Source organism: Notolepis coatsorum (assembly GCF_963971535.1).
Source record: "Notolepis coatsorum genome assembly, chromosome: 14".
Lineage (NCBI taxonomy): Eukaryota > Metazoa > Chordata > Actinopteri > Aulopiformes > Paralepididae > Notolepis > Notolepis coatsorum.
Genome location: NC_140178.1, coordinates 39,954,571 through 40,242,928, shown reverse-complemented (window position 1 = coordinate 40,242,928; position 288,358 = coordinate 39,954,571). Strand labels below are relative to the sequence as shown.

Here is a 288,358-nt window from a genome sequence, read left to right as displayed (position 1 = left end):
CCATGTCAAGTCCTCGGATATGTGGGCTCCGAGGTACTTGAAACTGTTCACTCTCTCAACTGGTGCCCCGTCGATGCTGAGGGGGCTGTAGTCCTTGACCCCCGTCCTCCTGAAGTCCACAATCATCTCTTTTGTTTTGCTGACGTTCAGGGAGAGGCAGTTCTCCTATAAACACAGATCAGACATCCTGCCTCTTGATAAACATAGACAACTGACAAGTTCAACTAACCCCTGCAGAAAGACTTTACAACTCCAATGGACGTTGTGGTATCACCTGTCAGGTAACATCTCCACGAGGAGCGCATGAGGCAGAGAGCTAGAAGACTGCGTCACAGCCTAGGCCGTGTCATAGAGGAGAGGTACGTACCAATCTACCTGCTTCATCAACTTGATGTGACAGCACCTGTGTGGACCGGCTAGGCTGAGAATACAAACAGCCACGCTCTCTGTCTCACAATGGGAACGGCTCTCTCCGGTGGAGGACACAGGGGTCAGACGGCAAGCGAGAATACCACTTCTTTCAAACCCACATTCTATGCGATTGTTTGAAATTGTACTTATACTGTGTTTCTCTGAAACCGTAGGCACTCCACGGGGCACGTAACGGAGCTACAATTGGAGATGCATGAGAACAGAGAATGACGCCTAGACTCTGCGAAAAGAATAGCCCCTTTCGTGACTTTCGGTTTGCAAGCCTGTGGCTTTTGTGACCGGAGTCACTTGCCCACCCGCCCTGATCACCCAGTAGAGAAACGACCAAGCGCCGTCAAGGGGCTCGCGGTGTGTCAAGAATACATCAGATCTGAATTTCAAAGATACCCAGCGTACAATATGGGTCCAACACAGCTCCACGATGGGGTCTGGAAGCTCGCAGTTGCCAATAAACAGTTTAAAACATTGTTACTCGACGAGTGGTATTTACAGACCGAACGTCCATCTCCGCCGTTGGTGTCACAGCGCATGCGCACCATGCCGCGTTCACGTTACTGGGAAGAAGCGGAAGAACCAGCTTCCGACTGGGAAAAACCATTCACGTCAGCCTCCTAGTGGTAATTCCTACTAGGACATATGGGATTCTTTTATAGACCCCATATCTCCCACTTCGCGTCACGAATTGCAGAAGTATGGATGTGGGCGTTTCATCCATAGATATATATAGAGTCAAAGCGTGAAGCTTCCTAGTTGTAGCAACGAGATGTCCTCTGGTTCTTCCGCTTCTTCCCAGTAACGTGAACGCGGCATGGTGCGCATGCGCTGTGACACCAACGGCGGAGATGGACGTTCAGTCTGTAAATACCACTCGTCGAGTAACAATGTTTTAAACTGTTTATTGGCAACTGCGAGCTTCCAGACCCCATCGTGGAGCTGTGTTGGACCCATATTGTACGCTGGGTATCTTTGAAATTCAGATCTGATGTATTCTTGACACACCGCGAGCCCCTTGACGGCGCTTGGTCGTTTCTCTACTGGGTGATCGGGGCGGGTGGGCAAGTGACTCCGGTCACAAAAGCCACAGGCTTGCAAACCGAAAGTCACGAAAGGGGCTAGGAAAAGAAGTGATGTGAAATAACCTACCTGAATGCACGTTGAGTTGACGTGGCTTATTGGAGCGAGTTCTGATTTCCCCCTACTCACCTGAATGAACTATGATTTCCCCGTACTTACCTGGAACCTCACATTGTACAGTAATTCCCCTGAAGAAAGCGTGGGGTGTTGTTTATTCCCCTGAAGAAGACCTACGTTATCACCCCCCCCCCTTTTGACATTACGTTTCCAGCCCATCTTGATTGATGAATACTTTTATTGTGAATAAACAAGCCGGTTTGGCTTACACACAACGTGTCTCCTGAGTTTGGTTTGGTTCAGTCGCCACAACGTGAATTGAGGAGAGCACTGCACATATTTCAGTTACACCCTAAAGAACACATACACACAAACACACACACAATTGGCTTAGGATCCCCAAACTGATATGTAATAGGCCATGGACCCACATCTGAGAATATATTTCTCTTTGTTAGATATGATTTAGTTGAGAATTTAAATTCCATCACTGTCTGTAGGTGTGGAGATAACAGAGGAGAGAGTGACACCTATCAGAACACTCATTCATATTTTTATTTATCAAATTCAGAACACTCATATGCATTATTTCATCCTTTAGTGAAGAAATGATTAGAGAAATGAATATGTCCAATTTAGCGGGGGAACCACTGGCTGGCATGAGACAGTGGTCCAGTGGGTCCCCCACAAAATGTGACATTTTAATTTAATTTCAGACAATAATAAAGGCTTTTCCTAGACTAAAAGCCTTCTCTGGCAGCTAAATTAAATCACTTTTCACAGACATGATTGATAATCTGTTATAATTTACCAAATATAACTATTAAAATAATCGAATAAACATTTTTTTAGCTGTCATTTTCATAAATGAAGTATTCGGCAGTTGTGGGGTCAAAGAAGCAAAGATATGAGTACATAATAATAAATCAAATTTCTATAGCGCCTTTCAGGAAACCCAAGGTTACATGTAGCCTTTATAAAAAAAATTATAATAATAATAAAAAAATATGTCAAGGTCAACTTTATTTATATAGCACATTTTAAAACAACCGAAGTTGCACCAAAGTGCTTCACAATATAAAAACAGAGAAATACAAAAAAATACAATATAAAAACTGAGAAATACAAAATACAGTATACACAAAATCAGAAGCTGCAATACATTAAAACAATATGAAAACTGAGAAATACAAACAAAATACAAAATACAGTATACATAAAATCAGAAGCTGCAATACATTAAAACAATCACAACGCGACCGGGGATGTATGGCTTACTAAGCCTCAAAACGCCAAAGAAAATAGGTGAGTCTTTAGCTGAGCCTTAAAAATCTCTAGGGTCTGAGCAGACCTAATTTGAAGTGGAAGACAGTTCCACAATTTAGGGGCAGCCACTGCAAAAGCTCGGTCACCTTTTGTTTTTAGCCTAGACCTTGGGACATCTAAAAGTAATTTGTTTGATGACCTCAGTGCTCTATCTGGGGTGCAAGCATGAAGAAGTTCAGCATAGGTACTGAGGGGCCAGACCATTTAAAGCTTTAAACACAAACATCGCAATTTTAAAATCAATCCTGAAGTGAACAGGGAGCCAGTGCAGAGAAGCTAGTACTGGTCTGATGCGCTCACGCCTCTTTGTGCCAGTCAAGAGGCGTGCAGCAGCGTTCTGCACTAGCTGCAGGCGTCGTTGGGAGAGCTGGTCGAGACCCACATACAGAGCATTACAGTAGTCCAGCCTTGACGATATGAAAGCATGGATTACCCTCTCCAGGTCTTTGGGAGAGAGGTAGGGCTTTATCTTTGCCAGGAGCCTAAGTTGAAAAAAGGAGCCTTTAACCACAGACCCAATCTGTTTGTCAAGTTTCAGATCACTGTCAAAAGTGACACCAAGGCTTTTTATAAAATTTCGTTTTTTGGCATCAAGGGGCCAGCCGAGTTTCCCAAGCGGTCCAGATGCCCAAACACAATTACCTCCGTCTTGCCGTCATTAAGATTTAGGAAGTTTAGATCCATCCAAATCTTTTTTTGTATCCACTTTTTCTCCCATCCCAATTTCGTATATCCAATTCTTCCCTCCCCTGTCTTGAACGTTGCTAGACTATGCCTCCCACAGGTCGGTTGTAGTGAGGACAGAAGCCTTGCATCACGTGTCCCCTCCGGTACACGAGGAGGCAGCCTGTCTCATCTTTTCACCGCAGCAACTCAAACTATCAGTGGCGAGGAGTAACGCGTGGGAGGCTCACGCTGCCCCCATCACTTCCTGCTTCCGTCGCACCGGCGTCACCAAACCGACCTGTAGGAGTCGCTGTCCACAACGTCAAATCCCCACCCACCGGCTTTCCCACCCTCTAACACTTGCCAATTGTGTTAGTATGAACGACCGGCCAGCCGGTAGCAACGCCGAGAGCTGGGCTCGAACCCAGCGTCTCCTGCGTTAGAGGCGAGCGCCTTGCCCACTGCGCCAATCAGCTGCCCTAGATCCATCCAAATCTTAATGTTGGCAAGAGCGGCCAGCAGAGGTTCAAGACAGTCATTGCACTCTACTTTCAGAGGAAGGTAAATTTGGACATCGTCCGCATAGCAGTGAAAGGAGACATTATGTTTGCGTAGAATAGAACCTAAGGGCAGCATGTATAAAGAAAATAACAAGGGACCCAGGATGGAACCTTGGGGAACACCACACGTAAGAGGGGCCACATTTTAGGAGAATTCACCCAGATGGACAGAGAAACTCCATCAGTCAGGTCCGACTGAATTAACATAAGGGAAGCACCTCTGATACCAACACACTGTTCTAGGCGGGATAAAAGTATGGAAGCAAATGAGTGACAGAAGTATTTGAATTTTATCAGACACTGAATTTATAGCATTGAAAATAATTACTTTGAAAACATGCATCTGAATTTTTTCAGACACCGAATTTATAGCATTGAAAATAATTACTTTCAAAACATGTATCTGAATTTTTTTCAGACACCGAATTTATAGCATTGAAAATAATTACTTTGAAAATCATGTATCTGAATTTTTTTGCTCCGAATTTACGAAAAATTCAGTGTTTAAAATTAAATGTAAAAAATTCGAATGCATAATAAAATTCAATGTAAAAAATTCGATGCATAATTGCGGTGTATAGAATTCAATGTAAAAAACCATCATCCGGGCTACCGAGACAGGATAAGCAATCGAGCCTGGATGCAATCGAACTGACTTCTGGCCTATCACTGCACGGCTTTGTCAGTCATGTGATCACACCAACCCGGGAGAAAGATGGCGGTATATATACATACGGTGGGGAGGAGACTGTACATTAGGAGGGGGTGGGAGAGAAATATACATATGGTGGGGAGAGAATATATACATACGGTGGGGAGGAGACTGTACATTAGAAGGGGGTGGGTGGGAGAGAAATATACATATGGTGGGAAGAGAATATATACATACGGTGGGGAGGAGACTGTACATTAGGAGGGGGTGGGTGGGAGAGAAATATACATACGGTGGGGAGAGAATATATACATACGGTGGGGAGGAGACTGTACATTAGGAGGGGGTGGGTGGGAGAGAAATATACATATAATAGACAGTCTCCTCCCCACCATATGTATATTTTAGTGCTGTCAGGCGATTAAAAAAATTAATCTAATTAATTACAGGATTTGTAATTAATTAATCTAATTAATCGCATTTTAATCGCATAACCATTTTATGCCTGATATTCTATATTATATAATCATATTTCAAATTGCATGTGTCCGGATGGCAGAATTCAGTACTGTATCTACAAAACCTTCTGTTTAATCATCTTCCATCTATTAATTTGCTTAGATTTTTCAGGTCTGGTCAATTTGAGCATGGTGTTATTCACAGTCAAAGATACAAAAAAATGTATTGATATTCTCATTTGGTTCATTACAATTTACTCAAAATAAAATTTTCATTCAATCAATCACCGCGCAGATTGATTGATTGAATGAAAATGTTATTAACAGATTGCAGAATGGGTACAATACAGTACGGCACACAATTGTTAAGGGGATGCAGACCAGGGTGCAACTTGCACCGTGCAATCCATTCTTTGTGGATCTAGCCCACAGTATTTCTGACACTGGGAATACATTCCCTGAGATTCATAGATGTCCCTAGAATCAGATACCAAGAACATGCAAATGGACCATATTAAAAAATAAAAAGTCTGTAAATGTGTATTCTACATTCTTATGGAATGAATGAGATACAAAAAAAATATTATTTAAAAAAAAAAAAAAAAAAAAAAAAAAAATTGTAATTAATTTTGAGTTAATTTTCATAACGCGATTATTTGCTGTGTAATTAATTAATCTAATTAACGCGATAAACTGACAGCCCTAGTATATTTCTCTCCCACCCACCCACCCCCTCCTAATGTACAGTCTCCTCCCCACCGTATGTATATTTCTCTCCCACCCACCCACCCCCTCCTAATGTACAGTCTCCTCCCCACCGTATGTATATATTCTCTCCCCACCATATGTATATTTCTCTCCCACCCACCCACCCCCTCCTAATTGTACAGTCTCCTACCCACCATATGTATATATTCTCTCCCCACTGTATGTATATATACCGCCATCTTTCTCCCGGGTTGGTGTGATCACATGACTGACAAAGCCGTGCAGTGATAGGCCAGAAGTCAGTTCGATTGCATCCAGGCTCGATTGCTTATCCTGTCTGGGTAGCCCGGATGATGGTTTTTTACATCGAATTCTATACACCGCAATTATGCATCAAATTTTTTACATTGAATTTTATTATGCATTCGAATTTTTTACATTGAATTTTAAACACTGAATTTTTATTTCACATAGAAAAAATTCAGATACATGTTTTCAAAGTAATTATTTTCAATGCTATAAATTCGGTGTCTGAAAAAATTCAGATACATGTTTTCAAAGTAATTATTTTCAATGCTATAAATTCGGTGTCTGATAAAATTCAAATACTTCTGTCACTCATTTGCTTCCATATAAAAGGGTCTTATGATCCACCGTATCAAAGGCAGCGGTCAAATCCAGTGTTACCATAATAGCATCACACCCAGAGTCCACAGTTAAAATAAGGTCATTGAAATTTTTTAAAAGAGCAGTCTCAGTACTATGACGAGGTCTAAAACCCGACTGAAACTTCTCATAGATGTCGTTTGTCTCTAAAAAAGATTGCAGGGATTACTTTCTCCAGCACTTTGGACAGAAATGGCAGTTTTGAGATGGGCCTAAAATTTTAGAGAACAGAAGGGTCCAAATTAGTTTGTTTGATTAGTGGCTTATGAGTCGTATGTAGTACAGGTCCAAATCTTATAAAAATCCGTTCAGAAATGGGTCTTTGAGAGACGTCCGAGTAAAACCGACGACAAAAAAAAAAGCTTTCCAAAATCCATTTCCTCATCCACCGCCGTGTGTTCTGAAGTCTGATTCACTTCTGGTTTTTGCTCATCAACTTTCACCTATCTCCCTTATTCGCCCCCCCCATCGTTGGAAAGGTACACTTGTTGGTTATAACGCTGACCAATCATTTTCGCCATCAGCGGAAGATTGGCAGTTCTGGAGCGTCTGGAGTCCGGGGTAGTCATCTGACATAAAAAGACGCTCGCCTGACATATCGTCATGTAACTCGAGAACCGAGGCATGGATTTGGTCGAGTGACGTGGCGTTCCAACGGCAACAAATAGATCTTTCGAACGGTATATTATATGTTCTGTGAAAAAAGTCCCGTCATATAGGACTCATCACCCCTCTCACACTCAACCTCGTTGGATAGGTCAGTGAAATTGTAATCAAACTGTGGGTCGAAAAACTCCATCAATGAAAAGGTTATTTTCGTAAGGATTTTGACTACCGACGATGGTGTAATGTGAAACTCATCAAGAGACAGAAGACCTTTAACAATGGCGTTCTGAGGTCTTATTGCAACTCCTGTGGTGTTATGTTAATGTGTGTGCGTTATACGACATGGTGTACAGGCCACCGTACTCGGGGTCACAGGCAGGTACGGGAGGGGCAAGAGATAACAGACCTGTGTGATGTAGCTACGGAGTTAAGCTAATAAATATACTCACAACCAAAGCAGAGGACTCACGTATTTGTACTGTGAAATAACACGACAACTCCCACAGTGCATCCGGTGATTGCAGACAGTATTTCGAGTTTAATTCGTGGATCCATGCTTGATTATGTTCAAGCGCTGCAGCTTCTTTTAACATGTGCAGGACATGTGGTTGAGCTATAGCCCACATTCACTTTTGATTTAGTCGTGTTCAGAGGTCTTATTGCAACTCCCACCGTGCATCCGGTGATTGCAGACAGTGCTTCGAGTTTAATTCTTGGATCCATGGTTGGTATGTTCAAGCGCTGCAGCAACAACAATCTTCAAAACCGCTGTGTCTCTCTTTCTCTCTCAAGTTGTATGTGAGGTTACTTTCACTTTCCACTCTCCACTCTGCAGTGACCTATAGACCTTGACCTATAGCACATTTTCACTTTTGATTTGAATCTCATGACAGTAACTGCGGTAACTTCATGCTATAAATAAGACCACTCGACAACTTATATAGTGGCAGAAAAGCATCTAAACATTTCCTCATGAACCGTCTGTTGTGCATAAGCCTATGCAGAACCTATGCATAAGCCACACCCCTTTTAATATATCATGAACCGTTTGTCATAGATACTTGGGTGGTGTTAATGACCTCAGTACAGACTACTGCTTAGGTGGATCATGCCCTCATGATTAATTAAGAACCACCCCTTTTTGTATCTCATGAAGCCTAGCCATGCCCCTTCTCATATCTCGCAAACTGTTTGTCGTAGAGACTCGCTGGTGGCCTTCAGCAGGGAGATCCACTTTAATTGGCCTATGTTTTCCCCGCCTCCTATACTGAAGCCCCACCCCTTTTGTATCTCGTGAACTGTTTGTTTGAGACTTGTGGGTGAAGCCATTGGACTCAGCAGGGAGATCTTTAGAGAATCCTCCTCCCAATATAAAGGGCTGACAGCGTGTCAGTCATCATTCAAAACAACAAGTAGGCTGTCTAGGTCCTTCAATGTGTGCAATAGACTGCTGAAACCCTGATTCATGCGTTTGTCTCATCACGTCTGGACTACTGTAATGCACTTTTTTCTGGCCTACCGAATTCAAGTATCAAAAATCTTCAACTCGTGCAAAATGGGGCTGCATGGATACTAACTAGAACTATAACATTTTATCACATCACACCAGTTTTGTCCACCCTACACTGGCTTCCTATTCAAGCCCGATCTGACTTTAAAGTGCTACTCCTCACATACAAAATTTTAAATGGGCTTGCACCGCTCTATCTATCCGATCTCATCTACCGATACTCGCCCGCTTGTGCTCTGCTCTCACAAAATGCGGGGCTTCTATCGATTCCTAGGGTTAAAAAGAAATCCGCCGGCCACAGAGCCTTTGTCTACTGCGCTCCCTACCTGTGGAACAAATTACCTGCCGTCGTCAGGGGCGCCTGCTCTGTCGAAGCTTTTAAATCCCTGCTTAAGACCCATCTTTTCTCTCTCTCCTTCAACCTACCCTGATCTCACCTGGTCGGGGACTGACCTTTAGATTAATCTGTCTAGTTTAGTTAGGATGTCTATTTTCTCCCATCTCTGCTTTTCCGCAGCACTACAAACATGGGAACTCTCTAACCCCTGCCCCCCCCCCCCCCCCCCACTCTCTGAGTGCCTGCTGTCTCGTAGTGCTGACCAAGGTGATGGATGTCTCGGGGTCTTGGCCAAGATTGCAGAGACTGCTCTACATGCACCACCGAGGCCACGGATCAGCTCCTTACCGTCTTCTGTCCGTGGTCTGTCAACGTGGTTTCATTGCTGGGTTAAGTACTTCTATTCTATTCACATAATATGCTTACTTCATATATCTACTCTATTCACATATATGCTTACCACTTGTATCTATTGCTATGTCCGCCCACTACAATCACGCGAGCTGTCTAACGCCTGTCCCGTCTCCCTGTCTCCCTGTGAGTTGCTGTCCCGGAGTGCTGACCGGAGTGTCAGACGTCCCGTGATGAAGGCCGGGAGGATGCGACCCTCTCTGCGTGCCCTCCTGTCTCTCTGTCTCCGGCGGTCTCGTAGTGGTGACACCAAAAATGTCAAACTAGAGGTGGCAGAGAGGAAGACGAGAAGGAAGCTGGCCGCTATCCTGGAGAACCCCTCCCACCCCTCTATGAGGAGCTAGCCAAGATGAGGAGCACGTTCAGCCACAGACGCATACCCCCCCGACACACCACTAACCGCCTCGGCCATGAATGAATGAATGAAAACTTTATTTAACAGATTGCAGAATGGGTACAATACAGTATGGCTCAATACACACAATTGTTAAGGGGATGCAGACCAGAGAAAGACGTTTGTCTTGTTTACATCAGGGTCCCCCATTTTCAATTCATAGTGACATTTATGACATACACAACATACATGACATCATGACAGTTGACTTCGAGAATACAATACAATTATATATATATTATATATATTTTTTTTGTATTTTATTTTTTTATTATTTTTTAAACAAACACATAAACAAACATGACAACACAAGATTAGATATACAAGCATTAATTAACAGTGCACATCCAATGAAATCACCATTTAGATAAATGTCTTATACAAGATATACCCCTAATACCTGCTATCTATTACCCTACACACATATGCTCTTGCTCGCACCCCCCCCCCCCCCCCTGGACCCCCCAATGGATAATCCATCCATTATCATTCGCTCCTAACCAGACCCTACCATTATATGCTAACTTTTATTCTCTCCACCACTTCTAACCACATTGACATTTTGGATTCATTGAGACCCATAATTCTTGCTGTAGATATTTCTAGATAAATCACATCGAGATATGTAAGAATCCAGGGCCCTCATTCATCAACGTGTCTTACGCACAGATATGTCCTTAACCTGTGCGTACGACCATTTCTAAGCAAAGAGTGGGATTCATCAATTTCAACTTGAACTTGACTTCGTGCTTATGTGTACGCACAGCTCGGAACACACTTAGCTGACGCCCAGTGGTAGAACATCGTTACTACGGCATAAGCGCTCCTCAGTTCTGCATTAGTTTCAAGGCGGAAATAAGCTTCCGTGCATTAGTGTTCAACTTCTGTATGACCCGTAATTCATTATAGTTCATTATAAAATAGCGACAGTAGTGTAATTATAACGGGCTCACACGCGAACAAGAGGTTGGCCTGCTTGTTTGGCACTGGGGGCAGACGCAAAACACCAACCTCCAAACGCGATTAAATATTGTTTCAAATAAAAAGGGAATTATTTTGTGTTTCATGTTTCCAAATAAGATTGGTCACGAAATGCTTTCTACTTCAATTTGTTGGTTAGAATAGATGACCTCCGTTGAAACTTCACTGAGACTAACAGTCTATTTGTGAGCTCCCGCTCAGATGTGATAATAATAACAATAATAATAATAGCTTCATTTTATATAGCGCCTTTCAAGAGACCTAAGGTCGCTTTACATAGATAGGGGGGGGGGATAACAAAGTAACAAACATAGTGGACAGACACACAACATATAAATATGATGATGGAATTCATTCAAGATCCTCTCCACCCTCGGGTCTTTGCCACCGGCACGGTCCATCGTGATATTGGAGATGGATCGAGCAATAGACTGTTACTGTAGCTGTCAAAGCTCCATCACAAATGCAGTTATGTGAATAGAAAGGGATTCCACTAAGTCAATGTTGCGATGCGCATTTGCCTGATACATGTTGTTGCTGCATGCCGGGAGGAAGGCGATGCTGAATGTTTTCAATTCATTAAATAAAACGGATACTTTTTGCAAGGGTTTACTGACAAATAATCAACCAACTACATACTGTAACTTTTCAGTGCACGTTCTTATTTACATTGTGACAACAGCCTTGTGAGTTCCCGCAGTGACCCGCACACAGACATGATGGAATTCAAGTTCATGTTTGTATTGATCACATATAGGCAGGCTACACATGGCGTATCTGCTACATCATACATGGCAGTAAGATTCATTGTTCTTGTATATGCTCTCGTATTATTGTTTATATAGGCTACCCAATACTGACATCAAAATAGATTGTAGTATGCCTCTAGAAATCATATGCAGCAGGTAGAAAATTGACGGAAAATCCATCGCGATTTGGAATAAAATTGAGGAGAACTTTAATCCCTGGGTATTAATCAAACAACACGGGAAAAGGCAGTCATATTCCAGCACGGTCTTTATTAGTGTTTGCGCTGCCCAGGCAGCAATGGTTAATAGATATCATATCCGACATCACCGTACGTGTGTACACGTCTGTCAGCCTGTCAGCCTGTCTCATAACACGCTTCCCTCGGCTTAGTCCATTTTTCCACATTTCATGGGGGTATTCCATTACCGTATATGGTTAATCGGGGCGGTTCTGGTATGAAAATACTTAAAACAGTGCACGAGCTCAAACGTAGGATCAAAGTCATATTTATCAAGACAGGTGTGCGTAGAACCTGTGTACGCACGTGTGATGAATCCCGTTTTTTTTGTGCGTGCGTGTGGAAATAGAACATTTTCTACGCCACGTTGATGAATGAGGGCCCAGACCTTCCGGCACATTTTTTCAGGTTGAAACCATCGTGATGCTATCAGCTTTTTAGCCACTGTGATACCAGATAAAACCAATCTCTTTAGCTGTATAGATACTGCACACTCAAAAACATCATTCAGCAGTAATATAGAGGGGTGTACAGGTATATTCAGAGTTAAGAGATTTGATAATTGCTGGGTCACTTCTTTCCAGAATATCTTAACTGGTGGGCAGTCCCAGTACATGTGCATAAATGTCCCCTCGTCCCCATTTGTACATAAGGAGCATTTGGAGTCTTGTTTAAGACCCATTCTGTTCAGTCTTATAGGAGTCAAGTATGTCCTATGAATATAGTTAAGATTGATTTGTTGATGGTCCGGGTTCCTTGATGCAAGTTGAACATTTGCCCAGGCTTCTTGCCAATCAAAATCTTTTTCCAGGTCTGGTATATCCCTCCTCCAGACTGAGTCTAGGTGGAGGGTTTCATACGAGGACGTTAGTAATTGATGATAAAAATCTGTATATATCTTTTTTTTTACTGTAAGAAAATATTATTCGGACGCGCAGGCAAACTCGGTTCTGGTTTAGCATTTTTCTTTGGTCGTATTTGGTGTCTTTCGTATTAATAACCAAAGTTCCCAGTATTTGGAAAATGGCCCATGTCTCTCCTTTGCATAAGGGTGGAGACAGAACTGACCTGAACAATTATCGTCCAATTTCCAAGTTGTCCTGCTTAGCTAACATCCTGGAATCACTAGTGAATAACCAACTCAAAACATTTCTCTCTAACCACTCTGTTCTAAGCCCCCATCAATCTGGTTTCAGATCCAACCAGAGTACAATCTCAGCTACCACTTTAGTTATAAATGATATACAGTAGTTTCTGCATTGGACAAAAATAAACATTGTGCTGCCTTATTTATAGATTTGTCCAAAGTGTTTGATACGGTTGATCATTCTCTTCTGTTGAATAGACTGTATAGTATTGGTTTTGATGAGATTGTTTGCGGTTGGTTCCGGAGCTATTGATCAGGCAGAAACCAATGTATGATCAATCCTAGGCCCCGTTTTATTTACTATTATCGTAATATCTAATAGAGCTTTCTGATCATATAATCTACTCTACTGCGTTGTGTTCTGTTGACTCTATGTCGTATTACCAAAACCTATGTAGCACGACGGAGGAAAAAGAATCAATGAGAGGTTATTATTTCTCAAATGGTTATACAATGAGTATACAAGAATGATCTGGTTCATCAATGAAAGCGCAATGATATCAGTGAAACAGGTACTATGCCACGAGTTTCCTGATATCAGACTAATAAAAAGTAGTTTAAGAGTAACAATCTTCAAGGTAGCGTAGGTTGTTGATTTCTTGTTGCCAGGGAGACAAAGGAATCTTTGTTCTCATCCTCAACGTCTTCAAGCAGGTCCTTCCTCCGTTCGGCGGTGCATAACAGATCTTCAAGAGCTTCTTCTTCTGTCTGGTCCGTGCAGACCCTCTTAAAGGCTAAATCCCGCCCCTGAGTGAACGTCGACCGGGTTCGTCAGGGGGCGGATCTCTTAGTTCTGATTGGCTAAAGCTCACAGCGGCCATTTTGGATTAGGGTTGGCGGCCATCTTGATTCTTAAAGGGGCAAGGCACTCTATTTTTAAGGAAAAGAGTTACCTTTCTAAAGTTTAACGTTTAAAGGTACAGTATTAGATTTTACTAACTGAAGAATTAGCGATTAGTTATTAATTGACTGAGATAGTTAGTTCAAGTCTTTTCCTGAATTCTGTGGCTTTCTAAATACCTAATTTTGATTATAGGATCTTCAAATGATTATCTATTTTAGTCTATTTGGTTTTAAGACAAACTGTTGCATTTATAAATATTCTATAACCTTATCTTTGAAGTTAGATTAATTTTCTAAGTACATTACACATATTTTGCCACCTTAATCTTCTATTTTAAACTATTTTACTGGCTTAATTAGACTTTGCAATGGTGGATAAGTGTCTGGTTTAATCTCATCTTAATCAATACACTATTTTATAACTATTGAGACTAGTTTCCCTACTGAATTACTATTAGTTTTGGTGGTGGTTACACACTTATAAACCAAATGGTATTCCTCTGTGTCAGACAAACAGAGTTTCCCACACAACTGGCATCCTGCCTCCTAATCATGTCAGACCAGATGGCTAGGGCCCCCAAATATCTTGAGGGGGGGTTCTACTCAACAGTTGGGTATCATCTCCTACAACCTATTGTTCTATTCAGCTCGGTCAACAAACCACTCTATTCAAATGCTAACTTTAGCCAACTAACAGCCCAGTTTTTATTGTTTTACTTGTTCCAACGTGGGGGAGAGGAGAATACTGTATTTACTTTACTTTGTCCCAAGGCCTATTTACAGTTGTGGGGGCAAGAGACGTGACCGTAATTAAATCACTCTTTTCAGTCCTATGTGCAAATTAAGGGCGGTGTCATTTTGTGATTCCCCACCGCTCCCTTCCGGGGGAGATGAGACATCACTTGACTCCAGAGCCTCTATTTTATCCACCAAAGTAACTTCTAAAAGATCTTAATAATCTCTTTGGGGGAAAAGCAGAGCAGATATATATTAAGAACAGCGTGAATCTTTCTAGGGTGTGTGCACTGGAATCTTACAGTTTATCAGATTCTCCCCGTAGCGGTCGACCTTGGGAACCTTAAATCAAGACTCATAGCAGTTTGAGACTGAAATTATACCACACTATTTATATGAATGATATTATTCTGTCCTTTAAGGGCTGTCAAGCTCCTTTATATGCGGATGACACAATTATCTACTGTACCACAGATTCTGTACAAGGATAACTGAAAGGATAACTGAATATAAAAATATTTTTGATGATACATTTTTGGCGATTAACGGGAAATTACCTCCTATCACCTCCTTATCTCACATCACTACTAGTTTGGAACTCTAGACCCTACAGTATATGACATGCTCAAATGATTGGCTTACACTGGAAGTTCCCCATATAATGACCCAACTTGGAAAATCAGCCTTTCATTATAGTACCCCTACTACATGGAATTCTCTTCAGCTCTCGCTGAAGATTAAACTACCTATAACGCAGTTGAAGGTGACTTACTTGCAGGCCTGCCTGCAACAGTCTGTAACTGTTTTTGACTTAGCCTACTTATATTAGTTAAAAGCAGTATATAGTGTTTCAGGTGTTTTGCACATTGTGTCGTTTCTGTGGGCTGCTTTGTTGCCTCTGGTCCTGGTGACCTTGCCGTTGCGGGGAGATCGGTGGGTTCTATGTTTTTGCTTTCAGATTCTGATGGCGGGTCGTGTGCTCCATGGCCTGTGGCCGTGCCTGGCCGATTCTGGATGTTCAGGTAGATGGACATGGTGGTGGTTGGATGGGGGGTGTGTGGCATTGTGGGTGGTCTGGGACAGGCATGTGCACACATAGAGCCCAAGGGGTGCTTGAGCACCTGCCCTTTTGAGCCTCATAAAAAAAGTGCCATAAAAAAAAAAAAAAAATTATATTTTTTTTACCGTTACGCATATAGACTGCCCTTCCAACTGAAAAATGTCAGGATAGAATAAAAATATTAGGTAAAGAGAGAGTGATGCCCCATATTCCATTGCAGTTTGCACAGCCTCCTCAGCGTGCCTCTCCGCGGACCTATATATTTTATGCATAGGTGGTGATGATGATGATGATAAAACCGCTGTGGCGCATACAGTTGAATGCTGGTATTACACTCACCGAGGGACACGAAGAAGTCAATTCCGATGGGATTTGGGAATCTCAAATACAAATTGGGATTGGAATAAAAAATGCATTTATATTAAACAATACAGAATATACAGCACTTCTTGGGGTCTGTAGGGTAAGCACTTATTCCCTCCCCCCTGAACATTTATGGAGATGTATGGGCCTTTTAAGTCAGTGATAAAAGTGTCTTTCAAGGATAAGTGAGCTCCTGCACTGATTATTATAGTTCAATATTCAATATTTGATCACCAAAACCCCCCAAAAAGCATAAAAAGGGGGTCCCCCTGCCCGAAAAGGGCCTGTTAAGCCTTAAGGTCCCCCTATAGCTTTTCTTTATCATAAATCGATCAATAGAGACCGTATTAGATCCCCAATTATCATATCATGGGGTATCATTGGAAAGCCACACTCATTGGCTACAACCCTGTGCAAAGATTTTCGAGATCGCCAAATGCACACCCGAGCCACTAGAGGTCGGCAAAGAATCGTCCACATGTGGGCCCTTGGATGTTAAGAGGTCAATGTTTTTAAATATTTTTTTTTGTAGCCAAGAGTAAAGACCATAACCCTATCAAAAACAGTAGTCAAAGTGTATATTTTCATTTTTACCGACGATTTATCGGAAATACTAATTTATCGGAAAATGCTAATTATCGTAAAAACCGCAAGAAATTACTAAATCCAGATTCAACCCTGCCATTGGAAAGATGAGCATTTTCCCTATCCATAGATGTATGATTTGGCCATAATAAGGTCAAGGTCAAGTTCAAGGTCAAATATGAATTCATAATTAAAGTCGATTATCATTAATTACTGTATCTACAAATCCTTCTGTTTAATCATCTTCCCGCGGTTCATTTGCTTAGATTTTTTGTACACATGATCTCAATAAGGTGGTGAATGAGCTCAGTGAGCATTTTCTCCTATCCGTATACATTTTTGATCATCATCATCAAAATCATAAATCATAATTAATCATAATTAATTTATTCATTACAATTGAATAATTACTAGTAACAGACACAATATTTCTGACACTGGAAATACATACCCCCAGGTCCCTAGATGTTCCTAGATACCAAGAACATGCTAATTGACCTTGCAGAAGTGGAGAAATCTTCCATTTACTTAGGCATGTACCTTTAGGCGAAAACGGTCTACAGATTAACAGGTTAAAAATCGGGCCCTTAAAACTCTGGCTTGTGTGCTTCGGGCGCTCGGTTAAAACAAACACAGGTATAGTGCCCTTTTCAGCCTTTGAGCAGCTGCCCCTCTAAAGTCCTGTGCACGTCCCTGGTCTGGGATGGCACTGGGACCTTTGGGACGCTTTTTGGGAAAACGGAAAAGCTAAATGCATGCATAATTCAGGCAAGGTGTAGGCTATCCACAAAGACATGGAAAGAGAATAACAAGTGGATAGCCCACCCATACTGTATGTGGGTGCCTAAATGTCACTGTTGTGCATGGAGCTGTCCACTTGTGATCGGATCTTATTACCAGGTGTAAACAGCGTTGTTGCTTTAGCCATGCATGGTTAGAATTAAATGCGTGCGTGCGTGCGTGCGTGCGTGCGTGCGTGCGTGCGTGCGTGTGTCAGGCAGAGTGTACACTCCTTTGATGTCTGGGAACTTTGCTAAATAGAGAAGGAGACAGACAAACAGACAGATCTTCCCCCCTCTCTCGTCCTCTCTGATTTTGCAACCTCTCCTCCACTGGCTCACTATTTATATAGCTGATGAGTCAGTGACTATTCTTATCTCTGGAACTCCACCCCCTGTCCACCCATCCCTCCTTCCTTATTGCCTACCTACTTCTTATCTTCCATCTCTGTGTCTCCTCCCATTCATATCTCTGCCTCCATTCTACCTGCCTACCTAGCCAGTGGGCTATTTGTTCATAAATTATAAAAATGTTTAATAGGGCAGAGGTAGCCTTGAGGTTAATGGTAGTCGGTATGGTGGAGTGAAAGAGTAATACTATGGAGGTATTATAAAACTGGAGGCAGGATGGCAATATGTCCGCTCCCATTCATCTCAACATAAGTTGCTCACCCAGTGCATACGCTGATATACAGAAGCCCTGAGAGACACGTTCAGTCGCCATCCTCATAGAACATGTGCAGTACGTGTCACGCAGCTGATGCTGTCTACTGCTACTAGTCAACTTCACCAGCTGATAGATAGATGCTGTCTACTGCTACTAGTCAACTTCACAAGCTGATAGATAGATGCTGTCTACTGCTACTAGTCAAATTCACCAGCTGATAGATAGATGCTGTCTACTGCTACTAGTCAACTTCACCAGCTGATAGATAGATGCTGTCTACTGCTACTAGTCAACTTCACCAAGTTACATCTCTGGGTGACCGTTCAGTTCATGATAAAAAAAAGGACATAATTAACAAAGTTATTAGAGGACATATTCCATGTTGATGGTATCTTCTTTTTTAAGAGTCATCTCTTCTACACCCCCCTCAGAGCAAGAACAAAAGCAGTGACAAAGACTGTTACAACCTGGCCTGAGGACACACTTCCCCAGTATAACGGGTGTCCTAATTGTGTTGGTGACTTCATACGCCACAGGAAAGGAGGAGACGGTTCTGCTGTTGGCATTAACGGCCATTTATTGCTGGTTCAGCTCTCAAATGGTGGGGAACCTGTACACAATGATTGGCAAAAGTACCACAAAAGAACAGCATTACATTCGATTCCAATCCTGACAGTCCAAATCTCTTAGGTCGAGCATCTGGCGTGAAGTGCCTGGTGACGTCACTACGTGGACCGCATGGCCTAGCCACATCTCACACAGTAACTAGCATACTAAACCTGTTAGCATGAACGTGAATGGATTTATACATAAAAAATGTGTAGAAGGGTGGATTATCCCTACTTTATGAGAGTAGATGTACACTGTCACCAGGTAGTGGGAAGGCAGCAGATCTGGGTCCGGCTGAGTCCCAGACTGTAGTGCAGGAGTATTAGAGTTGAGATTTAGCCAAGGGAGTGGATGGGGCCTAGGATTTACTAACCTATGTGGTGCGCTGGTCCTTCTTGCCCTCCAGGGTGACTCGCAGTAATTCCCCACAAACCCACACTTCCCCTAATACTTCCCGCACCCTCCCACACCCGGTGGCAGTAGTGATAGATGATATTCTTTCTCCCCAAAGCAGTACCTTTCCTTGTTGACGAGCAGAGACCTGTCCCAATGATGCATAGGCCGTAGGTAAGAAGGGGTTAACCAATAATATACCTTACCCGAAAGGAAGGGGTTAAACAAGACAACACATTAACGGACACGCACACAGTGATCCCATTTATACGCCTCTCTTTTATATCTCTTAGGCATATATTTACACAAGGCACAATGAATAAAGCTCTTCCCGCTTACACGAGTGTTACGACCCTGGCTCAAGGCCCGCAACCTATGTGCAAAACCGACACCAAAACCTGTGTATTAACTCAAGTGCTACTATATTAAGGAATTACTAGTGTAAGCTAAAAGGATAAGGACTGGAAGAACGTGACAATCTATCTGGTAACCCACACTCTTCTAAACACAGACCCTGCATGTGTGTGTGCCTGGCTGGTTTTAAACCTCCCAGCAGGTAACCAATCAGCACTAATTAACTAAGTGGCAGCCCTCACCTACATGCCCCGTGACACAGAGTGATCAGGCCTCTAGTACATAACACCTCCCCCACCAAACTGGTTGCCCAAGAGGCAACCACTACACAACAACTCATAGACAAAACAAAAAAACAACTGTGACCCCTTAGTTGTCAGGGCCACTACCACAACAGTGATAACGGGTACCACAAACACCGGTACTATGATCGTGAGAGGGCGTCTGCTAGCACGTTGTCCCTCCCACGAATGTGGCGAATATCCAAGTTATACGCCTGGAGGAACAAACTCCATCGCATCAAACGATGGTTCGAGTTCACCATGCTGCGAAGAAAAACCAAAGGGTTATGGTCTGTATACACAACAAGGGGTAAACTGGAGGATCCAACGTAAACATCAAAATGGTTCAAGGCAAGAACCAAAGCGAGCGCCTCCTTCTCTATAGTAGAGTAGTGCAGTTGATGCCTGTCAAACTTTTTAGAAAAGTAGCACACTGGGTGCTCCACCTCTAATGCATCCTCTTGCAGGAGGACGGCTCCAGCACCGAGGTCACTAGCATCCACTGCCAACTTGAATGGCAGTTGAAAATCGGGAGCTGACAGAACGGGAGCGCTAATCAGAATACCCTTGATGCTCTCAAAAGACTGTTGACAAGTCTCAGTCCACACGAAAGGTACCTTAGGACTGAGCAGATTGGTCAAAGGGGCAACAACAGAAGCAAAGTTCCTACAGAAACTCCTATAGTACCCTGCCATACCTAGGAAGCGCTTTAACTCCCGCCTGGTGATGGGAGCAGGGAAGCCCACTATAGCCTCCACCTTAGCTGTAATGGGGCACACATGCCCACGTCCAACCACCTTACCCAGGTAGGTAACCGTGGCCTGTCCAAATTCACATTTCGCAAGGTTAACTGTCAAGTTAGCATCACCCAACCGCTTGAACACTTCCGCCAGATGCTCCACATGTTGTGACCAAGAGGAACTGTGGATAACCAGGTCATCCAGATATGCCTCACAGAACGCTACTCCGGCCAGGACCTTGTTCACTAGCCGCTGAAACGTCGCTGGGGCATTTCGCATGCCAAAGGCCATCACTGTATACTGGCAGAAACTCTCTGGTGTGACAAAAGCGGATATCTCACGTGCTCGCGGAGTAAGCGGAACCTGCCAGTATCCCTTCAGCAAATCCAATTTACTTACAAAGGCTGCTGAACCCACCCGATCGATACAGTCGTCCATCCGAGGAAGAGGGTACGAGTCCGGCTTGGTTACTGCATTAACTTTACGGAAGTCAGTACAGAACCGATGAGTGCAGTCTGGCTTATCAACAAGCAGGCAGGGGGAGCTCCACGCACTAGAGCTGGGCTCCGCAATGCCATGTCTCACCATATAGTCTACTTCCTTACTCAAGATCCGTCGTTTTTCCGGATTCACCCTGTAGGCATGTTGCTTAATTGGCCCTGCACTACCAACATCAATGTCGTGCTCGAGTACATTAGTACGACTAGGGACATCAGAAAACAAACGTGTATGCTGTCTAAGTAGGCGCACCACATCCGCACGCTCAGGAAGTGGCAAGTACGACAAGTGTGAGTCCAAGTCACCTAGTATCTGGGTGTTTGGCAACCTGCCCTGAGAAATCTCCTTCGACACAGAACAGTCGGCCACAATAGGAGATGCAGAAACTGTCAGAATAGCCACAGGCTTGACCCCTGACTGGTCCATCTGAGCCCTATCATTGTACGCCTTCAACATATTGACGTGACATAATCTACTCTTGCGCCTGCGGTCGGGAGTTTTAATCAAGTAGTCGACCTCACCAACTTTGCGCTCAATGGAGTATGGCCCACTGTATTTAGCCTGTAATGCAGACCCAAGAATAGGCGAGAGAACCAACACCTTGTCTCCCGGTGAGAACACCCTATGTCGGGCCCGCCTATCATACCACACCTTCATTTTTCCTTGGGCTACCTTTAGGTTCTCTTTCGCTAGTTCACATGCTCTACTAAGCTTAAGCCTGAAGTCACACACATAGTCCAACAAATTAGTAGAGGAAGGAGTCTGGTCAGCCAACCACTTTTCCTTCAGCAGTTTCAAAGGACCCCTCACTGTGTGGCCGAACACCAGCTCAGCCGGGCTGAATCCAAGAGACTCCTGGGTTACCTCCCTAGCAGCAAAGGAATTCCATCATCCCAGTCTTTGTCGAACTCCGTACAATATGCCCGCAGCATTGTTTTGATAGTCTGGTGAAATCTCTCCAGCGCCCCCTGGGACTCTGGATGATAGGCAGAGGAAGGGCAATGCTGGATAGACAACTGCTGGAGAACCTGAGCAAAGAGACGGGACATGAAGTTAGACCCTTGATCTGATTGAATGACCTTTGGTAGACCAAACGTCGAAAAAAACCTAACCAGAGCTTTGGATATAGCTGGGGCTGTGATCTTGCGTAAAGGAATGGCTTCAGGAAAACGGGTCGCTGCACACATAATAGTCAAAAGGTACTGGTTCCCTGTCTTAGTTCGAGGGAGGGGACCAACACAGTCAATGAGGATCCGCTCAAAAGGTTCCCCAACGGCAGGGATAGGCTGCAGAGGAGCCTGAGGGATCTTCTGGTTTGGTTTACCAACCACCTGACACACATGGCACGAGCGACAATATTGTGCCACATCTGACTTCAAACCAGGCCAACAAAAATGTCTCAGCACACGGTCATAAGTCTTCCTGACCCCCATGTGACCAGCAAGATCATGATCATGTGCTAGATGCAGTATATCAGGACGATACACGGCTGGAACAACAATCTGAAACACACTGCCCCAGTCATCCAGACTGGACAGGTTAGGTGGTGTCCACTTTCTCATGAGCACGTCATTGCTAACAAAGTATCCTTGAGACGTATCTACCATTGCATCCTCTAAAACCGCCTCTTCAAAGAGGGACGACAAGGAGACATCCTTGTTTTGCTCTAGTACCAACTGCTCATGAGACGGTATCACCTTACCAAAACCCTCATCAGGGCCACTTTTCAACTCAACAAAGAACGTGTCACTAAGTGTCATATCACCATCTAAGTTAACAACCTCATGGGTGTCACATTTGACCTTTGACATTGCGCGTGTTACCGCACACACAGGAAACACTCCTGGATGCTTCTGTGCGAGCTCATCAGGAACCTCAGAAACTACAGGGACGGGAACTACAACTGGAGTAGCCAGCACTTTGCCACCGGCCAAATCGTTCCCTAGAATGAAGGACACCCCCTTTATGGGAATGTGAGAACACACTCCTACGACAACATTGCCTGATACTAAGGGAGAGTTTAGCGAGACCTCATGCAAAGGAGTATTCACAAAGCCTCCTCCAAAGCCCTGAACAATGGCACCGGAATGCAATGAAGAAGCTTCCGAAAATGGCAAAATCCCATCCAGAATGAGAGACTGGAAAGCTCCTGTATCTCTCCATATTGTAATAGCCTGCCTTGATCCTAATGCACCAACCAGTGAAACAAATCCATCCATCATAAATGTTGAGGAGCCCTCTAGCTCCCTGTCTGCACCTTTGATACTTCGCACCCCACCCTCTAATGTCGGCATAGGTGTCCTGTCCATGATTTCTACCAGAGCCACCGTTTTTAAATTTTTCTGCTTAAGCACAGGGCATCCAGCAACGATATGACCAGGCTCCTTACAGTAAAAACAGATAACCCCCTCTGGGAATGCACTAGCAGAGCCACCTTGCCTAGGAGTCGAAGTAAACCGACCAGCAGACACGGGTGCCGGGAACCGGCTCCCCTGAGAAGGACGCCTACTACCCCTGGACTCCACACGGCCCTCCTCTACAAAGACAGATTTGTGTGTTAACACAAACTCATCAGCCAAGACAGCAGCGTCGGCTATCTTCGATACCTTATGCTCATTTAGATGTGTGGACACGTTATCAGGAACACACCTTTTAAATTCCTCTAGGAGAACCAACTGTCTGAGCTGCTCCCTTGACTCTGCTTTCTGCGAGGTGCACCACCGGTCAAACAGGTTCTCCTTCTCTTTTCCAAATTCAACATAAGACTGCCCCTCCTGCCTACGATAACCTCTAAAACGCTGACGATAGGCCTCGGGGACCAACTCATAAGCCCTCAATATGGAAGCTTTAACAAGTTCATAATCAGCGCTTTGTTTAAGGGACAGAGCAGTGTAGGCTTCTTGTGCCCTACCAACCAAAACACATTGCAGCAGCAGTGTCCAGGCGGTATCAGGCCACTTCAATGTGGTTGCCACCCGTTCAAAAAGGGGGAAATATCTTTCTACGTCTTTCTCAAAAAACGGAGGCACCATCCTAATATTCCTGCCTACATCAAAACCGGAACGTGACTCTGGATGCAGAACACCCGCCTGTAAGGCAGCATGCTTATACTCAAGCTCCTTCTGCGCACGCTCGTGCTCCAGCAACATTTGTCTCTCCTTAAGCTCCCGCTCCTCTTTCCTCTCTTTAAGCTCACGCTCCTCTCTCCTTAAGCTCACGCTCATGCTCACGCTCCTCTCTCCTCTCCTTAAGCTCACGCTCCTCTCTCCTCTCCTCACGCTCTTGGTGTAGCTGCCTCTCCTTAAACTCCAACTCTCTAACCCTCCATTCACCCTCTGCACCAGATAAAAGCGGAGACGCGTCAGACGAAGGAGGCTGCTCCACCCTCTCCTCAAGCACCTGCCCTCTAATGAGCAACACCCTTAAAGCACTCAAGGCAGATGGCTTCAACCGTTTCTCACTGGGAGAAAGCTCCACCTTGTAGTGCACAGCAAGCTCCAGAAGCTGTTCTTTGGAAAACCTCTCCAACAAGTCATGCGAAGGGAGATCAACAAAATCCCTAACGGAAGCCATCTTTCCTACACCAGCGCCACCACCCGTTCACCATAGAGTCACCAAAGAAACACCAAAGAACCACCGAAGAACGACTAAAGAACCACGACGAACCACTGAAGAACCATACTGAATGCCAAAGCCACTAATAACAACCATAAAGGGACGCTGTGGCAATGTGTGCTACGGAGCGCACATTTCAAGGACGTAAAAAAAACCAAAAAAAAAAACACACCCACCCTAAATAGACGTGACATACACTCAGGGTGTTAGGTGCTACCAGGTATGCTCAACAAACACTCAAACAAACAAAACAAAATAAATCCAACAAACAATTCCAAACAGGTGCACCTTCTAACCTGATGTGACCACATATGCTTCTACGTCTAAACTGCAGAAAAGAAGAAAAAAAACCCGGCCTACCACATGTCTACCCTAAGAAAAACTAATTCAAGCCCTACCACACTACCTGTGTTTCCTGGCCGCCCTAACCTACCTACCCTTAAACTAATGCCCTGTAGACCTAACTTTCTTCAACCACACCTGCTACCAGTCAAAGATCATATACAATCATTTCATTGACCGCCCCGGGAGTACGTGGTGCACCGGACGCTAACCCACAACCAGAAAATAATGTCCCTATCTACATGTGGTGCCTACTAAACTATATATTTTAACAGCATAAGTAGTCACATCAAATTACAAACAAATACGGCATACTCACCTGTTTGATGAAATGGCTCAGCCCCCACGTTACACCAAATGTAACGAACACCACCCAAACCATAATATGATGACACCCCGTGCAACACAAAAAAAAAACACCAAACAAAGTTCTAGGGGTAAAAGATCCCGGATGAGCGCCCAATTGTTACGACCCTGGCTCAAGGCCCGCAACCTATGTGCAAAACCGACACCAAAACCTGTGTATTAACTCAAGTGCTACTATATTAAGGAATTACTAGTGTAAGCTAAAAGGATAAGGACTGGAAGAACGTGACAATCTATCTGGTAACCCACACTCTTCTAAACACAGACCCTGCATGTGTGTGTGCCTGGCTGGTTTTAAACCTCCCAGCAGGTAACCAATCAGCACTAATTAACTAAGTGGCAGCCCTCACCTACATGCCCCGTGACACAGAGTGATCAGGCCTCTAGTACATAACAACGAGACACAATGAATAAAGCTCTTCCCACTTACACGAGGCACAATGAATAAAGCTCTTCCCACTTACACAAGGCACAATGAATAAAGCTCTTCCCACTTACACAACACATTTAACCAAAAGACAGTGGGCCCACACTCGAAACAAAAGTCCTATCTAAGCCGGCTTCCCCCAAAACAACAAACGTCGGGCGCCCCTAATCACTGGTACCTATTCTCTTCGCCCTTAAAGTGCACGCTCTCGACAAAGAGAATGTTCGCCGATAAAGTTCCAGCGCTCGGAGCGCTAACTGTACCTGGCTTGAGTGTACCAACCAAGTGCCGGCCTGCTCTCACACCGAACGTCCGTGTGGTGAGATGGCCGTCGAACGGTCCCGTGTTTGTCACCTGTGACAGCAAGAGGCGGGCTGGGTTGACGTTAGGCAGGTGACGGCTGGAGGTGGGTGTAGTCCGGCGACGTCTGTTGCTGTGTCCTCTGCGGGGCTGGAAGACGGTGGAGCGAGGCGTGAGCTAACTGTGCTCCTAGGCCTATACTGAAGCTAAGCTGTGGGTCTGCTCGACCCCCTAGCCTTCCGCCTATACTTTAGCTAAAACGCAGCGCGTGCAATGTCCACAGCACTCTCCGACAGTAGCACGTCTTCTTCTTGGTTCACACATACCCTAAGCACTAACTGGAAGCTAAACTATCGCATACTACATTACTAACCCGCCTTGTGACTGGGTTTATATTCCGCATACTTAATGTCTAGAGCTCCGGCTCTACGCGACCGCTTGCTTCTGTGGAAAAACGATGAAGAGGAAGTCCCGCTGTAAGAGTTCCACCTTCACCCAGCCACTTCTTCACCTGTTGTCTCCCCTGCCCAACGTCACACCAGCTCCCCCTGGCGGCAGTCCAGTATCATGTCCCACTATTAAATGTCAATGTTAGGAGGTGGAGAATCAGACGGGTCAGTGAGTTTACACAACGTTATCCTGAACACAGCAGTGAGCATAGTAGAGTACAAGGAATTAGGTTAGACACATTGAATTATTGTTAGACATATTCAGGTGTCTACACATGAATGAAACAATTTAGAATACACATACCTGTACACAATGATTGGTACCACAAAAGAACAGCATTACATTCGATTCCTGTGAGGATTCTGTGAGGATTGGCCCGTTGCCGAACGCACACTTCTAGGTCAAGTATCAATTACCATCACGCACCTGATGTGTGTTCTAATCAGCGCTCCAGAGGCTTCATATACTGGCACCTCCTTTCAATCGATGTCGGGTCGTTTTGAATACTACTGCTTCTGCCTGATTTCCCCCCGTTGTTGTGCCTCGTCTACTTTCCCTCCAGGACATCCTTGGATTGCCGCTGGTGAATACCTTGTTCCTCCGTTTGGAGCTGCGCCTCGTTGCCCGCTTTACGCGTTTGCGCTTTGGTGAGTTGGAACCAAACCCTTTTTGGATTATCAGTTTTTGTGTGTTAGGATAACACTGAAGAGTATCATTTTTGTTTGCACTGGACTCAGCTAAGTTGTGTGTTTAAGATAAACACTGAAGAGTATCGTTTTTGTTTGCACTGGACTCAGCTAAATTGTGTGTTTTGGATAACACTGAAGAGTATCCATTTTGTTTTGTTCTGGACTCAGCTAAGGGAGGACAGAACTGCACTCCCTCTGTGTACTGTTGGACTGTTGTTGATCTCTCTCTCTCTCTCCGTTTCCACTTCGAGTTGAAGCTGGGAGTATCTGCAGAGCCGCAACGGCGTCAACGCCGATTCCCCACCTCTAACACCAAGAGGATCTGCAGAGCCGCAGATAACTCTGCCGAAGGCAGTCTCCCTTTTTGTTGTTCAGAATTGTTACTTGACTCTTTTTGACTCTGTAAATAAATACGCCCTAGTATTTGGCTAACTCTGAACTACCTGTCTGTGCCGTGCTGTTGAGGTCGGTTTCAAACCCTAACATTACGACCCGACAATGACGACCTCAGCCGACACAGACAGAGTCAGGGCAGCGTTGGCGGTCGAGATCGAGGTGGTCAACGACCACACCCAACTGTTAGGTGCGGCTGCGGCTGCTTTACAGGACCTCCGGGCCCAGGTCCAGCTTATTCTGGATGCCCTTGACACTCTGGCCACCCAGCAGACTTCCCAGGGGTATCAGCAGGCTGTTATTCTGCACCAGCTACAGGCTCTCAGTACAGCATTAAACACTCTGCTTTTAACCCCACCTGTCCCAGGAGTCTCAGCCAGATCACCACCCGCGGCAGACCTCGCACCTCGGGAGCCCCGTCTCTCCGAACCACGTCTGTTCGAGGGTAACTTCGAGGATTGTGCCACATTCATCATGCAGTGTGAGTTGGTTTTTCTTCATCAACCCAGCCGATTCACTTCAGAGGGAGCCCGAGTGGCTTACATGACTAACCTGCTCTCAGGCCAGGCAGCACAGTGGGTTACTGCCTCCTGGGCAATGGGGGCTGATTTTTGTTTCTCCTACCCAGACTTCGTGGCAGAGCTCCGAAGGGTTTTCCACCACCCAGCTCGTGGCCAGGACCCAGGAGCTCGGTTGGGCACCTTCCGGCAGGGCAGTGGCAGTGTCAGAGACTACGCGCTGGAGTTCAGACTGGCCGCAACGGAGAGCGGTTGGAACGATCAAGCGCTTCGTCTCACCTTCCTGAGGGGGCTCAACGACGCAGTAAGGGACCAGCTCGCGACCCAAGATGAGCCCGATTCTCTCGAGGGCCTGATCAGCCTCGCTATCCGCATCGACGGACGCCTCCGGGAGAGAAGGCGTGAGCGAGCACGACTAGGACCCCCAGACGTTCCCCAGACCCCCCGTCCTCGGGACCGTTCTGCTGACCGTCCTGCCCCCTCCGTGACTGGTGGGTTTTTTCCCTCCCGAGCTGTGACCGAGGAGGAACCCATGCAGCTGGGACGCACCCGCCTTAGCCCGGCCGAACGGGAGTCCAGGCTCAGGTCCGGCCTTTGCCTCTACTGCGGCCGGGATGGACACCGTGTCTCCAATTGCCCTACCCGGCCAAGAAGACTAGGCTCGCCGGGACCCCGGGAGATCCTGGTGAGCCGTTTTTCCTGTACCCACACCCGTGCACCTCCTAACCGTCTGACGAGCGTCACCCTAGCCTGGGCGGACCAGCGGGCGACGGTGGGCGCACTCATTGACTCTGGTGCTGATGGGAGTTTCCTGGACGTTGAGTTTGCCACCCGGGCCAACATTCCACATGAGGACCTCGAGAGGCTCTTGGAGGTTTTCGCGCTGGATCATCGCCGCCTGGCTGACATCATTCAACGCACCTGTCCTGTCCTCCTCACCGTGGCTGGTAACCACGTTGAGAGACTCCAGTTTTTTATTACCAGATCCCCTCTTGTCCCGGTAGTCCTGGGTCGGCCCTGGCTCGCGCTGCATGAGCCCCACATCGCCTGGTCCTCCGGCGCCATCAGGGGGTGGAGCCCCTCCTGTCATGCCCAGTGTCTTCAGGTGTCGTCCTTCCCCCCGGGGTTCCCCTTGTGTCCCGGTCTCCAGCCCCCTCACCGGGCCTGTGTCCCCATCTCCAGCCCCTCTCACCGGTCCTCTGTCCCCGTCTCCGGTCCCCCTCTCCGGGCCTCTGTCTCTGTCCCCCTCTCCAGTGCCCCTGATCACCGGCTTCCTTCGGTCCCATCCGGGCAGGCCGGGCCGAGTGGGTCGCCGGGTGGCTCCCGTGGAGGGGGGGGGTGCTGTGAGGATTCTGTGAGGATTGGCCGTTGCCGAACGCACACTTCTAGGTCAAGTATCAATTATCATCACGCACCTGATGTGTGTTCTAATCAGCGCTCCAGAGGCTTCATATACTGGCACCTCCTTTCAATCGATGTCGGGTCGTTTTGAATACTACTGCTTCTGCCTGCTTTCCCCCCGTTGTTGTGCCTCGTCTACTTTCCCTCCAGGACATCCTTGGATTGCCGCTGGTGAATACCTTGTTCCTCCGTTTGGAGCTGCGCCTCGTTGCCCGCTTTACGCGTTTGCGCTTTGGTGAGTTGGAACCAAACCCTTTTTGGATTATCAGTTTTTGTGTGTTAGGACAGGCCGGGGCCGAGTGGGTCGCCGGGTGGCTCCCGTGGAGGGGGGGGTGCTGTGAGGATTCTGTGAGGATTGGCCGTTGCCGAACGCACACTTCTAGGTCAAGTATCAATTACCATCACGCACCTGATGTGTGTTCTAATCAGCGCTCCAGAGGCTTCATATACTGGCACCTCCTTTCAATCGATGTCGGGTCGTTTTGAATACTACTGCTTCTGCCTGCTTTCCCCCCGTTGTTGTGCCTCGTCTACTTTCCCTCCAGGACATCCTTGGATTGCCGCTGGTGAATGCCTTGTTCCTCCGTTTGGAGCTGCGCCTCGTTGCCCGCTTTACGCGTTTGCGCTTTGGTTAGTTGGAACCAAACCCTTTTTGGATTATCAGTTTTTGTGTGTTAGGATAACACTGAAGAGTATCATTTTTGTTTGCACTGGACTCAGCTAAGTTGTGTGTTTAAGATAAACACTGAAGAGTATCATTTTTGTTTGCACTGGACTCAACTAAATTGTGTGTTTTGGATAACACTGAAGAGTATCCATTTTGTTTTGTTCTGGACTCAGCTAAGGGAGGACGGAACTGCACTCCCTCTGTGTACTGTTGGACTGTTGTTGATCTCTCTCTCTCTCTCACCGTTTCCACTTCGAGTTGAAGCTGGGAGTATCTGCAGAGCCGCAACGGCGTCAACGCCGATTCCCCACCTCTAACACCAAGAGGATCTGCAGAGCCGCAGATAACTCTGCCGAAGGCAGTCTTCCTTTTTGTTGTTCAGAATTGTTACTTGACTCTTTTTGACTCTGTAAATAAATACGCCCTAGTATATGGCTAACTCTGAACTACCTGTCTGTGCCGTGCTGTTGAGGTCGGTTTCAAACCCTAACAATTCCAATCTTGACAGTCCAAATCTGTCGACAAAGAACCATGAAATGACTAACTGTATTTGACGGCGAATTTCACCGACCAAGACATCCAATTGTGCATAGAAATTAACCAAAACATTTGTAACAACAATACTGAGTCAACATTACTCAATTACTAACATAGAATTATTATCTGAATATTTACAACATATGAATCCACAAAGTGCTGCACGCTAACCGGACAACGTACCTCTTAGGTTGAGCATCTGGCGCAAAGTTATTCAGAACCGGGAAAGTAAACTCTAGACAATGAGCTCGTCTAGTGAACCGGAAGGCAAAGCTATCGACAGTGAACTCTCTTAAAGTGACGGTACATGTATTCAGAGTTCGGTATAAAGAAATCATATAAACAAATGCAAAACATAAACATTAGGATTTGGTGACATTTCAATCATACAAAAATAATAAACAATGTTCATTTGACACTTGTTACACCAGCTACAGGACTGCTTTGCACACACTGCCTGGGATGTTTTTGAAGACCAGGACCTGTCCACACACACAGAGTCGGTACTATCCTCATCATCATTAGGTGGCTTCTTCGTTCCGAAGGTCGCCTATCACTCTCCAACCCATTCTGTCCCCACTTCTTCTCTCCAACTCTGTGACTCCGCCTCTCACTCCACTCCAATCACAGACATCGTCTACCCAGCCTCTTCTTGGTCTTCCACTTCCTCTCTTTCCATCCACCTTCCCCATCACCACCTTCTTGAACATCTCCCCGCTGGATCCTCTCAGAACATGCCCGCACAACTCCATCTTTCTCTTTTTCAACCTCTCCAGCAGCTGTCCCCCTTGCATATCCGCTCTTCTCAGTACCTCCTCATTCTTGATCTTATCCTTCCATGTTATCTTCAGCATCTTCCTCAGTGTCCACATTTCAAAAGAGTCTATCATCCTCTTTGCCTCTTCATTCAGCGTCCATGCTTCTGCTCCGTATGAAAAGACTGACATAACATACGTTTCCAAAATCCTGGTCTTCGTTTTCCAACTTATGTTTCTTCTCAATAATTCTTTATGGTTCCAGAATGCGCCCTTTGCAATTCCGGTTCTTCTCTTAATGTCCATGTTAGCTCTTCCACCTTCACTGATCCAGCTTCCAAGGTACATGTACTCCTTCACTTGTTTAAGTTTTTCTCCATCCACCTGTATTTTACAAACAGTTCCTGGTGTTTTTTCAATGATCATTACTTTAGTTTTCTTTGTGTTTAGTGACATTCCATAGTTTTTGCATTCGACATTCAGCTTATTCATCATGTCCTGTAGATCTTCTTGACAGTTACAGACTATAGCAGTGTCATCCGCGTATCTTATATTGGTGATGTTCTCTTCGCCAAGTTTTACTCCTTTCCCTCCTCTCAGACCTTTTTTCATCAGTGATTCACTGTACATATTAAAGAGTACAGGGGACAAGATGCATCCTTGTCTTACACCCTTCTCCACCGGGAAGTCTCTTGATTTCTCCTTTCCTATTCTAACATTAGCCTTCTGCCTCCAGTATAAGTTGGCAATTATTCTTCGGTCAGAAACTGGTATTTTGAATTCTTCCATTGTTCTCATCAATGTTGTATGTTCAACTCTGTTCAACTCATAAAGTATTGTATCGGCAATGTCACTGTGGAAAAAAGCATCCGGGTCTTCCCAAACCAGAAACCCTGGATGACAAGCCAGGTCTGCATGCTCCTCAAGGCCTGCGACTCCGCCTTCAGGTCAGGTGACGGTGCTCTGTACAGTGCTGCTCGAGCTGACCTGAAGAGAGGAATCACGGAAGCTAAGACGGCTACAAAGAGAGGTTTGAGGACCACCTCTCAAGCAACAACCCACGGCAGATGTGGCAGGGAATACAAAACATCACCAACTACAGAGGCTGTGACGCAACAACCGGGGACTGGGATGTGTCGCTGGCAGAGGAGCTGAACGGCTTCTTTGCTCGCTTCGAGACACCACAACCAGTCACAGCTGTGCCACAACGAGGTACAGCCGCACCACAACCAGGCACAACCCCTCACCCCCCACCAGCACCCAGCACTCCCACACTCACTCAAGAGGAGCACAACGTCAGGCGGGTGCTCAGGGCAGTGAACCCCAGGAAGGCGTCTGGACCAGACCGAGTACCTGGGAAGGTGCTCAAAGCATGCGCTGACCAGCTCTCCTACATCGTCACTGTCATCTACATCCTCTCCCTGGCACAAGCACTCATCCCACCCTGCCTTAAATCTTCCACAATTATCCTGGTACCCAAGGAACCTGCCACAGACAGCCTCAACGACTATCGCCCAGTAGCACTCACACCTGTCATCATGAAGTGCTTCGAGAGGCTGGTCCTACACCACATCAAGGCCTGCCTCCCCCCACCTTAGACCCTACCGGGCAAACCGATCCACAGACGATGCCATAGCTATAGCCCTCCACTCTGCGCTGAGCCACCTGGAACACCGGGGGAGCTATGTCAGAATGCTCTTCATTGACTATAGCTCAGCCTTTAATACAATCATCCCAGACATCCTGGTCACCAAACTGCTGGATCTAGGCCTCCCCACACCCACATGCTCCTGGATTAAGGACTTTCTGACCAACCGACCCCAGATGGTGAAATTCGGCCCCCACCTCTCCCCAGGGCTGTGTGCTGAGCCCCTTGCTGTACTCCCTCTACACCCATGACTGTAATCCAGCCCACCTGGAGAACATCATCGTCAAATTTGCTGACGACACGACGGTGGTTGGACTTATTGCAAGGGGGGGATGAGTCTGCATACAGAGATGAGGTACTGAAACTAACAGCGTGGTGTTCGGTGAATAACCTAGCCCTGAACACCACAAAAACCAAGGAACTCATCTTTGACTTCAGGAAGAACAGTGCAGACCCGACCCCCCTCTGCATCAATGGTGAGCATACCTGTCAACCCTCCAGTTTTACCCGGGATTCTCCCGTATTTGACCCTTCTTTCCCGCCGTCCTCCCGTTTCAATATTTTCCCGTAAATCTCCCGTATTTTGCACTTCTTACTAAAAAGGTATCTCACGGAGGAGATCAAACTGGGAACGAGGTTACTAAAAAGGCTAGATTACCCGCTGTGAAGACGACAGGCAGCAGCCTGGAGCCCCCGCCAGTAGGGACCCCCCCGAGGGCTGACATAATGGCTGTACTCAACAAAAGCGACGGAATTCAAATGGATGATATGCAATGAAACGACAGTAGGAAACCCCCTTAGGGGCCCCATGGCACTTGTGTTTGGAAATACAAGTATACAGTGAAATGCGGGGGGTCTTGCCCGCAACGATTGTGCAATAATACAATAATAAGAATAGGATGAGAATAAGACATCTGTGCAATAATACAAGTAATAAGAATAAGACATAACAGGTATATGTACATAAAGTTTACAAAAAGCATGGTACGACATGCTAAGGTCCTGCGATAGTGCAATACACTGTTCAAGTTCAAGTTTCAAGTTTCTTTAATAGTTGTCATACAGAAGTACAGAATACTTTTATACAAAATGCTTCTTACTGTTGCGCTCCAGAGACTGTGCAAGACAAGATAAGTATGAAATAAAATAACATAGTAAAATTAGAAGTAAAAAAAATGAGGTCACAGTGTTCAGTTTAGACATATGTACAATGTTCGATGCAGAGCCAGAACTGTTCAACTCCTCTGGAGCCACAGCCAGCAGAGAAGCCGGTTTACTTTAGCTTTTAAACCAGCTGCAGCCTGAGAACTGGAGTGTGAGGGGATGTAACACTAAAGATGGCGGCAATGACAAAGAATTGCTGCAAAATAAACATACATCTGTTGTTAAAAAAAAAAAAAAAAAAAAAAAAATGTAATTTTTTTTATACTTATAACAATTCGATAATTATCGATATCGAGAAATAAAATAAAATTATCATATCGTTATCGCGATATGATTTTTTTCCATATCGCCCAGCCCTACTATGGCTGATGGTCTAGTTCTATGGCTGATGGTCTAGTTCTATGGCTGATGGTCTATACTCTATAGTTATATGGCTGATGGTCTATAGTTATATGGTCTATAGTTCTATGGCTGATGGTCTAGTTCTATGGCTGATGGTCTATACTCTATAGTTATATGGCTGATGGTCTATAGTTATATGGTCTATAGTTCTATGGCTGATGGTCTATAGTTCTATGGCTGATGGTCTAGTTCTATGGCTGATGGTCTATACTCTATAGTTATATGGCTGATGGTCTATAGTTATATGGTCTATAGTTCTATGGCTGATGGTCTAGTTCTATGGCTGATGGTCTATACTCTATAGTTATATGGCTGATGGTCTATAGTTATATGGTCTATAGTTCTATGGCTGATGGTCTATAGTTCTATGGCTGATGGTCTAGTTCTATGGCTGATGGTCTAGTTCTATGGCTGATGGTCTATAGTTCTATGGCTGATGGTCGCTTTCCTTTTTTGACTGTTTACCTTCATCTGAACGTCAAATTAGTTAATTTTCCTTTGGATTTGCAGTTTTTAAAGTTTGATGTAGACATTTATATTTTCTTTGCGTGGGTGATTGAAAAACACGTCCCTAACTGCTTGTGATGTTTTCCCAGGCATGTTGCCATGACACTGAGTTCGTAATACAGCAAATACAAGGCTTTCATCATAGGCTCAATCACATTGTGTTTCCTCATTCGGCGATAGACAAAAAACGTAATAGATATTTATTTAAATGTAATTCTTTGAGATTATTACTTTAAGCCTAAGGCATAGCCACACAGCCATAACCACACAGATAGAAAGTCACACACACAGCCATAACCACACAGAGAAAGTCACACACTGACGACACACACAGCCATAACCACACAGAAAGAAAGTCACACACTGACGACACACACACACAGCCATAACCACACAGAAAGAAAGTCACACACTGACAGGACACAGGGAAAGCCACACACTGATGGGACACGCACACACACAGCCATAACCACAGAGAGAAACACACACACACAGGGAGGAAGTCACACACTGACAAGACACACACACAAGCAGTAATAACCACACAGAGAGAAAGGCACACAGACGGGACACACACACACACACACACACACACACACACACACACACACACACAGCGATAAGCAAACAGAGGGAGAAAGTGTCACACTAAGATGGTGCATATTGCCACCTTGCCATCACCACCAATAACCTAAAAAACTGGGAAACACTGTAGCCACAGACAGGAAGTAAGGCCAGGAAGTTTGCATCACAGAAGCTAGCTAACTAAATAGGCTTAGATCTCAACATATAAGCAGGACAATTCACAGAAGCTCCCATAATCATAAGTTACCATCAGCTATACTCAACTTGGTTTGGGGTAATTGGACAATTTTAACTGTTTCAAGTTCAAGTTTCAAGTTTCTTTAATAGTTGTCATACAGAAGTACAGAATACTTTTATACAAAATGCTTCTTACTGTTGCGCTCCAGAGACTGTGCAAGACAAGATAAGTATGAAATAAAATAACATAGTAAAATTAGAAGTAAAAAAAATGAGGTCACAGTGTTCAGTTTAGACATATGTACAATGTTCGATGCAGAATAGACGTAGTTACCATACAATATACAATACTGTGCAGTGTACTAATATACAATACTATATAGTGCAAGGCAGAAATGGAGAAATGGGACGAGGTGCAATTTAGGTACAATTCACAGTAGGTGTACGAGTTGTAGTGCAAATCCTTTATCAATAAATATAAAGTGTAAGTGTGTTTGTGTGATCTAAAGTGTGGAGAGTGGGTGCTGCAGTGTGTTGTTTGTTTGAGTGAGTGTGTGCGTGTGGGTGTGTGTGCTGTGTGCATTTGATGGTTGTTGCATAGTGATTATTGTTCGTTTAGCAGCCTGATGGCCTGGGGATAGAAGCTTCTTCTGAGTCTTTCTGTGCTCGCCTTAAGACTCCGGTATCGCTTGCCTGACCGCAGCAGTTCAAAGAGGCAGTTGTTCGGGTGGCTCGAGTCCTTAATAATTCTCTTAGCCTTCCCCTTGCACCGCTTGTTGTAAATGTTCTGGAGGGTGGGAAGCCCCCCTCCAATTGTGCGTTCGGCTGAACGTGTCACTCTTTGTAGTCTGCTACGGTCTTGTGCAGTGCTATTCCCAAACCAGGAGGTGATGTTGCCGGTCAGGATGCTCTCTATTGTACATGAGTAGAAGTTCCTAAGGATCTTCTGACTGACTTGGAACTTCCTTAGGCGCCTGAGGAAGTAGAGGCGTTGTCGTGCCTTCTTCACAACACTGTCAATGTGTGTGGTCCATGTCAAGTCCTCGGATATGTGGGCTCCGAGGTACTTGAAACTGTTCACTCTCTCAACCGGTGCCCCGTCGATGCTGAGGGGGCTGTAGTCCTTGACCCCTTAGCTACGGATGAGGCACTGGGTCTTATGTACACTACTATACAATGCTATACTATACAATCTACAGTTATACTATGTGTCTTTATGCTAGCTTGCTATATCCATCTGTTTACTATACAAGAACCACTCCGTTCTTATTTTTAAAGTGACCTTTCATTGTGTCAAGTGACCGTTGAGTGTGAGCGTGTGCAGCATGTGTGTGTGTGTGTGTGTGTGTGTGTTCATGCTAAAGTGACTGCTAGTGTGTGAGCGTATACAGTGTGTGTGTTGTGTGTGTGCTCATGTGTGCTTGTGTGTGGAGAGTTCAGTGTTCAAGACTCTGATGGCCTGGGGGAAGAAGCTGAGCCGAAGTCTCTCTGTCCTAGTTGCTGGTGTTCGCAGGCGTTTGCCTGACCGCAGCAGCTTGAACAGGCTGTTTCAGGATCTAGGGGTAACAGTACTGTATATTTGAATACCGTTTATGTCACAAATGTATCAGTACTAAATACCTATATGTCCCTATGCCATAAATGTCATGTATGTTGTGTATGTCATAGATGTCTATATGAATTGAAAATGGGGGACCCTGATGTAAACAAGACAAACGTCTTTCTCAGGTCTGCATCCCCTTAACAATTGTGTGTATTGAGCCGTACTGTATTGTACCCATTCTGGAATCTGTTAAATAAAGTTTTCATTCATTCATTCATTGTTGGGGTGGTGAGGGTCTTTCATTATTCTGCAGGCTCTGGATTTGCACCTCTTGTTATATAAGACCTGCAGGGGTGGTAGTGCAATACCCGTAGTACGACATAGGGACGTTTTTTAGTCAAAGGGCAGCAGAGACAAGTGATACAGGGACAGTCACAGGTAAGGTCTTACAATGGCTTAGTGATTATAACAGTGCAGTTCAGCATTCAGTAACCCATACTTTTTGTGAACGTGTTTTTGATACTACATTCTGTTGAACACACACCTCAGAACCGTACCTAAGGAAAATTGGCTAAATTGCAAGAAAAATAATAGACAGTTATGACATTCTGCTCAGCATAATTTGTATGCAAAATATTGTGGTTCCCTGCTTTAGTCTGTTGACACATTTCTATACTAAATGCTTTTGTAGTCCTGTGTCATACCTAAATGTCATATAAGTGAATTGTATAGAAACAACTCACCAAAAGTGATTATTGCACAACTGATTTTACAAGAAAAATCCACCAAGGGGGGGAAACCCACCCTTCACCCGAATCACCCCCCCACCCTCCCTCGCTGGGAAATCTCCCTTATTTGAAAATCCCAATGTTGACAGCTATGATGGTGAGGATGTGGAGAGAGTAGGGGTGTAACGGTACACAGAAGCCACGGTTCGGTGCGTACCTCGGTATTGGGGTCACGGTTCGGTACGAGTTCGGTACAACAGAAACAAAATATTTATTATTATTATTATTAATCTAAAAAAATTAAAAAAAGATTATATATTATAATTATTATTATTAAATAGAATAATTTTCTATAGGTTTGCCGTGGTAGTCAGTGATACTGGTGTCATTCTGTGTTCAGGCATCCACTTGCCTACTGCCCCTTTAACAACTTATCCTTGCTAAGTTTCAATTTCACTTCTAGAGAGAATTTTACTTCACAACGAGACTGAATACCAGAGAACAGATGACATATTACAACAATGGCAGAGGATTATTTGGATTTAAACACAGTGGAGCTCAGATGATCTGTCCGGAAAAGTATGTTTATTTTTTTTATTTAATTGTGCGCCTGTGAGTCCGGCGGGGGAGAATGTTGATGTGTTTGTTGGCGCGCGTGTGTGTGTTGTCGGCAACGCGTGTGTGTGTCTTTCCATTGGTTTCATTTGGTTAACGTTATTGGGCGAACAAGAAAGCGAAAGAAAACTGTAATGATCCTGCAGCTGTTCCAATGTAAATGTGCCTTTCTCCGTGCACTTTCGCCGCTCTGAACTGAAGTCGGGGACTCAGTGTGCCGCGCGCTGTTCTTGCACGGAACCTGCGAGTGCCTGCATGTGGGACTCGTGTGTGTGCGCTGTGGGGCGTATTCGTCGTATGGGTGCGCGTACCGCACCGTGACGGCCGTACCGTAAATTCGCGGGACGAATACACGTACCGTTACACCCCTAGGAGAGAGTCAGCTCCTTCAAGTTCCTCGGTACCCTCATATCTGCTGACCTCTCCTGGACCGCAAATACAACTGTGGTCATCAAGAAGGCCCAGCAGAGACTTCACTTCCTGAGGAAGAACAGACTGGAGGAGCAGCTGATGGTGACCTTCTATCGCTCTGCTGTTGAGAGCCTGCTGACGTACTGCATAACAGTGTGGTACGCCAGCTGCAATGAAGCAGCCAGACAGAAAGGCGATTCAGAGGGTCATAACTCGGCACAGAGAATCATCGGCTGCCCCCTCCCCTCCCTGAAGGACTTACACAACTCCCGCTGCCTCAACAGCAAAAAAACATTACAAAGGACAGCTCACACCCTGGCTTCCACCTGCTCGACCTGTTGCCATCGGGCAGGTGTTGCACACCTGTTGCACCTGTTGCACACTGTGCAACATTCTACCCCTCAATTACAATATCCACAGTGCAATAACCACCCACTACCGTCTGACACTGTGATTGTTATTTGTGTATTGTTATTCTGTATATTGTTGTTATTTTGCATATTGTACAGTATTGTAACATTGTCTTATTGTATAGTATTTTATGTTTCTGTATAGTATTTTATGTTTCTTGTATAGTATTTAATGTATTTTTTTTTATCCACTTTTTCTCCTCTTTTTCTATTTTTCTCCCATCCCAATTCCATTGTGCCAATTCTTCCCTCCCTGTCTTGAACGTTGCTCGCATATGCCCCCCACTGGTCGGTTGTAGGGAGGATAGAAGCCTTGCATCACGTGTCCCCTCCGGTACACGAGGAGGCAGCCTGTCACATCTTTTCACCTGCCAGCGCGGACTCTCATTGGCGAGGTGTAACGTGTGGGAGGCTCACACTACCCCCGCCATTTCCTGTCTCTGCTGTGCAGGCGTCCCCAACCGACCTGTAGGAGTCGCTGTCCACAACGTCCAGATTACCACCCATCGACTTCCACCCTCTAACTCTGCCAATTGAGTCAGTATGACGGCCGGCCCAAGCCGGAGGCAAAGCAGACAGCCGGAGTCGAACCCGGTGTCTCTTGCGTTGGTGACGAGTGCAATGTCCGCTGCGCCACCCAGCCGCCCTATTGCTAGGTTTTTAGTGAGTTTTTCCTTACCTTCGTTGGGGAATGTCTGGGAGTGTCGCATATTTGGATTTTATGGTGGATTTTTGTTCTTGATTTATTGTGATATTTCTTCTTGACTTTTAAAGAAGACTTGTACAGCCCATGGGGACATTACATTGTGATTTCAGGCTTTACAAATACATTGATTTGATTGGATTAGATTTGATTAGCCTGCATTCTAGGGTTTGGCCAGCAGGGAGGAGCAGAGTGCTGACTGAAACCACTGCATCTACTGTCTGTACAGGTAGCGTCTATACTTTCTACAACGGAGCTCGGTTTCCGGGTTCCTCCGATTGGCCACGACGCCCACGTGACCTCCGCTAGCACGCCCCCATCCTGCCGCGCGCCGCGCTCGCCAGCTTCCTCAAGCGCCAAGCTCCTGCCGCGCCGAGCTCTGTCATTGAAGTGGGTGGTGGCACCGTGGCAGCATAACAGCGTTCCGCCTGATGTAATGCGCCGAGCTCTGTCATTGAAGTGGGTGGTGGCAGCATAACAGCGTTCAGCCTGATGTAATGCGCCGAGCTCTGTCATTGAAGTGGGTGGTGGCAGCATAACAGCGTTCAGCCTGATGTAAAGTAGCGATTTTATTGGTTTGTCATGACAAACCAATTACATAATCCAACATATGTGTAAAGAAACAACATATTCCAGTTAACGGTATATTTTTTAAATAGTTTATGCATTCGCAAATATGAGAGCCTGTCATTGAAGTGGGTGGTGTTACCAACAGCCAGCGTTCACCCTGATGTAAAGTAGCAATTTCCATTTCATTGAGGAAGGCGGGAGCGCGGTGCGGCGCGGCAGGAGCTTGGCGAGCGCAGCGCGGCAGGAAGGGGGCGTGCTAGCGGAGGTCACGTGGGCGTCGTGGCCAATCGGAGGAACCCGGAAACCGAGCTCCGTTGTAGAAAGTATAGATGCGTACAGGTAAGCTAGCGACCACTGCTGTCCCTGTCGTCCGCTGTCAACACAACCATTCCTCCCAGGTGTCAGGCTCCTCGTTCATTTCCATACATTTTGGGGACCTTGTCTAAATATCATACTTCTGAAGTATGCAACTACTGCAAGTTATACTCTGAGATGCTGTCCCCAATCTGACATGTTTGGAACCTTGATTTCTTTGTTTGAGTTTTGTTCCAAAACATGTTAAAGTTGACACACTGACTACAGTCTACTGTGAGTGAGTTTCATTGAGCAGTGCAGAGATATTCCATTCAAAAGTTTCATAACAAGGCCAGTCATTGGTGCTCAATTGGAATACATTCAATAAGAAAGTAATTTAATGGTAGAGTCTAAATGGTCCTCAATTTGTCTGTCTGCCAAAAGTAAATTACATTGTTACTGAACTTAATTTGTATGTGGTGGAGTACATGGTCCTCAAAAAGTGTAATACATTAAATACAGAATTTCAAACTTGTATGACTGGTAGACGATGGGCCTCACACACAGGTCAAACACCAGGTCAAATCCAGCCTGTTAGACACGTCTTCTCACAGAGAGAACCATTGGAAGTGGTGGGCAATCAAACGACATAACAAAGTAGGAAAAGTCAAATAACCCAACCTCATTTACTTTAGATAACACACTCAGAAACCTCACTGCCCATCTGTGGAATGCAAAGCACAAAAAGCAGAGGGATTGGTCTGGGTTCTGGAATGTTGTTCATCAGGCCCGACAAAACACACACATACATACACACACAACACACTGGCACATTCTTTCCTTACCCCAGTGACATCATAATCACAGCCAACACCCCATTACATACATACGGCTTTCCTTACCTTCCGCCGCTTCTTCCGGCAGTGATTGAGTGAGGGGGCATAGAGAGAGACTGAGACACCGAAACAGAGATACAATAGAGTGTTAAATTGGTTTAATTACACATATTGCTTGGACTGGAAGGAGGATTTGTTTATTTGCACCAGGCTCATTTATACATCAATCACAGGTTGTGATGTCAGTGTAAGACCACACCTTAGAACATGAACATGAACATGAAGGACAACATACAGAAAGACTATCAGATTGTGTAGTGGTCACAAGTACTGATGATGTCCTGTCCTGTCCTGTCACGTCATGTTACATTATGTTATGTTATGTTATGTTATGTTATGTTATGTTATGTTATGTTATGTTATGTTATAATGATATATACAACACTGGTAATAAACTCTCAGATTCCAGGATCAGTATTATTAAGTATATCAATCTAAAGTTGCATCATTCATGTTTTCAAGTAGATTTACAGGCATCTCACCCAGGGCTTCATCACATAGTGACCCACCACCAGCAACAGGTATGTGTGTGCGTGCGTGCGTGCGTGCGTGCGTGCGTGTGTGTGTGTGTGTGTGTGTGTGTGTGTGTGTGTGTGTGTGTGTGTGTGTGTGTGTGTGTGTGTGTGTGTGTGTGTGTGTGTGTGTGTGTGTGTGTGTGTGTGTGTGTGTGTGTGTGTGTGTGTGTGTGTGTGTGTGTGTGTGTGTGTGTGTGTGTGTGTGTGTGTGTGTGTGTGTGTGTGTGTGTGTGTGTGTGTGTGTGCGTGCGTGCGTGCGTGCGTGCGTGCGTGCGTGCGTGCGTGCGTGCGTGCGTGCGTGCGTGCGTGCGTGCGTGCGTGCGTGCGTGCGCCTGTATGCAACTGCACTCATGTATTAATTGTGTGGCGCAAAGAGTAAACCGCATTCAATGACAGTTTGTCAATCACCCGCCTATCGCATTCCAGGACAAAATCATGGACACCTCAAGTCTCGGCTAGGTCCAATAATCTGCTAAGAATGTGCTGCAGTAGGAGAAAAACAGGTTATTCCTAAAGGGCTGATCCACGCATACACACACACACACACACACACACACACACACACACACACACACACACACACACACACACACACACACACACACACACACACACACACACACACACACACACACACACACACACACACACACACACACACACACACACACACACACACACACACACACACACACACACACACACACACACACATACACACACACACACACACACACTCACACATGCATGCATACACCTATGTACTCACGCCAGTCGAGCATACATACACAACCAGAAACAAAGAACAAAGAGAAATACAGACCGGTATAATGGCCCTTTCCAGTTACACCTAAACAGTGTGAATCATGTTGATAAATATTCAGGAGCATGGTAATAAAGACGGTGCCATGTGGGCGGGGCCATGTGGGCGGGGCCATGTGGGCGGGCCATGTGGGAGGAGCCAGGACGTGTGTGTGGTAGGTACAGCTGTGACAGGTGGCTCTGTCTGCTAGAACCGATCTGGACTCTACATCAGCAACAACTAACTCACTTACCTGAATACTGCAACCTGAATACTGCAACACCAGTAGGGATATCACAAAGGTAAGACTGATAACATACAGTAGATGCATTTCAATAGTATTTTTGTCTGTGGGCTTTGAAAGCATTCTGTCACTCTTTATGTCAGCATTTCTGATGTTTTATTTGTGCTACAGTATGGGTTACAGCACGAGTTACAGTACCAACTGAGAATTGATTACACAACCAACCTGCAATGATTATTTATTGTTTGTTATTTACTATTGATTTATTGTTATATAATATGTTATATATATTTTGATAGTTAAAAAATAGTCAGGCCCAGTATTATTGACTTCCTTAATCTTACTGTCCCGATTTAAGAAATATCCTTGGGTCTAATGATTCCCTAATTTATAGTAACCGTCTTGAACCATGAGGTACCTCCTCAACTGTGTTGGGGGTACTGTGGTGCTATAATGACGTGTTCCTGTAAGTTATGTGGGGCATTACTGTTCCAATTCTAACGCACACGTTGTTACATTGTGTTACCATTCCTTATGTAATAGTATATATAAATAGATACTTTGGTAATTTCTTTCTTTACTGGCCCTTGCTTGTTTTTCATCCCCTTGCCTGGATCCTTTTTGCTGATGATGTTTGAGGTGTCCTTCTGTCTGAGAGAGGAGAGGAGAGGAGAGGAGAGGAGAGGAGAGGAGAGGAGAGGAGAGGAGAGGAGAGGAGGCCATTTGGACCAAAATGTAAAAGAAAATTAGAAAAAAAAGAGTATGTCATAGAAAGTGTAAAGCGAATTTCCCTGATTACAGTTCCACTTTTGGACCAATCCACCAATTAAGTTGCACAAGCAGAGAAGGAAGTTGTGTGTCAGTGCAGAATCATCTAGATTTAATATACTACTAACTATTAGTTTATAGTATTAGTCTATATAGGAGGCTGGAATTTGGCATGGAGGTCAAGTGTGTGTGTGTGTGTGTGTGTGTGTGTGTGTGTGTGTGTGTGTGTGTGTGTGTGTGTGTGTGTGTGTGTGTGTGTGTGTGTGTGTGTGTGTGTGTGTGTGTGTGTGTGTGTGTGTGTGTGTGTGTGTGTGTGTGTGTGTGTGTGTGTGTGTGTGTGTGTGTGTGTGTGTGTGTGTGTGTGTGTGTGTTCATGCCAATTGGTTAAAAGGGGGCGTGGCAATGGAAGTGGCCCATCACAAAAAGGTAGCTTTTGCACTTGTTCAGTTAGCATACTGACACTGCTGTTCAGTTAGGACACTGACACTGCTGTTCAGTTAGGATACTGACACTGCTGTTCAGTTAGGACACTGACACTGCTGTTCAGTTAGGATACTAACACTGCTGTTCAGTTAGGATACTAACACTGCTGTTCAGTTATTTATTATTAGTACACTCGTCCCATTTCTCCATTTCTGCCTTGCACTATATAGTATTGTATATAGTATTGTATATTAGTACACTGCACAGTATTGTATATTGTATGGTAACTACGTCTATTCTGCATCGAACATTGTACATATGTCTAAACTGAACACTGTGACCTTTTTTTTACTTCTAATTTTACTATGTTTTTATTTCATACTTATCTTGTCTTGCACAGTCTCTGGAGCGCAACAGTAAGAAGCATTTTGTACAAAAGTATTCTGTACTTCTGTATGACAACTATTAAAGAAACTTGAAACTTGAAACTTAGGATACTGACACTGCTGTTCAGTTAGGATACTGACACTGCTGTTCAGTTAGGACACTGACACTGCTGTTCAGTTAGGATACTGACACTGCTGTTCAGTTAGGACACTGACACTGCTGTTCAGTTAGGACACTGACACTGCTGTTCAGTTAGGACACTGACACTGCTGTTCAGTTAGGACACTGACACTGCTGTTCAGTTAGGACACTGACACTGCTGTTCAGTTAGGATACTGACACTGCTGTTCAGTTAGGACACTGACACTGCTGTTCAGTTAGGACACTGACACTGCTGTTCAGTTAGGACACTGACACTGCTGTTCAGTTAGGACACTGACACTGCTGTTCAGTTAGGACACTGACACTGCTGTTCAGTTAGGACACTGACACTGCTGCTTAGTTAGGGAGCATCTGAAAAGGAATGTCTTGCCTGGTTTTTATCCTCAGGTGATCTCGAACTCCTCGGGGCCCGACGACAGGAAGTGTGTCAGCCCCTGAGATATTGTTCACTGGGCTGGTTGCCTTTTATATATATATGTTGTTTTTTCCAAGTTTCAATTCAACTGAAGGTGCCAATATCATGGCTTTACCGGCGGTCCTCAGCACTGACAGACAACAGTTTGCCAGTCATCAGGAGCATTTGAGTAATGATGAGTTAGGAACATTAAAGGCAGCTTTGACAGGTGTGGGTTATGGTTGGTCCTGACATAAAGGCAACATATTACGGGTTTCGCCCTGGTCTTTATATGGATTGGTAGTCTGAAAGGTTATTTAGGTACTGGGGGGGAAATTACATAGGTACTTTTTGCCGCTTGGCCAGGGCTATTATAAGTTTTCCGAATAAAAAACCTAAACAGGCTGTTCAGAATGATTTGCATTTGTGATGTCACAAAGGGGACACAATCAATCGATTATCTTTCATTAATCAATTAGCTGTGTTTTATTGGAACTCTCACAATATAGATCTTGAATGAATGTGTGGTTTTAGCCTGCATTTATAAGCTATGTATGTGAACCAGGTCCACCTGGAGAGAGACGTAGCCTGCCAATAGGCAAGGCAATTAATTTGTTGCTGTGTCTTTTTTTAGCCATTTTGTCACATGCTATACCATCTAGGCTTTAGGCAGTGGTTCTCATCATGTTTGAGTGGACCCGGAGGGTACTGTCCAGTATACAGGCCAATGTCACTTACTGACTGACTGACTGATTGGCTGACTGACTGACTGACTGACTGACTGACTGACTGACTGACTGACTGACTGACTGACTGACTGACTGACTGACTGACTGACTGACTGACTGACTGACTGACTGACTGACTGACTGACTGACTGACTGACTGACTGACTGACTGACTGACTGACTGACTGAATCACGCATGCACGAGTGATGTTCATTTCAGGGATGACTAAGCTGATATGCATTCTGGCTGGCTGGCTGGCTGGCTGGCTGGCTGGCTGGCTGGCTGGCTGAATCACGCATGCACGAGTGATGTTCATTTCAGGGATGACTAAGCTGATATGCATTCTGGCTGGCTGGCTGGCTGGCTGGCTGGCTGGCTGGCTGGCTGGCTGGCTGAATCACGCATGCACGAGTGATGTTCATTTCAGGGATGAATAAACTGATATGCATTCTGACTAATTGTGAAATTAAAACATTTTAAAGGTCAATCAATCAAAAACAGGGGACACCCTGGAACCCCCACTAAAGGATGTTAACCCTTTGTGCCACTGTTGTGATCTTTTTCTAGGCGCATGAAAAAAGAAATTAGTTGAAAAGAAAAGCAGGTCTCTTGTTCATGTCTACTGTAAAATGTAAAGGAAGGGAGGGGCTGTGGAGGAATGCTGCTGAAATCCTCAGGGTAATGGGCTGTTAAACTCAAACTGAAGTCTGAGTCTGTTGGGTTGAATAAGGTCATACAGGGTAAGTGGTTCTGGTCAGTGGGCTCAGACCCCAAATCCCGGTACTCTGGAAAGCTTTGTGAATATGGACTCAGGCCCAGTTTGTACAGTAACTATTTGACAGATGTGTAATTTAGGTGAGTTGGTGTCAGTGTGCGTACAGACTCAGTAGTCTAGTCCAGGGGTTCCCAAAGTGGGGGTGGTATGCGGGGGGTTCGCCAGATGATTTAAAAAAATAATATATATATATATATTTTTTGCAGTCAGGCCACATAACTTAGAAGCAGGCCAGGCCAGTGTTTCTAGTTGCAGCAGCGCAATAGTTAGATAACCTAGATGGGGAACAACCAGGAGATCACTGCAACTCACACAAATTGGAGAACTATCTCTCTCTCCCTCTCTCTCTTGCTCTCACACACACACAAAGGGAGCCGCATGGGATTGGTGGAGGCGGGACCCGTACAAAAAACAAAAAATCCATCAAAATCAGTGTTGTTGCTAATCATTGACACATGCTAGCCTGTAATAATCCCCCCCAGAAAAATCTACTTTGCATTTGATATATTGCAAATATATGCCATCACACACACTGGCATTTAAAGGGTTAGAATTATAAAATGAATATGTGGTGTTATGATCAGGGCTGAAGTTGAATAAAAGATTGTATTTTTTTCAATCTGACATTACAAAAAAACAGAAAATCCATCAAAATCAGTGTTGTTGCTAATCATATATGCTAGCCTGTTTTTTAACAATAATGTATGATGCCATCACAAACACTGGCATTTAAAGGGTACAAATTTAAAAAAAAAAATCCTGCACCAGAATGCAGGAAATTAAGTCTTTGTAACCAAAAAATTCCTGGTGGGGGACCCTCAGACCCCCTGCTTAAAAAGTGGCCTGACTGGGGCTATATTTTGCACTATATTTCCTGGCATGAATGATTTCCCCAGTCCAGCCCTGGTTAAAAGCCTCCAATGCTTATTAGTGTGTGTGCGTTTGAACGTTTGCTTGTTTCAACCATACATTTCCATTTATAAATATATATATATATATATATATATATATATATATATATATTATATATATTTTTTTTTTACCTCCTATAATAGTGGGGGTCGCGGCTCTCTGACACCGTTATTTGGGCGTCGCGGCCTGAAAAGTTTGGGAACCCCTGGTCTAGTCCATATGTACAGACTATTTCTGTTGATTGGTCAGTTGGTTGGTTGGTGGGTGTGTCGGTTGGTTGGTGGGTGGGCCGGTGGGTTGGTTTTATTGGATAGATGAGATGGTCCAAACCAATAAACTCAAATTCTGGAAAAGGACTGACTAGAAAAAGTATATGAACAGACACATTGTGAGTCTATATCTTGAAGCCTGTCCTTGGTAGGCTGGTGACTTGTTAAAACAGATGGGCTTTTTTTTCATTCCCACAGACAGTGGATGTTGTGCGATTGTGTTTGGATACTGCTAATTGTAATGAATGGTCTGCATTTGTTACTTATTGTAGAACTGTAGGCGTGTTTTTTTTGCTTTGTGTGGCTACTGCCTGGTGGAGATTTGCACACCTTAGTAGTTAGTATTGAGACCACACACACATGGTCGGTCAGGTTTGACTGGCATAGATGTCACATACAGAAAGGCCACACCTGTAAATATGTAAAACACATTAGTGTAATTTAAAGGGGCAACCCGCATATTTTGCATCAGGAAAGAAAGAAACAGTGGTTTCATTGATTTACATTTTAGTAATTTTGCAGACAATCTTATCCAGAGCAACATACAAGAGCAACAACGGAACAAGCTCAAAGCTCTAGAATCAACAACACTGCAAGTAACCAAAATGAGGAGCACTGAGGCAAAGTTTTAAAATTTCTGTTTAAAATAAAGTAACCTACAATGAACAAAGGACATGGGAGAATTAAGAAGGTTATTTATTAATTTATGTTTTATTTCATTAATATTTTTATATTTCAATATATATGTTTAAACCAGATTAGTTGTCAAATGTTTTGAACAAGAAACATAACTGTAGCCATTCAGTCAGTGTTGTATTCGTATCACCTGGACGTACACAGCTTTGACTATGAATGTATCTGTGTATGTATGTGTACAGTTTGAACATCTGATGTACCGATAATGATAAGAATGACAACAATAAAGTTATGTCCTTGGGAAAATGAACACTGTTATAGAGGCGATGATGCTTCATTACTGGTTGACAGACAATACATTGTATCCCTGTAACCACAAGCCATCAGACAGGTCAGCTTCCGCATACTCAGATATTCTCTCTCTCTCTCTCTCTCTCTCTCTCTCTCTCTCTCTCTCTCTCTCTCTCTCTCTCTCTCTCTCTCTCTCTCTCTCTCTTCTCTCTCTCTCTCTCTCTCTCTCTCTCTCTCTCTCTCTCTCTCTCTCTCAACCTGATCTCTTCCAGGTACCGGGTTAACCTGCACTGTACTACTGTAGAGATTTCCCTACCACTCAATAGACAAGTCGAGGCAACTTTATTTATGGCGCCTTGAAAAACAGAACCACACATACACACATGGGGAAATAATACAAGGTCAGGCGAATGAAAATAATGATAGTAATGATTCTCAGGTGAAAAGGCCACTGATACAGCATTCAAGGTTATTTATAGCAACAAAGAATCACCACTGAAATCAAAATACATTGAGTTATCTCTAGACACTTGGCTTATCATCACGCTGTTCACTTACTCCGATATGACTGTAGCCTGTCTTGTGCCAAGTGAGTAAAAGATAACTTAAAAGATAGGTTTTGCTTTGTTTGTTTCTATCTAATTAAGCCATAAGTGTGATTGTTGTTTTTCAATATAGAAAGGGTTGTGCCTGGTCACTCTTATGATTAGTGTTAGCACCTCACAAGTTTTCCCCAGATTGACCCTAAAATGAGTTTCATAACACTTGCAAATGGGACCGTAAAAGAAAATAAGCTTGAATGCTTAATGAAGTATTTCAGGAATGGTTTTCCTAAATCAGAACTGGACAGAGGCTTGACAATAATTAAAGATGTTCCCCACCTAGATTAATCTAAAGCCTTGTACAGTATCTACATTGCAACACTGAGGGGGTGGGACTTTTTGAGATTTCGCTTTTTAACTGACACTAAATGTTGTAAATATCGGACATTGCATTGGGGGTTGTTTGGTTTTACCACTCTCTCTAGCAGGGATGGTCTTAACTGAATCCAGTCTAAACCCATGCCCGACAGGCAGATCAAAGTAACTGACTGACTGACTCACACATATGTAAAAGGCAGTGATGGAAATGATACGTTTGTCAGAGTACCAGAGTTTTAGGTTGAAAAATGTGTTGAAGTGTGTGAGTTAACCTATAGGCCTACTACTGTATCAGTCTGTGGTACCGGAAACTAAGGAGAAACATGTAGCTAGACAGCATTCCTCCGCCAACATATGGGTGTATCCTGGCTTCCACAAGGCCCAGTTTGTGTGTGTGTGTGTGTGTGTGTGTGTGTGTGTGTGTGTGTGTGTGTGTGTGTGTGTGTGTGTGTGTGTGTGTGTGTGTGTGTGTGTGTGTGTGTGTGTGTGTGTGTGTGTGTGTGTGTGTGTGTGTGTGTGTGTGTGTGTGTGTGTGTGTGTGTGTGTGTGTGTGTGTGTGTGTGTGTGTGTGTGTGTGTGTGTGTGTGTACATGTATTTTCTCAATGACAAGTCTGTCTGTCATCCTCACCAGTGACTCGTAAGCCAAATGACAAATAATGACAGCTAGAAACTGTAATGGATGACTGAATGGACCGCATCCAAGCTAGCTGATGTGTGGTGTGAGAGAGGGCTGTGAGAGAGAGAGAGAGAGAGAGAGAGAGAGAGAGAGAGAGAGAGAGAGAGAGAGAGAGAGAGAGAGAGAGAGAGAGAGAGAGAGAGAGAGAGAGAGAGAGAGAGAGAGAGAGAGAGAGAGAGAGAGAGAGAGAGAAAGAGAGAAAGAGAGAAGAGAGAGAGAGAGAGAGAGAGAGAGAGAGAGAGAGAGAGAGAGAGAGAGAGAGAGAGAGAGAGAGAGAGAGAGAGAGAGAGAGAGAGAAAGCAGACGTATTCCTAATTGTTCACTCCTGTTTGGGTCAGATGCATCATTCATTAGTCAAGTTTTTCCAGTATGGGATAGTCCATGAGATTGCTCACATGAGTTTTAACTTCACAATGGACCAAAACTAGGCAGACAATAGTGCAGAACAAACAAAGGTGGAGTACATGTTGGTAATGACATTGAAAGTCAGGTCATGGCAATGAATAATACAAAAAAATCCAATTTGACATATACATTAATTTATAGATGGGGCTTGCCAAAAGTGCTACAGTATACTGTATACTATAGTATTATATAGTATACTAAATTATTATAATTACAGTCAATTATACATACTATATGAGTCTGTTTTAAAATTGTATTGAAGGAGGAAAGTTAATCCAAATCACTTGGCGTGTGAATGTGATACAGTACATCACCCGAAAAGTACTCAAGTTTCTACTGTCCTTAACTATGAATGTGGTCAACGATAACATCTTTAGATGATTACCTTTGAAAATTACGTTCATCTGAAAGTTTAAAACAGACTTAAATGGTCCTTGATCTGAAGGATTCAACTGAAACAATTCTGCTGGTTCATGGGCCCATGAGTCTGGGTGTGAGGGCAAGAGTATTATTTAACTATTATTTAACAAGCCTGGGTATGAGGCAGTGGCGTCGTTAGCCCTGGGCATCAGCATCCCCATTGTCTGTGCTGAATGTTTGTTAGTGTTTGGTATTTTTTGTTGGTTTTTAGTACTTTTAAACATCCATTTTTAGTAAGTAGTTTTCATTTGATCCTATAATTTTTTCATTCACCGATTTGTGGACTTTTTTTTTAGTGTCCTGAAAGGCGCCTTATAAATCAAATGCATTATTATTATTATTATTTTTATTATTATTATTATTATTATTATTATTATTATTATTATTATTATTATTATTATTATTATTATTATTATTATTATTATTATTATTATTATTATTATTATTATTATTATTATTATTATTATTATTATTATTATTATTATTATTATTATTATTATTATTATTATTATTATTATTATTATTATTATTATTATTATTATTATTATTATTATTATTATTATTATTATTATTATTATTATTATTATTATTATTATTATTATTATTATTATTATTATTATTATTATTATTATTATTATCCAGGAGAGAAAAGACACTTTGGATAGTAGGGACTGCATCTCTGCCTGTCCTGACCAGGAAACACTTTGCAACTGTGATCTCCTCTGGCATTGTAATGTGTGGCGAGGGGCAGGGGCGGAGCTAGGGGGTGGCTACCTGGGCTCAAGCCCCGGATGTATTCTGAAAAGCCCTGAATCTATTTAAAAAAAAAATATATATAAAAATTATTTATTTATTTTTTTTACAATTCATCATTGTTACATGAAAATATGTTTGCACCAGATTTAGCAGAAGCTAATTTCCATCTGTGGTCTATCCAGCTGCTAACTGTATTTGAGTGAGTTAAGTCTTGGTGTTATGGTAGACTCAGACCTAATCAGACAATCAACAAGTTGACAAAAACTTAATTCTTCCACCTTAGAAACATAGCTAAACATAGCTAAAGTACGGCCATTTATAAATCAAAAGGACGCTGAAAACCAGATCCATGCCTTTATCTCAAGCCAACTCGACTACTGTAATGCACTCCTTACCGGCCTCCCGATTAAATACGATGATAACTATTTTATTGCAATGCACTATTGCATTATTTTATTCTATTTTACTAACTATTTTATTGCACTGCACTATTTTACTTTGTATCAGTGAATCATAGACGCCTGGCCATAAGAGCATTCGGAGCATCTCTGCTCTCCCACTATTGAACTTGGGGGAGCAAAGGTATAATCTTGCTCCACCACTTTTTGATTATATGGAAAATATGATATATCCCCCCCCAATATATAAATCTAACCATAACTACGTTATGGTTAACTGAGTTTTATAGTGAAAAGAGCAGCTTTATTGGTCAAGATTGAAGGCTCTATATTGCAGGAAATTGCACGTACAGGTTCATTAAATTCAAAAAAAATCTGTCGTGGAGGGGGTCGTGCCTGAGCCCCTCCAAACCACCCCTTGCCTGCCAAAAAAAAAAAAAAAAAAAAAAAAATGTAAAGAAAAAAAAAGGGGGCCCATCTGGGCTAAGCCCCGGATCTCCTACAATCCTAAATCCGCCCCTGGCGAGGGGTTGCAGCAATTCCACTGAGAGAAACTGGTCTGAGGCTGGATAACATGCCTGTATGCCTCTCATAAGTTGTTATCCAACTCATGAGAACCTGCTCTCAAGCTCTTGCAGCATTCTGTCGACGACTGGATAGAACAGTCTCTGTCTCAGCTGATATCCTGAGCTAAGGTCTGAGCTTGTGCCACAAGATGACTCAACTACATACTCGTCCATCATTTTCTGCTTCCTCCTTTGGCTGGTAGTATGTTCCTCAATCCAAAGGCCATTACATATGGCCTTTGTCCTGTCATACATGTCCACTGCCATCTCTGAGGTGCGATAATAAGCTTTAATCGAACCCTGGTTCATTTCCTCGGATAGTCCGGTTGGTTTGGGGTGGTGTGAAAGCTCATTCACTCTTGCAAGTGAACCCTGCTGCGGTTCATTTGAGATGTGAATGCAAAGCGGACCAAAGGCAGGAAAAGACCCAAAAATCTAATATTTTTTTTATGAGAAGACTGAAACATATGTATATAATGAAACACACAATACAGTTTTTTTTCGATTGCCTAAGCATGATTTTGAAAACGGGGCCCGGTGTTTCAAAACACACAATTAGCACAACCACACACACAATTATCACCTCAGATCCTTTGCTAAATTAAACACTTGTCAAAACCATACACTAATTTATAAAAACTACATTTTGTTACCATATGAAACACGTTTCATATGACTTAATTCTGTTTGAACCAGTTACACACACTGCTGTGCTTAACCTAAAACACATTTAGCAATTCTATTTCTCAGTGATTAGAGTACTGTAAGTGAAGTACGCAGAGAATGTGCAAATATACAATAAATTCACCAAACACTACACAAGACCAATGCTGTAGACTGATGAAAATATAATTTATTTATCTACATATACCCAAATCAATGATGCAGACTGATGAAAAAAATAACATTGGGGAGCTTCTCGGCGCTATTTCGGCGTCGGTGACAACCGTGCTCGTCACGGATCTGGGGTACACGAGTTCGATTCCCGGACCCGCCGTATTTTCTCAGAGTGTCTTCCCCTACTCTACATCCCATTCAACCTGTTTCTGTCGGTCATGCTTGACCAGAAAAAGCGATAAACACTAAAAAAAAAAAAAAAAAAACATTTTCTCTCCATATACCCAAATCAATGATGCAGACTGATGAAAATATAAATGTTCTCTCCATATAACCAAATCAGTCAACATTTCAACATGGAGAATCACAACAATACATGTCCCAGTTTGCATGCTACTATGTGCATAACACTGTAAGCTCAGCAAATATCAGACAAACATAAAATACTGTATCCAGTACAGGTTAAAATTACAGTAAAACATTTTTTTTTTTGAAAAAACTTAAACAGAAAATACTAGACATTATCTCTTTGCCTAGCTGGATCTGGCAAGATAATTTTTTGTTGTGATTCTCCATTTTGACTGATTTGGGAAAATGGGAGAAAATGTATATTTTCATCAGTCTGCATCATTGGTTGTCTTGTGTAGTGTTTGGTGAATGTATTGTATATTTTCACGTTCTCTGTGTACAGTACTTCACTCTCCTTCCATTTTGGTTGAAGACAGGTGAACTCACCTGCTGCATTTTTATAGTGCTTAAACCTGATTGGTGTATCTACAATTAAGCAATGGTGTGTTTGTGCATCTGATGGCTGTGTTTAACCAATTGGCTCATATTTGTGGTAATTTGACATTCTGTGTCTAATGTAATGCAAGTGTGTTTAGTGTTTTGCAAATCACTGTGTATTGTTTTGCAAAAGGTGTGAGGCTGACATTGTAGGGGTGCAAATCTGGGCCTATATTTTGCATCGACATCACATCAATATATAAATAACGTATTGTTTTCATCTCTCACATCAATAGTCCTCGCCCATTTCCTCGTATTGTTTTCATCTCTCTATATTAACGTAATGCGCTATTCATATCAATCGACATCACATCAATATATAAATAACGTATTGTTTTCATCTCTCTATATTAACGTTAGGCTGTAAACATCTGTTCTATAGGCTATATTTAGTCTAGTTGAGTGATAGTGAGTTGAGTGATAGTTAGTTTTAGTATATTGAGCGAGTGTATTGAGCGAGTAGTTAGGCGATAGTAGGGCTAACGCGATTGGGCGCTGAGAGAAGCGTCAGTGGCCAATCAGGCCGCGTAAACCGAACGCGGAAGGACAACTGCCTTGGGGAAAGTATTCACGCATACGGCAAGGGGTCTGGTCGCGTGTATCCTTCCTGCTCTGATTGGCCAGCGATCTACGCTCGTTTCGCCCCTACGCCGGTAGCGCGCGCATGCGCATTTTTTTTGCCCCCACACGCTCACACACGCAGGTTTTAATAATAATAATAATAATAATAATAATGCAGGTTTTGCCGCCACGCCTGTAGATAATAATAATAATAATACTTAGACAAACGCACGCAATTGGCACAAGTGTAAATTATGCATTTGTCACTAAGTTTTAACATCGACGCACTTAGCTCAACTCGTTCGCCAGCTTGCTGTGGAGCTTATGGTCACAAGTTCAAATCACTCTTAGTTAAAAAAAAAAAATTTTACGTTTAATTAATTTATCATCTCTCTATATTAACATAACTAGCTATTCATATCAATCGAAATAACGTTCATCTCTCTATATTAACGTAACTAGCTATTCATATCAATTGAAATAACGTATTGTATTGTTTTCATCTCTCTGTATATTAACGTAACTAGCTATTCATATCAATCGAAATAACGTTCATCTCTCTATATTAACGTAGCTATTCATATCAATTGAAATAACGTATTGTATTGTTTTCATCTCTCTATATTAACGTGATTCCATCAACACATAGGTATGCTCTTGCGCGTGACGCGACTTTGGGCTTCATTATTCAGCCACAGTGTTGATGGAATCACGTTAATATAGAGAGATGATAAATTAATTAAACAAAATAAAAAATAAAATAATTGAACTAAGAGTGATTTGAACTTGTGACCATAAGCTCCACAGCAAGCTGGCGAACGAGTTGAGCTAAGTGCGTCGATGTTAAAACTCGGCGACGAATGCATAATTTACACTTGTGCCAATTGCGTGCGTTTGTCTAGTATTATTATTCTAAGTATTATTATTATTATTATTATCTATCGGCGTGGCGGCAAAACCTGCATTATTATTATTATTATTATTATTATTATTAAAACCTGCGTGTGTGCGAGCGTGTGGGGGCAAAAACAAAAACCTGTGAGGGCATTGTTTGGAGGAACGTGGAGAATACATGTTCAAAAATAAACTTTTTCATTCATTAATTCATTTAACCTAATTATAAATTTTTCTATTGCCAAAAATGATATAGTTTGTTTTGCTTAGATTCTTAGATGCTTAGATTTTGCCCTGAAACTGCCAGACAGATACAATAACAAACATACACCCTGAAACAGCCAGAAACACAGTAAGCTACAATAAGAAACACACACCCCAAGACAGCCAGACAGCTATTAACAAACACACACCCTGTCCCTGAAACAGCCAGACACACAGTAAGCTACAGTAACAAACACACACCACCCTGAGACAGAGAGACCACCCTGGTATTTCCACCCAGGGAAGCAGAGATGCTGACAAACAGTTTTCATACGTCTCCTTATGTGCTGATTAGGGATCATCTTGCTGTGTGTGTGTGTGTGCGTGTGTGTGTGTGTGTGTGTGTGTGTGTGTGTGTGTGTGTGTGTAGTGTGTGTGTGTGTGTGTGTGTGTGTGTGTGTATGCTGCAAGCATTTTGTCATATTTCTCACACCTAAAGGCATGATGTCATCTCATCTCAACAGACATCTCCAGATTTTCTCCTTCTCTCCCTGCCCACTTTGACAACCTAGGATGGCTTAGAGTAGACGACAGAGTACAGCAACTTGCAATGGGCCTGGTCTACAAGATACACTATGCGACCAAGGTACCCATGTACATGTCAAAATACTTCCCAAAGGTCAGTGAATACCACGATCACAACACCAGAGGGAGCTCCACAAATCATGTAAAACCCAGATTCGGATCAAACAAGGGACTAAACACGTTTCGCAATTATGCCACATCAATGTGGAACGCCCTGCCTAAAGCTGTAAAGGAATGTGAATCACTACCCACCTTCAAAAACACTCTCAAAAAACACCTACGTGAGACTGCAATTCGAAACTGGCCCATACAAATGTCCTAACCTAGTTGTACAGTAAATGACCAAGTAAGGCTTTGTCAATATTCCAATGTACAGTGTAAAATGTGTGTGTGTCCCCTTCCCAACCCCCCCCCCCCCCCCCCCACCTCCAATGTACAGCCCTCACCCAACCCACCCAACCCCACCCCACCCAACCAACCTCCTCCAATGTACAGTTTCTATGCCAAATGTATATACACTCCTTTTCTGGACACTTTTGTATCACAAACAGTACTGTATTTGCAAATCTGATATGTCATAAATGTATAGATGTAGCAGTACTGTCTATCTGTATGTCATGTATGTCATGTTATGATGAATTGAAAATGGGGGACCCTGATGTAAACAAGTCGAAAGTCTTTCTCTGGTCTGCATCCCCTTAACAATTGTATGTATTGAGCTGTACTGTACTGTACCCATTCTGCAATCTGTTAATAAACTTTTCAATCAATCAATCAATCAATCACATGCTCCAACAACTCACATCCTCCAACTGTCTTTCTAGAGAAGTGGTGATGTGGGAAGAAAGGAACGGAGTGGTAGCGTCCCATTTGTTAGTTCTATCACTAGGACTAGGGCGCCATCTACAGGCTGGTTTGAGCACTCGTTCAACCTCACCCCACCATCCTTTTCATTTCAATATATTAGTCTACTTTCTTCATAGTGTTCCATCACAGACCTCTTGGCGGCAAACAACAGTTAGATGTAATAAAATAACAAGGAACTTAATGACATTAAACATTAAATGACAGCTGTGGCTAGTGAGATCATGTGGTATTGTGTCATATTGGATGGCATGACACTTCATGAGAATAATTAGTATAAATAAGATACAGAGGTGACAGGTGCTATAAACTATCATCTGAAATAAAAGTCTATGTTTTGTACTTTATAGACAAAACTATATAGTCACCATGTTGCAGTGTCACTCTAAAATGTCTCACTGCCATCTCTCTTTCTTGTGACTATGTGTGAATTGGAAATAAGGATATGTAATACATTTTATTTATTGATGTATCTCTCTCCTCTCTTTCCCCCCCCCCCCCTCTCTCTGTCTCTCCCTCTCTCTCTCTCTCCCTCTCTAGTAGGACAATGAGTTCAGATGGGCAGAAACCAGAACTCCCTCCCTACATGATACCAGGTGAGACACTAACACACACATACACACTCAGACACACACACACTCTTAGCTGTCCATCGTGTGTTCGATGATGACGCTTGCTCCAGGGATGGGGTGAGGGGGGGGGGTTAGCGACGCTGCCGCTGGTGCCACTTCTCGTGGGCGTTGAGTCCGATCCTTGAGCCGCACACCCGTCCACTGATGGTGCAAGGGAAGCCAGATACCTGGGGGATGCCAGCCGCCCGCTGGTGTCGTTGCGTGCGCCTCTCAGATATTCGGTCTTGGTTTGTTTGGTGTATTTGGGAAACTGCAGTGGCACAAGTTACTTGCCAGGCTGATCTGTCGAGTGCCAGAGTTTCAAGCTGCGTGATGTTTGCACACTTTAGGAGGTCCCTGGTGTAGTCCTTAAAGCGTCTCTTTTGGCCTCCAGCAGCCCGCTTTGCTCCTCTCAGTTGGCCATAGAGGACTTGGCGGGGCGCGTGAACATTTAAGGCAACCAACTTGGAGAGACATACTGCGTTGTAAACGGCAACCTTGGTGCTGATCTTCAGGTTTTGGTTTTCAAAAACCCTGCTGCATAGGCGTCCAAATGATGATGCCGCTTTATTGATACGTGTGTGTATCTCCGCGTCAAGGGAGCAGCATGAGGACAGAGTGGAGCCGAGGTAGGTGAAATGATCCACTGTTTTGAGTGGAACGCCGTTTATGTGAAAACTGGGAGGTGTAGAGGTTCGGGAAGTGAGTTGGGACATAACTTCGGTTTTTTGTATGTTGACCTGGAGACCGAAGGATTGGTACAGGCTGGATATGGTGTCAAGAGCATGCTGCATAGACTCTGGACTGTGAGCTAAGATGGCACAGTCATCAGCGTACACACACACACACACACCACACACACACACACAAAAAACACTGTCACAATAGGATGATTGACTGTTTCTTCCCTTCATCTCTCTTCTCCTATGCTGTTCCCTCCATCCCTCTCTCCTCTTCTCCCCTATCCATCCTCCACCTGTGCTCTCATATTCTCATCTACACCACTCTCCTATTGCCCCCTCACTTCATGCATCTCCTCTACTCTACATCTCTCTCTTTCTCTCTCTCTCCCTCTCAACCAGTAGAAAGTCAGGACGATGGAGTGAGAGTGTACCACCTGCACACTCCCTTCAACCCACCTGAGACCCAGGCCACGTCCGCTACACCAGGTAAAGAGTTCCTTAGTGACATTTCCTGGTTATGCACATGAATTAGTCAGTGGTGGTAAATAATATCTTCTAGAACAGTGGTTTTCTTGGTTTGTGGTCCCTAGAAAGAGAGGGACAACTATTCATGACTCACTAACATCGTCACCTCTTCTTCCTCTCTCTCCCCATCACCTCTTCTTTTCCTCTCTCTCCATGTCACCTCTTCTTCCTCTCTTTTTCCATGTCACCTCTTCTTCCTCTCTCTCCACGTCACCTCTTCTTCCTCTCTCTCTCTCTACATCACCTCTTCTTCCTCTCTCCATCTCTCTCCATGTCACCTCTTCTTCCTCTCTCCACATCACCTCTTCTTCCTCTCTATCTCTCTCGCTACATCACCTCTTCTTCCTCTCTCTCCATCTCTCTCCATGTCACTTCTTATTCCTCTCTCCATCCCTCCAAAATATCTCTCTTATATCTACCATCATTCTCATACACCCCCCCCCCCCTTCTCCTCTCCTTATCCCCTCACTTTCCAATTCTCTCCATGGCTCCTCTCCCTCCCTCCACCTTTCCCTCCTCTGTCCCCCCAAACCATCTCTTCCATGACCCCCCCCCCCCACCACCACCTCTCTCTCTCTCTCTCTCTCTCTCTCTCTCTCTCTCTCTCTCTCTCTCTCTCTCTCTCTCTCTCTCTCTCTCTCCTTCTGCCACCCAGTCTATACCAGTGGAGGTGGGAGTCTGGGAGGAGGCACCGGTACTGGGGAAGAGAAGGGTACTAATAGGTTTGTGAGCCATGAGACAAACCTGGGCAGCTCCCCTGGCATGACGACCTGCACCTCCTGCCAGCAGCAGGTCATGACCAACGTCACCTACAAAGTAGGGCTCTACGCCTGGCTGATGTGCCTCCTCTTCATCTGCTGCGGGTAAGTTAGTGTAACGGGGAAGCCCGTGGGTATGTCCACAGTCACGGAAACAGGTGTGTTGACGAGTGACTGTGGCAGTGCGGGCTGGTAAATTAAACTCACTTCCCCATAACAGGGTTAACAGATGCATAGGTACGGTAGTTAGGAGTGAAATCACTTCTTAGTGCAGCGGCCTGTGTCGTCGCCCGCGGACACGGGAGCCCCCTGTTCGACTCCCCCTCGGGACATTCTCATTTAACATCAAACACAACGCAGTCCAGTATGATCCGTCACAGTGGTGCCCAGTGACCCGGATGTCCTGAGGGGCGTGAGTTTAGGGAGGTGAGTGTAACGGCCGGGGAAGCCCGTGGGTATGTCCACAGTCACGGAAACAGGTGTGTTGACGACTCCGAGTGACTGTGGCAGTGCGGGCTGGTAAATTAAACTCACTTCCCCATAACAGGGTTAACAGACGCATAGGTACGGTAGTTAGGAGTGAATTCACTTCTTAGTGCAGCGGCCTGTGTCGTCGCCTGCGGACGCGGGAGCCCCCTGTTCGACTCCCCCTCGGGACATTCTCATTTAACATCAAACACAACGCAGTCCAGTATGATCCGTCACATTAGGACTAAACACGTTTCGCAATTATGCCACATCAATGTGGAACGCCATACCCACAGCTGTAAAGGAATGTGAATCACTACCCACTTTCAAAACCACTCTCAAAGAGCACCTACAGGAGACTGCAATTCGAAACTGGCCCCTGTAAATGTCCTAACCTAACCCCCTCCAATGTACAGTAAATGTCCTAACCCAATAATACACAAGACCCTCTTCTTGGGACCAAGTAAGGTTTCGTCGATAATCCAATGTACAGTTATTGTGTACATACAATGTACAGAATTGAAAATGGGGGACCCTGATGTAAACAAGATGAAAGTCTTTCTCTGGTCTGCATCCCCTTAACAATTGTGTGTATTGAGCTGTACTGTATTGTACCCATTCTGCAATCTGTTAATAAAATGTTCAATCAATCAATTAGCTCTATTGGCGAGTTTTGTATGCATTACATAAAAGCTTGATAACAAACTGCAGCAGATTCTGAGGGTTAAATCAAAACCTGTCCTAACTAATTATTACAAGTTCGCATTGTGTTTTCGAAGGGATCAACAGAAGGTTCAAAGAGTCTCCACAAAGGCTGGTGTGGTGAAAACACAAGCTGCTGCTGAAATACAGTATGAAATTACTCCTTTCAAAACCTCCAGTCGACAAACGCTCTGTCTATAAGATCAGCACCTTGACCTGACAGGTTAACAGTGATAGTATAGTAATGTGTTTTATTGGCTACCAGTGGTGGCAGCACAGAGTGTTTGTCAAGCTTTCCCAAGCGCTATTATCGATATGAAAGGAGAGTTTTATACTGTATTTCAGCAGCAGCTTGTGTTTTCACCCCACCAGCCTTTGACGATACTCATTGAGCTTTATTTAAAAATATGAAAAAAAAGAAATAGAAAAGTGTAATGCAAGGGGGAAAACAACATATAAGACATAAGCACAGCAAAGTTGGAGATATTTCCAGTGTGGTCCTTTTACATACACAAGACTGGCAAAATGCGTTGGACTCACTCAGGGGTGGGGTGGGGTGGACTGAAAAGTGAAAGCTTTCGTCTGGCTCATGTTATTATACCATATATATATATATATATATATATATATATATATATATATATATATATATATATATATATATATATATATATATATATATATATATATATATATATATATATATATATGCATATACGTAGTGTCGATATATATGACATATCATGTAGTACTAGTGAGTTAATATAGATATTACATTGTGTGTCTATTTGCCTTGCAGGTTAATTCTGTGCTGCTGCCTGATCCCGTTCTTCGTGAAGAACTTCAAGGATGCGTATCACACGTGTCCGCGCTGTAACCGAGTGCTCCACGTGGAGAAGAAGAAGTGCTGCTAGGAACAACCATAGATATATATAACTTTATATATGTCTATGGGAACAACAACACCTGACGCATCTAGATTGTCTGGAGGAGGGATCCTGCTAGCCTGACACGTCAGACCCGCGGAGGGTAAAAACCCAATACGTCTCTCTCTGACCTGTCAGGCTAGAGGTCCCAACCTCTTGTGTTATAATTTAGAGACAATCCAAACGTTTATTTCTGTGTAATCTAACGATTACAAAAAAAAGAAAAAAACACTAGACCTGGACAAAATCACACTTGAATGCTGTTTTCAGAAAAGATTAGGAGGCTTTTATTTACCTTAAAATAAATGTGTTGTTTACTTATGATGGTCTGTCCAAGCCCACATTGTGTGCCTTCAGTTATGAAGCCAGTTTCAATTCGATTTTGTCCCGGTCTTGTTGCTATCCTACACTTTTTAAAACTAAGCATTTTGTTGTAACATACAGTAACTGTAATGAAGGCTTGTATATACACTTACTAGGCAATTGTATATTACATAGACTTTGTCAAAAGAAAATGGTTTAAAAGGATAGTTTCTTTGTTTCAAAGTATAAGAACACAGTCGAATTTGAAATCGGGGGGAACTCTCCATTTGAAAGAAGGATGTCCAATGTCCATATCTCATAAATAATACATTGTATCGTAAAAAAAAAAACTCAGCTAGCGAGCACAAACCTGTTAACACCTTGTGAAGACTTTATTCAAGAGGGCAAAAACTCAGACCGTTGTCAGTACAGTGGAGGATACAATATTTACTACCTTGCTATTGTACTTGTGTCAGCAGCGTGCACATTCAATTTGAATCGGAATTTGCACACACAGCAGGATAACTCCCTTTAAAGGACCATACCAGTGTTACTACATGTCACTGTCCATTGTCAACATCGGCCACATAGTTTACATAACCCTCAACAATTTCCCCCAAATTGCTTTTATTTTTTAGATACCGTGTTTGTTTACGTTTTGTCCATATTCAATAAACGTTACGGAATTCACCTGAAAATGTGTGTCAACGTTAGCTAAAACTCACTGTATCATTAAAAGCGCTCTTCAAGATAGAATTTGAATTTGAAATGCAGCAACAAACTTTCCAAGCATAAAATTCAACTCACTGGCTCCCTTGGTTCTGTTGTGATTGATAGTTTTCATACAGCTTCCTGTATGAAGGAAAAATATAAATAATGTGTTGTGTGGTTCAAGGCTGTGGTAGTTATACAAAAATATGAAAAAGAGAGCAAATATATTTTCACAAGCTTCCCAGTTCGCTCGGACCCTGTTGATTTCATATCAATGCAGTATCAGAGTAATACAGTCATTTTAGATCAAATTAATTACATGATTTTCAAAAGGGTGAATGACCTACCCAGCAACTTTCAAATATCAGTTTTTACACAGCGTTTCAACATGAATGGCAGTGAATGACGTTTAAGAATGTAGTCTGTGATCTAATAAAGCAGGGGTTCTCAAACTTTTTTATACCACAACCCCATTTTATTTAGGATTTTTTTTGGCAACCCCAAAATGTATCGCGTAATTTCAACGTGGAATTAAAGAATATCAAAATAAAAGCACATGTTGTTGAACTTGATCATGCATATTTATTAGAACATTTTATTACAGCACTATTTTATCAATACACATTTATAAAACGAGGCATATTTAGCCTAAATATGTTGCCAGAACATAAAAAAAGAAAGAAAAAAAATGATCCCAACTGTCACCTACCCATGACCCCACTTTGGGTCGCAACCCGTAGTTTGAGAACCACTGTACTAAAGTATACACTGTATACACAACATTTGTTGAAGATAGATCTCTGCTAATGACAATAAGATTAGACGGGTATGGTCCTTTAACACCCATCCACTTCTTTTACAGAAGGTATGTTGATGTAACATTACCCACATGTTAAAACTGAAAATGTATCCGCTGGATATCAACAGAATCAAACCATTTCAGATATCCAGTCTGAGATTGAATAATCTACTCAGGTTACCATGACTGGTCCATCAGTCAGTTTTCAGTAGTTGTAAAGGATATCAGCTTTGTACAAACAAGTAATGAAACTAGTTTGCTACAATTTAGTTCATTTTAGTGGTTCAAAAACATCCACAACAACTGTGACAATTTATTTATCGCCTGCTAGCACAGGTTAGCCAATGTTGATCTCCCATAGCAACCGATCATACTGGTCCCATGAATTTGTTTACATTTGAAAGCTTCATGTATTATTATACTAACTTGACATCTCCTTTCAATGAACAGAGAGACATAATGAGAGTTGGCTGTGGTCAGAGAGGGAGCAGTTATAATAATAATAATGATAATAATAATCTGAAGCTGAAAAAATCACACTCTTGACTTTAACATTCAACAATAAGCTTGTTCTGACTGAATTAACATAATTGTACCAGTTCTCAAACTATATTTATTTAGTTAGCCATGATATTTCTAGAGGCCTGTCAATGTCAGGGTTTGACTCCAAGGGTTTTGCACTCTGTTACGGTGCAAAGCAACAACTATAGTTTCATGTACATATGTCACTTCTGGTGTATTGAGTCATTTAATATAAATCTAGTTTGGAACATGCTTCATTGTAATAAACCCCTGGCCTAAATAGAGGGTAAATACCATTCTACCTCCCTACACTTATCAGTTATTCTGCTTTTGACGCTGATGAAGACTTAAAAGAGTAACACCTCAGCTTTAACTGTCAAATTGTTCATTCAAATATTAAATCCATTTTCAAATGGTTCCCAGGTTTGCATGGATCTACCATCTGGAAGTGCCTCATACTGGTTCTCTTGACGTTACTCACATTCACAGTCTGTGTATTCTGTTAAAGGTGCTATAGGTAACATCTTTATGTCATCTTTTTAGAAAGGTGCAGAATAAAAGTATTGCTTTCCCCCAAAGAAACATTTTGAGTAATAAATGTATAATTAAAAAAAGAATTGCCAGTTCAAAATTGATGTTGTTTACATGATGCATGCATGTATCCCCATCCCTACTTCCCATTTCCCCATGTGTAAGGCACCTGATTGGATAAATGTTATCTATAGCACCTTTAAATTACAATCTGTTGACCAAAGAAAATACTGTTTATTTCCAAATACTACAATGCTGTGTAATTGAATGGAGCCAGTGGGCTATTGGGTCAGATTTGTGCTAAAAACTGAAAAAGGGGGTTGCATCCTTCTCAATCCCATCTCAAATTGCACATGGGTGTAAACTGAGTTTTGAATTCTGTATATTATTATTATTATTATTACATACATTATTATAAGCTATTGATTACATTATTTCTCTAATAAAACACTATATATCAAACATAATCGACTGTGGCTCTTCTATGATGCCCTCAACAGGTTTGATTCAGAGCTCATAGTCCATGAGCACAGTAGTCATTCATTAGGGGAAGCTATTTGGAAGGGGGTGTGGTAGGAAGTGTAGCAAAGTGTCGTCCATTTCCTAGTGAACATGGAATGGCTGTCATCTAACAGATTCCTCAAGATCTCTAGTTTCAGGTGAAAACTGCTTTGGCTTTAAAGCCGAGCCTGGCAGTCATTCATGTCGCCACAATCAACTACATTTATTGGGAATTGCATATTTAAAGATAGGAGTGAATATCAAATTGCTCTTAATAAATGTTAAACATGAATAAAATGATCACTACTGCCAGATCAGGTGTCCTTTGGTCAACATCTGTAATTGTGATTTTTTTTTAAATACATCTTGAGTGTACATCTGGTACAATTGCTCTAATTTTACAGAATGTAGTTGATGTTCTGGATATTTTCCCCATTTACAACAAAAATTCATTAAGGCGTGCTCGGTCACCTTTACCATGTTCCTCTGGGTTGTTAGATTTCGATCAATCAGCCAGTATCACCTCTTCATCTGTTGGCTTGTGTAGTTCTGTGTTGTTTATCTCTTTAACGTCTTCTCATACTGGCTGTACAATCTGTCATACCCATTTAATGCAATCCATAAACCTAAGAATTCGACACTGGACAGCGTAGTACCTTTCTTGGAATCGTTGTTTATTACATAAACAAAAGCCTCAGATGTTACCCATTTCGTACCGTCCTTGAAAAGTCTTTGATGGAACACTAAATTCATTATTCTATCGTCACTTCTGCTAGCTGCTTCTGTTAGTCCAATGGTGGTTGAGGCCTCGTCGTTAGCCAAAACCCTTCTTTGTTAGCCGAAGCTAGCCTCCTTCTTTGTTAGCCGACTAACTTCAAAAACAGGTTCACATAGGAAGGATACAGATTTAAATAATAAAAAATAAACATAAATAAATAATAATACAACCAAAATGTTTTACACATTAAGTAAAGGGTGTTTCTTGTCGTTTTTACACAATAATAAGAGTTGTCCCACAGTACTCCCCCTAATCCTGTTCTTGTTGAAGCAAGTTCCCAACATTCGTATTATGCTTTAAGAAGTACACAAATGGTCCCCAGGCATTATCAATTTTTTTTTGTTTACGTCTAACAATATACACCATCTTTTCCATTGACATATTTGAAGCCATTTCTTTAATCCACATACCAATTCTTGGTCCATCAACATTTTTCCAATTAAGAGCTATTACACGTTTTGCTTGTAATATGCACATATCTATAAATCTAAACTCTTTGCGTTGTAGATGTGGGGTGGTAGGATATAAACCAAGAATAAAAAGCTTGGGATTCAATGGCAACTTCTTTGATAAAATTTGATCGATCAGATCAATAACATCTTGCCAGAAGGTTTTCACTTTCACACATTCCCATATGCAGTGGAACAGTGTCCCCCTTTCCTCACTACACTTAATACAAGTATCTGGAATATTATCATTAAACTTATGCAATTTAACAGGAGTTATATATGTACGCATCATCCATTTATATTGTATACGTTTTAGGTTGCTACTGACTGACTCTGTGCCTCTTTACATGTCACGCTCCATTCTTCTAAAGATATTTCCTCCTCTATGTCTTCGTTCCATTGATTCAGTTTTGATTCAGATGATTCATCTGAACCAGATACAAATAAGTCGTATAACATTGAAATGAGACCTTTACCATAACAGTGTCTAGTGACTGCTACCTCTAAGATGGAAATGTTCGGTATATCCAACGAATGGTTCTGAAATGATATAAAACTCCTTAGCTGAAGATATTTTAAAAAGTGATGTTTCGGAATATCATATTTTGTAGATATTTGCGCAAAGGACATGAATACTTCATCCTCCTCCCTGTATACGTCTTGCACTTTCCTTAAACCCTTTTCAGCCCATACTTTAAATCTACTATCGTTTTGCCCTGATTTAAAATTGGCATTGCCCCAAATAGGACTGAACCTGGATCGGGACGTATTTATATTCAAATATTTGAGTGTGTCAAACCTCTGTGTCACCTTTACCATGTCCCTCTGGATGCTGTGTCACTTTACCATGTCCCTCTGGATGCTCTGTGTCACTTTACCATGTCCCTCTGGATGCTCTGTCACTTTACCATGTTCCTCTGGATGCTGTGTCACTTTACCATGTTCCTCTGGATGCTGCGTCACCTTTACATGCATACAGGACAAAAAGGTCCACTGACGACGCGGTCTCCCAGGTTCTGCACAACACCCTTTCTTGACAGGCAGAAGGGGAGCTATGTGAGATTGCTGTTCATTGACTATAGTTCAGCTTTCAATACCATAGTCCCCACCAGACTTGCTGACAAGTTCATTGATCTGGGTCTGAACTCCACCCTGAGCACCTGGATACTGGACTTTCTGACTGACCGGCCCCAGTTGGTCATACCTCCAACACAATCACCCTGAGTATCGGGTCCCCCCAGGGCTGTGTACTCAGCCCCCTGCTGTATTCGCTGTACACACATGACTGTGTGGCCAGGTTCAGCTCCAACTCCATAGTGAAGTTTGCGGACGACACAGTGGTGGTGGGTCTGATCTCCAACAATGATGAGGAGGCCTACCGGGAGGAGGTTGATGTCCTGGCACTCTGGTGCCGGGATAACAGCCTACTCCTGAACATTGGTAAGACCAAGGAGCTGGTTGTGGATTTTAGGAGAATACAGCAGGGGAAAAGGCGACGCAGCGCCTCTATCACCTGAGACAATTAACCCTTTTCTCGCCAATGACGTGTTACCACGTCATTCCTCGCCATGCGTAATCTGCCAATGACGTTTTACAGCGTCTTTGAGATCAATATTTAAAATTTCTGTCATGGTATTCATATTTCACCCACAGATCCTTGACTGGTGCTATAGATCTCCACTCAACTCTCCAACGCTTCAATACCGCCACCTGGTGGCCGATCGGCGAGTTGCAACCGGATGTTGATAATTGTGACGCCGGTGTGTCTCCCTATTCCGACCGGCCACTCGCTATCGCTCGCGGGACTCCATCTTGACACACTGGATATCGATCCGTTGCCATAACTCAATAAACAACATTATTTGGACATATATAGTATTATACAACCTGGAAATGGATTGCATAGATCAACATCCCATAATAGCGATCTTTTTGCTCCACGCTCATCACCCAACGGTAAGAGGAGACTGGAGTGAGTTTCAGCGTTTTTGATTATTATTATCCATACAAACTGTTCTGTTACCCATACTACATGAATCATTTAACGTCGGTCATTGCATTATAAACGACCCCCCCCCCCTCCGGTCACCAGCAGATGATGAGTCATGACGTTTAGGACCTTGTACAATTGAAATTTTTTATCTGGCGTCAATCGCTATCAAACTGCATTTGATGATCTAATATATGCATAAATGGCTATCACATTCTATGAAATACAGCAGAAAACGATAAAAACATATTTATACTCTAGACAGTATTTTTGTATGAATGTGTGAATGAAAAAGTTAAACGTTCCTACATCCTGAATGATCGATAATTGATGTTGAATGGGCCATAGTAATGTCAATTTAGCAATACAATTTAAAAAGTTATAGCCCTGCAAAGAAGGTGAACATCTCCATAGACAAATAGTGCTGGCAGAGAGGCTACAAGGATGAGAATAAGCGCCGGCAGATAAGGAAGTACAGAGTATCGGGGAAGATACTCCACTCCTTCTACTCTGGGGCTGTGGAGAGCATCCTGACTGGGAACATCATTGCCTGGTTTGGCAACTGCACTACGCAGGACGCCTGAACACTTAAGGTAACTAACTTGCGTTCAGCGTTTCTCTGATTGGCCAGGTCATTTCTGGTCATGTGACATGTATGCCCAATCACGCCCCACGGCAGCGGCGCATAGGTTGCCGCGGCATTATGCATACCCAATCCCCCGTTTTAACATCGACGGTTAGCTCAACTCGTTCCTCAGCTTGCTGTCGAGCCTGTGGTCAGTTGGTGACAAGTTCGAATCACTTCAATTTTATTTTTTTTACGTTTAATTAATTAGCGTTTGTCTTTCTTTCGCCGGTTAAGTTTAGGCATTCTTTCGGAGTTGGTTATGGTTAGGGTTAAGTTTAGGCATTTTTTCGGAGTTGGTTAAGGTTAGAGTTTGTCTTAGAGCATGGCAATAGAATGCCTGTCTTTCTTTCGCCGGTTAAGTTTAGGCATTCTTTCGGAGTTGGTTAAGGTTAAGTTTAGGCATTCTTTCGGAGTTGGTTAAGGTTAGGGTTAAGTTTAGGCATTATTTCGGAGTTGGTTAAGGTTAGAGTTTGTCGCAGAGCATGGCAATAGAATGCCTGTCTTTCTTTCGCCGGAGCAGCAGCCTATTTCCGCTCTGCCGCGGTCACATGGGCGTCGTGGCCAATCAGAGAAAAGCTGAACGCAAGTAAGTTACCTTAAGTGTTCACACGCCCAGGACAGGAAGGCTCTACAGCAGGGGTGGCCAACCAGTCAGAGACTAAGAGCCACAAAAATTACTGTGAGCAAAGAGCCACACCATATACCAGCGTTTCTCAACTTTTTTTTCAGTCACGGCACCCTTCATGTGTTTATAGGTCTCACCCTCTGGCCTCTGAAGTTGCTAGTCTTTTTTATTTGGGCCTCACAGGATTAAAAGTACCCTGTGAGACCCACGGTTGCAAAATTACAAAATCACTATTAGCCATTAAAAAAAATTAAGTCTGTAAATGTTTATTTAAAAAAATTTAAGCACATGTATAGTCAATTGGTCCTGTTGTTTGATATTTGATAGTAAATGTGTTTATATGTCCCACCCTCTGGCCTCTGAAGTTGCTAATGTCTTTTTAATTTGGGCCTCATAACCTCTTAAGCCCGAGATTTTCAGCATTACGTTTGTTTAATGATTTTAACTGTTATTAGTGAAATATAAGATTATAGAAATCTCAGGGCATTGAGTCGGAAACCAGTGCATATTGACAGGAGGAAGTGGAGCAGCCAAAAGTGAGTGTAGTCTTTTGAAGGAAGAGACTCAGGGCTTTCGAATTTCAAAATACTACCCTACCCAGCTCACGCCAGCCCCTGTCAATCATCTGACTTCTGGATTTACTTTTTTATTTCTCTTATTTTTTGGGATTATCTCCCACAAACCTGAACGTTATTGCCATAAAACAGAACGCAGTTAGTTTCTCTACCTTTCTGTGAACGTCTAGCAAAAAACGGTGTTGCAATATGATGAAAAATGGTGGAGAAATTTACATTATAAAAAAGATGGCAGAATTCAGTACTGTATCTACAAAACCTTCTGTTTAATCATCTTCCCTTTATTAATTTGCTTAGATTTTTCAGGTCTGGTCAATTTTAGCGTGGTGTTATTCAATGTTTTTAAATATAATTGATATTCTCCTTTGGTTCATTACAATTTACTCAACCCTAGTAAAAGACACTATTTCTGACACTGGGAATACATTCCCTGAGATCCATAGATGTCCCTAGATTCAGATACCAAGAACATGCAAATGGACCATTTAAAAATAAAATCTGTAAATGTTTATTCTACGTCCTTATGGAATGAGTGACATACAATTTTTTTTTTTTATGGATGGAAGAGCCACACATTGACGGGCAAAGAGCTACATGCGGCTCGTGAGCCGCGGGTTGGCCACCCCTGCTCTACAGAGAGTAGTGCGCTCAGCAGAGCATACTACAGGGTATTGCACTACCACCCCTGCAGGACTTATACAACAGGTGCAAATCAACAAACATGACCATGTCCACATCGTAAACTCATACTGAGGCCTTAGTTTTGGTTTTAAATTGCATATAATCATTCATTTATTTATTGTCGCACAGAGCAGAAGAATTTGCCAAAACACACGCATTTCCTTTGATTTACACCGTCGCACGACAGTGACTTATGCCAAAAATAGCAGACCTCACAACGCGTCGCTCCCGCAACACGGGCAGGTCCACCTGATGACTCGGAGCAGCTAGACAAAATGCCAGTCCAATAGCCAGTTGCAATGTTTGCAAGGCGGACGTTCCGCATGGAGGAAAGAACAGAGCTGCGTTCAACACAACCAATCTAATACGTCACGTTATGTGACTAGAGCGAGCAAACGAAAGTCAAGTCAAGAGTTTTATTTGTCACGGTATACAAGCATACAGTGAAATGCGGGAATGGGGGACTCTGCGGTTGGTGCTTTGCCAAACAGCTGTATTGATTGCAATGCCTCGCTTGAATGAAGTTAACGTTCACCTGGATAACGTCAACATTCGGAGGATTATTGTCGGCGTTTCAGACCAAAATGGAGCAAATCATTATGTAAGTCGAACACTGAATGTATACTAAATAATGTGCAAACAGATTGAAACTTTGAATATTTCTCGTATGAAGCACATTCTCAGGGGCTCAGGGTGAATGTAATGTGAGCCGCCGCGCTCGACTATTGAGGCAACAGAGGGGCTTGTCTCGATTCGCCAGTTTGACAAAAATGCGTCAAATTGGTTACTAATGTGAAAGATCGGATCGGGAAAGATCGGTATCGGCAGATACTAGGGGTGTAACGGTACGTGTATCCGTACTGTACCGCCTCAATGTGGTCCTCCGGTACAGTACGCGTTGTGCACCGAACGATTGCAACGGTACGGAACCTTTTTTTGCGGAACTTAAATCCCCCCGTCCCAAATATAACGTGCACAACTAACCGGATATTGTTTGTTCATCCGACAGCAGCACGCAGCCACGCTGAACGATAGCTGTAATTCAGCATAGCATATTAGCCTTAGTATGGCGAGTGCAATACTAACTGACAAGCCAGAGCTAGAAGATGTTCCCACAACATTCAAGTCTCCCGTTTGGGATCATTTCGGATTCCCAGTTAATGACAGTAATGGACAAAGACAGGTGGATCGCACTAAAGCTACGTGCCGGCTAGCCCCTTTCGTGACTGTGATGCAAGCCTTGCATCACAGTCACGAAAGGGGCTACGTGCCTGCATTGTTCAACTTTATTGCGAACTTTATCACACATTTGAAAGGGCATCACCCGAATGTGAATATCACTGGTACAAGGAAGAAACAGACCCTAGTGCCAACCCAGCTCCCTGTGGCATTGAAGCAGCATCTCGCTATTAATTCAGACCGGGCCAAAGCAATAACAAGTGTTTTTATAGCAGCAGATCTGCGACCATACTCGGTTGTCGAGAACACTGGGTTTAAGCACATGCTAAAGGTAATAGAGCCCCGCTACCTAGTTCCCTCATCCGTATTTCAGCCAGCAAGTCATACCAGCTCTGTATAAACAAGCACACGCTACAGTTGTCCACGACTTATCCAAGGCATCTGCTATATAATAATCTTCAGATTTACTTTAAGTGTTATTAGTAGGTTACAGCAGTAAGCCTTAGTTTGCTCAGTAAATTATGGCCAATTCGTTTTATATAGTTTAATAGTTAAATGAATAAAAAGATAAATGAAAAGCAATTTCTGTTTTGTATTTCAATTTATTTTTATTTTTGCACAATCAAGGCGGGCATGGGCACCTTCATTTCACTACATGTCTTGTGTATGTATGGGACGAGTAAATCTCTTGAATCTTGAAACCATCTTCTACTGGGTGCTCTAAAATACAACATTTTATGTGAGAAATAGGGTATACAGGATCTTGATTCATGACATTTGATCTGCAACACATAGTTTGACCTGAACTTAGTTCGATGGCTCTTTCATGATGGTACCAATACTCAAATGGAGGGGGGAGGTGTAGTGAGACATCTAGTGGCTGAACTTTATCTCTAGCACTTTTAAATTGGATGTGTTCCCCTTTAAAAGTAAATAAATACAGGTTGATGTCATATTTGTATTTGTAGTCCATGCAGAGCAGACATATTACAACTCATTTCCTATGGTATCTCCCGGTTCATACAGAGCGCTGCACAGGCTAATGAGTATCAAGTATTTTTAACAGCTTTGTCCCGACCCAACTAGCTAGTTACTCTATTCATGTGGACAAGCAGTGGAGTACGTTCTTTTGTTTTTAATAGAAAATTTTATTCAACATACATTTTCCAGCAAAAAGGCAATATACAGGAATAGTTGTCGTACACTGCTGCTACGCGGAGGATTTTAAACTGGAAAAGATCAAATTAAGGTGTGATTCTGCAGGTCATCTTTGTACTGCACTTTTAACAAGACAAAACCAATGCAATTCTTTTTGAAAAAAAAAATAATAATAATCTAAATATAACGGGAAAAAGAAAATCTTGAATGGAAAGTCAGGAACTCAAAAAACAAAATAAAATAAAACCTACACAAGGAATATGAACACCCGGCTCCTTCGGTACCCAACAACAAAAACATCTGTGTGTTTCCTTAAATTTTACATGTTCATATTTTTAAATATACAATTCTTAAATGGTGTCTTTACAGAGCAACTATGCGCTATTCAGGGGAGCATTCCTTCTGTGCTTTAAAAAACAAACAAAAAAACAAAGGGTTGAACGTCTTTTTTTTTTTTTTTCTTACAATGCTGGTTGTCTACATGATCCTCAAACCAGTGGGTTAAATACCTGCAGCTCCCTACCAAGCACAGCACTGTTACTGCTCCCAACCACTGGGGGGCAACAGTTACTATCACTCACCCCCAGAACAGAGAGGGAGGGAGGGGAGAGAAGAGGAGGAGTAAAGGAGGAATAGGGGATGACGGAGAGAGAGTAACCCAAAAGAAAGCATAATGGGAAACGTTTTTTTTTGTCCTTTTAAAAGGTATTAAGCAAATCAAAACTACAACCAAAGTTTACATTTGCCAGTCCTGAGAAATGTAAAACTTCTGACATTAACTGCCAACGTGCAAGATGAAGTACAGACAGATTTTTTTTTTTTATAATTTTTTCTTCATTTATTTTTAAACAGATGCTGTGGATTTTTATTTTATTATACAAGATTTGCAGAAAACCCCAGACAAAAAAAACCAAACTGATTTTTTTTTTCAACCAAACTAAGTGAGAAAGACCTGTGTGTAAACATGGTAACATCTTGTTGACTAGTTGACTAAAGGAAGGGAGAAGGACATATTATCTCAACCACAACAGGGCGACTGGCGAGGCCTCGGCCACCCGCACCCCCCTTTAAAAAAAGAAAAAAGGGACCTGCAAAATGGCCGACGACTTCTCTTCCCGTTTCTCGCCCTCTCTCTCTCTCTCCGATGACTCGTCCTCGTCACAGTCCCTCCCGTAGTCACCCTCTCTGGACGCAGCAGCACGACGCCTCATTGCCGTAACAACAACTCTATTAAAAACAAACCAACAAAAAGAAAGAAAAAAAACGGAGGTGGGCGGGGACTGGGGAAGAAAGAAAGAAAAAAATCTAGGAGTTCATACACTGTCCAGTCTCCTCTCCCGGGTTGTTAGATTAAAATCCACATTTTTATTCATCCCACTCCCAGACTCGGCGAAAAAAATTATATATAGGCAGTCAACAGTTAAAGAGAAGCCAGAAGAGAAAAACAACCCAACAGCCTCAAAAATAGTGGAGAGGTGGTTTGTTTGTTTCGTTTTGTGGGTCAAAGTAAAGCCATCCAGCTTGCAGTGGATCCAGGTCGCTGTAGACTCAAATACAATAGTGCCGATGTAGCTTGGAATTGTCGGGTGGGGTAAAGGGGTGGGGATGGGGGGTGTTAAAGGTGGTGAACACACACGCACGCACACACACTCACAAACGTGCGCGTATACACACACAAGCGCACACACACTCACTCGCACTCGGGTTGGTTACAGTCTGGTTAGGGTGCGTTAGGTAGGAGGAAGAGGAGGAGGAGGAGGAGCGGCGGGTTGCTTAGTTGTGGATCTTGATTGCTTTCTCCAGGTAGGTGTAGCGGCCTCTCTTTGGAGCTTTGTTGAAGTGGTCCAACCCCAGCCAAGGCCGTGGGTGAGACATGTTACCTGTAGGAGGGAGAGATGATGGGGTGGTCATTAGTGTTTATTAATGACTACTAATATGACCTGACATACCTGGGATATTCACTAATATGACCCGACAATATACTTGGGATATTCACTAATATGACACGACATACTTGGGATATTCACTGCTCTACTAGTTCCCTTCACATTACATATCCAGTCAGTTATTTTACTGGAATTCATTGACGGCAAATATCTCCTGACTTCAGAGTCGAGCCAAACAACAAATGGATCTTTCTAAAGTGTCAGAAATGCACAATAAGCAGACATCAACAAAGGGGAGAGTAGTTCTCCCCAGTGCATGGAAAAACTATTGGGACAAAACAAGGCTTCTATAGGACACTAATGAAAATAATAATAATATTAAATAAAGAGAATACTGATCCCAGTAATGGAAAAACAATGAAACAGAGAGCTGTACAGAATAGTAGTAGTACTAGTAGTAGTAATAGTAATAGCAGTAGTAGTAGTAGCAGCAGTAGTAATAGCAGTAGTAGTAGCAGCAGTAGTAATAGCAGTAGCAGCAGTAGTAGTAGTAGCAGCAGAAATAGTAGTAGCAGTAGCAGAAATAGTAGTAGCAGAAGCAGTAGTAGTAGAAGCAGTAATAGTAGTAGCAGTACTACTAGTCGCAGTACTAGTAGCAGCAGTAGTAGTAACAGCAGCAGCAGTAGTAGTACTAGTAGCAGCAGCAGTAGTACTAGTAGCAGCAGCAGTAGTACTAGTAGCAGCAGTAGTAGTACTAGTAGCAGCAGCAGTAGTACTAGTAGCAGCAGCAGCAGTACTAGTAGCAGCAGCAGCAGTAGTAGTACTAGTAGCAGCAGCAGCAGTAGTAGTACTAGTAGCAGCAGCAGTAGTAGTACTAGTAGCAGCAGCAGCAGTAGTACTAGTAGCAGCAGCAGTAGTAGTAGTAGTACTAGTAGCAGCAGCAGCAGTAGTAGTAGCAGCAGTAGTAGTAGTACTAGTAGCAGCAGCAGCAGTAGTAGTACTAGTAGCAGCAGCAGCAGTAGTAGTAGCAGTAGTACTAGTCGCCGTAGTAGTAGCAGCAGCAACAGTAGTAGTATTACTAGTAGCAGCAGCAGCAGTAGTAGTAGTAGCAGTAGTACTAGTCGCCGTAGTAGTAGCAGCAGCAACAGTAGTAGTAGTACTAGTAGCAGCAGCAGCAGTAGTACTAGTCGCAGTAGTAGCAGCAGCAGCAGCAGTACTAGTCGCAGTAGTAGTAGCAGCAGCAGCAGCAGCAGCAGTAGCAGTAGTAGTACTAGTCACAGTAGTACCTGGCTGTGGCTCAAAGTCCTTCAGGTTGACCTCGTACTCGTCTTCAGTGATGTACTGATGCCGGCCCATCATCACAATCGCAAACTTGAACTGGAGACAAACACAACTATGTTACCTACATGCAAGGTGTACAAGGTGAAAGACATCCAAACATTCACTAGAATAGAAGAGGTAGAGGAGGACAGGGGAGAGGGAGAGAGAAATCCAAGCTAATGTATACAGGTTATTTACAGGACTGTTATTTGTGATGAACATTGTTATGTGTGCTTCTGGATCGTAACAAGGAGTACTGACAATTATTGGAAAAATAACTTTCAGTGCCACGGTTCCGGTGCCCCGGAATCCCGTTGCGTGCCACCACCCACTTCAATGACAGAGCTCTCATATTTGCGAACGCATAAACTATATCTTAAATTATGGCTGTGTCTAATATGGCCGTCGCTTATCAATGACTTGTTTGCAGTCAACATTGTCGAAACGGATTGCTAAAAAATAAAATAAAAATGTAAACAGATTCTTTTCCGTTTTATAAAAAATAAAGATTCTGTGATAAACGCCCTTTACTGGAATACACAAAACACGTTGTCATTTCAGCCTATTTATGAATCGTTTTCAAATAAACGCTAGATTATCGATAGTATATGTGTACTTATGCACGCTATAGAAGTGGGCGGAAAAATCGATTATCTTATTTCCTGATCGCACACACACACACATATGGCACACGCTGATGTGTGAAAATAGCTCCGATTATCCCAAGACTGGTAAAATAGATTCCTTACCTCAGATCAGATGTTCTCCAAAAAGATTATTCCAATTCCTGATCGCCATTCCAAATATCGATCGAGTTTATTGATCCAACGCTGGGTACTGGAAACACACATTCTCTGCTGTTCTGGTGGTGGGCGATTACTTGGATCGTCTCCGGTTACTTGTCTGACAAGTAAAATGTGGAAGCAGGACTTTTTTCAATACAATCCAAAGGGGTGCAGTACCATCCAGAGAGACGATAGGGGCAGTATTTTCCCTGTTCGAGTTCAGACAGATCCCCACTGGTAACGTGAGGCTAGATTGATGAAAAATGAATCTATAATAAAAACATAACAATTAACAACATTAAACTAGATCTCTCGTCGGTGGCACTCAACGGTTGGCATGAACTAACGAGAAATCTCGTCGCTGGCACTCAAAGTGTTAATGTAGAAACCTGAAGAGGGGCAGAATGGAGAAAAAGAAGGGAGGAGACTAAGGGGGAGGTGAAGACATTACCTTCTCAAACTCTTTCTCCTGGATGTCCAGCATAGTCTGGATCCTCCTCATTACCTCCCGGAACGACTCTCCCTGTAGAGGAAGAGAAGAGTAGCTTAGACAGACTCTCCCTTTAGATAAAGAAGCTTAGACCGACTCTCCCTTTAGATAAAGAAGTTTAGACACTCTCCCTTTAGATAAAGAAGCTTAGACCGACTCTCCCTTTAGATAAAGAAGCTTAGACCGACTCTCCCTGTAGATAAAGAAGCTTAGACCGACTCTCCCTTTAGATAAAGAAGCTTAGACCAACTCTCCCTGTAGATAAAGAAGCTTAGACCGACTCTCCCTTTAGATAAAGAAGCTTAGACCGACTCTCCCTTTAGATAAAGAAGCTTAGACCGACTCTCCCTTTAGATAAAGAAGCTTAGACCGACTCTCCCTGTAGATAAAGAAGCTTAGACCGACTCTCCCTTTAGATAAAGAAGCTTAGACCGACTCTCCCTTTAGATAAAGCTTAGACCGACTCTCTCTGTAGATAAAGAAGCTTAGACCGACTCTCCCTTTAGATAAAGAAGCTTAGACAGACTCTCCCTTTAGATAAATAAGCTTAGACCGACTCTCCCTTTAGATAAAGAAGCTTAGACCGACTCTCCCTGTAGATAAAGAAGCTTAGACCGACTCTCCCTTTAGATAAAGAAGCTTAGACCGACTCTCCCTTTAGATAAAGAAGCTTAGACAGACTCTCCCTGTAGATAAAGAAGCTTAGACCGACTCTCCCTTTAGATAAAGAAGCTTAGACCGACTCTCCCTTTAGATAAAGAAGCTTAGACCGACTCTCCCTGTAGACAAGAAGCTTAGACCGACTCTCCCTGTAGATAAAGAAGCTTAGACCGACTCTCCCTGTAGATAAAGAAGCTTAGACCGACTCTCCCTGTAGATAAAGAAGCTTAGACCGACTCTCTGTAGAGGAAGAGAAGAGTAGCTTGGAACGACTCTCTGTAGAGGAAGAGAAGCTTTAACGACTCCCTGTAGAGCAGGGGTCTCAAACTTGCGACCCGCTGGATGATATTGTGTGTGGCCCCCTACTTGACAAAGTTTAGTGTTAGTGCGGCCCGCGTAGGGATGGGTACCTTTCACATTTGAACCGATACCGGTACCGGTACCTGTGAATCGATACCGGTACCCAACGGTACCTTTTTTCGGTACTTTAGTCTCAAGAAATTTAATTTACCTACCTCAGTCGTAAAAAAAAAAATCCAAACTTCAAATAACTACAATTTCGACAGTTTTCGGCTCGTCATTGCTCCGACTGCTTTGTTGTTGAATCAAGTCAAATCCTAGGTAAGCATATATTGTGCGTGTGAACGTTGACATGAAAAGAAAAAAAGTAAAAAAATAAATAAAAATCTTTTAGTTTCTCACTTGATTCGATACTCGGTAGTACCGACGTGTTTCGGTTCGGTGCCTCAAAAGTACCGAATTCGCGGTGCACCTCTGGGTAGAGAGGTAGGACTCTAGTAGTAAACAAGGCTGGCTAGGATAACTAGCTTGCACGGCACTATTTTATATATTTACGTGCCGAGTATGTGTGTGGAGTGAATTCTGAGGCCACGTTTATAGTAGTGTGGGGTATACAGTGGACGTTGTTTCAATATATTGGGACGGAAGAGAGTATTTTAGGGTAATATTTAGTACATTGTCAATGTCATGGAATACACCGCTTAGAAACAAGAGGCTGGCTAGGATAACTAGCTTGCACGGCACTATTTTATATATTTACGTGCCGAGTATGTGTGTGGAGTGAATTCTGAGGCCACGTTTATAGTAGTGTGGGGTATACAGTGGACGTCGTTTCAATATATTGGGGCGGAAGAGAGTATTTTAGGGTAATATTTATTAAATTGTCATGAGATACTCCGCTTGTCGGCTAACTGCTAACGTGCGCGGACTGATGACATCAACTCAACTCGAGACATTCGCTTAGAAACAACAGGCTGGCTAGGATAACTAGCTTGCACGGCGCGGTTTTATATATTTACGTGCCGAGTATGTGTGTGGCGTGAATTCTGAGGCCACGTTTATAGTAGTGTGGGGTATACAGTGGACGTCGTTTCAATATATTGTGGCGGAAGAGAGTATTTTAGTGTCATATTTATTAAATTGTCATGAGATACTCCGCTTGTCGGCTAACTGCTAACGTGCGCGGACTGATGACGACATCAACTCGACTCGAGACATTCGCAGCAGCATAAGAAGTTAATTAAACTTGACAGACATATCGACGATAATTATCAATATCGAATTATATGAAAATAATTTTATAATTTTATCGCGATAACGTTTTTGGTCATATCGCCCAGCCCTAGGCTACCATAGCTCAGGCTCATGACAGCAACGTTAGTGACTTGGTTGAAACGTGAAAGCTAGTAAAAGAATATGGCATGTTCAAAGATGGCCAGTAAAAGAAAAGTAGACAGTGAAAATCGGCAATTCAAAGGTGAATGGACTGAAAAATATGCGTTCATCCTCCCTCCAACCAGCACCAAACCAATGTGCCTAATATGCCAAGAAACGGTAGCTCTTGTGAAGAGTGGAAATTTGAAACGCCACTACGAAACAAGTTATTTTGATGCAACCTTTCCTCAAAAATAAATGGAATGAAATCATCATATCAAGCTGCAAGCAGAATTATTGTTAAATCTATGTCACAACAAGAAAAAGCAACCAAGTCCTCACTCAGTGGCATGGAAGCAATTGCCACACAAGAAGCCATTCTCTGATGCATAAATAATCAAAGTATGTATGACTGAAGTGATGGAGACCATGTTTGAAGGCAAACAAAAGCAAATTTCCCTCAGATAGCACAGCAACCAGAATAACTGAAATACTGGCTGGTGATTTGATTAAACAGGGTAGTATTTATTTGACTGCATTAATGAAGGCAAACATGATGGGTGAGATGATAAATATTTCTATTTCCTTCCCAGAAATGCACACACCTGTCTGATCTTGAGCAGAAAGGGAATTCCAAAGGTGCCGAAAACTTCCTTGTGGAAGTGAGCAACAGGGATCAGCATCTCACTGTCCTTGTCCAGATCCACCTGGTCCACTGGTAACTCCTATAGAGAGAGAGAGCGAGCGAGAGAGAGAAGAGCGAGGAGAAGTGGTGAGAAAGAAAAGATAGTAGAGAGGGAAGGAGGGAGCGATTGAGGGGGAATTCAAACCACTTTTTTTTGTTATTACACAAGCATACAAGTGACGACAGAAGCAAAGGGGCCACACACCTCTATTCTGAAGGTGCGACTGGCGGCGGGAGATAAACATTCTAGCAGCTCATCCTCCTGGTGAACGCCAATGATTTTATAGCTTACTATCTCTAACAGCCTAGAGAGAGAGAGAGACAGAGAGAGCAACAGAGAGACAGAGGTAGAGAGGTGAAGGAGAAAAGAAAGGAGGGGGTAAGGAAGAGATGAAGATGAAGGGGGGAACAAGGGAGAGGTGAGATGAAGGGAGAAAGATGGAGGGAAGAGTTGCGAGTGAGGACAGAGGGATAATGAAAGAGAAAGGGAGAGAAAGGGGGGATAATGAAAGAGAAAGGAAGGATAATGAAATAGAAGGGGAGAGAAAGGAGGGAGAATGAAAGAGAAAGAGAGAGAAAGGGGGGGGAATGAAAGAGAAAGGGAACAATCGGTTGAGTGACATTGTTAAGTGGATGTTCATGTGTAAAAGCCCGGTGACACCCTGACAAGTCAGGTCTGATAAGGAAACGCAGCACATTACATAAGCATTCACTGTTTCATTCATGTGCACGTCGCTTACAGAAGCACACAAGGTGAGACACGTGGGTGTTTACCTGAGCTTCTCTGAGCCTTTGTCAGAGAGTTCGACTGCTTTTTTACATTCGTCCAGCAGGTCCCGCACACAGCCGTGCTTGTCTGGGTAAAGTGTGATCTCCTGCAACACACACACACACACACAAAATGAGGGCTGCCGCGGTTACCGCATTACTGCAATCACGTCTGGCCCACCGCAGAGTTAAGCTGATCACCGACCAGTTCTTTTTTTGTTTTGTTTATTGTTTTGCCACATGGGGGGTTATGTGTGGTGCACCAGGTTATGAGGCTGTACCTACCTAGGCTACACACTGAATAAATCCTATACCCAGTTGGGTAGAAATAATGAAAACAGTTGTCTTCATCTGTATATAAGGACATACTAAAACCTGGGCGACAGCGGTAGTGAACCTAGCCGGCGAAGTATCGTGAGCAGCAACAGTTCCGCGGGAGGGAAGAGATTGTTACCATACTAGCATACGCGCTAGCTATTACGTTTCCTGCGACATCGAAGGATTAAGACCACCACAAACGTTGTGCCTGGACTCAAATAATCTTTCACGGACATGGAAGACATGGAGGGACGAGTTTGTGCTCTATGTGGATTTGTCAGTTGGCGCTGAGTGGTGACTATGAAAAGAAAAAAAGTGCGACTTTTCTGCTATCTGGCTGGCGAGAGTGGCTACGCTGATGGGCGATACCTGGAAGTTAGCTGACATCAAACGGTTTGATGAACACTGCAACCTCGCCATTAATGAGACTGTGTGAACGTTATCGTTTCTTTACAAGGGACCAAGGTGCCAGTGAAAATATGGACAGCTATGTCACAGAACTTAAATGGTTGGCGAAGACGTGCAATTTTGGAACGTTAATCTAATGTTAACACATCCAGTGCCATTCACCAGAGGTAACTGTGGGCCGTGTGTGCCAGCGCTTTAATGTGGGGATACATGCCGGTGTTTGCAGTGCTAAAACTATATTAAATATTATAGCTATGGATCTGATAATAGTCGATTGTCATCGAGTTTCTTCCGGTCAAGAGGCAAAAAACAAGAAACTTTTTTCATCCATACATTCCCGTTTTATACCGTGGTGAATATGAGTATAGTTTGAGTAATTCTGTGTAATCCCAGGAAACGTCGGTAAGCAGCGTTTATCGCATTTCACTATAAATCGTGGCATTCCTCGCTTGGATCAACAATCAATCTGAAATCAACGCTATATTATCGGTATTAAGTTTCATTGTGCATGCATGAAAGGGTGGGGGGGGGGGGGGGGGGTTATGCTTCGATCGTCACCAACGGCATACGATGTGGAGTAACGTTACAGGACACACACGGATCAAATTGAGGGCATGCTTGGATCAACGCAAGATTGATAACATATAGCCCTTGCCTTGACTAGGAGGTACTGCAAAAAGAATATTCCAATGATCTGATTGCCATTCCAAGTATTGATCTCGATCGTGTTGCAAAGATAATCCACCGAAATACATGAATCCACGGTGCTTGGTTCTCCCCAGTCCATGTTATGAACGTTACTACTGCCCGGGTAGGAAAACCCGGACCGGACTTGTTAGATCAACGTACAGGCTGAACCAGAGAGAATCCAAGGATGTGCAATAGCGTCTGCAAGGTGTTAGGCGGTGGTATTGGACGTTTGCGATTCAGGACAGCCTGCACAAGGTGCCTCGATGGATTATGAATGGCAATAGCGAATAAAAGAAATAACGACCCAGAAACGAGAATCTTCGTTTTTTGGCACTGAACCGTTTGGCCACAGAAACGAGAATTCTCATGAACGGCAACTAATGTGTTAAAGGGGACATGCATTATAAATGGCTTTTTTCAGTGTTTAGCATTGTTATATAGTAATAGGAGTTAGTATCAATGGGTCTGTGTCTCTAAATACCATATTGGCAGATTGCTCTCATTCAGTTGCGACAATTTCCTCCTCCATTTAATTGGGTCATTCTGATTTGACACGCAAGGTGACGTAACGAGGCGCTAGTGGAGCTGATTGTGATCCGATTGGCTCTGTGGTTGGAGCCAATGCCCGCCCACAATTTTCATTTTCATTGTAACCCGACACTTCCTCAAACGGGGTTTGACAGGCAGAGAACAGCGAGAGAGAGAGAGAGAGAGAGAGAGAGAGAGAGAGAGAGGGATGGCGGGAGGGACTGCAGAAGTGTGTGTAAATGTGTGTGCGCTAGGGCTGACACCTATTAGTCGATTAGTCGACTAATCGGTCGAAAGGAGCCGTAGTCGACTAACCAACCTCTTAGTCGAATAGTAAAAATATATATATATATAATAATAAATTTTTTGTATCATTCTTTCCAAAAGAAAAGAGGCCTAGAAGCGTGGCTAACGCTAATGGCACGCATACCAGAGGCTAACTGCCTACGAAAACAGGCACAGAGGCACTGAAAGAGGATTTCACCCATCTAATGAACACACTAGACTAGACAAATATCAAGATGTATCCATCAGTGGACCAACTGCATGCTTTTGCAGAGGACAAGAAGCCTTCAGTCGACTCCTTCAGACATTAAGCACCCCCCAATGCCCAAATGGAATGATAAAAAAAAAATAAAAAAAATGGAAAAAATATTACACTTTTTTTTTTAGTCGACCAATAGTTAACGGCAAATTTTGGCCAATCATAGTCGACCATCCAAATCCTTAGTCGGGGACAGCCCTAGTGTGCGCCATCTCTCTCCCTCGTCGAGGACACACACAAACTTGACTGCGTGTGTGTCGGGGACGTAGGCATAGACTACTAGACTACTAGACCCGTGTTTACATGCGTGCGGTAGGGGCTGGCACGCCCACTGCGCGAAGCCTCCTAAATAACTTTTTCCAGTTCGCACATATCTATTATCTATGACTAATTCTATCTATTTTTAGGGGCAAATGCGAGTGAAATAGTCGCGCTGTGGTTACATGACGTCATTGCTATTTTAGAGCTGCACTACCGGTTACACGGTATAGTCAAAATCCATACCGTAGAGCAAATTCATACCGTTTATACCGTATACCGTTTATACCGTCCACCCCTAGTGGACGGTATACCTTCTAGCCCTAATCTGAATTGTACTGTAATCCATCGGTTCACCTCAATGCGTGCGTGTGTGTTTTTGTGTATGTGAGCGAGCAAATGATTGTATGAGCGTGTGTGTATGCATGTGGCTGGTGTGTATATATGTATAAGTGTGCAGTACCTCCTCTCTGAATTGGCTGTTCAGCCATATGGACTTGAAACTCCTTCTGTTCTCAAAGTCTGTGATCTTCATCTTCAACTGTGGAGAGGGAGAGCGAGAGAGCGAGAGATGATGTGCAACACTGGTAAGTTAAGCGAATACAGAGGAAGTATAACATTATATCTGAACTAAAGCAACATACTTCTGTTCCGTCAGGTGATATCAAGTCATTTTAAAAGATGAGAACAGAAAGGGAGACAGCCTCAGCTGACTAAGGTATGCACCACATACTAGGGCTGGGCAATATATCCATATTTATTCTTTATCAGTTATTGTATCGCAGGCATTTTCTTTTTGCATAATTTTGCTGTGTAAATGAATGCAAAAAGCTAGTTTGTAAAGATTATTCCTGATATATTTGAGAATGTTAAATAAAATTGTCAGTATTGGATTGATATTCTATCACACTTCCCTCCATCATGCAGTCCAGTATGATGAGCATTCATTAAGTAATCAAGTATTCTACCCATTATTCCATTGATTAATCGAGTAATCGGATAAGAATGCTTTAAAGAGCAATAGTAAATACCGTATACAAAAGAGAAAATAAGTTCAGAATTTTGACTGCAGCATTTTATTTCTATGGTTATTTTCGTGAGCAACTTAAATAACTTAGAGATCTTAACATAATAACTAGCCACCATATTTATTTACGTTCTTAACCAGCCATTACATGTAGCCATAATTAACATACATTCTTTACTAGCCATAATTTCAACTAATAACAATCATAACATTATATATTTACGTAAAATGCTAACGACAATGTTACCTCTGTGGACTGGATGTGTACACTGGATGCTTTCTGCTAAGATACTGAAGCATTGACCAAGTGCTATTGTGGTAGGCTAGTTAAATTGTACAATACATACTGTACAGAGTTTTCCTTTTCTTTCAGCTTGAATTATCCCAAACTTTGACATTTTCGGCCCGTCTCTTTGCTCATCGCTATTTTCTCTTCCATTTTGCAATCCGTGCCTGAAATCTCTTCACGTTCCACAGTGGAAGCATGTTGTGCAACAGTGATTATTGTCTGTGTGAAACAGTGCTCTGTGGGTTAAAACCAGGCATCGAGGCAAATTCGTATATATAGAGTAATATAGTTACAGGAGGTTTCAGCTCTACGCGGCAGCGGCCCCTACCTGCTGGTAGTAGAGTTTCTTGGGCTGCCGTGGCTTGAAGAACTGCAGCAGGTCCCGCAGAGTGCCCTCATAGTTGTGTCTGAGAGGGTTCCCTGGACCATCCCTGTACCTAGCCACCACACCACCAGGCAGGGGGAGACGCACAGGGAGGAGGAGGGGAGAAGAGGAGGAGTCAGAGGGGAGGGGGACAGGAGGAGAGGTGGAGTGGAGAGAGAAGGAGGCGTGGAGGGAAGAGATGAAAGGGAGAGGTAGGAGGAGAGAATAGGGAGAGGTGGGGAGCAGAGAGTGGAGGAGGGGGAAAAGAAAGAGGGGAGTAGGTGTAGAAGAGATTAGAGGAAATGAGGAAGGGAGGAGAGGATACGACAGGAAGCAAGACAGGAGGAAAACAGGAGAGAGGAGGTGAGATATGAACAGAAGAGACAATGGAGGTGGACAAGAGTGGCATGTAAAAACAAGAAGAAAGGTTAGGAGAGGTTGGCGAGGAGGGGAGAGGAAAAACATTATAGAAGCACACAGGGAGAGAGAGCGAGAGAGAGAAAGAGAGGGAGAGGAGTGGAGGGTGGGGGAGCAGGTGGTTAAGAGGAGAGGGGTGGAGCAGGAAAATGAAGGTGCAGAGGAGGGGAGGAGAAACGGGGAGAAAAGGTGTTAATGGAGAGAAAAGAAACAGAAGGATAACATTGTAGAAGAGAGGGGGGGGTTGTCAGAGGGGGGAAAGGAGGAGAAGAAGAGGGGGAAGAGTCAGAGGAAGACAGGAGAGAAAGAGAGGGGGACAGGTTACACAGCAGTTCAACTGAAACTCATCTGTGCATGTAGACACATGAAAGTGTACAGGAATAACAGGAAAGGAAGAGTGTGTGTTTACGTGTGTGTGTGTGTGCGTGTGCGTGTGTGCATGTGTATGAGACAGGCCTCCTACCCCTGTGACTTGAAGAACTGCAGCAGCATAGGGTCAGTGTTCAGCCTCTGAGCCACCGTCTTGGCCACCTGACAGAGAGGACAAGACATTAAGAGACGGTATACAACTTGATCTCAGTCGACTGACAGGAACAGTTATAGTCATTCAAATTCTAAATATACAAGCTATCAACCAATATATCAAATGTTAGCTAGTTAACAATGCAACAGGGCGCCCCAGTGGCGAACCACATAGCGCACTCAGCCGCGACACGGGCGACTCGGTTCGATTCCCGAATCAGTCGTTATTTCCCGAATGTCTTCCCCCCACTCTGTCTCCCATTCCTCCTCTGTCTCTCCCTACTGGACTGTCCAGTAGAAATAAAGCGATAAAACGCCAAAAAAGAAAAGAAAAAAAAATGCAACAAATTGCAGATGGTTCTGACATCCGAGGTAATAGCCTGTTTAGATGACAAACGAGGAGACGGCTGATCCCATTCAACTCAATGTTGGCAGAACTGAACATTTCCACACTTGGTACTACACAGTGACGTGATGAACTTTGATGTCCGCTCAAAAAAGTTATCAAAAGGTCCGCCAGACACCTACCATCTCCCTCTTTGACTAGGCAACAGCAGGTTCCTTTTATTATAAAGGAAAGTAATATTTAATAAAAGTAATATGTTTTATTGTAGATTTATTTTTTCGTTTTGTGTTCTCTCTTTTGTTTTGTTATTACTTTCCATTCTATTTTCTGGTATAGGTTTTTCTTTTTGAACTTTTCGTTTGTGTTTATTTTTATTTTACTTTAATTTCTTATTTGTCTTCCCCCCATATGGGGGGTGTCATTGTAGCCTAGACGTTAGGGGTCTAGGTGTCTGTGTTGTCCTTCAGGACTGACCCATATTGATGCAAAATATGTCATTCATTGTATTGTCCTGAAGTACTGTGTGCAAAAAGAAAAAAAGAATTCAATAAAGTATAAGTCATAAAAAAATAAAGGAAAGTAATATAATAATTAGGGATGCACAATAATTATCGGGCCGATATCAGCAATTATGACATCATCCTGATAAAAGTATTGATAGCTCCGATACATTTTTTTTCTTTTCTTTTTCCATGTCAACGTTCACACGCACAATATATGGTTACTTAGGATTTGACTTGATTCAACAACAAAGCAGTCGGGGCAATGGCAAGCGGAAAACGGTCGAAAATGTGGTTATTTGAAATTTGGATAATTTTCTTTTCACAACTGAGGTAGGTAGATTACATTTTTAGAGACTAAAGTACCAGGAAAAAAAGTACTGTTGGGTACCGGTATCGATTCACCGGTACCGGTACCATATCGGTTCAAATGTGAACGGTACCCATCCCTACTGACAAAGCACAATACCCGTTGGTTTTTAGTTCACTCATTGTTCAGGGAAACACATTGTTAATGACATTGACGGATTGTGAATCGACTCAAATTATATTTACTTGAAATAATAAATATAGTCACTTTATTTGAAGAGTCAAAACTGTTCTCTTGACTTTGTTTTGTTCATAGTAGTAACGCTTATGTCATGATAAATCTGGTTAGGTCAAAACTACAGGAATATACATAAATAATTTTTTTAATACAATAAATATATATATATATATATCGGTATCGACCTTGAGGAGCAGAAAGTTATCGGTATCGATATAAAAAAATCAGTATCGTGCACCCCTAATAATAATCATTAATGCCCACAAGACTATGACCTGTGCTTACGAGTATGCAAACTGAGCTTGCTAGCTGGAGCACCACAGTTGGGACCACAGACACCACAGAAAAAGGGCTGTTGTTTATCCTCAGTGTGTGTGTGTTAGTAGGTAGTGCTGACGAGTATGTGCAGATGGCGACATGCCATAGTATCCCAGGCATTTTAAATCAGGTTTCTCATAACTGGAACACAAGCTTAAACGGTTTATTGTAGGTGGGATATGACGTTCACATCAGTCCCCCCCCCCCCCCAAAACACAGGTTACTAGAGGAGCCAGGTTAAGGCTATGGTTAGACTAGTGTATTCCTGGCGTTTTTTTATACGTTTTTGACGACGTTTGATGTCCTATCTACACAGAAATGCGTTTTTTTGTGGATACGGCTGAAACGCAAAATTGTGTTTGCGTTTGGAGATACGCAAAAAAAACGCTTCGACAACAGCGTGTAGTCAGCACGGAGCAGTTGTTGCGAAAACGCCCATGCGCAGTAGATACCATCTGCGTGCCCTTCCGGTGACAACAGTGTGTGTGTTTGGGACAGAGCTCCGTGTCCCAAATAGCTTCAGCTACCATGTGTTGTCAAGTTATTGTTATAAGGACCCCAGTCCAAGCTACAACAGTCTGCATTCCCTTAACAATTGTTTGTATTGAGCCGTATTGTATTGTACCCATATGCAATATGTTAAATAAAGTTTACATCCATTCATTCTGCTAGCATTACCGATTGCATGAGCAGCTGGCTAACGTGAGCTATCAGGATTCAGACCCTGTTAGCTCAGAGTTCCTCTTTCAACTTAACAAGCATTAAACAAAATGGCCCAGTCATCTATTCACCTTTGTTTAATACACACAGCGTTGTCTCTAATGTTATCTAACTACAGATAGCTCGCGATATCATCAGTTTTGGTGCTGGTTAAGTAGCGTGAGCTAACGTTAGCTTCTAGCCACAATGCTATATTGTTATAATGGCATACTCCATTGACGTTAGCATGCAGCTAACAATGCTACCGATCGTTTTTTAGACTAAACTATCCGCTCTTGGTGGTCACTTGTGTTGATGTTAGTTTTGTTTCATCAACAAATGACAGGCAGAACACACAGTGAATGTATCCGTTTTGTTTATTGCACTTTTATTAGGCTTTGCTGAAAAATTATTGCTGCATTGAGTAAAAAAGCAAGATGGTGGCGCGGCATAGGCGCCTGCCTTATTGAAATTTTCTTTGCTGGAGCTTCCACCAGGAAGTGTATTGGCACATTCGTTCTGATTGGTTGAAATTGCCTTCATGTTTGCCACCTACTGCCACCTACTGCTTTGGCAGTGTACTACATCAGTGTGCTCGGCTGACAAAAACGAAAAAAAAGCGAAAGTGTGACTCGAGGCGCATGACATCGCGGCGATACGCGGCGATACGTATAAGAAAACAATACGAAATGATACGAAAGGTGTAACCGCAGCCTAAGAACGGAATTATCTGCGTGTAAACGTAGCCAATAAGGTGCAAAGCTTAACACTTTAATCGCCGAAGACGCTGTTCAGCGTCTTTCCCCACCATGCTTATTCTGCCGAAGACGCTGGACAGCGTCTTTGATATCAATATTTCAAAAATCTGTGATCGAAATCATATTTCTCCCCCGGAGACATGCAATGTACTGTTGAGCCCCTCTCAACTCTACAACGGTTCAAGAGCGCCATCTGGTGGCCGATCGGCGGATCGCCCAGGGCATAAACAGGAAGTGGAAGCTGGTGCTCATTTCAATTCGGTCCGATCACTCGCTAATAGTCCCAGGACTCGAGCTGATCACAACGGATAGTGATCCGTTACCAATAACTCGATAAACATGATTTGGACGTATATACCATTATACAACCTGGAAATGGATCGGATATTTCGACATCCCATAATAGAAAAATTCTGTTCCACGCTCATCTCCCAACGGCGAGAGGAAGCTACGGTGAGTTTCAGCGTTATTTTTTAATGTCTTCGATACTAACTGCTCTGATGATCATATCACCCACACTAGATGAATGATATAACGTTGCCCACGGAATTATAAACGACCCCCCGCCCATCCGGTCAACATCAGATCATACGTAGTAACTCCTAGAACCACGTCCAGTTGACATTTTTTATCTCGCACAGATTCCTACCAAACTGTATTTGATCATCAATATAATGCATTTAGGGCTATAAATCAAGTTCTGGAGAAAGCTGCAGAAAACGATAAAAACATACTTATACTTTAGACCGTATTTTAGTATGAATATGTGAATGAAAAAGTATAACGTTGCTACACCCTGAACAATAGATATAGGACGTTGAATGGGCCATAGTAATGTCAATTGAGCAATACAATTTAAAAAGTTATAGCCCTGCAAAGAAGGGGAACTTCTCCATGTTAAATAGGGCTGGCGAGGGATGGTAAATTATGAATTTAACCCCGGCGATCAAAGTGTTAATGACGACCCTTATATAACGAGTAACTCTCTTGCTCTCACCTGGAAGTAGTTCATGCGGTTGGAGAGCGTGACCACGAAACCGGGGTCGTTGTGGATGGTCTTGTCACAGAAGATGACGTCCACTCGGTGGTACAGGTCGCGGAAGTAGTCCTTGGCCGTGGGCAGCTCACTGCTGTCGTTCTCAGGGTCGTCCCTGGGGGGAGGGGGTAAAAGGAAGGAGGAGCAAGAACAGAGTGGACAAGAAGCTCAGTAAAAAGGCAGGAGGAGAGTTTCCCGTTGCAAAAATAAATAAAAATATGTACAAAACATGTAGCGTGTGATTTTTGTGCACATAACTCCGTCTATAGCTGGAGATATAGGGGCACTCACCAAAAAACAATGCATTTAGGGAGCTCCAGTAGCTCACCGCGTACCTCGAACGCTATTTCGGCGTCGGGGACAACCGTGCGCGTCACGGATCTGGGGTAGCGAGTTCGACTCCCGGACAAGCCGTACTTTCTCAGAGTGTCTTTCCCCCCATCTATACCCCCATTCAACCTGTTTCTGTCGGTCATACTTGACCAGAAAAAAGCGATAAACGCGAAAAGAACCAGCTGGTCAAAGTTTAAAAAAAAAAAAAATGCATTTATTTTGCACATAATCTGTCCAAAAACTATTATTGATTTGTTTAGTTATTGAGAGTAAGTTTGAATATGGCCACCAGTGATGTCATCGGGGACATTGAATCCTTGTGTTGAGTTAATTACAGTTCCATGAAATTATGTAGATACATTTGAAATACCTGGTCTTATACAGACTGCTACCTTATCATTTCAATGAGCTGTAAAAAACCTTCGATGGGCTCTCCAACTAGGGTGGTAAGAAGCGCAATACGTGTTTCAATGGGCAACAATTTGGTAAAGAAATACAATATGGGAATAATAATAATCATCAATACAAAGAAAGCCATAGAAAGGCACAACAGCTAAGCAGAGACAACAGGGCATAACAATAGAAACCCAGTTCCTGTGACAATAGCCCATAACTGGTGAACACACTTCATAAAACCTCTTGTTCATCACAATGACATGAAACACTAAATAAATCAGCTGACACACACACACACACACACACACACTTACTTCTGGAAGACGATGATATCCCCGTCCATGAGCTCATCCAGAGCCTTGTCCAGAGAAACATCATAGTCTTGTATCCGCTCCGTTAGGTTGGGCTTTACTTCCTGGAACACAGCATTGTGGAAAATGGGAGTCAACTAAAGCCGTCTTATTTATACGAGAGAATTAAAGTGAAGCCATTTCATGTGCGTGCGTGTTTCTGAATTGCCCTGAAAATCCCTTGAATCGCATGCCTCCGTGACTATCGATTCCTCTTATCTCATTTAAAAACAATAACGTTAGCGCCACGCATGCAGCCATAGCAGACTATTTGATTCCTTGACTAGGAAAACCTAAAAGGCTTGATATTGCGACCGTTTTGTGTGTGCAGTGAAAACTGAAAGTGTTTTGCATCCTAGTCATTAATTTACATGGTAAAGTAACGTTAGGCGCTAGCTAGCTAAATAGTCATGCTCATTGCAGAGAGAGACAGAGAGAACACTGAGCTGGCCTTTATTTATACAGGTAGGTTATTGCTAACAAATTCTCTTTTGCAATAACGACCTGTTGAATGCAACTACAGTTCAATAGATTAAATTAGTTCTCAAATACATTATTTTATTTAAGTGTATAGTTAATATATTTTTTACAGTTTTTGTATTTTTCTGACATGGGGGCTCAACAATAAATGATAAATGACAATCAGAAATGTCAAGTTGCATGTTGTTATTCTAACCAGCTTAGTTCTGTTGCATTTCCAATTAATTTAAATTATAAATGTATCAAGAATCGATAAGGGAATCGTATCGATAAAATCTCATTAATTCCCATCCCTATAGCATGCAGTTATTATAGTTATGGTTAGGGGCTAGACAATGATGAATGTAAGTCAATGCAATGTCCCTAAAAGTAAACCTACATGCGTGTGAGTGAGAGAGAGAGAGACTCACCTCATAGAGGATAAGGCTCGTTTCCTGCTGAAACCCTGCTCTCTCACACATGACTGGCAACAGGTCGCCTGTAGGGACACAAATAAAACCAACATGTTCAAAACACAGAAATAGGAAAGTAAAATAGATTGAAATGGGAACATAAAATACATTCAGAATAAAGGCCTTTCACAGAATGTTGTTGCCCTTTTGTCCGCCATGTTGGAAGAAACACAGGTTGCTATGTGTAAAACAATGATTGCCAAGTGTTGATATGAAAATGATATCGACAAATTTGATAATTTGGTGTCTTATTGCTGGACCAATGGTTACAGGCAGCCATGTTGGAAGAAAGACAACTACACAAACATTACATACAAGGCCTCTATTGAAGATGGCTAAAAGATTATAACATGTCAGACCGAAGCAATGGGAAACATTAGATATATTGTAGTGAACACTTAACACCTCAACTTGGAGACATATCTATTGACTCATCTCAAACCGCGCCCTCTTTTCTTGATCCTCCAGTCATGACAGTCACTTCCCAATGTTTGTCAGAGGGAAGCAACAGTTGTGAGCAGAGGATCAAGAAGAGAGGGGGCGGGGTTTGAGATAGGTCAATTGTAAATGGAGCTTGCTAGCTGGAGCACCACAGTTGAGACCACAGAAACCACAGAAAGAGGGCTATTGTTTATCCTCAGTGTGTGTATGTTAGTAGGTAGTACCTGCTAAAGGAGAACTGGATTCATTAACGTTTGACTTTGGAGTCAGCTGGTACGTCCTACCAAGAGCCTAGGGCTGGGCGATTAATAGAGCTTCAATTTCAATTACGATTTGGGCTTTCCACGATAATGAAAACAAAATAATCGAGATAAAGCAATTATTGTGCCGCATGACGTGTTGCTCTCATTTTGTCTGGCGTTGTAAATGCAGCACAGACTTCCTTCACATCGGTGCACTCCCCGAACCAAGCCCAAACAGTAGTATCAGTTGGTGTTGAGAGGGAGGAGGGAACCACTGCATGTTTCTCCAGTTATTTATTTATTCATTTATTTTTTAAACGTCTTTGGTAACATGTAGAAGATGACAGAAGGGCGGAAAGTAGTGTTAAAGTTCAATAAACGTATATGATGTTCTCAAATCAATGAGTAATCGTGTTTACTTTAAATATTTCAATATCAATTAAAATAATCGCCATTATGATTTTTGCCATTATCGAGTAGCCCAACCAGAGCCATAACTCTGAGTTAGTCGGCAAAACACTATACAACACTTGGTTCTGATCAACAGATCCGATTTGCCGAGAGGTATTCAGCGAGTTCTAGCCCGACACGTCAGACCCATGGAGCGCTACGCGAGCTAGCTCTCCACTGGGTCTGAATGTGGCACACCAAGACGTAAACAAATAGCCTCTTGGCGAAAATGGTCGTCAATAAAGTCAATTTGACTTACCATGGTGATGTGTTGGTGTCTTGTCTCTCACCCCATAATGAGTTCCTGGCTCTGTAATCACATTAAACATGTGGGGGGAAAAAAGGTTTCTCCGTTTCTCTGTACTAAAGCCAACAAGTCCCCCCCCCCCCCCACTGTAAACAAGCCTTGCATGCACGGAGCTAAGCGTAAACATGAAAGCCCCCGAGCGCCCACTGACGGCCCGTCGCCTTGGTAACACAAGACGAATAGAGCGTTCGTCTTCTTCCCGTATTTTAAAATGTGATTACAGCGCCAGGAATTCATTATGGGATGAGAGACGAGACACAAACACATCACCACGGTGAGTCAAATTCACTTTGTTGATGAACTATTTTCACCGGGAACCTATTTGTTGTACGCCTTGGCGCACCGCGTTCAGACCCAGTGGAGAGCTGGCTAGCGTGCGTAGCGCTCCATGGGTCCGACAAGTCGGGCTAATATACAGGATAACAGCATTGGGATTTTCAGCTGTAGATTCTGCTTTTGATGACATTCAATTTGATACATTGGATCCGCGGGACTGTTATTACCGGAAACGTGAAGAAGTAGGCTATAATTGTTGGGAGGAGCGGAAACATTTACTTGATAAAAACCTTACAGTGTAACTGAAAGGGAGTACATTATACTGAATATCAGCACCGCTGTGATGATCTCTCCGCATATATAGTATAACATACTCCCTCTCGTGCAATATTGCTCAAGTAAACCCGGTATCTAACGCAACCCAGAGAAAGGCTGGTTCTGTTAAAAGCTATGAACAGGATCTATGGCTCCTTTGTTCCTCATCTGCAAAGGTTTCGTTACGGTTTTCACAACAGACTTGTCTGTGGGGAGCAGCATCTCCTGCCTTCAAAGTGTCTGATTATTGTACAAGCATGCTGGTGGTCCGACATCCTGCCCTTTCCAGTTACAATATTACAGCTTACAACAACAGGAAAAAGTACAAGACACTTTAAAAGACAGAAAAAGTAGAAATACTCTTGGCTTGGACAAGCGTATTTCAGCGTCGAGCAAAATGAACTACCAGTACTAAGGCCTCAGCAGCTGAACATAGGTTGGAAGTTTGGTTGTGTCCACACGTACGTATTTTGCAGGATATAGGTGTGTAGATATGTCCACAATAATTTAAGCTTCTGGTTTTTGGATCATACATCTTCAAGAACAACATGACATCATCTGAAAGGAGAGAGAAAAAGATAAAAGCACACTGTCCTCAGTCCTTCATATTCACAGCCGAACAACAAAATTCATGGATAGTTGACACATGGTAACAATAATTACTCCCGTTTCACTATTCTGTTACTATAATAGGTGTTTTAGGCTACATGTGGGCAGTGTTGGCTACTAAGGTTAAGTGTGTGATACAGGCAGCCTTGGCTACTAAGGTTAAGTGTGTGATACAGGCAGCCTTGGCTACTAAGGTTAAGTGTGTGATACAGGCAGCCTTGGCTACTAAGGTTAAGTGTGTGATACTTACGGTCTTTGTCGAACTTGGGTAACGTGGCCCCGCTGGCCGCCATCTCGGGATCCACCGTCTCCAGAAATATTGTCCAGGGGTTCTCGTTGTCACTCAAGTCTATCATCTGGTACACACACACACACAAAGAAAAGAGCTTGCATTCTCTGGATATAGCTACAAAATATAGTTTATAAAATGAAAAACTGAGATGCAAGAAGGAAATCCTTCACCAACATCCATAAAAACACAACACAGCTTGTGTTTGTACAAATTAGAAAGCTGCAGACACAAGCAAGTTACTGCACACAGTCTACCGCACACAGAGGTTACCTCACACAAAGTTACTACACACATACAATTGTGAAGCTTACTACACACAATTGCAGAGGTTAAAACACACACACCTACAGACTTGTTGCAGTCTACATAATTTACAAACACATTTGTTCCAATGAGCACACAGGATACCACATCTGCAGGTTATGCCATATATACAAGTTACCACGTGCGTATGAGCAAAGGTTAATGTGCTAGGTTACTACATAAAGTACACCCAGCTGATGAGGTTAACGGACACAAAGACCTACCGACTTGCTGCAATCGGCCTCGTAGTCGAGCATAGCGGGCCGCTTGGTGCCGTTGCTCCGGGCCTGCATGGGCCACAGCCTCATCTGGTCTTGTGGGAAACCCTGCAACACATGGATAACACACACTCTCAGACTGGGTCACACACGCACACCGAGGCCACACATTAACAATCAGCCACTCCCACACATATGCTTGGTTTAGACCTGTGAAACTTGAAGGAAAAAGCAGCTGTGTTGACACTCAAAAGAAAAAGTGTCATATCATGACATTAATGACATAGTGCCATGATGACGTGCGAGGACACATTAGAGACCCTAGCGCACATAATGGCCTACAGCGCTCTTAACACCAGAGCAATGCGAGCGTGGCTGACAGCCAGAGCAGAGAGTCATCCTGCCACCAGGAGTTAGAAGCTGAAAGAGGAGCTACTTAGGTTGCGTGGAAAACCTCCAACAACTATTTGCAATATATGCAAGAAAAGGGTTACAGCTAAAAGGTGGAAACACAACAACTTGTTTCACCACTTAAAGCAACAACGCAGTACAAGGAGTGGTGTGAGTGGTCTTTTCATATCGCCATGAATACCATTACTGCAAATTAACCTGAAATATGGTGATATAGTTTTAAGGCTCACCCCTAGGGGGTTGTGGGTATGTGTAGGTTGAAATATGATATTGTTTTAAGGCTCTATCGCCCACCCCTAGGCCACACACAGGGTTTGTGGGTATGTGTAGGTTGAAATATGGTGATATTTTTTAAAGGCTACATCGCCGACAGCGGGGCTGCCCCCTCCCAAAAGATTTTATACTTGTGCAAATTCAATTCAAGACTTTAATACATTTTAAAGCCTCAAATTGAGAATTATGTACTTTTTAAGACAGTTTAATATCCCACAGATACCCTATCACTGCATCAGTCATAGACCTCGATATCATACATTGGCTTAGCATTATTGTCATAATTAATTGAGCTGTTCTTGCTATCAATGTCTCCTCGCCGTTTCTCCTCTGCCTGGCTGGGGATTCGCCACAGCGCTAGAGTTCAACTAGACGCTAGAGTTCAATTGGACTGCAGCACAACAAGCCACTGGAGTGAATTGGTTTCAGAGCAGAGGTGGAGTTGTTGCATCCTATCTGAAAGCCCCTTGGGGAGGGGAGGGAGCGTGACAGAAGAGGAGATAGGTGGGGGTGGAATGAGGGTGGAGGAGAGGATATGTTAGGGATGCACCATCTAAGAACGCATGTGAACCCCTCTCCACACACACGCGCTGCCCGATACACACATGAACACACACGTGTGTACTCTTATATAAATCACATTCTCCACCCACCCCCCCTTTCACCTCCACATTCCTCCCCACACATTATCAAGCTCACATTCTGCCAGACTCCCTCCCTCCCTCCTCCCCTGTGTGTGAATTAGTGTGTGATCTCACCATCGTCTGGGAGAGGTTCTGAACAAACTCCTGCAGCGTGGAGCTCTTCAGAACCTTGAACACTGTGTACTTCACCTTCTCCTCGTCATACATGTCGTTACCCTGGTGACCACAGAACTGGTCCTCTGTCACCATCTAGAGAGAGAAACGGGGAAAGAATTGCAGACACCATCACTGTGGCTGTGATATAGCCTGTCATGGATTATGGCTTAAGGATTCAGCCACATGCTGAGAGCAACAGAATTGTAATGGGTTGGCTGACATATAGCCCCTTTCGTGACTGATGCACGCCAACAAGGTTTGACCGAGTGAATCCACAGTCCCTTGCTCCTCAATGGCAAACCAACCTAGATTTACCCTGAAGAACTGGTACTCAGTTGCATGAGGGTTTCGAACAGACAAACGTTAGGGTTTGAAAGCTTGACGTTGCTAATAAAATTACAAAAAAAGAAATTACAAAAAAAAAATTATATATATATATAATATTTATAAACTGGTCAACACTGCTCAAAATGGCTTTAACTGCCTGATGCGCCTGCGCTGTGATCACAGCGCATGTGCATCAGGCACCCAATGCCGGAAATAAAGCTGTGTTGACCAGTTTATAAAAAATATTTAAAATGTTTATTAGCAATGCCAAGCTTTCAAACCCTAACGTTTGTCTGTTCGAAACCCTCGTGCAACTGTGAGTACCTTTGAAATTGTATAACGAACGGTTTGGTTAGAACCAGTACTTCAGGGTAAATCTAGGTTGGTTTGCCATTGAGGAGCAAGGGACTGTGGATTCACTCGTCCAAACCTTGTTGGCGTGCATCAGTCACGAAAGGGGCTAGCTGACATATAGCCTTCATGGGGGTTGAGTTACCCTACCTGGACCTGCATGTAGAGGTGGTGACCCTACCTGGACCTGCATGTAGAGGTGGTGACCCTACCTGGACCTGCATGTAGAGGTGGGCCTCCTGCCGCTCCTTCCTCTTCTGCGCCTCCACCCTCTTCTCCTCCTGCAGACGCTCCACTAGTTGCTGAGGGATGTCCACGTCCGTCACTGCCTGCAGCACCTCACCTGGGAGGAGAATTCATCCAGGGTATCATAACGTGAAAGCTTAGCGGGGCAGCGGTGGTAGCTGAAGATAACAGGGGGTGTCCCCGTCTTTTGCTAGCTAGAGCACGTCATCTGGGAGGAGAATTACATTACAGGTATAATATCTGTAGATATCGGATGAGTCCTGTGTATATGCGGGGCATCAGTGGCTCAGGAGGTAGAGCGGTCACATGGTCATCGGACGGTTCCTGGTTCGATTCCGTAAAGCAAAACACTTAACTGCTCCTGATGAGCAGGTTGGTACCTTGCATGGTTGCCTCTGCAGTCGATGTGTGATGTGTGCTTTAGATAAAAGCACCATAAAAATGCAGTCTATGTGGGTATGCAAGTAAGAAACCTTGTGCTTAAACCAAACCTGATCTCTATACTATTTTCTTAAAATATTTGTCCATGTTCTTTTCTATTCCTGTGCATTCGTACCCCACCATGCCATGTAGTGTTGCTGGGTTCAGGTATAACCGGTTCTGCCTGTGGGGGCAGAGCAGACTGGTTGGCACGGTTGGGGGCAGCCTCCAGTGAAACACTTCACACCCCCAACTACCGCATTTGGTTACATAGAAATGTAGTGGCTTTTCAACACACATTTTTTTCTGGCTCTTGAAATGTAATTTTGTGCCTTGGATACAAGGACTGACTATGTAAACAGTCTAAAAAGTCTAATGGGACTTCCAAGGCCGTATAAAGGTTGGTTTACAATTGCAATGTTAGTAAAGATATGAATGAAACGGTTGTTTGGAAGCAATGTTAGGCAAACCCCTGCTCACTGGCTGGAAGCGATAAGAGGATGGGAGACAGCCCTTACGTTATTCAGCACCGGGAGACAACGCTACTTCTTATGTGATTATTATTATTCTAGGAAACATTCACTGTTTGAGCCTCAGTGATTCCAATGGCAGAAGCATAGAAATGTATAGATAGAATGTGGTTATTCCCACTCAAACACTCTCGAATGGTAGTGTCTAGTTCCCATAGTCGGGAAGGACGTTTGTACACGTCTTTTCAACTTTTAGACGGTGGGAGTGGTTACTGTTATGGTTAAGGTAAGGAATAGGTTTAGAAATAACTTAAGTGAAAATGTTTTGAGTTACGGTTTTGCCGCTACATCCTTCCGGGCAATGGGATTCAGACACAACATGGTTGAATGGTCATTTGGCTGGTACACCCTAAAATGACTGCCACAGAACCTTAACAGTTGTCATGGAAATCGGTGTTGGCTGATGATGTGTTACCAGGGCAAAGCCGCTGTTTGAATTAACATTCCAGGGCGGTTGCGTTTTAGGTGTGAACATTCTAAATCTCTGAGTCAGATACATGAAACAATACCAAAGGTCCAGCCAATCGGTGTGCGTTTCCCTCCTAGCCCCGGCTCTGTGCGCATCCCTACATCGCCGCACGTAATGCAGGTACAGAGGTCTATGACTCACCAAGCTTGGATTCGCGGATGTAGACCAGCATGTAAGCGTTGGTGCAGTGACGGACCGAGAGATCGTCGTCATGGCCACCGTAGTTGTGTTCTATGGCCTCTTCCTTGGTGCACCGCGACACCACGTCATCGTCGAACTTACACCACTGGGTGGGCAGAGAGAAGAGACAGAGGGAACGAGAGAAAAAGGACAGTGCACTTAAGACGACCGCTGGCGCTGATTCATTCGACATTATGCTTAACCTCGGATTTTCCAAACACAAAACATGCCGGGTGTGTGGCCCGCATGTACAACCGCAGGCGTAACTGCAATATTTATATTAATAACAAGAGGCGAAGTACATCATCCGCAAAAACCCCCCCGGTAAATCCCCAAACTCAGAGAAACCAAGGCAGAGCACCGTAACTACACTTACTGTGGTTGCCTTGGGTTTTTAGGATTTAGTAGTTACTGCCATTTGTACACTTTTTCCCCCTCTAGAACAGAACTAGATTGAACCAGGACAGGTTCAATTTCAGTCAGACCACATTTTGACCAAAAGTGTAGTTACTGTTGTTAGCCTTTGTACGGCAGAATACTACAACCTAGAGGAAAATAACATCACTGTAATCATGAGGAATCTTTCCACTGGTGACGGCCTTCAGCTCATTACACGTGTGACGTCACATGATATGTGTTAATTAGGTTGAATTATTGCCTAGGTCTACTACAACCTACACAAAAACACAACATCTTGAAGTAGGTAGTTATATAGTTATATGCACATAATTTGTATATTATATCGTCGATACTTGCTCTGCAATACTGGCTCGGAGAAGACCGCCCCTAAAAATATATCAATGCGCATGAAAACGGAACCCAACCCATTAGCTCACAGCAATAAGCACGCATGTCAGCAAGTAAATAAATAGGTAAAAAAAAAAGGGTCTTCTCACTATTGGCTCCTTAGCGTTCACTTTGGCGTCTCCTTTGGGGTTAAGGTAGACGACATAGTGGCCTCCGTGGTTGTCACCGCTGTGCACCAGCACGGCGTGAAGGATGTAGTTGGCTGGGTCCTTGGAGTCTGTCTTCTGGAGGAACTCATCCAGAGGAAGCTGCTCTGGAAACTCAAACCTAGAGAGAGAGCGAGAGAGAGAGTGAGAGAGAGTGGAGAACGGAGATGGAAAGAACAGGATGGGGGTGGAGTTAGAGAAGAGAAAGAGGAAGGGAAAAAAGGACGAGAGAGAGAGGAAGGGTGGAGTTAAAGGGGATAGAGGGTGGGAAGAGTGTAATGGAGGGAGGGAGGAAGAGGGAGAAGAGGGATGGAGTTGGGAGGACGGCCAGGAAGAGAGGGAGAGGTTAAGATATGGAGGGAGGGAAGAAAGGGAGGGAGGTATGGAAGAGAAGCGGAAATAGAAATGAGGGGAAAAGAGAATGGAGTAGAGGAGGAGCACAGGGAGGCGAGCAAAGATTGGATGGAGAGAGATAGAGGGGAGAGGGATTGGATGGAGAGATAGGAGAGGGATTGGATGGAGAGATAAGAGGGATTGGATGGATAGGGGAGGAGAGAGGGATTGGATGGAGAGATAGAGAGGGATTGGATGGAGAGATAGGAGAGAGGGATTGGATGTAGAGATGAGAGAAGAGAGGGATTGGATGGAGAGAGGGATTGGATGGAGATGGAAAGAGGGAATGGATGGAGAGATGGAGGGGGAAGTAAGAAACAAGGGTAAAGATGGAGGGAGGGGTGGAGAGTTAAGGAAATTAAGAGGCAGAGATCAAGCGATTGAGTGAGATAAAAAGAGAGAGAAACAGACAGAGGGGTGGAGTCAGGCCCAGTCACGATGTCTGTTCACCTGCCATAACACGCCCCCACACACACTGTGTGTGTGTGTAGCCCTCAGGGGGCCAGGGGCAGCGTCACCAAGATGACTCACAGCCTGTAAGAGATCCTACAGCCTGTATGTGTGTGTGTTCCAGCTAATCTCTTCTTCAGTTCTAACACCATTTCATTAGAGTGCATCATTCTCTCTTTGTGTGTGTGTGTGTGCGTGCGTGTTCCCTCTACAATGTCACATTATTCCTGTGGGATGTTAAGACACCATTAACTCCATCATAGATTTATAGATGTATAATATCATCCTGCATCAAACACTCTCCAAAATGACTCATCCTAGTTCTTAGTGTTAGGTCAGTGGCATGCCCCCCGAAACCCGGTTCTAAATTAGAAAAAAACAGTTCTGCTATCGGTAGTGAAGGAAATCGATGATTTGCATTTGGTTTACAACCTATATAGATATTGGTTTTAACTTTGTATTCTGTGTACAGGGGCAGCTGGGTGGCGCAGCGGACATTGCGCTCGTCACCAACGCAAGAGACACCGGGTTCGAATCCGGCTGTCGCCGTTGCCTCCGGCTTGGGCCGGCCATCATACTAACTCAATTGGCAGAGTTATCGGGTGGAAGTCGATGGGTGGTAATCTGGACGTTGTGGACAGCGACTCCTACAGGTCGGTTGGGGACGCCTGCACAGCAGAGACAGGAAATGGCGGGGGTAGTGTGAGCCTCCCACGCGTTACACCTCGCCAATGAGTCGGCGCTGGCAGGTGAAAAGATGTGACAGGCTGCCTCCTCGTGTATCGGAGGGGACACGTGATGCAAGGCTTCTATCCTCCCTACAACCGGCCAGTGGAGGGCATATGCGAGCAACGTTCAAGACAGGGGAGGGAAGAATTGGCAAAAATTGGGATGAGAAAAAAAAAAGAGAAAAAGTAGATTTAAAAAAACAACATTGTATTGTGTGTTACTCTCCAGAACAGACGGAGACAGAGTGCAGGGTGTAGGAGTGATAGCAGCCAGCAGCACGAGGTCATCGGCCGAGGCGCTTCAGCATCAACAAAGAGAGCTGGTCGGCTAGGGAGGGGAGAAGCCGTTGCTATGGTGATGAGATACGGTGGGGTTGCTATGGGCTAGCAGGCCGCAGGTAGGGATAGAGATAGAGAGAAAGTGCATTTTGAACCATAGTTTGATTTGGGTCAGAGAGAGAGAGAGTTCAACATCGCGAGACTTGAAGGCGGTAAGCTGGGAGTTCTTCAGAAGACTAACCAGACTAGGAGACGAAGCAGACGCGTAGACACGTCGACAGAGAGACATCAGTAAGCTGGAGGGTGGGGGATGGGAGGCCCTCCACCCTCCGGTTGACACGAGATAGCTAGCTTTGGCTAACAGGGAAGGCGTTTGGCTAACCACTGGGCATCAAAGAGAGGTATCACGTTTCCAGTGTGTCGATTCTTCCTATTACGGATGTATTAACGGGGGAGACAGAGTGTGACAGCCAGTACGATGAGTAAGAGATGACAAACAACACAGACTTCACGGAACCACAGAGAGATTACTGGCTGATAACACGAGAATCCAACAGTAGGTACTCGAGAAAGATTTTTTTCGAGGAATTTAAACGTTGCGAACTAATCTTGTTGGCCGCTTTCTCAATCTCTGTCTCTCTCTTTCTGTGCGAGCGGCGGGGCTGTGCTGTGCTCTTACACACACTCGCTCATACGGGTAGTTAGTAGCCTACAACTTGAGTTGTTCTGAAGCACAGACAGCTCTGCTCTCATCATAGCGGAGAGAACGAAACGTTCGAAAAAAGCATGCATAGCGCGACCTGTGTAACATTAAGTTACACTGCTATCTTAACACTTTCAGTGCCGGCCATTAACATGGTAAAGCATGGTTAAATGCCACCACCTACTTCAATGATAGCGTTGTGAACGCATAATCTCTGTCTTAAATTATGGCTATGTGTCTAATCTGCCCGTTTAACAATGACTTGTTTGCAGTCAACATTGTCGAAAAGGATATATATACAATGCTAGACACTGAAAAAAGCCATTTATAATGCATGTCACCTTTAACATTAGCAAGCTAAGCATGCATAGCGCGACGTGTGTAACATTAAGTTACACTGCTATGCTATCTTAACGACGTTAGCAAGCTAAGCATGCATAGCGCAACCTGTGTAACGTTAAGTAACTTGTGTTCCGCAGGGAAAGACCACTCATCACTGCATACAACTTGGTTTAATCCAAACGTCCATTCAGAAACTTTGTATTATGAAATAATTCTGGGATGTCTGACTATTCCCTATGCCTTGGTGTGAGTTCAGCCAACACTGTTGACACACCCACTATGCAAAGCGTGCGCTCTGTCTCAGGCCCTTGTTACACACACTGTTTTTGTGCTCGTTTTTATACGTTTTTGAATACGTTTGCTGTCCCTTTTACACAGAAATGGGTTTTTTGGCGGATACGTTGTGGCCCTACTGAAAACGCTAAATTGTGTTTTCCGTTTTAGAGTAGCGCCAAAACTCGCCGACAACAGACGTGTAATCTGCACGGAGCCGTTGTTGCGAAAACGCCCATGCGCAGTAGATACCATCTGCGTGCCCCTTCCGGTGACAACAGAGTGTGTGTGTGTGTGTGGGTGTGTGTTTGGGACAGAGCTGTCCCAAATAGCTGCAGCTACCATGTGTTGTCAAGTTATTGTTATAAGGACCCCAGTCCAAGTAGACTAGGCAGAATTTCAGAAAATGTGCTTGTATAAAGTGCTGAAGGCATTTCGTGTTTATTTTTGGTACACAACATTTCTAGGGGTATTAGGGGGTGCTGAATCCAAATTTGCTGTATACCAAGCTCAAAAATGTCAAATAAGGCCTCAAAATTGAGAAATCCAACATGGCCGCCAGCACCAGGCCCTCTCTCCACAAAAACAGGTGCTAAACCCACAGTTTTTATTCTACTGACATGAAACTTTGCACAGAACATCTGCACCTATGGAGGAAGAGAGTAGGAATATAGCTGGGGTGCAACCATGAGTAACAGGGTGTTTTTGACTGGCTAACTAATATTTGTATAGGTGAGGATAAAAAAATGACATTTATTCAGTGTTTGCAGGAATACGACAGCAATTTGGTAATAACTGTACAGTGTAGGACACAGCGTTTCCGTTAGCCGGTAATTACCGGTATTTGGCCGGCAAAATCTGTTGAAGTCCGACATATTTAATCTCTCCGGTCATAGTGTCCGGTGAAAATAGTTCCCTCTGGGCACAGTTTGATTATTTGAATTGTATTTGGATGGGCTGGAGTTGGGTGAACGAAACAATCATTGCGTTTGTTGTCGTTGCTTCGCTCAGCGAGAGCTTGCTGCTGGATTTGCGGAAGGCATGCAGCTGCAGACCCACATAACCCACCAGCTTTGCTGGCACAGTGCGGTCCCCAGACCTGGAAAGCTGCTCTGCGGGTCTGCAGCTGGATGCTTCTTGCAAACTAACTGCTGCCGGCTCGCGCTGATAACAGCTTTCATTGTTGGACCGGCTGCTTGGTGGAGCAACGATGAAACGAATGTAATGAATCGTTCGTCGCATGGGCTATTTAATTTTGGCCTGTTTTGGTACGGTTCGGGTGATCAAGTTGTGCTTGGAGGGAGTTGTTTTCACCGGACATTATGACCAGCACCAAGTCGTTGGGAGGTGGAGAAATACATCACGCAAACCCGGCCACGATAACGTTGCCGTCTCTCTCTGCAAAATTTCTCAGTTCTTCGCTTGATATAATTAATACAAATGTCCAATATAACGGAATTCGTTAGCTCATAAAAATGTGATTATAACAGACTGCTGTTTAGTGTCGGACCGACTGCCCACATACGCGGTCTATTTTATTTCAAGTCAGCAGCAGCACGGAGTATCGAGGGACTTATTTTATTTGGAATATATTAATGACTGTATACGCAAAAGTAGCCTAGTTTTAAATAATAATATTATAAATCTACATGCCTTGAGGATGACATTCTTTATATAGTCTGCCTATAAATTGTTTTAAAGCTCAATAAACTATGACCGGAATTAATCTCATTTGTCCGGTAGATTGAAATCTTGCAGGTCACGGAGACCGGCAACAATTTTTTCTAACGGAAACCCTGGTAGGACACCAACATTAGAATCCCCCAAGTCTTAGCTTTCTTCAGGCACCAAGTTTATCCAAGTAGCTCTTATAGATCTGGATATATAAGCATTTTAATGTAAGCATGTTGTTTTAGGCGAATTTTCTAAAAATAAAAGGTGGGGCTTAATGAGTTAAGTGTGACTACACAAGGTACAAACCTGAATTAAATGTGCTTTTGTAAGTTTTCTTACATACATCAACAAGGACGTAGTCACACCGGAGATTCAAGAATCCATACTTGGCGCAGAACACCTTGGACAGGCACAACTGAACATGTTTGTGGACAAACGTTTGTGTGAACCTCCAGATAGTGACCAGCACCTGAACCTGAAATCACCCATTCGAAAGAACAAAGCCAAGACATTTGCCTCTTTGTATGAAGTTGTGCAACTTTCCAAGAACAAGCAAAACACCATCAAAGGCAGATTCTACAAAGGCTCATCACAGCTTACAGAGCAGGTCGTAAGGTAGACCTTGACAATATCCTCCAGCATGAGCTCATGCCCATCACGCCATCTCTGGCCACAACTAACGGGAGTCTACATTCCACCAACAAGTCTGTGTTCGCAAATATACTGACGAAACAAGTTAAAACCCCTGCAGATCTTACTCTTCAGGGACCCAGCTGCCTGGTCATTGATGGCCAAGCTCTGGTAATGGCACTCTGAAAGCCACCTGACACTACAACATTTGGTGACTATGCCAACAAGTTCACTGACACCGTGTTGAAGATGGGAGCAAAATACCAGAGAGTAGATGTCGTCTTTGACAGATACCATGACCAATCCATCAAAACAGGCACAAGGGTGAAACGCAAACAGCGCCACAGGCCAGTACGTCGTGAAATCAAAAACAAGTCTGTTCCACTTCCTGCCGATTGGGCGAGCTTCATGGCCCTTGAAGACAACAAATCAGATATCGCTCAACTACTCTCAAACCACCTGATAGAACACAGCCCGGATGATGAACCTGTAGTTGTAGTATCAGAGAGGTTTGCTGAAGCGACAACTGTCAAGTCAACAGATCCAGATCTTGAAGTCTCCTCTCTGAGTGCTGACCATGAGGAAGCTGATACTCATCCAGGCTCCAGTGGAAACAATCGTTGTGTCAGCGCGTGACACAGATGTGCTGCTTCTACTCTTGGCTCACTATGACAGAATCCGATGTACGCATCTCTACATGAAAGCTGGATCTCTACATCTCTACATCCACCTGCAAGACTGTATACTCTAGACTGTTTGTCGTTAACAGAATTGTGAACATAATGCCTATAACAGAGAGAAAAAAAGGAATGAAGGAACAGAATAAATCACTGTAAGGACAATTGTATCATGTGTTCGAATATACTTGTACGGGAGCTGGCTATAATCTTTTAATTATCTTCTACTCTATTCTATTCAGGAAGAGTCACATGGCATGTATCGAAGCATGCAACTGTAAGAAAGTCAACACCTGCCGGAACACTGAGGAAGAGTGTGAATAAGCTGTCACTGTAAGGATTACTGTAACACGTATTCAAACGTACAGAGGAAGATTCCGGAAAAAAGCGGGAAGGTGGAATAGCTTTCATGTTGAACAACAATTGGTGTGATCCAGGCAACGTGAAGGAGCTTTCAAACCACTGCTCCCCAAACCTGGAGTATATATCCATCAAGTGCCGGCCATTCTTTCTCCCGAGAGAATTAACGTCGGTCATTCTGATCGGAGTGTATATTCCACCACAAGCAAACACAGGCGACGCGCTCTCCAAGCTCCACAACGAAGTAAACAAGCTCCAAGCAGCTAACGTAGACGCTGCTATTGTGGTTGTGGGTGATTTCAATAGCGCTAATCTGAGAAAAGTGCTGCCAAAATTCTACCAGCATGTGACTTCTTCTACCAGAGGCGGGAATATTTTAGACCATTGCTACTCGCAATTTAAGAGCGGTTAAAAATCACATGCTGCCAGTCCTTTCGGCAAGTCAGATCACAACGCCATCTTTCTTGTACCGCAGTATAAACAAAGTCTCAAGCGCATTCCTGTAGTATCGCGAGAGGTGAAGCGCTGAACGGTGGCGTCGGAGGAGCCGCTCCAAGCTGCACTAGAATGTACAGACTGGCGGGTGTTCCGCGATAACAGATAATATTAATGACTACACGGAAACAGTGCTGGATTTTGTTTGTACTTTGGTAGAAGAAACAATCCCCTCTACCACAATTAGAGTTTACCCAAACCAAAAGCCCTGGGTAGACAAATCCGTCCGTGAAGCTCTGAAGGCGCGCACCTCAGCATAAAACGCCAGGCTTGTGACAGGCAACATGAATGACCACAAGGTGGTGAGATACAATGTTAGGAGGACAGTAATAGAAGCAAAAAGGCGCTATAGGGATTCAATTGAACTTCAATATGAACAGGCTGACTCTAGAGCTATGTGGCAGGGCCTCAGAACGATGACAGATTACAAAGGCACCTCCCTCAAACTGAACAGTGACATCCAACTGGCAAATGATCTCAATACCTTCTATGCGAGGTTTGAGGCTGGGAATAACAGCACCAGCCTACAAACCACTGCAATGGAGGAGGGGGGGGGGGCACTGCTGATGGAGACTCAGTGTTCAGGATAACAGAACATGAGGTGAGGAGGACGTTTAAGAAAGTGAATATCAGGAAGGCAGCAGGTCCGGACGGTATCCCCGGCCGCGTCCTAAAAGTCTGTGCCGACCAACTGGCCCCGGTATTTACTGACATATTTAACCTGTCCTTAGAACAGGCTGTCATCCCCACCTGTCTGAAGAAGTCCACCATTATCCCTGTACCCAAAAAATCCAAGCCAGCTTGCCTCAACGACTACCGCCCTGTAGCTCTCACCTCCATAGCCATGAAGTGCTTTGAGAAGCTAGTGAAGGGCTACATCTGTTCCTCCCTCCCCATCAACCTGGACCCCCTGCAATTTGCATACCGCCCCAACAGGTCCACAGAGGACGCCATAGCCCATGTGCTGCACACAGCAGCATCACACCTGGACAAGAGGCAGGGGAACTATGTGAGAATGCTATTCATCGACTACAGCTCAGCATTCAATACCATAGTCCCCTCCAAACTCATAGCCAAGCTCAGGGACCTGGGCTTGAACTATGACCTCTGCCAGTGGGTCTTGGACTTCCTGACGGGCAGACCCCAGGTGGTGAGAGCAGGCAACTGCACCTCCTCATCCAGCACTCTCAACATAGGGGCCCCCCAGGGCTGTGTCCTGAGTCCCCTCCTCCACTCCCTGTACACACGACTGTGTGGCACAGCGGAACAACAACACAATCATCAAATTTGCTCACGACACAGTAGTGGTGGGCCTGATCTCTGCAAACGATGAGAGGGCCTACCTGGAAGAGGTTAAGGTTCTAGCGGGATGGTGTCAAGAGAACAGCCTCTCCCTGAACATCAGCAAAACAAAGGAGATGATTGTGGACTTTAGGAGGTCGGGGTCAGGGACTACAGCCCCCTCAGCATCGACGGGGCACCGGTTGAGAAAGTGAACAGTTTTAAGTACCTCGGAGTCCACATATCCGAGGACTTGACATGGACCACACACATTGACAGTGTTATCAAGAAGGCACGACAACGCCTCTACTTCCTTAGGCGCTTAAGGAAGTTCAACGTGAGTCAGAAGATCCTCAAGAACTTCTACTCATGCACAATAGAGAGCATCCTGACTGGCAATATCACCTCCTGGTTTGGGAATAGCACTGCACAAGACCGCAGCAGACTACAGAGAGTGGCCCGTTCAGCCGAACGCACAATTGAAGGTGGGCTTCCCACTCTCCAAGACATTTACAACAAGCGGTGCATGGGCAAGGCTAAGAGAATAATCAAAGACTCCAGCCACTCAATCAACTGCCTCTTTGAACTGCTGCGATCAGGCAAGCGATACCGGAGTCTCCATGGCAAGCACAGAGAGACTCAGTAGGTGCTTCTATCCCCAGGCCATCAGGATGCTCAATGAATGAACAATGAACAATAAGCAAACCATCAACACACCCACAGCGCACATACACTCACTTAAATAAACAACACACTGTATCACCCACTTTACCACTTTAGACACAATTTACACTTTATATTTATATTTATATTATTGGTAAGGAAATTGCACATCATTCTCATTCCTTATTGCACCTCACCACTACAAGGTGGCACCACAAGCTAAGCTATACCTCACCATTTTTGTACCAGCTGTACATACTCTATATATAGAAACACTGAACAATTTTGTTGTTACACTTGTTTACGTACTTGACTTCTTGACTTTCTATTTTATACTTATTATACTTATTTTATACTATCTTGTTATTATCTAGCACACTCTCAGGAGCAACACAGAAAGAAACATTTCATGCAAAGTATTCTGTATTCTGTATGATAACTAATAAAGAAACTTGAACCTTCACTTATATTGATATGGTAAAATAATATTTTTATTTTATTATATTATAATCTATTCTATTCTATTCTGGAAACGTGGCATTGGATGAATCATGCAACTGCAAGACACCTGCGACACCTGCCTGAATACGATTGATGACTGACAATAAATTACTGTACCTAAGCTACTGTACGCATATTAAGGACTATCTAATTTGCATAAATGACATGTTGATTAAAAAAAAATCAAGAGAAAATAGTTTGATGAATAAATCCATGGCCTGGGATCATCCTGCTTTTCTTTCTTATTTGGTTGATGAGTTATGCATCAATAACGACCACCGTTTCTGCTATAAATATGAGTTTCAAGCAACATTTTCACAACTGATCTAAAATCAGGATATGATTTTAAATTCCTCATGTATGCAAACATATAAAAACACATTTCATTCATGTTTCTACCTTGTTTAGTCAAAAAGATATGCACTTAAATAGATTTCAGCCTGGCGCTGGCGGCCATGTTGGATTTCTCAATTTTGAGGCCTTATTTGACATTTTTGAGCTTGGTATACAGCAGATTTGGATTCAGCACCCCTTAATACCCCTAGAAATGTTGTGTACCAAAAATAAACACGAAATGCCTTCAGGGTTATGATTTTCTGAAAATTGACCCCGTCTAAAGCTACAACAGTCTGCATTCCCTTAACAATTGTTTGTATTGAGCCGTATTGTATTGTACCCATTATGCAATATGTTAAATAAAGTTTGCATCCATTCATTCTGCTAGCATTAACGATTGCACGAGCACTGCCACTGGCTAACATGAGCTAGCGTTAGCTATCAGACCCTGTTAGCTCAAAGCTCCTCTTTCAATCTTAACAAGCATTAAACAAAATGGCCCAGTCATCTATTCACCTTTGTTTAATACACACAGCGTTGTCTCTAATGTTATCTAGCTACTGATAGCTCCCGATATCATCAGTTTGGTGCTGGCTAACTAGCGTGAGCTAACGTTAGCTTCTAGCCACAATGCTATACTGTTATAATGGCATCTTCCATTCACGTTAGCATGCAGCTAACAATGTAGCTAACAAAGTCACCGATCTTTTTTGAGACTAAACTATCCGCTCTTGGTGGTCACTTGTGTTGATGTTAGTTTTGTTTCATCAACAAATGAGAGAGCAGAACACAGTGAATGTATCCGTTTTGTTTATTGCACTTTTATTACACTTTGCTGAAAAAGAAGTGCTGCATTGGGTAAATAGGCAAAGATGGTGGCGCCCGCCTTGTTGACATTTACTTTGCAGGAAGTGTATTGGCACATTCAAGTTCTGATTGGTTGAGAATTGCCTTCATGTTCGCCACCTACTGCCATCTACTGCTTTGGCAGTGTACTACATCACTTTGCTCAGGTGACAAAACGAAAGTGTGACCCACCTCTCATACGTTGCGGCGAAACTCACCAGAAAATGAAACGAAAGTCTAACCGCAGCCTCACACACACACTGCTCCGGTCATGCATCCACTCAACTCATGGAAAATACAGCATCAGGCTATTGTTCTAAAAGTATCTCTACTAATAAAATAGAGTATTGAACCGTGCTTAATAGCTGCGTATTGGGTGGGACATTCCGATTTAAGAACTTTCTAAATAAAATAGAAAGTCCCAAAATAGTTAATTTATCTGACTGCTTGTATTAATTGATCAAAAAGTAGCCATGTGCAGTAATATAGTTATATAAAAGAATAATAAAGCAATGTCGATTCTTTTCTTAATTAATTGTTTTCTTTTCTCCAAGCAACGATACCCATCCCTAGTAGTGGCATGTTGTATCAAGAGCGCAGCCCAGACAAGTCCTGGTTCTAGGAATAGGCTGTCCTTTGACCCATCTATGGACAAGTGATTCACCCAGAAAGTTATGTTGGTGGATGGGGAGAGGCATCTGAAAGGAGCGTTCCAAACTAGAAGACGCCAATGAAAAAGCCAAATGGAATTAATTTGGGTGGCAGCTGTTGCAAGACGGGAGGAAAAGCTTACAGGCTGTTTCACGCCCAGACGATTTTGTATCCCCAAAGTTAAATGGAACTGAATGGAACAGACACAAAATAGCCACCATAAAACATCTGCTGGGGGATCACGGCTAGAAGGTATCGGTATTTTGTCTACCTGATGTCCTATGTTAACTCCTGTTTTCTGAGTGCTGATAGCAGTGGCAATGTTTAACTTTGAGACTAGGAAATAATTATAATAATAAATTGTCGGCAAGAAGAGCATACATTTGGTCAAAGTCTAGGGGTGGATATTGAAGTGGTTGAAATTATGCTATCGACATGACTTGGGCAAAAGTAAAAAATGGGCATGGCAATATTCAACTTTAGTCTCTAATATAATAATAATTTTAGTCTTAAACATCGGCTATATGCCACCTTAATTCAGCAGTAATTTTATTTTATTTGATTGATGGATTAAAAACACAGAACAAGGATCCAAAGGAGAAAGAGTAAAACCCTTATTTCCGTCATGGTCCCAGGGCTGTTAGGCCACAACAAAAACACGACAATAACACCAAACACATACATTTAAAACATTAGAAGACTAACCTATAGCTAGTAATCAGTATTAAATAATCCTCATCGGTCAACCACTATTCAAAACCCAGAAACTCTACCAATAGTATGAGAACCAATTATTGAATTGTGTGCATCAATGCAAAAACATGATTATTATTAGGGGTGGGGGAATCGTTAAAGCAATAGATTGTGAATTTCTTTGCCGATATTATAACGATACAACGGCAAGTATCAACTAATTAAAAATAAATAATAATTATGCTTGCCAATCTCATTTAACTGCAATAAAAATGATTGGAATGAGGTGAACATAGCGAGAGAAAAAAGAGGTTGCGCGAGAGAGAGAGAGAGAGAGAGAGAGAGAGAGAGAGAGAGAGAGAGAGAGGAGGGGGTGGGAGAGAGAAGAAAAAAAAAAGACAGGCCGTTAATGACAAGGCCCCCTCTCTCCCTCTCGTTCGCGGCAGCTTGTGGTTTTTTTTTTTTTCCCTTTCTTTCAATCTCCCGTTTGCGGGTGTGTGGCACGCGGCCGGCAGGTACCCCCCCCCCAAGTGCCCCCTCTCTCTCCATCTCTCTCTCTCCCTCTCTCTTCCTTTCTCTCCCTCCAGAGCACACGGGCCCCACTCCGCCTCGCAGCTGAGGAAGTGGCTTCCTCCACTCGCTGTCTAGTCTAGGTAGAATGGGGGCGGGCATTAGCTCCAACCACAGAGCCAATCGCATCACCCAGCGGCCGTATGACGTATATCGGCCGTTCAAATCAAAATGGCCTGATTTACTGGAGGAGGAAAGGGGCTGAGCTGAAACAGAGCAATCCGCCAATATGGTATTTAGACACAAACACATTGATACGAACTCCTATTACTATAATACAATGCTAGAGACTGAAAAATGACATTTATAGTACATAGTACAAAAAATAATAATAATATTTGACCAATCATAGTCGACTATCCAAATCCTTAGTCGGGGACAGCCCTAGTGCAAACTATTTTCTGTTACAAATCATAAAGGTTTTCCATTGGAGACACCATTTGCGGTTTAAAAATGGTAATAAATCACATTATATCACAGTATATTGTGATATAACAATGTTGTGACGCATAGTATGCAGACTCAGACTAACGGTGTAGACAACAGACTCAGACTAACAGTGTAGACAGCAGACTCAGACTAACAGTGTAGACAGCAGACTAACAGTGTAGACAGCAGACAGACTAACAGTGTAGAAAGCAGACAGACTAACAGTGTAGACAGCAGACAGACTAACAGTGTAGACAGCAGACTCAGACTAACAGTGTAGACAGCAGACAGACTAACAGTGTAGACAGCAGACAGACTAACAGTGTAGACAGCAGACAGACTAACAGTGTAGACAGCAGACTCAGACTAACAGTGTAGACAGCAGACTCAGACTAACAGTGTAGACAGCAGACAGACTAACAGTGTAGACAGCAGACTCAGACTAACAGTGTAGACAGCAGACAGACTAACAGTGTAGACAGCAGACTCAGACTAACAGTGTAGACAGCAGACTCAGACTAACAGTGTAGACAGCAGACAGACTAACAGTGTAGACAGCAGACTCAGACTAACAGTGTAGACAGCAGACAGACTAACCGTGTACTGTACATTAGTACACTGCATAGTATTGTATATTATATGGTAACTCAGAACATTGTACATATGTCTATACCGAACACTGTGACCTCATTTTCTTCTTCTAAATTACATGCTATACTATGTTATTTGATACTATCTTGTCTAGCAGAGTCTCTGGAGCGTAACAGTAAGAAGCATTTTGTATGAAAGTATTCTGTACTTCTGTATGACAACTATTAAAGAAACTTGAAACTTGACAGCAGACTCGACTAACCTTGTAGACAGCAGACTCGACTAACCGTGTACGCAGCCGACTCATAGAAGCCTGGCTGTGAGTCGCCTGAGGATAGCAGGCGTGACAACAGCGGGACAGCTGGTGAGATTGTGCTCCATCTCAGCAGTCATCATTAACACTTTGAGTTCCAGCCACAACATGTCGTTATTTCATGCCCCCGTTGAGTGCCGACGACGCTAATTCATATTTCATCAACCGAGTCTCCCGTTGGTACAGCAGCCCCTCTAGGAGCTCCGATGGGAAAATACCGCACCCCATCGTCTATCCCTGTGTAACTGCAGGCCATTCAATTACACTGGTGGATCTGTGGGGGGGGAGCCTACTGGCTCCACTATGCTGGCAAGCCATCTGATGAAGAGGGAAGTGATCGCGAGATGGAAAGCAGCCTGGAATATATATTTACAGCAGCCAATAATCAATCAATAAACGTGATCGATATTTGGAATGGCGATCAGGAATTGGAATAATCTTTTTGGAGAACATCTGATCTAAGGTAAGGAGTCTATGTTATCAGTTTTAGGATAATCAGAGCAGTTTTCACTGAGATAACAGCGTGTCCCGTAGGTGTATATGTGTGTGTGTGTGTGTGCTGTTGAGGAAATAAGAGAATCGACTTCTCAGCTCGCTTCTATAGCGTGCATAAGTACACATATACTATCGATAATCTAGCATTTATTTGAAAACGATTCATAAATAGGCAGACAAATGACAACGTGTCTAGTGTATTCGAGAATATTCCAATAAATGCCGTTTATGACGGAATCTTTCTATTTTCCTGAAATTTGAGAAAACGATAGCTTTTCGAAATGCTATAAAAAGGATATGAACCGATTAAAAAACAATCCGTTTCGACAATATTGACTGCAAACAAGTCATTGATAAGCGACGGGCAGATTAGACATAGCCATAATTTAAAACATAGATTATGCGTTTTTAACGCCATCATTGAAGTGGGCGGCGGCATTCAAGGGGGTAAAAAGGAAAACACGGCCAGCACTGAAAGTGTTAAGAGCCTGGCCAAGTGGCAAAGATGGTGAGATGTGTACCAAACACATTTGTGCTCCATTACCATTTGGGGTTGGTTTAAATAAAAGAAATTACACCAGATGCCAATATAAATAATTTAAAGCATGTTAAGTGTGTGTGTGGGTTTGTGTGTTCTGGTGAATAAGAGATGTCCAAGAGCAAGAAACCACTTGCACCAGAATATGTGTGAGTGTGTGTGCGTCTCATCGACGTAACAGATTACGGAAAAACTTTGATTTGCATAATATGAGTCAGCAAGTCACAATGACAACGTTCACAATATCGCAGTATCCACTATTATTGTGGTGTTTCATTAACAGCATAGCAGCACATGATTGAGAAGAGGAAAACTGACTAGCTTTCATCCCCCGTATGGATGCAGCTTGATGAGATATTGGCCAAAAGTTTAGGATTGACAAAAAAACGCTACTTTTGTAGAACAGTCTGGGGATATTGATTTATGACACAATGTCATTTCGGGACCGGTACCGGTCCCCGTCGGGTGGAAGAGATTAAATGGTTTTATTAACCGAAAAAAGTATCAATTAATTAATAAATAACAAAAAGAATCGTTAGCTGCAGCCTTAGTGTGCGTCTCTCACCCATCATTGATCTTGATGTCCGTCCGTCCGTGTGTGCGTGTGTGTGTGCGTGTGTGTGCATGCGTGCGTGTGTGCGTGTGAGCGCGCACGTCTCACCTGTCATTGATCTTGATGTTCTGGTCAGTCTGTGGGTCATACATGAACCTCATCAGCTGCAGGTGCAGGATGGGTGGGAAAGTTAGGAACTTCACCCCCTTCTCCGCTTCCTGGAACACACACACAAGATCCAGTTATATTTACTATACTTCTGAGGTCATTAACTTGACCTAAATGCATTTCCTAACCCCTCCCCTTGAATCAAAATAACTTCAAAAGTAATCCTAAACTTAACCAGTAGCCAAGGCAAGGAGGCCAGAATGTGGGGGGTGACGTGGGCCATATGACTAGACTTGGTTAAAGGCCTCCAGGCAGCATAGTGACCCAGCTGGAGCCGGGCCACTGCTGAATGGATAAGGCATCACAGTAGTAGAGTCTAAGCACCAGAAAACAAAAGGATGACATTTATTTTTTATATACAACATTGACTGGTGAGTAGAGCTGGCCGGTATGACCATTGCCCCTGGAAACAAATGAATTAAACTACTTTTTTGAAAACCAGCGCACAAATACCATTCTCCCATCGTTGTTGGCCCTCTGTCAACATGTTTGTAACATTTTGTCTGTTAACGTGATTGTTGGATTACATTTTCTTTTATTAAATAAAACAGGCACAAAATGGCAAATGCTCTAGGAATGCATCTCACCGCCTATCATACAGACATGGGTCATATTAGTAAATATTGTGCATAGCGCACGGCCCTGCTGGCGAGTATGGGTTCTGACCTGCAGGCCGTGCTCTCCTGCGTCGTACTTGTTGTCTCCATCCAACTGTTCTGTGGCGACGTAGTCTTTGAAGGACTCGAAGACTGCAGAGAGGGAGAGAGTCGTTACTCACTTTTACATCTATTATACACAACATATATCTTACAGACACAGGAATGTAATCAAGACTAGTTTCTATCTTGGGGAATGAGCACATATCCATTTGGTAAGAATGGCAGCATTGCACAGCTATGCATACGCTGAATCGAATGTCAAGTAAATCATTGTTATCTCGCTGTGAAACATCAACCAATCACAACCGCTGTTTTCCTCAGACGAGCTAAGAGATGGCTTTGAATCTGGATATTAGTGTAGGTGTTAGATAGTAATATCAGTAGTGTTGGTGTTAGATAGCAACGGTAGTAGTGTTGGTGTTAGATAGTAACAATAGTAGTGTTGGTGTTAGATAGTGTTGATGTTAAGATAGTAACAATAGTAGTGTTGGTGTTAGATAGTAATATCAGTAGTGTTGGTGTTAGATAGTGTTGATGTTAGATAGTAACAATAGTAGTGTTGGTGTTAAGATAGTAAGATAATGTTGATGTTAAATAGTAATATCAGTAGTGTTGGTGTTAGATAGTAAGATAGTGTTGATGTTAGTCCTGTGTCTCCAGTATAATTCCTGTGACACCAGCATAATTAACACAACGGTAACTTGCCTCCATGTATAAGACCACTTCTTTATATCCTTCTCACTAACTTATGCTAAAAACCAAACCATCCACTCCAACTAGGGGTGGAACGGTTCACATTCGAACCGTGCACGGTTCGGGGCATGTGTGTATTGTTCGGTTATAACGTTAGCCGCAAGCTAACGAACGTTAGCCGCAAGCTAACTGCGGAAATGCTCACAGTGAAGTGACTCCACGACACAAGATCCATTAGTGGGGAAGGGGGGGGTATATTGACAAGGCTTGACAACAGAGGTTTAAAGATAACTTCACGTTTATTAGCTGTTCGTTTATATTATATCACCAGGGCTTTTCCAGGTTCCAATGCTGTGTTTTACTGTTGACCATTTACTTCAGGGGTCAGCAACCTTTTTGACATGGAGTGCCTGTTTGAAATATAGTTGTAACTAGTGTGCCTCAACAATATTCCATGCATCGTAAAAAAGATTTCTCATAATCAGGTCTTTTTAATGATAATCTTTACATTATTACATCATTATTGTTATTGTTATTATTAACAATATTATTATGATGGTTGTATCAACCCTAAATCTGAGTTGGGGGGGGGGGATGCAATGTTGACAAACAGCTGCATACAGTGCGACCATTTCACTCACATTTGCCCATTCATTTTTGGACACATCACACACCATCGGTGTGTGTACTGTACGTGTGCTATCATAGCTCCACCTACAGGCCTAATGGATAACACCAGGAGAACACCAGGATGTGAATGGAGGGTGAATGTGAGGTATATCGTGTAAATAAGTTTTGATTGATCGCAAGACTACTGTAAAAAAAAATAAAAAATTATAATAAGTTACCAGAACTTAAAAATATTGAGTTCAGTTACTGTGCATTAAGGTTGTTTTCAATCCATAATAAGTTAACAGAAAAATAAGTACACAACCACATTAAATAAAACTTTATTGTCATTGTTTTAAGAACACAAGTTGACTTGGTAATACTCACATTTTGAGTAAAAAAATGGCTTTTAACATGTGCAATGTTCAATGAAATAGAAAAATAAATAATAAAATTAGTTGATTAATCCCACTGGTCACAATGGTGACCGTAATAATGTTTTTGTTATAAGGCCCTGCAAATGTTACTGAATGATGTAGCAATGTATTTCCAGCTAAATTGAAATAAAGGGTCTCAATTAAATATGTGGTAGTAAAAAGAACCTGTGGGAGGATTTCAACAAGATAAATGTGACAACAGTGCAAAATATTTCACTATAATATTATAAAAAAAAAAAAAAAAAAAAAAATTATATATATATATTTTTTACTGCTGCCCCCTGTGCCTATGAAAATGCCCCCGCGTGCCTAGGGTTGCCTACCCCTGATTTACTTCCTGGTGTGATGCCACTTCAAATACGGCTAGCAAGACTCAAATAGCAAAAGCGAGTCAAGTTGATTAGGTACCATGCAGTGAAAAACGGCATAAGAGAATACTTCATAATGTTTCATGCAATTAAAAAGTAAATATATATTTAGTACACATGATTTATTTATTTTAAATAACACTGACTTTTCCTTTTTGATAAGAAAGTCTAATGCTTGTTGAGCATATGCATACTCTGTGCATCATCTGTGCACCCCCTTAACAATTGTGTGTATTGAGCTGTACTGTATTGTACCCATTCTGCAATTTGTTAATATAATTTTCAATCAATACTTTATGTTGATGGCCTTTGTCTATAATGTGGCCACAAAAAATTTAATTATTTTTGTTTGTTTGCACTAAGTTAATACTTTGACAAATGTTGCCTATATTTTTCAGTCAGTTCGGTCTTTGTATTTAAGACAAACGACTGTAAACCTTATTTTTTACCAAATAAATGAGAAGCATGTTTAAATCAGCAATGCCCCTCTTGCTGTACCAACATCTCTCCTAGCTCTAACCGGTCACTGTCAAAATAATGTGCCTGATGTCAAACTGCCTCATTCTTTCAGTTTTTGCATGACTACGTCCTTGAGAATAACTGAAAAGTTGGATTATTTTTAGGCTATATATATGTTATGCTGATGTATGGTATTTTTGGAGTGTTACATTAAAAACATAAAAACGTATATCGAACCGAACCGAAAACCGTTAAACCAAAACAGTGATACCAACCGAACTGTGAATTTTGTGAACCGGTCCACCCCTAACTCCAACCCAATCTGTCTCTTTCAGACGCAACCTACGCTCCCCATCCCCCTCCACCCACTCCTGACATCATATCCGCTCTACCTTTGAATGACTTTCTCTGCTCTCCCCCCAGAAACGGCAACGTCCACCCGCCTTTCAGCCCCGTTAACAATCTTCAACAAGCTCTGTCCCCTCGCCGAGAAGCCTCTCGCAGTTTGAGTGAGACTTTCTCTGCTATCCCCCCAGATACGGCAACCTCCACCCTTCTTTCAGCCCTCTCAACCTTCTTCGACAAGCTCCGTCCCATCGCTGAGAAGCCTGCTTGCCGTTCCACCCCCAGTCCATGGCTGTCAGATGCAGTGAGAGAAGAAAGACAGGTCCTGATAGCGGCCGAGAGGAAATATAAAAAGACACGCCTCACTGGTGACATCAATACCTATCATAACCTCTTGTTGGCATTCTCCAAAAACATTACTACTGCCAAAGCTTCTTTCTTTCACCATAAGATCGAGGCCTCGGCTATGAAACTCCGCAAATTGCACGCCACCATGTCCTCCCTGCCCCCTCCCTCTCTCTCTGCCTAAGACTTTGAGGGAAAAAAGTTGAGAACATCCGCAGCTGCTTGTCCCAACCCCCACCCATCCAAATGCTGAATCAAGAACCTCATCTTTCTCTCCCATTACAGACACAGAAGCATCGACACTGGTAATGTCGAACCGTCCCACTACATGCCAGCTGGACCCGATACCCTCCCTACTCCTCCAGACCATAGCACCAGACAATCATCCTTCCATTCCTAACTGCAACCATCAACTCCGGGGTGGTTCCCACTTCCCTAAAACAAGCTAGAGCCACACTGCTGATAAAAAAACAAACCCTGAACCCCACCGTCATAGACAACTATCGCCCGGCTCTTTTCTCTCCTTCCCCTCTAAATCACTTGAACGTGCTGTATCCAACCAACTCACTGATTATCTATTACAGAATGACCACCTACAACCTAATCAGTCAGGCTTCAGGACTGGTCACTCCACAGAGACGGCCCCCTTAGCCAAAGTGAAAGGCCTCTCCTTCAGAGAAATGAGAGTTGTAGGATCTGCACTGGCATGGCCGTCATCCTACCTCGACGACCGCTCCTACCAAGTATCATGGAGAGGGACCCTGTCGGACCTGTGCCCCCGGGTGTCCCCAAGGGCTCGGCCCTTGGACCCTTCCTCTTTTCCCTCTACACCAAATCCCTGGGTAACATTATCACGTTTCTTGCCTTCTCGTATAACTGATGCCGATGACACTGAACTCTACCTCTCCTTTCCGCCCTCAGGTATCCAAATCTCTGAGTGGATCTCGACCTGCCCGTCTGACATTTCCGCCTGGATGACGACCAACCACATCAAACTGAACCTAAGCAAAACAGAGTTACTTCACCTGCCAGCCAAATCCTCCCCGTTGACGGACCTTTCCATCACAGTGGACAATGTAGCTGTAGCTTCGTTCTCGACCGACAAAAATCTAGGTACAAGTCCTTGATGACCGGCTTAACTTCTCTGCAACAACCAGAAGATGCAGATTCCTCCTGAGCAACGTCAGAAGGATCCACCCCTTCCTGACAAAAGAAGCCACTCAACTCGTCGTGCAATCAAGTCATGTCTCGCCTCAACTACTGCTAACTGGTCTAGGACTACCACCACCAAGCCACTTCAACTCGTACAGAATGCAGCGACCTGCCTGATCTCCAACCTACCAAAGTCAGCCCATGTTACCCCACTTCTTAAGAGAGCTGCACTGGCTCCCCATCGCTGCACGAATCCGCTTCAAGGTCCTTGACCTGGCATATCGTGCAGCAAATCATGTAGGCGTTCCCCTACCTCCGGTCAATTGTCTCTAACTACACACTCTCAAGACCCCTCCGCTCTACATCTAACTACACACCCTCAAGACCCCTCCGCTCTACATCTAACTACACACCCTCAAGACCCCTCCGCTCTACATCTAACTACACACCCTCAAGACCCCTCCGCTCTACATCGAACTACACACCCTCAAGACCGCACCGCTCTGCATCTAACTACACACCCTCAAGACCCCTCCGCTCTACATCTTCTGGCTGCCTCAGACCCACTCCTATCTGAGCTCAGAGGGCGTCATCAAAGAGAAGCCTGCTATTCTCCGTCCTCATTCCACAATGGTGGAACGAACTTCACACCACAATTAGGACAGCTGAAATCAGACAAGTTTTCCACCGTCGACTAAAACACACTTCAATCAATACCTGAAATAAAGAAAATAAATACTAACCATTGTACTGTATTTTACCATCATGCACTTTGCCACAAAAATAATCAACCATGTCTATATTACTACCTACTATGCTAATATGTCTTTACTACTATGCACTCAAGACTGTAGCAGCCAAGTTTCAACACTGTTCGATGAGTTTTACCCTTCCTGCTGACCTGTTGTACAGAACTTTTAAGTCACTTTGGATAAAAGAGTCAGCTAAATTACAAAATGTAAATGTTAGATAGTAACGATAGTAGTGTTGGTGTAAGGTAGTGTTGGTGTTAACTCTTTCAGCGCCGGCGGGTCTAGCCATCTTTGTTCCTACTGCGCCACCGCTCTAAGAGATGGGGATGCGTGGCGGTGTTTGCAGGGCTATATCTATATTCTATATTATAGCTATGGAGACAATACTATGGCTCATTTGACATCAACTATTCATCGTTCAACATGTGAAAAAGATAAAAATAAATTCATGTATACGTTCACGTGTTATACCGTGGTGAATATTATATAGTTTAGGAGTGATCCTGGATAATTCCTGAAAAGCTGAGTTATAGGGCGCTACGTGAATTCTGCTGGCGCTTCTTGCATGGACACGCTACTATTTCCAAATCAAATGTATATAATAGGTATTATGTTTCATCATGAATGCATGAGTTTTTTGATGCTTTGATAGTCACCAACGGCATACGTTTTGGAGTATGTTACATATGATCGTTGCGATTGATGTGAAATCATGGTTGGATCAAAGCAGGGTTAATGTCATATAGTCCTTACCTTTAGTAGGAGGTATCCCAAAAAGAATATTCCAATTGTCTGATAGCAATTTCCAGTATTGGTGTATTATTGGTGCCCAACATAACCCCAGCACAACACATGCATCGGGGGCATTGGACGCGTTTCAATGTGATCGGGTGAACCGCTAGACTCGCCTGACCTCTCCTGACCTCTAACTGCGCCCCGGAGGGAATTAAATGTAACACCGGGTGTGAAAAAAGGTTTTGAAGGGTGGGCGATACTGCCACCTAGCAGGATGCGGCCGGTATTGCACGCTAGCGATCTCAGTGTGATTCCCTATGGTAACCCTGAGGTCCGTGTGCATGAAATTAATACAAAAATCGAATAAAAGAAATAAAGATGGTCCTGGCGCTCAACACATGGCGAGATAACCCGACTATCATCGGGTCTGGCACTGATTAAGTTAAGATAGTAACGGTAGTAGTGTTGGTGTAAGATAGTGTTGGTGTTCGATAATAAGATGGTGTTAGTGTTTCATAGTAAAATAGTGTTGGTGTTATAGTAAGATAGTGTTGGTGTTAGATAATAAGATAGTGTTGGTGTTTCATAGTAAGATAGTGTTGATGTTAGATAGTGTTGGTGTTGGATAGTAAGATAGTGTTGGCATTAGATAGTAAGATAGTGTTGGTGTTAGATAGATAGTACTCACTATTCTTCTTTCCTTTGATGCTGAGCTGGATGTCATAGTAGTCCTCTATCCGCTCCGACCGGTAGTCCACGTGCTTACACTGGATATATGACTGGAGATGTGCACACACACAGAGAGAACAAAAAAACAATGTGATAACATTTTAAGAGCTGTATAGTATTAATCGATTCTGCCATTAGGCATTAATAATTATATTTATGATAATTAAAAGGCCCAATCAGTGATTCAAATGTAAACAAAGGGATTGTTTCACCACCAAAAATAAGAAATAATAATGGGGACATGTTTTCAGTCTCTAGCGGAAAGGCTGAGTTGATATGAGGTCAGGTAAATATTACATCTTAATTCTCTTTGCTGTACTTTGTGGCACGCAGTATATTTTCCATCTACAGATCAAACTCTTCAATCTTCTTGCATGTTAGGCAGGGACTACGGGTGAAGACTAGCTCATTAGCCAACTCTGGTACATTTACATTGATGTGGAAACTGAACATGTTGATTAACGTGCATCGTCAGTGGGTAAAACATTTATAAATAAACTTAAACTTCAAGAGGTATGTGAATACCTCACATTAATGTGGCCCACCCAAAGAAATAATTCCATTTAATTTCACACCGAGCTGCCGCTGTATCAAATCTAGCACTTCCAAATGTGACCACAACATGGAGCAGACTGCTGGCACTTAACACATTGACCGCCAGCAGCAGGGGGCGCCGATACCCCATTCATCGGCAGGCCTTTATTCAATGGATATAGTTTTAGACTGTGACATTTGCGAGTGCTTAAAATATATCTTATATTATATCTATGGGTCTAATAACGCTGTCGAGTCTCAGTGAGTTGCTTCTAGTCAACATGCCTGAGACAGATTGTTTTTTTCATCTGTACATTTCCGTTTTATAATGTTTTGAATAGAGTATGTTTGGGTGTTTTTCAGTAATTCCAGGAAAAAGGCGAGAAAAAGGCATTTTACTGTAATCCAGTCATCACGTTGTAATTTTTCGGCTGATTATCTAATCATACTGAAATAAACGCTAGATTAGCATTATTATGTCTCCTCGTCCATGCATGAAATTACCGCTGTAGCGTTCTTGGCGCAGAAACGGTTAAAGACGAGTAGCAAAGATAAGCTGGCATTTTTCTGTGCAAGTCATAACACGTCAGTCATGAACACTATGGGCAAGACCCACTGACAGAGGCAATACAATTATTTTGTTCCACAAACATTCGTAATCTTGATCACGATGAAGAATCGGAATCACAATAGTTAGTAAAATCAGGATCATCAATTCAGCCATTAGCGTTTGTAAAAGATAAAGACCACCTCATAATTATGTATACCCTTGTATTTTTAACACATTCCTGGCCAACCACGTATATATATACGTTATTGGGCGCCATCCTTAACACATTGCCCGCCGGGCATTGTGCCCATCTCATACCCCTCTCTGCCACCATTAAAAGCCTATGGAGATGTTTACCTTCTTTGCAGGGCTATAACTTTTTAAATTGTATTGCTATATTGACATTACTATGGCCCATTCAACATAAGATTATCTATCGTTCAGGGTGTAGGAACGTTATACTTTTTCATTCATACATTGTTGTGTTAATACCTTCTAGAATATAAGTATGTTTTTAATCTTTTCTGCTGTAATTCCAAAAACGCTAGTTATAGGCCCAAACGCATATATAGATTATCGATTGCCGTTTCTTTCCCATACACGCTATATTAAAAAATTCAAATGTATATGATCGGTATACATTATGCTTCATCATGCGTGAAGGAAAGGGGGGGGGGGGGGGGGGGGTAGTTTATAATTCCTTGATCAGTAACGGCTTTATGTAGTATGGGTGATATATTGATCAGATGGTTTGCAGTGAAATGAATAAACAATCGGGCTGAAAATAATGTTAGATTACTCTTACCGTTCGCCGATGAGACTGGTGGTGAAAGATCCCAATTATTCGACACCGATAGCCTAGGTCCATTTCCGGTTTGTATGGCGCAATAAACGCCGAAATCATATCGATTATTAAGTTTAGAAAGCGATCCATATGTACTATAGTGTCTGTCGGGAGTCCCGTAACGAGATGTGACTGCCGGAGGACTTTCCTCGATGCACCGATGGCACTTCCGGTTTTTGCGAGAGTGTAACTCGCCTGACCATCCACCAGGCGGCGGTATTGAGCCGTTGCAGTCACATCTAGGGTCCAGCTAGGGCATCGGGGGTTGGGTGGATGAATTATGAATGCCATGGCGAAAAAATTTAATATTGATGTCAAAAACGCTGTACAGCGATCTTGGCGGGCAATAGCGCTGAAACGCGTTTCCGGCGCTGGATGTGTTAAACGGCCAACCACGTATATGTGTTACCACTCCGTTTAGCTTTTATTCCATTTTAATATCCTACTCAATGTCACGGAGCTGTATGTTGGCTGGAAAGGGCATATCGGCACTCTGAAAGTGCAGTACCGGCCAGATCCTGGTATTGGCGCTGTCTCGATAATGCAGTTTCCCTTGTTGCAGACTGTGTAGGGTTGGGGGGGGGGGAAATCGATACGTAGTAGTATCGCGATACTTTGCGTGGCGATACTGTATCGATATAGGGACGCCAAGTATCGATATTTAATTATTCATAAAAAAAATTACAATTAATTTATATATTTTTTTGTATAAGGAAGTTGCATTGTTCATTTCAATACTAGTGGTACAGTAGTCCACACACATGTGCATTCAGTTAAGTTGGAATATGACTAATACAAACAGTTCAGTTTGTCAGGTACATGCAACACAGATTACAGTGTTTACATCCGTCTGCTTGAGAAAATACCATGTTCTGCAATAAAAATGATTGAAGTGAGATGAACAGACTGAACTTTATTTTATTAGATAAAACATGTTGACAGTTTTACTTTGCAGTTGTGTATCGCGATATATTTAGTATCGCGATACTATCGTATCGTGACGCAGGTATCGCGATAGTATCGTATCGTGAGGTCTCTGGCGATTCCCACCCCTAGGACGGGGTGTCACCTTTTTTTCACTCCGGGTTAGCTTTTCTGTTAGCCTGAAGCGAGGGCTTCAACCGATCGCCTGGAATACTTATTGCGACGCCGAATTCAGTATGCAGTAAAGGAATATAGCATCAGCCAATGGACATATCGATCTACCAGATGGTGAACAATAACTGGGAAATTATTTTTGGAATCCAACCGGCCACAGGTAAGAGCGATTTGACGTCAATTTCAATCTGATCGGGCCTTGTTCTCATAGCCATCCACCCGGTCAACGTATGATGTTGCAATAACGAATGCTGTTATTGGTAATCAATAATCAGAAACGACTTCCCCAGCCCCCCCCCCCCTTTCATGCATTCATGGTGGACCATGATACCCATCATAGCATTTTGATTTTTAACTCTAGCTTGTGTAGGGCCGAAACGCCAATCGATTTAGCGTTATTAGCTTAGCGCCCTATAACTAGCTTTGCAGGAATGACCCTAGACCAGGGGTAGGCAACCCTAGGCACGCGTGCCTGCATAGTGACAATGACAATGGACACATAGCAATAATATAAAATATAGATTTAGCTCTACAAACAACGACACTCAGTGAAACCTTGTAATGAAAAGCTGGCCTCAGAGTGAGATTAGACGGGCCCCAATGGCCCTGAATGTGTTAATAGCTATATGTTTTGTTTGTTTGTTTAGAGTGCAAATTTACACCCACTTCAGCTGTACAACATTATGACATTGAGTTTCACCGTTATTCCCCGATACCAAATACACAAATGAAGATACCCTTTAAAAAAAAGAAAGACCTACCACCATCTTTCCTCTGAAGAGCTTGGGGATGGTTCCCTCCACACACGTGCCTTTCATCTTGTTCTCCACGTTGTCAAGGAGCTGAAACACGCATCAAACACTTTAGATCCACACATTATAGAATATCACACGTACAAAGGGTTAAAACTAGGGCCGGGACTTTATCGCATTCATTTCGATGAATTAACTACAGAAAGAATTAAACTTGACGCACACAATCGTGCACATGTCGCGGCACTGACAAGCCGCTCTGACTAGTGTTTTGACTCGCACGTCTGAATGAAAGTGGGCGGCCATTTTGTATTTTCATGCTGAATTTTTGCGACACACGTTACAAAAGCCTTTGTGAAATACACATTTTCTGTGGGATTTTTATAAACTTTGGACCTGTACTACATAAGACTTCAGGCTATGGAACAGTTATGTTTTCCAGCTCGTACCTCTCAGCTGGAACTTAAAAACAGGCATCTGGCAACCACTAAACAGACATGAGTACACAAAACATTTACTTCAGTGTGTTCAAACCTCTGTTACTCTATTTCATTAGCACTCAGTGATTTTACTTTATTGTGTAACTTTATTGCGTTTTACTTTTACCTCAAAAGGTGCTTGAGTTTACAAAAGGTCCTTTGTGCTATATATATATATATATATATATATATAAAATTCCTAAAATTGCTGCACTTCTTAAAAATTGCATTGATCTGTTGGTCTGTGTAGTAGCTAATACAGGATTTTCATTGATTCACTTGTATACCAAAAATCAATTTAAATTGAGAAATTTAGTTTTTCGCATCAAATATTGATATGCGATTAAAATGCGATTAATTAACTATAAAGTCTTGAATTAATTCGATTAAAATGTGTAATCGAGTCCCACCACTAGGGTTGGGAACCTTTAACATTTGAACCGATACCGGTACCTTTTTCTGTACTTTAGTCTCAATTTTATCTACCTACCCCAGTTGTAAAAAAATATATATATCCAAACTTCAAATAATTTATTATCATAATATAATATATAATATTGCAGCGAGCGTTGTCTGCATCTAGCTTTGTAATTGTAGTTGTTTTAATCAAGTCAAACCCTAGGTAAGCATATATTGTGCGTATGAACGTTGACGTGAAGGTGCGGCACACTTCATATGTTTAGTTTTTTTTCCAGTAACGAAATGTGGCACAGACGGATCTCACGTGAATCGGTACTCTGTAGTACCGACGTGATTCGGGAAGTACCCTTAAAAGTAGGGATGCACGATAATTATCGGGCCGCAATTATGACGTCATCCCGATAACGTTATTGATAGCTCCGATAACATATAATACATTTTTTGGTTAAAAGAAATCCGGTGTGGGTGGATTTGGATGAAGGGCGCTTGTTTTTATTATAGCCTCCTCCCGTTTTGCCAGTACTGTGGTAAAACTGATAGCGTGTGGTTTAGGAACAGGGAGTTTCACAAATCCAGCGCTCCCTTTCTTGGCTGTGACGTAGTCACGTTACATTCGGAGACAGACAGTCGATCTGCCAATTACGTCCCACGGCTTGCACCCACCTCTTCTTCTTACCACCAATCAGAAGCTCTCGTTCGTTTATTTACCTCCGGATTGTCAGCCATTACTCTACTCGGAGCTCAGGCTAATAACGTTAGATCCCCACCAGCCACATTGACAAGTACCAGCGCTTATACATTATGGCAAATGTCTTGTTGCACTTGTGGCAACGAGCGTTGTCAGCATCGACTTTAGTAAAATAGACCCAGACTTTTGAACATTTCGTTCTGTCCGCCATTATGAGAGCAGAGCTGTCTGTACTCGGCAGCGCAGCACCCGTGTGTGTGTGTGTGTGTGTGTGTGTGTGTGTGTGTGTGTGTGTGTGTGTGTGTGTGTGTGTGTGTGAGTGAGTGAGTGAGTGTGTGTGTGGGAGGGGAAGAGAGGAGAGAGCACAGCAGGCAAGGAGCATAGAGCTCCCCGGGCAGGCAGAGACACAGAGGCAGGAGAGATATAGACAACTGCCAACAAGATTAGTTTGCGACGTTTAAATTCCTCAAAAAAAAACTCCATAATTTCTCGAGTACCGATAGCAGTACCGATGACGTCGGAGCTTATAAATACTCAAAATATATATATATATATATACACAGTTAAAAAAAATATTATAATACAATAAATATCGGTTATCGGTATCGGCTTGAGGAGCATAAAGTTATCGGTATCGGTGTCAAAATCAATATCGTGCATCCCTACTTAAAAGTACCTAATTCGGTACCCATCCCTACCCACCACTAGTTAAAACTATTGACAGAGGTTTGGATATCCTTTCTAAAGACACCTGGTTGGTACAGGAAACACAGCCTCCGCCATGCTAATTATTCAACAATCGCACACAGAATAGTGACCAGTGTGCTGGTCTTATTATTATTCTATATAATAATAATTGTATTATTCTACTCACCACTCTGCACAGCTCCTGCACGTCGTGTTGCATGAAGCTGTCTAGCGTCTCCCACCTGCAGGAGGGAACAGACCTGCTCAGTCAATTACCTTGAGGAGGTGCTTCTGAGAAAATAGTTGAATTTCACCATTTCTTTCACGAGAAGTTAGATCAATAAGAGAATATAAGAGTGAGTATTCTGATCCCTTTCACTTTCTCTACAGTCATCATCTCCTCCACTACAATCTAGAAAATGTTGGACTTAATCATATCACATAACAAAAACCTTCTCAGATGAGGGTCCCTGTCGTACTAAACAGTGGCCCAGGGAGTCTGACATGAAAAAGATTGAGAACCCCCCGACTTAAGGCACTGTTAATAAAGATACTACCGGTAGTTACTTAATGTTACTCTCAGGTAATGGTACAATACCGGGCCAAAATAGGATATCAGGTTCCAAGTACCACCTCCAAAAGATACCACACAAGAGGGCAAATGACAGGTGAGCTGTTGAGAAAGGCTGCGAGTCTGTCCAGGTAAATTACCCGAAGGACTTGGTGAGTTTCTTGGTGCCGACGGGCTTGTCGCTGTGCTGCAGTTCATAAAAGACCCTCTGCAGGGCCAGGGGAACACTCTTGGACGAGTCGTCTCCCTCCGTGGGCATCATGTACACCGCCTGGGAGCAGGGGACACAGGGGAGTTATAGCAGGACACACGAGGCACCAAATCAATGGGGGCTTGGGGCAAAAATAAAAATGCCCTTCAAAGTTCAGATATTGCCTCAGAATTGGAATTATGAGTGTAAACAAAAATGGCACTTGGAAAACGTTAATGTGAAATAGAACTTCATGAAATTTCTTTAAAAAGAAAAAGTCTTACAAAGACTATTCAGCTTTTAATCAACTGTGGTTAACAGGCTCCGGAAAACCCACTTAGGCAGACAGAAAAGCACACACACAAACACGAGTACATACCCTCCGTAGCTGGTTGGTGAAGAAGAGTGTCTGTAGCAGGCTGTTCATATAGCAGGTGGCTCCCTGGTTCTTCAGACCAACATAGCCGGTGTGTTTCTTTGAGTCCCAGCTGGAGAAACACACACACACACACACACACACACACACACACACACGGTCATCTACAGGTAATAAATTATAATACATAATCAGAATAATGAATGGGGGTGTAGTAACGGGGGTCATGATTTCTGGAAAGAGCCATTACTTTTGACTTTTTAAATGTATTTTTTGGTGCTTTGAGCAGCACAAACTGAGTGCCATTCAGCTCCATTGTATTGGAGTGACGGCAGACATGTCTATGGCAGATATATACAAAACCAGGCCAATCACTGAAACTATCTGGATGGATAGACAGCACTCCAGGTAATGCCCCTTTAAGATTAAAGAAATCAAGTTTGCTCAAATTAAGAAAATTACTCAAGTTCAAGCTTTACAGACTTTTCTAAAAGAAAGAAATCAGGCATCTTTACAAGGAGATGTACATTTTCATGAATACCTAAATCTGTATCGGTGCCGATATGTCACAGAGACAAACATTCATTGTATAAGGAGAAACGACTGTGGATTCTAAGAGTTAAAGAGGCAGGGACACTTCATAAATTATGAATAAAGATTACAGGTCAACTAAACTGGCGTTCAGATAGTCAGTAAATCCACGTCATTTCTTCACTCTTTCCTCAACCAAGCTCTTCATCAATCGACACAAACCTGTCATATACAGAGATGACTATTGTCAAAAACCCAAACGAGAAGGAGCAGAACAGAAGAAAGCAACTTACGCCACTCCATGTGGAGCGTCTGCCTGGACGTAGACTTCAAAGGACACTTTGTCGTCCTCCACAAAGCCCCTCTCAGGATCAGTCACGTCCTGAAACAAGACGACACGACTGCGTTACAGATGCTCAATGTCCATTACAATGTTATACAGAGACACAATCCTTCAATTAAATGTCAAGCCATTCTACTGATTATATAGGAGTTCATATCTACCCATTCTTCTCATCCCCCTCCTCCACCCCCCTTCATACTAGGGATGGGTATCATTAGGATTTTATCGATACTACTATTCTTATCGATACTGCTTAACGGTTCGGTACTCTTATCGGTTATTTTTTATTATTTTGCAAGAAAAAAAGACAATTCATTAAGAACAGAATCGACATTGCTTTATTATTCTCTTTTCTTTTTTTATGAAATTTTCTTTCAATGTAATCCGTTTAGGATATATTGCGTCCTAGGGGTGCTGGAATGTTATTGTATTTAATTAATTGCCATCCAGAGTGGGGGTAGTGTTATAAGATTAGAGTGTGGAATGACCTTTATAGTGCCACTTGCAGGTTAAACCCTAGTTTTCAATTATGTGTAGTTTACATCATTGGTATCCATTTATCACTTATTTTTTTCCATTTGACGCCGGAAATTCCACTCAGAAAGGGTTAAAAATGTCCATGCACTAATAACATGTATGGAGCCAATCAAAAAGCTTATCAGACGCTATCAATGCCGTGACGTCACTGCAGGTAACTTTTCCCTAACTCTCATCCACTACAATGGAGTTTGACGAGCGAGGAAAGCCATTTCCTTGATCCAAATGGACGCCTTACAAGACGAAAATGGGTTTAATCGTCCCAGAGACTTTGATGGACCAGCTACTGCTGCATTTTTGGTTGAAACAAAGGTAGTTATAAAGTTTTTAATGTCGTAAAAAAAGAACTACATTTACCACTAGGCAGCCTGTTGTTCAGTACGCAGCGCCATTGGCTGTCGCCTTATCCCCGTCACGGGTCATAGTACCAAGCTAGCTAGCTAACGTTAGCATTATGTCTACTGTCGTGAACTATTTTAAATCGGGGCATGTAGAGGAGTTTCGGGAATGAGTCAAATGTGCAGGTCCTCTTCTACTACTACTACTGTTGTGTCCATAAGTTCCCTAGCAGAATACTTTGTGAGGACAAACTTATACAGGAGTTAGGCGTTTCGAGAATGCCGGCTAGCAAGCTAGCTACTAACGTTATATACACAATATGTACAACGACACAATGATTTCCATTAGTATTTACAAATATGGTAACGTGGTTGTGGCTTTTACAAATAGTGGTTAGCTTTAGAGATAAATGGCTATGATCACGGATCACTAGTGTTAGGTGAAACAGATACTAGCCACAGATTCCTCAGCTAGTAGTAACAAGAAGGCTCTTTGCTTCCTGCCACTACCTGCGTGTGATTCTCAGCGCCCCTCGCTGCCCCGATACCTGGTGTGACGTCATCATTAAGATGACACACGCACGCTATGAAACATGGATTAAAATATGCACATGCGTGGTGGTTGTGGTTGGGCGGACAAAATGTTTGATAAAAACGCTAAAACTGGGTCAATTTCGATAATTTTTTTCCCCTCATAATGAAAGTCACCGTTGGCCTAGTCCACATTGTTTATTGAACAAAAATACAACCTGCAAGTGGGCCTTTAAGAGTGATGCATGGTGGATACAGATGGGCTACGCAAGCAGCGAATAGTGATATTAGGCAGTAGGGCTGCACGATTTTGGGAAATAATCTAATTGCGATTTTTCTGACAGATATTGTGATTGCGATTAAATTAGTGATTATAATTATAATTATTTTTAAGCAGCCCCACAGAGGTTTATTGTAAAATGCGGCTTGCATCTGGCCTACGCGGTGGGTCTTTTCGGGGACACCGAGCCTGAAAATGTTTCTTTTTACCTGGGAATCTATACCGGTACCCAACGGTACCTTTTTTTCTGTACTTTACTCTCCCTCTCTGAAGTCTAAACTTCACAACACACAATCTAAAACCCCTTACCTCCCTCTCAAAAAACAGTCTTGTATCAATGGGACTTCCTGGTAAAAAATGATAATGGCATCATTCCAAATCGAGACTTCGATTTAAAAACGATTAATCGTTCAGCCCCATTAGGCAGTTTATTAGGCAGTGTGTACGCGGGAACGAGAGAAGGTAGCTTTTGATTTGTATGTAACGTTAGTCAACAACATGGATAATGAAATGAAAATAAATGCCCAGTCCTGAAGAGAACAGTTTCGAGTAGGGCTGGGCGATAAAACGATAACTATCGCGATAAATTATTTCCTCGAAATAAACATGAAACGTGGTCGCAAAGTTTCGATATATCGATTTTCCAAGCTTGGATATGAGCACACGCACTAACAACCAATCAGTGAAGGAGATGGCGACAGGGAAGGAGACCCGCGGTGCACCTCTGGGAGTCTGGGTAGTAAACACGGCTGGCTAGGATCATTAGCTTGCACGCCGCTATTTTATAGTTTACGTGCGGAGTGGGTGTGTGGCGTGAATTCTGAGGCCACGGTTAGAGTAGTGTGGGGTATGCGGTGGACGTCATTGCAATGTATTGGGGCGGAACGGAGTATTTTAGGGTGATAGTTAGTACATTGTCGTGGGATACACCGCTTGCTCTGGCTAACTGTTAGTTCCATTCTTATAATGCATAATGATCCAGTGGCGGTAGGTTGCCCCCTGGTGGAATATAATAATCTATGCACTGGTGCGTAGAAGAACGTGCACGGACTGATGACGACATCAACTCGAGACATTCGCAGCAGCAAAACAAGTGAGTCTATTAATAGCCCATCCGTCAGCGCCGGGCATAAGAAGTTAATTAAACTTGACAGAAATTATATCGACGATAATTATCGATATGAAAATAATTTTATAATTTTATCGCGATAACGTTTTTGGCCATATCGCCCAGCCCTAGTTTCCAGTGGTTTACCGTCACCACACATCTAGAGGGAATTACCCTGAAGTCCGGCGAGTACGTTACTAAGTACGTTACATGACCGGCACTTCAGCCCTGGAGTGCTAAGAGAACGCTCCCCTGTACTCTTACTAAGGTTCGAGCTAATACAGAAGGTAACATTTTCCAAACGTTTCGTTCTCTCCTCCAGAGCTGTCTGTGTGCTTCAGAACAACGCTAAGTTGTAGGCTACTGTACCCGTGTGTGTGTGTGTGTGTGTGTGTGCGTGCGTGCGTGTGTAAGAGCACAGCCCCGCCCCTCGTGCTGAAAGAGAGACAGAGAGATAGAGAAAGCGGCAAACAAGATTAGTTTGCGACGTTTAAAGTCCTTGGGGAAAAAAAACTCTATAATTTCTCGATTACCTACCGATAGCAGAACCGATAACGTCGGAGCTTATCAATACTAATCAATCAATTCTAATTTAGAACCGGGTTTCGGGGGGCATCCCTATTCATCACTATCCAGAACCTCTTCATTTCCCATCAAGCCCTTAAACCCAACGCCCGCCTCACCCCACTCTTTCCATCAATCCATCTCTCCCTCCGTCCACCCCTCATGCTGAAGGACATCAGGTCAGAGAAGCCAAAGTAGAGGTGGCTGATCCATGGCTACCTAACCTCCCTTGCTCACATCCACCCTGCATCTGTCCATCATCTCTCCCTCTCTCCCTTCATCCCTCCCTCTCATGTTCAACAGGGCTCAACATTTACATTTTCCCAAGGAGCACATGTGCTCCTAAACGAGATAGAATTGAGAGCACAGTGAAAAAATTTTGTATAGAACATTTCAGTAGGGTTGGGTACCAGATTTAATCAAATCTGGTTCTTATCTAATCTGTTCCAATTCTAATATTTTTGGTGGGGGAGAACCAAAACTATTCTACCCTTCATTCTTGGCAGATTTAGGCTTGCAGTAAATTGTGAACCATGACATGAAGGTATCATTTTATCTTATTAAATTAATTCATATTGTTGTGGATGATAATGCATTTTTCTCATCATCATTTGCCACCTGAGGAAGGGGAGAACTGTTGCATCTAGGATTATCATTTGTTTAGGTAAATCTAATATAAAACGTCAGCCGTCAGTATATTGTTACACTCGAGTGTCTTGCATAGACAGGAATCTCTCTTGGAATCTTGTTGCCAGCACAGGAGATATTATAAACTCAAGTGTAAGTGCTAAGGTTGCTAGCGCTAACAGGTGACCACAACACGTCGAAAAGCGGTGCACGAGGGGTTGAAGAAAATGCTTTGTCATATTGGATGTGCTTCCTTTCTTGCACAAAATACTCTTGCTGCAGGTATTGCAGTTAACTGCATTCCATCTTTTTTGTGAAGCTCAAACTTTAAAGTGAGTTTAATCGTCCCAAAGACTTTGATGGACCAGCTACTGCTGCATTTTTGGTTGAAACAAAAGGTAGTTATAACGTTTTTAAAGCTCACATGCTTTGCTGACACAACCACGTAACCAGCTAAATGATGTTAGTCTGAGCAACAAGTCCTGGCAGTCGAGTAGATTTTTTTTGCTCAATGCAGCCACTGACCTATATTGGGGGGGGGGGGGAATTGAGCTGCATGTCAGCTTGTAGGATGTAATCTTTATTCACACATGTGCTCGTAAATTATTTCTCTTTAGTCACAAATGCAAGGGAAACACTTGCACGTCAAGCCCTGTTAAAGCTGCATACAATCTCCTTGAGAAACAACTGTAAATTGTAAAATACTAAGCGCGTTATCAATACTTAAGTCAAGACAACATTATAAACTCTGTGTGGACAGCAGAGCCATTACATAGGTCTGTGCAGTACAGAGTAGCTTAACACTTTGAGTGCCAGCGACATGTTATGTCGTTAGTTCATGCCCCCCGTTGAGTGCTGACAACGCGAATTGTCTCTTTTTTTATTAGCGATCTGAATTCATATTTCATTAACCGAGTCTCCCGTTGGTACAGCAGCCCCTCTAGGAGCTCCGATGGGAAAATACCGCCCCCTATCGTCTATCCCTGTGTAACTGCAGGCCATTCGATTAGACTGGTGGATCTGTGGGGGGGGGGGGAGCCTACTGGCTCCACTATGCTGGCGAGGGATCTGATGAAGAGGGAAGTGATCGCAAGATGGAAAGCAGCCTGGAATATATATTTACAGCAGCCAATAATCATAATAAACGCAATCGATATTTGGAATGGCGATCAGGAATTGGAATAATCTTTTTAGAGAACATCTGATCTAAGGTAAGGAGTCTATGTTACCAGTTTTAGGATAATCGGAGCTATTTTCACTGAGATAACAGCGTGTCCCGTATGTGTGTGTGTGCTGTTGAGGAAATGAGAATAGATTTCTCAGCTTGCTTCTATAGCGTGCATAAGTACACATATACTAGGGGTGGACGGTATAAACGGTATACGGTATAAACGGTATGAATTTGCTCTACGGTATGGATTTTGACTATACCGTGTAACCGGTAGGGCAGCTCTAAAATAGCAATGACGTCATGTAACCACAGCGCGACTATTTCAATCGCATTTGCCCCTAAAAATAGATCGAATTAGTCATAGATAATAGATATGTGCAAACTGGAAAAAGTTATTTAGGAGGCTTCGCGCAGTGGGCGCACTGGGCGTGTCAACACGCAATTGTCATTTCATAATAAACACATATCACCGCGGCGCACAGCAAGTTTCAATTTCAGTTCCTGGCATTTTTAACCAGTGGAGAAAGGTAAGAGATCTTGCCTATCGTTTTTCTTATATGAATTATTCTACGTTAATAAAACATACCTGGTGATCAACTACAGTTTGCTGTAAACATTATGATATGTGTGTAGTGTTATGATAACGACGGGAGGACGGCTGCTGCAGCAGTGGATTTGCGAAATAGCATGCAGCTGCAGAGCCGCAGAGCCAGTGGCTCTTTCAGGTCTGGTCACAGGCCCGCTCAACAGCGCCCCCCCACCAAACGGCTGAACGACCTGAAAGAGCCACTGGCTCTGCGGCTCTGCAGCTACATATGCTTCTAGCAAAATCCAGCCCCGCTGTTTGCAATGGGAGCAGCACGTAGTCTCGACTCGGGACTTATTTTATTTGGAATATAATGACTTTATACGCAAAAGTAGGCTAGTTTTAAGTTAAAATATTATAAATCTACATGCCTTGAGGATGTCATTCTTTATATAGCCTGCCTATCAGGCAAAAAAAATTATTCTAACGGAAACACTGATACCGTGATATATACCGTTACCGTCTATGCTTCAAATTATACCGTGATATAAATTTTAGACCATACCGTCCACCCCTAACATATACTATCGATAATCTAGCGTTTATTTGAAAACGATTCATAAATAGGCCGACAAATGACAACGTGTCTAGTGTATTCCAATAAATGCTGTTTATGACGGAATCTTTCTATTTTCCTGAAGTTTGAGAGAACGATAGCTTTTCGAAATGCTATAAAAAGGATATGAACAGATTAAAAAACAATCCGTTTCGACAATATTGACTGCAAACAAGTCATTGATAAGCGACGGGCAGATTAGACACATAGCCATAATTTAAAACATAGATTATGCGTTTTTAACGCTATCATTGAAGTGGATGCTGGCATCCAAGGACATTAATCAACGTTATGGCTGGCCTGGCACTGAAAGTGTTAAGTTCAACTTTTAGAGTAGATTTAACTTCACGTGAAGGAAGCTCTAGAGATGGCATGGCAAATTACACAATGATGGCGGAGAATTTGCCAATCTTTTGGATTTAAACCCAGCAGCAGCTAAAGCTCAACTGGAGAGGAGCTAGAGGACCAGTCCAGACCAGCAACAGTATGTTTGCACAATATGTGATCAATGCGCTACATTGATCCATCCATCAATGAATGGATAGAAAATTGACAGAAGGCATTACTGTAGAGCCATATGGAATCAGTTTTATTTTTTCCAAATTCCATAAAGAAATTTCCCAAATTCAGAAATTCCATTTTTTCTGTTTTAGTATTTCAGAATTCTGTATTTAGCTTTTTATGCTCATTTTACCATCATTAATAGTGTTCAATAAGTGGGCGAAACACCTGGCGCGTTCTTGGGAAGGGGAAATGAAAGAGGCTGGACTGGGATGGCACAACATCGTTCGGGAGGCCAAAAAACGCGCAAGATGGAAAGAAATCGTCAATGGCCTATGTTCCGCAGGGAGTGCAAAGGCTTAAGTCAAGTAAGTCAAGTGGGAATGAATTAATGTCCACATCCCAATGTTAGTCGTTATGCCAATTCCCAATCCCCCTTCCTGGTCGCTGCGCACTTACCCCCCACAGTCGGTCTGGGAGAGTGGAGACTATCACGTGCTTCCTCCGACACACGTCTAACCAATCAACTGCTTCTTTTCACCTGGCAGCGCGGACTCTCACTGAGAGGGTGTAACGTGTGGAAGGATCACACTACCCCCCTTAGATCCTATCCGCGCTGAGCAGGCGCCCCGACCGAACTGTAGGAGTCGCTGTTTACAACGACCCGGACCCATCCCGCCAGCTTTTCCCACCCTCCAATACTGCCAATTGTATTAGTGTGAACGGCCAGCCAAGCTGGTGACAACCCCGGAGCTGGGAGCTGGATTCGAACAGGCGAATCCAGCGTCTCCGGGGTTGGTGACGAACGCAATCTCCGCTACGCCACCTGACCGCCCCCGATACTGCTCTGTTCTGAATTTAGGGCTTAAGGCCCTCCCATAGTCGAGCAGACTGTACACAGAGCAACTTCGCGGAGGTCCGCGCGGACTCAAAGGGAGTCAAAGCAGACCCACAGCAGAGTGCAAAGTGCGAAGCTCCTATTTTCTGACGCGCGGACGTCCGCTGAGATCAAAAGCTCAAAGTGTCCGCGCGGACCTCCGCGGAGTCTGCTCTGTGTACAGTCTGCTCGACTATGGGAGGGCCTTTAGTGCGGAATTTCTTAGCTTTTTTGATGACGTTAACACCGAAGCAGCCAGACGCTTGGACATTGCTGTGTTGTGAAGCAGTGTGGAAATGACTTTGCACCAAACGTTCCATCTTCTCCCGAAAACGGAATTTAAGTCGAGATTAGGCCAAATTCTGCAATATTTCACGTTTTACAGTTGATTCCATTTTTATCTGTAAATTCCGTGATTCCGTCTGCGCTTCCGTGAATGCGGATTTCATATGGCTCTACATTACTGTCCTTATGGTCTGCCCAACAAATGGATACTAGATGAAAGACCCTCACCACCCCAATAACAGCCTGTTTCAGCTGCTGAGGTCAGGCAGACGCCTGCGAACCCCAGCTACTAGGACAGAGCGGCTTAGGCTCAGCTTCTTCCCCCAGGCCATCAGAGCCATGAACAATGAACATTGAGTGCTCAGAACATTGAACTATCCACACACAAGCACACATGAACACACACACGACACGCACGCTGTGCACGCTCACACACGAGCAGCCACTTAACACTTTAACATGAGCGGGCACACACTCATGTCGCACACTTATGGCCAAAGGAAAGGACACTTTAAATTAGAATAACAGGAACAGTGTATTGCACTACCAAAGCTAACTAGCATGTCCCATATGCTCTGTAAATAACTATGTACAGATACCGAGATGTCACTCCATGTTACCCGTTACCTGTTTACTGCACAATGTTGTTTTTTCATTTTTTGATTCTATTATATGTTGTACCACTGTATTGCACATCGTTGCGGGCAAGACCACCCGCATTTCATTGTATACCTGTATGCCTTGACAATTAAAACTCTTGACTTGACTTGACTAGTCATTGAAAATGAATTAAATACAGACGCAGACAGAGAGACACAGCGGATCAATGTAGCCACATAACATTAAAAATCTAAGTAATCATTTCGTAAAATGTCTGGTCATGAGTTCATGAGTTCATTAATCATGGGAAATGTCACATCACTGTGGCAACCCTATTCTCAACTTCTCACCCATCCTTCCCCCTAATCTCCTGAATACTGAATTGGAGAAGCTCTAAGAAAACAGTGTTTCCTAAACAGACTTTATTTGACTCCCCGGCGAGGTACATTTTAAGTTTCAGTCTGAGCTGGTCATCTCCCAAAAGAATAGACCTCTCAAGCGTTGTCGTTATTTTGAAAATAATCTCAACTGAGGCTCTGGCTTCTTTTCTTCACGTCCAACAGTGAAAATTTGCCTTTCCATTACCTGTCATTTTGACCTTGGGAAACTGACGTATTACAGAATAATTATATGTTTTGTTAAGTAGCCTATTTATAAAAGCGACATTGCTATAAATATTAGAAGACTTGATTCAAGGTCAAGAGCCTGTGTGAACCACAGATGAAGCTTGGGGCGATCTTTTAATAACCCATTCATTTCCCCACGGATGGAGCAGGACTCCCTTATTTGGGCAGAAAAATTATAACGCACAAGAGGTCTATAGTGACACCTCTCCCTCTCACCTTGCTTGACTCCCATCGCTCATTACTCAGACAGCAGCAGTCCAACTTCTGCTTCTCGCCCTTTGAGGCTTCATGGACGCAACTGTATTAACAGTGCAACCACTAAACTCCCCCGCTACCGATAACTTTCTAAACTCCCCCCACTGATCATCTTCTAAACTCCCCCTACTGATTACTTTCTAAACTCCCTACTGATCATCTTCTAAACTCCCTACTGATCATCTTCTAAACTCCCCCTACTGATCATCTTCTAAACTCCCCCTACTGATCATCTTCTAAACTCCCCCTACTGATCATCTTCTAAACTCCCCCTACTGATCATCTTCTAAACTCCCCCTAATGATCATCTTCTAAACTCCCCCTACTGATCATCTTCTAAACTCCCCCTACTGATCATCTTCTAAACTCCCCCTACTGATCATCTTCTAAAGTCACCCTACTGATCATCTTCTAAACTCCCCCTACTGATCATCTTCTAAACTCCCCCTAATGATAATCTTCTAAACTCCCCCTACTGATCATCTTCTAAACTCCCCCTACTGATCATCTTCTAAACTCCCCCTACTGATCATCTTCTAAACTCCCCCTACTGATCATCTTCTAAACTCCCCCTACTGATCATCTTCTAAACTCCCCCTACTGATCATCTTCTAAACTCCCCCTAATGATCATCTTCTAAACTCCCCCTAATGATCATCTTCTAAACTCCCCCTAATGATCATCTTCTAAACTCCCCCTAATGATCATCTTCTAAACTCTCTCTACTGATCATCTTTTAAACTCCCCTTACTGAACATCTTCTAAATTCCTCCTATTGAACAAACAACCTATTTTTCTCTGCCTCCCTCCTTGCTGTACTCACACTCCAGGACATGAAGTTGGAGAAGCCCCAGTCGTTCTCCTTGTGGAAGAACAGGTGGCTGATTCTGCGACTGAAAGACTTCTCGTCATCTTTGTAGTTTATGATCTTCAGCATGGCCTGGGCATGGCACGACCATGACCTGTGTCACAGGACAGCAAGAGGAAAGCAAAGCAACGTCAACACCTCTGTTGCAATCTTCAGCTGGACTCGACAACATTAAAAGGAGAATGATGACACCCATTTTAAGAATTCACATATGCTGTTTCCGTGTCCCAGACAGTTCAGTCAGTATTTAAGAGAACCCCATCAGTGATCAGTTAAAACCTGGGGCTGCTCCATAGACAATGAAGGGGGTCTGACTTTATGAGGCTATGAAATGTTTGTGTGAGCTCTACACACAAATGGTCATTCTGAATCAAAATGAAAACCAAATTTGCCTCATAATGTCAGAACCTCATTCATTGTCTATGGAGCAGACACAGATTTTTCATCCCTCAGCAGACGCTCGGGTAAAGTGTTCACCACGGCTTCCACATTTTGCCAGGCAGTTATTGGAAAATTTTCAAAGCGTGGTACCATTGTGTTACTGCTTAGCAGACAATGTGCTCGCTCTAAGAACTTGCTTCTGTAGCAAACTTTTTCTCTGTGCAGGGTCCCAAGGAACTCTATAACAAATCTCTATAAAACATGGTGAGAGGAAGCTGGTTCCTGGAAGTGACTGTATGAGACACGGGCAGCCATTGAAGAAGAAAGCAGAGCACCAAACGTCCGGCTGTTACTCGTACTTATCTTGATCGTGTCACATAAATACAGAAAAGATTCAACCGACTTGTCCCGAGTGCGGCCCGTGTTTATAGACTATTAGGAACGAGATAAGCAGCTGGTATAAGCCGGGCGCTTGATGTTCATCCAGTAAATCACGTCGCCTCCCCACTGACGGTACAAACAGGATGCCTGCTTGATGGCAGTTCATTACAATGATTTTACATTCTGCCAGATTCAGCAACACATGGCTGTGACAAATAAAGTTTAAAAAAGGACCATACCAGGTAGGCTTGGGCAATTGAATTTCCCCTACAGGCAATATTGTTTAAGAAAAACTATGATAAACTCGTCCATGTTGCAGCCTTTATTTTGGAAAATTCTGACCGGAAGTCTTATTGTTGTTGTCGCTAGCTTGACAGAGGCCTTTGCTACAAAGTTAACGTTACAATCTTGGGGAAGATTCAAGCATTGTGATTCCACCTTCCAATCAGAATTGATAAAGTGAGCGACGATGATGGACATAGTGATGTAAATGTGTTGTGTTTGCTTAAACTCAAAATTTGACTGGTATGGTCCGTTAAATGTACTGAAGTGCGTGTGTGTGTTCTAGGGGTGTAACGATCAATCAATCTAGACCGATGTATCAATTCAATTATCAACGATCCAATATCATCGACAAAGTGAAAACAGTGATCCAAATCATCATCTTTAGGATACGCCTTTATTTTGAAATTACCAAGGCACGTCTATGTCAGCATCTCCATCCAAGCGCGCCTCCTTCCTAATGTTCAATCAGTGTTGGCGCCAGGCAGATAAAAAGGCAAGCAGCCAAGAAAAAGACAATGAGAAGGTCAGAAGGTCTATATTTTTTATTAAATGTCTGGAAGATCTCAGCAATAAAATAGTCAAATCATCTTGTTAAGGGGCATACGATAGTCTCATATTGATCGCGGGCCCCTGAATTAAACTCAAAATCGTATTGTGGCAGACTGTGATATCAGGAAATATTGTATCGCTCTCCAAAGAATCAATATAATATTGTATCATGATGAAACGAGTGATTTACACCCCTAGTGTGTTTGTGTGTGTGCCCATGCGTGTGTGTGTATGTATGTGCCCCTCTCCATTCACTGCCACCTACGTGGAATCGGACTCTGCGTTGCACTGCAGGAAGAAGCCGACGCTCTTCTGGTGCGGCCGGTCGGGGTAGAAGCGCGGCATCACCATGATCTTCCAGGGAAGGTTCCTCACGAAGCAGGACGGGCTGAGGACAGACTCGCTCAGACGGCTGAACCGCTCCACCACGAAACGAAACGTCGCCTCCGACCGCCAGCTGGTGTCTGCAGAGGGGGGGGGGGGAGAAGGAGGCAAGAGGGAGGGAGAGAGAGAGGAAAGGGGTAGGGTGAAGACGAGAAGAGTGGTCGAGAAGAGGGAGACGGAAAGAGAGGAGCAGGAGAGAGACAGAGCAGAGAGGGAGAGACAGAAAGTGAAAAAGAGTGAGGGTGAGAATGAGTATAACGATGTGATGTCATTCGTGGTGTGGTCGGTACCAACATTCACTGTGTGGCAGTACAGTCATCACACTACATGACTTGGTATGTGGTCATCACACTACATGACTTGGTATGTGGTTATGTACCAAAGATAGTGAATAGAAAGCAGAAGACTCATTCCAAGCTGTGACAATTTATGGGATGAAAATGGAACAGTTCTCGTCTCTTAAATGGGCGGGACTTTTTACATATCATTAACAGAGATTGTTGGACAAGTCAAATAAACTAGTTTTTGGATCTACGGGTCAGAAAAGGGTCCAATTTTGTGTCAGAATGTTCAGAACACCTTCAACCTTTAAGACAGTCCAGGTGTGCAGGGGGCAGGGGCCATGCCTTGTCCCATGTGACACTGTATTAAAGGAACACGCCAACATTTTGGGAACTTAGCTTACCGTCTTCTCCAGAGAGAGACAAGAAGATGGATAACAGTTTCCTCTGTGCGTTCAGTAGAAAGCTATCTGGCTGCATGTTAGCCTAGCTTAGCACAATGAATGGAAGCGGACAGTGCCGGTTAGCCTTCGGGAGAGGTGTTAGTTGGACAATGTCTAGAGTAACCGGCACTGTCCGCTTCCATTCATTGTGCTAAGCTAGGCTAATGTGCAGCCAGAAAGCTTAGAAAAAGGTTTAAGTAGTGCCATAATCAACCAGACGTGATAGTAGCTCTCCACATTAGTATCTTGTACAATGTCATCCTTAACTGAGGATGAGATTGTTACTGATGTTGATAATGATTTAATGTCTTAAGTGTCTGTCCCCAAGAAGAATAGCTTTTGTCAAGTGCAAAAGCTAATGGGGATCCTAAATAAACATAAACACCATGACATGTTATTTCAACAGTTTTAGCTCGACCACTTCCTCTATATTAGGAGGACTGTTAAAGGTAGGCCTAATCAATGAAAAAGCACATATAAAAGAAACAGCTTACCAATATTTACAGATATTTGTTTCCAACCCCACAGATTGTGATTTTCTCCTACCACCCGAGGTGAATGGTTCACTCATAAGTGACATCTTCCAGTCCAGAGTTAAATGACAACTACCTCTACAGTTGTCTATGTAACTCCATTGTTTATGTGGGTTCATTGTGTTTTTAACCTCTTCCACCCGACGGGACCGGTAGGGCTGGGCGATATAACGATAAATATCGCGATATATTTTAATAATCGATATCTGAGAAAAAAAAAATCGACAATCCAAATGACAATACTGACCAAATTGAGATTTATTTTTCTCTTGTCCATTTATTTTGTTTGCTTTCTAATTTAAAATACAGTTTGAAACCGTCTGTACACAGTAGGCTATGTGTGCAGGGACCGAAACTAAAGACCGCCGCCCGCCAGGGGCGCTCAGTTTGTACCTTTGGCGCTTGACACTTAGAGGGCTGCCCGCCGTGTGGCGTGTAGTTCATAACGATACTCTTATTTTGATTGTGAGAGTACAGATTATAGCCTCTCTCGTCTTTTTTTTCTCCGCCGCGAGATCGTTAAAAAACTACAAGTCCCACATTGCACTCAAGTCAACGGTCCAATCACAGTAGAGTGACGTGACTGGTTTCATGAGAAAGAAAGCAAATGACCAATCGGAAGGTCTCATTTGGCTCGTTTACTTCCTGAAACGCCACCATTGCGATATGCGGGCAGTCTGCTCTAGTCTATATCGGACCTCCATGAGCTACCGTTACTGTTTAAACAATGACCCAGTCAACTATTCACTTTTAGTTTAATACATGACGAGGCATTGTCTAACGGTATCTAGCTGGCTAGCTACTGATAGCTGCTGATATCAACAAATGCTCCTGCAATAGTCGACTCGAGTGCATAATACCTCTGTTCCCTCGTTAGCTAGCTTAGCTAGCTCACGTTAGATCTATCTGTCCCAGTAAACTAAATTGTCTTAACGTTATCTACCGGGCTAGCAGTAGCTACAGATAGCTCCTGATATCAATGTCTTATAACATTGATTGAATGCGTATTCTAGCTGAGGGCATGTTGAATGTGATTTGACAAAAGAACCGTAACGTTATAAATAGGGTCCAGCTGCATCGCCGGAGAATCCTTGCATGCTGAATGTAGGGTCTAGCTGCAGGGCCGGAGAATCCTTGCTGGAGCTGGAGGCTACTCAAGTATACACACAGACAGTGGAGCTGTTTGCAGATAGCAAGCATTTTGACTTATTGCGTGGTGGCGATGTCTCGCAGATAATACAACTACAAGTAGAGCTGCCGCGATAACCGCATTACCGCGGTATCGCTGTTGCATCACGCTCACCGCAGAGTTAGGCTGAATACCGCGTCACCGCTGTTTTTTATCATAATAATAAAGTTGGCTTGCGGCTCTGCAGATATACCCTACTCGGTTCCAAGCGACCCTATTGGGTAGAAGTGGTACCAGAAAAGTCATGTGAAACATTGCAGACCACTGACTGGTCAGAAGAGAGACGCGTCACACTTTGTAGCCTCTGAACAGAAACAGAACGCCGGCGCCGCCATCTTTACTGCCTCGCTAAGGATGCATTTCATTCAGGATTTGTTTGCGACAGAACCAAGTGCAATAAACAAAAAAGAATGGATTCACTGTGTATTCTGCCTTATTTATTGATGAAACAAAACCGACATCAACCCAATTTACCACCGAGCGGAGAGTTTAGTGTCACAACAAGATCGCTGATGTGTTAAGTTTGTTGTTGTTATTAGCCTAATACTACAGTCAGCCGATATACACGAGAGGTAACGTTAAACCCGGGTTTGCTTGGTAGAATACACAATGAGAGGTAACGTTAGCTTTGGCAGAATAGACGCAACGAGAGTCTGGTTAATGTCGTTATTGATTGATTGATTGATTGAAACTGTGTTAAACTCTGGCTTGCTGCAAGCCCTCGGACATCTATGCCCACGGAACTTTCAGTGTACACAAGCGAGCGGCACCGCCTGCATCCCCACACGGAGACAAACGGAGTAGTACCTGGCTGCAGTGGAAAAGGAACGAAGTACCAGGTGCCTAAAGCGGGTCGAGTCGAGTAGGTACTATGCAGTGGAAAAGCGCCATTAGACTAGAGGCAGGCTATAAGAGTAGACTAATAAAAAAAAAAAAAAACATTCAAACTTTTTTTTTTTTTTGTGCGCACTGTGCGGTAATAACCGCGGCGGTAGGAAATATTTCGCAAATTCGTGCGGTAAGGAAAATATCAATACCGCTGCAGCTCTAACTACAAGTATGATTATATAATATATATTTTATTTAAAAAAAAAATTATATAAAATATATATATATATTTTTTAATCAAAAGAAATTTGGCAGGTAAGAAATATGCTTGGCGGGTAGACTCTTCCCATCTACCCGCCACTGGCCGGTGAGTCAAAAAGTTCATTTCGCTCCCTGTATGTGTGCTAGCAGAGCTAGACTCCAGTCACGAGTCACGGTGCACATTTTTTGTCCACCAAAAAAGCGCCAAAAGATCGAAAATAAACTAGCCGAGCCAGAACTGTTCAACTCCCCTGGAGCCACAGCCAGCAGAGAAGCCGGTTTACTTTCACTTTTAAACCAGCTGCAGCCTGAGAACTGGAGTGTGAGGGGATGTAACACTAAAGATGGCGGCAACGACAAAGAATTGCTGCAAAATAAACATACATCTGTTGTTAAATTTGTAAAATTATCGATAGAGAAATATGATAACATTATCATATCGTTATCGCGATATGATTTTTTGCCATATCGCCCAGCCCTAGGGACCGGTACCGGTCCCAAAATGACATCACGTCATAAATCAAGCTCTCTACACTGTAGGGCTGCAAGGATTAGTCGACATAATCGACGACGTCGATCATAAAAATTTGTTGACACAGAATTTTAGTGTCGATGCGTCATATAAAAAGTAAAGAGAGAGCCGGTAACATTCATTCAAAACTGCGCAAATGCACCACAGGAAGTGCTGGGGCAGTAGGGGTGGGAATCGCCAGAGACCTCGCGATACGATACTATCGCGATACTTGAGCCCTCGATATATCGTGATTATTTTTTTTTACTGCAAAGTAAAACTGTCAACATGTTTTATCTAATAAAATAAAGTTCAGTCTGTTCATCTCACTTCAATTATTTTTATTGCAGAACATGGTATTTTCTCAAGCAGACAGATGTAAACACTAATCTGTGTTGCATGTACCTGACAAACTGAACTGTTTGTATTACAGTCATATTCCAACTTAACTGAATGCACATGTGTGTGTGGACTACTGTACTATTACAGGCATTGAAATGAACAATGCAACTTCCTTATACAAAAAAAATTAAAAATAATATTTTTTATGAATAATTAAATATAGATACTTGGCGTCCCTGTATCGATACCAGGGTTCGAAATTAACGGGGGCTTGGGGCAAAATGCCCTCGAGAATCAGTTAAGGGGGGCAAGAAAAGCCCCCGACAGTTTACTAATTATATATATAATTATATATGATCTACAGTGCAAGCATTTCCCTCGTATTTGCCCCTAATAATATGCGTGTGCGAACCGGAAAAATCATTTACTCGCAGTGTGCGAGACGAGTGAAGATTACAAAACAGCTCCGCCGTTAATAGTTCAGAAACTACAAGTCTCACATTCCACAAGGCGCATAAACGTCCAATCACAGTAGAGTTTCCTGCGGTGGCGCGGCTGGTTTCATGCAAGTGAAAGGAAATGAGAACACAGATACGCGCTGGAAAACAAAGTCACGGTACCGGCATAGGCAAGTTATACATTCAATATCAGACAACGCAAAAGATTCAGCCAGCCATGAAGCCCATTCATTTTTATTTTGAGCAAAAGAGAGACGAGGAGAAAGAGGAATCCGGCGAGGCAGCTAATGTTACTGAGGCAGATAACGTTAGCGAAGTTAGCACACGCACATACACCCACACTGTGGGCCAGCCAGTGACTTTGGTGGTGTGTGCACACAGATGTGTACGCTGTTCGCCTGTATGCTTTTACCAACGCGTTCGTGTTTTCGCGTCTCTGATTGGCCAGGTCATGTGACATGTACGCCCAATCGTGGGACCGCATGTTTCTATACTAGTTAAGCTTAGGCGCTCTTTCGAAGTTGGTTAAGGTTAGAGTTAGTCTTAGAGCATGGCGATAGAACGCCTGCCCTGATTCCAAACTCTAACCTTAACCTACTGCGAAAGAGTCGCCTAAGCTTAACTAGGCGTTAGGTCGTTTGCAGGCTGTTCGACCCGGAAATAGGCGCAGAACTTGCCGTCCCACGATTGGCGCACATGTCACATGACCTGGCCAATCAGAGCGCAAAACGGGAACCCGGAAACATGAACGCGTTGGTAAAAGCATACGCGCGTCCTGTTCCCGTTTGCACACGCACATACACATTGTATGCCATCACTGGGAACACTCAGAGGAAAGGGGGGCTGAAAATATCTGTGTCTATCCGTGTGTGTGTATAGTATAAATTATAGCTCAGTTGTAGCTGTAACAGAATAATTGTATTAACTATTAATTAACTATTATTCAATAGCGTTTCAATTATAATGAATTAAATAATTGTATAAAGAATTTTCAATGTTCTGTCATCTAATAATATATTCCATTGCCTTTCCCATCTGTATCAAAGTCAAAATGTTGGTATCGTGACAAGACTACAACATACAAAAGCAGCTTGACAACCGATATCCTTTGCGTCTAGTAGGCATGGGTCAATTTGTGATTTGTGGTGGTATGTGCTATTTGCACAGATGTTTAGCCCTTGAATGAATGAATTAATGAAAACTTTATTTAACAGATTGCAGAATGGGTACAATACAGTACGGCTCAATACACACAATTGTTAAGGGAATGCAGACCAGAGAAAGACGTTTGTCTTGTTTACATCAGGGTCCCCCATTTTCAATTCATAGTGCACACGCACAGTATAATATGCATGTGATAAATAGTTTGTTAATAAACTAAATTTCTTTGTGCGCTCCTAAATTTTTATTAAAATTTTATTTATTTAAATTTTATTTAAGAGCACATGTGCTCCTTGGGAAAAAGGTTAGCATAGAGCCCTATATATGGAGACATTAACATTACGTTATCAAACATAGGGACGAAGACTGTAAAAAAAAAAAAAAAAAAGTGTCGACAATGTTTTATAATCTTTGTTAATTATTATAAAAATTCTGTGCCCCCGAAATACAAAAAGATGCCCTGGAATTTTTCATATTTTTTTTCTAGCCCTGATCGACACAGTATCGCCACGCAAATTATCGCGATACTACTACGTATCGATTTTTTACCCCACCCCTATAGGGCAGTATCATTTCCCTTGTCTGCCATGACTGCATTCTGTGTACTAACGACAAAGAAGAAGAAAGCAGCAGCGAGCACTCTGGAACCGTGATGACAGCTACTCGGATCATGGGTAAGTTTTAGCTTACATGTTGGAAAACAGAATGTCTCATGGATAATGCTTGCCAAGCGAACGCTATTTCAGTTAATATGTTGAGGCTGCGTGTCCACCAACTACTATGTAACGTTAGCCAACGTTAACCGGCGCCAAGCTATGGAATGTCGCTAAACAAAGAAAACTAAAGTAATGATCATTGAAAAAACACCAGGAACCGTTTGTAAAATACAGGTGGATGGAGAAAAACTTGAACAAGTGAAGGAGTACATGTACCTTGGAAGCTGGATCAGTGAAGGTGGAAGAGCTAACATGGACATTAAGAGAAGAATCGGAATTGCAAAGGGCGCATTCTGGAACCATAAAGAATTATTGAGAAGAAACATAAGTTGGAAAACGAAGACTAGGATTTTGGAAACGTATGTTATGACAGTCTTTTCATACGGAGCAGAAGCATGGACGCTGAATGAAGAGGCAAAGAGGATGATAGACTCTTTTGAAATGTGGACACTGAGGAAGATGCTGAAGATAACATGGAAGGATAAGATCAAGAATGAGAAGGTACTGAGAAGAGCGGATATGCAAGGAGGACAGCTGCTGGAGAGGTTGAAAAAGAGAAAGATGGAGTTGTGCGGGCATGTTCTGAGAGGATCCAGCGGGTGAAGAGGCAAAGAGGATGATAGACTCTTTTGAAATGTGGACACTGAGGAAGATGCTGAAGATAACATGGAAGGATAAGATCAAGAATGAGAAGGTACTGAGAAGAGCGGATATGCAAGGATGACAGCTGCTGGAGAGGTTGAAAAAGAGAAAGATGGAGTTGTGCGGCCATGTTCTGAGAGGATCCAGCGGGGAGATGTTCAAGAAGGTGGTGATGGGGAAGGTGGATGGAAAGAGAGGAAGTGGAAGACCAAGAAAAGGCTGGGTAGACGACGTCTGTGATTGGAGCGGAGTGAGAGGCGGAGTCACGGAGTTGGAGAGAAGAAGTGGGGACAGAATGGGTTGGAGAGTGATAGGCGACCTTCGGAACGAAGAAGCCACCTAATGATGATGAAGCTTACAGGCTACTAGAGCTTGGCTAGGCTACCGGTGTTTACAGCTCCGTGAATTAGCACCAAGTGTCGTATTTTTGCAAACTCAAGTTTCAAGTTTCAAGTTCAAGTTTCTTTAATAGTTGTCATACAGAAGTACAGAATACTTTTGTACAAAATGCTTCTTACTGTTGCGCTCCAGAGACTGTGCATGACAAGATAAGTATGAAATAAAAACATAGTAAAAATTAGAAGTAAAAAAAGAGGTCACAGTGTTCAGTTTAGACATATGTACAATGTTCGTAGACGTAGTTACCATACAATATACAATACTGTGCAGTGTACTAATATACAATACTATATAGTGCAAGGCATAAATGGACGAGGTGCAGTTTAGGTACAATTCACAGTAGGTGTACTAGTTGTAGTGCAAATCCTTTATCAATAAATATAAAGTGTAAGTGTGTTTGTGTGATCTAAAGTGTGGAGAGTGGGTGCTGCAGTGTGTTGTTTGTTTGAGTGAGTGTGTGCGTGTGGGTGTGTGTGCTGTGTGCATTTGATGGTTGTTGCATAGTGATTATTGTTCGTTTAGCGATTATTGTTCGTTTAGCAGCCTGATGGCCTGGGGATAGAAGCTCCTTCTGAGTCTTTCTGTGCTCGCCATAAGACTCCGGTATCGCTTGCCTGACGGCAGCAGTTCAAAGAGGCAGTTGTTCGGGTGGCTCGAGTCCTTAATAATTCTCTTAGCCTTCCCCTTGCACCGCTTGTTGTAAATGTTCTGGAGGGTGGGAAGCCCCCCTCTAATTGTGCGTTCGGCTGAACGTGTCACTCTTTGTAGTCTGCTACGGTCTTGTGCAGTGCTATTCCCAAACCAGGAGGTGATGTTGCCGGTCAGGATGCTCTCTATTGTACATGAGTAGAAGTTCCCAAGGATCTTCTGACTGACTTGGAACTTCCTTAGGCGCCTGAGGAAGTAGAGGCGTTGTCGTGCCTTCTTCACAACACTGTCAATGTGTGTGGTCCATGTCAAGTCCTCGGATATGTGGGCTCCGAGGTACTTGAAACTGTTCACTCTCTCAACTGGTGCCCCGTCGATGCTGAGGGGGCTGTAGTCCTTGACCCCCGACCTCCTGAAGTCCACAATCATCTCTTTTGTTTTGCTGACGTTCAGGGAGAGGCAGTTCTCCTGGCACCACTGTGACAGGTTCTCTACCTCTTCCAGGTAGGCCCTTTCGTCGTTGGCAGAGATCAGGCCCACCACTACTGTGTCATCAGCAAATTTGATGATGGTGTTGTTGTTCCGCTGTGCTACGCAGTCATGTGTGTACAGGGAGTAGAGGAGGGGGCTCAGAACACAGCCCTGGGGGGCCCCTATGTTGAGCGTGATGGATGAGGAGGTGCAGTTGCCGGCTCTTACCACCTGGGGTCTGCCCGTCAGGAAGTCCAGGACCCACTGGCACAGGTCATAGTTCAAGCCCAGGTCCCTGAGCTTGGCTATGAGTTTGGAGGGGACTATGGTATTGAATGCTGAGCTGTAGCCGATGAACAGCATTCTCACATAGTTCCCCTGCCTCTTGTCCAGATGTGATGCTGCTGTGTGCAGCACATGGGCTATGGCGTCCTCCGTGGACCTGTTGGGGCGTTATGCAAATTGCAGAGGGTCCAGGTTGATGGGGAGGGAGGAACAGATGTAGCCCTTCACTAGCTTCTCAAAGCACTTCATGGCTATGGAGGTGAGGGCTACAGGGCGGTAGTCGTTGAGGCAAGCGGGCGTAGATTTTTTGGGTACAGGGATGATGGTGGACTTCTTCAGACAGGTGGGGATGACGGCCTGTTCCAAGGACAGGTTGAAGATGTCAGTGAATACCGGGGCCAGTTGGTCGGCACAGACTTTTAGGACGCGGCCGGGGATGCCGTCCGGTCCTGCTGCCTTCCTGATATCCACTTTTTTAAAGATCAGTCTCACCTCATGCTCCGTTACCCTGAACACTGAGTCTCCATCAGCAGACCCCCCCCCCCCCATTGCCGTGGTTTGTAGGCTGGTGTTGTTATTCACAGCCTCAAACCTCGCATAGAAGGAGTTGAGATCATTTGCTAAGGAGATGTCACTGTTCAGTTTGAGGGGGGTTCCTTTGTAGTCTGTCATTGTTCTGAGGCCCTGCCACATGCCTCTAGAGTCAGCCTGTTCAAACTGAAGTTCAACTTTATCCCTGTAACGCCGTTTTGCCTCTATTACTGCTCTCCTGACGTTGTATCTTGCCATCTTGTGTTCTTCCATGTTGCCTGTCACCAGCCCGGTGTTGTATGCTGATGTGCGCACTTTCAGAGCCTCACGGACGGATTTGTCTACCCAGGGCTTTTGATTTGGGTAGATATTAATTTTGGTGGAGGGGATTATTACTTCTACCTGAGTACAGACATAGTCAATCACCGTTTCGGTGTATTCGTTAATATTGGCTGTGTTATCACGGAATACACTCCATTCTGTGCTTCCCAGCACTGCTTGGAGTGACTCCACTGACGTCACGGCCCAACGCTTAACCTCTCGCGAGACCACCGGCGTTCGCTTGAGACTCTGTCTGTACTTTGGCAAAAGAAAGATGGCGGCGTGATCGCTTTTACCGAATGGACTAAGAGCCTGTGACTTGTACCCATTCTTAAATTGCGAGTATACATGGTCTAATATGTTCTCGCCTCTGGTGGGACAGGTCACATGCTGGAGTATTAATTAGGTAAGTTAAGATAGCTAGTGCTAACGTCCACTGTCTATATAGCGCCATGGTCTAGACTAGGCTGCTTTTTTTTCTTCTCTGTTGAATTTTTTTTTACTTTTTGGGCTAAGACTGCAGAGACAGGGAACGTTAGTGCTAGCTATCTTATATCTGATGATTTATAAGTTTGCTATAGCAATGCAATCACAGGTTCCTTTATGGACGCCGTCATTTGTAAATGGTGTGTTCCTCTGCAGGAGATCAGAGTAAGACACACACAGCTCCTCTCACTCACACACAGCAAACTAAAGACCTAGAAGTCTGTCTGATCAGACTCATCCACCTCCTCTCCTCTCCTTACAGCTGTTGGAGATGGTGGAGCCTAGAGTGGATCCACGTCACCCTCTTGGAGCAGGTTTACAGCCCCATCAGAACCACAGTGCTGGGGCAGATGCTGTTACTTATAAAACATTATCTTTACATTTAAAGTTGCACTTTAATTTGTATTATTTAATTTGTTTATTATGATTGATTATTGTATTTGTTATTCAAATACATTTGATTAAGCAAGTAGCTTAATTAAGATCCAAATTCAAATGTTTCATGAGTCCTTATTTAAATTTGCTATGGGATCATGTTAAGGCAGAGGGAGGGTGACATTCACAGGTGTGCAGACTTGAGCATGCGAGGTAAAACATGCACTGGAGCCCTGAAAATGAGCCGCGCTCACAGGAAGCAGAGATGGAGGGTGTGACAGAAATAATCGTTCGATGAGTCGACTAATCGAAAAAATAAGACAGATTAGTCGACTACCAAAATAATAGTTAGTTGCAGCCCTACTACACTGTCTGACATAATTTGTTTTTTTTTCCCCAAACGTATTCAAGAGTAAACATCATAACCATGTCACAACAGCAGCAGTCAGTGTATATTTTCAGCAATAAGTTTGTTTACCAATAGGTTAAAGTGTTATTAGTGAGATTTTAGTTTTTGAAATGTGTTGTGATCGCGGAGATCCGCCATCACTGAATGGTGGCTATTGTAATCATTTTGAGAAGAGGACAGCCAGAGCTTTCAATGAGCGTTGGAATTTTTTTAAACTACACTTCCAGGGGAGGAAACTAACTTTTTGGCTTACCAGCCAACTGGCGAGTATCTGATTTTTTTTACCAGCCAAACAGATTTTTTACCAGACAAAAAAAATCGCTAATTGTGATAATTACTTCTTTGTATGTCAAGCCGCGTCAATGTTGTGTATGTATCTGGGTAGGCACACTGTGCCTTTAAGACAGCACGGTGGTCTTACGACAGTGCTGTGAAGTACCGTCAAGTGTTGTGGTAACGTCAGTTGGGTTGGTGTGCTGTTGAATGACCATAGATATCTGACTATGCTGTTGACGTGGTTGTGCACAGTGCACTGGTTGAGCTAGCCCCTTTCGTGACTGCGATGTGCAAGCCAGGGGCTTTTGAGCATGAAATAAAATGTCTAACCTTACGTCGTAGTCCAGTGCTTTTTCGGAAACATTATAGTCATAACAGATACACCTAGCTGGCTGCTTTGAGCACACGGGGCTAACGTTAGCTAGCAAGCAGCTATATAACGCTAACTAGAAGCTAACCACTGTATACAGTTCCAGTAGACAACATTACACCTCTGTGATTTAAATGTGTCCTTAGTAACTTATACTCGATGGTTGTACTAGGGTTGGATGCAGTTCCCCGTTGGTCAGTCTGTCCGTTTTCCATATTCTGCTGTGTTTAACGTTATCTGTTTGCGAGTGCTCCTGATGGCTAGCCTAGTAGTACCGCGGGACTTTTATTATTATATGTCCGCGGGTTGGCCAGTACTGCGCAAACGTTTATTAAACATTATATGTCCGCGGGTGGTCTTGTGCAGTGCTCTCGTGGCACTGTCAACTAAAGCGAACACTCAGAAGACGCGCACCGTTTGCCAGTGCAGTGATTGCAGAATGTTTTATTTTTTTGTATACTCGCCAGACTGGCGAGTGGTCTTCATGAATCACTCGCCAAACGTAAAAAATACTCGCATTTGGCGAGTAAAGTGGCCTAATTTCCTCCCCTGTACACTTCACAAAGGCTTCTAGCTCCCTTCAAGCAAATTACTTGCTTATAATTTTTTTTATTCCCTTATTACTCTGGATTATATACCACAAAACTGAACGTTATTGGCATATATTGGCATCTTTTTTCCCCCTCCATTTTCCTCCGATTTTCTCCCATCCCAATGTTAGTCGTTATGCCAATTCCCAATCCCCTTCCTGGTAGAGCCATATGAAATCCGCGTTCACGGAATCGCGGACGGAATCGCGGAATTAACCAATAAAAATGGAATAAACTACAAAACGTGGAATATTGCAGAATTTGGCCTAATCTGGACTGAAATTTCGTTTTTGGGTGAAACTAGGCCTGCCGCGATAAGCAATAAATCGATTAATTGCCGCGATAATTAAAATGAATGCAATGATTTTGACGGGCGCGATTAATTGCTATTTGCGCGTTTGTTTTAATGAGGCGGACCCAGTGCCCCTTGTCAGTCACTGTCCGTGTTGGGAGGCGGGCCGCTGGCTTTACTACAGAGCACAGCACAGGAGCTCCGTGGGGCTAACGTTACCCCTCATTGTGTCTATTCTACTAGCATTAACGTTACTCATACAAACAGAGTAAACACAGTTTTCAATCAATCAATAACAACATTAACGAGACCCTCGTTGTGTCTATTCTGCTAACGCTAACGTTACCTCTCATTGTGTCTATTCTACAAGCGTTAACGTTAGCTAGGCTGTCTATGCTAACGTTAACGTTAGCATTAGGCTAACAAGCTGTAACGTTACCAGTCGCGTCTATTTGCTAACGTTAGCATTAGGTAATAACCGGTTTAAAATGGATGGTGATTACCTCACGTTGTGTCTATTCTACTAGCATTAACGTTACTCATACAAACAATCAATAGCGAGTTATATTGATCACGCTATGTACGATAGCCATGCTAAAACGCTAGCACAACATTAGCACCTAACCTAACAACAAGCCTTAACAAGTCAGCGATCTTTTTGCGAGACTAAACTCTCCGCTCGGTGGCAAATTGTGTTGATGTCGGTTTTGTTTAATCAATAAATGAGGCAGAATACACAGTGACTGTATCCTTTGTTTATTGCACTTGTGCCTGCTGCAAACATAATGATTATGAAATCCTAGAGACGCGTCTCTATTCTGACCAATCAGTGGTCTGCAGTGTTTCACGTGACTTTTCTGGTACCCAAAGTACCTGATAATCACAACAATACTTCCGGTCCGGTCGGTGGGCTTCAAAATAAAAGTCTAAAACACAGGAAAAGACGGAGCGGTGGGCTTCAAAATAAAAGTTTTGGGAAATAAATTTCTCAAAAAAAAATTCTCTAACCGGTCGCAATAATATCGCTTATCGCGATATTTTCGGGGGCAATTAATCGCCCAGCAAAATGTGTTATCGTGGCAGGCCTAGGTGAAACGTTTGGTGCACACGCGACCGGGGAGGCGGGGACGCTACAGCGTGTTACACACAACACAGCGGTGCTCAAGCGTCTGGCTGCTTCAGTGTTAACATCGTCAAGAAGCTAAAAAAATCCACAATAAGCCCTCAATTCAGAGCAGAACAGTATCCTAATGACTTTTATGCCTCCGGTGATAAGGTGTTTTGCTAATTCCGTCAACGTTCCGTGGACTGGACCCGCAAAAACACTATTCTGATTAAATAGCTATAACGTTAGGACATGATAGCTTCTAGCTAAATCTAGTGCACCCATCCATTTGTTTAATGCAAACGATTGTCATTACACACCGTCCTTTATAAACTACACTTAAATAACTATGTAACGTTATAGGACTATAGATGGAAATGATAGCTTCTAGAAGTTCTAGCTAAATCTGGTGCACCCATCCATTTGTTTAATGCAAACGATTGTCATTATACACTGCCCTTTATAATCTAAATAAACTTAAATAGCTATGAAACGTTACAGTACATAGGACTATAGATGGAAATGATAGCTTCTTGCTAAATCTAGTGCACCCATCCATTTGTTTAATGCAAACGATTGTCATTATACACTGTCCTTTATAAACGAAATAAACTAAACTAAAGGTGCCTAAATTATGCATTACTATATTTCATCACAATATAATAGATATAGCTAGGTTACTGACATTGTCATTGTGATAATGTCAGTAGTAGCTAGCTGTATCTATTGTTTACACTTGAAATATGTATTTTTATTTTGTCACAATATTAATTGAAAAATATTGTGTAAAATTTAACTGTATTTCTGAGTTGCAGCACTTAAAAACATTAAATGGACTGTTATATCTTATTCAATTGTGGACATTTATTCATTCCCACTTATTAGACACTATTTCTGATGGTAAAATTAGCATAAAAAGCAAAATACAGAATTCTGAAATATTAAAACGAAAAAAATGGAATTTGGGAAAAAATTAAATGGAATTTGGAAAATAATAAAACGGATTTCATATGGCTCTAGAACAGGGGTAGGCAACCCTAGGCACGCGTGCCTGCATAGGCACGCGGGGGCATTTTCATAGGCACAGGGGGCAGCATTAAAAATAAATAAAAATAAATATTATAATAATTTTTTTTTTGCTTTGAAATATTATAGTGAAATATTTTGCACTGTTGTCGCATTTATATTGTTGAAATCCTCCCACAGGTTCTTTTTACTACAACATATTTAATTGAGACCCTTTATTTGTTTATTATTTCAATTTAGCTGGAAATACATTGCTACATCATTCAGTAACATTTGCAGAGCCTTATAACAAAAATATTATTACGGTCACCATTGTGACCAGTGGGATTAATCAACAAATTGTATTATTTATTTTTCTATTTCATTGAACATTGCACATGTTAAAAGCCATTTTTTTACTCAAAATGTGAGTATTACCAAGTCAACTTGTGTTCTTAAAACAATGACAATAAACATAGTTTTATTAGGTTGAAATAATGTGGTTGTGTACTTATTTTTCTGTTAACTTATTATGGATTGAAAACTGAAAACCTTAATGCACAGTAACTGAACTCAATATTTTTAAGTTCTGGTAACTTATTATTATTTATTTTTTTACAGTGTAGTCTTGCGATCAATCAAAACTTATTTACACGATATACCTCACATTCACCCACCATTCACATCCTGGTGTTCTCCTGGTGTTCTCCATTAGGCCTGTAGGTGGAGCTATGACAGCACACGTACAGTACACACACCGATGGTGTGTGATGTGTCCAAAAATGAATGGGCAAATGTGAGTGAAATGGTCGCACTGTATGCAGCTGTTTGTCTGCATTGCATCCCCCCCCCTACTCAGATTTAGGGTTGATACAACCATCATAATAATATTGTTAATAATAACAATAACAATAATGATGTAATAATGTAAAGATTATCATAAAAAATACCTGATTATGAGAAAAAAAATTACGATGCATGGAATATTGTTGAGGCACACTAGTTACAACTATATTTCAAACAGGCACTCTATGTCAAAAAGGTTGCTGACCCCTGCTCTAGAACTTCCTGGTCGCTGCACACTTACCCCCCACAGTCGGTCTGGGAGAGTGGAGGCTATCACGTGCTTCCTCCGACACACGTCCAGCCAATCAACCGCTTCTTTTCACCTGGCAGCGCGGATTCTCATTGAGAGGGTGTAGCGTGTGGAAGGATCACACTATCCCACTCAAGTCCTATCCGCGCTTAGCAGGCGCCCCGACCGAACTGTAGGAGTCGCTGTTTACAACGACCCGGACCCACCCCACCAGCTTCTCCCACCCTCTAATACTGCCAATTGTATTAGTGTGAACGGCCAGCCAAGCTGGTGACAACCCCGGAGCTGTGAGCTGGATTCGAACAGGCGAATCTAGCCGCTCCGGGGTTTGGTGACTCATTCTCTGTTCTTCATGCACGCCTGGTGATACTAAATCCAAATAGAATTCTGCCATTGGAAAGAGTAGATTTGGCCCGATCCATAGTGTGCAAGTTGGCTATAATAAAGGTAATTTATAGGCCTCATATATATATTTTTTTTATCTACTTTTTCTCCCATTTTTCTATTTTTCTTCCCACCCCAATTTCGTATTGTCCAATTCTACCCTCCCCTGTCTCGAACGCTGTTTGGCCATGCCTCCCACAAGCCGTCTGTAATGTGGACGAAGCCATACATTGCACGAGTCCCCTCCGGTACTCGAGGTAGCAGCCGTCGCATCTTTTCACCTGCACAGCGCGATCTTTCAGCGTCGGGGGTGTGCGCTTTGGAGGGACGCTGCCCCCGTCGCTTCCTGATTCTACTGCGCAGGCGCACAAACCGACCTGTAGGAGTCGCTGTCCACAACGTCCGATCCCCACCCATCAGCTTCCCACCCCCTAATACTGCCAAATGTATTAGTATGAACGACCAGCAAAGCTGAATGCAATGCGGAGTAGTGCACTGCAACCTTGCCCAAGCCCGACGGGGCCCTACCCGACCCGACGGGTTCGGGCTGGGTAGGGCCTTGTTTTTAAATAAATAATTCGGGCTCGGCCGGGCCGGGCAGTGCCCTCTTTAAAAAAAATTTTTTTTAATTGCGTCTTTTTTTTTTTTGCGCTCGCTATACTCATAGGGTTATAGGTTAACCTTAAGTTTCTGTTTCATTTTCGCGTAACGTAGTGCTGTCATCAGAGCGTGAAAGCCTCGTGTCTGAGGAGTCAAGATGTATAGGTTAACAGATAAAATAAGGGAAAGTTGCATTTTTGGAAACATTTGGATGTCTCCCTCCGCAGCCTGCAGGGAACTCGAGGGGAGCGCGCGGCTCAGGTGGATGATAACTCGAGGGGAGCGCGCGGCTCAGGTCAGGTGGATGATAACTCGAGGGGAGCGCGTGGCTCAGGTGGATGATAACTCGAGGGGAGCGCGCGGCTCAGGTGGATGATAACTCGAGGGGAGCGCGCGGCTCAGGTGGATGATAACTCGAGGGGAGCGCGCGGCTCAGGTGGATGATGAACAAATTAACCAGACCGAAGCGGCATAGGTTGAAGTTGGAATATAGCCAGTTGGCGAATGTTTTAATTTGTTCTTGGATGTTAACGTTGTTAACGTTGTTCAACGCCTTGCTGACATCAACACAGCGAAGTGGTGAGTTTGATTATTATTATTTGCTGGTGTCTGGGGTGACGTCGCTGCTGCCCTGTTCTGTTGCGCTTTCATTATATAAATGTTGCTCTGCTCGAAATCTTATTTATGTTTTCTGTTTGTTTGTACAGTGACTGAGTAGGCTATTGTGTCGTGTGTGTGTGTGTGTGTGTGTGTCAAAGAAGATTCCATATAGCCTTCAAATTACGAGTTTTACGAGGCTGACTCGCGCTGGGAAATAGAATTTGCGAAAAAAGGCTATACTGGTTGTTAGTTTTCAGCATGATAATGTGTTATTTAGTTAGACCTATTGGACATTTTCGTTTTTGTTTATTTATTAAGTTAATATATAAACAGTGTTTAGAATATTTAAAACAAAAAAATAAAATAATTTTTGGCTATATGTTATAATATATATATTAATGTTTCTTTCGTTTTCACTATCTGTTATTTAGGTAGACCTATTGAACATTTTCGTTTTTGTTTATTTATTAAGTTCATATAAAACCGTGTTTCGAATATTTATAAAAAAAAAAAAAAAAAAAAAAAATAGGGTTTTCACACGGGCTAGGGCCTAAAATATTATTTACAGTCGGGCTTATTTTCGGGCAGGGCCTGAAGTTCACGGGCTCGGGCTGGGTACGGGCTTCATTTCAAGGCCCTTGCAGACCACTAATGCGGAGAGCTGGGCTCGAACCCAGTGTCTCCTGCATTGGTGGTGAGCGCCTTGCCCACTGCAACACCTAGCCGCCCTTTAGGCCTCATATTCTATAATAATATTTCAAATTGCATGGGTCCGGATGGCAGAATTCAGTACTGTATCTACAAAACCTTCTGTTTAATCATCTTCCCTTTATTAATTTCCTTAGATTCTTTTGTACACGTGATCTCAAGAAGGTACTGAATGAGCTCAGTGGCAGTTTCTTATGTCTGGTCATTTTTAGAATGGTGTCATCAGGGATGTGATTGCGCCTTAACACTTTGAATGCCTTATCATGCCTTAACACTCTAACTTACCATCTTTAGATAATGAAGTACTCAACCTCTACTGTATTTAACTATGAGTGAACACAGCACTCTAAGTTACCATGTTTAGATAAGTACAGTTGACAGCTGCGTTAACGTTACAATGTGTTGTGTTCACTCATAGTTAAAGACAGCCGAGGTTGAGTAGTTTCTTCTGATATCACTTTCAAACTCCAAGTGATTCGTTGCAATGTACGCGGAAATGCTGCGTTGTGTTGCAATGTACTACATGCATTTGTCTGAGCGGGGCGAAAGGAAAGGCGCATTACCGTACTGGCGTGCGGTGACGAATGCGGAAGCATTCTTGCACTCTTCCGCTGGCAATAAGCTACACGCCGTTGGTACAGCAGACGCTCTAGGAGCACAGATGGGAAAATACCGCCCCCTATCGTCTATCCCTGTGTAACTGCAGGTCATTCAATTATACTGCTGGATCTGTCGAGGTGGGGCCAACTGGCAATAATCAATAAATAAACGCGATCGATATTTGGAATGGCGATCAGCAATTGGAATAATCTTTTTGGAGAACATCTGATGTAAGGTAAGGAGTCTATGTTACCAGTCTTGGGGTAATCAGAGCTGTATTCACTGAGATATCAGCATGTGCCGTGTGTGTGTATGTGTGTGATCTTGAGGAAATTAGGTAATCGATTTTTCAGCCCGCCTATAGCGTGCATAAGTACACATATACTATCGATAATCTAGCGTTTATTTGAAAACGATTCATAAATAGGCCGACAAATGACAACGTGTCTAGTGTATTCGAGAATATTCCAATAAATGCCGTTTATGGGGGAATCTTTCTATTTTCCCGGAAATTTTCGAGAGAACGATAGCTTTTCGAAATGCTATAAAAAGGATATGAACAGATTAAAAAACAATCCGTTTCGACAATGTTGACTGCAAACAAGTCATTGATAAGCGACAGGCAGATTAGACACATAGCCATAACTTAAAACATAGATTATGCGTTTTTAACGCCAACATTGAAGTGGATGATGGCATTCAAGGGGGTAAAAAGGTAAACAAGGCCGGCACTGATAGTGTTAACACTTTAAGTGCCGGAAACGTGTTTAGGGGTCTTTCCTAGCCATGCTCAAGTTGCCTAGGACGCCGTAACTCGTCTTTGATATCAATATTTCAAAAATCTGTGATCGGAATCATATTTCCCCTCTGCAGCCTTCACACACAGTTCTGATCTCCTCTCAATCCTCTAGCGGTTCAAGAGCGCCATCTGGTGGCCGATCGGCAGATCGCCCAACAGGAAGTCATGTGGATGAAGTGGTGATCACCCATATTACTTCCGGGCACTCGCTATAGGTCCCGGGACTCGAGCTCGACACAATACATAGCGATCCGTTGCCAATAACTCGATAAACAACATGATTTGGACGTATATACTATTATACAACCTGGAAATGGACCGGGTATTTCGACATCCCATAATGGAAAACTGTCTACCCCACGCTGATCGCCCAACGGCCCGAGGAGACTGGGGTGAGTTTTAGCGTGTAATATTACCGTGTTCGATACTAACTGATCTGATGAACATATGACCCACATTAGATGAATGGTATAACGCTGCCCACGGAATTATAAACGCCCCTTCGCCCATCCGGTCAACATCAGATGACGTGTAGTAACTTCCAGAAGTACGTCCAGTTGGAATTTTTTATATCGCGCCGATTGCTATCAAACTGTATTTCATCATCAATATAATGCATTTGGGGCTATAAATCACGTTCTGGAGAAAGCTGCAGAAAGAGATGAAAACATACTTATACTTTAGACCATATTTTAGTATGAATATGTGAATGAAAAAGTTTAACGTTGCTACACCATGAACAATACATATAGGACATATAGGAAGAAGTTATAGCCCTGCAAACAAGGGGAACTTCTCCATGTTAAATAGAGCTGGCAACGGATGGTATATCATGAATTTAGCCTTAGGCAATCAAAGTGTTAAGAAAAAAACCTGAAAATGTTCTAAACTATCTTTATATAAACACTCCATTTGAATGAATGAACACATTTTATTTGTATATATTGAACTGTTCACAGGGAAGAGGAAGGTGGGAGAGGAAAGGGACAAAGAAAATGAATCAAATATATCAGTCCCCGTAAAAAATTTGAAGGGGGTCATCTTGACCCCTCCCAAGTCATCCTGACTCAAACACTAACGTTAGGACTAGGGATGCACCGAAATTCTTGGCCGAAACCGATACCGAAAATAGGAAACAGTTGGCCGAAAACAGAATGCAGAAAGGCCGAAAATGAGTCATAGAATAGATTTTTTTTTACCAATGTTGTTCAGCTACCTGATTATGGAAAAATATATGATTATGGCTAAACTTTAACTACAACAAAGTGCATTCAGAACAAAGCCAATGTGCTTTAAAACTGCATAAAGATCTGCACACATGAGGGAGAATAGCTTATAGCAGACTTAATGATGTTACTGTAGTGGCTACAGTAAGCATTTTATATAAAAGTACTCTGTATTTTTGTATGACAACTAATAAACTGTAATGATTCCAGGCGTTCTAGCCTACATGGAAGGACTGTTGTATTTACTACATCTCCCGTGACTATTAGCGGGGGAGGACGTAGCTTCCGGGAGGACCGGAAGCCTTGTTAGCTAGCTTAACGCTAACGTTAATCAAAAAGGTTTTTAACCGCGACGGGCATATAGTAATGGTGAGGATATAAAGCATGTTAAAGATGCATTTATTGGACGTGTTGCGCGCAGAGTTTACATAGAAACAGCGCGACTCCCGAGTCCCAAGAGGAGTTATCACAGGCTGCAGAACGCAAGACTGAAGAGCTCATGTTGCGCATGTAATGCTGAAGCCGCGTTTTGATGACATCATCACAACAACACGCGTAAGGTTACAGGTTGTTTATGTTCTTTGACATTCGGTGATATATTTTCGGTGAAAAAACTCTTTCGGCCGAAAGGCCATTTTCGGTGGCCGAAAATTCGGTGCATCCCTAGTTAGGACCTTATCTTTTCTTCTTTGCAACCAGATTGTGCAATTGTGGACTCTTTTGCTCTCGGGTCGATTTTGAGAATGAAGGTGGTGACATTTCTCCATCTCAGCTTCTTGGTTATGTCTAGGTTGGCTTCTGTACCTCATGCTTGAGAGTTTGATGTTTCTACAGAGCTTCACATTAACTGGACAATGCTTGCTCTCCCTTGAGTAGTGTTGAGTGGCAGACTACAGCACTGCTTGCAAGTAACCTTCCCTGGTTGGTCAGTTTTACAAAAGCAATCCAGTGTTAGTGTGTTTCCTAGTGTGTTGATGGCAGGTCTGATAAATGTCAATTTCGCGTTTCACTTAGACCAGGTGGGAAAATAATCAAAACATAAATTTTTTAATTTTTAAAATGTATGAATATTTTTTTGTCATGATCTGAAAAACCTGAAATCCGGTTAAAAACGGAAAAATCACATCCCTGGTTATTCACTGTCAAAGATGCAAAGACAAATCCTAATTCATATTCTCCTTTGTTTCATCACAATTTAAGCAAGCCTAGTAACAGACACAATATTTCTGACACTGGGAATACATTCATAGATCCATAGATGTACCTAGATACCAAGAACATGCAAATGGGACTTGTAGAAGTGGAGCAATATTCCATTTACTTAGGTATGTATTTTAGGCGGATTTTCAGAAAATAGGGCTCCGGGCTTAACACATTCCCTGCCACTGGTTATATCCATCAATATAGCCAGTCTGCCACCACTCTAAGCCTATGGAGATGTTCACCTTCTTTGCAGGGCTATAACTTTTTAAATTGTATTGCTAAATTGACATTACTATGGCCCATTCAACATCGATTATCTATCGTTCAGGATGTAGGAATGTTATACTTTTTCATTCATAGATTCATACAAAAATACCTTCTAGAATATAAGTATGTTTTTATCGTTTTCTGCAGTAATTCCTAGAACGTGAGATAGGCATAAACGCATATATAGATTATCAAATGCCGTTTGTTTGGCGATACACGCTATATTAAAAATGTCAACTGTATCCTAAACGTTATGACTGATCATGCGCGGGTGAAGGGGGCGGGTCGTTTATAATTGCGTGATCGTCAGTAAATGCTTTATGTAGTATGGGTGATATATTGATCAGAGCGGTTTGCATGGATAATAATAAACAAACACGCTGAAAGTAACGTCAGCGTCCTCTTACCGTTAGACAAGTGCTTCTCAAACTTTTTCTGTCAGGCCCCCCTTTGGCCCTATATTTTGTTTTCAGAGCTATCATGGATGAAAAGCCAGCTTCACACAGATATGTGGTGCTGAATGGTATCAACACCTTAACTGCTGCATCATGAGATACTTGGTACTCAGCACCACACTCTGAAACTAGCTCTCCGGGTGGTATCAGATGAGATTTCAATGAGTTCTTCCAAGAGTTTGGATGGAGATGTGTCAGGAAGCTTTGTCTCAATGTTGTCTGTAAAGTTTTTTTTTATCGAGAGTAACTTGGTGATCCTTTTCTGTGTTTTATTAAATAATGATTTTCAGATTTTGAGAAATGGTCAAACTTATCGAAATATGGTATTTTCATGGAGAACAGTGCAGCTGCAACAGATAGCACTTTAGTGATAATTTTCTGTAATAAATCTTTTTTTAATCTCAAGGCCCCCCCTGTCATGCCTCTGCGCCCCCCCTTGGGGGCGCACCCCCCACTTTGAGAAACACTGCGTTAGACGATGAGACTGGAGGAAAAAGATTGCACTTATTTGACGCGATCTCCTAAATCCATTTCCGGTTTGTATAATCATAATACACAACCAAATCGTATCGATTATTGCGTTATGGCAGCGATCGCTACACACGGACGTGTGTATACAGTCCCGCAACAATATGCTAGTGCCGGACGCATTTGTCAGATGCACCGGGATCACAAGAGATCCACTTCCGGTTTGGCAACTCGCCGATCATCCACCAGGTGGCAGTATTGAAGCGTTGCAGAGTTGTGCATGCTCCCACTGCATCATACCAGGCTCCGTGAGGGAATTATGAATAACATGGCGAAAAAATGAAATATGATCTCAATAACGTCGTACGCCGTGGATTGGCAGAATTCGCATGAACTTGAAACACGTCGTAAGCCATTTCCGGCGTGGGATGTGTTAAAGTTTAAAGCTCAATATATCAAAACGTGGCACTTTATAGTGAACAGGAGGTCTATTTGTATTAAAAACAATAAATCGTTTTTCATTTAATGTCTGGAAGAGCTAAAAAAAATTATATTTTCGTTACCTTTTTTGAGTTGATCTAAATGTTACCGATTGTGTTAAATGGGCTTATGATATCATCTCATATCGATTGCAGGCACCTGCATTGTATCGTGGCAGATATCTGCAAATAGCATATCGTTGTCCAAAGAATCTATATCGTATCGTGATGAAACTGGTGATTCCCACCCCTAGTAGAGTCCATACACCCAACACCAAATCCATAATTCCTTACACGTAACGTGTCTGGCTGTGTGACGTCAACTTGTCAGCATGAAAATGACAACCAAACATGGCACTGCAACTAAATACAATAGGCACATTTGTGACTGTTACAAATATAACACGTTTTATACTTGTGCTACAAGATTTTGGCCTGTGCTACAAAACTATCAACCTCTGTAGCACCAGTGCTATGTGCAAAAAAAGTTAACGTACAGCGAGTAGATCAAGCATCTGGGCAAGTATACATGCCCTGATGCCTCAGTGTAAAAAGGTTGGTTGCCCTATAAATTATATATATATATATATATATATATATATATGCGGTAATTAAATATATAAATCTAAATATTATTATTATTAAATGGGTTACAATTACAAATATGTGGAAGTGGAACCATATGGAAGGAGTAAGCCTGCCGCTAAAAAGAAAACCCACCGCGCCTTTCTCAGACAAAAAAGTTTCGAGAGGAGTGGAAGTTTGAAGACAGACTAGACTACAATATGATGCGGGGGTGGTGAGTTGAAACAGTGTGTGTGTCCCAACCCCACTTCTATGTTTCAATAAATTATTTGCATTTGAAACTATTAACGCCGACTCATTCCTTCAGTCCACTAAAAATTATGCTAATATTCCCTATTTTTGGCTGGTAAAAAAATCTGCCTGGCTGGTAGTTTTTAAAATCTACCAGCCAAATGGCTGGTAAGTCAAAAAGTTAATTTTGTTCCCTGCTTGAGTAATGTAGATGTGCAAATCTGTCTGAAGGGTGTGTGTGGTCAATGTCTGTGTTGTTTGTCTCCTTTTATGAGGTGTTGTAGGTGTGTATGTGTGTATGTGTGTATGTATGTGTGTGTGTGTGTGTATGTGTGTGTGTCTGTTTACGAGCGAGTGAGTGATTGAATGTCTGGTGTGCATTTGTGTGTGTGTGTGTGTGTGTGTGTGTGTGTGTGTGTGTGTGTGTGTGGTCAATGTCTGTTATGTATTTATGAGATAGGTGTGTGTCAATGTCTAGTGAGTGTCTGGTGTATGTTTGGTCAATGTCTGGTGTGCGTTTGCGTGTATGTGCGTGTGTGTGTGTTAGAGAATATGTGTTCAGTGTGTCAGTATGCGTGTTTGAGAGTGAGAGAGTGTGTGTGTGCATGTGAGTCAGTGTGTGTGTGTGTACGAGTATGTGTGTGTGTGTGTGTGTGTGTGTGAGAGAGAGCGAGAGAGAGAGAGAGAGAATGTGTGAGTGTGTATGTGTGCGTGTGTGTTGTCCTCACCATCCTCCATATCCTCCTCTGTGTTGTTGTGTCCATCTGGCATAGTCACGTTCCCGTTGATCACCGGGTTGGCAGGGATTCTAGGGGGGTCATCCGTGTCCCCAGCTACACACACAAAGAAACACAATGGAATACATTTATGACAACTGTAGGCGATATGAGTGAGGGCCAGATGCATGTTCCATTTAGAACCAGTCGCTAATGAACAAAATTATACAAATATTATTGAAATAACAATATGGCCTAGCCAAAATTGCAGGAGGCTGAAATATTTTGTTAAAGGCTGCTTACTGTATTGATACATTTTATGTAGAGTAATAATTTATAATAAAAATGATTTTAAAAATAAATGAATGTTACATGTATTGCCTTCCCATTTCTCCATGTGGAATGCACCCTTTTGGATAAATGTCCCCTACCATTGCCCGCACAGCCAACGGGAAAAATATAAAAAATATCTTAAAAAATAATAAAAATAAAAAATCTGGAGGGGCAGGGCATCCCGTTTTAGTAAAGTTTGTTTTAATCACAGTAACGTTGGCGAGCTAGCTAAATCTTCACTAAGACTTTAAAACGGTGGTGCGGCACGGTCTACGGAGACGCCGAAAAAAGCTACCAAATCCATTCCAAGACAACTCTAAGACTGACTAGAGTCACGCGTAACAAGTCTCAGTCTCTCTCTCTCTTTCAAGTAGCCAAACGTTACACTATAAAAACGAACTGGATAGTTGATATATGAACTAGGGCTGTCTTAAATACTTCGAAGCTTCGTTCGATGGCACAAGCTTCGAACAAAACAAAAAAAAGCGAAGTTAAAAAAAAATTTAACTTTTTTTTCAATACTTTTTTTTTTTTCAAAATCGTGCGCCTCCATTCCAATGAAACGAAAGTAAGCGGCACCTTCCCGCCTCCATTCCAATGAAACGAAAGTAAGCTGCGCCTCGACTCCACCTCTCTACAACAAGCACGTGGAAATGATCTGTGTTGAAAACAACAAGGACATGTGCAGCAGACATGTCGACGAAAAAGCGAAGCAATGCCGTTTGTTATTTAAGACTATGTCGGACAGATGTGTTCATTGTGCTGCTTTTTTAAAGTGTCCCGACCCATATAAACGTGCTTACCGTACTTTTCGGACTATAAGCCGCTGCTTTCCCCCCCATTTTTCGACCATGCGGCTTATATAACGGTGCGGCTAATCTATGGATTTTTACAGCTAACCGAGCGCACTCCCTCAGCTCTGTGACCGTCAGATCAGACTCCTAAATCTGCTGCAGCAGTGCACGTCAACCACGTCAACAAACCATTACGGCAAGAGTCTCAGGGCTCCTCTTTCAACATGCTGCCTACCTACTGTACCCGGCTCTGCTAACTGGCTAATGTTATGAGAGCTAACGTTGCTACCTACTGTACCCGGAGCTGCAAACTGGCTAACGTTATGAGAGCTAACGTTGCTACCTACTGTACCCGGCGCTGCTAACTGGCTAACGTTATGAGAGCCAACGTTGCTACATACTGTACCCGGCGCTTCTAACTGGTTAACGTTATGAGAGCTAACGTTGCTACCTACTGTACCCGGCGCTGCTAACTGGCTAACGTTATGAGAGCTAACGTTGCTACCTACTGTACCCGGCGCTGCTAACTGGCTATCGTTCCTGTTTAAACAAAAATGTTAATAAATGGGAGCTTCCTCAAACAGCCATCTCTTTCCCGACAATCCCCTTTGTGCACGAACCCTTACATATGGTAATTAAACATTAAAACACCTGCGGCTTATAGTCCAGTGCGGCTTATATATGTACACATCATTAAATTTAGCTGCTGCGGCTTATATTCGCTTATAGTAATTAAGTCGAATTCTACATCAACTACATATAAATATTTATATAATTGTTTGCTTGATAGACGAAGGTTGCAACATAATTATGTAATGTCATGTCGTTGGCTGTGAGAGCAGCCCCACTGCACCCAGGCAGCGCAGCAGAGTGAAACCTTGTTGGCTGCGTCACATTAATTCATTAATCCAATCCACTTTATTTATAGAGCACATTTAAAAACAACAAAGTTTACCAAAGTGCTGTACAAGTCCCACAACATAAGATATAAAAAATAAAAATATTATATTTTTTTTTATTTATTTTTTAGCTTTGAATTAAAATCGAAGCTCGGCCCCGAAGCTTCGATTGCCAAAAAAAGCTTCGAAGGTCAGCCCTATCAATTACTGATACTAATCTATACAATCACCTGTTGTTGAATAAATACCATTACTTTATAGTTATTACAAAAAAAAACAGTATATATAAAACAGTAGCTGTATAAAAAAAAAAAAAAGTATGCACTGGTATCGGATCAGTATCGGTGTCAGCCAGAGAGTCTATTTGCCATCCCATAGAGCCCCATTGTGAACCCGGAAATTTCGGAACCACCAAAGTTTTATGATGGATATGGATAGTACGGATCCCCAGCACTCAGAAACTGCCGGATGCTAAATTGTAAATGTTGGGCAACTTTTTGCATAATTAGCACTTATGATACTAAAGGGAAGAAAAAAGTTTCAAAATTGCAATATTTACTGGAATTTACCAAATGTTGGTGCAATTTTTTATGAATTTTCTGTTTATAAATGTTTCAGAAGATGCAGAATTTATAGATAATTTTCATGGAATGTTCAATTGTAAACAGAATGATAATAATAACTTTAATTTGTAGAGCGCCTAATAGACCACTACACTTCCGCGTTACATTGAATCGGGAGGAGATTGCGGGGGGAGCAAATGAATGAATGTGGATGAGAGCCGTGATGTAAGTGGTTGCATTCCTAATCGATCAGAACTAAATCGGCAGAGAAAAAGACCATTTTTAAGCACCTATTCCCCATGCACATGCGCAGATTGCCCACGGATTGTGACGCCACGGCCACGCACACCTGCCCTGGACTGTTCCATCAGAGGGGCGAGCTTCGTGGCCAATGTCCTTTCAGCCGAACAGGATAATGAAACAATGATCCCACTAAATGGCCAGACGCGTCTTATGGTGACATCTACAATTACCTCATTGAGTCTCCAGGTAGACTAATGTTTATATTTAAGTGCAGTGGTCTGTAGCCACTCACACTACCACCGAAGCTCCCCCCTCTGATGGAACAGTCCAGGGCGGGTGTGCGTGGCATCACAATCCGTGGGCAATATGCGCATGTGCATGGGGAATAGGTGCTTAAAAATGGGCTTTTTCTCTGCCGATTTAGTTCTGATCGATTAGGAATGGGTCGCGCCGTGTTCAGGAGATTCAGGCGCATACAAGTCTATTCGATCATGTCTCCAGCACCCCCACAGCCGTAGCTCCAATCACTTACATCACAGCTCTCATCCGCTATCTCCTCCTCGATTTCAGAATCCCGGAAGACTATTGTTGATGAGTTGTTATGAAGAGCTGGCTACAATCCAGGAACAAAGAGATACAATGGTAACAGCCTTTTTGACATGGAGTGCCTGTTTGAAATATAGTTGTAACTAGTGTGCCTCAATAATATTCCATGCATCGTAATTTTTTTTCTCTCATAATCAGGTCTTTTTAATGATAATTTCTACATTATTACATCATTATTGTTATTGTTATTATTAACAATATTATTATGATGGTTGTATCAATCCTAAATCTGAGTTGGGGGGGGGGGGGGGATGCAATGCAGACAAACAGCTGCATACAGTGCGACCATTTCACTCACATTTGCCCATTCATTTTTGGACACATCACACACCATCGGTGTGTGTACTGTACGTGTGCTGTCATAGCTCCACCTACAGGCCTAATGGAGAACACCAGGAGAACACCAGGATGTGAATGGAGGGTGAATGGAGGGTGAATGTGAGGTATATCGTGTAAATAAGTTTTGATTGATCGCAAGACTACACTGTAAAAAAATAAATAATAATAAGTTACCAGAACTTAAAAATATTGAGTTCAGTTACTGTGCATTAAGGTTTTCAGTTTTCAATCCATAATAAGTTAACAGAAAAATAAGTACACAACCACATTATTTCAACCTAATAAAACTATGTTTATTGTCATTGTTTTAAGAACACAAGTGGACTTGGTAATCACATTTTGAGTAAAAAAAATGGCTTTTAACATGTGCAAAATGAAATAGAAAAATAAATAATAAAATGTGTTGATTAATCCCACTGGTCACAATGGTGACAGTAATAATGTTTTTGTTATAAGGCTCTGCAAATGTTACTGAATGATGTAGCAATGTATTTCCAGCTAAATTGAAATAACAAATAAAGGGTCTCAATTAAATATGTGGTAGTATAAAGAACCTGTGGGAGGATTTCAACAAGATAAATGAGACAACAGTGCAAAATATTAGAGATGTTCCGATACCATTTTTTCCTTTCCGATCCGATTCCGATACCTAAGCTTTGGGTATCGGTCGATACCGATACTTATCCGATACCAGTGCATACATTTATATATAAAAAAAAAAAAAAAAAAAACGATATATAATTTTTTTATAAATATATATATTTTTTTTTAACAAATACTGTTTTATATATACTGTTTTTTAGTAATAACTAGAAAGTAATGGTATTTATTCAACAACAGGTGATTGATCAATGAGTATGGGGCTTCAGCACTGCAGATATACCCTACTCCAATGATCCACACGGACATTATACGTTGCTGCACTCGCTACCCACTGGCTCTGCAGATATACCCTACTCAGTCTGTCTACAAGGCTCCGTTTCAGTAGCAGTCGGATCTGTTGTGATTTTTGCACAATAAATATTCAACATTCTCTTTTGAGACTCCGCCTCAGACTCTTATCATTTGGCACTAAAAGCTAAACATTGTCACCGATATGGCTGTCCGCAACATGTCATTAATTGTGTACGCGAGGTGGTCTCAATGACGACGTGAGCTAAGTTAGCATAGCATGAGCTGCCGGTATATGAAAAGACTGTAACGTTACTGGTGACATTGTGATTTAACGAATACTCCTTTGCCAACTTGCTGTACTTTGCTTGCAGGTCTGCAGCCATTATTGCTGGATTATATGAATAGCCCCAACTTTAGCCAAGGTAATGTTAAAGCTAGCTTTCGGTTAGCTGTTCAATGCTAATAACACCAGCCACCAAGCGAACCCATGAGCTCCCCGTCAACACCGCTCTGTCGGGACGATGACATTTAAGAAAGTATCTGCTGTTAAAATGACAAATGGCATTGACACTTTAATCGATTAAGCACCCGTTTGTTTTATAATGCTTACTCAACAGACCACAGTGTTGTTGATAAATTACGTCATATGGTATCGGAGCGCAGCATTAGAGGGTACTCGCCGATACCGATACCAGCATTTTAGCCAGTATCGGCGGCTTTTCCGATACTGGTATCGGAACAACTCTACAAAATATTTCACTATAATATTTCCAAAAAAAAAAAAATCTTTTTTTAATGCCTATGAAAATGCCCCTGCGTGCCTAGGGTTGCCTACCCCTGCTCTATACAGTCTGCCCCATTGTTCTGACCAGGATTATTACATTCCTTTTGGCCTCCTTGCTGACGTGGACGAGAAACCCATCTATAGGCCTAGTTATCAAATTCTTGGTTTGCAATGGTTTTGCACCTTGTGGGTAAATAAAAACCCAGTTTTCATCTACAACTCCTGTTTCCTCATTGTCTCACTGCTTGGTCCCCAACAAGGAGAAATGGGCATTCTAAACACTCTGTGCAAGGCCTCTATTAGGCGGTAAATTGTTCTTTGTTTTCACAATGTGTGCCCTCTATCGTATCGAGATACATATTCCATGTGTATGGAATAACACTCACCTTTAACATTCACTTTAAACACTACACCATATTGCATCTATTTATTAGTAAAAGATTTGCACTACCTCTCTAACTCATCTTTACATTTGTTTGCATTGTGTACTTGTACTAGTTTGTATATTTTGTATAGTGTTTGGTTTTATTTTTTTTACTTTTTTACTGTCTGAAGCACAATCTCAGGGGGCTCATACAGAAGCAAGCATTTCACTGTAATGTACATGTACCTTATATGTGACAAATAAGCTGGTCAGGAAGGCCAGTAACATGGTGGGAGTGGAGCTAGACTCTTCCTCTGTCAGAGAGGAAGAGCCTTGCTAAGCTCCACGCCATCATGGACAACCCCTCCCACACGCTATACACAGACTTGGCTGATAGAAGGAGCATGTTCAGTGTTAGACTAAGACTCCCTAGATGAGGGGTGCTCCAGTAGCACACCATGTTACCGCGCTCGTGCGGGACTCCGTGCTGCGCCACGGATCTGGTTGACTCAGAGTTCGATTCCCGGACTCGCCGTCATTTGCCGAATGTCTCCCCCTGCTCTCTCTCCCGTTTCACCCTGCAACTGTCGGTCATGCTTGACCAGGAAAGCGATAAACGCTAAAAAAAAAAACTCCCTAGATGAAACACTGAACGGCACAGGAAGTCCTTAATTCCAACAACCATCAGCGTATACAACGCATCACTGTGCCTCACCACAGAGTGACAGTACAAACTCTGGTAATCTTCCTGGACTTTTGACTTCTTTACATATACACTTAAACATTTTTATTAAAGAAATTCTACATTTATTACTGTAAATTTTACTGTATATTTTTGGCTGTATATTTTAGAATGTATATATTTTAGAATGTATATCCCGGACTGTATTTTTATTGTTATTTGTGATTTTTGACTACCTAAACTTTACGCAACATAGGGGAGGAGCAAACATAGCTTGCATAGCAGCCTTCTAAACTCTAATTTGAAAATTACCTTGAAGAAAAGGTTTTCTGCCAGTGATGTTTTGTCACAGATATTTGACGGTGAAAGTGACATAGGAGAGAATGTGTCTGAGACCCTGATTATGAGGTGTCCTCCTCTGATGAGAATGAGACCCTTAGTGCAGATGCTCCTGTTGTCTCTCAACCACAAGCAGACACGTTACTTTCCAAAAAACGGAAAGTTATCATGGGCCCACTCCCCACTTGAACAACATAATATATATTATGTATGTATAATTGGGTGGGTGGGGGGGGAGTAGGGGTAATGTTTTATTTAAATTATTATTTAGGTAATCAACAAAGTAACATGAAGCACCTGAAACTAGGGCTGGGCGATAAAACGATAACGATAACTATCGCGATAAATTATTTCCTCGAAATAAACATGAAACATGGTCGCAAAGTTTCGATATATCGATTTTCCAAGCTTGGATATGAGCACGCACTAACAACCAATCGGTGAAGGAGATGGCCGAGAGCGAAGGAGACCAGGAAGGAGACCCAGAGGTAGCACTCACTCAACAACAAGGCTTGCTAGGCTAATTAGCTTGCACTGCGATGTTTTATATATTTACGTGCCGAGTATGTGTGCGGCGTGAATTCTGAGGCCACGTTCATAGTAGTGTGTGGTATACAGTGGACGTCGTTTCAATATATTGTGGCGGAAGAGAGTATTTTAGTGTCATACATCGTCATGGAATACACTGCTTAGGAACAACAGGCTGGCTAGGATAACTAGCTTGCACGGCGATGTTTTATATATTTACGTGCAGAGTATGTGTGCGGCGTGAATTCTGAGGCCACGTTCATAGTAGTGTGTGGTATACAGTGGACGTCGTTTCAATATATTGTGGCGGAAGAGAGTATTTTAGTGTCATATTTATTACATTGTCATGAGATATTCCGCTTGTCGGCTAACTGCTAACGTGCGCGGACTGATGACGACATCAACTCGACTCGAGACATTCGCAGCAGCATAAGCAGTTAAATAAACTTGACATACATTATATCGACGATAATTATCGATATCGAATTATATGAAAATAATTTTATAATTTTATCGCAATAACGTTTTTGGTCATATCGCCCAGCCCTACCTGAAACATACATTTGGGTAACACTTTTGATTATGATCATTTTCTGGAGGTTTAAACTGCTGGGGTCAAAATCTCCCCAAGGATAAAGAGTGTAAAGTCAATTTGAGGATAACAGGAGGGTTAACAAAACCATTTCAAATAATTTTAGCCCTGCTAGATAGAGGTAGCAAATAACTCTAAGGATGGCAATAATAATAATAAACGTTATTTGTACAAATTCCATACAAGAATTGCAGCCCAAAGTGCTTCACAGCAGAAAATACACTAGAATACATCAAATGAGCATAAAATAGACAGAATAAATGCAATGCAGAAAATAAAAATACAAGATGATAGAAGTAGATGATCGTAGTGTTCTTGGGGGCATGTAGTTGACAAGAAAATTGCCAATATAGCTTGGTCTGGTTCCATTTAGGGCTTTGTACATAAGGAGGAGGACCTTCAAATCTTCTAAATGTTACCGGAAGCCAGTGTAATAGCCTAGCTGAGAGTTGAATAAGCTGAAGTATTTTCTTCAGTCGGCTTGGAATAAAGGCATGGATCCGTTTTCAGCATCCTTTTGATTTATAAATCGTTGTACTTTAGCTTTGTTTCTAAGGTGGAAGAATTATGTTTTGTCACCTTGTTAATGTGGGACTTAAAGCTTACAGTAGACCTATGATAACAAAGACTTGTAAGCAAGGAGTAAGTTTCCCCATAATATTATTCAGCAGAATTTCTCTTGAAATTGAAATTAGGTAAATTCCAGTAAATATTGCAATTCCAAAACTCTTGAGTATCATAAATGGATTCTGATAGGGCTGGGCGATATAACGATAAATATTGCGATATATTTTAATATATCGATAATCAAATTTTTTTTTATTAATATATATATATATATATATTTTTTTTGTGACCTGCAACAGGGCAGTTTTAAAACCAGAGACAGTGGACAGACTTGTCTTTCTTGCCTGCAACTTAAAGTAATGGCTTTGCTTGTCCAAATGACAATACTGACCAAATTGAGATTTATTTTTTCTCTTGTCGATTTATTTTGTTTGCTTTCTAATTTAAAATACAGTTTGAAACCGTCTGTACACAGTAGGCTATGTGTGCTAGCAGAACTAGACTCCAGTCACGAGTCACGGTGCACATGTGCGGTGGTTTGTCCACCAAAAAAGCGCCAAAAGATCGAAAATAACTGTTCAACTCCCCTGGAGCCACAGCCAGCAGAGAAGCCGGTTTACTTTCGCTTTTAAAGCCCAACTTGCAGGTTAAACCCTACTCTGCAATTATGGGTAGTTTACATCATTGGTATCCAATTTAATAATTTTTTTATTTTCCATTTGACGCCGGAAATTTCACTCAGAAATGGTTAAAAAGGTCCACGCACGAATAACATGCACGAGCAAATCTAAAAGCTTATCAGACGCTAGCACGGCCGTGACGTCACTTCAGGAAACGTATGCCTTATGCCCGTCCGGGTCATAGTACTACTCGATATATGGCGCTGGCTAACGTTAGCATTATGTCTACTGTCGTGAACCATTTGAGATCGGGTCATGTAGAGGAGTTTGGGGAACGAGTAAAATCATGTGCAGGTCCTCTTCTCAGACCTGTGTGGCAAAGCACTGCACACGCATCATGCAAGCTACACGTCGCTGCATGTTGATCAATGGTGGCCCACTCGGTGCATCACAGTGGGCTACTATTGTGCTAACAACGTGCCGCGGCGTCCGGCTTGTCGGCCGGCATGAGTGCTCGATTTGGGGTGGTTCTCTCCTCTTTGTGTGCCCCCGTTCTCGCGGGTGTCCTGCCGGGGAGCTTGTGGACGCGACAACAGCGGCGGCCGTAGGGTGTTTGAGCCTGTAGCGTTAGTTAGCTCATAGCTATCGTGTACCACTAACGTTACGGCGGGCTCGAGCACCCTACGGCTGCCGCCGTTGTCGCGTCCATGGGCTCCCCGGCAGGGTACCCGTGGGGACGGGGGTGTACAGAGAGGAGAGAACCATTTTGTGTCGGGCGTTCATGCCGGCCAGCGAGCCGGACGTCGGGATATGTTGTTAGCACAATAGCTACCAAGCTAAGCTATGTTAGCTTCTAACGGTGTATACACAATATGTACAACGACACAATGATTTACATTATTACAAATATGGTAACGTGGTTGTGGCTTTTACAAATAGTGGTTAGCTTTAGAGATGGATGGCTATGATCACGGAGCAATAGTGTTGTTGGGTGAAACAGATACATTTTCATTCGGCTAGTAGTAGCAAGGCTCTCTGCCTGCAGTGCCTGCCACTAGCTGTGTGTGACTCTCAGAGCCCCCTGGTGCCCTGCACCTGTTGTGACGACATCATTTCGATTACACGCGCATGTTATGAACCATTGATTAAAATATCCACGTGCGTGGTGATTGTGTTGGGCAGACAAAATGTTTGATAAAAACGCTAAAACTGGGTCAATTTCAATAAAAAAAATTTCCTTCTTCATGAAAGTCACCGTTGGCCTAGTCCACATTGTTGATTGAACAAAAATACAACATGCAAGTTGGCCTTTAAACCAGCTGCAGCCTGAGAACTGGAGTGTGAGGGGATGTAACACTAAAGATGGCGGCAATGACAAAGAATTGCTGCAAAATAAACATACATCTGTTGTTTATATTAAAAAAAAAATTAAAAAAATGTTATACTTATAACAATTTCGATAATTATCGATATCGAGAAATATGATAACATTATCCTATGGTTATCGCGATATGATTTTTTTCCAAAACCACTCCAACATTGTTGAAATTGATCAAGTAGTTTCCGAGATTTGTCCATTTAGGTGATTATGCAAATGTAGCTAATTATGCAAATAAAAAAAAGTTGCCCAACATGTATTGTACAACTTAGCATCCGGCAGTTTCTAAGTGCTGGTGACCCATACTATCCATATCTATCATAAAAGTTTGGTGGTTCCAAAATTTCCAGGTTCATTGTGTTGGCAAATAGACTAAGAGATGGGGAGAAGCATGAAAGGACATCTCTTTGAAATAAATTACATTTTACAGTTTTTTCTGATTTCTTTTAACAAATTATTGTTTTGTATTATTTAACTAGTTAATTATTATTTAGTTATTGCACTGCACTGGCAGTTGAACTGAACTGGAAAGAAGAAACCTCATAACCTAACTGGCACTAAACATTGAACTACACTGGCACTTTTTGCAGATGTACTGTTATTAAATTTAGTTAAAAACAAAAAAAAATATCGTTTCTTTTGGTTAAATCCAAAGGGAAAAAATCAGAGAAATCCGAAAACAGGAAAATTCATATCCGAAAACAGGAAAAGATAAAAACGGATTTCATAGGGCCCTAGTTAACACTTTGGCTGCCATGAAACGTCTTTAGACGTCATTGCCGGCCATGCTCAAGTTGCCGGAGGACGCTGTACAGCGTCCTTATATCAATATTTCAAAAATCTGCGATCGGATTCATATGTCCCCTCCGCTGGCCTGAGATCCACCAGCAGGACCCACTGAGCTCTCTGGCGGTTCAGGAGCGCCATCTGGTGGCCGATCGGCGCAATCGCTTAACAGGATGTGCCATAGAGGTTGTGCTAGACGTCCGTATTACTTCCGGGCACTCGCTATAAGTCCCGGGACTCTGGCTCGTCACGCTACACAGTGATCGATTGCCAATAACTCGATAAACAACATGATTTGGACGTATATACCATTATACAAGCTGGAGATGGACCGGGTAAATTTACATCCCATAATGATAAGATTTCTACTCTACGATGATCGCCCAACGGCGCGCGGAGACTGGGGTGAGTTTTAGCGTGTAACGTTACCGTCTTCGATACCAACTGCTATCATCAACATTTGACCCACATTAGATGATTGGTATAACGCTGCCCACGGAATTATAAACGCCCCCTAGCCCATCCGGTCAACATCAGATGACGTGTAGTAACTTCTAGAAGTACGTCTAGTTGGAATTTTTTATATCGCGCTGATTGCCATAAAACTGTATTGCATCATCAATATAATGCATTTGGGGCTATAGATCACGTTCTGGAGAAAGCTGCAGAAAGAGATGAAAACATACTTATACATTAGACCATACTTTACTATGAATATGTGAATGAAAAAGTTTAACGTTGCTACACAATGAACAATACATATAGGACTTTGAATGGGCCCTAATAATGGCAATGTAGCAATAGAATTTAAAAAGTTATAGCCATGCAAAGAAGGGGTACTTCTCCATAGACAAATAGAGCCGGCAACCTATGGTATATCATGAATTTAACCCAAGGCAACCAAAGTGTTAAGGTGAGTTAATAAATTCCCTCTGAAAATCTGCTCCGCTCTGATAAACTGACTCTTTGGTCAGAGCGTCCAGTGTGCACTCCGAGCCCTCAGAATTTCCGAACAACTTGAGTGCGGTCGCTCTGACACTGGTTGTAAAGTGTAGAGTGTTGTATGTGCCTCCCTGTATTATAAATAGTTCATGTGTGTTGTCACTACTGTATGTAATTGTAAATAAGTTAATTTACGGTATGTGTTGTAAATGTGCAATCGCTTCATTTCAGCTCAGTGTAGAGAAATGCACCGATACTAACAACCGCCTTACTGCGTGAGTCTATGACGACACTGTTGAGATACCACGTATCCGTGACATGCGCGCCCCGCGAAAACACTAGTCGTTTTTGGAGCCTACCACCGCCCCTGAAAAAAATCCTAGGGGAAACACTGAATGACATGCTGGTGCTCTAGTGCGACATCTAGTGGCTGAATGTTTTCTATAGCACCTTTAACACTTTGAATGCCCATCACGAGATATCTCGGGTCATCAGCCCGCGGGTTGAATGCCCATCACGAGAATTCTCGTTTTATTTTTTTTATTAGCGATCTGAATTCATATTTCATCAACCGAGTCTACCGTTGGTAATCCTGCCCCGCTAGGCACTCGGATGTGAAAAAAGGGCCCCCTATCGTTTCCCAGATGGTAATGCACCATTTTGGATTGGACTCGATGAAAATGGATGAGAAGAAAAAAACTCCGGAATCCACATTTTTACTTCTCACGCATGTAACCGGAGCCGATCAGATTCATTCTGGACCCTCAGCACAGCATGTAATATGTGTTTTACGGTATACGCGTGGGATCAATAAAAGGATTGATTTTTGGAATGGCGATCAGGAATTGGAATAATCCATTTGGATACCATCTGATCTCAGGTAAGGAATCGATTTTACCAGTCTTAGGATAATCAGACCCGTTTTCACGGAGATATAAGCTTTTCCCCTATAATGTGATATGGCTGTTTGACTGTAAGAGCGATCAGGAACTGAGAGAATCGATTTTCAGCGCGCGGCACCAGCGTGCACACACAATCGATAATCTAGCGTTTATTTGAAAACGATTCATAAATAGGTCGAAAAATGACAACGTTCTAGAATATTACAGTACAGGGCGATCATCATGGAATCTTTTATTTTTCCGTGAAAGAGGGCTTTTCAAAATGCTATAAAACGGAAATGAACAGATAAAAAAAACAATCCGCTTCGACAATGTTGACTGGAAATGAGTCATTGATAATGAGACGGGCAGATTAGACTCATAGCATTAATATCGCCTAATCTATGTTTTAAATTATGGCTAACATTGAAGTGGATGGTGGGCATTCAAGCACTAAATGTGCGCCCCCTGCTGGGCACTGAAAGTGTTAAAAAAGATGAATGCTTGAAGGCTTCGAAGCTTTGCCGACATGGTAATTGATGCCACACATTTCCAATGCTTTTCTATGGACAGCTACTAGAGAACATTTCAGCAAACCTACCTACCACATTTAACCACCGCATTAAATGTGGGTTGAAGCTCAATTATTTGCTTCAAAGCCCAAAGAAATGGTAATTGGGACAACCCTACCGATTAGTTTTGATATCAAAGTCCCAAGTGCTATATTACAGACTTGTTCTGAAAGGTACAGAGGCATGAAAGCTGAACGTGCTGACAAGTGTCAGTTGCACCCCTACAGCCAAACAACATGAGCTCAGATTTCAAAACATTAGAATCTCCTGATGATTTCAATGACAAGAACGTCATACTTTGATTGTGAGAATGAGAAAAATGCAAGTGAAGATAAACAGATGGCAGGAATGAGGGGAGGAGACAGGGCTAGTATATATATAGTATAACATACATCTGCCCACTTTTCTTCACTTGAACAAATATTTATTTTTTTTTTTGCCCCCAGGGACTGCATGAAGACACTGAACAAGTGTGTTCGTTAATCTTCTTCCAAGACCGGATATATCGGGTACAGTTCATTAACGATACACTTTTTTTAACGTATCGTGGATATCGTGATGTTTTGCCCAAGAGGATTGTGCCGCGTCAATCTGGTCCACACCCGTTCAAACAACGCTGCCCCCACACACACAACTGCATCAAAGTTACTACTTATTATTAACAAAGGCATTCGTTTTGTGGCATTAACGTTATATAGTTACACGTTCAATAACATCAGCGTATTTACCCAAACATAGCAACGTCCGATGACGACATAGATAGCAAACATTACTGTTCATATCTCAGCCCGTGCTGAGAAGCCTGTGCTGAGAATCTACCCAAATCAAAAGCCTTGGGTAGATAAATCCGTCCGTGAGGCTCTGAAAGTGCGCACCTCAGCCTACAACACGGGGCTGGCGACAGGCAACATGGAAGAACACAAGACGGCAAGATACAACGTCAGGAGAGCAGTAATAGAGGCAAAACGGCGTTACAGGGATAAAGTTGAACTTCAGTTTGAACATGCTGACTCTAGAGGTATGTGGCAGGGCCTCAGAACAATGACAGATTACAAAGGCACCTCCCTCAAACTGAACAGTGACATCTCCTTAGCAAATTATCTCAATACCTTCTATGCGAGGTTTGAGGCTGTGAATAACACCAGCATACAAGCCACGGCAATGGGGGGGGGGGGGGGGGGGGGTCTGCTGATGGAGACTCAGTGTTCAGGGTAACAGAGCATGAGGTGAGGCGGACCTTTAAAAAAGTGAATATCAGGAAGGCAGCCGGACCGGACGGCATCCCCGGCCGCGTCCTAAAAGTCTGTGCCGACCAACTGGCCCCGGTATTCACTGACATCTTTAACCTGTCCTTAGAACAGGCTGTCATCCCCACCTGTCTGAAGAAGTCCACCATCATCCCTGTACCCAAAAAAAATCTACGCCCGCTTGCCTCAACGACTACCGCCCTGTAGCCCTCACCTCCATAGCCATGAAGTGCTTTGAGAAGCTAGTGAAGGGCTACATCTGTTCCTCCCTCCCCATCAACCTGGACCCCCTGCAATTTGCATACCGCCCTAACAGATCCACGGAGGATGCCATAGCCCATGTGCTGCACACAGCAGCATCACACCTGGACAAGAGGCAGGGGAACTATGTGAGAATGCTGTTCATTGACTACAGCTCAGCATTCAATACCATAGTGCCCTCCAAACTCATAGCCAAGCTCAGGGACCTGGGCTTGAACTATGACCTCTGCCAGTGGGTCTTGGACTTCCTGACGGGCAGACCCCAGGTGGTAAGAGCAGGCAACTGCACCTCCTCATCCATCACGCTCAACATAGTGGCCCCCCAGGGCTGTGTTCTGAGCCCCCTCCTCTACTCCCTGTACACACATGACTGCGTGGCACAGCGGAACAACAACACAATCATCAAATTTGCTGATGACACAGTAGTGGTGGGCCTGATCTCTGCCAACGACGAGAGGGCCTACCTGGAAGAAGTAGAGAATCTGTCACAGTGGTGTCAGGAGAACTGCCTCTCCCTGAACGTCAGCAAAACAAAAGAGATGATTGTGGACTTCAGGAGGTCGGGGGTCAAGGACTACAGCCCCCTCAGCATCGACGGGGCACCGGTTGAGAGAGTGAACAGTTTCAAGTACCTCGGAGCCCACATATCCGAGGACTTGACATGGACACACACATTGACAGTGTTGTGAAGAAGGCACGACAACGCCTCTACTTCCTCAGGCGCCTAAGGAAGTTCCAAGTCAGTCAGAAGATCCTTAGGAACTTCTACTCATGTACAATCGAGAGCATCCTGACTGGCAACATCACCTCCTGGTTTGGGAATAGCACTGCACAAGACCGTAGCAGACTACAAAGAGTGACACGTTCAGCCGAACGCACAATTGGAGGGGGGCTTCCCACCCTCCAGAACATTTACAACAAGCGGTGCAGGGGGAAGGCTAAGAGAATCATCAAGGACTCCAGCCACCCGAACAACTGCCTCTTTGAACTGCTGCGGTCAGGCAAGCGATACCGGAGTCTTAAGGCGAGCACAGAAAGACTCAGAAGGAGCTTCTATCCCCAGGCCATCAGGCTGCTCAACGAACAACAAACACTACGCAGCAACCATCAAATGCACACAGCACACACATCCACACGCACTTTAAATGGGCAACTCACTGCAGCACCCACTTTACACACTTTAGAACACCTAAACACACTTTACATTTATTGGTAAAGGATTTGCACTACAACTCGCACACCTTACTGTAAATTGTACCTAAATTGTACCTCATCCCATTTCTGCACTATATAGTATTGTATATTAGTACTAGGGATGCACGATAATTATCGGGCCGATATCAGCAATTATGACGTCATCCCGATAAACTCGATAACGTTATTGATAGCTCCGATAACATATAATACATTTTTTGGTTAAAAGAAATCCGGTGTGGGTGGATTTGGATGAAGGGCGCTTGTTTTTATTATAGCCTCCTCCCGTTTTGCCAGTACTGTGGTAAAACTGATAGCGTGTGGTTTAGGAACAGGGAGTTTTTCACAAATCGAGCGCTCCCTTTCTTGGCTGTGACGTAGTCACGTTACATTCGGAGACAGACAGTCGATCTGCCAATTACGTCCCACGGCTTGCACCCACCTCTTCTTCTTACCACCAATCAGAAGCTCTCGTTCGTTTATTTACCTCCAGATTGTCAGCCATTACTCTACTCGGCGCTAACGTTATCTCCCCGCCAGCCACATTGACAAGTACGAGCGCTTATACATTACTGGCAAATGTCTTGTTGCACTTGTGGCAACGAGTGTTGTCAGCATCGACTTTAGTAAAATAGACCCAGACTTTAACATTTCGTTCTCTCCGCCATTATGAGAGCAGAGCTGTCTGTACTGAGTCGGCAGCGCAGCACCCGTGTGAGTGTGTGTGTGTGTGTGTGTGTGCGAGTGAGTGTGTGTGTGTGTGTGTGGGAGGGAGCCCGCTCGCAGGCAGAGACAGAGGCAGGAGAGATAATAGACGGCCAACAAGATTAGTTTGAGACGTTTAAATTCCTCAAAAAAAAACTCCATAATTTCTCGAGTACCGATAGCAGTACCGATGACGTCGGAGCTTATAAATACTAAAAAAATTAAAAAAAAAAGATTAAAAAAAAATATATATATATATACACAGTTAAAAAAAATATTATAATACAATAAATATCGGTTATCGGTATCGGCTTGAGGAGCATAAAGTTATCGGTATCTGTGTCAAAAAATCAATATCGTGCATCCCTAATTAGTACATTGCATAGTATATTGTATGGTAACTCAGTTACTTCTATTCTGCATCGAACATTGTACATATGTCTATACTGAATACTGTGACCTCTATTTTTACTTCTATTTTAAATGCTATACCATTTTATTTCATACTATCTTGTCTAACACAGTCTCTGGAGCGAAACAGTAAGAAGCATTTTGTATAAAAGTATTCTGTACTATGACAACTATTAAAGAAACTTGAAACTTGAGTTGTGCGTGCCCATTCTGCGGTCTGTTAATAAAGTTTTCAATCAGACAGATGTATGGAAAGGCTTTTATTATAACATCCGTTGCAGTAAAATCATTATGCCTCGTTTAAGTCATGCTGCTGTGCGCTGGTAATCACTCGTCGGCCGCGGGGAGCCGTTGTTGTTGTCGTTGAGCTGAGCTCTCGTCAAAATCAATGGCGGACAGAGCGGAAAGTAAAAAACGCATAGCGCGTGCCGATTGGTGCTAAGAACAGCAGGGCGGGTGCAAGCGGTGTGACGTAATTGGCAGACTCGACTGTCAATCAAAATTATTCTGTTGCCGGCTGAACGATTGAATGAATGAAAACGTTATTAACGATTGCAGAATGGGTACAATACAGTACAGCTCAACAGTGGACTGACTGGAGGATGAAGACCAGAAAAACGTTCGGCTTTTTTACATAAGGGTCCTCCATTTTCAATTCATCAAAACATTTAGAGACATACAAATATACAGTAGTTTCATAAAAATGCTAAAATGCTATTTATTGATTGATTGAAAACTTTATTAACATATTGCAGAATGGGTACAGTAAAGCTCAATACATACAATTGTTAAGGGGATGCAGACCAGAGAAAGACTTTCGTCTTGTTTACATCAGGGTCCCCCATTTTCAATTAATCATATTTCATATCTAAATCATATAATATCTCATTGCTAAATATATGCAATATATAATCTAATCCAATAATCTAAATCTAATATATAATATAAAAATGCTAAATGCATGGGTATTTTATTTAGTCTTTAATGTTAGCTTGCAAACTCAAATACATTCTTGGTAAGCCTCATAATGAATTGTTTGGGGGAAAAAAGAAAAACATTGTGATGTGTATCGCCGAAAGGTCAGAAAATATCGTGATATCATATTTAGGCCATATCGCCCAGCCCTAGTCCCATCTAGGGATGGGTACCGAATTCTGTACTTTTGAGGTACCGAACCGAAACACGTCGGTACTACCGAGTATCGAATCAAGTGAGAAACCAAAAAAAAATAAAATAAAAAATAAAATATTTTATATAATTTTTTTTTTTTTTTTTTTTTTTTTTTACTTTTTTTTTTTTCATGTCAACGTTCACACGCACAATATATGCTTACCTAGGATTTTACTTGATTCAACAACAAAGCAGTCGGAGCAATGACAAGCCGAAAACTGTCGAAATTGTAGTTATTTGAAGTTTGTATTTTTTTTTTTTACGACTGCGGTAGGTAAATAAAAGTTCTTGAGACTAAAGTACAGAAAAAAGGTACCGTTGGGTACCGGTATCGATTCACAGGTACCGGTATCGGTTCAAATGAGAAAGGTACCCATCCCTAGTCCCATCATCCCTCTGCGTTATCCTGCACACACCCCAATTGAACTGAGAAAACCGTACACGCTGTGAGTGCCACGCGTTCCTCCCTTTATCTCTCAGTCAGTGTGTGCGTGTTAAGTGTGACCAGGCAGCACAACGGTAGGCAGAGTAATTAGAGACACAATGCAGGATTAAGCTGCAAGTCATCTCAAAACACACACACAGAGAGACAGCGGTAATTATCCAGACAAAGACGGAGACAGCTACGCACACACAAAGTCTCATCCATCAAAACACATCAATAAGAGAAACGGAGGCAAGGGTTTTTTCTAAAGAGGAGACTTCCGAGAGGCGAGTGAAGTCTGCTCAGATTCTGTGATGACGACGAGGATGCCGGGGACAGATTGGAGGGGAACAGCGGCATTGATGTGATGACAGGGAAATGTAGCCTTGCCGTGTCTGTGTGCCTTGCTCTCCCTTCACGTCTGTGTGTGCATATAGGCGGCGGCGCGTAACTAGGCTATATGTACAAGTGTATAAAGTCTAGTCAGCTTGTCCTTCAGGATGCACGTCATGCGTCTCTGTGTCCCTGTATTCCTGAGCCGACAGAACGGGTGGTGTGAGACGGTACGTGCACGTGTCTGCACTCTGCAGGTACTGTCCTGAGTCCTTTCTCAGGACACTGACCTCATTTTGCCAAGTGGATTACGCCCTGGTGTGTCAATCCACCCCATGGCAACTTCCTGCACCACCTCTTTAAAAATCATTCAACCAGGAATTAACAAGGAAATTATATTTAACCGTTTATATATAAAATATTTACCTTTTTATGTCCCGTTTCTATTTTGTCAAAATACCTATGCATAGAGTTGGACAATAAATCAATATTACCATTTATCCCATCATGATGAACTTGTGATCTTGTGTACAAATTCCGTCTTTGCAATGCATAACACTAAAAACGAGATTCAATATTTGAAGGGATTTTATTTGGATAACAATTTGTTTGATAGACTTAACATTATCATGCAGTTCAATGCAATGAACAGCAATTTGATATTGCAATTTCTAGCGATAAATAATACATGAACAGATACCGCAATATAAATATTCAAGAAAATGTCAGACTATTATGGTGATATGAATGTATTTATTGCTCAGCCCTACCTACTAGGGGTGGAACCAGGGAACAAAATAACCACACGCCATTCGCCAATGGCCTGTAGATTTAACGTCTGGCGACTAAAAATAATAGTCTGCCCACCAGCTGGCGTGTAGTTCATATCGATACTCTTATTTTGAAAATCCTGTGTGGGTCTCATTTCCGCCCCAAGCGCAGCTCCAGTCATAATATCTGGGCTCCAGCAGCTAGCAACGTTCAGGTTCATATGATACTCTTATTTTGAAAAACCCTGTAGCAACTCCGCGAGTCATATGATATCCGCCCACTCCGTGTTTCTTGAAAACAGAGCAGCGTTAAACACAGCAGCGTTAACACAGCAGTGCGCCTACAGACTCAAAATAAGTCTGTGGTGTTTTTTTTCTTCTCACGAATCAAATGCATCTACATGCTTTGCACCGTCGCCATTCCTTTATGGCCACAGCCCGAAAATTTACGTTTATGTACCAATCACTACAACGTTAACGTAAGCTAACAAGCTAATCCTGATCAGACGAGGCAGAGCCATAGTGAACAGCAGACAGTGTGGACTGAGGAAATGGAAATGGGGTGGGGGGGGGGGGGGGCACTCTCCCCTTCCCTCTGTGTGTGTGCGTGCGTTTGGAAAGACGACGAAGTCACTAGTCAGGACTCAGGACAGGAGTATATTATAGTAAACTGAGGATTACTGAGGATGGACAGATAATGTTGATATTCAAATATAAAAAAGTTTCGAGAGGAGTGGAAGTTTGAAGACGGACTACAATATGATGCAGGGGTGGTGAGTTGAAACACAGTGTGCGTGTGTGTCCCGACCCCACTTCTATGTTTCAATAAATTATTTGCATTTAAAACTATTAACGCTGACTCATTCCTTCAGTCCACTCAAAATTATGCTAATATTCCTTGTTGTTTATATTAATTGAAAATAGCATATGAGAGTATTATATAGTAATAATAACACGTGGCGATATACTAAAAAGCTATTTATAATTTTTGGCTGGTAAAATATCTGCCCGGCTGGTAGTTTTTTAAATCTACCAGCCAAATGGCTGGTAAGTCAAAAAGTTAAGTTTGTTCCCTGGGTGGAACGGTTCGCATTCGAACCGTGCACCGTTCGATACGACCTCCACGGTTCGTGTCATGTGTATATTGTTCGGTTATAACGTTAGCCGCAAGCTAGGCTAACGTTATGTTAGCCGCAAGCTAACGAACGTTAGCCACAAGTTAGCTGCAAGCTAACCACGGAAATGCTCACAGCGAAGTGACTCCACGACACAAGATCCATTAGTGGGGATGGGGGGGGTATATTGACAAGGCTTGACAGAGGTTTAAAGATAACTTCACGTTTATTAGCTGTTTTATATTATATCATCAGGGCTTCTCCAGGTTCCAATGCTGTGTGTTACTGTTGACTATTTACTTCCTGGTGTGATGTCACTTCAAATACGGGCGCAATGTCCGCTGCGCCACCCAGCCGCCCAATAACAAATGTATTATAATTATTATTATAGGTGCATTCACTGCTCAACAACTCAGCCGACACTTCAGTTCCGAAAGCGACAAAAGAAGGAGCGAGGTGATGGACCCATTGTTGAATTCATTGCCCTGGACACGAGGCCCATAATACAGTTGAAGGCAAGGGGTTCAAGAAATGAATGAAGACACTGGAGCCCCGCTATAGTGGCCAAAGGTTCCACTATTTCCCTTTCTCGACCCTGAAGCACGGGAGAACTGTTGAAAATGCCACCGCAGTAGCACTAACATTTAGAGCCGTCACTAATGATTATTTTGTTATTGATTAATCAGTTCATCAAATTGTTCAATCAATTTGATCGATTAGTAGATTAATCTAAACCATTAACCTCTTAAGCCCGGAGCCGTATTTTCTGAAAATCCACCTAAAATATACATACCTAAGTAAATGGAAGATTGCTCCACTCCTACAAGGTCCATTTGCATGTTCTATGGACCTCAGTGAATGCATTCCCACTTCCCAGTGTCAGAAATATTGTGTCCATTACTAGGCTTGCTTAAATTGTGATGAAACAAAGAGAATATGAATTATGATTTTTCTTTGCATATTTGACAGTGAATAACACCATGCTAAAAATTACCAGACATAAGAAACTGCCACTGAGCTCTCGTTCAGTACCTTCTTAAGATCACATGTACAAAAAAAATCGAAGGAAATGAATAAAGGGGATGTTTTGTAGATACAGTACTGAATTCTGCCATCCGGACCCATGTCATTTGAAATATTATTATAGAATATGAGGCCTATAAATGACCTTATTATAGCCAACTTGCACACTATTCAGTTCAGTTCAGAGTTTTTATTTGCCACATGGAATCATACAATCAGAGTTTCTTCATTACACAATCATAAATATCATTCCATGGACAAAAGGAGCAGGAAGAAGAATCAATCTTATAGTTACCTGCCCCTTACAGAGCTTCACCTCACACACACACACACAATGCTGACGGTGAATCGGTGTCAGAGGTCTCACCTTCTTTGCCTGAACGTGCTACTGAACGGACATGTTTTTGTGGACCTCCCAAACTATCAAAACTTAGACTGTTTTCTTTCTACATTACTGTTTTCTTTCTTTCTATCATTTTTAACCATTGATCTTAATTGATCACTGTGACTTTTATCGTTTATGCTGTTGGATTTATTGGTTTTATGTGACTTTTTACTGGACGTGACCTAAGCTATCGAAGCTTGTTGTTGCCATAGCTACGTGACCTAAGCTATCGGAGCTTGTTGTTGCCATAGCTACAGCTACACGCTACAGTACTCAGTGTTTTGACTCTCCCGAGGAAATGGCTCCGACGTCAGATGTCGCAGAAATGCGAACGGAACTGAAATCCATTGAGATGCTAGTAATGGATCTTCTCAAGCGTCAAACGGAACTCATGTCTAGGCTGGCTAGCATGGAACAAGCGGACGCGGGCCGCTCCAGTAGTCCCTCCTGGGCGACAGTGGTGAGGGGCCGAAGGAAGCTCTCCCTTCCTCTCTATGATCCCTTTGATTCACCTCAACTATCCAACCGATTCAATCCTCTGTGTAACGATCCCGGCCTCCTGGGCTCTCCCTCGTTTCCGTCCCCTGCTGTAGCTTTGCTCAAAGACTATCCGATGCTAGCTACTACTAGCCAGGCGCCAAGCGAAGCTGCCAGGACGGCCCTCTCCAGCTCACGGCTCGGCCATGAAAGTAGAGCTGCGCCCCGGAGCAGAAAGCGCTCTGCCCTATGTGCTCTTGCATCGCCAAACTCCCCAGACTCGGGTGATGGGTCCGACTCCCCGAGGATGAAACGTCCTCGCCTGCGGTGCTCTGCAGCTCATGCCAGTGCGGTCATTTCAACAGCGAATATCATCGACGGAGGTACCGCTGTAAATGAGCTGCTCCACACGGCGGCGGCGCTGCTGCCCGTCCAGCCGGCTACCTCCGCCGACACCTCCACTCAATCTGCTACACCTGGAAATTAGGGGTGCACCGATATATCGGTCGGGTATCGGTATCGGCCGATAAGTGCCTTGTTGACTGCTATCGGCCTATCGGCCGATAAGCTCAAATGTGCCGATAGCAGTCGCCGATAAATACCCATCAATTTGTGTAGCGTCAAAAGGCAAAAAAAAAAAAAGTTCACTCACACACACACAACGCCTGCCGTCCCCCACACACACACACAATCTACTGCATCAAAGTAACTACTTATGATTAACAAGGCATTCGTTTTGTGGCATTGGCGTTATATAGTTAGTGTTACACGGACAATAACATCAGCATATTATTATTACCCATAGCAGCAAGGCATTACTCCGAGTCCGTTCATTAGCTCGGTTCCATTCCGTTGCTCATTCCGTACCCAACTACACATTCTGCAATCTGTTAATAAAGTTTTCAACCAGACAAATGTATAGAAAGGCTTTGTTTTATTATAACATTTGTTGCAGTAAAATCATTATGTCTCATTTGGTCATGCGTGGAGCGCCGGTCGGCGGGCCGGGCAGCTAACGTAGCTACGTTATTAGCTATTAGATGCAAGACTAACGTTACTGGTGAAAATGTGATTTGCGTTAGACTACTCCTTTGTCAACTTGCTGTACTTTGCTTGCAGGTCTGCAGTAGGGCTGGGCGATATGGCCTAAATATGATATCACGATATTTTCTGACCTTTCGGCGATACACGATACCAGGGTTTCCGTTAGAAAAAATTGTTGCCGGTCTCCGTGACCTGCAAGATTTCAATCTACCGGACAAATGAGATTAATTCCGGTCATAGTTTATTTAGCTTTAAAACAATTGATAGGCAGGCTATATAAAGAATGTCATCCTCAAGGCATGTAGATTTATAATATTATTACTTAAAACTAGGCTACTTTTGCGTATACAGTCATTAATATATTCCAAATAAAATAAGTCCCTCGATACTCCGTGCTGCTGCCGACTTGAAATAAAATAGTGGGCAGTCGGTCCGACACTAAACAGCAGTCTGTTATAATCACATTTTTATGAGCTAACGAATTCCGTTATATTGGACATTTGTATTAATTATATCAAGCGAAGAACTGAGAAAGCAGAGAGACGGCAACATTATCGTGGTTTGCGTGACGACTCTCTCCACCTCGCAACGACTTATTTGCAAAGAGTATGGCGCTGCAGAGCAGCTGTTCAGCTGTTATTGGCTCTTTTCTGGGAACCGCACAACAGCGCCCCCCACCCAACATTGGCTGAAAATGGCTGAATTGGAGTACTGCTGGAATATTGCATTGTACTGCTGGTACTGCGGCTCTACAGCTTCAGAAAAGTCCGCACACCCAGCACTAAGCTCTCGCCGACAACGTCGTTGTCATTATTAGAAGCAACGAGGAAACAAATGTAATGATCGTTTCGTTCATCGCATAGGCTATTTAATTTTAGCCTATTTTAATACAATTCAAATAATCAAATTGTGCTTAGACTCAGGGAATTATTTTCACCGGACATTAAGACCGGAGAGATCAAATATGTCGGACTTAAACAGATTTTGCCGGTAAAATACCGGTAATTACCGGCTAACGGAAACGCTGCACGATACGCATCACGATGTTTTTCTTTTTTTCCCCCAAACAATTCATTATGAGGCTTACCAAGACAGTATTTGAGTTTGCAAGCTAACATTAAAGACAAAATAAAATACCCATGCATTTAGCATTTTTATATTATATATTAGATTTAGATTATTGGATTATTAGATTATATATTGCATATATTTAGCAATGAGATATTATATGATTTAGATACGAAATATGATGAATTGAAAATGGGGGACCCTGATGTAAACAAGACGAAAGTCTTTCTCTGGTCTGCATTAGAGTTGTTCCGATACCGATACCAGTATCGGAAATGCCGCCGATACTGCCTAAAATGCTGGTATCGGTATCGGCGAGTACCCTCTAATGTTGCGCTCCGATACCATGACGTAATTTATCAACAACACTGCGGACGTTGGGCTCTGTAGATACTTTATATACTCATACTTCGCTGGGTGAGCATTATAAAACAAACGTGTGCTTAATCGACCGTGAATTAAAATGTCAATTGCCATTAACAGCAGAGCAGATACTTTCTTAAAATGCCATTGTCCCGACAGCGCTGTTGACGGGGAGCGCTGTTGACGGGGAGCTCTGATGAGTTCGCTTGGTGGCTGGTGTTATTAGCATTGAACAGCTAACCGAAAGCTAGCTTTGACGTTACCTTGGCTAAAGTTGGGGCTATTCACATAATCCAGCAATAATGGCTGCAGATCTGCAAGCAAAGTACAGCAAGTTGGCAAAGGAGTATTCCAAGTTAAATCACAATGTCACCGGCAGTAACGTTACAGTCTTTCCATATAGCGGTAGCTCATGCTAGCTAACATAGCTCACGGTAACGTTGTCATTGCACAATTGCACGTCGCGTACACAATTAATGACATGTTGCGGACAGCCATATCGGCGACAATGTTTAGCTTTTAGTGCCAAATGATAAGAGTCTGAGGCGGAGTCTCAAAAGAGAATGTTGAATATTTATTGTGCAAAAATCACAACAACAGAGCAGAGCCTCTGGTACTAAACGGAGCCTTCTTGTGGAAGCAAGTGCAGCAACGAATAATGTCCGTGTGGAACTAATGTGCCAACAACCTTTCCGTGGGTGAACTCATTGAGATAGTTTTCAATTACTGATACTAATACTAATCTATACAATCACCTGTTGTTGAATAAATACCATTACTTTATAGTTATTACTAAAAAACAGTATATATAAAACAGTAGCTGTATTAAAAAAAAAAACGTTTTATAATTTATATAATATTTTTTAATTTTTTTAATGTATGCACTGGTATCGGATAAGTATCGGTATCGGCCGATACCCAAAGCTTAGGTATCGGAATCGGATCGGAAAGGAAAAAATGGTATCGGAACATCTCTAGTCTGCATCCTCCAGTCCACTGTTGACTGTTGTTGTATTGAGCTGTACTGTACCCATGCTGCAATCTGTTAATAACGTTCTCATTCATTCAGTCGGCAAACAGAATCATTTTGATTGACAGTCGCGTCTGCCAATTACGTCACATCGCTTGCACCCGCCCTGCTGTTCTTAGCACCAATCGGCAAGCGCGTATTCATTTTTTACTTCCGCCATTGGAGAGCTCAATGACAATAACAATGGCAGCTCGCCGCGGCCGACGTTTAGCTTTTAGCTCCGCAGAAGGACTAAACGACTGGAGGCATAATGATTTTACTGCAACGGATGTTATAATAAAAGCCGTTTCCATACATCTGTCTGATTGAAAACTTTATTAACAGACCGCAGAATGGGCACAACTGAGTCAGCACGGGCTGAGATATGAACGACTAACGCTTGCTATATCTAGGTCGACCTCGGTCGTTGCTATGTAAATACGCTGATGTTATTGAAAGTGTAACTATATAACGTTAATGCCACAAAACAAATGCCTTTGTTATCATAAGTAGTAACTTTTGATGCAGTAGTGTGTGTGTGGGGCGGCGCTGTTCAAAAGTGTCAACGTGTGGACCAGATTGACGCGACACAAGCCTCTTGGTCAAAACATCACGATATCCATGATACGTTTAAAAAGTGTATCGTTAATGAACTGTACCCGATATTTATATAATATCGTCATATCGCCCAGCCCTACTTGACCATATGTGTCTAATAAAGGTGCTGGCGATCTCAAAGCTCACATGGACACAGCAAAACATTACAAACAAAGCAGTGCGAGGCGAGAGTTTGATGGCAAAGTTGACCAAATTGATTGAAGAATGCAGCTATACAGAGAGAGAAAGAAAATAATTGAAAACTATTTTGATGCCTCAAAATTATGTTTTGGTTTGATAAGATGCTTATGATACAATCATAAGGATTATGTGTGTAATAAATTAGTTTAGTACACTAATTGCAACAAATCTGAAACTGCATAGTGCACTTTTAAATTAGTATTTTTGTGAGGTTACTGTTTTATAATTTACATTACATTGAAAAGATAAAGATATATTTTTTAAAGCTGGATTTTCTAATACAGAAGAGGTATTATTTAGAACATTACATCATATTTTTCTTGTTATTTATTTTGTCCAGTAAGACTTGAAAATATATATTATTTTGTCATAGGTTGATTTAGTTATTTTCTTGAGATTTGTCAGATAGATTACTTTAGGCATAATACAGCATGTTGAGTAACTTTGGTTATAGAGAGATATTATTTTGTTATATAAAATAATATAAACAATAATTTTATATCCATACAGAGGGAGGTATACTTTAAATATATTATAATGATAAGGCATCTTTGAGTAAACTTTGATTAAGTATCTTGAGGCTGAAGGCAGAGTGTCCTCTTTTAAAAAAATCACAATATGGTCACCCTTGAAGTCGCATTATAATTCACTTAATAAAATAATGACTAGTCAGCCTCCTAAAAAGACAAAAGTTAGTGACACGACTGACACCGCCGCCGCCAAAGTAAGGACTATGCTCTGTATCGTCAATCAATGGTCAAATAAATATTTGATTATGGAATATAATATGCCTTTTTGTATTATTTCTGTGTATCAGCAAAATGTATATATTTTTATGTTAGACATTAAGGGAAATTAAGATTCTCAGATTTTTTAAAAACCGCCGCTCATCAACTAACCGGTTAAACGGCAGGTGACGTATGTTGCTCAGTAGTTGCTGATGTCTGCTCAGGAGGTTTGAGTGTTTGCTCAGACCAAAAAATAATTAGAGGGAACATTGGTAACGGGAGGCTTCAAAAATGTTTGGATGATAATCCATTCATACATTAGTTGAAACATCTTTGTTGGCCGGCGGCTCCTGCCATCTTAACATTAGCAACCTAAAGGGCTGCGCTCTGCGTAGCTTAATTAACGTGCATAACATAACTTACCTGTGTAACGTTAAGTAACTTGTGTTCCTCTGGGAAAGCATCAGTATCACTGCATAGTGCATACACTTAGTTTAATCCAAACGTCCATTCGGAAACGTTGTATTATGAATAGAGATGTTCAGATACCATTTTTTCCTTCCCAATACCGATACCTGAACTTGCGTATCGGCTAGGGGTGTAACGATGCGACCTCCCAACGATTTACGATTATTCAGGCAACGATTCAATGCATCATGAAATGTCGTCATTTGACCACGATTCGATTAGATTAATTTTCGATACACCAGTTAATTCCCCAAAAAAATTTGAATACACAAATGTGGCTGGGGGAACTGATTCACTCAGCATGAATGGACTATAGGTTAGGGGTGGGACGATACATCAATCCAGATCGATATATCGATCCATTATAAATAATCAAATAGGATCGATGCAACGTAAAAAAAAAAACGATTCATATTGCGATACTCTTGAAAATCCCTCGTATCCGCTCGGCTCGGATCAACAGCACACAGCATTAGCGTCTAGAGCGTCACTAGAGCAAGGCTAGTGTGCCTATTCTGCAACCCAAAACATGTCCCTGCTGTTTTATTCCGCCACGGGTCAAATGCATCTAACCTGCTTTGCAATCCTCGCCATTCCATTATGCCCACGTCGCGTTAAAGATAGAAAATAACGTTATGTTAGCGTAAGCTAACCCAGAGCCATAGGCAGTAGGGGTGTAACGGTACACAAAATCCACGGTTCGGTACGTACCTCGGTTTTTAAGTCACGGTTCGGTATTTTTTTTCTGTACAGTGGGGGGGGGGGGGGGGGGATACCAGTGCATGCATTAAAAAAAATTAATTTAAAATTAAATTATATAAATTATACTTTTTTTTTTATATATATATATATATATATACAGCTACTGTTTTATATATACTGTTTTTTAGTAATAACTAGAAAGTAATGGTATTTATTCAACAACAGGTGATTGATTAATGATACTGTATTATGGGGCTGCAGCACTGCAGATATACCCTACTCCAATGATCCACTCACTTTGCACTCGCTACCCAGTGGCTCTGCAGATATACCCTACTCAGTCTACAGGCTCCGGTGAAGTAGCACAGAGGATCTGTTGTGATTTTTGCACAATAAATATTCAACATTCTCTTTTGAGACTCCGCCTCAGACTCTTATCATTTGGCACTAAAAGCTAAACATTGTCACCGATATGGCTGTCCGCAACATGTCATTAATTGTGTGCGAGAGGTCGATCAGTGACCACGTTAGCGTGAGCTAAGTTAGCATGAGCTAACGTTAGATGGAAACAAGACAATATAATGTTACTGGTGAAAAAGTGATTTACCTTGGAATACTCCTGTGCCAACTTGCTGTACTTTGCTTGCAGGTCTGCACTGCAGCCATTATTGCTGGATTATGAATAGCCCCAACTTTAGTCATGGTAACATTAAAGCTAAAACTAGCTTTTCGGTTAGCTCTTCAGCTAATGCTAATAACACCAGCAAGCGAACCCATCAGAGCTCCCCGTCAACAGCGCTCTGTCGGGAGGATGGTATTTAAGAAAGTATCTGCTGTTAAAATGACAAACAGCATTGACACTTTAATTCACGGTCGGTTAAACACACGTTTGTTTTATAATGCTCACAGCAGACCGCAGTGTTGTTGATAAATTACGTGGGGCCGGGGGGATTTAAGTTCCGCAAAAAAAGGTTGACCATACCGTTGCAATCGTACGGTGCACAGCCCGTACTGTACCGGAGGACCACATTGACGCGGTACAGTACGTATCCACGTACCGTTACACCCCTAATAGGCAGAGAGAAGTGGGGACTGGGAAGGAGGGTGCATTCTCGAAATAGCCCCACTAACAGGATCTGGCCGGTACTGCACCTTCGGACTCCCAATATGCCTTTTCCAGCCAAAATACAGCTCTGTTTATGTTTATTTGGATCCCTGTTAGCCACAGCAGTGCTGGGGCTATTCTTCCCGTCTTCTCTGTGACAGTGAATAGGATATTAATATCGGAAAAAAAAGAAAAACTAACCAAAAACAGTGAACAGGAGGTCTATTTGTATTAAAAACAATAGATTGTTTTTCATTTAAATGTCTGGAAGAGCTCAAAAATAAAAATGTCAAATGATATTTCCATTGCCTTTTTTGTTGTTGATTTAAATGTTACTGATTGTGTTCAATCGTAATCGTATCGTATCGTGATGAAACTGGTGATTCCCACCTAGGGGTGGACGGTATAAACGGTATACGGTATAAACGGTATTAATTTGCTCTACGGTATGGGTTTTGACTATACCGTGTAACCGGTAGAGCAGCTCTAAAATAGCAATGACGTCATGTAACCACAGCGCGACTATTTCAATCGCATTTGCCCCTAAAAATAGATAGAATTAGTCATAGATAATAGATATGTGCAAACTGGAAAAAGTTATTTAGGAGGCTTCGCGCAGTGGGCGTGTCAACACGCAATTGTCATTTCATAATAAACACATATCACCGCGGCGCACAGCAAGTTTCAATTTCAGTTCCTGGCATTTTTAACCAGTGGAGAAAGGTAAGATATTTCCCTATCGTTTTTCTTATATGAATTATTCTAAGTTAATAAAACATACCTGGTGATCAACTACAGTTTGCTGTAAACATTACGATATGTGTGTAGTGTTATGATAACGACGGCAGCAGCGAGAGCCGGGAGGACGGCTGCAGCAGTGGATTTGCGAATAGCATGCAGCTGCAGAACCGCAGAGCCAGGGGCTCTTTCAGGTCTGGTCACAGGCCCGTCAAACAGCGCCCCCCCACCCAACGGCTGAAATGAATGACCTGAAAGAGCCCCTGGCTCTGCGGCTACATATGCTTCTAGCAAAATCCAGCCCCGCTGTTTGCAATGGGAGCAGGAGTCTCGACTCGGGACTTATTTTATTTGAAATATAATGACTTTATACGCAAAAGTAGCCTAGTTTTAAGTTAAAATATTATAAATCTACATGCCTTGAGGATGTCATTCTTTATATAGCCTGCCTATCAGGCAAAAAAAATTATTCTAACAGAAACACTGATACCGTGATATATACCGTTACTGTCTATGCTTCAAATTATACCGTGATATAAATTTTAGACCATACCGTCCACCCCTACTATAGGTAAATAAAAACAATACATACCAAATTTTTTTTTTTTTTAATTTAGATTATAATCGATTCTAACATTTTCAAATCGATGCAGTTGAATCATCACATTAGAATCGATGCATTTCGATTAATCGATGCATCGTTACACCCCTAGTATCGGCCAATACCAAGTACTGATCCGATACCAGTGCACATTTTTATATATAATTTTTTTTTTTTCTTTTTTTTTTTTACAGCTACAGAATGAGGTTTGAGCGTCCTACGTTGCCGTAGTTGATGATGTCACACCAGGATGTCATTGTCAACACAAGAGTTGGAAACGGGAGCAGCCCGATGGATAACGCGATATAAAGAAACGAATAGCGAATAAATGTGATGTTATCTTTGAACCTCTGTTGTCAAGCCTAGTCAATATAACCCCCCCCCTTTCCTTACTAATGGAACTGGTGCCGCGGAGTCGCGTTAGAACATTAGCGGCTAACGTTAGCCCATTGCTGCGCTAAAGCAAGTCTCCTCTCAGCCTCCTCAAATTGAAATGCCAAAACGATATGGCAAGGTCCGTGAGCAAGTGGAGAAAAACGCAATACAATTAAACACACTGCAAACGTCGAGTGAATCGTCAAGTAACATTAACGTCATTGCTACTGCTGTGAATAGCTGCTCTAGTCTACTGGTCAAAAGGTATAGTCAAAATCCATACCGTAGCGCAAATTCATACCGTTTATACCGTATACCGTCCACTAGGGCTGGGCGATATGGCCAAAAATGATATCACGATAACGATATGATAATGTTATCATATCACTCGATATCGATAATCGATATTGTTATAAGTATTAAAAAATAAAAAGTAAAAAAAAAATTTAACAACAGATGTATGTTTATTTTGCAGCAATTCTTTGTCATTGCCGCCATGATTAGTGTTACAGCCCCTCACACTCCAGTTCTCAGGCTGCAGCTGGTTTGAAAGTAAACGGGCTTCTCTGCTGGCTGTGGCTCCAGGGGAGTTGAATAGTTCTGGCTCTGCTAGTTTCTTTTCTATCTTTTGGCGCTTTTTTGGTGGACATACCACCGCACATGTGCACCGTGACTGGAGACTAGCTCTGCTAGCACACATAGCCTACTGTGTACAGACGGTTTCAAATAGGGATGCCCCGATCGATCTGCCACCGATCGTTATCGGCCGATAATCAGTATAAAAATGCGATCGGTGATCAGTGATAATGCTTTATTTTCACGGATCGTCAAAACCGATCTCACTCGCTGAGTCCTGTCTCAGACACCGGGAGCTGCACACAGTGGTGCGGCGTCTGCTTCTCCCTCCAGCCCCTCCCGCACGCATGTAAACACGGGTCTAGTCTAGTGGGACGGGACCTCCCTGAGCTAACGTTAGCTACCGTTACAAAATGACCCAGTCAACCATTCACTTCCAGTCCAATACATGAGGCATTGTCTAACCGAACGGTATCTAGCCGGCCAGCTACTGATAGCTCCTGACATCAACAAACACTCCAGCAAGTCTGGTAGAGACGTGTATGATACCTCCGCTAGCTCACGTTAGCTGACGCCAGCTCACTGTTCAAAACTAAATGTCCCACTGAACTAAATAGTTCACTGAGGCGCTGTATCAACGTTATATAGCCGGCCAGCAGTAGCCACAGATAGCTCCTGATATCAATGTTTTATAACACTCATTCGATGCGTATTCGAGCTGAGGGCATGTTGTTGAATGTGATCAATAGGGTCCAGCTGCAGCTCCGGAGAATCCTGGCCGTAGCTGGAGGCTACTCGAGTACACACAGACAGTGGAGCTTGTTGCATGGTGGCGATGTCTCGCAGATAATACAAGTACAAGTCTAATTATATAAGATATATTTTATAAAAATAAAAATATAAAATAATTTTTACTTTTTTTTTAATCAAAAACGATCGGTATCGGCCGATATGGCTCACGACGATCGGTGATCGGTATCGGTGGCAAAAAACGTGATCGGGGCATCCCTAGTTTCAAACTGTATTTTAAAATTAGAAAGTAAACTAAATAAATGGACAAAAAAATCTATTTGGTCAGTATTGTCATTTGGACAAGCAAAGCCATTACTTTAAGTTGCAGGCAAGAAAGACAAGTCTGTCCACCGTCTCTGGTTTTAAAACTGCCATGTTGCAGGTCACAAAAAAAAAATTGTATTATCAATAGTTATCGATTATTAAAATATATCACGATAATTATAGTTATCGTTTCATCACCCAGCCCTACCGTCCACCCCTACTACAGATACTGTTTTACATAATGTTTTCTTGTAATAACTAGAAAGTAATGGTATTTATTCAACAACAGGTGATTGTATAGATTAGTATCATTAATTGACAACTGTGCTCAATGAGTTAGGGCATTTGCCATGTTGTATGGGAAAACTATGACTAGCTGATTAGACATAATTCACCCACGGAACTGTTGTTGGGACATTGGTTCTGCACTGACGTTATAGCTATCCTGTCGGCACCGGTTCAGTTAGCTAGTAACAAGACAGGTGTATGTTGTGATTTTCGATGCACAATAAATATTCAATGTTCTCTTTTGAGATTCAGACTCCTATCCTTCGACACTACAAGCTAAACATTGTCACTAGTATGGCTGTCCGGCAACATGTCATTAATTGCGTGCCTGTGTGCGAGAGGTCGGTCAGCGACGACACTTAAGTTAGCAAGTTAACGTGAGCTAGATTGAAAGACAAAGTAACGTTACTGGGGGGAAAGTTATTTACCTTGGAATATCCTGTGCCAACTTGTTGTACTGTGCTTGCAGGTCTGCAGCCATTATTGCTGGATTAGGAATAGCCCCAACTGTGGCCAACTTTAGCCAAGGTACCGTTATCAGCTAAGCTAGCTAACCCTCGTTTACTAGCTTGTCTTCCCCACAGGGTTCTTCACATTTATATTTGATAACGTTAGTCGGCCAATGCTAGTCGGTAGCTACTTGGCTTCCAATTCCAATTCGCTGTGGGTGCAATATTGTTGATAGACGGCCAGTGTCAGGTCCTCGAGAAAGGACAGGATTTGATGTAACGTTAAAGCGGATGACGGATGTAGTTCCAACTAGGAGGCTTTTCAGCTAATGCTAATAACACCAGCAAGCGAAACACATCCGAGCTCCCCGTCACACCGCTCCGTCGGGGACGATGTCATTGAACACCAAAAATGAGTATACTCGGTTTTATTTCTTTTTTTCTATTATTATTATACTAAACAGTCAGCTGGACCTTGTTGTGTGATCCTGGTACCTCTGAGTGAATTTGAATTGAAATGACGAAATAACGCAGGAGATGCTGGTATCGAGCCCAGCTCTCGGCGTTGCTACCGGCTTGGCCGGTCGTTCATACTAACACAATTGGCAGTGTTAGGGGTGGGAAAGCCGATGGGTGGGGATTGGAAGTTGTGGACAGCGACTCCTACAGGTCGGTTGGTGCGCCTGTGCAGCAGAATCAGGAAGTATCGGGGCAGCGTGAGCCTCCCACGTGTTACTCCTCGCCACTGAGAGATCGCGCTGTTCAGGTGAAAAGATGCGACAGCTGCCTCCTTGTGTACCGGAGGGGACACGTGATGCAAGGCTTGGTCCTCACTGCAGCCGACCAGTGGGAGGCATAGTCTAGCAACGTTCGAGACAGGGGAGGGGATAATTGAAGGGAGAATTGGCAAGGCGAAATTGGGATGGGAGAAAAATTGAAAATAAGGAGAAAAAGTGGATAAACAAAAAAATTAGGGATGCACGATAATTATCGGGCCGATATCAGCAATTATGACGTCATCCCGATAAACTCGATAACGTTATTAATAGCTCCGATAATTTAATATATTTTTTGGTAAAAAAAATGCCGTGTGGGTGAAATGGAATGAAGTGCGTTTGTTTTGACTAAAGGCTCCTCCCGTTTTGTCAGTACTGTGCTACGACTGACAGCGTGTGGTTTAGGAACAGGGCGTTTTACACAAATCCAGCGCTCCCTTACTTGGCTGTGACGTAGCCACGCAAGTTAACAACAAAGATGGCCGCGTCGGTACTCGGAGTTTCAGAGTAAAAAGATCGCTTGCTATTTGTAATAAATGCAATGCAGACGTTCCAGAAGGAGGGAAAAGGGCAACAACTTGCAATACATCCAGCCCGACGGGTCATCTGCGGCATCACCACCGCCACAACGGACAGACAGACCGGCGCATGCAGTTCAGCGTCGCGGAGATCCAGCAGCTTGTCGATGTGCTAATAGCCTCAGCAAGCTAACGTTAGCTGGCTCCAGCAGCTTGTCGATCTGCTGGAGCCAGCTAACGTTAGGTTGCTGAGGCTATTAGCACATCGACAAGCTGCTGGATCTCCCAAATGCTAACGTTAGCTTGACTGGTTGCTGGCTAACTAATGAAGCTACTCGTCCCGGGAGATAACGGCGTTGCCTGGCTGGTTGTTGGCTAACTAATGTAGCTACTCGTCCCGTGAGATAACGGCGCTGCCTGGCTGGTTGCCCTTCTGTCAAACTTCTTTAATTTAGCAAACTATGCTAATGATGGTGATGCCGCAGGTGACCCGTTGTTGTGGTGGTGATGTGTCCACTCAAAGCCTCTTTATCAAGGCTCCGCTTTGAAAAAAGAAGAACAAAAAGCTTCGAGCGTCTTAGGTTGGATGCACCACAAGCTGTTGACGGATTGTGAATTTTCATTTGGAAAAATAAATATGGTCACTTTATCAGTCAAAACTGTTGTCTTGGCTTTTGTTTCTGTTGTCTGGTTAGGTCACATTTAAGTTGGTGTTAAGTTATTGTCCTGGGAAGTCTTTTTATGTATTATTATTGTATTGTGATATGTTTTGTTTCATGTTAAAAAAAAAATTATAATACAATAAATATCGGTTATCGATATCGGTTATCGGCTTGAGGAGCATAAATTTATCGGTATCGGTGTCAAAAAAGCAATATCGTGCATCCCTAAAAAAAATTACGATCGAATCCCGATAGGTGGCAGTATCGCCTACCTTTTGAACTGGGCTAGTTTACTGTGGGGGGGGGGGGGTTTGCTCACTCACTGCTGGGCACAGGCCACTAGCCTGCGGACTGCCTATGGCCCTATGCAATGGCGAGCGAACTATTGGAGATTATTATGAAGAGGACAAAACGATCACACTTATGGATGATAAGGTGCGTTTTCACCAGACTACATTGGACTCAGCACTTCTGGTAAATCATAAAAATACTATAGTCAAACCGGCCGAGCATGTAACATTATCCGTTTTTTTTTTTTATTATTCGTATTTTTTGCCAAGATGGAGGTATCAGTAGTATTGGCAGTGGTAGTAGTCGTAATAGTAATCCTATATATTTTTTTTATTTTTGCTTCATTTCTTTGATGGCTCAAATCTATGCTCGAGTCTAGTGAGTCGATTTTGTGTTTTGAGCACAAAGTTAATCATAGATATAGCCTCTTTATTTTGCTCTCAAAGTGCACCAGATTGATGCATTTAACTTTAAAATGTACCAAAAAAAATAAAGAGGTTAGAGCAGGGGTGCCCAACCTTTTTGGAACAAGATCTACTTTTTTATTTACCACCTAGCCCGAGAGCTACCAGCCAAAATTTTATATTGTAAGCCGTCATTTGAGGCTTTATAAAAGCAGCATAATGAACACAAATCTGTCAGTGCTGAGTCCGACCTCATCTTAAATAACAAACAGCATTGCTTGTCGTTGTTAACAAGGAGAGGAAGAGTTGATTTTTTTTTTTAATAATCAAATTTTATTAATCAAGATCTACTTGTAATCAGCCCGCGATCTACCTGTCGATCGCGATCGACTGGTTGGGCACCACTGGGTTAGAGGTTCACCCACCACAGTCTCACTAAATCCTGTGGGAAACACTGCATCAACAAAAGTCCAAAGCCTAAAAAATGTGAGACCCAGGGCCTACCGGCCTACCCCTTTGTGTGACCAAGCACCAAACCAATATCATTGTTTGCAATAAACCTTATTCTGATTATGTGTTCCGTTTAGGCATATTGATTATCTTAATGTCCAAGGAATGTCCTTTTTTCCACATAAATGTGAAATTGGAAGAATACCAGTGGTTAAATTTGTTAGCTCTTGTTCCGATAACGTGGAAGAAAACAAGGTGAGCACTGTGAAGCTTTTTAAATATTCATAGAGGAACTCTACTACAACACAGCACAGGGATCAGCTGCCATCTCCCACAGACATGTCTGGTGGTGAGCTGGGACAGGCACAAACTGTCCCCAGATCTGTGTTTAACCTACAGTTACAAGGTTATAACAGCAGAGCTGATCTTGGCAGAGGGGGCCATGCTATGTCACTCTCTCCTAAAAGTGGAAATGGTTGTAATTAGGGTATCATTTCAGGAGGATGAATAGGGAAAATACCCCTTTTTGTTACCACCAATTATTTAACAGACATAAAATAATAATAACAATAATAAGCCTAATAATAATAATAGACTGCCAACCAACCTGGCTCCATGTTAAATGTGAACTGATTATGCTATGGGAGAACTACTGATTGATGTGGTTATGGCACCGCTTTGGAAATACCCTAATAATCATTCCCAATAAACACAAGGTTAAAAACTATTCCCAACTCTTCCTGCATCCTAACGGACGTCAACACAGAAATGTGGGAAAATAAGACACCATCAGATGCACCAAGCTAGCTATAAATACATGGCAACCCTGTGGCATCAACTGTCCCAAGCAGTAAAGTCAGTAGGCAACATCCATAACATAATGCACAAGATGAAATAGCTAAAACAGTTTGTGTCATTTCCTCAGGGATCACTGCAAATCTCCGAGCCTACTACGGTAAAGTTAATACGGTGTGGGTTAAGTAGTTTGCATTCAAATAATGCTGGCTAGTAGAGGTGAGGAAGTACTAGGGCTATATGGCAGTAGTTGGTTACGGTTAGCATGGTGAGATCATGATGTCCACGACTGAGGTAATGAGGGGGGGGGGGGGGGGGGGTCAGTGGAAGGGAACAAGAGTGGACTACTCTGGGCACCCCAGTGGCGAACCACATAGCGCGCTCGGCCGCGACACAGCCGGCCCGGGTTTGATTCCCGAACCCATCGTTATTTCCTGAATGTCTTCCCCCCACTCTGTCTCCCATTCCTCCTCTGTCTCTATCTACTGGACTGCCCAGTAGCAATAAAGCAATAAAAAACGCCAACAAATAAATCTTTAAAAGAGTGGACTACTCTAGTGGGTTAGGTGGGCAAGAAGAAGAGCTATTTATAATTGTATTGTGGTGAGTGCACCTGCTACAAAAGTAGTTTGGTTTCTCAAAAAAAGAAAAAAAAACATATCAGATATAAAATTGAATTATAGTCGACTCTGGCAGACTAGTGCCTACCGTTTGGGGCCTATGTCTGCTGCTTGGGGGTGGGGCTGAGTGTGTAGATAAACAGATCATCAAATCGCAAGGACTGAATGACGCAGTGATGCTGAGGGCTTCCACCCGCCTCGCATGGTCTATTGGCAATAAATAAGTAGAATGCTGTTAGGAAGGGCGCTCTGCGGGTGAATAGTTTCCTAAATGCTGACAGATGTGGTCCTGGATGCAAACTGGTCTAACAAAACAGAGATCATTAAAAATGGCGAGCCCCACGCGTTGTTCTCTCATACAATGAAGCAGCAAATCCCCGCGCTGCCTGCCAGTGCAAGGCGAGCCCCCCATGCGGGCCTTCACTGCCGCAGCAACAACTAGCTGCCAGCAATCTCACTAACTTAACCATTACCCAACCAGTTTAATGCCAACCAATTAACTATACAAAAGAAACTAGGACTAATATTACATCGCTATGTCATTTTGTATCGTGTTTCTCTTATGGAATGACTGGACTAGTGTAAACATTGCTAAATAAGAATTGACGCATCCAGCTAGCCGTTATCTTCCATGTTGGGCCCATCGCTGGTTGGCTAGCTTAGCTACCCGCTAGAAATTCACGTTGTTGTTGAGAAAATAATAATTAGTGAACTTAACGTTAGATATACAATTAAGTTGTTGTGGCCCAACTGTAATGAATCACATTTCTGAAAGCATTCATTCCTCGAACGTAAACAAACTAGCCTAATGCCCAAGCAAAGGCCTAAGCAGCGAACGTTAACCATAAAGCGATCGTTACAAAAAATACAAGCCGCCATTTTGAAACACCACACACCCCCTTAGCTAGCATTAGCTCGTTAGTTAGCATGCTAGCTGGTGCAAGTGAACGTTATGGGATGGGCCTGTAGGCTCATTGGTGGTCAGCTAACTACCTAGCTAACGTTAGCTAGTAAAGTCATTTCTACTATTTTATTTAATCCAACTTTATTTGACTTTGAAAATCAGACTCAAAAGGTGATCGTAATTAAAAGCTACCACCAACCGCACTCACCGACTCTGTCCTGCGCACAGTCCGCAGAGAGCCCCTAGCTAACCCGAGCACGTACTTTGCAGCTCCGCAGTCTGCTCGCCAAACCAGACGTTTACTAGCCACGCGATGCTCGGAGACAAATAGCTTAACTTACTGTGCTTTGAGGTGATTTGCCAACAACTTGTCACAGCTCGACTCGCTAATGTTATTCCAGTTTAATAACTAGATGGTTATTTGTTTTGATACTGAGCCCCGCCTGCTGCAACTGTCACATTAACCCATTAATGATCCGTCTGACACGGAGGAAGAAGTGTACGTTACCTAGCAGCGGGCTATTATTAATTGCCATGTTATAATTACTAACTAACGTTCAATTACAAACAAGCTAGATGGTCCACCACAAGTAAACACCAAGTGACAGTGAAATTCAACAAAAAAAAATGTGTTGTAAATGATGGCGACACGGCAACTGCAGTGACGTTTTTACAAAACTAACGTTACCATAATAATAATAATACATAGTGAAAAATTATTGATTTGAGCGGCTAAGCTCTTGTCTGTAACACTATGGTCCGGGTGACATTAACAACACCCGTTTCGATCACTTGTCCTGGTATTTAAACACGTAGTGGAAATTGTAAAAACAAAGTACGTTAGTGAGGCAACGCTACATTAACGCTATCGAGGTCAGCGACACAAGTCTGCTGCAATTGACGCACCATCAGCACAATTACAGCCGGCTCTGCCAGCTAGCTTAGGCCTCGGTGTTTACTGTAAAGTAGAGCTCAGCTTGTGCCAAAACAAGTCCACGCATTTCTCTCATGCACCAGTGAAAAATATAACAAATGACGTTTAATAATTGTGCTCGTCGTGGCGTCGTCTTACCTTCCATCTCCATGTCCTCGGGTTCACTAAGCTGCTGCTCGCCGGCTTTCTGCTGCTGTTGAGTGTGGTGGTGGTGGTTCATGTCGGCAGCTGTTGTGATGATGTGCTGCTGCTGCCTGGTGGGATCTTTGTTCCCCTCGACCTTGTCCAGCAGGGCCGGATCCGCGGGGACCCTGGTTCTGGGCTGCTGGCGGCGGGGTGTCGCAGACGGGCTAGACAGGTCGAGCCTGGGCGGCTGGGCCTCCTGCTCTGTCACGACCTCGGCCTTGTCCGCTGGCAGCGCCGGGGAGCGAGGAGGGGATGTCGGCGGGGGAGCAGGCAGAGAAACGCGGACGTATTTGCTCGCTATTCGCCCAATCTCGGCGCCTTGATGGGTGCAATTCGCTGACGGCGGTGTGTGGGGAGATGAGTGGGGCTCCAAAAACGGGAGGCCCGATGAATTAGCTAAATCAATCCGGCTTTACCACCGGGAAATGTGGGGCAATAGGCGAGATGAGAAAGACGACCTGCACCACCACAACCTGCAACCGGAGAAACAAACACTCTGTTTTAGCTACCCGACACACTGGCAGTGGGCAGCCAACTAAAGATAAAAGGTATAACAGGGAAAACAAATGTTAATTTGCTATCGACACAACATTCAACAACTTTCCCCGCAATATCCCCAGTCAGTGTGCTCCTCCGATTGTCCCTCGTCTGGGGGGAGAGCGGAGAAAAAAGCTATCCATTCAAACCCGCTTCTAAATTCGGAATCGCACTCATTTAGAAGTTTACACACGAGACTGAGTTGTCACGGTCCCGACATAAAATGTTCCATACATCAAACCACCCTAATATGATAAACAAAAAAATACGGCACCTCCTCGCATTTCTAAGGTCTTGTTTCTATGTAGAAATGTGCCCGGTCATAGCCTGTGTGCCTCTCACCCGCTCCCGTGGTTTGTGATGTTGAGTCGAGGTAAATCTCAAAATGGCGGTCGCGCTCTTCTCTCTGAAATGTCACATCCGCATGGAGATCCAAACACTAGAGCTACCTTGCAGCTATGATGGGCTCTCTGCTCAATTATACAATTATAAACTACCCCTTGAGCGTTTTTGTTATAATATAATATACAAGGGATTTCATTCCGAAAGCTATACGACTACATCCTCTAAAATGTTAGGCCCCTGGTTTGTGAACATAGATGCTAAAGATCCCCTCCACTCAAAAAGTTTTTTTTTTTTTTTATTTTTTTTTTTATGGTTAACTCCTCTTGGGGGCATGGCTTTGACTATATAGATTGTTATTTGTGCCGAATTTGTCAGCAGAGCACCTTTTTCATATTCTTCCCTTGGAGATGGACAGCTTCTCTGTACTTCCCTGACATCTGAGTTGTGTGTGATCATGATGTGATTGATTGATTGATTGATTTTTGCAGAATGGGTACAGACTAGTACAGTAACTCAATACATACAATTGTTAAAAGGATGCAGACCTGAGAAAGACTTTCGTCTTGTTTCCATCAGGGTCCCCCATTTTCAATTCATCATATGACACACACAACATACAGATAGACATACTGCTACATCTATACATTTATGACATACCAGATTTTCAAATACAGTACTGTTTGTGATACTAAAAAAATCCAGAAAAAGAGTGTATATACATTTGACATAGAAACTGTGCATTGGAGGAGGTTGGGTAGGTGGGGTGGGGCTGTACATTGGAGGTGGGGGGGGGGGGACACTGTACATTGGAATACTGACATACATTTGACATAGAAACTGTACATTGGAGGAGGTTGGGTAGGTTAGGTGGGGCTGTACATTGGAGGTGGGGGGGGGGGGGGGGTTGGGTACATTGGAATACTGACAAAGCCATGCTTGGTCTTTATTGTACAACTGGGTTAGGACATTTGTAGGGGCCAGTTTCGAATGGCAGTCTCCCGTAGGTGTTCTTTGAGTGTTTTTGAAGGTGGGTAGTGATTCACATTCCTTTACAGCTTTGGGTAGGGCGTTCCACATTGATGTGGCATAATTGCGAAACGTGTTTAGTCCCTTGTTTGAGCCGAATCTGGGTTTTACATGATTTGTGGAGCTCCCTCTGGTGTTGTGATCGTGGTATTCACTGACCTTTGGGAAGTATTTTGACATGTACATGGGCACCTTGGTCGTGTAGTGTATCTTGTAGACCAGGCCCATTGCAAGTTGCTGTACTCTGTCGTCTACTCTAAGCCATCATAGGTTGGCAAAGTGTGCAGGGGTGAGGTGGGTTCTAGGAGTCAGGTCAAGCAGTAGTCTGACTAGTTTGTTTTGAGATGTTTGTAATTAGGTTTTTAGTGCCTTTGAGGTGCTTTGGTACCATGAGGTGCAAGCATAGTCGTAGTACCCTTGAATGAGTGCTCCTGCCAGAGTCTTCAGGGTATTCTTGTTTACCAGAGAGGAGATCCGGTACAAGAATCGAGTTCGTTGGTTGACTTTTTTTATTACATTGGATGCCATTTTGTCACAGGAAAGATTAGCCTCTAGGATGGAACCCAGGTAGGTAATTTCATCTTTTCTTGTGACAATATTGTCACCCACTGTAACTGAGAAGCCGTCGGTCTTGCTGAGTTTGTTATTTGAACCGAAGAGAATGGACTCTGTTTTGCCCATGTGTAATGATAGTTTGTTGTCGGCGAGCCATATGCAGATTTTGCCTAGTTCCGAGCTGAGGGTTTTTTCAACCTGTAAATTGTTCTTGTCAGAGACCAGCAGGGCTGAGTCGTCCGCAAACAGGAACAAGTTGCAGTCACAAGCTGACGACATGTCATTTGCATAAATTAGGAACAGTAGTGGTCCTAGTATGCTTCCTTGTGGAACACCACAGTTCACTGTGAGGGGGGGGGGATAGGGTACCGTTTACCTCCACCATCTGTTCTCTCCCCTCCAGGTAGGATTGTATCCAGCTCACTGATAAACTATCAAAACCAATTGCTTTTAGCTTGTCAATCAGAATGGTGTGATTAACAGTGTCGAAGGCCTTTTGTAGGTCTAGCATGACCATGCCGCAGTATTTGCCTGCGTCCACCTCTTGCTTGATGTGGTCGTTCAAATAGAGAAGGCATGTGTCAGTGGAGTGGGATGTTCTGAAGCCAGATTGGAATTCGTAGATTAGATTTTTATCCACAAGGTACTTTTCGACCTGTTCGTATACTATTTTTTCCATGACTTTCGAGATGGATGTAAGGATAGAAACAGGGCGGTAGTTGCCTGGGTCTAATTTGCTGCCCTTTTTGTGCAGGGGTGTTACTCTCTCTATTTTGAAGTCCTTGGTGATGTGTCCCTGTTTTATGGAGATGTTTATTATGTGTGTGATGACTGGGGTGATGGCGGCTGCTGAGTCTCTGAGGAATTTGGAGGGGATGTTGTCATGGCCAGTGGCCTTGTTCGGTTGGAGGGCGCTCAGTTTATTGAGTACCTCATCTGTAGTTACCATTTCCAGTTTGAAATCGTCTTTGTGGACTCCTAGGTTCTTGTAGTATGCTACTATGTGTTCTACCCCATACTGCCCTGAGTGGGAGGGTAGTTTGTTTACCAGTGTTGTGGCTATGTTTGTGAAGAAAGTGTTTAAGTAATTGGCTACATCCAGTTTGTCTGTGATGAGCGTGTTGTCTGTCTTTATGTTTATGTTTGAGAACCTGGTTTTAAGTTTTTTACTGCAGCCTAGTTGATTATGGAGTAATTTCCAAAGTTCACATGGTTTATTTTTGTTTTCCTCAGTTTTGTCATTGATGAAATTTTTTTTGCAGTTTTTATCATGGAGTTTACGTCATTTCTTAGTCTGTTTCTTTCTAGTTTGAGTTCAGTCACGTGGGCTTGGAGTTCACTGCTCGTGCTTTTGGTAGGCTTTGACTGACTTTTACGAAACTCAGAGCATTTTTTGTCTCTGGCTTTCATAGCGGTCAGTATTTCAGTGTGCATCCACGGCTCAGCGCGATTTTTTACCCTGGTGGTTCTTAGGGGGGCCATGTTGTTTAGTATTGTTGAGAATTTGGTTTTGAAGCCAAGCCAGGTTTCTTCAACCAGTGTACCATTGAGTTCATCTGACCAGTCCAGGCTCTCCAGTTCAAGGTTAAAGGCCTCGCTAGAGTAGGTTTTGAGGTCTCTAGATGTGACTGTTTTGTGACAGCCAGCCTTTTGCTTTAGCTTTTTGCGGGTACAGAATATCATATAATGATCACTTAACCCGCATGCTATAACCCCTTTATTGGAGATCATGGACTTGTCGGAGATCAGGATGAGGTCAATGGTAGTCTGAGTTGATTCACATACCCTTGTGGGTTGGTTGATTAGCTGGCTGTCACTAAGGTTGAATATATAGCATGGTCCAATGTGTCCAAACTTGCAACCTTTACCTTCAGCATACACAAAAAGATGAATAGGTACAGCTTTTATATAGTTCTATGGTAGGTAGTGGTACTGACATGTCTTGAAAGAATATAAACTGTCAACTTGGAATTCCTCCTGGTCATTATAATATCAATGGGGGCTTGTTGCCAATTTGCATATAGATCCTGATTCCTTGCATTCTAATGAGGGTACAGGGTGTAGAGATGTTGTTAACACATTTCCAGTCATTTATTGATCAATTTGGTGGAAAAAAACATGTATACAAACTGTTATTTAATATAGAAACTAAGAGGATTAAAGGATTTTGAAAAATCTTGAAAATCACAGCCTTATTTTGAGACTAAATAAATAAAAAAAATCCAGATTAAAGTAGGGGGGGGATCTAAATTGTGACTATTATTCTCAGGAAAATGCAAAAAAAAAAATCTTATCATGGCCCTATTACTTTTCTGTAGTAAAAAAGGAATATTAGCCTTCAAAGTCTGTCAGTGAAAACCAATCCCCTTCTTCTACAGTATTTCTTTACAAATATCTTTGCTGTAAGGATAATTAGCCAGCTAAATAGTTTTGTGCTTTTATGTTATTTATTCTGTTTGGGAATATCCACTCTAGCATCTTTGCCACAAAGTTCAGCTATTGAAAATATAGAAACAATGGTAGAAGTTGGTGGGGTGTATAAGGTTACATTATCCTTTGCGAATGAACTATAGAATAAAGAAAATTAACAGAATAAACCAAATTAAAATTGAGAATAAAGTAGACATTTCCTGAATAAATTCAAGATATCAAAATGTCCACTTTATTCTCAAAATGCTATTTGACTTTACAACATTCTTATCATGGCCTTATTACTCTTCTCTATGATTATCATGAGCTCAAATGTCAGTACAAGAAGTGAGTTGAGCCAAATATTTTAAACCAACCTTCATTGAAAGTAAAACACTGGGAAAACACACACACACACAAAAACTGGAACATATAGCCTACCAGTGAATATTAAAGGGAAATCCACCATAAAACAGAATTTACATTGTGCTATTGTTATGGTTTGTAACCGACCCCAATCGCACAACACAAGATAGGTATGAGAGTAAGCCAAGAACTGGGCATTTATTGAAAACAACAGGAAACGGCACTGTCCCTTTAAGGGAGAACACAAATTACAGGAAAACATGAACTTGGGAAAATAGGCACAGTGCCTTTAAGAGGCGAGCTGGCTAAGGGGAAGGCTAAGGGAAGGCTAACGGACTGGGCCAGGGCAAGGGACAAGGCAGGAACAGGTAGGACTAGGAGGACTGGACAGGGAGGACTAGGAGGACTGGACAAGGAGGACTAGAAGGACTGGACAGGGAGGACTAGGAGGACTAGAGAGGGGAAACAGGGACAGAGGCCCGCGGAGGCGGGCTGGGGACAGGGAGGACAAGGAGGACTCGAAGGACTGGACAGGGAGGACTAGGAGGACTAGAAGGACAGGACAGGGAGGACAAGGAGGACTAGAAGGACTGGACAGGGAGGACTAGGAGGACTAGAGAGGGGAAACAGGGACAAAGGCCCGCGGAGGCGGGCTGGGGACAGGGAGGACTAGGAGGACAGGACAGGGATGACTAGGAGGACTAGGAGGAACTGGACAGGGACAGAGAGAAACAGAGTCAAGGCCTTGGACAGGGCGAGGGCTGGAGCTGCTTACAGGGAGGAGTAGGAGGGCGCAGGCTCGGAGAGCGCATCTGGCGCGGAGGTCTGAGTGGTGCGCGTCTGCTTGGAGTACGCGCCGGTACGGAGAGCGCATCTGGCGCGGAGTCTGGATGCGCGTCTGGATGCGCGTCTGGGGTGAAGAGCGCGTCTGGCTCGGAGGTCTGGATGCGCGTCTGGAGTGCGTCTGGATGCGCGTCTGGATGCGCGTCTGGAGTGAAGAGCGCGTCAGGCTCGGAGGTCTGGATGCGCGTCTGGAGTGCGTCTGGATGCGCGTCTGGGGTGAAGAGCGCATCTGGCTCGGAGGTCTGGATGCGCGTCTGGAGTGCGTCTGGATGCGCGTCTGGATGCGTGTCTGGAGTGAAGAGCGCGTCTGGCTCGGAGGTCTGGATGCGCGTCTGGATGCGCGTCTGGAGTGAAGAGCGCGTCTGGCTCGGAGGTCTGGATGCACGTCTGGATGCGCGTCTGGAGTGAAGAGCGCGTCTGCTGCGCGGAGGTCTGAGTGGTGCGCGTCTGCTGCGCGGAGGTCTGAAGTGGAACACTGGAATACCTCCCGTAGAGGATTAGAGAGCGCAGTACAATGTCTCCCTCCAGGCAAACGGCGACAGGTGGCCAAAGCTTGCACCTCGTCTCACGCCGGAGATAAAACAGCATACAGACAGAAACAGAAACTCCCGTAGGAGCCTAAAGACAGAGAACCTCCCGAAGGAGCTTGGTGATAGAGATATGATACGGAACGACCCGACAAGGACAGAGGGGAAGAGCGAGGTACTTAAAGCCCACAAGGGCGCTAATTAGAATACACATCAGGTGCGTGATGGTAATTGATACTCGAACTAGAAGTGTGTGTTCGGCACCAGACCAATCAAACACATAATGACAGGTATTCCAAGGGTGTGGCTGCTGAAGAGCAAACGAGAGTAAACGAACGCGAGGGTGGGGGCTAGTGAGGTGAGGAGACAGGGAATTAAAGGTCAAGGGAAAGGCGAACCTCACAGCTATTTCATTATCTTTGACAGTTAAGTCAAAATCAAGTGTTTCCTAAAAATGGAAATCAGAACAAGTGATCATTTTTGGAGTTAGTCCATTGACAATGAATTAGTAGCCAACTTTGTGGGCTCATAGAAACATTGTTTGAGCTATTACATATAAATATGTTTTAATGTAGCTCTGAATCAGAAAATGTATCCACTATTCCAGCAAAATCCAATATTCACTGTCTATGGAGCAGCTCCAGTATTTGTCTTTTGATGACATAATCACTAGAGTCTTGTCTTTTTGGTATCCATAGCTTAAGGATAGACTTGTTCATATTCATAAATCGAAACTGACCTGTACAGTATTATTGAACAGTATGAATTATTGAATGGAACATGCACCCAGGGGTCCTTGATGGTATTCCAGGGTCCCTGACAAAATGAAGAATAGTTCAACATTGCATGGTTTCATCCACACAATGGCAGAATGTTTGACTATTCTGGTCATAGGTGTCTCTCTCTCTCCTCTAATTATCTCCTCACAGTATAGACATACAATCCTGCAATAAACCTAAACGCAAGAATTGTATAAAACAGGGGTCTGTGGTCTAATATTTTGTCAGCTTAGGGGTCCTTGCTGTGTAACAGTTTGTGAAATAACATTTGAATTCTATTTTAGGTTTTATTTCCCCTTTAATACCCAATTGTCTGCAAGGGTCTGCATAACAGTGAGGTAAGGCCACAGATTGTCTTCACTAGTAGCAGTAACCTTCTTCCCTTAGGCAAAATAAATGTTCAGCACACAATCTAGGGGGACATATGTGATAATGGGGGTCATTGAAGCAAAGCAGGCTATTCTCTGTCTTGGCTCCACAATGTTGGAACAAACATCCCACCACAGTCAGGACAGCTGAAACCCGCCCAATTTTCCACCATCGACTAAAAACACATTTTCAATCAATATCTGAATAAAAATGGTTTACTATCTATCTACTATCTAACTATCTACTAGGGTTGTCTTAAATACTTCGAAGCTTCGAAGCTTTGTTCGTAGTTAACAAAGAGAGGCAGAGTTGATTTTTCAAAAAAAAATCATATTAATCGAATATGAAAATAAAATTCGATTAATATGATTTCTTTTGAAAAATCAACTCTGCCTCTTTGTTAACTACAACAAGCAATGCTGTTTGTTATTTAAGATGAGGTCGGACTCTGCACTGACAGATTTGTGTTCATTGTGCCGCTTTTATAAAGCTTCAAATGACGGCTTACAATATTTCATGAAAGCAAAGTGTTTCGTTTGTCTAAGATTTAAAAAGGTTTAAACTTTACAGCACTGACAAAGTTGAACAAAGTGCTGTACAAGTCCCACAACATTAAAAAAAAATTGTTATTTTTTATTTCGAAGCTTTGAATTAAAATCTAATCTCGGCCCCGAAGCTTCGAATTCCAAAAAAAAAATCGAAGGTCAGCCCTACTATCTACTATGTACTATGCATATACTACTACATACTATGCTAATACTGTATGTCTTTTTTTATCCACTTTTTCTCCTCCTATTTTTCTTTCTCCCATCCCAATTTAGTCGTTATGCCAATTCCCCCCTCCCCTTCCTGGTCGTTGTGCGCATGTGCCCCCCACTGGTCAGTCTAGGGAGCCCTGAAGTCTATCAGATGCTTCCTCCGATACATAGGAGACAGCCAGCAGCCTCTTTTCACCTGACAGCAATGACTCTCACTGGGGAAGTGTAACGCGTGGGAGGCTTTGATTGAGTGATTGAAAACTTTATTAACAGATTGCAGAATGGGTACAGTACAGTACAGCTCAATACATACAATTGTTAAGGGGATGCAGACCAGAGAACGACTTTCGTCTTGTTTACATCAGGGTCCCCCATTTTCAATTCATCATAACATATATGACATACACGACATACAGATAGACATTTCTGACATACCAGATTTGCAAATACAGTACTGTTTGTGATACAAAAAGAGTCCAGAAAAGAGAGTATATACATTTGACGTAGAAACTGTACATTGGAGGAGGTTGGGTATGTGGGGTGGGGTTGGGGGGGGGGGGGGGCTGTACATTGGAGGTGGTTGGGTGGGTGGGGGGGAGCGGTTGGGTAGGAGGGGTGGGTGGGGGACACTGTACAACTGTACAAGCAAAACTGTACATTGGAATATTGACAACCATACTTGGTCATTTACTGTACATTGGAGGGGGTTGGGTTAGGACATTTACAGGGGCCAGTTTCGAATTGCAGTCTCCCGTAGGTGTTCTTTGAGAGTGGTTTTGAAAGTGGGTAGTGATTCACATTCCTTTACAGCTTTGGGTAGGGCGTTCCACATTGATGCAGCATAATTGCGAAACGTGTTTAGTCCCTTGTTTGAGCCGAATCTGGGTTTAACATGATTTGTGGAGCTCCCTCTGGTGTTGTGATCGTGGTATTCACTGACCTTTGGGAAGTATTTTGACATGTACATGGTACCTTGGTCGTGTAGTGTATCTTGTAGACCAGGCCCATTGCAAGTTGCTGTACTCTGTCGTCTACTCTAAGCCATCCTAGGTTGTCAAAGTGGGCAGGGGTGAGGTGGGTTCTAGGAGTAAGGTCAAGCAGTAGTCTGACCAGTTTGTTTTGAGATGTTTGTCATTTTGTTTTTAGCGCCTTTGAGGTGCTTTGGTACCATGAGGTGCAAGCATAGTCGTAGTACCCTTGAATGAGTGCTCCTGCCAGAGTCTTCAGGGTATTCTTGTTTACCAGAGAGGAGATCCGGTACAAGAATCGAGTTCGTTGGTAGACTTTTTTTTATTACATTGGATGCCATTTTGTCACAGGAAAGATTAGCCTCTAGGATGGAACCCAGGTAGGTAATTTCTTCTTTCCTTGTGACAATATTGTCACCCACTGTAACTGAGAAGCCGTCGGTCTTGCTGAGTTTGTTATTTGAACCGAAGAGAATGGACTCTGGGCTCACACTACCTTACCCAGTTCCCCTCGCTGTGCAGGCGCCCTGACCGATCTGTAGGAGTTGCTATTTACAACGACCAGAATACCACCCACGGGCTTCCCACCTGCAGACACTGCCAATTGTGTCTGTATGACGACGACCAAGCCGGAGGTACCGCTGACAGCCGGATTCGATACCAGTGTCTCTGAGGTGGTAGACAGACGCTTAGTCCGCTGCGCTACCCGGCCACCTGCTAATACTGTACCTATACTACTGTGCACTCAGAGTGTAGCACTCAAGTTTGGCACTGCTAGACGAACAATACCACTTACCAAAGAAGTGGACCGACGAATCAGAGGCCACGCTCCAGGACGTGTTAGCAGACACGGATTGGGATATGTTCCAAGGAAGCGCCAGTGACGTCAGCGAGCTCGCAGACACAGTGGTGAGCTACATAACAACAATAGCTGATGGTATTGTCCTCACGAAAATGGTGCGGGTTTTCCCAAACCAGAAACCGTGGGTGGACAGCACTATTAGAGCAGCTCTGAACTCTCGCACCACCGCCTACAACCTGGGTAGAGAGTCAGGAAACATGGAGGAGTATAAGGCTTCAGTCTATACTCTACGCAAGGCTGTTAAACTTGCTAAGAGGACATATGCTGACAAACTGGAGACACAAATGGCACAAAACGACACAAGAGGATTATGGCAGGGACTGAAGACAATAACTGACTATAAAGTCAGCGCCCCCTCAATGGGGAGCGACGACGCCTCCCTCGCGGACAAACTCAACTCTTTCTACGCTCGGTTTGGTGTAGACAGTGGCGCTGCTGGCTCTCCGGCTAGTGACGTCACTGGCGCGCCGGCTGTTGTGGAGGGGGGGGGGGCAACCGCGGGGGGGCGGGGACGCTCTCTTGTTGTCGGAACACAGTGTGAGAAGAGCATTTATGCAGGTGAACACCAGGAAGGCTGCTGGCCCAGATGGCAAAACAGGACGCATACTCAAGTCCTGTGCCAACCAGCTGGCCCCAGTGTTCACCGCCATATTTAATCAATCCCTGGCGGAGTCAGTGGTCCCTGCCTGCTTCAAGATGTCTACCATCATCCCTGTACCGAAGAAACCCTCCCCAACATGTCCAAATGACTACAGACCGGTGGCACTCACCTCTGTGGTCATGAAATGTTTCGAGAGGCTGGTCAAGGACCACATTTGTGCCTCCCTCCCCAGTGATATGGACCCTATGCAATTTGCATACAGGACAAACAGGTCCACCGACGACGCGGTCTCCCAGGTACTGCACAGCACCCTCTCGCACCTTGACCGTCAGAAGGGGGGCTATGTGAGACTGTTGTTCATTGACTACAGCTCAGCGTTCAACACCATAGTCCCCACCAGACTGGTGGACAAGCTGATCGAGCTAGGTCTGAGCTCCGCCCTGAGCGCCTGGGTACTGGACTTTCTGAGCGAAAGACCCCAGGCGGTCAGGGTGGGGGGTCAGACCTCCAACACCATCACCCTGAGCATCGGGTCCCCCCAGGGCTGTGTTCTGAGCCCCCTGCTGTACTCACTCTACACACACGATTGTGTGGCCAAGTTCAGCTCCAACTCCATAGTGAAGTTCGCAGACGACACGGTGGTGGTGGGGCTGATCTCGGACAACGACGAGAAGGCCTACCGGGAGGAGGTTGAGGTACTGGAACGCTGGTGCCAGGACAACAGCCTGCTCCTGAACATTGGTAAAACCAAGGAGCTGATCGTGGATTATAGGAGAGGACAGCAGGAGACACACACACCACTGATGATTAACAGGGCTACCATGGACAGGGTGAGCAGCTTTAAGTACCTGGGGGTCCACATCTCAGAGGATCTGACATGGTCAACACACATAGACACAGTAGTAAAGAAGGCGAAACAGCGCCTCTACCACCTGAGACAGTTAAGGAAGTTCAGAGTATCGGGGAAGATAATCCAGTCCTTCTACTCAGGAGCAGTAGAGAGCATCTTGACCGGAAACATCACTGCCTGGTATGGAAACAGCACGGCACAGGACAAGAAGGCCCTACAGAGAGTGGTGCGCTCAGCCGAGCGTACCACGGGTATTGCACTACCTCCCCTGCAGGTTCTATACAACAAGAGGTGCAAATCCAGAGCCTGCAGGATAATGAAAGACCCTCACCACCCCAATAACAGCCTGTTCCAGCTGCTGAGGTCAGGCAGACGCCTGCGAACCCCAGCTACTAGGACAGAGCGGCTTAGGCTCAGCTTCTTCCCCCAGGCCATCAGAGCCCTGAACAATGAACATTGAGTGCCACAGAACACTGAACTATCCACACATGAACACACACACGACACGCACGCTGTGCATGCTCACACACTAGCAGCCCCTTAACACTTTAACATGAGCGGGCACACACTCATACCGCACACACGCACACTTATGGCCAAAAGGAAAGGCCACTTTAAATTAGAATAACAGGAACAGTGTATTGCACTACCAAAGCTACCTAGCATGTCCTATATATGCTCTGTAAATAACTATGTACAGATACCGAGATGTCACACCATGTTACCTGTTACCTGTTTATTGCACAATGTTGTTTTTTTATTGGATTCTATTATATGTTGTACCACTGTATTGCACATCGTTGCGGGCAAGACCACCCGCATTTCATTGTATACTTGTATGCCGTGACAATTAAAACTCTTGACTTGACTTGACTACCCTTTGCCGCCAGAGATGTATCCCTCCTGCGGACTTGTTGCAATCAATTTGCAAGTCGCTTTGGATAAAAGTGTCACTAAATGTAAATGTAAGCCTGAACACAATAACCCTCACTTTATTCAGATTGCCTGTGAAGTCTAATTACTGCTTATTGATATTGATTATCTGATCATGTATCAGTCCAGTCTGTGTCCGCCTCTCTCTCTTGCAGGGTTCCACAAGGCTCCATCCTTGGCCCTATCCTATTCTCCCTATATATGCTGCCCCTTGGTCTGATCATTAAAAAACACAATATCTCTTTCCATTTTTATGCCGATGACACTCAGGTCTATCTCCCCATGAAACCCAACAATATAACCAATCTCGACAGTCTTTGATCCTGCCTAGATGACATCAAATGCTGGATGGCACACAATTTCCTACAGCTCAATCAGTCAAAGTGTGAAATCCTCCTTTTCGGCCCCCCAAACCAAACCAGTGTCATTGCCAGCAGCCTGGGTAACCTGTCTCCCCTAGTCAAGCCCTTCGTTAAAAACCTGGGCGCGCTCTTTGACCCCAAGTTTTCCTTCAATAGGCAGGTAAACTTGTGGTGAAGGGGTGTTTTTTCCAGCTCCGGTCCATAGCCAGGATCAAGGCCATTCTCTCCGCCTCAGACCTGGGAAGAGTAATTCACGCCTTCATATCTTCACGCTAGACTGCTCACAAGTACCCGGAAGAGAGCTCACATCACCCCTGTACTTGCCTCCCTCCACTGGCTCCCGGTGTGCTATAGAATAGATTTCAAGGTCCTCCTATTGGTCTACAAAGCTACTGTAACTCCCTGTACCTGGGGCTTAATAAATCCACCATAGCCCGTCTACAACTACCCCAAAACTCTTCAAAATTATTGACAGTTACCTGACAGAACATGGACTGAAATGGGAGAACTGTGTGGGCTTTTGCTCTGACGGTGCGCAGGCCATGGCAGGGAAAAGGAGGGGGCTACAGGCGCTCATCAAGGGGGTCTCGCCAAACACGCAATGGACGCACTGTAAATTCACAGAGAGGCGCTAGCGTCAAGACAGCTTAGCCCTGAGCTGAATGAGGTTTTGACAGAAGTTATAAACGTGGTAAATTTCATCAAAACCCGACCCCTGAAAGCGCGCCTGTTCTCTGCGCTGTGTGAGGAGATGGGAGCTGACCATTCTGCAGTGCTGTTTCACAGCGAGGCAAGGTGGCTCTCGCAAGGGAAGGTGTTGTCGCGAGTCTTTGAACTACGAGAGGAGATTCGGGTGTTCTTGGAGGAGGAGAGCATGCAAGAAGCTGCAAGCAAGTTCAATGATGAACAATTTCTGATGAAACTGGCCTATCTCAGCGATGTCTTTGGAAAGCTGAATGAATTAAACCTTCAGCTTCAAGGTATGTTGATATTTTTTGTCTTCTAGTATCTGTCATGTCTACTCTAAACTAGAGTAGACTAGTGTCTGTCTGTTTGTCACTAAATGTAATATGAATTGATTACAAAAGGACCCCAATTGAAACAAGCCATTGGCTTTCTTGGGTTTTTTAATCCTATTTAGTTGACCATGTACTTACTGTCATGTGATTTTTTTTTGCAAACATCTAAATAAAGTATTCTCAATTCAAGGCAAAGATAAATACCTACCTGACCTGGCAAACAAGATCACTGCATTCAGTGGAAAGCTGGAGTATGGAAGCAAATGAGTGCCAGAAGTATTTGAATTTAATCAGACACCGCATTTATAGCATTGAAAATAATAACTTTGAAAACATGTATCTGAATTTGAAAACATGTATCTGAATTTTTTCAGACACCGCATTTTTGTATCTGAATTATTTCAGACACCGCATTTATAGTTTCAGACACCGAATTTATAGCATTGCAAATAAATACTTTGAAAATCATGTATCTGAATTTCTTTGCTCCGAATTTACCTATGCGAAATAAAAATGCAGTGTTAATAAAACAATTCGAATGCATAATAAAATTCAATTTGACGCCAAAAAAAAAATTCGATGCATAATTGCGGTGTATATAATTCGATGTCAAAAATTCAATGCATAATTGCGGTGTATGGAATTCGATGTAAAAAACCAACATCCGGGTATCCAGCTGCAGAAACACAGAACCACCACAGCAGCAGCAGGCTGAGGCCCCTCGCTTCCATTGGCTGATTTGGGTCACGTGATTTGGGTCACGTGACCGTCCCACCCAATGGCTGAATTGGAGTATTGCACTGCGGGAATTGGCTGATGCACTGCGGGATTGATTGATTGATTGATTGATTGATTGAAAACTTTATTAACAGATTGCAGAATGGGTACACGTGACCGCCACAGGCCCTGATTGATTGATTGAAAACTTTATTAACAGATTGTAGAATGGGTACAGTGACCGATTGATTGATTGATTGATTGAAAACTTTATTAACGGATTGCAGAATGGGTACAGTGACGTCACAGGCCCGGATTGATTGATTGATTGATCTGATTGATTGATTGAAAACTTTATTAACAGATTGTAGAATGGGTACAGTGACCGATTGATTGATTGATTGATTGAAAACTTTATTAACAGATTGCAGAATGGGTACAGTGACGTCACAGGCCCGGATTGATTGATTGATTGAAAACTTTATTAACAGATTGCAAAATGGGTACACGTGACCGCCACAGGCCCTGATTGATTGATTGAAAACTTTATTAACAGATTGTAGAATGGGTACAGTGACCGATTGATTGATTGATTGATTGATTGATTGATTGATTGATTGAAAACTTTATTAACAGATTGCAGAATGGGTACAGTGACGTCACAGGCCCGGATTGATTGATTGATTGATTGATCTGATTGATTGATTGAAAACTTTATTAACAGATTGTAGAATGGGTACAGTGACTGATTGATTGATTGATTGAAAACTTTATTAACAGATTACAGAATGGGTACAGTGACGTCACAGGCCCGGATTGATTGATTGATTGAAAACTTTATTAACAGATTGCAGAATGGGTACAGTGACGTCACAGGCCCGGATTGATTGATTGATTGATTGATTGAAAACTTTATTAACAGATTGCAGAATGGGTATAGAGGTGTGATAGGTGTGATAGGTATGAGAGGTGTGATAGGTGGGATAGGTGTGATAGGTGTGAGAGGTGGGATCGGTGTGAGAGGTGTGATAGGTGTGAAAGGTGTGATAGGTGTGAGAGGTGTGAGAGGTGTGATAGGTGTAAGAGGTGTGAGAGGTGTGATAGGTGGGATCGGTGTGCTAGGTGTGAGAGGTGTGATAGGTGTGAGAGGTGTGATATGTGTGACAGGTGTGCGAGGTGTGATAGGTGTGAGAGGTGTGATAGGTGGGATCGGTGTGCTAGGTGGGATCGGTGTGATAGGTGTGATAGGTGTGATCGGACACCTCTCACACCTATCACACCTATCACACCTATCCCACCTATCACACCTATCACACCTATCACACCTATCACACCGATCCCACCTATCACACCTATCACACCGATCACACCTCTCACACCTCTCACACCTATCACACCTCTCACACCGATCCCACCTCTCACACCTATCCCACCTATCACACCTCTCACACCTCTCCCACCTATCACACCTATCACACCTATCACACCTCTCGCACCTATCACACCTATCCCACCGATCCCACCTATCACACCTCTCACACATATCACACCTATCACACCTCTCACACCTCTCACACCTCTATACCCATTCTGCAATCTGTTAATAAAGTTTTCAATCAATCAATCAATCAATCAATCCGGGCCTGTGACGTCACTGTACCCATTCTGCAATCTGTTAATAAAGTTTTCAATCAATCAATCAATCCGGGCCTGTGACGTCACTGTACCCATTCTGCAATCTGTTAATAAAGTTTTCAATCAATCAATCGGTCACTGTACCCATTCTACAATCTGTTAATAAAGTTTTCAATCAATCAGATCAATCAATCAATCAATCAATCCGGGCCTGTGACGTCACTGTACCCATTCTGCAATCTGTTAATAAAGTGTTCAATCAATCAATCAATCAATCAATCAATCGGTCACTGTACCCATTCTACAATCTGTTAATAAAGTTTTCAATCAATCAATCAATCAATCCCGCAGTGCATCAGCCAATGCCTGCAGTGCAATACTCCATTTCAGCCATTGGGTGGGACAGTCACGTGACCCAAATCACGTGACCCAAATAGAGGGGCCTCAGCCTGCTGCTGCTGTGGTGGTTCTGTGGTTCTGCAGCTGGATACCCGGATGTTGGTTTTTTACATCGAATTCCATACACCGCAATTATGCATCGAATTTTTTTTTTGGCGTTGAATTGAATTTTATTATGCATTCGAATTGTTTTATTAACACTGCATTTTTATTTCGCATAGGTAAATTCGGAGCAAAGAAATTCAGATACATGATTTTCAAAGTATTTATTTGCAATGCTATAAATTCGGTGTCTGAAACTATAAATGCGGTGTCTGAAATAATTCAGATACAAAAATGCGGTGTCTGAAAAAATTCAGATACATGTTTTCAAATTCAGATACATGTTTTCAAAGTTATTATTTTCAATGCTATAAATGCGGTGTCTGATTAAATTCAAATACTTCTGGCACTCATTTGCTTCCATACCTGGAGATGTGGGGCAGGCGCCTTGATGAACAACAGACTGATGCCTTTGAGAACCTGACTGAGTTTGCTGAAAGCAGTGTTTCTCAAGTCACCACAGTCCACTGTCTCAGGCAGCACATCTCTTCCCTGAGAGAGGTGATTTTTTTTAAATGCTTCCCTAACAACAGTGCTCAGTATGACTGGGTGGTGGATCCATTCAATGCAGCAGGTTGGTATTTTATGTTATTGACTGACTAATTATGACATTTGTGCTGTAGGCTACATACATTTTATTTATGTTGTACATTATATAATAATAATAATAATAATAATAATAATAATAATAATAATAATAATAATAATAATAATAATAATAATAATAATAATAATAATAATAATAATAATAATAATAATTATTATTATAATTATTATAATTATAATTATAATAATAATAATAATAATAATAATAATAATAATAATAATAATAATAATAATAATAATAATAATAATAATAATAATAATAATAATAATAATAATAATAATAATAATATGCTACTATCTAGCTGGAATGGATTGTTGTAAAACTGAAATGTGTTGTTTAATTTGCAATTAATTACAAATAAAGTATCTCTCTATCTACAGCACCTGCTGATTTCAGCTCTGCTGAAGAGGAGCAACTCATCGAAATGACCTCTGACTCCACCCTGAGGCTGAGGTTTACAGCTCAGACACTGAGTGAATTCTGGCTTGGTGTGGAGAGGGAGCATCGACTAATAGGGCAGAGGGCTGTGGGCATCCTTCTTCCCTTCGCCACATCCTATCTCTGTGAGATTGGATTTTCAGCTGTTGCTTCACTGAAGACAAAGCACAGGTCTAAGCTCAACATTGAGCATGACTTGAGAGTGGCAGTATCAAGCCTGCAACCTCGTTTTGAAAAGATGTGCAAAACAGGCTCATTGAAGCCACTAATGCTGTGATGACTCACATAATTTACTTACATTTTCTCTTTTTTTGCACAAATTGCAAAGTTCTTTCACAAGTTTTTCACAAAGTTTTCTATCTATTTTTTTTTAAAGCAGTGTCCTTGAATTGTATTGCAATGTTACAAGATGTCTCTATTTTTGAAAAAGCAGTCTTGAGTGTCCATTGAATTGTATTGCAATGTTACAAGATGTCTCTATTTTTGAAAAAGCAGTCTTGAGTGTCCATTGAATTGTATTGCAATGTTACAAGATGTCTCTATTTTTTAAAAAGCTGTCTTGAGTGTCCATTGGATTGTATTGCAATGTTACAAGATGTCTGTATTTTTTTTAAATCACAGTCTTTGAGTGTATTGGACAGTATTGTTATGTTGTTGCACAATTGCACAGTTGTAAAGTGGTTGCACAATTTGAAAGGTCACGATATTGGTGTTATTTCAATACATTTAAACATGGCTCATTTCATGACTATTTTGTTGGGGCGAGGGGGGGGGGCCCAAAATATTTTGGTCCGCCAAAGGGGGGCCTGACAGAAAAAGATTGAGAAGCACTGCCCTATACCAACGTCAGGGCCCTCAGATCGGCTGACAAGGGTCTCTTTAACCACCTGTAAGTCCAATTTCAAGTCTAGGGGGGGGGGGGGGGGGCATGCTTTTGCATCCCCATGTCCATTAAATCTGCCCCCTCCATCGAGTCTTTTAAATCGGAACTCAAAAAACACCTATACCGCCTGGCCTTCCCTGACTCACTTTGACTCTTGCCTTGACGTGTTGTTTTGTTTCCTTGTCTATCCGTTTTATTTTCTGTTTATTCTATACTTTTCTTTGTTCTTAGCTATGTGGTTGACTTTGCACTTTGGTTGACAAGTGTCATGTCTAAATGTGCTATATAAATACATTTGATTGATTGATTGATTGTGTGTGTGTCCACAGCAAAGCTTGCAAACTACAAGGCCTATTTGGACCAAACGTTGTACATTTAAATTCACATTTAGTCATTTAGCTGATGCTTTCATCCAAAGCAACTGTGGTGCGAAGTTTATTCCACCATTGTGGAGCAAGGACAGAGAATAGCCTGCTTCTCTTTGATGACCCCCAAGGAGCCCGAATAGGAGTGGGTTTTAGGCGGCCAGAAGATGCAGAGTGTAGGGATCTTGAGGATATGTAGTTAGAGAACATTGACTGGAGGTAGGAGGGAGCCATTCTCCTTATTCCACGGTATGCCAGGCCAAGAACACACATCTGTAGGGGGTCGGGGGCTGACAGGATGCCTCTGCATGATACTTGGTAGGAGCGGTTGTCAAGGTATACTGACAGCCATGCTAGTGCAGAACCTACAACAACCCTGCAAGCGATATGAGGAGGATCTGACTATTGACTGTGTCGAAGGCTGCTGACAGGTCTAGCAGGATCAGAACAGAGGAGAGGCCTTTTGCTCTTACTAATTGAAGAGCCTTTGTGATTTCTATGAGGGCCGTCTCTTGACGCCTGACTGATTTGAATCTAGGATGTCCTTCTGTAATATATAATTAGTGAGCTGGTTCGATACGGCACGTTCAAGTGATGAGAGGAAAGAGAGATAGTTATCTATGATGGTTTTCAGGGTTGTTTATTTGATGAGCGGTGTGACTCTGGGTTGTTTTAGAGAGGTGAGAACCACCCTGAAGTTGAGAGAGGAGTTGATGGTTGCAGTTAGGAATAAGAGGATGTCTGGTGGTGCAATGGCAGGAGTGGGGAGGGTATCGGGTCCAGCTGGCATGTAGTAGTCCTCCGCAGAAAGAGTGGGGGGTAAATGGTAAATGGACTGCATTTATATAGCGCTTTTATCCAAAGCGCTTAACAACGCATGCCTCAAATTCACCCATTCACTCACACATTCACACACCGACCATGGAGGCAACTCCTGCAAGGTGTCAACCCACTCATCGAGAGCAGTTAGGGGTTAAGTGTCAAGCCGGAAAGAACCGGGAACCATCTGATTATCAGATGACTCTACCTCCTGAGCCACTGTCGCCCCTGGGGGGGGGGGCATGGTGGTGTACAGTCTGTGGAGGCTCTTAATGTTCTATGGTATTCCTCACTGACTTGACTTAAGCCTTTGCACTCCCTGCGGAGCATAGGCCACTGACGATTTATTTCCATGTTGCATGGTTTTTGGCCTCCCGAACGATGTTGTGCCATCCCAGTCCAGCCTCTTTCATTTCCCCTTCCCAAGAACGGCGCCAGGTGTTTCGAGGCCTGCCACGTTTCCTCTTTCCGGGTGGGTTCCATCATAGGGCTTGCCGGGTGATGTTTGTGTCTTCCTTTCTCAGGGTATGGCCTATCCACATCCACTTTCTCTTCTTTATTTCTTCTGGCGGGGGTAGTTGTTGCTCTCCCACAGGTCTTTGCATCTCCTTTGCGATGTTGGCAGCTTTCCCTGCTTCGTACATGGTGCGCACGTTCCATGTTCCAATCTTTGTAGGTTTCCTGGTTGGGAGGACATTCGATCTCCTAGCTTCCCAGAGGCTTTGGCTAGCAGACGTCATATTTTCCAATTCGGATCCAACACCCGGAGACCTTGCGCTCAAGTTATCTGTCAGTGTTTTCGTAATCAAAAGTTAATTTAGGGGGGATTAGCCTACCCAGAGGTGCTTTTTTTGTCAGGGTAGTGCTCCCTTAGCCCTTTGCCCTCTCAGGCCCACCGGGCAGTGGTTGAACCATTCTTTGTCTGTTCCCTCACCTGAGACCAGTTTGCCATTCCTTACTGGCAATGACAATATCCCCTCCAAATTCCTCAGAGACTCAGCAGCCGCCATCACCCCAGTCATCACACACATAATAAACCTCTCCATAAAACAGGGACACGTCCCCAAAGATTTCAAAATTGCGAGAGTGACCCCCCTGCACAAAAAAAGCAGCAAACTAGACCCAGGCAACTACCACCCTGTTTCTATTCTTACCTCCATCTCGAAAGTCATGGAAAAAATTGTCTGCGAACAGGTCGAAAAGTACCTGGCGGAAAAAAATCTAATCTACGAATTCCAATCTGGCTTCAGAACATCCCACTCCACTGACGCATGTCTTCTCTATTTGAACAACCACATCAAACAAGAGGTGGACGCGGGCAAATACTGCGGCCTGGTCATGCTGGACCTCCAAAAGGCTTTCGACACTGTCAATCACTCCATTCTGATTGACAAGCTACAAGCAATTGGCTTTGATAGTTCATCAGTGAGCTGGATGCAATCCTACCTGGAGGGGAGAGAACAGATGGTGGAGGTAAACGGTACACTACCCCCCCCCCCCCCTCCCAGTGAGCTGTGGTGTTCCACAAGGAAGCATACTAGGACTGTTACTGCTCCTAAATGTAAATTACATGTCATCAGCTTGTGACTGCAACTTGTTCCTGTTCGTGGACGACTCAGCCCCACCTGCCTGAAGAAGTCCACTATTATCCCTGTACCCAAAAAATCCAAGGGCTACATCTGCTCCTCCCTCCCCATCAACATGGACCCCCTGCAATTTGCATACCGCCCCAACAGGTCCACGGAGGACGCCATAGCCCATGTGCTGCACACAGCAGCATCACACCTGGACAAGAGGAAGGGGAACTATGTGAGAATGCTATTCATCGACTACAGCTCGGCATTCAATACCATAGTCCCCTCCAAACTCATAGCCAAGCTCAGGGACCTGGGCTTGAACTATGACCTCTGCCAGTGGGTCTTGGACTTCCTGACGGGCAGACCCCAGGTGGTGAGAGCAGGCAACTGCACCTCCTCATCCATCACCCTCAACATAGGGGCCCCCCAGGGCTGTGTTCTGAGTCCCCTCCTCTACTCCCTGTACACACACGACTGTGTGGCTCAGCGGAGTAGCAACACAATCATCAAATTTGCCGACGACACAGTGGTGGTGGGCCTGATCTCTGCCAACGACGAGAGGGCCTACCTGGAAGAGGTCAAGGTCCTGGCGGGATGGTGCCAGGAAAACAGCCTCTCCCTGAACGTCAGCAAAACAAAGGAGATGATTGTGGACTTCAGGAGGTCGGGGGTCAAGGACTACAGCCCCCTCAGCATCGACGGGGCACCGGTTGAGAGAGTCAACAGCTTTAAGTACCTCGGAGCCTACATATCCGAGGACTTGACATGGACCACACACATTGACAGTGTTGTGAAGAAGGCACGACAACGCCTCTACTTCCTCAGGCGCCTAAGGAAGTTCCAAGTCAGTCAGAAGATCCTTAAGAACTTCTACTCATGTACAATAGAGAGCATCCTGACTGGCAACATCACCTCCTGGTTTGGGAATAGCACTGCACAAGACCGAAGCAAACTACAAAGAGTGACACGTTCAGCCGAACGCACAATTGGAGGGGGGCTTCCCACCCTCCAGAACATTTACAACAAGCGGTGCAGGGGGAAGGCTAAGAGAATTATTAAGGACTCGAGCCACCCGAACAACTGCCTCTTTGAACTGCTGCGGTCAGGCAAGCTATACCGGAGTCTCAAGGCGAGCACAGAAAGACTCAGAAGAAGCTTCTATCCCCAGGCCATCAGGCTGCTTAACGAACAATGAACACTACACAACAACAACCATCAAACGCACATAGCACACACATCCACACGCACACACTCACTTTAAACAAACACACTGTAGCACCCACTCCCCACACTTTATAGCACACACTCACTTTAAACAAACACACTGTAGCACCCACTCCCCACACTTTATATTTATTGATGAAGGATTGCACTACAACTCGTACACCTTACTATAAATTGTACCTAAATTGTACCTCATCCCATTTCTGCATTTCTGCTTTGCACTATATAATATTGTACATTAGTACACTGCATAGTATTGTATATTATATGGTAACTCAGTTACGTCTATTCTGCATCGAACATTGTACATATGTCTATACTGAACACTGTGACCTCATTTTCTACTTCTAATTTACATGCTATACTATGTTATTTGATACTATCTTGTCTAGCACAGTCTCTGGAGCGTAACAGTAAGAAGCATTTTGTATGAAAGTATTCTGTACTTCTGTATGACAACTATTAAAGAAACTTGAACTCTACCATCTGTTCTCTCCCCTCCAGGTAGGATTGCATCCAGCTCACACTGTAAAAACTGAGCGTCATCTGGTCACTTTTAAACTATCAGCTAATTGTATTCAACTAAAACTGTATAAAATGCAATTCATAAATGGTTCAAATGCATTGAATTCAGCTCAATTCTATTTCAAACGGCACATAGTCTTTTTTATTATGTATAGGTTACTAATACTTATTTAATAAATATGAATGAACCCCAATCCCAGTTTTTACAGTGCACCGATAAGCTATCAAAACCAATTGCTTTTAGCTTGTCAATCAGAATGGAGTGATTGACAGTGTCGAAGGCCTTTTGTAGGTCCAGTATGACCATGCCACAGTATTTGCCCGCGTCCACCTCTTGTTTGATGTGGTCGTTCAAATAGAGGAGGCATGTGTCAGTGGAGTGGGACGTTCTGAAGCCAGATTGGAATTCGTAGATTAGATTTTTTTCCGCCAGGTACTTTTCGACCTGTTCGTAGACTATTTTCTCCATGACTTTCGAGATGGAGGTAAGAATAGAAACAGGGCGGTAGTTGCCTGGGTCTAATTTGCTGCCCTTTTTGTGCAGAGGGGTCACTCTCGCAATTTTGAAGTCCTTGGGGACGTGTCCCTGTTTTATAGAGAGGTTTATTATGTGTGTGATGACTGGGGTGATGGCGGCTGCTGCGTCTCTGAGGAATTTGGAGAGGATGTTGTCATGGCCAGTGGCCTTGTTAGGTTGGAGGGCGCTCAATTTTTTGAGTACCTCATCGGTTGTTACCATTTCAAGTTTGAAGTCGTCTTTGTGGACCCCTAGGTTTTTGTAGTATGCTACTATGTGTTCTACCCCATAATGCTCTGAGTGGGAGGGTAGTTTGTTTACCAGTGTTGTGGCTATGTTTGTGAAGAAGATGTTTAAGTAATTGGCTACATCCAGCTTGTCTGTGATGAGCGTGTTGTCCGTCTTTATGTTTATGTTTGAGAATCTGGGTTTAAGTTTTTTACTGCAGCCTAGTTGATTATTGAGTAATTTCCAAAGTTCGCAGGGTTTGTTTTTGTTTTCCTCAGTTTTGTCGTTGATGAAATTTCTTTTTGCGGTTCTGATCATGGTGTTTACGTCATTTCTTAGTCTGTTTCTTTGAATTTTCTATTTCAACCACGTGGGCTTGGAGTTCACTGTTTGAGCTTTTGGAAAGCTTTGTCTGACTTGTATGAAGTTCAGAGCATTTTTTGTCTCTGGTTTTCATAGCGGCCAGTATTTCAGTGTGCATCCATGGCTCAGCGCGATTTTTAACACTGGTGGTTCTTATGGGTGTCATGTTGTTGAGTATTGCTGTGAATTTGGTTTTGAATCCAAGCCATGTTTCTTCAACCTGTGTACCACTGAGTTCATCTGACCAGTCCAAGCTCCCCAGTTCTAGGTTAAAGGCCTCTCTAGAGTAAGTTTTGAGGTCTCTCGATGTGACTGTTTTGTGACAGCCGGCCTTCTGTTTTAGCTTTTTGCGGGTACAGAAAATCATATAATGATCACTTAACCCGCATGCTATCACCCCTTTATTGGAGATCATGGACTTGTCAGAGGTCAAAATGAGGTCAATGGTGGTTTGTGTTGAATCACATACCCTTGTGGGTTGGGTGATTAGCTGGCTGAAACCGTGCAGATCAGAAAATCTACTGAAGGCCTTGAAGACAGGTGCTGCTTTACGCAGCATATCCGTGTTCCAGTCCCCAATGAGAATTTTTTCTACCCCCTTTCTAATAAAGTTTTCAATCAATCAATCAATCAATCACTCAGAGTGCTGGTGTGGTATTTTGGAGGGATATTTGACCATGTTTATTCAACACTCTAGGCGATGTTCAAATGTTTTTATTCATATGAAATAGACTGCTATGAATTCTCTGTGGCATATAGATATTCATTAGGTTACGTTTAGAAATGGTCGCATTTTTGTAAATGTCAACAATGCCACTGTTGAGAACAAACTCCACGCCAGTTTTGCTAGATATCAACTGTCGTAAATTGAGACAATATTTCGCTTTGTGTTGTATTTGAACATACTGTAAATTAAAATGAGCTCCTTCTCCCCTGTACGGCTGCACTTTCTGGTTCATGAAATTCAGATCAAACTGTACGGGCTGCGTGTGTGTGGGTCGCGAGCAGATAATAGGGACTCTTTAAGTTATCCGTATATGAATAACCATGCACTAAACTGTTTACGCGAGAAGGGCGGGAAATAAACAACAAAAAATAACCTTTACAGGTGGAAGCCTCAAAGTTAGTATTTAAGAAGTCAAGTCCAAAAAACAGGGCAACTGTTACGATTCTGGTTCTTGACTACGGTCGGGAACCTCCCACCTTCTCTGTCATCTGTCACTTGTTTACTGTCACTTGTTTCCCTGTCATTTAGTGCTGTCAATTAGGGGTTGGCTCTGATTGGCCGTCACGGGGGTGTGTGTGGAATGTTGGTATTTGGTGGCTATATAACATTCCTTTCCTCTGCTTGTCAATTGTCAGGTCTTCACTATAGGTGTTCGGAGATAACGCGGGCGGTTCCTGTTCTGGACCACCACTAAGCTCCATTATCTAATTCTCTCGTTCTCTTGCCTTGGCATAGTATCCTAGTATTACTCTTTGTGTTCTTTACTATTAAAGTCGAACCTGTTCAAGAGTATACCTTCTCCATCTCTGTGATTGCCTACAACAATTGGAACTCACCTACCTCCATCCTGACGGAAGACCTGACCATCAGAGTTCCATGGAGGCAATCATGGAGATGCTCCAGGCACAGAAGAGTGCACAGGAGCGCATGGAGGAACACCAACATCTGGTCAGCGCCGAGTTGGTTCGGCTGGGCGGGATCGTCAGCGCGTCGCATGAGACGGCGCAGTCGGCGCTCAGCACAGCCCGGCAGGCACAAGTCGAGGTGTCGGGGGTAAGGACGACGGTGGGTGAGACGGCGGCAGGAGAGGCGGCGTTCAACACCACGTTCAACACCGAGGAGAGTTGGGGAGCTCTTGGGCACCAGGATCAGAACCAGGAGCCACGGCTACCCGCACCAGGCCGCTACGCGGGAGCACCGGAGGGATGCAGGGAGTTCATCACCCAGTGCTCACTCGTGTTCCAGCTGCAGCCACGCTCATTCCCCTCTTCCAGAGCACAAGTCGCATATATTATCACCCTCCTCACCGGTCAAGCACTCTCCTGGGCTACGGCCGAATTAGAGAGCGGTTCGCCTCTCTGCGACCGTGTGGACGACTTCACCAGGGAGTTGAGAAGGGTATTCGACACTTCCCGAGTACTCTCGGTCTTCGAGGCCGGTGGGCGGCTTCTCGCTTGCCGGCAGGGCTCCCGCACGGTCTCAGAATACGCCATCGAATTTCGGATCGTGGCTCGGGAGGCGGCTTGGCCGGAAATTCCTTGTGTGGTCCTATTTCTCAAGGGACTCTCCGCACGGATGCGAGACGAGTTATCCGTGCGTGAGATCCCTGAGCAGCTGGAAACGCTCATCAACACAGCCATACGGATGGACAACCGACATCGGGAGAGAGAGAGGGAGCGTGAAGATACTACCCAGGTACGTGTCCTTTCTCCTCCCGTTGTTAACATCTTCCCGCATTACACGAGTGGGCCACTGGGTGATGAATCCATGCAGCTTGGGGCGCTGTCGCTCTCAGACGACGAGCGGCGGCGCTTCATCGAGGAGCGACGCTGCTTCCGGTGCGGCCGCACCGGTCATCGTTTCGGCAGCTGTCGGGAACAGGCTGGCTCAACTCGGCGCCAGTCGGGAAGGGGAGGTGCTCCGCCGGGCCTCGAGAGGGCGCCAGCAGGTGGGCTCACCCCAGCACTACCATCTGACTCACGTACATTTCTGGAGGTGGCGGTTAACTGTGGGGGTAACGTTAGGGGAGCGAAGGCTCTCATTGACTCAGGGGCGGCGGGCAATTTCATTCACTTGGGGTTGGTGAGAGACCGCCAAGAACCTTGGTGTTGTCCTCGACGACCAGTTGAACTTCTCTGCTCACATCGCAGCGACGACCAGAACCTGCCGATTCCTCCTGAGCAACGTCAGAAGGATCCGCCCCTTCCTGACAAAAGAAGCCACCCAACTCCTCGTCCAATCAACAGTCATCTCCCGCCTCGACTACTGCAATGCACTGCTCGCTGGCCTCCCGGCCACTGCCACTAAGCCTCTTCAACTCATTCAGAACGCAGCGGCCCGCCTGATCTCAAACCTACCGAAGTCGGCCCATGTCACCCCACTTCTTAGGGACCTGCACTGGCTCCCCATTGCTGCACGAATCCGCTTCAAGGCCCTCGACCTAGCATACCGTGCGGCAAAGGGAACCGCTCCCGCCTACCTCCGGTCAATGGTCTCTAACTACACACCCTCAAGACCCCTACGCTCTGCATCTTCTGGCCGCCTCAGACCTACTCCTATCCAAGCTCCGGGAGGGTCATCAAAGAGAAGTCGCCTATTCTCAGTCCTTGCCCCACAATGGTGGAATGAACTACCCACCCCAGTTAGGACAGCCGAATCACGTCCAATCTTTCGCCGTCGACTAAAGACGCATTTCTTCAACCATTATCTGTATTAAAAAAAAAAAAAAAAACTATAAAAAAAAAAAATCTAACCCTAACTAACCGTACTGTCATGCACTTGTCCTAATAAACTAACCTACACTGTAGCACTCAACACTTTGATGAACATTGTTGCTCAGCTGATAGAGTTGTGCCCTTCCTGATGGCTTGTCGTACAGAACTTGTAAGTCGCTTTGGATAAAAGCGTCAGCTAAATGACTAAATGTAAAATGTAAATGTAAATGGGGAATCCCGGTAGAAGAGTTGGGGGTTCACATTCCTGTCTACGCCCTGGACGGTCAGCCCCTGGGCAGTGGGAGCGTCACACAACGTACTGTCCCTATGCACATCCGGGTGGCGGGTGGGGGGTGGGAGTGGGTTAAATGATTTGTTATTGTCTCCCCCTATTCTGTTATGGTGTTGGGTCATCCCTGGTTGTCTTCATGTGTACGGAATATTAATTGGAGCACGGGCAAGCTCTCAACGGAGGTCGACGTGAAGTCGGTCGTCGGTGAGAGTTTGTCCACTCCCTTGTCTCCCTTCCCCTCTTCTCTTTTTTCTCCTTCTTCTCTCTCCAGGGTGGTGGGGAGCGTCGCAGATTCTGTTCCACCCTCTAATCCCGATTTGATAGGGGTTCCTGAGATCTATTGGGACCTGGCGGACGTTTTTAGCAAGACGCGTGCTAAAGCACTACCGCCTCATAGATCATACGACTGTCCCATTAATCTTCTACCCGGTACCTCCCCGCCTCGCGGGCGAATGTTCTCTCTCTCACGCCCCGAGACCTTGGCCATGAACACCTACATTGAGGAGGCATTGCTTGCGGGGCACATACGTCCTTCCACATCCCCGGCCGGCGCTGGTTTCTTCTTTGTTGACATTTTGGTTTCCATCAAGAACCGATATCCTTTACCTCTCATGGACACGGCCTTTGAGTGCTTACAGGGGGCACAGGTCTTTTCTAAACTTGACTTACGTAATGCATACAATCTGGTCAGGATTAGAGAAGGAGACGAGTGGAAGACTGCATTTAATACACCCAATGGTCACTATGAGTATTTGGTCATGCCCTTTGGTTTGGCTAATGCTCCGGCAGTCTTCCAAGCGCTGGTTAACGACGTGCTGCGAGACTTGATTGGGGTGTCGGTGTTTGTTTACCTAGATGATATCCTAATTTTTTCTCGCGATATGGTACAACACCAACTGCATGTTCGGGAGGTGCTAGACCGTCTCCTCAAGCATCAACTATTCGTTAAGGCTGAGAAGTGTGTGTTTCACACTGATACCGTTTCCTTCCTGGGCTTTGTGTTGACGAAGGGTGATCTACGCATGGATTCGGCCAAGGTGAGTGCAGTCTTGGACTGGCCACGGCCTTCGTCGCTCAAGGGGTTACAACGTTTTTTGGGCTTTGCAAATTTTTACAAGCGCTTTATTCGCAACTTTAGCGCCTTAGCCAATCCGTTAACAGCTCTCACTAAGGCCTCTCTCCCTGGCTTTGAATGGTCGCCTAGGGCAGAGTCGGCCTTCTGCGATCTCAAGCGTCGGTTTACATCCGCTCCTGTATTGATCCGCCACGATGCAGAGGTTCCGTTCATTGTGGAGGTGGATGCCTCTGACATCGCTGTGGGGGGGGGTGCTCTCTCAGAGGTGCTTAAAGGATGGGAAAGTGCACCTGTGTGCTTTCTTTTCTCGCCGTCTGTCATCAGCCGAGCGCAACTACGACGTGGGTAATCGGGAGTTGTTGGCTATCAAATTGGCACTGGAGGAATGGAGACATTGGTTGGAGGGGGCGGCACATCCTTTCATTGTTTGGACCGATCATAAGAACTTGGCTTACATCCAAGGGGCTAAACGCCTTAACGCTCGCCAGGCCAGGTGGGCGTTATTCTTCACACGATTTCGATTTACCATCTCCTATAGACCCGGGTCCAAGAATATCAAACCCAACGCGTTATCGCGCCAGTTTGATCTTCCTGGCCGGGAGGAGCAGCCCCATCCGGCAATGTGGAGTAGGAGGTTGGCATGGGCTGAGTACGCGCATAATACCCTCCTCTCCTCCTCTACCGGTATGTCTCCCTTTCAGTGTCAGTATGGTTTTCAACCTCCTTTGTTTCCCGAGCAGGAGCAGGAGGCGGAGGTGCCCTCGGCCCAGGCACATGTGGCTCGCTGCCGCAGGACGTGGAAGCGGGTCCGGGCGGCGCTGCAGAAGGTTTCGGTTAGTACCCAGCGGCAGGCTAACCGCAAGCGTCGTCCGGCTCCGGTTTACCGTCCTGGGCAGCGGGTTTGGCTTTCCACCCGGGATCTCCCTCTCCGGGTGGAATCCAGGAAGCTGGCTCCTCGCTTTATAGGACCCTTTAAGGTGGTACGTCGGGTGAATCCTGTGGCTTACAGGCTACGGCTTCCGAGTTCTATGAGGGTTCATCCGACGTTTCATGTGTCCCTGTTGAAGCCGTTCCTCTCATCGCCCCTTGGCCCCGCCACTGCCTACGGTTCCTCCGCCTCGGTTTATGTGTGGTCAGCCCATTTACACGGTGCGGAGGATACTGGGTTGTAGGCGGAGGGGTAGGGGGTTTCAGTTCTTGGTGGATTGGCAGGGGTACGGGATAGAAGAGCGTTCTTGGGTGCCTCAAAGGGATATTTTAGATCCCAGCCTGATTGATGATTTCCGGCGGCTGAATCCTGAGGCCCCCAGGTGAACGTCTGGTGCCGTTCGTCGGGGGAGGGTACTGTTACGATTCTGGTTCTTGACTACGGTCAATATTTTCTCCCATCCCAATTTCGTATCATCCAATTCAACCCTCCCCTGTCACGGACGCTGTTTCTTGCCTCCCACAAGCCGGCTGCAATGTGGACTAAGTCATACATAGCACAAGTCCCCTCCGGTACTTGAGGTAACAGCAGTCGCATCTTTTCACCTGCGCAGCTCGATCTCTCAGTGGCGAGGAGTAACGTGTGGGAGGCTCACGCTGCCCCCGACACTTCCTGATTCTACTGCGCAGGCGCACCAACCGACCTGTAGGAGTCGCTGTCCACAACGCCCGATCCCCACCCATCAGTTTCCCACCCCCTAATACGGCCAATGTGTATTAGTACGGACGACCAGCTAAACTGAAAGCAAATGTGGAGCGCTGGGCTCGAACTGACGAGCCCAGCGTCTCCAGTATTTCGTGGCGAGCGCCTTGCCCACTACGCCACGTAGCCGCCCTTGTCATCTGTCACTTGTTTACTGTCACTTGTTTCCCTGTCATTTAGTGCTGTCAATTAGGGGTTGGCTCTGATTGGCCGTCATGGGGGTGTGTGTGGAATGTTGGTATTTGGTGGCTATATAACATTCCTTTCCTCTGCTTATCAATTGTCAGGTCTTCACTATAGGCGTTCGGAGATAACGAGGGCGGTTCCTGTTCTGGACCACCACTAAGCTCCATTATCTAATTCTCTCGTTCTCTTGCCTTGGCATAGTATCCTAGTATTACTCTTTGTGTTCTTTACTATTAAAGTCGAACATGTTCAAGAGTATACCTTCTCCGTCTCTGTGATTGCCTACAACAATTGGAACTCACCTACCTCCATCCTGACAGGCAACACTCAATAAAGAGGTATTGTAAAAAAAAAATAAAAAAAAATAAAGCCAGTAGCCCAAAACAAGAATGGCTACAAAGAAGGCTAAATGCTGAGAGATCAGCACTACACTTCCATATAATAAGCATGACCAAAAGGATAGCCAACACAAGGAAATGAAAAAGCAGCCAACACTGCGAGACTCAAACCTAAATACTGAGCTTTGCCATAGGCACAGCTGCCCTGCATCAGGTGCAATCAAGCCCACACACCTACCGACCCATGAGGCAATTAACCACAGAGGCCAGTGATTGACAGCTATCCCTCACAGAAAGGCAAAATAGACAGCTGTCCCTCACAGAAAGGTGAAATAAGGCCAAAACCATGACACAAAGTGTAAAACTAGGTATTGCAGATCATATCCAGCAATTGCATATCTTATTTCTCGCCTAAAATATTGTCAGAAACATATTTTAGTCAACCGTTTAGGTGGAAACAAACAAAGAAAATAGTTTACGAGCAAGCCACCATCTCGACAAACAGACACGTAAGTCAGACCAGAGCGTATCAGGTTTTTTTTTATTGCAAGAGTGAACAATTAATGAACATCAATATACATATATGCCAGGTGTAAACTATTGTGTTACATAGTGACGTAGATATGTAACAGAAGAAAATGCTGGGCTAAAAACTAGGTCAAGAAAGGCTGGACTACAAACAAGGCATTTCAAGTAGCTCAGGAATAATGATTTCTGTCTGACAGGGTAACTCCCTTTGGTGTGGTCTTTTGATTTTGTAGTTCTGCAGACATTCTACATGCACCTCCAGCTATATAACACACCAAAGGTAAAAACACAAAAAGCACAATATGGCCTCTTTAATAGTGTAATAGTGTGTAATAATGTAATAGTGTGTTGACAGAATCTGGCTATGGGGCGACAATAATGTGGTCAAGAGGCATGGTTTCTATCTTTAGCCTTTGGCGTGGTTTATTCATTCACATGTCAAACAGCAGCAGTTCTAGAGTTCTCCTCTCTCTGAGAGGCAGGTGGGAAAGAGGTAGAGGGGGAGGAGACATCTCTTTAAATACTCGCCACCTGGTGGTATCATGAGTTGCTCCGCCTAGAGCGCCCTCTAGTGGAAACAGTTATATATGCAGTTAGACAGTTACTTGCAATCCTACATAGAACCTCTAACTTTAACATAGTGCATTAGTGTAATAGTGTGATAGTGTTATAGTGTGCTAGTGTAATAGTATGATAGAGTAATAGTCAGGGGCGGACTGGGACACAAATTCAGCCTGGGACATTCAGACGCACCAGCCCACACACCGGCCCACGCACCGGCCCCGAAACCGGACCACACAACGGCCGTTATGAAACACTCGTCCAGTATTAAACAACCCAAGGCTGTGGCTAAGGAGTCAACATCAGGGAGACCAAATCTACACCCCGCCCCTAGATGTGCACTCGTGCACAGTGCACACACACACACACACACACACACACACACACACACACACACACACACACACACACACACACACACACACACACACACACACACATATATATACCGCTACTTCCTGTCATTGGCATACATTCTTTTTTTTTTACTAACATCTTAGTGCCTCATTAGCCTAGGGATTAAGGATACATGAAGTATTAACTACATTACATACACTTCTGCAGTCCCTCCCGCCGTCCCTCTCTCTCTCTTTCTCTCTCTCTCTCTCTCTCTCTCTCTCTCTCTCTCTCTCTATCTCTCCCTCCCTCTCCTCGCTAGTTCTCTGCCTGTCAAACCCTGTTTGAGGAAGTGTCGGGTTACACTATGCCTACGTCCCCGACACACACGCAGTCAAGTTTGTGTATGTGTGTGTCCCCGACGAGGGAGAGAGATGGCGCACACACATTACACACACTTCTGCAGTCCCTCCCGCCGTCCCTCTCTCTCTCTCTCCCTCTCTCTCTCTCTCTCCCTCTCGCTCGTTCTCTGCCTGTGAAAACCCGTTTGAGGAAGTGTCGGGTTACACTGCACTACAACCATAGAGGGGGCGTTACTGCAGATCAATGCTATGTCGACGTCACAGAAACCGTCAAATCAGAACAGTTTAGTTGAGTGAGGGAAGATCTCGTGAACTCGAGACTAGACTGATGAGTCAATATGGTAATTAGAGACACAGACCCATTGATACTAACCTGTATTACTATAAAACCATGCTAAACACAGAAAAAGGGCATTTATAATGCATGTCCCCTTTAAATCAACTTTCCAGCCCCCTGTCAACTGTCAAATGATGTCAACCTGAATTAACATTCAGTATTCAATATGGTCTGATATTAACATTCAGTATTCAATATTGTCTGATTCAATATTAACATTCAGTATTCAAGTAGAACAGCTAGCTATCCGTTGTGGACACTCACCTTTCCACAGCAAAACGGTAGGCAAGGTACCTTGGTTGAGAAATGCAGATTTCAGTCTATGTGTTGTAGGATAGACAGTCTATCCTGTCTCAAGATGCACAATGAGATCTTGAGAGAATTGTTTATAGAACTGTGTTCTATATTATATTCAACAATTCTAGAACATTTAATGTTCTAGAATTGTCTATTATGACATCATACTGTGACATCACAAAAGTTCTAGAATGGTCTATTATGACATCATACTGTGACATCACAACGGAACATGTTTGAGTTTCATTTGAATAATATAAATAATATGTATGGTAAGGCTGTCCCCGAAGCCTGTTTTTGGAATTCAAACTTCGTCAGGGTTCTTCGAACGGACGTTCGAACCTTCGTTTTTAATAAAGAAATAAAATAAAATAAAAAAATTATTTTATAATTATCTTTTTCTTTTTTACATCCTCAAACTAAATCCTCAATTTGAATAAAGTGATTCAAACTTTGTCAGGGTTTTTCCAAAGGACGTTCGAACCTTAGTTTTTTATTAAAAAAAATTTAATTAAAAAGATTATTCTCATTTTTCTTTTATAATTTTTTTTTTATATCCTCAAACTAAACCCTCAATTTGAATAAAGTGATTAATCTGATTAAATGAGTCTTTTTTGAGTACTGTGTGTTGTTGTGTTGTTGTTTCCAATAAAAAGTCGCGAATGAACCGGTGGCCACAACAACACACAGTACTCGTCCTCCTCTGATCGCAAGCTGACCGTGTCGTTCTCCTCCTCTTCACTCTCGTGGTCGTCATAGACCACTTTCTTGCAGACAGGCGTCCGTCTTCCCCTTCGACCTCCCCGGCCGCCTCCCCGGCCGCGTCCCCGGCCGCCTCCCCGGCCGCCTCCTCTCCCCCTGCCGCCCCGAGACGCGGAGCCCCCCGGTCCTCCACCACCACCAGTAATGTGTGTTGTTGTGGCCACCGGTTAATTCGCGATTTTTATTGGTTTGTCATGACAAACCAATTACATAATCCAACATATGTGTAAAGAAACAACATATTCCAGTTAACCAATTACATAATCCAACATATGTGTAAAGAAACAACATATTCCAGTTAACGGTATATTTTTTTAATGATTCGTTATAAATTGAGGAAGCTGAGGGAGCGCGGAAGCTGAGGGAGCGCGGAAGCTGAGGGCGCGGCACGGCAGGAAGGGGGCGGGCTAGCGTAGGGTCACGTGAGCATCGTGGCCAATCAGAGGAACGCGGAATCTGAGCGCCGTTGTAGAAGGCATAGAGGCGGCCCAGCCTCACCCAGACTCTACCTCCAGCGGCCCCCAGGTAAATTGAGTTTGAGACCCCTGGTTTAGAATGATTCGATTAGATTCTTATATCTGTATGTTGTGTATGTCATAAATGTCATGAATTGAAAATGGGGGACCCTGATGTAAACAAGACGAAAGTCTTTCTCTGATCTGCATCCCCTTAACAATTGTGTGTATTGAGCCGTACTGCTGTACCCATTCTGCAATCTGTTAATTAAAATGTTCAATCAATCAGTATATATTTGTTATTTATTTTTGGTATAGTGCTTAACAAGCATAATTTAATGTTGCCCAGTTGTGGCCTGTTGAGGGGCAATACATATCAAAAGTTCCAAAACATCTATTGTATTTGTATGATCCACTATATAAACATAGTAATTATAATATCTACATACATGGCATTTGATTTGAGGCTAGTCTCACTTTGTCCCACAGCAACATTAAAATAGTTTAGATTTGTGTATGTTGGGCGGCTACGTGGCGTAGTGGGCAAGGCGCTCGCCACGAATGCAGAGACGCTGGGCTCGCCTGTTCGAGCCCAGCGCTCCACATTGCTTTCAGTTTAGCTGGTCGTTCATACTAATACACATTGGCCGTATTAGGGGGTGGGAAACTGATTGGTGGGGATCGGGCGTTGTGGACAGCGACTCCTACAGGTCGGTTGGTGCGCCTGCGCAGTAGAATCAGGAAGTGTCGGGGGCAGCATGAGCCTCCCACGCGTTACTCCTCGCCACTGAGAGATCGAGCTGCGCAGGTGAAAAGATGCGACTGCTGTTACCTCAAGTACCGGAGGGGACTTGTGCTATGTATGACTTAGTCCACATTGCAGCCAGCTTGTGGGAGGAAAGAAACAGCGTTCGTGACAGGGGAGGGTTGAATTGGATGATACGAAATTGGGATGGGAGAAAATATAGAAAAAATGGGAGAAAAAGTGGATACAAAAAAAATATTTGTGTATGTTGTTTATGTAAAATAAAAATTAAAGTAACGCAATAGTTACTTTCTGAAGTAACTAGTTACTTTTATAATTTGTAACTGTGGTAACATTGACTGTGTATTTCATAATCAATATGTCTGTAAATAGGAAATATATGCAAAAAGCCTGGTGTGCCATTTGGAACAAACTGAGTATCAGTTTTCAGTGTTGCTGAGCGGAGTGTGACATTCTGGGAGAGCCTTCAGGCAACCCCCACTTGGACAACTGGTTAACTGTGTGACTGAGGACTGTATGTTAATGTAGTCACTGTTGGCCACATCTCACTGATTACAGGCAGAGAACAGTTAGTCTGATCACAGATCTGACCTGCCTATGAAAATGGCTCAAGGTTCATGGAAATTGTCAAACAAGATCATATTAATTAAACTGACTTATTAGATAAGACTGGAACTAATTCAAACAATATTATATTAAAAGGAAACTTGACTTATTAGAGAAAAGGCTATTTGAATGTCATTTAGCATGTCAACAGGATATGAAGGGAATAGAGTGTCATTTCACTCTTGTTGTAAACCATGTATAGAAAATAAGTCTCAATTACAAAGGTTTAGTCAGGTAAAATACACGTATCAAGTTATTCTTTTTTTTTTTTTTGATCCACTTTTTCTCCCATTTTCTATATTTTCTCCCATCCCAATTTCGTATCATCCAATTCAACCCTCCCCTGTCACGAACGCTGTTTCTTGCCTCCCACAAGCCGGCTGCAGTGAGGACTAAGTCATACATAGCACAAGTCCCCTCCGGTACTTGAGGTAACAGCAGTCGCATCTTTTCACCTGCGCAGCTCGATCTCTCAGTGTTCGAGGAGTAACGCGTGGGAGGCTCACGCTGCCCCCGACACTTCCTGATTCTACTGCGCAGGCGCACCAACCGACTTGTAGGAGTCGCTTGTTCACAACGTTCGATCCCCACCCTTCAGTTTTTCCCTCCCCGTAATACGGCCAATGTGTATTACTGCGGACGACCAGCCAAACTGAAAAACAATGTGGAGAGCTGGATTCGAACACGCGAATCCTAGCGTCTCCACACTGGTGGCGAGTGCCTTAGACCACTACACCACCTAGCCGCCCACGTATCAAGTTATTCTTAATCACTGTTTGGTATCAAAATGTAAGCAAATAATGCTGAATGTATATGTAACTCATTACATTAAATCTAAAGGTTTTAGTGTTAAAACTGTTAACTCATCAAGAAACCACAGCCCAAAAGGACGGGGCCACAGACACCAACCCCCATTGTGCAAAGACCAGACCGCCCCAACAGAGGAAACTCCATATATAGAATCAAGACAACCGGATTGGACCAACTTAATATAGGGACGTACTATTATTGGTTGGATACCAGAGTATAAAGATGAGAACGCATTGGGAAAGAGGGAGGCCAGCCCCCCCTGGGGACTGTGTCCTCTCTCAACCGATCCATTGTTCCACCAGAGAATGCTGTTTGCCATTACATGTGAGTAAAATCATGGACCCCATTGTTGGTTAGAGTGATTCCTATCTTAAGACCAGGTTTTACTCATATGTAAATGCTCAGTATATTCTCTATTTCATTGATGTTAACATGACTATTGTTATATGTACAGAACTTGTTTGATGTGTAAACCTCAACAATCTTTTATACAGCATGTTTTAATATGAAATCCCTGTATGTAAACAACCTTTTATTCACCTTTGAGCCCTTCGGCAATAAATCAGTTGATTTGAACTCTAGTTCTGTTGTCGGACTGCACGTTTTATTCTCTACTGGCTATTTAGTCAGATGAGGACCTGTCTCTCTCCTTCTCCTTCTCCCTCCAGTTAGCAACCTCAATGCACTGTTAATAATCCTTAGAAATGTACATAGAATATACGACATAACTGAGTAAGTAATTTAGTAACTTTTTGGAAGAAGTAACTAGTAACTGTAACTAGTTACTTTTTAAAAGTAACTTGCCCAACACTGCTGTGGTGTCTGGAAGATGATGATCATTCTGACCTCCACCGGCTTTTTCGTATTAGGGGCTCGCGTCGCTGGTCTAATCCCCACCTGCAGTCCTCCAAACTGTAGCTGGTATTACCTTCGGGTCTGCAGCTGGACAGCTGGAGGCGTCGGCTGTTGTGAGAAGCTGGCTACCTCTGGGTGAGTGATGATTTTGCTATGCGAGCGCCAGTTGTGTTGTTATGAGGGGGTTAGCTGCACAATTTACGAAGGCCGGCCCCAGACTAGTATCCTTTTTCTGCCTCTTAGACGGCAGAGGGGGGGTCCTGGTTTGAAGCCCACGGTAGTCAATCTAGTGGGCCGTGACCAAGGTCTGTGGTTAAAACCCCGGATCTTTTGGACGAGCAAATTCTTCTCTGTCATGTGAAGGCCCCATCTTTCAAGTTGAAAGTTACCCTCACAAGGAAAAGTGAGTTTGGTGCTTCTTTATCGGAAGCACCACGCTCAAGTCGGCTGCAGCCTATGAAGGAATTGTGCCGAACACCGCTGTATATCTGCACCATTCTGGAAACTGTGTTGATTTCTTTTTCTCTTCTCTCTTAGGATGAGGATGTGAGTCAGACGGCGGCTGTCTGAGGTGTTGGCTTATTGTGTTCTCGTGTGCAGTTCTATGTCGTTAATGGCTTGCTCAGCACCTGTCTGCACTGTACTTCACTTCGTGCACGTGCACTGAATAAAAAATTCCACCATGTACCTTTACATCCCAACATCCGTCTGACCACACCCCCTTCCGCTTACCTTCATAAGCAGGTGTGTGGTCACCTACTCGCCTCCTTCTTCACTTTCACCACAAGGAAGTGCCTTCGGTAGATCCCCACTTGACGAGGTTGTTAGTAGAAGAAAGTTGGAAAACAAGAGATACGTTGACATCATATCTTTATTTTCTCTCTCACTATTTTCGAGAAAATACGGCGATATTGTCTTCGTTACTGGAGTGTCTGGATCATTCCGACCTTCAACGATTTTTCGTATTAGGAGCTCACGCCGCTGACGTGCTTCCCAACTACAGTCCTCCTTGCTGCGGTTGGATGGGGTTACCCTCCGGCAACACAGCTGGACTGTAGGACGCACCGACTGTTGTGAGAAGCGGTTGTTTCCAGGTTGGGTACGTACTGTTTTGCTTACGAGCTCTGGTTGTTGTTGATGCTGTGGGGGTTAACTGACAATTTACGAAACGCCGACTCCAGGCTAGGGTCCTCTGCTCGGCTTAAACGGCGGTCGGAGGATCTTGGTCTGACGCCCATGATGGTCAATCTAGTGGGCCCCGACTAGATCCTGGTGATCCCAGGATTCTCGAGTGGATGCTTCTCTGTCCCGTGCAGGCCCCATCTTTCATATACAAATGGAAGTATACCCTAACGAGGAAATGTGGGCATAGGATCTTCTTTATCGGGAGTTCCATGCTCAAAACCGGCTGCAGCCCGAAATGGGAACTGTGCTGGCCCCGCTGATGTCTGGATCACCGTTGATAACTGTGTTCTGACGTTCTTTTTCTTTTCCCCTCTTAGGGGAGGGACTGGGACAGCGGCCTGTCTGAAGTGTGGCTTGTTATGTCATTGTATATAGTTCAGGTGATAGCTGCTTAGCTTGCGTGCTAGTTGTGGACTACTGTGTTAGCCAGTCAGCTGTTAGCTGCGCAGCTGTTAGCTGCGGCGTTAGCTCGCTGTGTTTACCAGGCTGGTATACGTTAGCTTGTTGCTATCAGCCGAATGGCTGTTAGCTTAATGCTACACTGTTGAACGTTTTCTGTGACTATAACATGCCTTAAACACTCTGACAACGACGTCATCTTTGACAGAGGATGTTAGTCGAACCTACCGGGAGCCCGGCCGGCGAGGACTGCGTCAACATGGAGAACCGTAGCGGCTGGGTGGCGCAGCGACGCTGCCCTTGTCGTCAACACAGGAATGCTGTGTTTAACGTCGCTGCCCCGTTAGCCAGATTGCAGTTCGCTTGGCCTGCGCTCGCGGTAGGTAGGTCCCGACCAGACCTTAAACACGTCTTCTTCCTTCCCTTCTAAATGTTTTGTAATAACGATGTTTTCCAAAACGGGTGTTGCTGCAATACATTGAGGATACGACGCGTGTTGTGTGTGAATTGTCTTGTCACTGGTATAGCTTCTTCTCCATGCAAATCGGGTTGTTATTTTACATGTGTAAAAATTATCTGGTTAGTTGTGTTGAGAACATCATGTGTGTTCATGTACCGTGAACTCACAACTAAGGGGGTTAATTAACCTATAAAGCTATGCTTAGTGACATATGAGTGAAGAATGTATTCTTTTCTCAGCCTGTAATGACAATGAACAGTGTGTTCACATATTAACAGGGTTACCTGTTCAACCGGGCCGTATCAAGGGTAAGGTAGGAGCTCGGGGTGATCCCCCCCGGTTTCCCTGGGGCTTCCCCACCCTCCTCTCAGACGTGTTGTTTACAATATATTGTGTCACTGTGTTTGTGGGGATACGATGTAACCCTTAGCTTAATTGCTGGGGTTGTGCTAAACCGCTTGAGAAACTATATTTTCCTAAAGAAAATATTGTTTGGTCGCTTTTCGTGTGTGCTTAGCAAGGCCTGTGGCCGATACTAATCGAGGATTCTGTATTCTCTCGTTATGAAAAACGGCGTTCCTCTGTAGCAAGAGTGTACTTGCCATTTTTTGTTGTGATAAAGGGTTGTATGTGTGATCTACAACTGGGTTAGGTTGGCCACAGAAGCACATGTGTAAGTCTGGTACCGGGGCTCTTAACACTTTGAGTGCCACGCCGGGTTTTCCTTTTTACCCCCTGAATGCCACTATCGGCGCCAATGTTAACCTTAATATCGCCTAATCTATGTTTTAAATTATGGCTATGTGTCTAATCTGCCCATCGCATTATCAAAGACTATTTTCCAGTCAGTGCTGTCAAGGCAGATTGGTTTTTTATCGTGTCATTTCCGTTTCAGAGCATTTAGAAAAGCACCCGTTTTGAGATAAAAAACAGCCCATTCTGGACCATTCTATGAAAATCGTCTTTTACTGGAATATTCCACAACGTTGATATTCGTCGGCCTTTTTATGAATCGTTTTCAAATAAACGCTAGATGATCAATATTATACGTGCACGCAAGCACATTCGGGCCGCGCACGGATAATCGCTGCGTTGATTTCCTCTTGGACTTTTACAGTGAAACCGAAAGAGCCCATTTCACAAAACAGCTTATAACTTCATCAAAATTAGTCTGATTATCCTAACACTGATAACATAGAGTCCTTACCTGACATCAGATGGTATCCAACTGGTATATTCCAATTCCTGATCACCATTCGAAAAAATCGATAAGTGTATAGATCCAACGCGATACAGTAGAACTCCATGATCAGCGGGGATCAGAGGCTCCAGAATGAACTGTGGTAACCCCGGCTGGATCAGTGGACTGGAAAATGTGGAGTACCGGATTCTTTTCCCCATCCATTTTCATTGAGTTCATTCCAAAATCCCTTATGTCATCTGAAAGACGATAGGGGGCGCTTTTTTCCACATATGATCTCCGGCGGTGTTCGTGTATACTCGGGTAGGCTCGTGTGATGCAATATGATTTCAGATCGCTAAAAAAAAAAAGAAAAAAAAATTCCGAGAAATCTCGTGAGTGGCTTTCAACCACATAAAAATAAACCAGAGATATCTCGTGTGTGGCAGTTAAAGTGTTAAGGGGGCCCTCTCTATTCTGTGTTTTTTCCTTAGTAAAAATCAGATAGCAGGTTAGCACATGAGCTGTGTGAAGCTGTTAGACACTTCATGTAGCTGACTGTGACTATGTCATGCTCTTTTTTGTCATTACATCGTATCATGGGTGTGGGGTCGTAAAGGGGTGCACTGGTAATCCTTTCCTCCCCTTTTTGATGGGCAGGGGTTACAACCTCCTGTCCTTCAAGGTTCCTGTCACGTTGCTGTTCAGCACGTTACAGGGTAAGAGGGGGGGGGGGAGGGAGTTTCCTGGTCCCACGCCCTGGAAGATTGGGCGTGTGCACCGCAGAAATCCCCCCGCCATAGAGTACGTCACTGTGCGTGTCTCTGTTGGTAAGATTTCCGTGAGTTGTTCAGGTCCATATGATGGATCTGTTTCACGGAGTTGTCAGAGCTCCTCCTCACGAAGCTCCTACTCGGGCCTTCTGTGAGTTAGGACTCTCCTTCCCTGTGAGGGAGCCTCCTCAGAGTTCAGAGCCTCCTCCTCAGATTGTCAAGGTGAGTAGAACTTCAAAAAGGAGTCCTGCTCTATTGTGTGTGTATTCGATTCAATTCGATTATTGAGTGTGTATTGGTTCAGTGCCTTTTTCTCGGAGAGCCCTAACCCAAATTTTACATAGCTCAATGTTGCAATATATTCTTTTCAATCTATACAGCTCGCGTGGGAAGTCTCTCTGGGGATTTCCGTCTCCTCCCTATGGGAGGGTGGTGGGATGTAAAAATGTAAACAAATTTTACCCTCAGCTGCGTCACGAGGGATTCATGTCAGTCTGTGTTCTTTCTTTTTTGAATAAAAAGAGGAAGGTACATGAAGCACGACGGCTCCGTGTCGTTCTCCCAGGCGACTTGGAGGAACAATGTTTGGTGTCTTGCTAGACTATCCATTGATGTGTTTGGGTCTCGACGCATACATAGTGCTGGCTCAGGTGTGTTTCTGTTAAAGAATCACACAGGGGCTAAGTGCGCCTTGGTTGCTTGTTAAAACAGCGTTTTTATAGGGCAATTGGGATGGAGTTTTGTCTCTTCCGAGCGCCAGTTTACTAGGTTGTCTCGATGGATTCTCGTTCATATCTGGGGGATGTTAACGGAATAGATCAGAACATAGGTAGAGGGGTCTCACGCCCTTGGGGTGGGCCACTGAGCACGGTCCAAAGGGGGACCGTCTGGGTGACGCCCTCTTTTCATGTTTTAGATCGACACGCATACCTACCCCCTCATCTGGAGTGGGCATGTCGGCGTGGTTAGGACACGGGACTGGTCTGGTCGCGCTGGTCCAGGTCAGTTAACCCGTTGTCCGCCGGGGATGCAGATCTGCTGTTCTGGTACCCTGAGGGACTTGTGCTTTTTTCGGGGGGAAAAATGCCGGGTCGGTCCGGGTGTCACAGGGTTAGGCGCTATGGAGACCCTTTGTTGGGTACATATTGTACTCTGCACTATCGTAATGGCTTACGGCCATGCCAACCTGTACACGCCCGATCTCGTCCGATCTCGGACGCTACGCAGGTTCGGTCCTGGTTAGTACTTGGTTGGGAGACCGCCTGGGAATACCAAGTGCGGTGTGCTTAGGGCTGGTTCTCCATTCTTTTCGCTCCTCTCTCACGCGTGGCGAAGAGGGGGCTGTTGGGGTGGTCTTGGACCTCCTCTGGTAACCCTGTGCTTCCCGTGCCCCGTCCGAAGTAAAGTTTTGTTGATACCGTAGGCCTGGGATAACCCTTTTTTGAAAACTGAAACACTTGTACTGCGGTATAGCCAGTGTATGCCTGCAGGTGTGTTTTGGAGTTTTTTCTTGAGGGGTTATAGGAACAACCACCGTCGGTACCAAGAGGGTGGTTGATTCCCTGGTGTGTTGGAGCAGTGTCAACTCCCGGGTTACCCGGTTGAGTGTGCCCCTGCACGTTCATGACGTCTGCCAATCATGTCAGCCTTCTCTGCCTCGACCCCTCTGGGTGGGTTTTTTTTAATGGAGGCTTTGTCATGCAACAACGCCAGCATACGGCCCTTCCGCCGGGGGGGCTGTTTTCAGCAGACTCCTTTGGCGCCTGTCTCGTCCGCAGTGCTCCAGGCTCAGGTTACAGCCTGTTGCCTGGTTTCCCCGGTGCGCTGCCTGCTTCCGTTGGTTAACCTTTTTTGTGTGCTTACGGCCATGCTGACTGCCTGTTCTGCAGGGTCAGTGTGCCAGGCGGTGTGCTATTGGGGGGAAAGGGCCCGCTCTTGGAGGGGCCTTATCCGAATACGCTGGCGATGTGGGGGGCGGTGTCACTAAGTGACCACCTGGTGGGGTCTTGATGTCTGGCGTCATTGACCTCTCCGGGCCCCCGTTTTCCAGGGGATCCAGTCCCTTCAGTGGGTCTGGGTCTTCCTTCGCGCTCCGCTGCTACGGCCTTGCCACAGGATTGGGTTTGCTCTTAACCCCGTGATTTCTGGGGGCAGTAACGAGGTTGTTCCTTCCGTTCGTTCCCGGGTGGCATGCGGGTTGTGCGTGTGTGTAGTCGTGGGGTTAGGTTTAGGTTTACTTTATTTGTTCAAGGGGGACAGTGTACATTAATAAAACATTTTACAAATGTAAATGCACCCAATTTTAGCCAAAAGGCTAATTTCCATTGGTAGTCCCCCTGCCAGAAGGTACAGGCTAAAATCCTGTGTAAAAAAAAGGGTTAGCAATAAAAACAGAATAAAATCAAGATAAATACATTAGAATAAAAACACAACAAAAGCACATAGACATAGTAGGGATACAGGTCACAATACAGTCATGGACACAAGGACAGAGCACATCATGACATATTAAGAGACCCAGACAGACAGACGCACCATATCCATATCCACACACACATATACACAAACAGACACCTCAGTGTTGACAGTTCTGGTTATCAATGAGCCATTCCCTAACCCTGCACTTGAATGAATGGTATGATGTGGACACTCTAATTGTTTGAGGAATTGAGTTCCATTGGTGGGATGCTCTGTATGAGAAGACGGCCTGGCCAAATACACTTTTTTTGAAAGGGATTGTACAGTCCGCCCCCACGGTCTGCTCACCCTGTGCGTTGAGTTGCTTGAGTGCCTCTTCGCACGGTCGGATCCGTCGCCCTCCCGTGAACCTCCAATAGGGGGGGTATCCTCCATTAGGGAGGGTCGGGGGGGCTCTGTCCTCCCCGGTCTGATGGTTGTGGGGGGCCTCAGCGGGGTACATTGGTCGGGCTATGGCTCCCGCTCAGCCCCTGTTGCAGACAGGTGCTGAGCAAGCCATTAACGACATAGAACGAAGGGTTATGTATATAACCCAGTTCTATGAGTTATGGTGCGCTCAGCACCTGGACGCCGCTGCGGCCCTTGATCTCGCCTTGTGGTGAAAGTTTGGGAAGGAGGCGAGTAGGTGACCACACACCTGCTTATGAAGGTAAGCGGAAGGGGGTGTGGTCAGACGGATGTTGGGATGTAAAGGTACATGGTGGAATTTTTTATTCAGTGCACGTGCACGAAGTGAAGTACAGTGCAGACAGGTGCTGAGCGCACCATAACTCATAGAACTGGGTTATATACATAACCCTTCGTTTCGGTGATAGCTGCTTAGCTTGCGTGCTAGCTTGGTGAGCTAACTGTTAGCCAGTTAGCTGTTAGCTGCGGCGCTGGCTCGTTATGTTCACTAGGCCAGGAGCGTTAGTTTGTTGCTACCAGCCGGCCTGAGTTGACTGTTAGCTTATGCTACACCGTTGAACATTAGCCGTGAGGATAACAGGCCATAACACTCTGACTACGACGTCATCTTTGACAGAGGATGTTAGTCGGCCCTACACCGTGTTGCCCCGCCAGCGAGGACTTTCGTCAACATGGAGAGACCAGTGGTTGCAGTCCTCTCAGCCTGCGCTCATGGTGTAGGTAAGAGTCCTTCTGGACGTTTAACGCCTCTTCCTTCCTTCCCTTCTAAATGTTTTGTAATAACGATGTTTTTTTTCCAAAACGTATGTTGCTGCACTACATTGGGGATACGACATTGTGTTGTGTGTGAATTGTCTTGTCGCTGGTATAGTTTCTCTCTACCTAGAAGATCGGCGTTGTTTTTTACGTGAGTAAAAATTAACTGGTTTGGTTGTGATGAGAACTTGTGTGTTCATGTAACGTTAGTTAACGTGGTTGAGCTCACAACTAGTTGGGTTAATAACCCTGCAAAGCTATGCTTAGTGACATGATCGAGGGGTGAGTCCTTCTCTCAGCCTGTGATGACAATAAACAGGTAGCGTGTTCACATATTAACAGGGCAGTACCTGTTCAACCTAGTCGTATCAAGGGTAAGGAGGGGAGGGGTGATCCCCCCGGGTTCCCTGGGGCTTCCCCCCTCCGCTCAAACATGTTTTGTTTACAATATATTGTTTTCACGGTGAGAAAACGATTTTTTCCTAGGGAAAAGATTGTTTTGGTCGCTATCATGTGGACTTAGCAAGGCCTGTGGCCAGTACATAATCGAGGACTTGTGTCTTCTCTCGTTATGAAAAACGGCGTTCCTCTTACGGTAGTGAGAGTGTACTTTTGCCTTTTTTGTTGTGATGGAGGGTTGTGTGTGTCGTTAAGATCCACAACTGGGTTAGGTGTTGGCCTACAGAAGTCACCGGGGCTCTTAAAGGGGCCCTCTCTGGGTCTGTGTTTTTCTTGTAAAATTCAGATGGCAGGTTTCGCACATGAGTCTATGTGAAGCTGTTAAACGCTTCAGGTAGCATGCTATGACTGGTGTCATGGCTCTACTTTGTCATTACATCGTATCAGGGGTGAGAGGTCATAAAGGGGTGAACTGGTAAAACCTTCCTCCCCTTTTTCTGATTGGTCAGGGGTTAAAACCCCCTGTCCTTCGGGCTTCCTGTCATGTTGCTGGATCAGCGCGTTACAGGGTAAGGGGGGGAGGGAGTTTCCTGGTCCCACGCCATATTGGGCGGTGGACCACGGAAATTACCCCGCCATAGAGTACGTCACTGGGCGCGTTTCTATTGGTAAGACTTCCGTGGGTTATTCAGGCTCCATGTTATGGACCTCTGTTACAGGGAGTTTCAGAGCCTCCTCCTCAGGGAGTTCAGAGCCTCCTCCTCAGGGAGTTTCAGAGCCTCCTGTGAGTTCAGACCCTCCCTCCCAATGAGGGAGCCTCCTCAGAGTTTCAGAGCCTCCTCCTCAGATTGTCAAGGTGAGTAGAACTTAAAAAGAAGTTGTGACGTACGTGGGTTGGTCATTATCATTATTACTGTATTTGGAAGACCATGTGAACATCAGATTAGTATCGTTTGTATGTGTGCGTGTGTGTGAACATGAGAGCTAATGATATCTCTTTTCTCTCCCTGTCAGGTGCTGCCCATTCCTACTGAAGAGTGCTGATTGCCTAATGAATGACAGCTGATGGCAATCACATCAGGAGGGATGGGTAGCCAAATACCTGACAGCACACACACGTCGGGGCGCGTCATGGTGTCATTTTTGCAGTAGTCTCATTGCTGGAAGTCACTTGCCTTATGGTGGAGTGAGGAGGCTGCTGTCTCGCCTGTCTAGGGCCTAAAGCAACACTGTGTGGCACGGTGCCATTTTATCACATGGAGTGTGGGTTAGACTCCACAGCTGTGGTGGCCTAGGATGGGCCCAAGGTTGTATCGTAACTACTAAGTGTTTGTTTGTGTACCTGTATGTATTGTTTGTCCTCCCTTACCTTTTCCCCTTCTTGCCTTATGGTGGAGGTTTGAAATCCTACCACCATAAATATATACTTTACTAATTGGAAAACGTCTTGTGTTGTGTCTTCTTTCACCTACACCTGGGACCTTGATTTTGAACATATTTACTGAGAGGGGCTGCTTTTGCTCATGTGCCGCCCTCCAGTTGTTAGTATCAGACCTGCGTACATGACAGAAGTTCTGCTCTGTTGTATGTGTATTGAGCTTGGTGGGTGATGCAACGCAGTAGAGACGTTTGTTCTTCTGCTCTGCTCCCTACTGGTAGTGTGTGTATTGGATCAGAGCCTCCTCTTCAGGGTGTTTCAGAGTCTTCTCCTCAGGGAGTTCAGAGCCTCCTCGTGAGTTCAGAGTCTCCCTCTCAGTGAGGGAGCCTCCTCAGAGTTTCAGAGCCTCCTCCTTTGAGAGTCCTAATCCAATTGTTCCATAGCTCAATGTTGCAATATGTCTTTTCAATCTATTGCTCACGTGGGAAGTCTCTCTGGGGGTTCCCCGTCCTCTCCTTTATGGAGCAGGTTGACGGGGTATTGGTTAGGGAGTTCCCTGACTCCTCGCCGGTAATGGTCTGTTGAGTCATGTTTTTTTCCCCCGTCATAGGGTACGTCGCTCTCCGTCCCCTCTTTTATGGAGCATGGTTGACGGGGTGTTGTTTTCCCTCAGCTGCGTCGTATGGGACCCATGTCTGTATTTTTTTTCTGTGAAAAAAGCGGCTTCTTGTCGTTCTCCCAGGCGGCTTGGAGGAACAGTATCTGGTGTCTTGTTAGACTATCCATTGATGTGTTTTGGGTCTCGACGTGTACATAGTGCTGGCCCTGGGTGCTTCTGATAGGAATCACGCATGGGCTTGCGCGCCTTGGTTGCTCATCATTAAAACAGCGTTTTTATGGGGCAACTGGGATGGAGTTTGTCTCTTCCAAGCGCCAGTGTTGTCTCGATGAATTCTCGTTCATATCTGGGGGATGTTAACGGAATAGATCAAAGCATAGGTAGAGGGGTCTCACGCCCTTGGGGTGGGCCACCAAGCGCGGTACGATAGGGACCGTCTGGGTGGCGCCCTCTATAATGTTTTGGATCGACACGCGTACCTACCCCCCTCCTAGGGTTGGGGATGTCGGCGTGATTAGGGCACGGGACTGATTCTGGTCACGCCGGTCCAGGTCAGTTAACCCGTTGTCCGCCGGGGACGCAGATCTGCTGTTCTGGTACCCTGAGGGACTTGTGCTTTTTTCGGGGGGGGGGGGGGGGGGGGGGGGGAATGCCGGGTCGGCCCGGGTGTTACAGGGTTTGACGTTATGGAGATGTTCGTGGTTGTGTTACTACGTATTACCCCTCACTGTTGCTTGGTCCATGTTGTGTTGTACCTTGCGCTGCGCTAAGGGGGCCTGGTCCTTCTCCATTCTTTTCGCCCCTCTTTTCTCCTGCTTAAGCATGGCTGGGAGGGGGCTATTGAGGTGGTTCTTATGGAACTCCTCTGGCATCCCTGTGTACGTCCCGGTCCGAAATTGTTTCATCGACCAGTAGGCCTGGGATAACCCCTTTGTGAAAACTGAAACACTTGTACTGCGGTATAGCCAGTGTATACCCGCAGTTGTGTTTTGGAGTTTTTTCTTGAGGGGTTATAGGAACAACCACCTCATGTTTGAACCAAGGGGGTGGTTGGTTCCCTGGTGTGTTGGTAGCGGAGTCAACTCTCGGGTTAGGCCGGTTGAGTGTGCCCCTGCACGTTTCATGACGTCTGCCAATCGTGTCAGCCTTCTCTGCCTCGACCCCTCTAGAGAGTCGGGGGGGTTTTGTGGAAGCTGTGACATGGTGCACAACAATGCCAGCATACGCCCCTTCCGCCGGGGTGCTGTTTCAGCAGACCCCTTTGGCGCCTGTCTAGTCCGCAGTGCTCCAGGCTCAGGTCAAGTGCCTGTTGCCTGGATTGAGGGATCGACCTCTTCTGGAGGTCGTCTCCCCGGTGCGCTGCCTGCTCCCGCTGTGGGTGTAGCCTCTTGAGTGCTTCGAGTTTACAGCCATGCCAACCTGAACACGCCCGATCTCGTTCGATTTCGGAGGCGGTATAAGTTCAGGCCTGGGTTGTGCTTGGATGGGTGACTGCCTGAGTATGCCAGGATCAGTGAGCCAGGCGGCGTGCTATAGGGGGGAAGGGCCTGTCCGAATACGCTGGCAATGTGGGGTGCGGTGTCACTAGTGACCGCCTGGTGAGGTCTCGATGCTGTGGCGTCATTGGCCTCTCCAGGCCCCCTTTTTCCGGGAGGTCCCTTCTGGGTTTGGGTCCTCTTTTGCGCTCCGCTGCTATGGCCTTGCCACGGGGTTGGGTTTCTCTTGACCCCGTGATATTAGGGGTGGTAACGGGGGTTTGTTCCTTTTTCCGTTCGTTCCCTAGTGGCATGCGGGTTGTGCGTTTGTGTAGTCGTGGGTACGCCCCACGGTCTGCTCACCCTGTGCGTTGAGTTGATGAAGTCTCCTCTTCGCGCAGTCAGATCCGACTCCCTCCCGTCCTCCGCTAGGGAGGTTCGGGGGGGCTCGGGTCCTCCCCGGTTCTGATGGTTGTGGGGGGCCTCAGCGGTTACATTTGTCGAGCTCAGCTCTGCTCAGCTCCTGAGTTGCCACTATGACGCTGAGCAGAGCTATACGAAATATAACGTACGGTTATGTATATAACCATAGTTATATGAGTATAGTGACGCTCAGCGTCAGGACTCACTGAGGACCCCTTGATCTTGCCTTGTGGTGAAAGATTTGGAAGGAGATGATGGTATGGCCACACCCCTGCTTATGTAGGTAGCGGATGGGGGTGTGGCCAGACAGATGATGGTATGTAAAGGTACATTGTGAGAATTTATTCAGTGCAAGTACTGAAGTGAAGAGTATTGCCACTATGACGCTGAGCGTCACTATACTCATATAACTATGGTTATATACATAACCGTATGTTTCTTTTCGATCTTTTGGCGCTTTTTTGGTGGACAAACCACTGACCGCACATGTGCACCGTGACTTGTGACTGGAGACTAGCTCTGCTAGCACACATAGCCTACTGTGTACAGACGGTTTCAAACTGTATTTTACATTAGAAAGCAAACAAAATAAATGGACAAGAGAAAAATAAATCTCAATTTGGTCAGTATTGTCATTTGGACAAGCAAAGCCATTACTTTAAGTTGCAGGCAAGAAAGACAAGTCTGTCCACTGTCTCTGGGTTTAACAAAAAGATTTTTTCTTTTCCGATATTTTTCCCCCCCAATATCGATTATTAAAATATATTGCGATAATTATCGTTATATCACCCAGCCCTAACCACTTGAATGTGTATACACCATGTCTCATGCCTCACCATAGTGTGAACAATATGTATATATATACCATCTTATATATATTTACATATTGTTTTCAAAGGAATTTTTTTGGTCTCATGAGTGTTTTACAAAGGTGTGAGAGAGAGAGAGAGAGAGAGAGAGAGAGAGAGAGAGAGAGAGAGAGAGAGAGAGAGAGAGAGAGAGAGAGAGAGAGAGCGAGAGAGAGAGAGAGACAAACAGACACGATATAGACAGACAAATGATCTATATCCTTTGCTATTTTAAGCTTGTTCTGGAAGAAATTACTGTGAGTGTAACTGAGGGGTACAATTCCCTGACTGTATTAATCAAGTATTGGTATCATTAAACCACTACCGTATTATGTACATTACTGGCCATACTGTACACAAGTATATCAGATGAGAACTTCTCCACAATGAAACGGTTTCCACACAAATACTCGTTTAGAATATTTATTACATCAAAAGGGTACAGATATACTTTATATTGAATGCGCTTATAAGGCAAAGAATGTGCGTAGGCAAGTCAATACTGAATATTAGGAATTATCTAGGGAATAATGGTAGGGGAGTTACTACCGGTTGTAAGCCAGCAGGGGGAGGCAATGCTCTATGCAAGTCAATGGTTCCACAGGCGACAATTACTCCCTGTGTCAGCGGGGAAAGGCAGCCTCTGTACTCTCAATGTGCGCGCCGCACAGGTGAAGCCGTGGAGTCTCTGCTCCGACAGAGACGGGCTCGAATGATGTCCTCACAGGCATGTGTAGATCCCCCAGCAGTGGGTGTAGACGGTTCTCTGCTCCAGCAGCTTGGTGAAGAATGAAGAATAATAATAGTAATCCTGCCGGAAAGTGGCTCTGCAATCACCGGTGTAGGTATCCTCTGTGGTGCGCGGTGGTTCACAATTGAACTTGACGTTACTATCCTATTAGCACGCGGCAATAAGTGCTCTATGTAGACACACAATTACCCACTTCACGTGGTCTTTGACTCGTAATGAAGGCTTACTCGTAGATAGCGAACGATACGTTGAACAAACGTAGTAGGATAACACGACTCTATTTGGGGCAATACGAGCCCTACTCTGCCGCACGTTGCATGGTGAGGCGTCGCTTGGATAACTGGAACTGAACGAGACTGAACGGGACAAGGGGACTAAGAGGAATTCTACATTTCTTGCGCCATATTTATATGCACGGTGGACAAATAGTGCCGCTCTGCTTTCGGTAGCCGTATTCCTGCGCGGAGCCGGGGCTAGTAACGACATGTTCGTCGGCACCATTGAACTTGACTCAAGGGGGCCTGTCTGCTGGCGCCAGGTCCTGGTCCAATGAGAGAATGAACTATTATGGGCTGTAGTAGAATAAAGGGATATTCCGTGTATATGTACAAAGAATACACAAGGGATATCAAACAATATACAAATATTATGCAATATATATCAATCAATAAATACATATATTCGGTTTAATCTGACCCTTTGTAACAGCCGCCCCCTAATTAGTCCCACCTAATTAGCTAAGCAGAGACAGATTAACCGCACTGTCCACTACTCAATGTCCGTTGTGAGGGTAGGCAGGTCACAAAGTCAGGGGTCATGGTCGTCATTAAGCGAGTCGGGGAGCCTTGGCGACTCTATCAGCCTCGCCACGGGTCGGTTGTAGGTCCGCCCTTGGCCGAGCACTTCTGCCACTCTGACCTTTCCGTCGGCACCAGTGGTCACTTTGCTTACGCGGCCGGCCGGCCACGCAGCTCGGGGTAGTGACTGGGCTATGGTCATGACGACTGGACGGGATGAAGGGGGGCTTAGGAGGGAGCGGGCCTGAGACTGCTTTGATCTGTGCTTGGCTGTGCCTCCTCCTCCTCCGTCTGTTTCTCTTGTTTGCTCTGTACCCCATCTGAGGAGGGGCCGGTCCCGGCCGCAGCGTCAAGGAGTCGCTTGGGGTGCTGGGTTCGAGGTCAGCTACGTCTGAAGCGCAGCTGAGGGGGGTGGAGTTCCGAACTCCCTCTGGTACCCACGGTTCTCTCACGGGCCTCTCGCTTAATGTCAATAGCCTCTGCTGTACGGGGGAGAGGCCGGTGTCGCTCGCCTCTGTGTGTAGGCAGCGTGTAGACGTGGGTTGACTGTCAAGTCCGTAGAGGGGGCCCTGGAGCGTCCATCCCAGTCGGGTCTGAACCGCGACTGGGCATCCTTTGGGTCCGACGTGGGCCGCCTCAATTGGGAGAATGAGGTCCGCGTGGTCGGAGCCGATGAGCAGGGTCGGTGTGGCGCCGTCGATAAGCGGTATAGGTAGTTGACGTAGGTGCACATACTTAGCCATCAGCTGTGGGATGGGGTAGGTGTACTGAGACAGGCCTATGTCGTGGCTGGTGAAGACGTTAGTTATACTATACTGCTTCTCGGGCTGGTCCACCGCTGCTATCTTGAAGGAGACCTTTTCACCCTTTATGGTCTTCTGGTCCCTTCTGATGGTGCGTATGGTCATTGTATCTTTGACACCTCGCAGGCCCAACTGGGCTGCTGCGGAAGCGAGGAGGAGAGTCTTTTCAGACCCATCGTCCAGGACGGCGTAAGTGTCCAGGACCTTGTCCTCGTAGCTCAGGAGCACTCTGACCACTTTGAGGAGCACACGGGGGGTCCCGCTATGCTGGTCAATGTGGAGCACTCCTGTGGGTGGTGACGTAGAATCTATATGGTGCGAGTCGCACCGTGGCTCCCAGTGTCTGCCGTAGCAGTCGGGACACCAGGGAGCGGTCTGGTGGAACTTTGGTGCTGGTGCCACCGCCTCGGCATGGTACATTACCGCGATGGGCCCACTCTGTTGTCCTGGCTGACGCCTGTTGATGTCATGCAGGACCTCCAAGTGGGTGCCACCGCACCTGCTGCACTTCTTTTTCAAGCGGCACTCAGCTGCTAGGTGGCTGCGCGCGCAGCGGAAGCAGCGGCGGTGGTCCTTGGTCCACTGACTCACCTTGTCCGTGGTCAGCTTCTTGAAATCTTCGCACTGATACAGCCGATGTTCTCCCTCACAGTACTGGCACTCAATCTTCCACTGGTCCTCTTTCGTCGAGGGGGTGTTGTGGTTCTTGTGTGGTACTGATTCGGCTTGGTGCATAACGGTCACCAACCGGCGGTTATCCGTTTGTCCCCGAGGTCCGAGTCTTGGGCTTGGTCCACTCCATACGAACGTGTCGAGTCGTAGGCTACTGACCTCCCTGGCGAGGAACTCAGATAGGTCTAGGAGGGATGCCTCTGGACCGTTGGGGTCGCGGTAGTCTCTCTGCCGCCTGAAGCGCTCTTGTCAGGCGGGAGGGAGCTTCTCTAATATCCTCTCTACGTTGGAGTTAGCGTACAGTTCGTAGATACCCTTTTCCTTTTGGGACCCCAGCATCCCTACCAGGGACTGTACCTTGATAGACAGGTCATCTAATGCTCGGTTGTCTCTGGCTGGGGGGAGACGGTCAATGTCTCTTATCTCCTGTATCACATAGTCCCATACGCGTCCATAACGTTGGTCGAGTGCTGCTAGAGCCGCTGTGTATGGGGTAGTAGAGTTGGCATAGGCCAGCGCTATATTGTGCGCTCGGGGCACCTTGAGGTGCTTCAATAGGGTAGCATACTTGTGGCGTTCATCAGCTACATCAACCATCATGGTCTCTAAGCACATCCGTAGTTCCGTGTACTGTGCTCGGTTCTCATGGGTGAAGTCTGGAAACGTCGGTGCGCCAAGGTACGATGCCATGGATGACTGGCACATCGGTGAGCGTTGGGGAAGAGGCCTCCTAGGCGAGTCTCCACGTGCGTGTCGTCTTGGGCTGGTACTTGGTGGGTACCGAAGGTCGGGTACCCAGGTGCTGTCCCTCGGGGCTGGCGGTGCGTCAAACTCACCCGTGAGTTGAGTCGGGGGTTTGTAGCGCAGGGCCTCGGGGCTAACTTCTGGGCTGTACTGGACCTCCTGGTCCAGAGTACGTTGCTGCTGGTCGGCTTGACATTCCTCCTCTTCCTCCTCCTCTTCCTCTGCTAGGACCTGGAGTCTTCTGTTCAGTCTCTCGGCGTGGTCCGGTTCTTCCCGGTTGCTGGGTCTCGTATGGACCGGCTGGGGAGGGGGTTCGGAGACGTGGACAGGATCCTCCTGTTGGCGGGGTCCCGGGTCGCTTCGTCGGGTAGGGGAATGTGTCCTAGACCCCTGTCTTGACGATCTCTGAGAGCTCCGTGTGGAGTGAGGGGGTGTCGCCATGGCAACCAGTTTGTCCATCAGCTCCGCCTGCAGCCGGTCGCGCTCTGCCTCGCGCTGGGCATGGGCTGCGTCGCGCGCTGCTTCGCGCTGGGCATTGGCGACGTCGCGCTGCGCATTGGCGCTGGCCTGGGCAGCGTCGCGCTGTGCGTTGGCGGCGTCGCGCTGGGCATGTGCGACGTCGCTGTGCATTGGCGGCGGCGTGCTGTGCATCGGCGCGGCTTCTCTCAATGTTCTCTTCTGTCTGGAGGCGTCTGGTCTCCAGTCTTATGCGGTCGTCTTCACTCCTTTGTTGCGCCTGGAAGCGCTCTCGCTCGCCTGCAAAATGTTCGCGCTCGCGCGTCTGTTGCGCTTGAAGTCGATCGCGTTCGGTGGAGGCTGCCAGGGTGGCGATGAGTGCTTGCGCCAGCATCTTGTCCGCCGCGCTGGGGGAAGACGCCGTTCGGGGCGATCGGCTCCCGGCAGTACTTGTTGGAGACCCGTTCTCCTGTTGCGTACCGAGGAGATCCATCTCCTGGGTGCGCGTCTCTTCTTGTGGTGGGTCGGGTTCCATCCCGGGAGGGCTTTCTTTATCCTGGAGCGCTCCGGGGACTACCTCGTCGGCGTTGTCGGGGGATAAAGTCGTGTCAGTTCCCTCCTGGTCCCCACCGTGAGCTTGGTCAGTTACATTAGAACCCACTAGGGCCTCTGTTGGCGGGGTAGCCTGGTTGGTAGGGTCGGACATAATTTTACTATCCGCTTTAGTTATTTTATCCGTATCTAATTTCCCTTTAAAGCTAGGTATTGGACTGACAGCGTATGCCTCTAGATAGGGAGGTGGCTGCCGTCTGCGCTGCGGGCGATCTAGCTTAGGAGAACCGTTTGTGGAGTGTTCGTCATCGGCCATGTCAATATTAATATTATATTAATATTACGCTAATTCTTATCCGGGGCTCGAAGGACCAATTGTAACTGAGGGGTACAATTCCCTGACTGTATTAATCAAGTATTGGTATCATTAAACCACTACCGTATTATGTACATTACTGGCCATACTGTACACAAGTATATCAGATGAGAACTTCTCCACAATGAAACGGTTTCCACACAAATACTCGTTTAGAATATTTATTACATCAAAAGGGTACAGATATACTTTATATTGAATGCGCTTATAAGGCAAAGAATGTGCGTAGGCAAGTCAATACTGAATATTAGGAATTATCTAGGGAATAATGGTAGGGGAGTTACTACCGGTTGTAAGCCAGCAGGGGGAGGCAATGCTCTATGCAAGTCAATGGTTCCACAGGCGACAATTACTCCCTGTGTCAGCGGGGAAAGGCAGCCTCTGTACTCTCAATGTGCGCGCCGCACAGGTGAAGCCGTGGAGTCTCTGCTCCGACAGAGACGGGCTCGAATGATGTCCTCACGGGCATGTGTAGATCCCCCAGCAGTGGGTGTAGACGGTTCTCTGCTCCAGCAGCTTGGTGAAGAATGAAGAATAATAATAGTAATCCTGCCGGAAAGTGGCTCTGCAATCACCGGTGTAGGTATCCTCCGTGGTGCGCGGTGGTTCACAATTGAACTTGACGTTACTATCCTATTAGCACGCGGCAATAAGTGCTCTATGTAGACACACAATTACCCACTTCACGTGGTCTTTGACTCGTAATGAAGGCTTACTCGTAGATAGCGAACGATACGTTGAACAAACGTAGTAGGATAACACGACTCTATTTGGGGCAATACGAGCCCTACTCTGCCGCACGTTGCATGGTGAGGCGTCGCTTGGATAACTGGAACTGAACGAGACTGAACGGGACAAGGGGACTAAGAGGAATTCTACATTTCTTGCGCCATATTTATATGCACGGTGGACAAATAGTGCCGCTCTGCTTTCGGTAGCCGTATTCCTGCGCGGAGCCGGGGCTAGTAACGACATGTTCGTCGGCACCATTGAACTTGACTCAAGGGGGCCTGTCTGCTGGCGCCAGGTCCTGGTCCAATGAGAGAATGAACTATTATGGGCTGTAGTAGAATAAAGGGATATTCCGTGTATATGTACAAAGAATACACAAGGGATATCAAACAATATACAAATATTATGCAATATATATCAATCAATAAATACATATATTCGGTTTAATCTGACCCTTTGTAACAGTGAGTGTCAACCTTTAGTAAAGTCCTGTCTTTAGTTATCCTAAATAAATCTTATACAATTGATATCTTAATTATAACTTACACTTTGAGTGCCAGCGACGTGTTATGTCGTCTTTTCATGCCCCCCGTTGAGTGCCGACGACGCGAATTGTCGTTTGATTTTTTTATTAGCGATCTGAATTCATATTTCATCAACCGAGTCTCCCGTTGGTACAGCAGCCCCTCTAGGAGCTCAGATGGGAAAATACCGCCCCCTATCGTCTATCCCTGTGTAACTGCAGGCCATTCGATTATACTGGTGGATCTGTGGAGGGGGAGCCTCCTCGCTCCACTATGCTGGCGAGGGATCTGATGAACATGGAAGTGATCTCGAGTTGGAAAGCAGCCTGGAATATATATTTACAGCAGCCAATAATCAATCAATAAACGCGATCGATATTTGGAATGGCGATCAGGAATTGGAATAATCTTTTTGGAGAACATGTGATCTGTCAGGATGGAGGTAGGTGAGTTCCAGTTGTGGTATGCAATCAATGAGACGGAGAAAGTATACTCTATTTAATGGTAAAGTACACCACGAGTAATAATACGATACAGTCGCAGAGTGGCAAGATAGATAGAGGGAAATAATATGAAGCTTAATGGGGTCCAGAAACAGGAACCGCCACGTTATCTCCGAACGTTATTCTGAAGACCTGACGAAGAGCAAACAGAGAGAGAAGGGTTAAATAGAGGCCACATTCCGACATACCACACACACCCCTGTGACAGCCAATCAGGAGACCCAGACAATAAGTGACAGGGGAGACAAGTGACAGGAGCCAAGTGACAGGTGTCAGAATGGTGGGTGGTTCTCAGACAGCTGTCAGCAAACCAGAGCGTAACAGTACCCTCCCCCGACGAACGGCACCAGACGTTCACCTAGGGGCCTCGGGATGCAGCCGCCGGAAATCAACGATCAGGCTGGGATCTAAAATATCCCTTTGAGGCACCCAAGAACGCTCTTCTATCCTGTACCCCTCCCAATCCACCAAGAACTGAAAACCCCTACCCCTCCGCCTACAACCCAGTATCCTCCGCACCGTGTAAATGGGCTGACCACCAATAAACCGAGGCGGAGGAATTGTAGGTAGTGGCGGGGCCAAGGGTGATGAGAGGAATGGCTTCAACAGGGACACATGAAACGTCGGATGAACCCTCATCGAGCTCGGAAGCCGTAGCCTGTATAGTAGGGTCATCTGTGGCACTTCCGTGACCGTGGAGAGCGAAGGTCCGTTTCTCAATGGATTTGTCATCTAGGAGGGTTAATAAACAAATTTAGCCGGGGTGTATTTTTTTAAAAGGCGGGGAAAATTCGTGAGAGACCAAAATCCAAAATGGCTGCCGTGGAAATTAACTTTTTAATGGTTTGACCTACAATGATGCACAATACATGGTTTCAGAGCTTATTTTGATCAAGGAATACATATTTGGTGTTTATATAATGATTTGACCTATTGTTGACCTTCAAATGCAAGATGGCTGCCAATTTTGAGCTCCAAAATGGATTTTTCAAAATCGTCACAGAGCCTTTATATTAGGCTCTAATGAAATCTCTGCTCATGATGAGTTGAATAATATACAGTATAAGTACACAGAAGTAATCTCTGAGGTCAATAAACTCAATGTTGTGTGTAAACAACAGTTACTGATTTGCGGTTTTCCATTAAATAGGGTAGGCTACTGAGAATATGTTGTTGGAGAAGGTGATGGTTGTTCCTGAGGCAAGAGAGCTCCAGGGACGAGTGGGTGATAGTCTGGAGTTGAAAGATGAAGTGAGAGCAGATATGAAAGCATTTGTCCTCTCAATTGTTTACGCTGAGAGTGCAGATGTTACGTGTGGCCAGGCCAGAGCTTCCAAGTGGCACAAATTGAAGAAGAAGTGTACGATTCGTCTCCCACCTGATGAGGACTCCTTGGATCTTCATGTGGAAAGGACAAACTACATTACATATTGCCAGCTCCATTACAACCTTCAAGAACATCCTTCCCCCATCATGACTGGGAACTAGTGAATGGGAAGTGCTGGCCAGTGCGTCATACCCTTCCCCCCTTGCCCCAGCAGCTCACATCTCATGACTGCTCAGATGAGAGTAGCAGTGATGATGAATGGAGTCAGTGTGGAGAATCTACAGATTCTGATGAAGAATAGTGATTCTGTCTCCCGTTCTCATCATCCATCAACAACAAGTTGTTACATTATATCATCTGCTTAGCTTATTTTATATCCATCCCTACTCTGTATTTTGTGTTTTCTACCAGCCTTTTCTCTCCACCCTTATTTCCTTTCTTTTTTAATATTGTGATGTGAACATTAGTGTGTTTTATTCTAACAATTATATTTTCAGTTTGACATTACATGGTTCAGTTGCTGTGTCAGCCAGAGGGAGATGCTGTTGCCTCCAAATTTGTCCTTAATTAGGCTACTAGTTGATCAATTATTATTTTGGAGTGCTATTTGTTGAAGCACCATAGTTATACAAAAGTTACAAAACATATATTAAAAAAAAAGAAGAAAAGAAACACCTCCCTTTTGACTGTTCACCTTGTCGTGGTAAGGGAGCTTGAGTACCTCAGTGAACCCTGAGAGCTATGCCAGTAGGAGGAAAATCCTAGCAGGTTTTACCAAACCGGACAGGTCTAGGGTGAGAGGTCAGACAAAGCAGTCAGACAACCTTGTGGAAACAGCATCTGGGGCCAATAACCACCCTGCTGAAGCAAACAGGGGTGATCATGTCTCTAACTTTCACAGATGGATGGAGTATGGTGGAAGATAGCCATAACTCAACTCATCATGAGCAGAGCTTTCATTAGAGCTAATATGAAGGCTCTGTGACGATTTTGAAAGAAATCAATTTTGGAGCTCAAAATTGGCAGCCATCTTGCATTTGAAGGTCAACAATAGGTCAAATCATTATATAAACACCAAATATGTATTCCTTGATCAAAATAAGCTCTGAAACCATGTATTGTGCATCATAGGTCAAACCATTAAAAAGTTCATTTCCACGGCAGCCATTTTGGATTTTGGTCTCTCACGAATTTTCCCCGCCTTTTAAAAAAATACACCCCGGCTAAATTTGTTTATTAACCCTCCTAGATGACAAATCCATTGAGAAACGGACCTTCGCTCTCCACGGTCACGGAAGTGCCACAGATGACCCTACCCAACGCACCACTTTAAAGGGTCCTATGAAGCGAGGAGCCAGCTTCCTGGATTCCACCCGGAGAGGGAGATCCCGGGTGGAAAGCCAAACCCGCTGCCCAGGACGGTAAACCGGAGCCGGACGGCGCTTGCGGTTAGCCTGCCGCTGAGTTCTAACAGAAACCTTCTGCAGCGCCGTTCGGACCCGATTCCACGTCCTGCGGCAGCAAGCCACATGTGCCTGGGCCGAGGGCGCCTCCGCCTCCTGCTCCTGCTCGGGAAACAGAGGAGGTTGAAAACCATATTGACACTGAAAGGGAGATATACCGGTAGAGGAGGAGAGGAGGGTATTATGCGCATACTCAGCCCAGGCCAACCTCCTACTCCACGTTGCCGGGGAAGGGGAAGGCCAGAAATAAAGTCCAGGGATATGTGCGACCAGGGCCGTTTAGGAATAGGAAGCGGCCGGAGGAGACCTGCCGGTGCATGGCGAGAGGTCTTACTGCGCGCGCACACCGGACAGGCCGCCACAAAGGAACGTGTATCCCCCTCCACTGTCGACCACCAGAACCGCCTACGGATAAACTCCAGGGTCCTGGTGGCCCCAGGGTGGCTGGTGAGGGATGAGGCATGTGCCCACTGCAGCAAACGTGAGCGTGCCGCCTTGGGCACATACAACCGCCCCGAAGGGCCCCCACCAGGATCGGGCTCCCGTGTCAGCCGATCTTACCACCTTATCTATGCCCCAAGACACGGGTGCCAAAATCAAGGCCGGTGGAATAATGGGATGGGGCTTCTCCTCCCGACCAGGAAGATCAAACTGGCGCGATAATGCGTCAGGTTTGATGTTCTTGGAACCGGGCCTATAGGAGATCGAAAATCGAAATCGAGTGAAGAATAACGCCCACCTGGCCTGGCAAGCGTTAAGGCGTTTAGCCCCTTGGATGTAAGCCAAGTTCTTATGATCAGTCCAAACAATGAAGGGATGTGCCGCACCCTCTAACCAATGTCTCCATTCCTCCAGTGCCAATTTAATTGCCAATAACTCCCGATTACCCACGTCGTAGTTACGCTTGGTCGACGACAGCCGGCGAGAAAAAAAAGCGCACAGGTGCACTTTCCCATCCTTTAAGCATCTCTGAGAGAGCACCCCCCCCCCACCGCAATGTCAGAAGCATCCACCTCCACAATGAACGGAACCTCTGCATCGTGGCGGACCAAGACAGGGGCGGAGGTAAACCGACGTTTGAGATCGCAGAAGGCCGACTCTGCCCTAGGCGACCATTCAAAGCCAGGGAGAGAGGACTTAGTGAGAGCTGTTAACGGATTGGCTAAGGCGCTAAAGTTGCGAATAAAGCGACTGTAAAAATGTGCAAAGCCCAAAAACCGTTGTAACCCCTTGAGCGACGAAGGCCGTGGCCAGTCTAAGACTGCACTCACCTTGGCTGGATCCATGCGAAGATCACCCTTCGTTAACAAAAAGCCCAGGAAGGAAACGGTGTCAGTGTGAAACACATACTTCTCAGCCTTAACGAATAGTTGATGCTTGAGGAGACGGTCTAGCACCTCCCGAACGTGCAGTTGGTGTTGCACCATATCGCGAGAAAAAATCTGGATATCGTCTAAATAAACAAACACTGACACCCCAATCAAATCTTGCAGCACGTCGTTAACCAGGGCTTGGAAGACTGCCGGAGCATTAGCCAAACCAAAGGGCATGACCAAATACTCATAGTGACCATTAGGCGTATTAAATGCAGTCTTCCACTCGTCTCCTTCTCTAATCCTGACCAGATTGTATGCATTACGTAAGTCAAGTTTAGAAAAGACCTGCGCCCCCTGTAAGCACTCAAAGGCGGTGTCCATGAGAGGTAAAGGATATCGGTTCTTGATGGAAACGTCATTCAATCCCCTATAATCAATGCACGGACGCTGACCCCCATCTTTTTTACCAACAAAAAATAAGCCAGTGCCGGCAGGAGATGTGGAAGGACGTATGTGTCCCGCAAGCAATGCCTCCTCAATGTAGGTGTTCATGGCCACGGTCTCGGGGCGCAAGAGAGAGAACATACGCCCACGGGGCGGAGAGGTACCGGGTAGTAGATTAATGGGACAGTCGTATGATCTATGAGGCGGTAGTGCTTTAGCACGCGTCTTGCTAAAAACGTCCGCAAGGTCCCAATAGATCTCAGGAACACCTATCAAATCGAGATTAGAGGGTATGACAGAATCTGCGACGCTCCCCACCATCCTGGAGAGAGAAGGAGGAGACAAAAGAGAAGAGGGGGGAGGGGTGGGCAAACCCTCGCCGAAGACCGACTTCATGTCGTCCTCCGTTGAGAGTTCGCCCGTACCCCAGTTAATATCACGTTTGCAAGAAGCCAACCAGATGACCCAACACCATAACAGAATAGGGGGAGACAATGACAAACAATTGTACCCACTCCCACCCACCACCGCCACCCGTATGTGAACAGGAACAGTGCGTTGTGTGACGTTCCCACTGCCCAGGGGCTGACCGTCCAGGGCGTAGATGGGGATGGGAACCCCCAACCCCTCGACCGGGATCCCCCACTCCCTCACCAACCCCACATGTATAAAATTGCCCGCCGCCCCTGAGTCAATGAGAGCCTTGGTTCCCCTAATGCTACCCCCACAGTTAACCGCCACCTCCAAAAAAGTACGTGTGTCACTTGGTTGTGCTGAGATGAGCCCACCTGCTAGCACCTTCTCAGGGCCTAGCGGGCTCCTCCTTTTCCCGACTGGCCCCGAGCCGAGCCGGCCTGGCCCCGACAGCTGCCGAAACGATGACCGGTGAGGCCGCACCGGAAGCAGCGTCTCTCTTCAATGAAGCGCCGCCGCTCCTCGTTCGAGAGCGACAGTGCCCCAAGCTGCATGGATCCGTGTAGCGCAGGAAGCTGTCAACACCGGGAGGAGAAGAGACACGTACCTGAGCAGTAGTTTCACGCTCCCGTTCTCTCTCCCGATGTCGATTGTCCATGCGAATGGCCATGTTGATGAGCACTTCCAGACGCTCCGGTATCTCACGTACGGAGAGCTCGTCTCTCATCCGTACGGAGAGCCCCTGAACAAACAAGACAACACAGGGAATCTCCGGCCAAGCTGCCTCCCGGGCCACGATCCGGAAATCAATGGCATAATCTTTTTTTTTTTGTATTTTATTTTTTTTATTATTTTTTAAACAAATACATAAACAAACATGACAACACACGATAAGATATACAAGCATTAGTTGTCAGAGCACATCCAATGAAATCACATTTTAGTTAATTGTCTTATATAAGATATACCCCTAATACCTGTTATCTAAAAACCTACACACGTATGCTCCAGCTCGAACCCCCCCCTCCCGGACCCCACCTTGGGTAGTACCTCCATTATCCCTTGCACCTAACCAGACACTACCATTATAAGCTAGCTTTTATTCTCTCCACCACTTCTAACCACATTGACATTTTGGATTCATTGAGACCCAGAATTCTTGCTGTAGATATTTCTTGATAAATCACATCGAGATATGTAAGAAACCAAACTTTCCGGCACATTTTTTCCGGTTGAAACCAGCGTGATGCGATCAGCTTTTTAGCTACTGTGATACCCGATAAAACCAATCTCTTTAGCTGTGGATTTACTACAAACTCAAAAACATCATTCATTAGTAATACCGAGGGGTGTACAGGTATATTCCAAGATACGAGTTTTGATAATTGTTGGGTCACATCTTTCCAGAATGTCTTAACTGGTGGGCAGTCCCAATACATGTGCATAAATGTCCCTTCGTCCCCATTTGTACATTGGGAGCATTTGGAGTCTTGTTTAAGACCCATTCTGCTCAGTCTTATAGGAGTCAAGTATGTCCTGTGAATATAGTTAAGATTGATTTGTTGATGGTCCGGGTTCCTTGATGTAAGTCGGACATTTGCCCAGGCTCCTTGCCAATCAAAGTCATTTTCCAGGTCTGGTATATCCCTCCTCCAGGCAGAGTCTAGTTGGAGGGTTTCATACGAGGACGTTAGTAATTGATGATACAAATCTGAAACAAAACCTCTCGATGTCTCTCTTTCATAGAAGAATTTGTGGTATCTGTGGTGTTCAATTGGTATGTCTAATGGAACACCGTGAGACTTCAAACATAGCTGTAACTGTATGTAAAAAAGCCATGTGGACTTGGTGAGATTAAATTTTTTGCGTATTTCTCCATAACTACAAAAACCCTGTGTGAGGTTTTGTCCGCTGCTCACCTACTCTCTCTGTTTCCTTTAAGCCTACTGTTAAGGAATTCCCTTCTCACTCACCTCACTAGCCCCCACCCTCGCGTTCGTTACTCTCGTTTGCTCTCAGCGGCCACACCTTGGACTACCTGTCACTGTGTGTTTGATTGGTCTTGTGCCGAACACACACTTTAGTTTCAAGTATCAATTACCTTCACGCACCTGTGGTGCATTCTAATTAGTTCCCCTGTGGGCTTTAAGTACCTGGCTCTTCCCCTCTGTTCCTCGTTGGGTCGTGCCGTAACATGCCGTTTCATTCGGTATCATATTCTCTATCACCAGGACTCCTTCGGGGGGTCCTCTGTCTGTTTATGCTGTTTTCATCTCCGGCGTGACATGCGCTCCAGCCTTCGCCTCCTGTCGCCGTTGCCTGAGGTAGACACTGGACTGCGCCCTCTAGACTTCCACGGGAGGCTTCCCAGTGATCCACTTCAGACCTCCGCGCAGCAGGCGTCCTGACGCACATCCAGACCTCCGCGCAGCAGACGCCCAGACGACCATCCAGACCTCCACGCAGCAGATGCGCTCTTCACTCCGGGCGCGCATCCAGACCTCCGAGCCTGGCGCGCTCTTCCGCGCAGACGCACTCCAGATGCGTCCTCCGTACCGGCGCGCATTCCGCGCAGACGCGTTCTCCACTCCAGACCTCCGCGCAGCAAATGCGCCCTCCGTACCGGCGCGTACTCAAAGCAGACGCACACCATCCAGACCTCCGAGCCTGGCACGTTCTTCCGCGCAGACGCACTCCAGATGCGTCCTCTGTACCGGCGCGCACTCCAAGGAGTCGCGCACCACTCTGACCTCCGCTTGGACAACCGGTTCCCCGGTGGCGACGCTCTCGCCCCGTTCTGTTCCAACGCTCTTTACGCACAACGCCTGGGTGAGTTTTTTATGACTGTCCTTGATCCAATTCCGTTTTTCGTGTGTTTTAAAACACTGAAGATTTCCAGCTTTTATCAGACAGTCACTCACCCAGCGTTTTAGCCATTTTTGGATTGTTTTCATTGGGATAATATTTTGGCCTTTACATCGCCTCACTGTGTGTTTTCACACCGAAGATATTTTATTCACTTGGATTGTGTTTGGGACGTTTACTCACAGTGTGTATATTACACCGAAGATTCTGTCACCTTGATAACTCTGTTTTTGGGACTAGTCACCTCTCCTGCACCTGCTCTGTTTTCCCCATTGTACTCTGAGCTAACCCACTCCTCTCTCCCTCTCGGCCCCGTTTACCCACCTCGGAGATCTGCCGAGAGAAGTCTGCAGAGCGGCTCTGATGTTCCCACCTGCTTCCCCAGACTACCATCCCGGGAGAAGCTGCAGAGCAGCAACCTCATTATTGCTTTTTCCAAGGCCTGACCCTGTTTACTCTGTCCCAGTTTGCAGCTCCAGCCCTCGCCCTGTTCCAAGGCCTTACCCTGTTTTTTCCCTAGTCCTCCTAGTCCTCCCTATCTAGTCCTCCCAGTCCTCCCTGTCCCCAGCCCGCCTCCGCGGGCCCCTGTCCCTGTCTCCCCTCTAGTCCTCCTAGTCCTCCCTGTCCAGTTCCTCCTAGTTCCTCCCAGTTCCTGCCTTGTCCCTTGCCCCGGCCCTGTTTCCTTTAGCCTTCCCTTTGCCTTCCCCTTAGCCAGCTCGCCTCTTAAAGGCACTGGGCCTTTCCCTTTCTTGTTTATCCAGTATTGGTGTTCTCCCTTAAAGGGACAGTGCCTTTTTCTGATTGTTTTCAATAAATGCCCGTTCTTGGCTAACTCTCATACCTGTCTTGTGTTGTGCGATTGGGGTCGGTTACAAACCATAACACCCTGTTTGTTAAAAACATCCCCTAATGAGTGTATGCCTTGCTCTTCCCATATAGGGAATCTTATAGGTCGTTTTTCAATTAAGAGTGCATTGTTATTGAATAAGGGAGTATGATTGTGCCATTTATGTGGGTTAGGATTTTTTTTGTGTGTTTCACGCCATATCTGGATCGCATGAGTAATTATGGGGCCAAATTTCCGTTCACAGTGCTTGATTGGTAGTTTAGTGTATGCTATGTCCTTCAGTCTATGTGGGGCTACTATGTTTTCTTCTAATTTTCTCCAGGATACTAATGCTTGGGGGTCAAACCATGTTGTCAATGGTCTTAATGTGTACGCCTTAAAATATTGGAAAAAATCTGGAAATACCATGCCTCCATCTGCTTTATTTCTCTGTGCGGTGGATCTTTTTATACGTGGTGGTTTGTTATTCCAAATAAATGTGTATGTGGAGGAGTGTAATCTTTTCCAGTAACCCTCTGGAGGGGGTAACGGTAGCATTGAACTGAAGAAGTTGATTCTAGGTAGTACATCCATCTTAACTATTGATATCCGTGTTTTTAAGTTTTGCCCACCTATCAAGGTCGTCTTTGATTTTGTTTTGGATTTTTGTGTAATTGTGCTTCACCGTTTGTCTTATGGTGGGGAATATTTCCACTCCCAAGCATCTAAAATGTTTTACCATAGGTATCTCTCCTGGGAGGGTTATATCTTTTTTTGCAGGGGTGTTAAGTGGAAGGAAAGCCGACTTCGGCCAATTTATCTTAAATCCCGATAAATCACCAAAGTTCTCAATCAACTTGAGCAGATGAGGCAATGTGGTGTTGGGGTTTTGCATGAACAATATTACGTCGTCCGCATATAAACTAATTTTATGTTGTGTGCCCTTGATTACGATTGGTTCTATGGATTGGGATTGTCTTATATATTGTGCTAAAGGCTCTAATGATAGATTGAATAGTCCGAGACTAAGAGGGCAACCCTGTCTGGCTGAGCGTGATACCGGAAAGATTTTGGAGATGATTGTACCTGTTGTAATCATGGCCGATGGGTCTTTGTATAATACTTTAATCATATCAATGAATCCTTTTCCTAACCCCATCCTTTCTAATACTGCCCATAGATACGACCATTCCAGCCTGTCAAAGGCTTTCATAGCATCCAGGGACAGCATCGCCTTAGGTATGGTGTCATCCTTGTCGGCATCTAGTACGTGCAGTATTCGTCTTATGTTATCAGTGATCAGGCGGCCTCTTATGAAGCCAGTTTGGTCCGGGTGAACTAAAGACGTCATATGCTTTTGTAATCTGATGGCTAATACCTTAGAGTACAGTTTGATATCGGTTCCGAGGAGGCTTAAAGGTCTATAACTACCGCACTCGTTGGGGTCTTTGTCTTTTTTAAGGAGGACTGTTATGAGTGCAATATTGTCATTCTTATGGAAGTTCCCCTCCTTGACTGAGTATAAGATCATATTTAGTAATAAGGGTCCAATTATGTCCCAACAAGAAAGGTACATTTCTGATGGGATACCGTCTCTTCCAGGAGCCTTACCACTTTGCATTTCGGATATGGCCTTCTTGAGTTCCTCTAGTGTGATCGGTGTTTCTAACTGTTTAGCGTCATCCTCTGAAAGTTTAGGGAGAATAATTTGATTAAGATATGTGTCCATTTTGTTTTGATCGAAGGTCGTTTCTGATTTATATAAGTCGGAGTAGAATTCTTTGAATGTATCGTTTATTTTTACAGGGTCTGTTTCAAGTACTTGTTGTGCTCTAATGGTAGTTATATCTGCAAATTTTGCATTAATTCTTAATCGCATGGCTAATAGGTGACTAGGTTTAGAACCTTGGGAGTACTGCTGTTGTCTTGTGCTGCGTATTTGTATTTCCGATTGTTGTCTGTATATGGCATTGATCTCTATTTTTAGTACGTTAACTTGATTCTCTAGTCGAGTTGAGTTGTTGTATTTTAGAGAATTAAATAACGTTGAGTAAAGCGTTTCCAGCTCAGCCAGTTTTGTGCATTGATTCTTGCGCATTTTGGAGGAAAAGCTATCAGTGAAATCTTTGATCATTCCCTTTACCGACATCCATATTATTCTGGGGTCTTGCACCGAGTTTGCATTCTCCCGTTGGAATACTATAAGAGCTTCTTTGAGTTGTGTAATGAATTCCTTGTTATTAAGCAGCATCGAGTTAAATCGCCATCTTGGGGCTCGGGAGGATAGTATACCAAATGTTCCTTTAAGGAGTAAATAACAGTGATCTGATAGTGCGTTGGGTATCATTTCCACTTCATAATTATCAAATAGTCTCTGTGATGCAAAGACATAATCTATTCTGGATAATGTGTTATGTCTCGCAGATCGACAAGAGTACTTTCGGGTCGTGTGATTAAGTAATCGCCATAAGTAATTTACACCTGTAATCTTCGACCAATCCTTTAATGCCTTAGATTAATTCTTTTGTTCGCTGGAAAAGGCGAGGTAAGATTTGTCCATCCTTGGGTTCCAGATGGCATTAAAATCCGCACCTATTATAAATGAGTAATCGGGAATGTCTAACATTGCATTGGTTAGTGTAGTGAAGAAATCCTCTTCGTACAAATTTGGGGCGTATACCGCTACCAACGCTATTTTCCTGTTCTTATGTACAATCTTAGCTATAGTTATCCGACCTTCTACATCAGACCATACTCCCTTTAATACAATATTCAACTTACGTTTAACGACTATGGCTACACCCCGAGTTCTCGTACCAATAGAAGAGTGACTAATATTATGATATGTGTTGTCCGCTAATTTATCTATGTCTTTCTCTAGAATGTGCGTTTCGCTTAGCAGAGCAATGTCCACATGTTCTTTTTTCATCAGTGTGAGCACGCTTTTGCGTTTGAGTTGGTTATTTATTCCCCCGGTGTTCCAGACCATTATGTTCAAACTAGCCATAATCTATACATGTTGTAGTGTAGTTTTTGGTAATGCTTCTGGAGTGCGAGGCAATAATAGATATACATCCAACTAGTGAGGTCCCGTTGAGAGCCGAGCTTAAAAACATACATATATACAAATAAAAATCCCCTTCCCTCCCCTCCCACCGAGAGTCGTACAGGATTGTGTTCCATGAACACAACCTTTGCGTATGACTCCCTCCCTTACACCACCGGATATCCCAGAATGATCCAATTATCCTTAACATTCCTATGTATACCATAGGATCTAACACTCTAAATTCTACCATAAGTAGAATGTCGACTGTGGCTTGGCCACTTTCCCGTTAAATAAAAATTTAAATAAGATAAAACTAAAAATAAAGACCAAAAATAAGCTTCAATTATCATGCCCTAATCACTTACATTTTATATGAACTTGTGTAATTTATAGTAACCCATGAATAATATGGAGGTATTGAACTGAAAAGAGAGCCTCAATAATCAGAGAAAACAGAAGAAAAAAAACAAGTAAAAGGAAGAGAACATTAACTTAGATCATAAAAGAGCTTTGCTATGCTTAAACATCTAAAGTATAAATTGGAGAAGTAGTGGAAATTTCCAATTAATAAAAAGCAGTTTTTAAATACGTATATGCAGCATTTCCCCTGGCCAGGGGTGGGCGATGATCCGTTGTGAAGAATGTTATTCCAGCCGGCCGCTGCTATGATGGTTCTGTGGTTCTGCAGCTAGATGCTGTTGATTATTCCCCCGAAGGGCTTCTGGTAGTATGTCTGGCCACGTATTGCTGTTATTCCAGAATGTTCCCTATATCAAAGAATGCTTTAGATGTTCTAGATTATTCCAATATGTCGTTTTTACAGTGTTCAAATGTTCCAGTATGTTCTGGAGTGTTCCAATTTTGAATCCAATATGTCCGCAATAATAGAAGCCCGTCGGGGAAAGCATTCAATAACTCTGAGCTCGTAGGTCTCTCTGTCCCAAATCATCGGTTCATTAAAGTTTATACTATATGGTGTCCATGCATAACAGAGATTAAAAGGCCATTTATACACTATCCTGCGTGTTGTGCAGACATGTATTTGGCTGCATCTTCAGGCGAGTTGAGGAAAACCCTTGCTCCTTGTTTATCGACGATGCGAAGTATTGCAGGGTATATTAATAGGGGTCTGTATTTCTCCAGATAGAGTTGAGACATCACCGTCTTGAACTTGGCACGCAGGTCCACTACCTCACGACAATAATCTTCAAGTTTCACGAATAATAATTTCTTTTATTCTGACTTGGCGCATTATAACCAATATCACTCTGGGCTTAACGTTATTGTCATTGGATCAGGTCCCCAATCTGTAGCACTGTTCCACCTCTGGTACTTTAGGAAGGATCTCTGTTCCCAAGATTTTCTGTAATTCTGTGGCAAACTCTTCAGGGTGTGCGCAGCTCACCGACTCGTCCAGACCGACTATACGAATATTCAGCTTGCGTTTTTGATATTCCATCTCGAATATTTTGGCTTTCTGTTCTTCATTGATTCGCTTAAGCTCCATCGTTATATCGCTGAGCTTCGTCTTGAGTTTTTTGTAGTTTCCCTTCATCTCAGCAGTTAGGTTAACGTTGATATCATCTACGTCTTTGTAGATTCGAACGAAATTTTGTTGGTGGACTTCCATACCTGTTTCCAGAGCCTCGGTGCGTTTAATATGTGCATCGGCGTCCGCTCTTAGCGCTTCTATTTTGCCTTCGATAGATTCTTTGATAGCATCTACTTTTTGGGTTATTGTATTCTCCATTTTCTCCATTCTCCGGATGATATATTCGGTGTCCGCGGAGGAATTTGAAGGGGTTGAACTTGAAGCGGCCACTGTCACGTCTATATTCTCTGCTATTTGCCGCACGAATCCTGCTCCGGGTCCTCTGCGACTGGTTTTGGTCTCGTTGTGTCTTTCCTTGTTGTTGGCATCTCGATTCTTTTGGTCAATATAGTTAGTTGATAATCTCAGTTGATATATGCGTCAAGTTTTAAACGCATTAATGGTTTATAAATATGTTTTTAAAACGGAAAAAAAAATAACGGGTGAGCAGCTGTGTCACATGCGACTTACTCCATTCTAACGCTAAACCGGATAAATTGTTTAGCGTTTTATCGCTTTTATTGCTACTGGGCAGTCCAGTAGAGAGAGACAGAGGAGGAATGGGAGACAGAGTGGGGGGAAGACATTCGGCAAATAACGTCGGCCGTGTCGCGGCTGAGCGCGCTATGTGGTTCGCCACTGGGGCGCCCTCAATGGCATAATCTGAGACAGTGCGGAGGCCCTGCCGGCAGGCGAGAACTTGCCCATCGGCCTCGAAGATCGAGAGTACTCGGGAAGTATCGAAGACTCTTCTCAACTCCCCGGTAAAGGCGTCCACACTGATTATTGACCCACTTTCCCATTCAGCCGTAGCCCAGGAGAGTGCTCGGCCAGTGAGAAGGGTAATGACATATGTGACCTGGGATCTGGCAGAGGGGAATGAACGTGGCTGCAGCTGGAACACGAGTGAACACTGGGTGATGAATTCTCTACATCCCTCCAGTGATCCCACGTAGCGGCCCGGTGGAGATAGCCGTGGCTCCTGGACCCGCTCCTGGTGACCAAAAGCTCCCCGACCATCCTCACCGCTGACCGCCGCTTCTCCCGGCGCCGCCTCTGCCACCGCTGTCCTCACTCCTGCCACCTTGACTTGCGCCCTCTGGGCCGCGAGCAACGCCGAATGCGCTGTCTCCTGTGAAGTAATGGCGAGCCCGCCCAGCCGAACCAGCTCGGCGCTGACTAGTTGTTGATGTCCGTCCATTTGCTCCAGCGCACTTTTCTGTGCCTGGAGCATCTCCAAAATTGCATCCATGGAACTTGATGATGGTCAGGTCTTCTGTCAGGATGGAGGTAGGTGAGTTCCAGTTGTGGTATGCAATCAATGAGACAGAGAAAGTATACTCTTCAATGGTGGTTCAATTTAATGGTAAAGTACACCACAAGTAATAATACGATACAGTCGCAGAGTGGCAAGATAGATAGAGGGAAATAATATGAAGCTTAATGGGGTCCAGAAACAGGAACCGCCACGTTATCTCCGAACGTTATTGTGAAGACCTGACGAAGAGCAAACAGAGAGAGAAGGGTTAAATAGAGGCCACATTCCGACATACCACACACACCCCCGTGACAGCCAATCAGGAGACCCAGACAATAAGTGACAGGGGAGACAAGGGCGGCTACGTGGCGTAGTGGGCAAGGCGCTCGCCACGAATGCAGAGACACTGGGCTCGCCTGTTCGAGCCCAGCGCTCCACATTGCTTTCAGTTTAGCTGGTCGTTCATACTAATACACATTGGCCGTATTAGGGGGTGGGAAACTGATGGGTGGGGATCGGGGGTTGTGGACAGCGACTCCTACAGGTCGGTTGGTGCGCCTGCGCAGTAGAATCAGGAAGTGTCGGGGGCAGCGTGAGCCTCCCACGCGTTACTCCTCGCCACTGAGAGATCGAGCTGCGCAGGTGAAAGGATGCGACTGCTGTTACCTCAAGTACCGGAGGGGACTTGTGCTATGTATGACTTAGTCCACATTGCAGCCGGCTTGTGGGAGGCAAGAAACAGCGTTCGTGACAGGGGAGGGTTGAATTGGATGATACGAAATTGGGATGGGAGAAAATATAGAAAATGGGAGAAAAAGTGGATAAAAAAAATAAGTGACAGGCTTCCGGTATGAGAGCGGAAGAGTAGCACGCATGCGGTGAGGCTCCTGGTCAAAAGAGCGAAAAACGGAGAAATAAGGACCCGAAAAGTGACGGAAAGTGATCAAAAATGAAGATGCAAACGAGAAGGAAGGAGGAGAAAACAAATATGAAGGAAAGAGAAATGGAGAACTCACAGGAAGAGGAGAGTTCGACGGAGCAGAACCCCCGAGGCGAGACCGAGAAGGAGCAGGCGGAAGAAGGGGGAGTCTCGGCTGAGACAGACAAGGAAATGCCAGGATGGGCCGTGCGCATGCAGGCCGGGATATTGGCGACCATAAAATTGAACTCGGACACGATGCGGGCGAACATGAAACTGAACTCGGACACGATAAGAAATGATATTGGGAAGTTACGGGAGGAATTGAGGAAGGAACAGGAGGACTTCAGAGGTGAAATGAATACAGAAATCAAAAGGGTGGAGGAGAAGATGGCGGAACAGGATAGTAACGTAACAGAGGTACAGACTAGAACGGCGCAGATGGAGGAATGGAGCACAGAGATACACGAGGTGTTAACATGTGTGTAGAGGTGGATGGCAATCAATAAGACACTGGAGAGAGTGGATCCATTTCAATTGACTATTCTTTGTTTAGGTTGTTCATAGCATTTCACACATCATGGCATGCAAGCCTCACTTCCTGTATTCATGCTTCTTCTTCATGCCTGTCTAGGCAGGTCACCTCTGTTGACACCAAGTGGTGCAAATAAGTAACTGCATGCTTCAGACACTGTGTAACAGTAGGACACAACATTTCCTCTCTTTGTAGAAAAAACATTTCCTCAGAGGCTAAATAAAATTATCTCAGAACCTGCATTCAGGCATAACCATTGTCCTTAACTGTACTCAGTACTGTATGAATAAAGGTTAGTAAACCAGAAAATATAAGAAAGGTGAACATGAACACAAAATACTCTGTTTCACAGATCTGAAATAGGATACAACTGTAGGATTTTTCTTCTTTTTTTTTAACACTACATTGCATACTTTTGAAAATACAACAAAACAAAAGATCTGTTGACAAGCTACATTCGGAAGACCAATATCTAATCAGTCACATATTCTTGCATCCAGTTAGGCTTCTTTCTGACTCGTAGTTTCTTTGGAGAGGATGGAGAGGCAAGGTCAGGTGAAGCAGGAATGTTCTGTGGCTTTACGGCTGCACAGCGATCAGGAGCTAGGTGAGAGGCGTTCCATCTTCGGCCATCTTCCAGCAAGTATGTGCTTTGGCCGACCTTCTTAGTGACTCTCAGGGGAGCACCAAACTTTGGGTGAGCTTTGGGCACATGGAGAGGTGTTTTCACCCGTACACTATCCCCTTCTTGAAAAGGTGGAGTGCATGCGCCTCGTTTTCCATCAGTATAAGTCTTCATCTTGTGTTGATGGCGTGTGACTTTCTCTCGTACCTGTTCATCCGAGACAGGGTCAGTATGAGAGCGCGGCAGGACAGTCAACTTTGTGCACATCTTCCGGCCATACAGTAGTACATAGTTGATAGGGAGACACACCTGTAGCTGCATGCGGTGTGGCACGGTAAGCCATCAGGAAGGCAGTAATGGCAGGTTTCCATGGTACAGACTGTATGATAGCCATCTGCACAGTCTCTTTCAGGACACGATTGAAACGCTCTATGGCGCCATTCGCAGCAGGGTAGTACACAGAGACTCTGTGGTGTACAACATCCCGTTCAGCTAGGAAAGCAGCAAAGTCAGCTGAAGTAAACTGTTTTCCATTGTCTGTCACAATGGATTCCGGGTTTCCTTGTTTACTGAAGACGGAGGAGAGGAAGGATGTAACATCCTTTGTAGTGATATTTGCAGTGAAAGCGACCTCTGGCCACTTGCTGTAATCAGAGTGATGGCATATCGACAGTCCCATGTAGCTGTTTCAAAAGGACCGACAATGTCCATTGCAAGCTTTTGCCATGGCCTGTCTGGGAATGTAACTGGTTGTAGTGGAGCAGGGCGTGGCTTTGCAGTCTTGTCATTGGACTGGCATGGCTGACATGACTGAATTGTAGAGTGGACCAGGTCATCCATCTTTGGCCACCAGTAGTACTCTCTCAGGCGTTGCTTTGTTCGCACCACTCCTTGGTGTGTCTCGTGTGCAAGAGCCACCAGAGTAGCACGCAGTGCGATTGGCACAACCAGACGTGCTCCCCGAAGCACCAGTGAGTTTTCCACTGACAGTTCATGACGTATGGGGAAGTATGGGGCAACTTCTGGACCTTTTGTGGCCAGCCACGTGCAATCTGTTTACGGAGTGCAGAAATCTCCGGGCAAGAGGCAGCAGCAGCCTCAAAGTCAGTAATGGGCAGAGCAGCAAGAGCATCAGTGATGTAGGCAACCATTTCGGGCTCCGCATCCAGGGCAGGGTCAGGAGCTCCAGGAAGTGGAAGACGGGACAGGCAGTCAGCCGTGTAGTTGTCTGACCCTGGGCGGTAGATCACATCATAGTCATAGGTCAAGAGCCTGGCAGACCAGCGTGCAATGCGCATTCCAGCACGACCTATGCCTTTAGTAGTAAGCAGTGTAGTGAGGGCTTGATGGTCAGTACGTAAGGTGAATTTTCGCCCCCACAAGTATGTGCGCCACTTTTCCACTGCCCAAACACATCCCAGCGCTTCCTTTTCTACAGTGGAGTATTTGCGTTCCACTGTGTTGAGAGCCCGGGAGGCAAAAGCCACTGTATGTTCCTCCCCGTCAGGATGAAGCTGGGTGAACACAGCTCCCAAGCCGTAGTCTGAGGCG

At 44.0% G+C, this 288,358-nt stretch overlaps 2 protein-coding genes across 7 annotated transcripts; one reads left to right on the top strand and one right to left on the bottom strand.

Annotated features, from left to right (window-relative positions):
- The first annotated feature begins 43,526 nt into the window (after positions 1–43,526).
- On the top strand, positions 43,527–64,564 carry litafd (LITAF domain containing). The gene is made up of 5 exons (XM_084328966.1): positions 43,527–43,612; positions 58,714–58,769; positions 59,867–59,953; positions 60,648–60,855; positions 62,720–64,564. The coding sequence occupies exons 2-5, from the start codon at positions 58,721–58,723 to the stop codon at positions 62,832–62,834; spliced, it is 459 nt and encodes a 152-aa protein (XP_084185092.1). The 5' UTR covers positions 43,527–43,612; positions 58,714–58,720; the 3' UTR covers positions 62,835–64,564.
- A 10,522-nt stretch (positions 64,565–75,086) lies between these two features.
- On the bottom strand, positions 75,087–212,688 carry usp7 (ubiquitin specific peptidase 7 (herpes virus-associated)). 6 transcript variants are annotated; one of them, XM_084329460.1, is made up of 33 exons: positions 212,232–212,688; positions 171,163–171,267; positions 145,687–145,885; positions 145,282–145,326; positions 143,781–143,919; positions 133,466–133,554; positions 132,645–132,753; positions 132,216–132,346; positions 131,692–131,746; positions 129,240–129,320; positions 125,412–125,502; positions 118,836–118,918; positions 118,110–118,219; positions 102,481–102,658; positions 101,546–101,690; positions 99,952–100,082; positions 99,020–99,154; positions 97,584–97,685; positions 97,015–97,120; positions 96,621–96,713; positions 95,517–95,567; positions 94,083–94,150; positions 93,157–93,257; positions 92,075–92,228; positions 87,851–87,918; positions 86,935–87,043; positions 85,754–85,831; positions 82,551–82,651; positions 81,982–82,081; positions 81,697–81,816; positions 78,719–78,790; positions 77,449–77,539; positions 75,087–76,156 (listed from the first exon to the last, which is right to left on the bottom strand). In XM_084329460.1, exons 1-33 carry the CDS (start codon positions 212,311–212,313, stop codon positions 76,050–76,052), a joined length of 3,429 nt encoding a protein of 1,142 aa, XP_084185586.1. In that variant the 5' UTR covers positions 212,314–212,688; the 3' UTR covers positions 75,087–76,049. The 6 variants fall into 6 exon arrangements, with proteins under 6 accessions (XP_084185586.1, XP_084185582.1, XP_084185584.1 ...); XM_084329456.1 differs by having other exon boundaries at positions 86,935–87,037; positions 212,232–212,449; XM_084329458.1 differs by lacking the exon at positions 95,517–95,567 and having other exon boundaries at positions 212,232–212,449.
- Positions 212,689–288,358: the final 75,670 nt, after the last annotated feature.

Coding starts and splice junctions, on each gene's coding strand:
- litafd (XM_084328966.1), top strand. CDS start 58,721: ATGAGTTCAGATGGGCAGAAACCAGAACTCCCTCCCTACATGATACCA. Junction 59,954..60,647: donor GGCCACGTCCGCTACACCAG/GTAAAGAGTTCC, acceptor TCTGCCACCCAG/TCTATACCAGTGGAGGTGGG. Junction 60,856..62,719: donor CTCCTCTTCATCTGCTGCGG/GTAAGTTAGTGT, acceptor TTTGCCTTGCAG/GTTAATTCTGTGCTGCTGCC.
- usp7 (XM_084329460.1), bottom strand. CDS start 212,313: ATGAACCACCACCACCACACTCAACAGCAGCAGAAAGCCGGCGAGCAG. Junction 133,555..143,780: donor CCAACTTCATGTCCTGGAGT/GTGAGTACAGCA, acceptor GTCTTGTTTCAG/GACGTGACTGATCCTGAGAG. Junction 85,832..86,934: donor AGAAACTCTACTACCAGCAG/GTAGGGGCCGCT, acceptor CCCTCTCCACAG/TTGAAGATGAAGATCACAGA.